The sequence below is a fragment of the Argiope bruennichi genome, chromosome 8 (genome assembly GCF_947563725.1).
Source record: "Argiope bruennichi chromosome 8, qqArgBrue1.1, whole genome shotgun sequence".
NCBI classification, from domain to species: domain Eukaryota; kingdom Metazoa; phylum Arthropoda; class Arachnida; order Araneae; family Araneidae; genus Argiope; species Argiope bruennichi.
In genome coordinates this window covers 16,651,129-16,892,155 of record NC_079158.1, presented here as the reverse complement: position 1 = coordinate 16,892,155, position 241,027 = coordinate 16,651,129, and the positions used below count along the sequence as shown (strand labels likewise).

At 29.3% G+C, this 241,027-nt stretch overlaps 1 protein-coding gene across 2 annotated transcripts; it reads right to left on the bottom strand.

The window, feature by feature from the left end:
* Nucleotides 1–19,042: 19,042 nt before the first annotated feature.
* LOC129981382 (cytoglobin-1-like) lies at nucleotides 19,043–220,744 on the bottom strand. Of its 2 annotated transcripts, none has more exons than XM_056092213.1 (5): nucleotides 220,624–220,744; nucleotides 93,969–94,037; nucleotides 40,672–40,976; nucleotides 25,425–25,656; nucleotides 19,043–20,426 (listed from the first exon to the last, which is right to left on the bottom strand). In XM_056092213.1, the coding sequence occupies exons 3-5, from the start codon at nucleotides 40,863–40,865 to the stop codon at nucleotides 20,274–20,276; spliced, it is 579 nt and encodes a 192-aa protein (XP_055948188.1). In that variant the 5' UTR covers nucleotides 40,866–40,976; nucleotides 93,969–94,037; nucleotides 220,624–220,744; the 3' UTR covers nucleotides 19,043–20,273. The 2 variants fall into 2 exon arrangements, with proteins under 2 accessions (XP_055948188.1, XP_055948189.1); XM_056092214.1 differs by lacking the exon at nucleotides 220,624–220,744 and adding an exon at nucleotides 146,354–146,728.
* Nucleotides 220,745–241,027: the final 20,283 nt, after the last annotated feature.

Below are 241,027 nucleotides of genomic sequence, written 5' to 3'. Positions count from 1 at the left end.
CTAAATATATTTTATTAGATTGTATTTATTATTTGTTGTATGAAGGAATGACGAAATTATTTACCAATTCAAATAAGGCCATACTAGCTTTAAAGTGAGTGAGATAAAATCTGTAATAATATTATAAAAACTGATAGATGTATTAAGTGAAGTAAAATCTTAATCCGTGAGCTCCAACTAAAAAGCTGAAACAAAAGATAAATAATGTTTCAACTGGGTGCAAAACAAAACTAGGCTAACTTGCAATTTTAAAGTATAGTGTTTAAGGATAAATTACTACATGTACTTATTAAAATTTTTGTTTATATTTTATGTAATAAAAGTAAAAATAAAACTATCAGAAGAAAGCAATTTAACATTGATAAGAGGGCATGAGTGATAAATGTGGTTAAACAGTGAATTAGATTTAATGTTCCAACAAAAAAAAAAGGAAATTATACAAAATGTGTATAAATTAGCTTTGAAAAAAATTGATGAAATATTAAAGATTGCAAAAGGATTTATGGCATTGCAATTGCTTAAAGACTCATTTTTTAAAAAAATGTAAGATAGTGTAAAAATATTAAAATACTCTCATTTCACTTCTTTAAGGCTCATAAAATGTAATCCTTTAATAGCACAATTAATCCTTTCAGTATTAAGGAAATGTATGCCAAATTTCGTTTGAATCTGTCTTGGCATTTAGAATTGTATGAGGTTGAAACAAAAACAAATATTCAATTGCATATTCTACAAGTCGCTTTGATTTACAGAAATCAATAGATGCTAAAAATTTCAAATATTTCCTGAGCAAAATATTTTTAAACTTTAAATTTTGATAGACATATAGCTCAGATTATTTCAAAGGCTTCACACATATTCTTTCTATTAAGCATTGCATTTCTTTAATTTTATGTGCTACATTTTTATGTAAATAATTATATCACAGAAAAGAGCAGCAATGTTTAAAAACAGGCAAATTATGAAATAATTTATCATATATAACTAAAACAAAAAATATATAAATATAGAACTAAATGCGATAAAATGTGAAAAACATTGTTAAAAGCATACCTTATATTGAAACCCACTCAACATAAAAAAGTGAGTTTATCTTTATATCTTCTCACAATTGTGTATGGGGGGGGGGGGATAGGTTGAAATATAAGTAGCAACAATGCCAGAATTTGAGCTTTACTTCAAAAAGAAATATATTGTAAAATATGCTTTAAATATTTCGTTTAGTTAAAAATAAAAAAATTATGTACCAAGAAATTTGGCATTATTGAAGATAAGTTTTTTTTTTTTCCCTTCCCAATTTTAAGAATAAAACTCTTTATTAATAATTACTTATTGTTATTTTATGTTATGGATGAATAGTTTAGTCTTATCTTTCTCTCTTATTTTATTTGTATTGCAAATCATCATCAGGATAGTAGATTTCAGCACTCAAGTTTGGAAAAAGTTAAATTTAAAAATAATTTTTAACGAAGTGAAAAAGAGGTATTTCTATTTTTTTTTTTTTTTTTTTTTTTAGTTCATTCTCGATATTAAGAAACAAATCAAGTCCATGACCATAGACTTGTGATACCGTCAATTAATTGCAAAAAATTTATAAACTATCTTAATCTACAAGCGAATTATTAAATTCGGAGAAAAGAGTGCTCTATCTGTACTAAAAATAAAGGTGTATGTGGGTGAGTTATGACGCTCTGCAGGTTAGACCTTTAACCTAGAGCTATCAAATTTGGAACATATATACTTTGGAGGACAAAAATGTGCATCTCAGAGCGGTTTTTAAAATTAATTTTAATTATTTTTTAATTAATTAATTTAATATTTTTACTTAATTAGCAGAATTAGCTTTAATTAATTAGCTGAATTTCGGCGTTTTACCGCGATATTATTCAAAAATATTATCGCACAAAAATAATTAAATTCTGCAAAGTTTCAATTTTTTTTAAAAATGTCTATTTAATAATACCAAATTACTAATTGTCGGAACTTTTGTTGAATTTTGACAGTTTTTTTTAAATTTATTTTGCCTGATTTCCAACAATTGATTATATTGTTGGTCCGGAATTCGGACCGTTTTCATTTTTCGTCAAACATTTAATCATATGATTTTCTTCCATTGTTGAAAGTTAAAGAAGAAGGATTCTGTTTAATATGTATATACTTTATAAGGCTAATAAAAAATGAAATTACAATATCACGAAATTTGGAAGATAGATGAATCAGATTTTTACGTCTTTAATCGTTGTGATATTATGGGACTGCCTGCATTAAAAAGGTTCATGTACACAAGAAATGGAACTAAAGTAACAATTAAACAACTTTATAATGTAAAACAATTTGGTGGAATCATCACATGAAGTTGTATTTAAATTATTTATCTGAAAAAAAAAATATAACCAATATTCCTGTCAAACCAGCTGGTCGTATGATGCGATGGTAGTTCACAATAAAGAACAAAGAATCTTGGCCCCTTACATATCACGTGGTCGCTTTTTTACCTTTGTATTAATTCAAAGTTCATGAAGAGAATATTATCTCCAAAGTTGGTCGATAGGGCATCAGATACAGTCATGATAAAAGCATCTGATAGCAAGCAATATGTGGGCATGAAATATATTCCCATTACACTAAGTGCCCAACAAAATGTATCTTTCCTTAATAAATTTTTTAAAAAAACGTAATTAAACGTAAATTTTTTTAGAAAATTATGGAAGACTTTAATCGGTATATAACTGTTATGGAAGTCCATAAAATCAACGGGTTCGGTGTAGTAGTTGTATGATGAAATAGTCTACAGATTTAATAAACAAATAAAGACATTTATTCAACACGAACATACAGATAGTAAAACATTGTCATGTGTACTTACAGCAGCACGTAAACAGCGAATCGGTAAGCAATCATTACACCACAAAGCGATCAGAGAGAACTCCGCAGGAAGAGAGATTTCACACGATATTCACTTCCCTCAAACGTCGGCTAATCTACACTGAGTACTCGCTGTAGTTGAACTTGACTATCGACTCACAGCTGATTTAATTATACGATTTACTACTCAGCACAGACTCAATGCTGCCTTATTACTCCATGCTGCCTCAGTACATGATTCAATACTCCACTCACTAATCGCTTGAGCTCAACTCAGTTGTCTCATCCTTTGAGATCCACTCAATTGACTGACTCCACTCGGACACTCGGCTTTTTATAGCTTTCTAAATAGGACAACGAAACTTCCAGAAGAATCCTCATAATTGTTATCCTATTGGTCCTATCTGTAAAGTTCCGGCTGGAATCCATTTTTTTTTTTTTTTTTTTTTTTTTTTTTTTTTTCTGCAAGCCCGGGAATAATTGACCTTTTTAACACCCACCATAGCAGTCCTTTAAAACTGTCCTTCTTACAACGGAACTACATGCACTGATCAGCAGCATTACAATTTCGTAATTTTACTAAACATCAATTCATTATATGTGATATGGTCTAAAAAATGTTGTTCCTGGCTCTTCAAAAGTTGGAATTTCTTCCATGTTTTGGATGGGATATACGTAAAGTGTCTTCTCCATTAGACGTCTTTATATAATTTGTTTGAGAATTGTTTCAAATGCAGCAGCGGTTTTCCAAGCCAACTCTAGCCATAAACCTTCTATGAAGTTATCTATTTTAATAGCATGTTTCTCTGCGACTGTTCTGGTTCTTTAGCCAGCACTCCAATTGTAATTCGAAATTGCTCCCATAACTTAGAAAAATTCACTTCAAGACATTTCACACATCTGGCGATATCTACTTTAGAGTGAGCAACTTCAAGTTTACCGATAGCTTTTTATTTTATTCTACCGCCTCAACAATTCTGAGAACTCATTTTAAGACTAATAATTTGATTTACTATTTTCTAGAAAGAAACTTTCTTAATCTTGACAGGGTGTTACTTTCACGTATTTTGACAATTTGCCAGTGTGTACGCCATGTTTATAATTCAATCATGTTATAGGCAACAATTTTAATTTTAGTTATGGCTGGTGTGAATAATTGTGAAAAATGTGTTTGTAATTTGTTTTAAATCTTTGTTTGCATGAGAAGAAAATATAATTGCATTATCGAAAAACTATTTATCCATTCATAAACTTTTTAAAAAAATTATTTTAAACTTATCGCCTTAGGCGATAACTGGCCCCTAGGAATATCTGTTATATTTGTTTCCAGATCATTTGTTTAAATGTAACTTCATGTCCATGATTCTGCCAACTTATTTGCTTGCATAAAAGCCATGTTATTTAAATTGCCTTACTCTGCATTGTGTACTTGAACCTTCTAATGGAGAACAGTTCCATAATATCATAGTGCTATTAAAAATGTGCATACCCGCTTCATTTATTTTCTAAATCCCACGATATTATAATCGTGGGAAACGTCAAAATTCAGCATAATTGTTAATTAATTAAGTTTCTGATTAAAATCTGAACAGTCAAACTTCATCTGAATAGATGAGGCCGCGGTGGCCTGGTGGTAAGGTCTCGGCTTGTGAGCCGTAGGGTTTCAGGTTCGAGACCTGATTCCACCGAAGAACCGTCGTGTAAAGGGGCTCTGTTGCACGTTAAATCCGTCAGGGCCAAACGTCCTCCCGCTAGTAGGGAGAGGGGGGAGGTGGTGCCAGCTCAGGTGCCGTCCTCGTCATCTGACCGCGGTTCAAAATTACGAGGTCCGTCCCAAAATAGCCCTACTGTTGCTTTACACAGGGACGTTAATATAACTTAACTAAACTAATCCATTTTCCAAGATATGTAATTATCGCATTTGGTAGTTGTGAGTTAAGTAGTCTGATATATAAAGTTCTAACACACACAGGCATCTTTGTTAATTGTATAGATGTGATTGTAGCTCCAATCACTACAATGACTAAACACATAAAAACTTAACAATCATGCTAATTCAATGAGTTGGGAATTTTACCACGTCAAAGATTATCCTTTAGTCAGGTGTGGATGATCTCACAGATCGCTTTATCATATTTCGATTTCTTTATGGAGATTTATATATATGAAAACATGATTCTTTTTTCATAGGCATTCGCAAATCGAGATTAACGAAATTTAAACAGTAATCATCCATCGCCAATAGCCGCTTTTTTAGAAAGCCGGTCCTAAGTTCCAAATTATTGTGCTTGTTTATTTGCTTCTCTTTTTATTTATTTGAATGCGTTTAACCTTTATATCATTATGACTTTCACATGGAAAAATGTACATGGCCAGTGAAGTTTATGTTGAAATTGTAATAAACTAACTAAAATCTCACTAAATCTACGCATTCAAATTTCAAATTCACAATAGCTTGTAAATAGTACAATCCTGACAATAAAAACGATTTGAAAAAAATTCGGAGAAATTTTAAAACATTTTAGAAATAAACCATACATTTTTTTTTTTTTTAAATGTAAAAATTTAAAAATAAAGTTGCTGCGTTTAAAAAAGAGACATCGATGTGAAAACTTGTGAAATGAAAAACGAATTTGTTGATATTTCTATTGAAGAACCGTAAATTATACAGAAATATAAGACATTTTATCATTTACTCTTTACTTTCTCGTATTAATATAAAAAAAGTATTGTAGTCATGAAAAAATTTGAACTCGAGATTTGTGACGAATCTCCATGTTTTATACCTTCCTGAGTTTGAAAAACATCTTTTTAGAATAAAGAATATTGTTAATACAACTAGTTCTGTGGTAATGGGGTGGTTGATTGTATACAAATGTCTGCTACAATGATAGCACAAAAATGCATTGAACTAGATGAATGAAATTTGGTATAAGCCCTTTGCGCCAAATTTGTAGATGTCTGCCAAATTGTAAGCAAAATCCGTCTGAATATGCGTTAAGCTGTCCGAATATGCATTAACACGATAACTAGAAAGCAAAGAGAGCTCTGTGGATAAAATTCGGCACACAGATCTGTCATGTAGACACCTGTCAAATTTTGAGCCAAATCGAACAAGATGTTCTTTCAGAAACATGTAAGTGTGATAATTCAAAAATGCAACGATTTAAATGAATCAAATTTGGTATGAGATTTTGTGACTTAAAAGTGTAGTTTTGTTTTAATCGGTTTAGAAAAACTCGGCTAATACTGAAATTCGATTGCCTGATACTATTAACCGCATGCTAGGAATGAATCGCTAAGTGTCTCACGATAGATTCAGTAAACATGCCAAATTCACGCCACAGCTTAATATTTCGTAACTGTTTTTACGCCAATCCATTCAAGACATTCTCTGGGATAAGATAAGAAAGAGTATGCTTTGGGAGACTACTTCCTCTAATGGTGTTTAATGAATCAAAAATAAAAATTTATTTTGAAAATTCACTATTAACTTCATTTAATTATTTAAAAAAAAATGTCTGAAATCTCAGAATCATTAATTTGTAATAATACAATTTCCTCGCTATTTTGTGAATGAAAACTATGAAGAATTTAATAATCAAAATTCTTTGTAGACTTGAAAGAATGTGAATTATAAATATACTCTTCATAAATACCTAAATAATTTTTGAGGCACTGCACGGCAAAATGAATTTTTGAAATATAAATTTACATGAATTAGCTATTTAATATTTAAATCAGCGGGAACGGTCTTTTAAAAACTTTCTCACATAGAGGTGAATTCGTATTTTATACGCATTTTTTCTCAGCCGTTTGAACCAAAATTAGACACAGAACTACAACTGCAGTCACAAAATCACATATCAAATCTGATATATTTAAGTCATTGCGTTTCTGAATGTGTCTCGTTTACATGCTTCTGAAAGTACAGATAGGCGTTTTACCTCTCATTGGCTCTGGCTCGACATTTGATACGTGCATACAATATAGATGTTATATCTAGCTCTTTTCAGTTTATAGTTATTGCGTTAACTTATATTCGAATAACCGAATAGACAGACTTTTTCTGAATAGATTTTGCTCAAAATTTGATAGAAATCAAGGAATTTGGTCTAAATGGCATATAGAGAATTTCATCCGTCTAGCCCAAATTCTTTTTAAGTTATCTTTGTCACAAACAAGCAGACATTTTCCAAAAATGTGTTTTTCAAACTCAGGGTGCTCTAAAATATGATTTTTTCTTCTTCTGGTGATTACAATAAATAGTAAACGAGAAAATAAAAATACTCGTACAATACTAATAGGAAAAATATTAATTAAAATAATTTTTTGATATGGTATATCGCAAAGTTCGTTAATATCTTTAAATTGTACAAATATTTTAAAGCTAGATAAAGTGTTTTTTGTTTTCGAAAGTGTCTTACTTTTTGAAGAAGAATTGAAAATAAATTTTAATACACAGACGAAATGTGGTAGTTCATTTTCCAAGAAAACCTAGAAGCATATTTATACGAGGTAGAGAGATATTAACCCTGAATAGAGAACATCAGACACATTAAGAAGCAACCTATCTCAACTTGAGAGCATTAATGTCACCTTCTGTCAGATTAAAAGGACTCTTAGAGAGCCTCTACTGTCCATTAAGTTCTTTACCTAGATTATAAAATAGCATAAAGTCTTGCAAATAGAAAGCATTTGGGCAAATTGCCACTATCGTGGAATGAAGTTGTAAACACAAGCTGTTCCAGTTTTCCCTTTTCTGCCCATTTACGGGAATTAGATTTTAGGCATAACATATCTACTCTGTCTCAAAATAGAATACTCTCATATGTATCGCGAGTGTTAAGTTTACTTTAAAGCGTCGTTTGAAAGATTATGCAATTTAGAATCGTTGAATGAAATTTAAAAGTAAATTTGGCATGTTTCAGAAAGTTGTTTGGAAATATTATAAGACAAAATTGGAACTAGAAATTTCCAACTTCGGCTAACAAAATTTACTCATTTACTGCCTAAATATGACATAGGATGCTTTCATTTGCCTGGGAAATTTCTTAATGAAGCGGCTCAAATTTTCAGATTAAGTCATTGAAAGTCGCGAATATTACTTCTTTTCTGCTAAAGATATTTTAAATTTCAATTTTAAACTTGTTAAAGATGTTGATAAAACAAATATTGTTCCTGAGAGTTTTTGTTGTGATAGTATTTAGATATCATTACTTTTTATTTATAACAAAGGATGAGAAAAATTAATTTTTTTTCTCTTGGCACCATGTTTTAGAATATTTTATTGTTCGGCTACCAGAGTTTTCGCTGAAATTATTGATTTTTTAGGCTGCTAAATAATTAATATGTAATGTTTTTTTCCCCTTGTTATTAGATATGACTGAAAAGTATATCAAATAACAAGAGCTCATTTGAGGCTGTTTACTGCAAATTAAAATCTGCGGGTGTTGTCTCACCCAAAGATTTCTTGCATACTCTCTAATAAAAGTGCTGTTCCAGAGAGAAAGCCCTGGATTGCCTTGGCGTACAATAGTTATGAAATATTAACCTTTGGCGGGAATTTAACATTTTTACTGAATTTATCATGTAATCCTTGGCGAGTTTCTTGGTGATTAATCCCTGGTATGCGGTTAATAGTTTACGAAAACCGAATTTGTGTTACTAATATTTTTTCCTAACCAATTAAAACGAAACTTTGACACAAAACTGCACTTTTAGTCAGAAAATTACTTAACAAATTTGAAATATTTAAGTAGCTGCTTCTTTGAGTTTATGACCGAAAAATAGCCAACCCCTTGTTGGATTTGGCTCAAAATATGATTGGTGTCTACATTGCAATGATAAATCGGTACATCGAATTTTATCCATCTTGTTCTCTTCATTATGTAGTTATTGTGTTAACTTATATTCGAACATCTGGACAGACAAACTTCCTCTGGATGGATTTTTCTCAAAATTTTATAGAAATCCACAAATTTCGTGTAAAAATCATGCCGATGTATTTTTCGAATTGAGGGAAGTCTAGAAAGCAGAGATGCTTAATTTCTCCAGTTCGGGTTTTTGACGATTACAGTATTTTCTCTATACTAGAAAATAAAAAAGTATTATATATACATACAATACACTCCCGAGTATCCGGTTCGCTACTCTCCGGCTAGTTTTCTTTATCGTGATTAATTGAGGAAGGTAAGGCATTGGAAGCGAGCGTCTTCTACGATCCTATTGCGTGTCGTGTGCAAAATACAAGTTGTGACAGGAAAAGAGCAGCGTTCTGCTCGTTGTTCATTCTTTCGTCAGTGTGCAACGGGTCTCTGTTCCGATTATAATTGCACTATATGTACAGGATTCATAAATTGTTCTTGGGGTATGCTTAATGTTTTTTTTAAGTATATCGTAGTGAAGTGTACAGAATTCATGTTAAATTGTGAACAGTCTATATCCTTTAACTTACATTTTCTGTAATAAATTCGTGCAGTGCTGTATATAAACATAAAAAATAATACCAGTACCGAACTTTCTATCTTAACGCAGTACGTTACCGGCAACTGCTTCTATGATTCACCGGACCGCGGCCGCGTTTCTCATTGTATGTGGTTTGAGATAAATGGAGGGCTTTGTATTCAATAAGAAAATACGTATTATAACAGTGAGTTTCGGTATAAAATGTCTTCTGGTAATGATGGGCAAAGAAATGAGTTCATAGAACTCATCATCATTTTTTTTTGTTGTTGTTGTTGTTGTTGTTATCCGGCTTCTTTTTTCGCCACACTAGGTCAAATATTCGGTAATATATTATATATATATTTCATCAGAACAATTTAAACCTAATAAAATAGACCCACATCATGCCTTTCTTGATCACGGTTGAAAAAAATAACTGACTTGGAAGTTATCGATGGAAATTTCTGCATCATTTTTATTCTTTTTATTCATTTTTGTTTTCATCTACTTGAATAACAAAATGTAGTTCTTATTCAAAATTCTTATTGCTGCACATTTTCTTCTGTTGTTTTCTGAAGTCCGAAAGAAATTATTCCTCTTCAAATAATGTCTCAATTTCTATGAGATCTATTTCTTAACTTATCTTTAAATATATCAAGTTGAGATGCAAAGAAATAGAAATTTAAATATGTAATTTTCTTATTCTCTCCCGCGAGAAGAATTAATGATTTTTATTTTCCCTTTAGCGTTTTAATCGCTATAAATAACTTTTCTCGTTTATTTTCGAAAGAGAAACACTCATTAACCCCATCCCAGAATTTTATTTTTCGATATTTCTTTCTTTTTTAACACGTTCATAGTAGCATAATGTTTTTTTCTTGTCATTTTGATGGAACGGTTTATATTTTCACTACATAAACCATAAGCAACTTTTCTCAATCTTTTTTTTGTGTATGTGTGTGTTGATTTGTTAAAATAGCGTGTAGGTTTTTTTTATTGCTTGTAAAGATGTATATCTTATTTATATATATTAACTGAAAATACAAAAAAAAAAAAAAAAAGTAATGAGACGGGTTCCCCCTCCTTAAACCTATAATTATGAGCAATATAATTCAACTTTTTATTTCTTGAAGCGTAAGGAATAATTTTTATAAAGTGTAGTATAAATTGTTTATACGAAAGAAACAAGGCTAATATTTTATTACTAGCTCCTTTGGCGACAAGTTTATTCACCGAAATTAATGATTCTTTCAGTTTTTAAATAATTTATGGAATGTAATTTTTAGAAAGAATTTCACCTTATTATTTGATACTTCGAAAAAAGGGAAAATGAAAATTCTACTAGAGTTAATATTGGCAAAAACACGCAACTGAATGTTTTGAATTTCTTCATAGCATTTCAAACCACTGTTATATACATTTTATCAAAATGATTTGAAAGTATTAAAATTAAGGAAGGAAATTCTAAAGAAATGAAATTGTTTTGATTAAAAATATATTTTTTTGAGCTTTAAAATAATACAAAAGACTATTTTTGTGAGATAATTCTTTTGGAAGATATTAACATCAATTTCATAGGCAAGCCATCTGGAAACGTTTAAGTCCTTTTTCCCACTCGATTACATTTTGTTTGAACACTATTTCTTGATTTCTTTTATATCATCTTTTATCTGACTAAATATACTTTTTGATAGCACAGCGAAATAATATCTTCAGAACATTTCTAAGAATATTTTGTAGCTCCATTAATTAGCTACCTGAAATATTGAATTCAATGCTGTAAAAACATTTAATTTAGTAGTCCGAAATTTGTATGATAAATTGTTTACATTTCACTGTTGCCATTTGGCAATAAGTAATAAGAACGATTTTTACACCACATACGTTTTTGCTTTATATCTACAGATTGGATAAATAGCACCACAAGTATATAAAAAGCTTTATTTTCAAAGTAAAGATGCAGGATTTATTTTTTTTAACTGTCGGTTTACCAAACGCATCAATGTTTTTAGCCGCAAGCAATATCTAAGACATATTGTAGTTGTCTTGGATATATCAGTATCCCAAGATTGCCACTTTTCGACGATTCTACTTCGCTAAGGGATAAGATACGAAAGGATGAATGTATTTCTACGAAGTAAGATACGAAAAGATGTGTGCAAATTCTTCAACTTTGATTTACATTCTATTATATATTTTTCGATCATTTTTTTCCCAGATATGTGTAAGTATATTACCGTACTATTTTATTGCATCTTGATTGATTATATGACCAATTCAAATAGCAAAAAAAGCTTTCAGGAGTATCTCTAAAAATATTTCATATTATATCATTAAATGTGTTTCCGAGATTATTCAATGTTGTTGATCTCAAAATTATATTAAAAAAATTCGATAAAAAAAAGTTTTGACAAAATAATAAAAAGATATTATTTTGCTAAAAAAAAGTTAATTTCAATTTTAAAAACAGAAACCTTCCATTTATCATCGTATTTTAATATTTATATCCCTCGCAGTAAATAAAAATTGCCCTAAAGCATTTTATTGTGAATTAGTACTTTTTCCGAATATATTACAAGTTGTTCGCAGTTTTTACGCCTCCCAAGTCCGTGGATAATCCGCGTTCACCTTATTGTTAAATGTGAACATCTCCTCCTTTCATTTTTCCTCTCACCCCTATTTTGAACACTTCCTGGTGCATGCTCATAAGAGATGAGGGTTTTCGAATTCGAGCACGAACAGTGCGCACTGCGATATAGTATAATTATTTCCAAGCGATAAATTGACAAATGTGGGAAGTTACAAAATTTCATTTGGTACTCTACGGTATGAAAATTGAGTAGTACTTCATTCAGAAGCATTCATTATGTGCCCTTATTGGCGAGCTGTGTATGGACTTTATTACGAGGCTGAGTCATAAGTCTGACCTATAACTGCAACGACGGAAAGTTAATGAGCCATCCATAGTTCAGCTAAATTTTCGTTACCATATTAGAATAGCTGTCTTTGGATCACAAAAATTATTGCCGGATAGATAAAAAAAATTAATAAGATAAAATTATCAAAAGCTTTGTCTATGAAACTATAACTCAGTAACTAGTCCCCCCCCCCCCATTTTTATGACTTAGCTGAGGAGCTTATTTGATCATAAGCAGATCTTTGAAAAAAAGAGAAAATAATTCATCGGTTAATTTTGAATTTTATCTCATACTTTCTCACAGTTTCCATGAAATGTTTACAGTATCCATTCATCCTTCGGGAGGCTCAGTTGAAGTGCCTATCAATTAGAAATCTAAATTTTTGAGTCAGCTGTTCAATTTCCGATACCAGTATGAAATGCCCTTTTTTTATTTTATTTTATTACTAGTCACTTCAGGCGACCAGCTGTCTCGCTGGGAGTATTGGTATATTGGTATTGATTTTAGCTAAATCGTTTGTTGTTTTTTTTAAATTTTTTTTTTAAGTTTCATACTCATGATTGTGCCAAATTGTCTAACATTAAAGCTGTCTTAGTTAAATTCTGTTTATCATTATAGGAAACTTTCTAATGGAGACTTTCCCATAACATCATAGTGCTATTAAAAATGAAAATATTCGGTTCATCTGTCTTAAAAATTTCGCGATATTGGATCTTCACTTTTTTATTTGTCTTGTAATCTATGCAAATCTTAAATAGAATCTTTCTTTTTTAGCTTTCATCAATGGAAGAAAAGCAAACGATTAAATGTTTCATCAAACAATGAAAATGATTTGAATTTCAGAGCAATAATGTAATGCATTATTGAGAATCTGACAAAAAATATTTTTAGAAATTGCTAAATTTTAGCAAATATTTGCAAGATTATTATTTGTTATTATTAATTTTTTTTTAATTTTGAAACGATGTAAAATTTAATTTTATGCAGCAGCATTTATGAAGTTATTGCGGAAAACTTCAAAATTCCGTTTAGTTTTTAATTATTTAAAATGCTAGTTAAAAATTGAAAAAAATAATAATAATAATTGCTCCGAAGAGCACATAATCACTTCCCAAGGTATGCATGAGCCATATTTTGAAGCCTAAAGTCAAACGGCCTGGTCTACACATTCACACACATATCTCTTTATTATTAATATAGGTATATTTATCTTTAATTTTAGTCGTGTAAAAAAATTAATTTCAGCCAGCGAAATTATTCTGTTATTTTATCTAATCAAATTAAAATTTTATTTAAAAAATAGACAGTATTTCACAAATCTCCTGAGATTGAATATTAGTTCACACTATGTATTCCTCCCATTCACTTTCATCTAATCTAAGCATACAGATATTTTAAACTCATGTGTTGAAATCGGTTGAGCCCTTGTGTCGAGGGTTAAACGCATTTATATTACATCTTCTTTAGTTTCATTAATCTGTATTTTCAACGAGTGATACTGTCTACTGTTTTGTTGCTGTCAACTGTTTTTACTATATATTGTGATACTGTCTACTATTTTACAATTCAAAATTTAAATTTCATAATGATTTAACATCGTGAAATTTAAATTTTGAATAAAATAATATTAGTTTAAGAAATTACTTAGATTTGAAGTTCATGCATCCATAGAACTCTTTCACTTTAATCACATTGTATTTTTTTTCAAACATAACAATTCATTTCGGATATGAATACCAGAGGGATAAATTAGATTATTTTTGTGTGTAGAACCGAGAATCCTGCAGTCCTCTGTTTCTGGCGAAGTTGTGTGTCATCATTGGGATCCCATTGATTGAAAATATTTCTTTCTTTATTTGTTTATTATATCTTATTTTTGTAAAATTATGGAAAGCTGTATTTAAATTCAAAACAATTATACTGCCAATTAAGTTTTTGTTTTATTTCATGCTATAAGAATGTTGTATGAAATTTAAAATACTCTTAATTCCGTGAATCAGCCCAGATTTCGAGTCCATGTACCATTCACAAATCCATTACTTTGTCTTTTCATTAATCTAAGTGGATCAGCCAGGATAAGAAAGCCGGATGTTGATAAGTTTCGTTGATATGTTAATATGATGGTGTTAGATAAAGAAACCTGTGGCGAATTGTTCAGTCAAACTCTTAGTGCCGTTTCCGAATCCGATCCCCGAACAAATATTTTTCTGATTTTTTTTTTAAGTAATGGGAAAATGTTTGATAATTATGACTAAAATTCAAAATTATATTGCTGATTAGCCTATGATTTTTTTCAGGTGAGTTTAAAATTATATGAAAATGCATTACAGAATTCACTAATATTTTCAGTCCTCGGATCTTCAAAATCCTATGCTATTCAATTAAAACGATCCTTCTTTCAATATACTTATATGGATGTTAGAGAACGGTTGCTAAAGGTTACATCTATCCTATAAACTCTGACGAATATGAAGATGTATCGTTTCGAAATTTTACAGATGAAAATTTACAGGTAGTATCTAACCTTTGAATATTATCATGCTGTTATTACATGCAAAATAAATGAAGGTTAATAAGGAATAGTGGTCGCATTCTCCCGCATTTATATTATTAGTGTCGACTTTAATGAAAATTTACAGATAATATCCAATCTATAAATAGCATCATGTTGATATTATGTGTAAAATAAATGAAGATAGTAGTCGCATTCCCCTGCATTTATAATTGGCTATAAATATTAGTATTCACTCTATTGAAAATTTACAAGTAGTATCCAATCTATAAATATTATCATGTTGATATTAAGTGTAAAATAAATGAAAGTTGATGAGGAATAGTAGTCGCATTCCCCTGCATTTATAATTGGCAATATATTAGTGTCTTAGTGTCCACTCTAATGAAAATTTTTGTTTATTATTTAATTTGGTTATGGCATGTCACAAATATTACTTCTGCAGTGCTCAAATTTCTGCACGTGTTGATTTCTGGAGCCAGTTGATTGTATTATTAGTACAGTTATAATTGCAGTTGCCAATACTGAATTTTGTTATATTTCATTTAGTAGATGATTTACTAGAGAATTCAGAATATTTTATTTTATCTTTTTTTTTTGTTGTCAAAATCAAATGTGAATGTATCTTTAACAAAACAAGAAAGATAAAGAAACTCATTTTAATCTGATTAAATATAATATATTTCGACATTTTCTATAATCCGCTATAGCATTTTGTTTATAGTTTTGTTTCATTGGTACAAATTCATTTTGGCGAACATTTACTTGATAGAACATTAGGCACATTTACAAATATAATACACAACAGTGATTATAATACTAAGACTAGGGTATGGTTGATAGGTATACGACGTCACTAATTTCAGCTACGACAAATAATCACATTATTTCATGTTTTCATACAATTTTAAAACGTAATTTTCTAAATTCATCACAATTTTAAATATATATGATAATAGTAAATGCCAGTTTGTTTCACAAGAAGAATTTTATTTCGTTTTTTTAAGCATGCTTTCATTCAAAAGGCATAAAAATAATCTTCTCTGGAACTTGTTTGATTGTCCGAAGACAGAATTTAATCTTAAATTTCAATGCCCAAAGTTTTCTCAAAATTACTATTGAATAAAGTGTTTTATGACAAATACATAATTTAATTACAATATTGTAAGTAAAAGAAAATCAATTAATTGATTCAGTATAAAAATATAGTATACTACATTTTTCTATGAAGAATATTTCACAAATAGAAAAAAATAAGATATTTCTTCATCAAGATCAATTGAATATTGATAAATATTTTTGCAAACAAATGAAATCAAATACAGAATGTTTCATATTTATAAATGTGTTTAGTTGTTACATTTTTTTTTATTTGTTCCAATTCAATACGTTCTCAAATTTTGATATATGAAGTATAAATTAAGGCTCGCTAAAAATATGTTTCCAGTAGAAATACTAAACGAAATTATTTGACTGGAGTTCTATATCAGTTTTTTCTAACCAAAAAGAAGAAGAAGAAAACTTGCTTACTATTAATCAAAGAATTCTTTTACCATTAATTTTGAATTCAAGCAAAGAGAATTCAAATAATTTTCACTTCCTTCACTTTAGGATACTCCATTTGATAATCACTCTTAATTTGAAATATATAATGCTTAATCATGTATTTTTGAAAGATTTCAATATTTCTTTCACTTCCGTTAATATTCTGTTCTTCGAATATTTAAAGACTCAATGTGACATTGCATATTCATACTCTTATTTTGTTTTGTTTTCGGATTAGTCACTTCATATTTCAAAATGTTTTCAACATTTTGATTGTATTTTTTTTTATTAAGTGGCATATTTATTAAATTTCTACATATTTTTTTGGTTTATGATGATCCTCGTTTCTGTTTCAACAAGTATGCATTCTAATTTTCATGCTAAAATGGGCAAGCAAGTACTTTTCAACCGATTTAAATAAGAAATACGGATAATGCTTTAAATATTAATATATATGAACTGCTTTTAAATTAATTAAAAATTTTAAAAAAAGTGAGTTTAAGATATTACAAAAGAAATATATTAATAAAAGGCGTATCAGTGCAATTCATATATGAAATGCGTCTCGCCAATTTAATTTTAGAATCCATAGCACTTTCTATAAAATGGAAAAAGATATAAAGTTGTAGTTGACAAAGTGCACAATCAATGTCATATCAAGTCCATTACATTTGTTACGTAATTGAGACATTCCCTGACTTATTGCTATTAATAATGTTTTCGATTTCATGTTTGAATATATCATTCAAAAGCTGTAACTTACAGAACAAATGGAATTTGAAATTTTCTGCAAAATTTGGAATCTCACCTCAACTTGAAAAAAAAAATTTGTTCCCCGTAATATTGTTGCAGAGACCTTGGTATAAGAATTCTAGTTTAAATGATTCAAGGACTTTTGAATTCGAATCTTCCATCTAAATTTGCTTTGCTATATAAACGACGACACTCCAGTCATTGCTGAAAATAGAAGGAACCGGCTCAGTTAGCCTACTACGATAATTGCCGATTTGCAAACCAGCAATTAGGGATTACGAGGTGAATACACAAGATGATTAGCATCAGGATTCGTAGCGAGGGACTCGCATCGCATCGTGGCGTTCGAACGCAGGGGTATATTCATGCTTAATAACACATTTGCAGTGTCATATGAATTATACTACATAAAACACAATAAATACAACAAAATCAGAAACTGCGCTGACACACTCCATACATACACAGAAGGCTTATACACCAATTTATGACTAGTTATGATAAAGTGTTTGCCTGCCAAATATGAGCTTATACATATATGTGGTTGTTCCAAGGTATTTTGAAACATACTCCCAGGTAATCAAATCTGAAAGTATTCTTTTAAACAGTTAAGTATTCTTTTTGTACAAATTTTGAAACAAACCGAATTTAGATATATGATGAGTTTTAAAAAATTATAAGTAATAGCATTAATTGGAATATGTTACATTAAATCTGTTAAAATGATATTTTCTCTTAAATTTTCATACAAAATAAATAAAAAATTATTATTTCAAATGTATAAATAACATTATTGATCAATACAATATTAATGATATTTTTTATAATAAATAAAACATTAATATTTCTATAAATAATAAATGTTTAAAAATCACTTATTATATTTCTAAATATTAGCCATAAGTTTTTTTTTTTTTTTTTGCATGAATTGAAATAAAAGGACATAAATTGTCGCATATGTGTAAATACTTTTTTAATTAATGAAAGTTTTAATCAAAGCAACATTTTTTCTTGCAAATAAATACTGGGTAGCCGATTATAAGGATGTCTCAATTTGAACCTCTATATAAGCAAATATAAATAATTTATTTGTTGATATAATCATATTTGATCATTTTAAATCATAATAATTATACGAGAATACTTATAAATGCAAATAAAAGTACTTGATCTTACAAAATCTCCATAGAGTGTCTTTATAAGGTAATTTAAAATAGATGTCATTCATTTTTCCCCAAAAAAATTCATTCTGAGAATTTCCTTATTTTGACAAGCACGAATCCCTATGAAGTATGATACATGACAGGTTAGAAAGGAATGCACATTGGGCACAGAATAACACTCATACAATGAATGATATAATGGAACAACTCGTTAAGTCTCGCCTAAATTTCATGAAATACTATATCCAGTTTTCAACTAATGACAATACAAGATTACAAGAAAATACATAACACCATTTAGTTTTACTAAATGTTGAGTTTCATGCATATTTGAAGGCAAATACTCATTACTAAATTTTTTTCATGATTCTATTAGAAATTTAATCTTCACCAACAGTGGCGCATTATCTATAGGGCAAAAGTTTTATTTATTTTTAACAGTTTCTTCTACAAAGGTTTCAAATGAAGACAATAGCCAAACATCTTCATGAATAAAATGTGCAAACAATTACTTTTTTTTTCTTCGTGAGAAAAACGAAATATTAAAAATTCGGCATAGTATAGAAAATAAGGCAGAATAATATTTCTTAGTGTTTCATAAATTACAATTAGCCCTGTGCTTACTGAGACATAATATGCCAGAGTTCATAAAAAAAAAAAAAAAAAAAAAAAAAAAAACATTTAGTAGAAGTAAATGATATACATAGCTCACAGGTAATTCAAAATTATGCAGGAATTTTTGGGCGATTAAAGAACATTACAGATCCTCAACATATTCAGGTTCCATTGGCAGAAGATCAAGTATCTTACGCCAGAGTTCATAAAAAAAAAAAAAAAAAAAAAAAAAAAAAAAAACATTTAGTAGAAGTAAATGATATACATAGCTCACAGGTAATTCAAAATTATGCAGGAATTTTTGGGCGATTAAAGAACATTACAGATCCTCAACATATTCAGGTTCCATTGGCAGAAGATCAAGTATCTTACGCTTGAAAAAAAAAATCCGATATCTGAATGTACGATATTCTTAGTTCATAGTTTAGCAATGCAAAGTATTTGGTATTGAACTCTCGCACCATTATACAGCAAAAATACTTGGGTATATGTGATTTGTACTATGTACATGATGAACATTATTCCTAACTTGATGATCTTTCAAGATGATAAAGGTCAGTCCTAGGCAACACCAATTGACTACAAACATTCGCTTAAAAACTTCGAATATGAACAAATTAATAACTATTAAAGACATTTTCATTTTATTTTCAAGGAGAAGGGGGACGACGATAGAGTATTTTCTGATCACAACGACAAATGACGATACTGAAAATCTGTATCAGTTCATCGTCACCATCATCTTGGTTACACATCTGTGGGTAATGATTGGACGACGCATCAATGCTCATAGTGTACAGAGAATATCTTAATAAATCGTCTTTTAAAAGATAAATGAAACAACAAATGTATCCATTCACATAATCGAACAATTTTTCCATATTTTTAGCCAAATAAGAGATGACTAAAATAATGCACTGAATCTAAAATTTTCATATTCATTAACACTGAATAATCACGATTCATTGCTAAGGCATTCTTTAAATGAAAATAAATTTTGCATCAACAAATTTCAGCAGATTCTAACGCTTTTCAATTTTAAGCAAGCTTTTCAAATTCGAATACATAAAAGCGTTGGAAAACAGCGCACACCGAAGGGGACACATTAAATCTTCTTGCTAAATCAACAAAATAAAGTTTCGAGGCAGGCTTTAGCCGTTCAAGATGAAATCGAAAGGGAGTTCTCAAGATGAAATCTGCATGCATGATGTAAAGGATGATACGAATATCAGTTTTTTTTTTTTTTTTCTCCCTCATTAAAAGTTTGACGGCCAGCGTTGCATCGGTAAGATCTCATCCTCCGGATTTCTTCTTGCATATGTGGATAGGCGCGCCGTTTATAGGATGAGATCCACCTTCTGTAGCTGTCCGTGTAGTGTCCGGACTAGGAAAAAGAAAGTGTCACTTTTTCTTGTCGCAGCGGACGGTTTTTTGTGTCTTTCATAGATTTTGCAGTTACGCGCTGTTCTGCTGCGTGTTTCCTTCGTATCCATCGACCACCGTCTGAATAATGAAATGTATCGTCGTCTTGTAGATACTTTCCATATTCTCAGTGTAACGGTCTTCCAAGGTTTCCTTTACAGCTGCAAGAAACGGGGCTTCCATTTTCTGAAAACATAAATAAAAGACTTGTTAAATTACCGGGATATTTTTAATTAGGTCAGATGTAAAATAAAACATTTTAAAGTAGATAACTACGTTAAAAAGTTGATTTTTTGCGAAATTATATATATATATATATATATATATATATATATATATATATATATATATATATATATATATATATATATATATATATATATATATTATTTAATATTCTTAATGTTTAAACAGGTTTCTTTTTAAACTATTACAATTTTGTTCCTAAGTCTATTTTTTTTTTTGAGAAGTTATACTCTTTTCATATTTATATTTACATATATTTTGACATCATTAGTTCACGTGCATAGTTTTACATTATTTTAACATTGTTAGTTTACATGCATAGTTTTACATATATTTTACATCTTTAAAATTCTCAAATTCTAACCTTTAATAAAATTTCCTTATGGAAAACCTCATAAATTAAAATCTAATGCATATTTTTTGCTGAAATTTGTTCAAATGATTTCTTAACATGTTCTGTAGTTCCTGAACTATAAAATAAGTAATCTGTTCATTTAGAAATATTTTACAATTTTTTTAGTGCTTTGCAATGTAAAAAAATTGAAAATTCCGTACTATTTATTAGTCAAACCCCAATCTTTAAAGAATGGATTTAAATACGGTTCCTTTTTTAGTTCAGGAACTAGATAATATGTTTCTTGCTACTAAAGGGTCCAAAGTTTTAAGCAAATTCTTCGATAAACTTCTAAATTAGAAGATTTTTGCTTTATACCTCTTTTTTAGCCATAAAAAGGGACTTTTTTTATTTTTAAAGAAACTGAAAAAATAGGGCTTTGCTACTTAATTGGTATATTTTGGTCTAAAAGGTTTTTTTTTAATCCTTTTAATGCAAATATGTATTAAAATATATATATATATATAGCTGTTTTCGAACGTTTTTGAAAAAGTCATCCCGAACGTAGTCACATAACTTAATTCTTTTTACAAAAAAAAAAAAAAATCACACAAATAAAAGCACTAGGTGGAAAGAAATTATTAATTCTATGACTATTTTTCAAAATCTACTCCACAGACGTTTTACAAATTTGTTTAATTTGCTCTTTAATATTAAATCATTTAAAGAAAATTGTTGAAGATAAAGCAACAATTTTTCAGTTAATTACGCAAATGGACAAGACAATAAGATGAGATTTACGTTGTGTAATTTATTGAAAGGATGTTTGTAATAAAAATGAATGGAATATCAAAGTCAGGTTTGAACGAGGATGAAAATGTAAAGTTTATATATATAAAGCTGCTAACAATAAAAAGTTATTAACAATAAACTTGATGAGATCCTACTGTTTTTAGTTTGAACGAAACGCAATTTAGTTACTTTCTGAGGCTTTTAAAACAAATCTGTCCTCAAGCTTGTGAAGCGTAATCTTGTCAACGCCTACACAGACGATTTTTAAGACACAGCATGCGACAAAGGAGGATCAGAGACTATTCAGGATCATTTTGCAGACAAAACAACTTCCAAACGTAAAGTCCCAGCGGGAAAGATTGTCTCTAACTTCACAAGTGAACTGATTGCTATCAAAGAAGCTTTGACCCTTTACCTTGCGCAGGCAACGCAGATTGCTTCAGATGGGATTGTGACCTTCTCAGATTGCAAATCCGCTTTAGAGACTATTCAGAATAAAAAGACAGGGCTTTCCCAGAATATTAATGATGAATGGCAATGAAGAAGTCTTGAACCTTGCAATGGATTCCAGCCCACGTGGGCATTGAGGGGAACGAGTAAGCCGACACTGTTGCCAAGGAGGCCAGAGCAGTAGATCCCACCCCTCTATCTACTACTGCTCTGGATGCTAATTCTATGGCAAGACAGAGGCTCTATACCAATCGAAAGAAATTCTCCCTGACAAATCTAAATTTTAAAAGAGACATCACAACCACTGTTGCAAGACTCAGATAAGAGCACCTGAGGGACATGAGGATCATGCCTGATGCTTCCAGAGTCTATGAAGAATGAAGGCACTGTCCAGACATGTAGCTGGATCCGGAGCATATTTTTAGCTGCCGTTCTATTATTTCAGCTCTCTTCTAAATAGCTATTGACTGCACCAGGGAAATTATGTATTCCGATAAAGCTGAAGATGTGGCCAGGGCTGTTCTGCATGCTTTCGGCGCAATCTAATTGTTACCCCCTCTCCCATTTTTTTCTTATTTTTTAATTGCATTTGTCACACTACAACAATATTAAACGATAAACGCACAATCTAACAACACACTGTATTTCGCTGCTCTCTAGTGTGAATTTAATATGAAAAGTGAAGAGGGTTTGTTTTTTTCAGAAGTGCAACAAAAGAGAATTTTTTCTTCTTCCTCATGCATTTTATACTTCTGAAGAGTTTTAAGAAGTGAGATAGAAGAGAATTCTTTTCTTCTTCCTTTTTCCATGTATATTGTCCAGACATGTAGCTTTCAATTATCAAATAATCTGTTAAAAATACCTTTCCTACCTAACCTTTTCTACCTAATATTAAAGAAGTATCCATTAACAGAGAGTTGTCAAATTTATTTCAAACATATTTTTAATTGGTAAAGTGGAGCCGAAGTTAACTTTTTCAAATTAGACAGTAAATCCTATCCTAAATTGAGTATTAAATGTATCGTTTAGGCTGCAATTATTTCGAAATCATATAAAATATTCTACGAAAATTCCTATCCGGATTTCTTATAGACTAACACAATTACAATTTATATTTATTTGTTCGGTCTTCCAATTCACTGACGCTAATGAAAGCTTAATATAAGATGGAACATTCTATACGTTCTTGCAGACTCAATTACTTTCTCTTTATTCTCAAGTCCTTATTTCTATCAGAAATATGTCCAACATCCGAGACGTAGTAGAAAGAAGATAAAATACCTCTGTTATCTTTCAGAATCAAAGAAGAATCATGGTATCATAACATTTTTTGACAACCATCTTTGATGCTAGCATTCAAAATTATCGCTTTTCATGCAAGCTATTATAAGTGCTAATTTGAAATAAGTTGTCAGATCCAAAATTATTTGTATATGATTTTTGAAGAAGATAAAATTTAAATCTAAAAATAACTGTTTTATTCGCCTATTAGGAAGTTTATAGATACTAACTGCCTTTGGCAACCAGCTTGTTTGGCCAGATTATTGATTTTTTCAGGAGGTAAATTGATCATTATGGAATACATTTAAAAAACGCTTTCAACACGCTATTTTGTATGCCTGAAAGGCACGAATTTTTTTTAATAAATCTATTACAAATTATTAGGGTGAAAATTAAATCATAAATATTCTATAGAATAAAAGCAGAAGTGATGTCCAAAGAAAGCATTTCTTAAATCTTAATTTTAAGACTGGTAAAAACATGCAACTGAGGCTCATCCTGATGGATGAGTTTGAATTGCATCATAATATTGTTTGAGATTGGAATCTAAGTAATTAAAAAAATAGAAAATAAAGAAAAAATATGCAGAAATGAAACTGGTATCATTTAAAGGAATTATTTTGAATTTTTTAGATAAAAATCCCTTTTCGTCAGACAATAGTTTTGGAAGATACGAATATTAGCTTTCATATGCAACTCAAAGCGATTATCCATCTGGCGACGGTTAAACTATATTTTCACATGCGATTAAACTTCGCCCGATGCTTGTTTCCGAAATCTTTTACATATTCTGAATGAGATTTTCAACCCACCTCCGAAAGTTACTACTAATATTTTGCAGATTCATTAATTAGTTAAGCAAACGATTGAATTCAGTTCCGCTGTAAAACCGTTCTGTAAAGCTGCCTGAAATGCCTGTATTGCTTTGTTTACATTTGTCTGTTGCTATTAGAAAATAAGAGCGATTTCTGTACAATATACGTTTGCATTTTATACACGGAACTGGAAACAAATCTTAATTTTTAATTTGATTTATAAATTAATATAACGCTATTGTATTGATTTTTACTTTATAGTATACTAAGTTTAGAGAAAGTATAGAAATCGTCAAAAATTTCGAACTCGAGATGTCGAATCTCCACATTTTAGGCCTCCCTCGAAAAACAAAATTTTTGGAAAATGTCTGTCAAGTACAAATATAATTCAAAAATGTTTTTAGATAGAAAGATGAAATTTGTTATTCGACCTTTACCCCAAATTTGCATATTTCTATCGAATTGTGAGAAAAATACGTTCATAGAAAGTTTGTCTGTTCAGTTGTTCGTATATAAGTTAACTCGATAACTAAAAAACGAAGAGACGTTTATAGATAAAATTCAGTACACAGATTTAAAATGTATAGTATAGATACCTATCAAAGTTTAAGCCAAATCCAACTAGGGGTTGACCGTCTATCTGTCTATACTTTCATAAATATGTAAACGCGATAGCTCAAAAATGCAGTGATTTAAATATAACGAATTTGGTATGGGAATTTTTGACATTAAATGCAATTTTGAGTCAAATTTTTTACTTTAATCGGTTGGGAAATACGTGTCTAGAACACAGATTCGATTTTCGGATACTATTAATCACATATCGGGGATCAATCACCAAAAAACCTCGCCAACAAACACACGACAGATTCTATAAAAATGCTAAATTCACACCTAGTTAATATTTCGTAACTATTGTACGCCACTGCCATGCAAAGCATTCTTTGGGATTATACCTTTATTAGAGAGTATGCGAGAAAGTTCTGAGGAGACCACTGCCACTGGTTTTAAAATAAAATCTTCCTATCTACGCTCTTTGTCTTTATCTTATTTTACGCTCTTATTTTGCCTTTTCGGCTTTGTATGTCATATATAGAGTAATGTTTAATTTTTTGTTAAGTTCTACATTCTTTCCAAACCTTTGAGGAGATGCATAGACACATGTCAGTATAGAGTAAAGATAATTTAAAAGTCAATCGTGTCAGTGGATTAGAACCTATTAACACATTACGGGATAAAAGTGGAGGCTGAAAGTGTCGCACTTACCCAAAAGTACTCTGATTTAAATCCGTTTATCTTGCGGTGCCTCTTTCCGACACTCCTCAGGTAGTCTATGCACTGGTCTACGTTCTCCAGGGAGTTAATGGCCTCGTCGAGAGAATTCATGACTGAGACTGCGTGCTCCTTCAGCTCCTCGCTCTCCTCCTGAGCTTCTCGGGTCTCCAGGTGTTTGAACTTCTCGAATAGAGCGAGAAGCTCTTTGTTCTCTTCGAACAATCTGGTGAGAAATGAATATAATTCAGAATATTTTTTATAGACACATTTATTTGTAATTTATAAGAAATAGAGAATTTTTTAAAATTTCATTCATTTTTCACTTTTTACTTTGATTTATAATTCATTGCCTTTCCCAGCCCAGACTTTCCCGAGATGTGCTACCTAATAAAGCAGAATGAAACCTTTCTCCATGTCTATTATAATTCTTGTTAGGAAGTCGGAAAAAAAATCTTATATAACACAGACAGTTTTGAAGGATTTCCTATTAATCTGCACTCGCAGTTCTCCCTTCATTCTAGAGAATGGTCAAGCTATCAAAAAATTTAACTTTGGAGCATGCGATGCTAGCAATGAGAGAACCATAAACAACTACTCTATAAACATCTATAAAAACCTGTCTGAAGACACATGGAAAAATCTAAATAAGCGGAAGCTGCTACAGCATAGGAGGGAACTAAGCTTGAGTTGTAAGGGCCATCACTGGCCACGGTACAAACCCTCTCCCCGAAGAAAAAACGTCCGTCATCAGTAGGTACCACAACATTTCTGGACTTGGCGAGAACTGGAAGCTTCTCGTCCTCATGCGCCCCCCCCCCAGTGGAAGTGATAATGAGAGATGCATTTCTGCTACAATCCATTTTTTTTTTCTTTTTCTTCGGTCATTTATGATTACTAAAAGCAAAGTCAAGGGAATGGTAACACTTTATGCCGTTCTATTTTTTGCATCTTCATTCATGCTCGCTCCCTACATGCTTCATTCCAACTTTTTCGGAGAAAGCTTTGCTAGAATACACTGCAAGATCTCCCCTCGACCCAATGTACCCAAAGTCTCTGCTTCTAATCTTCCCGGTTAATGCCCAGTCTGTTTCTGAAAAGACATTTAGTTAATGCCCGATCTAAATGATATTCTAAAAATGTGCGGAGAGAAAAATAGCACAGATAAGACCTTCTAGCTTAACCTTCTACATAGACATACCATGCTGATTACTTTTGTGCATTCATGATAGATTTTATCACTCCATTAATGTGCCATGCTAGTACTATTTCGCATCTTGGATTGCAACAAGTATCCATGCCTTTATTTGATAGCCGTGGCATTAGGAGAAAGACAAAGGTCGAAGATTGATTGATTGATTTTTAATGGCACAAGATGCATCAATACTGCGGCAAACGCAAAAGGTAGAGGAATTTAGCAATGAATTCGATACAGTACAAAGTGACCAGTAAGTAACATTCACAACATATTTTTGCTTTTAATGAAGGCATTCTTATTCATTGTGTTCTACTACCAAAGGAAGAGGGCCCAGATCTTGTTTTACACTATCTATATATCTTACATATATACATCTTAGGCATTACGGTGATCAAGTAACAAATGCTTCTGATGAATACACCGAAAGCAAAGTCAGTATTCTCATTTGCTTAGAGACTATTCCTAAGCAATCCTGCCAATAAATAAAGCTTTATTTTACAACTCGCTTCTAACCAGGAGAAAGCGTGCATGCAGAAACAGAAAACGTTGACTGCATTATACGCGTACCTCAATAAAGAAAAATACAAAGAATAACATTCGAATTGTAGTTGGCAATATATTAATCTTCCTAAATTACTTATGCTGTTACTCTAGACGACACTAACTCATGCCTTCATGCGAGAAGTAAGGGAAAGTAACGTCAGATGTTCTACAGCTCTGAAGATTAATAAATTTCCAATTTTGACTACAAAAAGGCAATTCTGATCCATTATCCAATAAGAAAGTGTGATCCATCTACAGGCTTTTTAGGAAAGAGAAAACTGCAGGCAGTAAAATTTTTTGGCAACTGTAAAAAGATGTAAAATCTCCTTGAAATCTACAATAGCAATAATTCTGCTTATGAAGACGCTGAACGAGCAGGAAAGGTTCATCGTCATATTGTATAAGAACAACAACAAGAGTGGTTTCTCCAAAACTTTCTCGTATATTCTCTAATAAAGATGAATTTATATTTTAAGCTCATGTTTTCTCAACCAGATGAAACCAAATTTGACACAGCACTATAGTTGCAGTTATAAAATCACATACCAATTTGATATATTTCAGTCATTGCGTTTCTGAGTTGTCGCGTTTATGTTTTTCTGAAAGTAGAGACAGACTGGCGTTCAACCCCTAATTAGATTTGACTCAAAATTTGATAGGTGTCTAAAGTATAGATGTTAAATCTGTGTACCGAATTCTAAATTATCGAGTTCTCTTCGTTTTATTTAGCTATCGTGTTAACTTATATTCAAACAGCCAAGTAGTCAGACTTCCTCTGAATAGAATTTGCTCAAAATTTGATTGAAATTCCCAAATTTGGTGTAAATATTGTATCCCAAATTTCAACTGTCTAGCTCAAAGCATTTTTGACTTATCTTTGTCACATATATACACGGACATTATAAAAAAAAAGGTGTTTTTCGAACTCCGAGAGGTATGAAACTTGGAGATTCATCAAAATCTCGAGCTCGAATGTTTTGACGATTTCTATACTTTCTCTATACTTCATATACTTGAAAGTAACGATATACAGCTTGAACAAATTTAAATAGCCCTATTTTTATATAATAGGTAGGGCCTTTGCTGTTGTCAATATCTCCAAATTACTTCCACCCGCAGAAGCTGCAAGTTACTCATAATATTTCTGTACCAAATTGACCAACAGCAGATATGGCAAGCACATAGTTCGAACTTATCGGTCTGGAAATGGAAATTAGTCAACGAATCGTTTTTGCCCCTATACAGTGCTAAAGGACAAATGCTAAGTAAAATAATGTCTCTAAATATTTGTGAATGCAATAGAGTTTGAGAAAAGTTATGCAAGTGTTTAGAAAATAATTTGCGTTTCACTAATATGCTGGACAACTGTTGAGACCAAAGCTGGGTTAATACCAAATCAAAAGATACTTTTTTAGAAAATACTCTTATTACATAGCAAAATCCCTCTTCCAAGGGCCGTATCGAAAAATAAAGACGAGAAGCCTCCAGTATGGTGATTCGTTCTCATCATCCTGATGGGAATAAGAATGGTGTGGAATGACTATCTTCCGTTGATGGGATGTCCCTTTTATGGGAAGGGTTATATTGTAGCCGGTGATGGTCCTTACGGCACAATCATAGCTCAAACCTATATGCTTTCATGGCGTTCGGTCATTCAGGTTCATTCTGATCATTTTTCTGTGTGCCTATCGATGGTCGAAGTAATCGCCTATGATTACATAGAAAAGCCAGAAAATTGTATTCATCTGCATTATCTATACAGAAACAATCTCAATGACAAGGGTTTAAAGAATGAGATGCAATAATTTAAACAATGTCAATGACAAGAATTAAATAAAACAATTTGTATTGTAATGCACCCTAAATTTTTTTTCTCAATTTCGATAGTTTTAAATTTTTAGGAAAAAGTTTCGAATTTGTAGTATATGTCAGGAAAAGTTATGATTTGTTTACGCATATACACACGTTGTGATAGGTATCCCTCACCCGAATGCATTTTTTTAGATTTCTTATTTTTATTTACTTTCTTCATTGCTTAAATTTCCCTCCGAAAATTGCACGAGAAAATTACCGAATACATTTTTCAATTTATAATGAGCCTTTTTTCAAGTCAAAGAATGTTCATAATTTTAACCACAATTATCCCGCCAATTTTATAGATAACTCCATGAAATTTTTTCCTGTGGTTTTATTATGGTATAGCGTACATTTTACTAATTGGACATTTTGCACACCCATTATTTTTTAAATTTACATCTCATAATTCCTTATTTAGCCGCTGTGACTCAGTATAATCATTTTACTATAAATATACATTACTTCCCTGACTATACGAGATGCCGTTTTAAATTTAAATGGCTTTACCGATCATTTTCGGTACAAGCTTGGTAACGTAATCTATCAAGAGAATTCATAGTTATAATAGAACATAAAAACAGGTCTATACTTAGAATTATTATTATTATCTTTTACATTACGTTGGTTATAAAATTAAATATCTATGTTGTTAATTTTAATAAAAACATGAACAGAGAAAAGTTAAATATTTCGTTGTATTTTCATTTAAAAGAAACTATGTCACAAGAAAATGATCCCATATTATACCATTCTATAGGAAAACTATCACAGGTGCAGATTTTAATACACTGTAATAATTTACAGAATCATACTTGTTTTATTAGCAATATACAATAAGCACTTTAATGTTTGATTAAGGTTTCGAGTCATTGGTTATGTCTCCTCTCTTCATTAGTGGGAATTTTTCAGTTCTCATTTCTTTGAGGTTAAAATAGTACTTGATCAAAATTTTATAATTTTTTTTCCTCCTATTTGTAACTGCAACCGACTAATTTATCAACTTTTACATCGCCCTATTCCGTTAATTTCAAGGTATCCTTTTACTTATTTATTATTAATTGCTTTTGACGACCAACTGGTTAGGCTGGAGATATTGGTGGTATTTAATTTCAGCTGAATCGTTTAGAAATAACTTCATGTCCATTGTCAGACACTAAAGCCGTGTTGTTTTAGCTGTCTTATATATGTTCTATTCATTGTGTATCTGAAACTTTCTAATGGAGATCACTCCTATGACATTATAACACTATTAAAAACATAAACTTGCAGTTCACCTAATTTTTTTATTTTATGGTACTGTAACTTCACTTTTATATTCGTCTGGAAAGCTATTAAGCACAGATTTTAAATAGAATCCTTCTTGTTTAACTTTCAACAATGAAATCTATTGATGGAAATCAAGCAACAAAATATTAAAAACTGCTAAAATTCAGGAAACATTGCTCGAATATTAAATTGATATCAATAAAATATTTTAAAACTATGTAAAATTTGATCTTATGGAATAATATTTTAGGAAGTTGTTATTGTGGGAAAAAGTCAGCATTCAGCTTAATTTTTAATTAATTGCTATTACAAAAAAAAAAAACAATCGCTTCTGTATATACAGTGTGTTGCCGAATTCGACCGCTAAATTCAGAGGGGTGATAGTAGGCATCAAGAGGATAAAGAATCACCATACAACATGGAATCCCAAACGACGTTTAGTAGGTGAAAATCGCAAAAATATAGAGAGTCAGGGGACTGTTGGAAACTGTATAAAAATTATTAAAAAAATAACAAATGTTGTTTCAACTATGAATTTTTTTTAAGTGAAAGTACATTCTTCTTATTTTTTTTTAAGTTGGTAACATGCAGATTTGATGATTTAGGGGGTCGTAAATGACTGAAAACGAAAAAGTACTTTAGAACCGATATTTGCAAAAATATTAAAACTTGTAGAAAAATAAAAGCTTGAAAATGTAAGGAATTTTATATTCTATCATTTGATATAAGCGTGTAGTGTGAGAACTGGGGAGTTTTAAAGATATTCGAGAAAAACTAAAATGAGAACCAGAAAGCATCGCAACATCAGTACCGATGTTCGCATAGAGCGTTGTCAAATTCGGAAGATAAATTCAGAGCAACTATAATAGGCATTGAGTAGATGAAAAATTACCAGAAAATATAGGGTCGCAGGTAACGTTTATTCAGTAAAAATTGCAAAAACAGACGTCGAAAAGACAGTGAGTCTAGCGAAGAGAATCGCCCTATGAATACGAGAATTAGGAACAAGGTAATCGAGAAGAAACCTTCTTGTATGTAAGTTTTTCATGCGTTCGAGAAAAATAAAAACTGTTACCAAGTATTCATTAATGAACATTGCAGAATTGGTGGTCGTTAAAACTTCATTCGCAAACAACAAGTCAGATTTCACGAATGCAATTAAAATTTAACCAAATGTTCTGGCATGCAATTGTCGGTGTTCCCTGTAATAAATCCGGAGGAACGTGCTGGAAAAAAGCAAGGTATTTTGTACCACTGAGGCATTCAGGCAGAAGATACGATAGATGACTCTGCCCAGATGTTAATATCAAACTTGTGTTACACGTTCGACGAGATAGTGATATGGGGTTTTTCGAATAACCAAATATTCGCATTGTGTATGTTGAAGACACCTCTCGTAAAGCAGACTTCATCTGAGAATAAAACTCTAGCAGAAAAGTGTGCATCTTCCTGTGTGGCATCAAGCATTCAGCGTGCAAATTCCACCCGATTTGAGCTTTTCATTGAAAAGCATTACCTGCGACCCTATGTTTTCTGGTAATTTTTCATCTACTTAATGCCTATTATCATTGCTCTGAATTTATCCTTCGAATTTGACAATGGTCTCTGCGAATATCGATGCTGATGTTGTAGCGATGTTTTTTGGTTCCCATTTTAGTTTTTGTTGAATATCTTTAAAACTCCCCAGTTCTCACACTACATGCTTATATCAAATGATAGAATATAAAATTCTTTACATTTTCAAGCTTTTATATTTCTACAAGTTTTAATATTTTTGCAAATATCGGTTCTAAAGTACTTTTTCGTTTTCAGTCATTTACGACCCCCTAAATCATCAAATCTGTATGTTAACGACATAAAAAAAATTAAAAATGTACTTTCACTTAAAAAAATTCATAGTTGAAACACCATTTGTTATTTTTTTAATAATTTTTTACAGTTTCCAACAGTCCTCCAACTCTCTATATTTTTACGATTTTCACTTACTAAACGTCGTTTGGGATTCCATGTTGTATGGTGATTCTTTATCCTCTTGATGCCTACTATCACCCCTCTGAATTTATCGGTCGAATTCGGCATCACCCTGTATATGCCAGATTTGGCATTTCTAGGCCGATCTGTAGAATGTCGATACACAAGCTCTCATACGCACGCAAACACATAATCTTCTTTATCATTAATAGAGACGCTCATTATCATATTTACCACTATATTCATATTTAATAGAAACGCTTACAGAGGAATTCTATTTTCCACTAAAACAGTTCCTCAATGGAGTGATAGAATAATAAATGTTAATTATTGGTGTAAGTATAGTGTGGTAAGACACTGGCAAAATGACAAGCCACTGCATGGTGTTAAAATTACATTACTCATAGGCATGTTTGTCGTTTTTTCATCCAAGACTGTAAAACGGTTCCCAAACCTAAACATTTGCTGAGCTTCCATACTGTCTAGTTACGTCATTATGTTACATTATCATCAACAACAAAAAAATTGAAATGGAATCCTCCGCAAATATTCCTTTTAGATACCTTTATAGACATTTTTCTTATTGTATGATATGTCAAATTTAGTTCAAAAATAACACACAACTCAGAAAAGCAAGCTAGCCGATGTAAGCAACTACATTAATAATTCGTAAAACACGAAGAAGCGAACATATCATAAGAGAAAACTGCTCTGTTCCCTTTGTTATGTCACAAAGGAATTTCTCCTCATTTAAATAACTCTCCAAGAAAGCCACATTGCTCAAATATGCATATCATTTAATTATGATCCAATAATTTAATTTAAAGTATTCGCCCGATTTAAAACGATTGCATTGATTCCAGGAGATTTCAGTTTATTACTTATTAGTCAAAAGCATAGCATTAATTATAGTATGCTACTTTAATCTTGTTGCAGAAACTCCATTTAGAGAAATGCAGTTTAACCTCCGCATTCTTTGCGGAATATTTGCTTTCAGGAAATGAGTAGTAAATTAAGAAAATAAATTGGGAACCTGTATCTTTCTCTATAAAGGTGATCTGCATAGGAATAAATTTATTTGAGTTACACTTCCCTTATTTCTTAGAAATTGGAGAAATCACAAGATTTTGTTTAAGTTTGATAAAGTGGAAAATATAAGTTAAGCGAAAAGGAACATACATTTACAGGTAGGGAAAAAAAAGTTATATTGGGTTGTTTGGAAAGAAATTGTGTTTGTATTTCCAACACATGACTTATAATTTTTTTTAACAGCCAACTTCACACTTAAGCTTCAATGGCTTTATTTGTTTTTATAGCTGATGTAGCAAGGCTTGTTTATGAAACGGTTTGTTTGATTCTGTGGAATAATATTTATTTGGTGCTCTGTCAAATATGGAAAATCTAAAGCAGCATTTTATTTATTTTTACTATTGGAAAGATAAAAATGCTGATTAAGGAAGACAAAAAAATTATTCGATGTGTATGCAGAAGATGTATTCATTGAAGGTCAAAGCCAAAACCGATTTGCGAAATTTTGCTCCGGCAGTTTTTATTTCGATGTATATTGTTCCAAAGGTTGTGGATAAAACAAATGAAAGGAAATTGATAAAAACTGACGAAAAATAACTCGTGAGATCGCTGAGAGATTAAATTTATCGAATTCGACCATTCGTAATCACGTGAAATGCTTTGGTTTATAATTGAAATTCGACATATGGATTCCACATCTTCTTACAGAAAAACATTTGGCCCATCACATTAAAATCTTTCTTTTTACCACACAGTAATCCTGAAGAAACCTTTAGAATTCTCTGTCAGTTGAATAGTGCGCACGGAAAGATTTCTTGAAAATAAAAGGTTAAAGTTTGCACTTAATACTCAAAAGTTCTCAACAATTGTAGAATACATCATGCAACTATGTGAACTATTATGTTTAGTGGGGAAAATAAGCACTTGGAATTTGATTCAAAGTTTAAATTATTCGTAGAAGGCTTCATTGAAGGTATCGAAGAAAAAAATTAATCTGGAATTGGGTCTGGGGAAATCAGATCTTCATTGTTTTGGAGAAATTGCACAAAGCTCCTGGTTTTGATCTTGGGCATTTATTTATTTTTACCACGTTCTCCACTAGAATGATTCGAGGTCATGAATGGGTTTATTGAGGTGAAAAGACATTGTGAGAAGGCAAATAGTGGTATTGTGAAATGGATTTCTCACTTCTTTGCAGCCACAATAATCAGAATCTTTGATGAGCGATCGCTAGAAGGGAATCGACCGCGACCAGTTTCAAAGATTATGTCTTGTTGATTTCATGATGCTGATTTAAAGGAGATTTTTGGGTATGATTTGGTGAACATTTCCTCCAACTAAGCCCTTGTTCCATTTCTCTTGCCATCGTTGAAAACTTGATTTATTTAGTGTATTTTTAATGAAACTTCTTGGATCTGGACAGAGTGCAAAGATGACCGATTTGGCTGAGAAATCTATGCCCATATGTGCTTTAATCTACCCTAATTATTAGAAAGATCGAAGCTGGGCGGATGACCTTTAAGTTGGACTCACTGTCATTCTGTATCTTAGCTTTATTGCCTTAGTCGTTGGTCCATTTACGTGCTTCTTTGATGGCTAGGTGACTAGGTGGCCAAAATTCTTTTCACTCAGTTTGCCCGTCAGTGGTTGAATTTGTTATTTTGCAAGATTCAAAAGGAAATCCAAGCGGTTTTTTTTTAACATGGATCTATCTGTGAAAATACAGGTCAAGTAGGTAGGAATTTTATTTTAAGGAGATTTTGTAAAGAAGCAGAAAGTCTAATGGATAGATTTCAGCACGGGAGCATTTGGTCTCAAAGTCCTCAGGTTGGTCATTTAAATTCTGGAAATCATTATTCTTGTTCCATTATTCTAAGTTCTGTTTAACATGCACATAAATCTTTCTAAAGCAGACAGTCCAATAGCATTTTTAAAAACATAAGTATCCCATTAATCGATTTTCTAAATTTCATGATATTTAACTTCAGTTTTTTTATTGATCTTGTAAACTATACAGATATAAAACCGAATCCTTGTTCCTTAACTTGTCCCATACATTATTTTATTAATATAATTCTATTCATGATCACAAAAGTTAATATATTCATGATTATTCAAGGACACCAGGCTTCATTTATTGCTTCGGAAAGTAATTATTATATAATAGGATAAATTGATTTTTCCGAATTTTAAATCTGGGACAATACGGTAAGTAGTTTTATAACTTTCGAAATTAATACAAGTGAAAATGATGCATCGACAAGAATGGTGATGTTTAACAGAAGACAACTGAGAGTTACAAATAAATATTCAATTGCTATTGTTTAATCTAAAAATTTAAAAGATTTATTGTTATTTCAGTTTTTTTTTTCTCATTGAATATATCAGTACTTTTCTTTTTCACAGTAATCGTGAATGAAAATTTACTTTACAAACCAAATGTTGAAATTTAAGCATCACATATAAATATAAAATAAATACATCATGTGGCTATTTGAATGCATCTGTGAAAATGTTGGGTTTATTGACTCAATTCCACTGTCCACTGTTGTATTAGAACATTTTAAAATATCGTCAGTTTTATCTTTTTCTTTATTGGGTTAAGAAAAAAATTAGAATTTTTTTGAATACTGATTTTCCCCCCATCAAAGCATTCTTTAATGTTAAAAAAATGCAAATATATATATATATATATATATATATATTTCATTACATGAGAAAAATATTGTGATTTTTTTCTTTTTATGTAATTTAATTTCTCTCTAATAAGCCACCAAATTACAATTGCTTGATGCAGTCATACAGCTGCTTATGATAGAATGAAATCAAATTGTATACAAACATTTATAAAAACGAAACATAACTATAAATGCCATAGTTCTTTCAAAAATCACGCTTTCATTATTATGAATGGAACTTCATATTATTGCGTTTCAATGTAATAAAACATTGAATCTTTGTAAGATTCTCAATCCAATAAACTAATTGAGATACTGGTAATAAAACGGAGCATTTTTTTCCTTTGGCCACAAACATTTGTGACAAATACGAGTCAAAACTACCTTTCACTAATTAGTTTCCAGAAACGAAACGTTGATTCCATTAATGTTCTCCCGGAATTAACGCTCATCTAATTTAGGAATTTCTGGAAATCGGCGCCCATTGTTAAAGTGAGTAATGCCCCGGCAGAAAAGTAATTACAGGCCTCGGTTTGTCGCCAAGTTTGTTTCGTGCTCATTCATCGTTATTGTAAAGTCGGCTTACACCACGCACTTGCTGAACTGAAATTACACAATAAATGGAAGGAAATAAATTGGTGATCTCCAGATTTAATTCATGTGATGTTATATTTTGATGCCAATTTTCTGGTCTATGTTATATTGAATCAATTACGAATCAAATGGTGTTTCCAACGATGAAATCTAGTACCAATTGTTTTACTTCATGTATTCTGTTGGATGACTATTTCTTTCCGAAATAACACAAATGTGTTGGGGATGGCGATCTGTGATGCAGATATTATTCAAGAGATGCAACAATTTGATGCTAACTTGCTGGTGTATGTTAAATTGAATGTATTACGAATCAAATCATTTTTAATAGCGGAAACTAGCAACTAATTGTTTTATTGCATATAGTTTATTGCAATGATCGTTTCTTTTCGAAATAACAAAGCATGTTGGGAATGGCAAGCCACGATGAGACTTCAAGCATAAAATGCTCAAACCGACAGTTTGGTTTCGAACTTCCACACCACACTAAAGTATGGATGCGTGGCCCATTTTCACAGACTTAAAAAGCATCCGACTTTATAAAATCATTCTAATTAGAGTATAATTGTCAACAACAATAAAAAATGAAAACTCCTTTAATTTGGTTATTTAATATTGGATTACTAAATTAGTACCGTTGAAAATAATTTGATAGAACTATCTGTGTAAATATGAGAGCACGGTCTATAAGTGCAAATAAAGATCACGTATTCGAGAGGAAAATGTGTACGTGTGTATGCGCTCTACAAGCTTAGACCATTTAATTTAGAGCTGCCACATGTGGCACATATATATTTTGGAGAGTGGAAATGTGCAACTCGGTGCTTTATTTCTTTCAATTCTAAAAAGAATTCCCATTAATTAAAAATTAAGCGAAATTTCTGTGTCTTACCGAGTTAACTTCCAAAAATATTGTAGGACAAAATAATTTTAACGGCCTCTTAAAATTCGAAAAATTATTTTTCAAAGAAAACAACTTTTTAACACATCAATTAAGTTTCTATTTTTAATCAATTTAAAAAGTATTTTAAGCGCCTTTTCCAACAAATGATTTCACATAAAATAAAAAATAAAGTTTAACCTGAATGAATGCATCACATATACATGGGAAAAATTAGCTTTTATCAACATGTCATCACTTAACAAAAGCTCAAATTAAAAGATTAAGTGAACTCTTACTGCAAACTAAACTCAGAAAAGTGCAATTTTCAGCACTTTTCCATATGAAATTAAACATGAAGCATTATATTTTCAAGAGCGATAAAAAACACAATTTGAAAACCTTTAAAATGAATCACAACGAACCAGCTGATCGCCAAAGGCGGCTATTCATGTAAGAAAAGAAACTTCTAAAAATATTCATCAAGAAGGAAAATATTTAGTATATAATTAAAACGAAAGTATTAAATCTTCATAACAATGAATGCTACTTAATATATAAAAGATGTTTTGAGTTTGTTATTTTATTAATGAGATTAATGGATACATTTCTTTATAATCAAGTGATACAGTTGCTGTTTTTATAGTTCTTATGTCCTAAATGATAATTAATTCAGACACTTTTTATTGTTCTTAGTAAAGAAGTCTGAAATCATTATTTAAAACCTCTCCCTCTTCCTTGTTTCCCCCATTAAAAATTTACAGCAATATATTTTAGGTTTTTATTGTCCAACTCTGGATATATTTGTCGTGGATATTGTTGTTGTTAGAAGGACATCAACAGTTGGTACGAAATAACTCGATGTGGATGTTTAATCGATAAGATTACTAAAAAGAAATGATTCGCTGTAAGCAGTGAAAGCATTGAAAGGTCAGATGTTGTGTCCTCTACAACACTTTTGTTTTCTTCATTAGCAGATGTTGAGCAGAGCAAAGTGCATGAGAGTATAAAATATTTCTGTAGCAAAATTTTATTCTTATCAATTAAAAGATTAAACAAAACCAAGAATCTATTTTAGAGTCTAAATATGACAGACACTAAAAATATTCTCTTTGTGTTTAACTAATTGTGGACTCGAGGGAAAAAAATAAGGTAGAAAATTTATTGAAGGTTTCCAAAATTTTATCTATGTATTTTAAAAACATCTAAATTCTCCTCATAAATAAATATTCTTCTTTTTTGCATTTCTTTTTAAAAATATTACTAAGAAAATTTATAAAACCTTCCCAGATTCACGGTTTTGATAATTTAATAATAGTTCATCATGTTTAACCCTTTAAAGGGCCATTTTTTTCTAGTCATATTATGTTAAAATATTTTTAGGCTTGAAATTAGAATAAGAAAAGGGATTCATTTAGCTTATTAGATAAATTTAATTTGATTAATTAATTAATTTGGTTAATTAATAATTAAGTATCAAATCAAGACACATCATTTTGTGTAAGATAAGGAACTGAAGCATCTAAGTTTCTGTCTTTCTAAAAAAATTGTCAGAACTTATGCCAATCTACATAAATTCATACAAATATTGATAAATTTGGTGGGAAGCATACTTCCCGCGGCCCTAGAAAGGGTTAAGGCGGGTGCATCAACAACATGAGAAAGAAAGATCTGAATAATAGGCATATAAAATCAATTTTTTTGAAGTAAATGACCTTGGACTTCAATTAAAGATAGGCTTGTTAGAGGAACGCATCCGAGTCCTTCATATTAATTTAAACTAATGTCTGTTTAAGATACGATTATTCACTTTATAAACTCGTGGACTATTTGTGGGAGTTGCAATTTCTGAAGTGCTACTTTTGTGGATCATTAGTTTAAATAAAGAGAAAAGGCTTAACGTGACAGCAGATTTTGTTTTGTCGTGGTTTAAATTGGAAGAAATTTGACAGTGGGAAATTGAATTTATTCATCTTAAAAACAAGTGGAAAACGTTAAGAAACCGCTACAGCTTTCTGAATTCGAAAAGATAATTCTTGAAAATTTATGGATGAATTATATTGAAATTGGATTATTATAAAATTTAATTATACACCAAGAACTTAAAAAAGTAAATTAAAACTAATTTTACTTGATCCTTTACGGCATGATGGGCCACGGCGGTCATTTTTCATCATAATCTACTCAAATTAATATCGAGTAAGTTAAACAAGAAAATAAGTAAAATGTTCAATTTGAATTTAATAGTAATTAATCAAAACAATTGATTGTTTAAATACATTTTTTATAAAATATCGTCATATTTTTAGTAAAATATGTATTCAATGGATGTTACTTTACTGGTCAGTGCATTCAAATTATGTTTCATCACAATTGTAGAGTAAACAAAATTGCTCTTACCATCTAACTGCAATTGTCCGTGGCAGCCTGATTATGATCAATGTCATGCAACAACACAGCAATGTTGTAAGCATGCTATCCAATTCAGAATTAAAATGTACTTTTTACGAATATTAATCAGTATTATGGTGTTTCTGTCTGTTCACAAAATACCAACAGTACTTTCGGCACAGATGCACTTTTTACTGCCAATTCATTTGTATGACCTCCAAAATGTAAGGGACATAACGAAGTTAGGTGGTATCAGGGCATAAGATGAGTTCTGATCCCTAATCCATTAATGATTTAGAACGTGTAAATGACAAATTTCTTTGTCTCCTCATTTTAGTCTAAGACACTTGAGGGTGTTAGCGTGTTGTCTCCAATACATTCAAAGCCTCTACATCCTCCTTTCCTCTTATTCGTATACAACTAGTTTTTTTGCAAGCGATAGCAATAATGAATATCTGTTGCAAACCTACATGAAAAATAAATTTGAAAGATGAAACTTCTGTATTTTTTCACACGCATCTTTCTTTCTTTCATTACCTATATTATTACAGAGCTGATTCTATAACCAATGAATTAGACACTCATATCTTTGTTTGCTTGCCATAGAAGGTTGTTCTAAAATACATCTACCCACGACAGTTTTGACACAGCCTAATTATCTGTAATTAGGCCTAATTATTTATTCACCTAAAAATTTATTTATCTAATCAAACCTACTGCTCACTGCATGAATTTGATATAGAACAAATGCTGATCAACATAAACTTCACATTTCATTATTCGCAATGCCACTTCGGGTGGGGATTTGGGGAAAAAAAAAGAATCATAACTTACTTGACAAACATGGCCACTCCTGTTGTGTCCATGGCTCTAGCAATAGCTTTCCATGACTTGGAGATGCTGAATTTCTGCCTGACTGTTAAAGGTATTCTAGGATCTTGAGGAGGCGGGGCTCCCGGAGCGTCCCCAGCATGGTTGAGGTCAGGGACGCTCCCGCTCTTCGAAGTCTTAGCAAAAGTGCAACCCATGATTTCTGTGATTTAAATCACCCCTAGGTATGGTAGAAGAGTTGATTTTGCTTTCGAAACATACTTTTGAGAAACCTAAATGAATGGGATAATTGTTGGTACCCTTGTAACCTAGGAAGGAAAAGGTAAACATTAGGACATCAGTTAAAAGAGAGGGAAATACTGTGGCATCAAAAACGTTTATGTTACGATAAATGTAATAAACTAGTGATTACGTGTACTTGTTGGTAATTATATACTGGCTATTATGTATAATTACAGGATTAATCGCATTTTCCATATGAGATGTTTCAGAAGACAATATTTAATAATCATTTTAAGTGATTAGCTGATTTTTAAGCGTTTCAGACATACGCATTTTGATATTTTAATTCCTCTTGAAATATTTAACGGTGCATTCTTCTTTTAAATTTTTGTATGAATTTTGTTATTTATAATTAAATATCATCAAAATGAAGAAATAAAATCACATTTGTTACATTCAGTGTTAGAAAATTTTTCTTCTTCATTTACAAAAATAAAAAATAAAGTAAAAAACATAAAGCATATCTAATAGTTAAATAAGTTTGCATTAATTTGCCGGATTATTGCTATATTATGAGAAAGTAATTATGATACTCCTGTTGATGGCTATTCAGACCAATCGCAGAATTCAGTTATGAAGGTATTTTTTTACGCTTTCGTTGTGGATAGATGTCAAACACAATGTATAATATTTTAAATATATTTACATATACTGTGGTGACAAAGTCATGGGATACCTCCTAATAAGGTGTCGAAACTACTACAGCAACTTGAAATGGCATAGATTTAACAAGTTGTTGTAAGTTCCCTGTAGAAATATTGAGCTTCTATAGACGTCCATAATTGCTAAAATGAAGCACGAAATGATCTCGCGATTATGTCCCATAAATGTTCGATGCGATACATGTCGGACGATATAGATGGGCAAATTATTCATTGGAACTGTCCAGAATGTTCTTCAAACCAATCGCGTTTAGCTGTGGTCCGGTGACATCGCGCATAGTCATCCATAAAAATCCCATCTTTGTTTGGGCACATGAAGTTTCTAAAAGGCTGGAAGTGATCTCTAAGTAGTTGAACACAACCAATTCCAGTGAATAATCGGTTCATTCCATGCAAAAACAGCTCACACCATTTTGGAGCCTCCAACATTTTGCACAGTGCCTTGTTGACAAGATTGTTAGATCCATAGTTTCGTGGTGTCTGCATTTCACTCGAACACTACCATCAGCTTTTACCAACTGATATCGTGACTCATTTGGCCATGCCACCAGTTTTTATTCTTATATTACCAATCGATATGGTCACAAGCTGAGGGGAGGCACTGAAAGCGATATCATGCTATTAGTAAAAGCAGTCCGAGTCTGTCTTCTGCTGCCATAGTCCATTAAAGCCAAATTTCACTTCACTGTCCTAACGGATATATGCGTCATACGTCCTCATTAATTCCTGCAGTTGTTCCACGCAGTGTTGCTTGTTTGTTAACACGGACAATTCTAAGCACACGTAGCTGGTTTCGGTCATTAAGTGCAGGCGGTAGGCCATTACGTTGTCCTTGATGGGAAGTTATACCTAAACATTAGGTATTCTCGGTACTTTAATTGACACTGTGGATCACGGAATATTGAGTTCCCTAATGATTTCCAAAATAGAATGTTCCATGCGTCAAACTAAAACTACCATTCTATGTTCATAGTCTGTTAATTCCCATCCTATAGCCATATCAAGATAGAAACCTTTTTTTATATGAATGATTTGAATACAAATGAAAGTCCATTTATACATTTTGTAAGCAACACTCTTGCTATCTGTATATGGGATTTTGCTATCTCATGATTTTTGTCACCTCAGTATACTTAACTAATGTGGATAAACATCTACTCGACACAGCCGTACTCTTAACGCGGTCTAATCTCCATATGATCTGCGAGCCAGGAAGAAAACCAAATGTGAATTAAAAGATAAAAGCAAGCATTGGATATGAGCATTCGTGTGTTTCGATTCTCATCCGAGCAGCTATGTAGTAGGTTTATCACGTTATATCGTTAATTAAAAAACATTGAAAAAAATAATGAAAGCGTTTTCATTTAGTCAAAAGCGGAATATCTTGTAGATTGATCAATTTAATTCATGCTATCAGTCATAGCAAATAATACGTTGAATTACAAAAGTGCTTTCCATATTAATCATTTCAATGCATAAAAAAATCAATAATCAGAGCAAACAAGCTAATCGCCAAAGGCGGCTAGTGTTAATTTATTTGTCATACAGCTTTTCAGTGTGATTTTAACAATTTACTAAAGATTCTTATGCATCACATAGAATAATATTTTTATTGCGGTAATAATCATCAAATAGTTTTTCATTGTTTAATCAAATAATGGAGCGCTTTACTTCCTATGCTAAAACTCAAGGAAAATATATCTTTTTTTTAATTTCATATTCTTTGGAGGTTTCTTAAAGAATCTCTAGCTCTAATGAAATGCTCTAGTTTTATTTAATTTAATATCAACAAATCCTACAAAGATATAAGGAAATAAATTTGGTATTCTGAATGACTATATTAGCGATTCTTTGCTTTTTTTCTTTATTAGCACACTTCATTTCAATTAAGATGTTGGTAAAAATGCTCATATAATATATAAAAATTGTGCCTCATCAATTTAATTTTGGAATGAATAATATCATTTTGATGAGGAATTAAAAAACGAAATTATAGCACCGGGTAAGATGATGCCCAGTTATATCTAAAGAAGTGCTGACAGTCACACTTTTCATGAATTGCGACATTTTACTTTATACCATGATGAAAGTTCATATAGACATATAGTATAATAAATGTAAGATCGCTACTGTAACAATTCTTAAATTTATATCTCATTTAGAAGCTTGAAAACACTTTACTGAAGGAATCATGAATGTGAACTTATCCAAAAATTTAACTGCAAATAAACATAACGAATATTCATCATAATAAGCTAGTCTTGAAAGGTGGTTTGTTATCAATAAGACATCAGGTTGCATATCACATTAATGGTTGAAAAATATATTCCTTTGTTAATTCTAATACACCAAACATTTCATTTTTAATCCAATGCGCATATTTGTCACAAAATAATCGAATTATGTGTGAATATCTTTATTAACCCTAATGGCTCCTTTCAGGCACCATTCAAGACGGTGTATCATTTTGACGATTTTTATTATTATTATTTTAAAATTTTGATTGTTAAAATTATCTACTTATTATATATACTTATTTTTCTGAGCAATAAATAAGTTCCTGTATTAGATGAATAATTATGCATCGAATTACTTTCCCGAAGGCAAAGGGTTAGAGCATGAACGCATTCCTCTACAATCAGAACAAGCAAAATGACTCGTTCTACGGTTTTAATTTGATGCCAGGTTTTTTTTCTCTCTCTTTTTCACTAATCTATACTTATAATAAAGCTCAATGTGTGTGTGTGTGTGTGTGTGTGTGTGTGTGTGTGTGTGTGTGTGTGTGTGTGTGTGTGTGTTGGCGCTCTACAGGCCAGGTCATTTGACATACAGCTATCAAATTTGGTACATGTATACAAAAAAATTATTCCATTTTCCCTACCTCCAAATGAGTAAGGCTTCAGTTTTCTTTTTCTCCCAATAGTAATGAGGCTAGGGTTAACATTTTTCGGCGGATTATTTTAAACGATTCTGTTTATTTTCTTAATGTTTTATGCCTTTAACATTAAACATTGTTAATAAATCCATGTTTCAGATTCATTCTGAAGTACTTTTGAATTAAAATAACACAGAATAAAGGAAATTAAAAATGTATAATCTGCATAACGTTACCCCAACTGGCGTAGAAAAAATCACGCATTTGCGTTAACGTAACTGGCGAAGAAAATTCACGCATGCGCATTGTTTTCTGATTGTTGACATGACAACCAACGGATGATTTAAATTATTTTTAGGTTAGTTGCATGCTTTTGTAAGTAAATTGTATTTATGTTAGTTATATATTTTTTGTATATGCTTATCGTTTTAAGTACATCGTTTTTTAAGTAGTTTTTTTAACCTGTTTTCGATGATTTAAATTATTTTTAGGTTAATTGCATGCTTTTGATTAAATTGTATTTATGTTAGTTATATATATTTTTTGTATATGCTTATAGTTTTAAGTACATCGTTTTTTAAGTAGTTTTTTTAAACCTGTTTTCGACCGATTATTTTAAACGATTCATTTTATTTTCTTAGTGTTTGACGCATTTAAAATGAAACATTGTTAATTAATCGATCTGTTCATGATGAATCTGAGAAATTTTTGTTGACAAATTCTTGAGATATTACATAAATTAAGAAAGATATTCTTTGGTGACCATAAAGTTTAAACGCTCAGTGACTCTATTATCAGTAATCATATTATTAAAAAAAATGCTTTGTTTCAGCAAAAAATATTATTATATTAATTGCAAATTAATCATTTACACTTTAATTTAAAGCATAAATTCTACCAGGGGTAACAGAAAAGGAGAGAGATACATACCACGCTATGACTGAAGGCCTTTATAATATTATGAGTGAATTATATGACTATCATAATTTGAAGTTTTAAAATATTTTGCTGAAGAATCTATTAATGTTGGAATTACGTAAAATATTTAATGGTAAGACCGGAGTATTCCGGTTCAACCTATTTAATTATTAAAATTTAAACGAACATTAAGATTGGCGAACCGGCTGGTCGCCAAAGGCGGCTAGTATGTTAATAAAAATCAGAAGATGTTTTAGTCCTTGATGCAATTATCATTATACAGGTCTATGCCAACAAGTTCTAAGATACTAAGACACATCTCTGTGATCCTTGAACATGGAACACAACGAATAGGGTTCGGTATTGTATTCGACCATCATCTTTACCTTTATTCCCTTCAACAAGGTTCCGCTGATTTTTTTTTTGGGGGGGGGCACCTAAAACAAGTTAATTCACACTTCTCTGATGATAAAACTTCTACCTAAGATTAAAAGTTAAAAATTTTAAAAAAAATCTAATTATTTTATCAATTTTTCTTCACAGCAAAATTACCTTTTTACAAAGATTTTATATTCAAACTGCTCAAGCAATAAAATTCTCCCTTCTTATGTTACCATTTAAACTTTACAATATTGTGATTTTTTTTTTGGATAAGATTCTTTGAATTGAATTATTATAGAATAACTTTTAGATCATCCACTGCATCCATATTTGGCGGATCCTTTTACAGACTTTTAATGATACCATCCTACTCCTTGAAGAATGTCTTACAATCACACAAAAGCTTCTGAGGGAAAAATCCCCACGAAACCTAAGAAAAGGAATTTTCCTCCTAATGCTGACGGAGAAAATCGTCTTGATAATAGAACTCCTTCCCAATCAGGGATTGGCCGATGGAAAGGGGATTATTTTCTCTTCCTACAGATTGGAGCGCATCGATTGATCGCCCGCTCAGAGAATCTTTTCAATCGGCATCGAATTACAAGAAGTCCTTTGAAATCACGGCTCAACTTGATGAGGTAGAATCCCATTGTTGGATTAACTATGTTGCTCCTTGATCTTGTCTTCATGCATTACGAGGCATTCTACAGAAACAAGAACGTGCTTTATCTTCAGTGGCGAGTTTTGACAATTTAAGGCTACAGGCCCAAATTATTCTGAGGCTCCCTTCTAGGCAAATTGTATTGATGATTAGAAAGTATGGTAAATGAAACTTATTTGAGTTTTTAAATTCATCTTTATGCTTTTTTTATTTGTGATATATATCAAATAAATGAAGATGTTGACTTTTATGTTTATTTTTTTATTCTAATTTTTTGATAGTATAAAAAGATAAAAGGACAATGATTTCTTATTGTATTTTCTAAATGGGTTGGACTTTACAGTGTCCAAGCATTCAAATTTGGAAAATGAAAAAATATTTTTGACATCATTTTTGTTTTTCTTTGTTTACTATTTGGCAGATTTTATAGAAATTCAGAATTTTATTGAATACGATAAGCAGTTATATCAATAAGTCAAAATAATTTTTTGATAAAATTAATTTATTTATTGCTTTATACACTTTATTTAATTTAGTTTATTTCTTACTTCTAAAGATGGAACTTAGAATCACTTCCTATGTGCTAGACTTGAATTTTTGTATACTTATATTTTCACAATGACAATATACTATTTTTATATTGTCAGAATTTATTTATCAATTAATCTCTGACACAATTAAACACTGCACTCGAAATAATAATTGCATTTAATTGTGAATTTGTGTAGGTATGATATGATATGAAATAGTTGTGTAATTCCTTAGTGATTTTTATTATTCTTAATAAGGAAATAATCCAATTTGTTATACATTATCAAAACTCTGTCCGCCGGCGTCCTGGCATAGGGGTAGCGCGTCCTCCCCGTGATCTGGGCTTCCCGGGTTCGAGTCCCGGTTTGGGCATGGTTGTTCTTCTGTTGTTCTATCTGTGAGATGTGTGAATGTGCCCTCCTGTAAAAAGGGGTTGTGCAAGCGAATGAGTGATGCGTGAGTAGCAAAGTCGTACTGTTGGCGCTGCTATAAAAAATAAGAGACGTCCCCCTCAGGCTTAAATCGCTGTCTTCGTAACAGCGGGCTTGTCAGTGGCAAGTGCCATAAGAAACAAACAAACAACAAACAAAACTCTGTCCAAACGCTAATAGAGACAGGCGTTTTATATCTAGAAAGTGGAAAATATAGGACATGATAAAGTATTCTGAACTTATCTGAATTATCTAGAATTTTAGCTCGAAAGTTTTAAGCCTAAATGAAAACTTTTAGCTCTGAACGAAAATTTTAGCTCGAGTCGAGTTTTAGTGTTGACCTCCGTACATGTAAGACGTGTTTAACTGAGCTCTCACTGATTTTTTTTGACATTCACTGATTAGAACAAGGGAAGTCTTTGGGGGTAACCACGTTAGATCTCCATATTTCTATCTGATCATTTGAAGAATTCGAAAGAGGCTCTTAGTAAGGGAACTTTCAACCGATGTACAACTTATTATTTGATCGCTGAAGAATCGAATGGTGATGAAAATTAGAGATAAAAGGTCTTAAAGCGTAGTCAAAAAAGAATTCATAGGTATCTACGAAATTTATTTTGAGAATTATGACTTTTATTCTCCCTTTAATCATTCCCTAGTTCTATCCCTTTGGGAAAAATTTCCGGAACTAACGAGGCTGTAAAGTAAAACACTGGTGTAGAAATGCTGATTAATGATGATATCTTTATTATCCCAAAAGATGAGACCAATGCCAAACCGGCAAACGAAATTTGATTTCAAGTTCATAGAAAAAGAAGGGGAAAAATTCTAAGGATGAAGAGCAAAATCTGAGCAGTAAAAGAAAAATAACGGGTATTACCCAAACCTTACTAACAATGAAATTGTTTCATAAAATATCCTTCCTGTTATAATGAAGAAACCGCCAAATTCATTTCAAATTCTAAAAAAACTTAATAAGTCCACAAAATTAATTATGATGCTAAATCGATTGGAGAATTTCTGCACCTCAGATAATGACTACAGAAAACTCATTAAATTCTATATAAAAAACGATTAGGATATTACGTAGTCCTTCCCAGTGTTAAGAAATTAGTTAACATCATAATAAAAGTCCTATCAATAAATAATACCATATCAAAAATTAAATATGAACTTTAAAAAGAAAAGGTTCAGAGTTGATGCCGTTAATCAGCTCAAGCAATTCCAAGACAGACAAAAAAATCAGTTATTAATTGCACAAATCCATCACTTAAAAACAAAAATATTGCACGCACCTATGACTTGGAAACAATTGGCTACATGTTATTCAAAAATGGAAAATATATTAAGAAAGTATATTAATTTGTTCCGCCTATGAAAATTCTTCCATCATAACATAAAATGCAAACTCCAACTTCGCTGTTCTGTGCTGAAAATCATGTCTAGAAACAACGAAAACAAAGTTAAAGAAAAACTTCCCCATCTAAAAGGGGCTAATTTGTAATGGAACACATACAATCTCGTTCTGAAGCTGCCCCAAATTTTCCAAAATTAACTCTGAAAAGAACTTAGAAAGAAAAAAAAAACATTCACCTCTTTTATCAAAAATAATGATAAAAATCCCGAAATTACAAATGTTAAAGATAAAACCCAAGAGATGGCGCCCCTCGCTCCAACATCTTTACTGTTAATCTCTCTTGCACTGAATGAGATAAACAGTAAAGAACTGGGCGATTTCTTCAATCTCATGAAGGAAAACAAGAAAATTCATACAAAAATATCTATCATCAAGTAAGTCCCTGAAAAAAATGCAACAAATTGAAGACATTTCCTGAAAACTTTTCATTCTCTTGAGGTAGAACTTATTACGAAAACTTGATTGTTATGCCGGACTCGACGTAGAATTTGATTCAACCTTCATTTTATATTTAACTTCACTCTTATAATTCTCTCCTCCCCCCCCCCTTCCACATTCATTTAGTAAAGACTTTCTCATGGGGGAAAAAACCAATATCCACCTTTTTCAATAAATTCTCTCTAGTAAGGTTCAAAATCTAAAAGTTCAAATGGATCTGTGCTATGCAAATTTGGAAGGAAATTTATGGAATGAAGATGCAGACCTTTTCGCCCGGGTTCTCTTTACTATTGTCACAACGGCTGAAAATGTATATAGTTTTCAAAATATGGTTTGATCGGGTTTCTTTATCTTGCATAAAGAAAAAACAAAGAAACAAAATATACAATACTTCGCTATTTTAAATTTTTATCTTTTATTCTAAGATTCTTTTTTTTTTTTTTTTACATAAAGTAAAAGAATGAAATTTCAAGGATTTCGTTCGAACTTTCCGTCCTTCAAATTCGGATGGAAATAACAATGTTCAAGCATTCGAATTTTATATTAAATAGGAAAAAAATTATTCTTAATAAATATAAAATTTTTGTTTTCTTTTTTAAAAGTTTTTTTAAAGGGAATTTATCCATTCCAGAGGAATAAATTCCCAATAGAGAGAATAATCTCCCCGAAGTATTTTAGTATAGTTTCCAATAAAGGTGTCACACTCTTTCTATCCATAGCAGCGTGTACTCTGTGCAAAGCCGTGAAAGCTACAAGGACCCGGATTTTTATTTTCAGATACACGCACTTGGGAGTTTTGTGTTTCGTAGTACAACCGAAACCAAATAACCATTGTGGATACCACTTTTTTCGACAAATAGAAATAAAAATTTAACTTGGAACTATAATTTTAATTTCAAGATCACATACCAAATTTCATTTATCTAAGTCGTTGTATTTTTTAAGTTATTGCATTTACATGCATGCAAAATTAGAGATAAACAAACAGTCAATTATTTGACGAATTTAATTCAAATTTCATTAAGTATCTACAGTTTAGATGCTAAATTTGTGTGCCAAATTATTTTATATAGCTATTTACATTTTGTAATTATCGTGTTCACTTGTATTCGGCCAGCATCCTGCCCTAGAGGTAGCGCGTCCTCCCTGTGATCTGGGTGCCGGGGTTCCAGACCTGGTTGTTCTTCATCCTGTGTTCTATCTGTGAAGTGTGTGAAAGACCGCCACCCCTCTGTAAAAAGGGGTTGTGCAAGCGAATATGTGAGCATTATCTTCATATGAACTAGAAAGACTTCTGTCTTCGGGTGCTCAGGGATCTTTACCCTCAGAAGCTACTGCACCCCCTTTCCGTTGTAACGCGGACACGACATGATCACTTGTATTCGGACTGTCAAAGAGACTGACTTCATGTCAATGGATTTCTCTCAAAATTTGATAAAAATTTATAACTTTGGATGTGAAGATTATATAACACATTTCATCTGTCTAGCTCAAGGCGTTTTTGAGCTATCGTGTTTACAGACATATAGTTCCCAAACTGCTCTTTATGGTGAAGTTTGAAATGTTGAGATTTGTTAAGATCTCAAGTTTCTTGATGGTTACAATAATTTCTCTTTGCACATTTCATTATAAAGGTAAGTAAAAATAGGCTTTAATTCATAAATCACTAAATTTTTTTATGAACTATAATAAATTTTCTTATAAACAGAGGATTATTAAAGTAAAATTTTGTTTCTCTCCGAAGTTCAAGCTGAAATAAACATTATCAACTTTCAATAGCCCGAAGACTGAATGGCATATTCTAGCACAATTTCTGATAATGAAAGTACAACTAAAGAAACAATTTTGAAAGGAAATAATAATATTTATGGCAAATAATGCACAAAATTAAATCAAATTTTAGATGGAGGTTCGTATATTACATTAAATTTATACTTTTATGTTGTAATAAAAGAAATAAAATGAGAGCAAAATTTTACGAACATAGAAACAAGTATCAAAATACCCCCCCCCCTTTTTTTTGCTTTTCATTGAAATGACTTGTTTATAATTTTTTGATAATACTATTTTCAATAAAAGAGCTTGAAAAATGACTCATATTAATCCGTAAATAATTTTTGACTACTTTAAAACAGAAAACGATCTTTCTCAAATTCTCTTCACTTGTCTCATAAATTCGGCATGACTTTTCGCTAAATTTTAATCTGAAGAAAACCAAACAAACAACAATCAAAGAATTTTTATTTAAGTATTTAATCCCCCATTGTAACTTACTGCATTTAGAATGTTTCCACTAATTCAGAAGAAGAAATTAGAGATATATTTTTTTATTAATTTATGTGATCTTACATTACTGAAAAAGGAAGCTACCACATGGGATGATAACACTTTGGGGAGGGGGGAACAAAACAGAATCCCTTCAATACTGGAGCTTTGATATTAGTCGAAAAGAAAAATTGCATTATATCACCAGAATTTGAGGACATATAAATCATTACTACTCAAAATTCATCTCTTTCATTGGATAAGCAAACGATTGAAAACTTTTTAGTATCTCAAATATCATGTCCATTCTTACCTATACAGAAACGGTTCGGCCTTTCTATGAAATAATATCACCTCCAGATGGCGCTATTCATTTAACATTTGGTTTATTCTTTTTAATTAATCAATTTCTCGCCAGAAAGAATCGCGAGAATATCGTTTGGTTTTTCATGCTTTGATTTTCTCACTCTCGTAATACGCAACTTATGTTTATTATTTAACTATCGCTTTTTGTATACTTTATAGCCATCTTTTTTTAAATTTTAACCATCCTCTTATTTAACTACTGCTTTTTGTATATTTTATAACCATCTTTTTAAAATTTTTAACCGCACTGTTATGAATTGTGCTTCTCAAAAGATCTATAAATATAATGCAAATGTTAGAATATAATTTTAAAAGAAAGCAATATTATATTCTTTGGAATTTACCACGCATGCAACAGCTTCTAGAATATTCCAGTTATAGCAAACTTGCGATTGAATTACTTACTATCATTTATTTGTATCATTTATTATAACTACTGCAAAATAAATGACAGAAACAATTATTAATGTCCAGATATAAACGATTAAGCTAATTAAAGAGATAATTTGTTTCTTTGAGAATAGTTTGATTAAAATATTATATTAACGATTTTCGTTGGTCAGATATATTTCCATTATATTAATAGTATTAATCTAGTTAGTTTCACTAACTTTAATGCATAACATCTTATCACAACGAAAGAAAATAATATTTAAAATTATAGTTGCACAATAAACTTGCAGCATTCTGACTATTTGGTTTTGCAAAGCTACGAAATTAATTGGCGTTATCAGTCTAATAGAACCTCTGTTAAAATTGTCTTTTGCAATTTCTCTAGGAATATCAATTCGCAATAATGAGTAAACAAGCATTAATGATATATTTAAAAGTCGTGAGCTTTTATACGAAACAAAAGTCGGCGAAATCGTACCAGTGGTCGAAGTCAATTATTGTGTGTTCCTTATTATTTTCTTTATAAAGATATATAGAGTTTTTGCTGCATTTGAAAACTGTAAACTATTAATGACATAAAGTGGTAAACATATGTTATCATTGTAACAATCTCGTAAATAAATGCCCTTTATCATTTTAACAGATAACGGTGTTGTTATTATAAAAGTTATCTGTGTACCAATAATATATAAAATTTACATCAATCAATCTTCATTTATAAAAGGAAATGTTTGCATATCAATTCCGCATGATATTTGTATTTAATATCAATAAATCTGACTTATATATAAACCCATAGCATTTGAACTCCAAACCCAGATCTTTAAATTTTACACAGAAAAATGTTTATTTAATATTTTGGAATTTTAGAATTGTTTTTGCACGTATGATATATGTGGTAGTTTAGAGAATTTAGTAGAAAAATCGGTTTGCCATCAGATAGAACAAACAATTATCATTTCAAAGAAATTTATTTTTAATGCTTAAAATAATTCACTCAATTTTGAGACATTTTTTAAATGCAGTTTTCTTGAATGGCTTTAAGAATTAAAATTGCTACATTCGACATTCTAAATGTTAATATCTCTCATTTATTGAGATTTATTTTTATTTTTGAGACTTTTTTTTTTAAAGCAGGTTGATTTTTTTTCTAATTCAAAACAAGGAAGATCGAAATACTTTATTAATTACTTTTTTAATTTCTTGATAAATCTAAAAAATTTCCAAATTTAAAAATTTTCGCAGCAAGGAAGATGGAGATTTTTCTTTTTTCGCTAGACTTTTATTCGCACAGATTGTTAGATATCTTTCCATCTCGCGGACAATGATAGAGATTGACTGCTTTATCAGTATGGTTGGTAAGAATTTTAACAACATTATTTGGACCAAATTTTTAACTTCATGTTCTCTGTCCCCTATTTTTTCAAAAATGGGCCAGAAATAAGAAAGTGATCATGTATTTCATAAAACAGAGGAAGCTGTCAATATTGCCCTGCAAGTGCATTTGAAGGCAGCTCAAGACTATGTACTGAACTCTATTTGCATTTAGACGTCGCATCCCATTTTCTTTCAAGTAGATACGAAACAAATTCCTGAATGACGGGATGTGGCAGCAGTATAAACTTACTTTATTTATCCAAAATATTTCCAAAAAAGCATATATGAAAATATTGTCAGAAATTGTCATTTTTAATTTGCGAACCATATAATTAACTTTTCATTAAAAGCGTGAAAATCCTTATTGTAAAAATTACAAATTAGCGTTTAAAATACATTTACAAAATATATTAAAATGTTAGATTTGTTTTTTTAAAAAAAACTTTTTCGTATAATTAGTGCAAAAAAAGTATAGTAATCGTAAGAAGAAAAAAAAAAAAAAAAGAAAAAAAAATTCGAATTCGAAATTTCGAACTAGACATTTTTGACATTATGTCTGGCCTTGGTATATGGTATTTACACCACATTTGCAGATTATTATCAAATGTTGAGTAAATTCTGTTCAGAGGAAGTCCGAATATAATTTAACACGATAATTACAAAATGAAGAGAGCTAGATATATAAAATTTGGTAAACAGATTTAATATCTATAGTGTAGATACTTACCAAATTTTGAGCCAAATCAAAATTGGCTGTTTTCTGGTCTGTACTTTCAGATAAATATATATGAATGCGATAGTTTAAAAACGCAAAGATTTGAATAGATCAAATTTGGTATGGTTTTTGTGACTGTAAGTGCACTTATTTGTCAAGTTTTTGTTTCAATCTCTTGAGATAAACGTGTCTAAAATTCAAATTCAATTTTTGAATTCTATTAACGCAGGGATTGATCGCCAAATAATTCACCAAGGATGAATCAAGAGATTCATTCTTGGTGAACAGACTAAATTCTCGCCAAAAGTTAATATTTCTTAACTATTGTACATCAATGCCAAGTAAGGCGTTCTCTGGCATGGGATGTTTATTAGAGGGTACGCGAAAATGGTTTGGGGGATCTTTCAAGCTATTTTTAATTCTCCAATCGGCTAGACTGATTGACTATATAGAAATGTTTATGTTCAACATGTTTAATTCATAAATAAACGAATTTAAAACTTACTTATGATTAAAATGGATCATAAATAAGCTTTTGAATGTTTATAACTTTTCGTACAATATGTTCTTGAATGTTCTAATTTTAAGTTATTATCAAAAAACATAACTCATCTACTTTGAAACCTTGCTTCTAATCAATATAACTATCTTACTCTGAAAATTTTATTTTTCCATCAATATGATGGTAGCTTGGATGGTTTTAAGTTAACATTTAGATGATCTATGATCCTTAATAGTAAAAGCAGCGAGAATAATAGCTTCTTCCTTTTAAATAACAAATCGGATATCTGCTTTCGGGGCAGCTCTTGAATAAATTAATCATTATATTTTTTAATCAGCAAAATAAAGTACAATTTATCTTTTAATTAAACTAACTAACAGAATAAACATCCACCACATAACAAAAACGCATTTATTTTTTTATTTACTTTATAAATCTCATCGCATCTAACAGCATTTCAACTTCTCCAAGAGTCGCTTGACTCTTTTATTGCGTTCCTCATTCTTAAAAGATCCACAGTTGCAGTTGCAGTCGTAAAAACAGCATTTGCAGCGGAGAAAGAAACTACCATTCTCACCGAGAAAGTATCCCCATTCTGCTGTCCAGGGATTCACAAACTGCGGAAGCGATCGAACGTTTATTTTGCAACCGATACTTAAAGAACAAAAACTAAAAGAGATATCCAAGTTCTGCATTGATCGAAGGGCTTATTTCTTCTCGCCCCTGTGCACCCTCTTCCCCAGAATCGATCCATCCAGGCAGGTAGACCCCCCTTTCGGATGAATGGAGGAATACCTTTTCCCATTCTTTTAACCGGATATTTGAAGCTAAAAGAAGCTTTCGATTTTTTTTTTAATATTCTTTTTTTTTTTTTGCTTTTGTTTTTGTTTGATCGTGATAGATTGTTGCGAGAGCAAAACCATACCTAAAGGCTTGGGCAGCCACAAAGACAATGCGGGTTTTATCCTCACAGAAGTGCTGCTAACTTTTTATTTTGGAGGGAAAAAGCTATTGTGTTACAATATCTTCAAACTTGCTTGTTCAAAAATGCGTGGGCAGAATCTGCATATTCCAACTTTCGAAGGTAGGGTAAAAAAGATTGAAAGCACGGATGATGCAGCGGCGAAAAAGTTTGAAAACTTTGAATGGAACTAGCATAATAGTTTAGCGGAAAGTTTACACTCAACTCTACTGGTTTATTTGGCGAGTATTTTGGTGAGCAAATCTGATTTTTCTATATTCTTCGGGAAGAACGAAATAAAATACAATTATTTAGCTTTACATTCCACAATCATTCATTCCTATTATGCGATTTAAATTTAATATTTATTTCTAATTTGATTTATATAATATGTGTATGCTTGAAAGAAGCTGAAGTGTTGAATTTGTACAAAAATAATTCTAGAAGCATTATCTCGCAGACGTTTTTTAACCAAAATTGTTACTCCGCCCCTCTTAAATGCATTCAGATTAATCTGGAACATCGCGATAGCATTAGGATAAACTATGGTTAGCTATGGTCTTAAGGCTCATCATGGGACACGAAACAACCCCTCCGGTCATTGGTACGGGATAGACACTCCCATATTATTTTTCTATTTACCAAGGAGGGGGAAGAAAACAATCACCATGCCAGAATCTTCTCAGCCTCAATTTAAAGGTAGCCCCTGGAGGGAGGAATTCGCAGTAACTTCTTAAGTCACGTTTACATAGGGACAATCACTGTCATGTAGCACAATCAAGAGATTAAGTCATGACATGTATATTGATACACTTTTGACAAAATATTTTGCATTTATTCATAAAGAAATTTATTCATAAAGAGAATATTTTGTTACTGAATATAGCATTACAAAAAAAAAAAAAAAAAAAAAATCCTCAGGCTAAGAAACATGTTTTTTAGCAAAAACAATTCTTTGATTTCTATTGCCTTTGAAAATGAAAGGGATCTTTGGCTGTCTTATCATAATAACTAGCTTTCTTGGGACCCTTTTAAATATTTCTGCAGAGAAAGTTTAGAGAAATAACACCATTGCCGTTCTCTTCATCTGGTCATTCTCAATATATATATATCAGAATAGTACGTTAATATATACATAATACACTAACATTAAATTAAACAAAAGACGAAATTCTTCAAGGAGATCATTATTTCTTTTATTTTGAATAAAAATAAAAAAAATTTGGAAAAATGAGCAGGAAACTAGAATAACTCATTGAAATTAATTTCTAAATTTTGTAGTCAGCACTATTACTATAGAAAAGTTTTATAAAGCATACAATCAATTATAAAATTCGAAATGTTTTATGCTTGTAAAGATAAAATTCAAAGTTGAATTTTGTATTTACATCACTGTGTGCCGAAATTTTCAAATTTAGTACATATTTGTATGCTCCCAATGATAATACTGAATTTCAATGTGTTGAGAACTTAAATACCAGTTAATCGATTAGTTTGATTTAAATTCTGATTCTACATTAAGAACACCATCTTGTAGCGATTTGCGAAAAAAAAATCTGACTTTAAAACTCCATTATACGTATTATAAAAATTATAAATTAATGACTAAAAACAAACAAAAATTAAAAATTTACTTTTAAGCACGCCAGAAAAAAATGCGTTTGTTTTTATTAAATTTAATAATATTAATTTCTTTTCGAATAGGAAAAATATGTATTAATTATAAAATTCAAATGAAATAAAATGAAACTAAAATAAATAGATAGCTCAAGTTTTAATCGGAATATTCGAAATTTCCTTCCTATTTCTATAGTAGGATAACTTTTATTTCACTCTTAAAATTTAGAAATTAAAGAAATCAAGACTTAATAAGTATAGTTTATTTGTTTAATTATATTATCGTCCGTTTTAAAGCAACACTAGGGCTTTTTTGGGACGGGCCTCATAATTTTGAACCATGGTCAGATGACGAGGACGACACCTGAGCTGGCACCCCCCCCCTCTCAACACCAGAGGGAGGGCGTTTGGTCCAGACGGATTTAACGTACAACAGACCCCCTTAAACGATGGTTCTTCGGTGGAAACGGGTCCCGAATCTGAAACCCTACGGTTCACGAGCCAAGACCGCGGTCCTAAATAAGTATAGAATTGAAAAATAAAACGCAAAAAAAAATGGGTGAATACTTAATTATTAAAAAACAAATGTAAGCAAATAACTAAAACTGTTCTTTAGTTCATATTGAATGGTCTATTACACGCAGAGATAAGAGAAACGCATTATCATGGCAATTGTTTAAAATCTTACACATTACAAGAGCTGCGCTGAAAATTCTTCCGATAGTCTGCGACCAAAACGTAATCTGAAGCAATAATCCTTAAAAATATGCAAAAATATGATACTCGTACGATGTCTCCAGACAGGTTTGAAAGTGGAAATTTCGAGGAAAATGGCGCAATCAGTACAAAACGTTTCGCAGAGTAATCCTTTCTCAAACTAAACGTTTCAAACTTTTTTTTCCGCATTTTATTCGTAAAAAAAATTCAAACTCCTTCTTTTCAAGCAAACCAGAAAGAGATATTTCTCTAGAAAGTTCTTTTGCGACATTTCTCCGTCTGAATTCTGTCCTTTTGTTGGTGTTTGTGAGCGAATAGATGCCCAGAAGGAGAGGAGGAACAGCAACAAGAAAAATGAGATCTCCTCGAATTTTGTCACAGAACTTGACAAATTCGAACAAGAATTCCTCGTAATAAGAAGAAGTGTAGTGAGCGTATGCGCTGTTTTCATCTTTATGATGGAGAAGTCTAGTGTGTTTATTCCCTATAGATGAATTGTTTATTTGTCTGTTCTTGTATATTTCTTGTCGGCTCGAAGAAGATGAAAACATCTTATCTTGGAAATTTTTTGAATGCTGCATGGGAATATAGAATTTTATATTTAGTAGCAATGTGTGAGCGATTTGTCATAGCAAATCCGACACTTGAAGATTATTTTTAAGTGTGATGAGCGAATGATATGCCAATAGAATAATAAGCAAAAATTATACTGCATTATTTATTGATTTCAGAAAAGATAAACTTTTGCAGTAGTATTACTGTTACAGTTTAACAAATAACTGATACCCCAAAACATTAGTGTTACAAATAACTGATACCCCAAAACATAAGTCTTACAAATAACTGATACTCAAATTTCGAAAATTCATTTTTAGTTATTTAATTTCTCGAAGTACTCAAAAATAAAATATTGTAGTCGACAAAAGATATGACCTCAGGATTTTGATGCATCCCTATATTTCAGGCATACCCAAGTCAGAAAAGTTCTTACAGCACCTTAATACCACGCCAAACTTCCGTTTCTACAGCATATGTGACCTATTTTCTGTTTGGTATAGATATAGGTGGAATTTCTTAAGACGGAAAAAACAGTGCTCAGTTACAAAGTTATATATAAGTGACAAAAATTGGATTACATATGAACATATGAAACTGACAGAAATGATAGAAACTAAGTTGAATAATGCCTGGAGTACAAAAAAACTAAATGAATGAACATAATAATGTACGATATGAGTGAAAAGATGAAACAGTTATATAAAAATGAGGTAACAGAAGAGGATAAAGGATGCACTATTAAAATGAAAGGTAAAATGTGAGAAATATTGTAACATTCCACAGAAAAGAGTGGGAATATTCTGTGATAAAATACGAATAACTGTTCATTATCAATTAAGAATTTAATTACTTTTTTGGATTTTTTATAGTGAATTTTTTATGACTCTTTTATACCAAAGATTTAATAAGGACGATGAATGTTTTCTAAGGTGCCAGATCACAAGAAGTAGAAAAATGGATGGAATTGACGATTTCTCCACAAGAACAAAAGTTATCATATGAAAAGTGAAAACGATGAATAAAAACAAGGAATCGACCGTGTCTTGTGTCAAATCGTTTTTTCACGAGCCCAGGAGAGTGGTGTTAACTGTTTTAATGACTTTATAAACAGAATAGCCAATGGTTGGCTTTAAATAATGGAAGAAAATCACCTGTTTAAGTATTTGAAGAAACAATGGAAATGGTTTAAATTTCAGAGGAATAATGTTATATATTTTCAGAAATCGGGCAAAACATATTTAAAAAAATAGTCAAAACGAATAAAAATTTTCATGATTATTAAACTGATATCAGTAGAAAAATAATTTCTTTTAATCTTGAAACGATGTAAAATTTATTTTCGCGTAGTAATATTTTTGAGTTTTTGCTTAAAACATCAAAATTCAGTCTAATATTTGATTAATTAAAATTCTAATTGCAATTCTAAAAAAAAAATCCCTCCTTGATACACGCGGAGGGTACATTTCCATCTTCGAAATAGTACATGTGACAATTTTGGTAACTGAGGTCAAATGGTCTGACCTGTAGTTATTATTAGTATAGATAATGTTATTTACAGCATTTTTAGTCATAATGATTTGAAATCACAAAAAAGATAATGTCTCTACGCTAATGTTTTGCAGTGAAAGAAATCACATCAATATAATTGATGTGCAAAAAAAATATTAAATTAATTTTAAAATTTATTATTTTTACTACCGTCTCAAAAAATTTTACTTCATTTTCAGAATTTACGATGAAATATTCTTTAGAAGTTTGGAGCAATTTTCATATTTATTTTATGATGACAAAGTATTTCAAAATAGGAAATACTTTATTTCTGCTTTCAAACACTTCTTGAAACTTTCCTTTGAAACCTGTACAGCATATTGTCTTTTGTTTCACCCCTTAATCGTTTTCTCTGTCTGTAGAAGATTACCTTTTGTGTCTCTTAAAAACTCTCTGAGCTAATGTTAGAAGAAAAGTCTTCAAGTGCTTAAAAGCTTTCACAGTTTTAATGTTTCTGAATATGATGAATGATAGTGCAAAAAATATCTTTCTCTTCGCTGAACATTTCGTACATTAATTTTTTTCTAGAAAATTATTTTCTGCATTTCAAGTTTGATACTTCAAAACAATTTTATAGACAAGAAAAAATAAGTAAAAGCACTGAAAAGCATTACATTATGTATTTTTACGCAGCGTTATAAGCAATGTTGATAAATTTAATGTACAATTTAATGTTTTAAAATGTACAATGGAAATATTTTGCACTAAAAGTTTTCGAAAAAGTTACAGTAAATATACATGAGATAAACAACAATGATATAAGTTCAATAACAAAGTAGCATAAAAGAAAAAAATACATATTTAATATAATCTATAAGAAAACATAGCAGAAATCTTAGACGCTGAACAAACGCAGATGTTTAAAAAAATAGGATGTACTGACAAATGGGAGAGTGGGTTACGACAAGATATAAAGTAAAACATTTTGCGAAGATAACTCGGGAAATGGTGAACACGGTGGAATCAGGAAAAATATTTTGACATAAAAATAGAGCAATTTCTAGAATGTAAATTTTACACGACATGCGACTACATGTCAGTTACAGCATATCCACTATGTAATACAATCTAATTTTTTTTCCATGTTTCATATCTTGTAGAGTCATGACATTTTCTGAATTACTTGACCAAGAATGTCTTGTATCAACTTTTACCAATTCTGTTTTACTGCACGGATGAAAGTTGGCTGATTTGATGAGCATTAGTTGAAAAGCACGATGTCATCTCAAGATATTTTATACATTTTCTATAGTATTCAGATTAGATGGAATAAGAACTATATGATAGAATAATATCTTCGTCACCTAGATAATAATACACTGCTAGCGAGGAGACAGAACATATCACCACAAAAGAAATTAAGTGCAAAAGAAATTAGCATAAAAAAGTTGAAGATGCCAAGAATGCCAAGTAGGATCCCTTCTTGGATCTTATATTATTTTTAACTAGTCGTCTTCGGCGGCCAGATGATTTGCCAGAAAGAGTAATTATATTTGATTTCATATAAATCATTTTCTATAACTCCATGTTCATGATTCTGCCAAATTATTTGGCATTAAAGTAGTGTTGTTTTGATTCCCTTAATTTAATACTGTTTAATGTGATCACGAACCATTTTAATCAAAACAGTCCTATAACATATAATGTAAATAAATATGCAGCTTTTAAATTTCATGATATTGTAACTTCATTTTTTTTATTCGTTTTATAAACGACATGCACATTAAACAAAATCCGTCTTTTTTAATTTGCAAGAAAGGAAGAAAATAACGCCATTAAGTATGTGGTATAACAATGAAAACGACTAGAATTTCAGGGCAACAATGTAATCTATTATCGAAAATTAGTCAAATTAAAAAAAAGCCACCCTAAAATTCAGAAAAAAATTCGCACTACTCTTAATATATGGTATAATTAAAAAAGCAAATTTTAAAAGCATGTACAATTTTTTTTTTTTTTTTTTTTGCGCGATAATATTTTTGGAAGTTACCGTGGGAAAGAAAAGCCACAATTCAGCTTAATTTTCAATTAATTAAAATTTAAAAAAAACACCTCAGGTGCGTATTTCCATCTTCCAAGATTTATACGTGACAAATTTGGTTAAGTATGGTCAAACGGTCTGACTTATAGAGTGCCAACATTCAAAAATATTACATTAAAAAACGTTAAATTACATTAAGAAAACAAAAAATTACACTAAAAACATTTTTTAAACGTTTTACATTAAAAACAGACATTTTTGAACTCGCATTGTTTCAGATATTTTAACGTTATTTTTGAAACAGAGTATTTTTCGTCGTAGAATTTTATATTCTTTAACTCATATAATGAAAACTTTTCTAAAAAGAATGTCTTTTGTAAGTAATTGGTGAAGAAATGAGAAAAGTCGGTTAACTGCAAGATTTGAGCGATTCTTTAATAAACAGAAAATTGGCCCAAACGTCGAATAATTTTTTCCCATGTAAGTGAAAAGATTAAAACAGTTTCTAGCTTTACACAGAGACAAAAACTTTTTTTTTTCTTGTGTTACGTCGAAACATAACCTTAATTCAAACAGAAAACTGAAAGCAAACAAAGAAAAGTAAATCTTAGAATGGAAACAACAAAAGAAATAGAAGTAAAATTTTTATAAATAGTTTTATTTTTTTTTATAATTATAAAATAAACTTTGTTTAACTCGTTTCAGAATGGCTTGGTAGCTACATACAGTTTTAACAGTATTTTGAATGCATAAGATTATATATTTATGAAAAATCAAAAAACAGCTTTTTAAATTATAATATAAATACCCACACATATTTTATATCAATATATTTCCGTTGCACATACTTGGAGTTTTTTCGTTAAAATTTATTAGGTTTTTTACTCACTCGCATACGAAGTATAGAGAAAGCATTTTAACCGGAAAAAAATTCGAACAATATTTTTACGAATCTCAGCAGTTTAGACCTCTTTAAGCTCGAAAAACATTTTTAAAACATGTCTGTCTGTCCGGCGGTCTGTGACAAAAATTAATGAAAAACACTTTGAGATAGGGAGAATATCTAAAACACAAAGTCGATTTTCGAATTGCTATTAATGGCATACCAGATATTTATCCCAAGGATCATACGATAGATTAAGTAAAAATGCAAAATTTACAACAACAAAAATATTTCGTACGTATTATAAGTCAGGGCCAACGTTCTCTGACGTCAGCAAGCTGTTCTCTGGGATTACACTTCTATTAGAGAGTATGCGAGAAAGCTTTGGAGAGACCACTCCGCTGGTTCTTTTTATCTTATAAGTCACCAATTAACTCCATACTTCTCTAATGTTTAAATTAATATCGTAGTTTTTCATCATTAAACATGAAGCAAGGCATTTGAAAAAATTACTGCAATTAGCAACTTTATAAGTTATTAATTCTTTTCTTTTCGAAAACAAAATGTTTGGATATAGAGTAATGTGTGTAGTAAATGGGACAGAAATTAACTAGGAGAGGTTTTTAATAAAAATGTTATTGTATACTTATTAATTTTGCATTTGCCTACGATATATTTGGGATGAGTGAAGTTAACGGCTTAAAAGTTGCATTCCGAAGTCCAAACTTCTGCACAAGGCTAAGCTGGGAACTGTTAATCCCCAAATATAATTGTAAAGTGCATTAAACACACAGGTACGGAGAATATCCAGAGGAATAGGATTTTGAACCTGTAATAAACCGACTTCGAAGTTCATACTATAACAAAAGTTTATTCACAGTATAAAGCAGAAATTATATGTATCTGTTTGGTTGACTGTTACAAGAATTTCTTTAATTCGGTTAACAGATTTTGTACATGTTATTCTGGAATCAGCTTCTAAGTTAGCCATGCTATTTTATATTACTATTGCAAAGGAGTTAAATATTATGCGGCAAAAAAGGACTTCTGTTTTTCCTTTTTTTTCCTCTGATATAGCACAGAAAAATGCAGCTAAAACCACGGGTATAAAAGTTAATATAAAAATAATAACTATCATAAAATGATAAAAAAATAATAAAAATAGCCCGAATATCTGTTCTAATAATAGTAATAAAGGAATTAAAAAATAAAATACTAAGAATTTTAGACATGCTAGGTGATTTAGAATGTACAAACAGAACAAGAGGGATTTAATTGCAGGCTGAAGGGTCAGACGACAGAAACGAAACCGAAAAACTGTTTTATTAATTTTTAAGTCTTATGAATATTTAAAAATATTTTTAAACTGAGCAACACCGATTATATCAGTAAATCTTTTGCCCGCACCGGTTGTTTTGAAACAGAAAAAATCTACTGAAATCTTATTTCAGTAATGTGATTCATTGTCAAACGATTAAAGAGCAAAAACCTTTATTTTTGCTAAATATTTCCCATCATTAGCAATGAGATTTCTCTCAATAATATGTTAACTCGGCAGCCGTGAGATAATTTTCGCATATCGGCAATCTCATTTTCAGCCTTTTCACTCCTTTACAAAACACAGCGATCGTTATAAGAACCCCTTTTATTGAAATCTGATGACTTGTAACAATCCCGCTACTTCACCTGAAAGCGGGTAAAATGGTTTTAAACAAAATACTTCCCAGCAAGCACTTCATAAAAATAAAATATACATAATTTTAAATCATCCATTTCCTGACTACAATGCGATATTTTCGCATCGAGAACCGCACGCTTCTTTCAGATCCTTCAATTTATGGCTCGGGGTGTTTTCCGAGCAAATATCTGATAGCAGGAAGGAAGCCATTGCCGCAGGTGAACGGGGTTTGGAAAATACATTTTAGGTACGAAGAGAAGAATGGGAGAGAAAAGGCTGGATTACGACGCATGCTCGAGAATCCAGGTCGTTGTTCGGATGCAGAGAAAGAGCTACTGTTTTGTCTCTAAAAGGTTTGTGAAAAGTGTCAGGAATTTAATTTTCCTGAAGTGTTTTTCTTTACTTAAAATACGTTTCATATATGGGTTCATGGATCGAAAATATGTCATATAATTAATCTTGTCAAGATACCTCATTTAAAATGTCACATTGACTGTATTCCTACAAAAATTAATGCATTAAGTGGGCACTAATTGCATCCAATCCTTCTAGAACATGACATTCTGATAATATGGTTTTGGTTACAACGTAATGCAAAAAGAATCCTATTAATACAATAGATATTATTGCTTCGGGATATTTCCAGTTTTCGATTAAGAGGCTGCAGACTTAATCTGTAATCTGTATTTGCACATTAATAATATACAAACAAAAAGTAAGAAATATAATTTTATCAGAGAAATAGTTATTACTAAATTAACTTGTTTATATTTATCCTTTAAAAATTTTAAATTAATTATAGAAAATCCGTCGAACATTTGTTTTTCTTACACAAAATATATGTCCTTATTTCAGTCCCTATTAGCACAAAATATTGTCCACGATGTTATTTGACATTCTGAATGCTGGCCAATATCGTAAAGATATCGTGATATTTGATAAATAGTTTTACCAGCAAAATACTGGTGAAAAATTTGAAGTATCGTCACCATGTGCAGACTCGTGATTTTAAGAATTCATGATTAAAACCTTATGCGCCCGACATTAGCCAAGACAATCCTGAATTTTTACTTTTTGTTTGGGATACAACTTCGCATTGCAATACTGACATTGAAGGTTTCTCGTTGATTTCTTGCTGACATAACGAAATTTCGGTCACCTATATTAATAATAAAGACGAATGTGTGTGCGAGTGTGTGTCTCTGTTGTACTATATAGACTGGAGCATTTGACCGACAACTACTATTTCGAGATTCAATAATATTATTACACATTTACACCTTAATTGTACATATGATTTTTACACTATTTCACCCTAAAAATTACCTTGTTTAATGATATCAATTTGATAATCGTGGAAATTTTCGCTGAATTTCAGTAATTTTTAATATTATATTATATATATATATATATTGCCTGATTTCCAACAATAGGCTGCATTGTTGCTTTGAAGTTCAGGTTGTTTTCATAGTTTCATCAACAATCAGATTTCTTCCTATTATTGAAAATTAAAGAAAAAGGATTATTTTATTTTAAATTTCTTTTTTATTTTAATTTATTTGTTTACGAGATGTATAAAAAAATTACCGCGAAATTTAGAAGACCGATGGGCGAATATTTACGTTTCCGACAGCACTGTGATGCTATGGATCTTCCTCCATTAGAAAGGTTCAAGTATTAAAACTACACGCCTTTACTGCCGAACAGAATGGCGAAATCATGGGCAGGAAGTGATATCTAAACGATTTATCTGAAAACAATATAACCAATATTCTTGGCTGCCTGTGGTGACTAGTTTTAAATAAAAGAGATATCAACAACTAAACCTATATTTTCTCAAAGCCTGACACCTTCAAAATGCGGGGTATCGCAGCCATTACTCCTCCGATCGCTCATTTCTGCTACAAAGCCCTTACCGAAATAATGAGACATTCATTTTCTTTCTAAATGGATCCCTATTTTTCCCGTCATAATCTACTACTTGCTGGATCAATACGCTCGAAGTTTTCGAAATCTAATAACGGCATCTTTTATACTTTTCCTAACCGGCAATCTCTCAATTTATCTTTCTGTCCAATGAGTCTGCTTTCCCGAATCTATATGCCTATTCTTATTTATTATTATTATTCTTTCTTTTCTTGCAGTGAATTTTCCGCTCTTCATCAGTTTCAGGATTTCTTAAGAAAACATTTTTTTCTGGCAGAATAGCAGTTTTCTTTGGTGCTATGATATATGAGTTCGGAAAGAAAAGGAGATCTGAAATTCTGATGGAATTTTTTAACATATAAAGTTGCAGTTACAAAAAAGTTGTTAGATAAATTGATTCTACATTGTAATATTCTGTATAAATTCACTTTATTTCGAGCGAAAATAATTTCTAGACTGATGTTGTTAAAACTTTTGATACGTTGAATTTTTCAAGTAATTTGAAGAGAAGTATATTTTGGAAGATTCTTTTATGCAAGGTAAATTTTAGAAAAGTTTTCATCGAATAAGATAAATAAATCTGAGAGGCTGTGTTCATCGGTTATAATCTTGAATGCCTTATTTGAGAATTCAATGGAACTAAAGAAATAAAAGCTGAATTTTAACAAGTAACGACTTACGATTGAAAAAATTAATAGGAATTATGTATTTATAATTTGTTGCAATCTAACATGTCATTTATTCTCAAGCTCAACTGAGAATTAATCAGAGATTTTTTTTAAACGAATTTTTAGAACGAATTTCTGAATTGAAATTTTCAATATTAGATATCAATGTAATTCAGATATCAGTTTATATGGATATTTATATCCTTCCAAAACTGAAGTAAGCAATAAGCAAGACATATTTGCAGTTTTTTCAGTAGATGTGTTATCAAATGTAGATTCATTTAGCTATTAGCTAGGAATACAATCATTCATATAACTATATATATATATATATATATATATATATATATATATATATATATATATATATATATATATATATATATATATATATATAATGGTATTTCAAACTCTTAATTTAAACCAAATTAATTTCCAAAGCTTTATCTTAATTTACCCCATAGTAATTTCATTCTCTTATTTCCTGATCCAATTCCACTTTCTGTTTAATTAATTGAACTGAAGCTTTGTAAAAATGATGCGCCATCATTTTTACAATCACTTCACGTTCCTAGTGAAAGTGATCCCTTCGTTGTCCTTGTCCAAGGTCAATACGACTATTGAATTGACACGTGGCCGGAAATCCCATGTTATATAAAACTAGTGAGCATTTGTTCTGCCCTTCCTTACTTCTGCTTTTGTTTCTCGCTGTTCTGGACGTGTTCTGTCCGTGGCTGCTTGTAAATAAATTGCCTTCCCGGGTTGGATTAAAAATAATTTTAAAATGCAAAATGTCTCTTCTACGTCTTTGAACCTGCCTTCTGCTTTAAGAATTATATGCTTACATATATAAACTCTTTCATGTAGTCAACTTCCTACAGGGAGGGACAAAATTTCTTAGACATATTTTTAGAACAAGCATGGAAAAAAAAATTTCTTACAAAGATGATGAGGTTGTCAACGCAATAAAGGGACTGCTATGAAATAGAGAAATAAGCAGATAACTCACTACAAAACAATGTCCATCGAGATACAAACGTGGGGACACTCTATGCATTCACGAATATATAGTAAATTCTCTCATGCGTCATGATAGCAGTAAACATCCTCTCACTGTGAGAGTCCAAACGTTGATTCCAAAATGTTTTGATGCAACCTGTTCTTTTATCGAAGACACCCATACTCGCAAGTCATGCACATTTACCATAAAATCTTTAAAAGGAGTGTTTTTTTTCCCATGAAATAAAAGCACTTTGAATCAGTCATATCAACAGTCTATTACTAGAATATTTCAGAGATCTCCTTTCCTCCCTACCCGGCAAGCATACTTTGTGATTATGACTTCATCTAATTACATATTTTTCGTTTTAGGATACCGAGGTTAGAACTTTTCATCTATTAAACTTTGCTAAGGGCTGATATGTAAAAAGAATAACAGTTTTTACTTTTAATTTTGTGAAAAATCTTTCACCTTATTGCTAACGTAAAAGGCCCTTCCTTTTATCGTTCACCTCACTCCCTTTTTGATGTACTGAACGCTTCTGGTGCATGTTAAAAAACATTCATTCTTGGATTTGGAAACCTCCAAATCCAAGAATGAACAGCAAAAAGAAGTCGTCTTTACATACTTAACAGGCTTTGAAAAGGCTTTCTGAAAGGCCCACCCTTCATTAGGCTTTTAATATGTCTCCATTTTCACTTGCTTTAGCGAATAAGGGCAAGGTTAATATAACCTTATAAATCTAGTATAAATCTTCCATAAATCTAGTATAAATTAATGGAAAATATGTAAATGATTAAAATATAGACGTCCGCAGTAGGAGTGAATTACTATAATTTAGAACAATAATCATAATATCATGGAAAAGGGCAGAACATGGAATAACATTATCATGCCCTTTACTTCATGAATTGCTTAATTTGAACCAAGTCATTCTAGTAGATTCTGTTATAATCAAGAGAGGAGGAAACATATGGATATGAATTAGAATGGATAGTAACCTATAAACAGTACATCCTAGTGATATTTAGCCAGATTAAGAAAAATCATTGAAACGTAACTTGTAAAAGCTGTTATAAAGTTTACTTTTTTTCTAATGCTGCATTTTTTTTATTGTCAGTAATAAAGCCTTATGCCACGTCAAAATCTGAAAGGCAATTCAATTAATCTGTCCCATAACCATAAAGATTAAGAAATAATGTAATGCTTACATAATATATTTTCGTCCCATTAATTTATTATTAAATCTTAGAATCTGAAAGCATTGATTATCTAGACGAGAGGATCATTTTATGGTTTTATATTTTCCAACAATTTTGGAACTGATCTCAGAGTTTAAAATTTAGAGAAATATACGAAAATAACTTAAATGAACCCAAATAAAAGAGATAAAGAACGAAAAAAAAAAGTATTTCGAAATACCTTCGAATCTAGTCTCAATGCCGCAGTTACTAATGATCGACTGTTTTAGCATGGAAATTGATAAATTTTCTAGATAACTGCTTTCTAATTAGAATTGATCTCAGCATTTCATTAACATATAAATTGATTCCACTTTTTTAGAAGTGATATTTCATAATTATTAACATTTATTACCTCATGAATTCTTGATTTTTTTTCGCTTAGTAAATCGAAACGGTCTTAAAATTTCACCAATCGTGCATGAATCTCGCGAAGATTAGCATGCAATAATTAATACGCCTGTTCATGCGAGTCCGTTTAGTATTAATTCTTTTACACGTATTTATCTTAAGTCTTATAAGACTTACGCTAAATATAAAAGAGCACATTTGGCTATTTTCTATCATAAAATTAAATTCCTTTCCTTCTGTGATTCGAGAAAATTTAGAAATGGCCACCATAATTTTTAATACATATATTTTCTTCTGTGAATTTACGTCACAAGCTATTACTGACAGAGAATTCTTTAAACTAAATTGTTTTTCGAATAATAATTATTCCACCCTTAAAATAAAACAAAAAAATATATATATATTTTTGAGTATAAAAAAAAAAATAGGACAAATGCATAAGATCACAAAAGAAGAGTAGAATAACACCTTTTTCTATATAAGCTACAATAACACAAAAGCATTTAAAAACAACCTTTAATAAAGGGAAAACTTGTTAAAGCTATAGCATGAAAGACTGACTATGAATCTTATAAAGCTTAGTCATTGTTAGACAAAAGAAAAGTAACATCTATAGAGAGTAGAGATAAAAAAAAAGTTTTCTTTGAATAGAGAAGATAACACAATAATACAAGTTGGCAAAAAGTCAGTAAAAACTTTAAAAAATCATAAAATTCTTTAAAATATCCAAAATAAAAATCGGTTTATAGGTTTAGCAATGACAGGTCACGGGATTTTTTTTAAGAAAAGAAACAAAAGTTCAAAAAACAGCCGACAGATGGCGCTGATACGAACGCTTAGTTGGAAATATGCGAATGAGACGCGCTCTTGATCCAGAAACAGTTCTCCGTTGCCTGCCATCTAAGTAAACAAGGAATCAGCGACTGTTACACTACGTAAATTCCGACCACAAAAGTGTGAAGTAGAAAAGAGCCTTTCAGTGGCAGTGAGCCAATGGCAGGCTTCATCAAGCTTGTTGTGATATTTGAGAAAACTGCATCGCTGGAGGATCGTGTAAGGTCTGGACAACCAAGTCTGAGACAGATATATGATCAGCGCGCGTTGCAGCTGGAATGGAAACATTAGCGTTGAAATCCGCTGCAGGGATTAGCAATGCATCGGAAGCTGGATGACGCTTGTGCTTACCACCATACTCAATACGTAACATTCTTCATGGAATTCTTAATCAGTATCCATAGAGTCTTTTACCGTAGGAAACTGTAAAGAGAGAGCATTTGCGAAATGGGCTCTCTCCAAAATGTCTTTAATATCTTGAAGACAGATGAAGCTTATTTTTCGCTCCTTGGTGACGATAGTTAACATTAATAGACGTTGTAAGTTTTCATGGTCTCAAGATCTGATATCAGCAGACCAGCAGACTACAGGAAAATTTAAAATCCCGTGTGTATCGATCCCGTCCATCCAATCCGCCGAGAGCTGTCATGTATACAGCCGAACAGGCTGCACTCTGCCGCTGCTGGATTTGTGACACGCATGCAATGTGTTATAACCTGTGGTGGTGGGCATATGGAGCCGTATTGCTATAATAAATGATTTGGTAACATTATTTTTGTTATTTACGAATCTTTTCTTTCACTTATGTACAAAACACCACCTATCGACTATTTTTTTTAATTAATTTTTTTTTCTTATCTTAAAAAAATCCCATGACTTATCGATGCTAAATCTGCAAACCGTTTTTTTTTATTTTTCTCAATTTTCCGGATTGTATTAATTTCTTGCTTAACATTTACTCTTGCATTTATTACATATGCATATTGAAAATATGAAAATAAAATAGAAATTTGAAATCACTGTTTTGGTCAACTCAAGGTCCAGTACTAAGATCCATTTCGAAGAAAATAAATATGTCTGTGACTGACAATTATAAGAATAGTTAAACATTTTCATGCAGTTATAAACCAATAAATGATTTGAGAATTACAAGTTCACTACTTAAAATTTGCTTATAAGTAAACAGTTAATAATAGTAATAGTTAAAGAAGTTATAGCAAAACTGATAAAGTATTGATAACAGATTGCTTATAATGCAATAATTTATTTTAGAATAATGCAGCATTTGGTATTTTCTGTAGAATTTTAGGAAATTATCCGTATTTCAAAATGCTACCTTGGAGTTGTTTCCTAATAGCAAAATCACAAACATTGATAAAAAAAAATAAGGAATTACAAATAAAATTACAGGTTTTGTTTTTAACCACCTTACAGTATTTCATTGATTTATTTAAAAGAAAAAAATTTTTTTTAGATACAACAAAACGACATAAAAACACCTTGCAGAAATTATGTATATGAAGGCGTTTTATTACATTTAACTCATGTTATTAGTTACAACTCTTTCATAATCATATAAAATGAGTTCGAGTCTATTTTAATAGAAAATTGCCTAGTATAGATTAATTGATTTAATATAAAAAATAATTAAAATTTATCTCAATAATTTTAAAACGAAAAAAAAATCACATAATTATCTCTTTCATATAGTTATCCTTGATTGTAAAACAATTTTCCAGAGTCATTTTCTAATAAAATAAAATTATATTATTTTTCGACACAAATTGATAAACCTTATGTAAAAGACATATTTCATAACCTTGATATTTAAGACGAATGAGAGCAGTTAGGAAAACAAAATTTTCTTAGAATAAATAAACGTAATCGATTCATTAAGACGAAAGCTCGGCAAATGTAGTAGTTTGGTATATTTTTTTATTAGAAATTCTCAACTAATGACTTGCTGTTCCCACGACAAGAAAGATGTTTTCTTCATTTCTCCATGATTTCCTTCTTTCATTGCGTTTTATTTTATGTTATTTCTTCTACTTTTTTTTCTTCATGCGAATATAAAAACAGTTTGCTCTCACTTAACGTTAATTTCAAAGAATTGAAAAACTTTTTTTTCCCTCCAATAAACAGCTTTTATTTCGTAGAATTTCATTTAATGAAACGAATGAAAACGTGTTTACTCAACTACGTTAGACCATCGTTTTTATTTCTCTAAGTTTTCTTGCTTTATGTTGTTCTTATGTAAGAAAACCGTCGTGTTTTTTTTTTTTTTTTTGTTTTTTTTTACGTAAATAGCGACGGATTAATTAGAAATAAAATGCTTGATTTTTCGAGGAAATGCTTTGGACTTTTCCTCTTTTTTTAGAGGATTGCAAAGAATTTAGTCTCTTAAATTTATTACTTTAGTTTTGTGACGCATAATGTTTAGAACCGTTATTTTTATTCATTTTAATTAAGTAAAATGCTATTAATAGTATAAAAAGTTCATAAAGTTATTAGATATTTTTTAATCGTTTCTGAGCGATTATTTAAATAAATAATAGATTACTGATAGCCAAAATGTATCATGAAGATGTAGCAAGAATTATATTACTATGAGATAATATACAGACAAGAATATTCAAGAAAAATAATTTACATTTTACCATAAACTAATTTAGCTCATTTCGGAGAGCAAGGACGTATAATAATTAGAAGCGTTATTTTTATTCGCAGTAATGAAGTAAAATGCTATTAATAGTACAAAGTTTTTAAAAAATGTGAGATATTTTGTAATTGTTTTTAAACGATTATTTATATAAATAATAGATTACTGATCGCTGAAATGTGTCATCAAGACACAGAAAAGAATTATATTATTATCAGATTATATACAGACAAAAATATTCAATAATTTAAATTTTACCATAGAATAATTTAGCTCATTTCGGAGAGCAAGGAAAATGTGTTGCAAAATATAAGGAATACTTCTCGGCAAGTCGGAAAGCAAAACTAGATTCTTTTTGTCCATGGATAAAAAGAAAAGAAAGTTTTAATTGGTTCTTCTGCCATTTACATCCCTAGGGTATTAGACTGAGCTAACTTATACTTTAAGCGAATTTTTAAGAAAATTTCAATGTGGTGATATTTGATTAGGTTAAATAGTTAAAAATACGGTTTGAAATTCACTTTGGAGCTTCTAACTTTAAAACGATTTTAACTACTGAGAAACTTTGGGGGAAGGGGGGAGAGAAACTGCTTTGAAATTCTTCCCTGCCCATCAGTCTAGTTCAAAACCGGAAAGAGCTAGATAAATGAAATTAAATACCGGCGCGCTGGCCTAAGGGGTAGCGTGTCTTCCCCATGATCTGGGCGTCCCGGGTTCGAGTCCAGGTTCGGTCATGGTTGTTCTTCACCCTGTGTTCTATCTATGAGGTGTGTGAAGGAGCCCCCCCCCCCCTGTAAAAAGGGGAGGTGTAAGCGAGCGTGTGAGTGCTATCTTTATATGAGATAGAAATCAAGACTTCTGCCCACGGGTGCTGAGGAGTCTTTACCCTCAGAAGCTGCTGCACCCCCTTTACGTGGTAACGCGGCCACGACATCATCATCATCAATGAAATGAAATAAAGCGGAGCGTCCTTAACGAGCACTATTCGTTCACGAATCTTACTGGTAATACGAATACGCCTGTTAAGATAAAAAAAAATTTAATTTACGAATAATTAATTTTTAAAATTTAAGAATTCATGTAATATAGGACAATGCGTTCTGGAAAATAAAATACTGAAACTAATTCATAATGTGTGCTTTTTTCTAACAAAATTGTCTATAGACTTTTTTTTTTTTTTGGCTACGCTTCAAAATTTGTCGAAAATGGGACACAACATTATCGTTAAATGAAGTCGTAGTGCGAATAGCTACCGCCTTATTAGGGTGACGCTTTTCTAAGTACGATGCAATAATTTCCCATGCTTTCAATATCTCCCGTATTTCACTGAAAGATAGTTGCTTTGTTAAGTAAATTATTTCTTCCTCTTCTGGCCTAATCTGTTCAGAATCTTTTTTCTGTAACAAAGAATAATTCTTCGGTAGTTCTGGTTATGTTATTTCACGAGCTTTTCGATGTTGTCGTTATCCACCACCAACCCAATATTTTGGTCAGAGATACAATCCTATCGATTAAAGCTTCAATGTCACTTGTTCAAATCCTTCAAGTTACGTTTGACAACGCTATCTGGTCAATATTTCTTAAATATAAAGATTATGTTTAAAAATTAGTTATTAAATGTGAAGATTCTCTTCAGATGAGCGCTCAACAAGACTAAAGTAGACCAATCCATCTTATGACATCATGGTGTCTTTTCGTCACTCGTTCTGCGAAACATCGCTCGATAAGCGAGTACTTCCTTACATTTTGTTTTGCTCATTATGTGAATTATTCATAAGTAGAAAGGTTCGTTAAGCGAGGCTTGACTGTACATGGCATTTACAGTCTTAATTTAATTATAGATCTGTTTTTGGATGAAATACGTCAAACAAAAACCGGAGCGTAAGAATCCAAAAATGGTAACTCAAAAACAAAACCAGCTAGATGCATGAAATTAGGCATACGGCTATCAGAAATATAAATCTAAAAAAATTCTTGTGATTAAATCTACCAATTGCTGGATGTCTATCGATTTATCCACTCCTATTATGTAAACACAGTAATTTTAAATTGTAATGAGATAAATGAATAAATTTTACTAAACGATTTTCACGTCAAATTAGTAAAACGTATTTCAAAATTTGGCTAAATTGTTGAAAACATTCGTATTTGACATTCTGGTTTATAAATTGAAGATTTATTTTTAAAATATAAAACGCCGAGGACAGCACATTTTTTTTTTTTTTTTTCAATTGGCTTTCATTTTAGAATGGCATGTTTGCGGGAAACATTTCTTTTCTGCTCTACTCCTTTTATCACAGCAAAATAGCGGCATTGTCTTGTAAAAGTCTATTATGTAAAAATATAAAAAAGACAATCAAAAACTGCATAGTGTTAATAACTGTCTACCTCTTAAGGTCTTTTTAAAAGAAAAGACAATTTCTACCAGGGAGCTTTAAGCTCTGATATTTGGTGCTAACTAGATGGCAATAGATAGTGTTTTATGTCCAAACTTTTTCACTATAACATTACATATATAATACATGAGTTTTCCAAACTTTAGATTACAGTACCAGTGACGTCAAAACCAGGTTTAACCCACTATACTTCTTCAGTAAAAATAACACAGACGGGCTACACGATTTGAAATCTCCTTAATGGAATTTTTATTCAAATTGATGCATTGTCTGCTTGTCTCATCCAGTGTCTGTATAGAACATTTAACCTTTTTTTATTTTTGCACATTTGGTAATGAGCGGACAATACAAGAATATAACACGCACAAACAAGTCAAAAACTTTATAACACAATTTTCACTCTCTTGTTGAAGACATTAGTTGGGTCACGCATCAAAGAAATAAGCGTGTCTCCATCCAATAAATGGCGACGTTCGAAAAATCCAAGTTCGTTCAAACAAAGGACATCTTGCGTGTGGGAGTAGTTTATTTTCTGAATGCTGACATAAAAGAAAAAAAATGAAGAAATAGAGAAACAACTCTTCGAATCACGTTTTGAACAAATATGTTGCTTGGAATGCAAACGGTGTATTAATTTTTTCTTGATTCTTACTGAACTCATTTTTTTTTATATTTGTAGTTTTTATAAACGGATTTATTTGGGATAGCTTTAAAAATGTGGTAATAATCGTACTATTTCTCGTAACATTCCAGTTATTTTGGATCCGAATAAGATTTTTAAATTTAAAGTTCCTTTTTTTCTCTTGTTTAAATAAAGTCACAAACAAAAGGAAAACTGTGTATTTTTACTTTTTCCTGTGCGAGATATAGTGATAATATTGTTAGAAACAAAAAAATTGATCCTTGAATTTGCCTGTAAATGCTCAAATTTCATAGTTTTTTTTTTTTTTTTCATTTAAACGCGATTAAAATTTTTATCTTTTTTTCTAATATGTCTAGTTTCCTGTCAATGTCCTTTGAGAGCCTTTAATACTGGGTTTGTTCTAATCAATCCGAATTTTTTAAAAAATGTAGCAAATTCATACGGAATTAAATTTCCAATTCAACTAATATTTTATTAATTTAGATTTGGTTGAAAATCATAGGATATTTTATTAACTGCTGTTTAAAACCAATTTATGCGAATAAGTCTAAACATTTTATAAAATCACACACCATATTACATGAAATAATTGATGAGCAATTCGCAAGCTCGAGGAACTAGCATTAATATCTAAAAGGAACATTTAAATTTTCATTTTCTAATTTTTTTATTTTATTTTTCGTATTGTAATTTTTTTTATTTAAAAGAAATTTTCTGAAAGTAAAATGAAATTTAGAAAACAAAAAAATGAATTACATATTGAACATTGCTTCTATTTTTTTCTTCTTTCGCTTGAAAAGTGTGACATAATTCAAAAAGGTAGATTTTGTTGATAATTTAAATTAATTATATCCATATATTGAAATACGTTTTTAATTGCAATGTTCATTAAAATATACATTGTTAAAACATACAGTGTTCATAAAACATACACATTTAATATTTGTTAATACATTATTAAAAGAGTACTTATGAATAAAGCGATTTATAAAAAGAAGTTTCAAAATTGCTGTGAAAATATTCATTTATTAAAATTTTCAATCCATTTTAATCAATTTGATGATTTAAAGACAGAAGTTTTTACCATATTTTACCAATTATATTAATAAAATTTACCATATCTTATCACTCCGGCTTGAAATTTGGCTTATTTTGAGTATAAGAATTCTGAAAATTTGTGCAATCTCAATGAACGTGACAATATAATATTTAGACATTCTTAGAACTAAGCTTAAATTAATTGTTTCATTTTATTAGTTTTTATTTAATACCTCTGACGCTATTTAAGAATGAATTTGAGGAAAATTGATTACGAGATTTCACAATTATTATAATAATAAATTGCGAAATATATTGAAAGATTTAACATTTTGAAGGTAAAAAGTTTATTATGTCCACTAATTTTTTTTCAGCTTTGGCCATAATGATTTGGGCCTAACCTTCCACAATCATACTTTCAAAAATGCAATACTCTTATTGTTACGAGCGCCTTTGGCTAAAAACTAGTTTTAGCTTTAAACATACTAGAGCTATAACTTACTTTCATAACTCTTAAAGTCAGAATTAATTGCGCGCGAAACCAATATACGTTTTTGTATATGGCAACTATACAAAGCAAGCAACGATATATAGTAGGTAAATAGAATTGTAAATAAGAGAGAATAAAATGGATTCAGATTAACAACGAGTGGATTATTTCACATTACAAACCAACATCTTTGAATCTTATCAGAGGAGAAACGACTGAATGAAATGAAATTCAGGTAGAGTCTCAACACTTATCAATACATCTATGTTATTCAATTTTCGCCTTCGTTTGCGAATAAATCTAGTTTAATAATAAAAAAAGAGTAAATAAAAAAAAATATTTTTTTAAAGCAAGCTTTTATTAGTATATTAATTCGTCAGCATTTTTTAAAATCAAAAGTACAGATGTCAATCGTGAATGGAAGAGGTACTAGGACAGGGGTGGGCATTAAGTGAATCGCTATTGAGCGGTGGACCAGCAAGACATTTTGGGGTGACCACCTTTACTAAGACTTAAGACGCGCATACTAAAAGAAATATATTTATATAACATTATATTATCTTTATCTCTTGAGGAAAACGAAGTTTTTCTTCTTCAAAATGATATAATTTTAAAAGCACGTATTTGTAAACTTAAGATTAACTTCTGTAATCTAATGGAGGAAGTAGAGTATCCTAGTTTTAAAACAAGTCGCACATCATTTAACATCGTTCTTTGGCTCAACTTACCAGTGTGAATCTGCATTTTCAACGATGAATATAATTAAGACAACATATCGTTTCCGTCTCATAGACGACCATTTAGAATCCAGTGCAAGATTAGCAGTTAATAATTATATACCGAGATATTTAAGATTGGCGGACAGTATCCAGACTAAGTCTTCTACAAGATTTAATTATAACTACGAGAACTAACTTTAGATGAAAATTATTTATTTTTAATGTATTTTGAATTGTTTGATATTAAAAGCATCATTTGATATTATATTTGTGGCTATTATTATTATGTAGGTATCTGTTATTAGGTTATAATAAATAATATAGACTTTTTTTAGCTCACCACATTTACACCACTGGGTGGAACCATAACACCTTGAAAAAATTAGAAGTAGCTCATACCCTGGAAAAGTCTACCCTCCCCTGCATTAGGAACAATAGAAAGAGATAAGCCTCAATAAGTATGAAGACAGACAGAGAGACAAAGAAAGAAATGTTGACACATCCATTAAAAATATATATATTACGAAATGAGATAAAAATTATAATTTAATAAGAGAGTTTGTATTATCTTCTTCGTTTATATATTCTTCTATGATCCTCAGAAATATGACGGAAAAAGTTGTTTTGATTTATCAGTAAACTTATAAAAATATCTTCTTTTGTATTCTAGGTGATATAAATGCATGAAAATATCATTAAATATAAAGCAAGTTCTACAAAGAATGCGGATCGATTTCTTTTCTTTTTCTTTTCGAAAGTCTACAAGAAAACACATTTTACATATAATGAATTCGTGAATTTAACTTTCGTATCGGCAAAGCCTATTTTTACATTTTTCAGGGAGAAGTTTTAATTAATTAATAATAAAAGCTTTAATTAATTGCTTGCTAAGCGATCACTCAATTAATCACAATGCAATCACTCAATTTTCAGGGTGAAAATTCACATTATTTAATAATAATAATTAAGCCAACTTTAATTTAATTAATTGCTTGTTAAGCTATCATCCAATTAAGAAAAATGAGGTTCCCATTAATTTATTCAATAAATATTTAAATTTAACGACCTGTAGTCGCCAGATTACTTAAACCGTGCTCCTCAATCTGTTACGTGGTTTTCTGACATAAATAGTGTTATTTTCACTACCACAGATATACCTTTCCCATTCAAATAAGTTGATGTCTTTTTGGCTTATCAAAGGTGCATGCGGGCATAATGGATTAATAACACGCAAGGAAGGTTTTAATTTTTCCAGCTGTGCAGTTTTACTCAGAAATAATTTAGATGAGTATGTTTTTTCAGGAAGAAAATTTACATTAATTAATAATAATGAATAAGCGAACTTTAAGTGAATTAATTACTTGCTAGCGATCACCCAATTAAGAAAAATGAGTTTCCCATGAATTAATTCAATGGATATTTCAATTTAATGACCTGTAGTTGCCAGATTATTTAAACCATGCTCCTCAACCTATTTTTCATAGATTTTCTGCCATAAATATTGTTATTTCCAGTATCACAGACATATCTTTCCCCTTCAAGTAAGTTTATGTCTTTATGGCTTATCAACGGTGCATGGAAGCATTAAGGGTTAGAAACACGCAAGAGAGATTTCAGATTTTCTTACTCTGTAGGTTTACTCAGAAATCTTTTGGTTGAATATGTTTATCTGCTCTAACGGAACACGGAAAGAAATTCAATTACAATGCAGTGAACATTTGGTTATTTTGTCGCTAGTATTGTACTATTTCAGGATGATTTTGTTACATTAGAAGTAACAGTAATTTATTATTTAATCGCTTATTTCTCTGTTTTTTTTCTTAAACAAACAAAGATCATAAATTGTCATTATGATATCATAATTAATTGTCTAAGAAGTTTAATATCAAAAAATGCTATCTTCAATTTAAATTCATGAAACTACGAAAGTAACGCAGTTACAAAAGTTAAATACAATGATTTTTAAACATATTTAAGTGAAAGTTATTCATTTGATCATGGTAATAAGCTATACAGAAATTAAACTTTATTTTGAAAGACATAGAATTAAAAAAGGTGAATCTCAATTTATTTGAAATTTCAAACTTTTTCTTATTTATAAGAGGTTTGGTTTTGTGAGATAAAATGAACAATGAACATTCTGTCCGTCAAGAAATTCTTTCGTAGCTGCAACCACTTTAGACGTTTACCAGCACTCCTGTATTCCCATTAAATTCAAAAGAATCAGAAATGTTATCTCCTCGGTATCGGTCACTATGCAATCCCTCGTATATGTTCTGCATGACCAGAATATATCCAAGTTTATTTTGCTCATATGTCAAACCAAGAAACGAAAATCTTTACTGTAATAGATGTGTGTGTTGGCGTTCTGCAGGTCAGATGGATTGATCTGCAGCTTTCTTTGGTACACATATATATTTTGCAAGGTAAAATTTTTAATCTCCGACCGATTTTTTAAAATTTTTTATTGGAATTTTAATTAATAAAAAAATAATAAGCAACATTGTAGCATTCAACGCGATCACTTCTGAAAATAGTACAGCATAAAAATGATTTTTACATCAACTTAAAGTTATAAAAATAATCTTTTCACAAAATGAAAATAATACCAATGTTTTAACCTATATATTAAGTTTCTATTTTTAGTGAGTTAAAAAAATAATTTAATCATATTTTCTAGCAATTAATTTAGCACAAAACGAAAATGAAACTTAGCCTGCACGAGCACGTTTCGAGTGCATGGGAAACATAAGCTTCTATCAACACGTGGCCATCACGTTGGCACAAATTCAAAATAAAAGACAGGTAACTCTTACTGAAAACGAAACCTAGGAAAGTGTAATGTTCAGTACGTGTTTATATGAAACGAAATAAATATGAAATGTGATATTTTCTTTAAAAAATGAATACGAGAACAAGTCTTTTGTGTCGTTTTAAAAAAGCTGTGTAATTAATTCAAGAATTCAGTTTTATTTAAGCATACATAGTCTCCACTATGTATGCTTAATCCATAATCCGCTATAATCAGGGCCAAACAGTTAATTTCGAAAACTTTATTAACTGAGATATATTCTAATAAAAAACGATCTAAATAAAATAAATAATTATATTTTATGTAATTTGAATAAATAAATGTTCCGATATATATATTTAAACAGATCTCTAGTTCTGTATGTCATCTATATCTACACTTATAATAAAGCTCAATGTGTGTGTGTTTTGGTGCTCTACAGGCCAGAATGTTTGACCTACAGCTACCAAATTTGGTACATGTATATCTTGGAGGTCGGTAATGCGCATCTGGGGTCTCTTTTTTTGAATTTTTAATTAGAATTTTAATTATTAATTAAAATCTACCTTTCCCGCCAAAAAATAAATCTTCGTTTCCCCAAAGTCAAATGAGTAGGGCTTCAGTTTTTTTCCCACTCTAATAAGGTTAGGCTTAACATTTTTCGACCGATTATTTCAAACGATTCTGTTTATTTTCTTAATGTTTGCTTCATTTAAAATTAAACATTGTTAATGAATCGATCTTTCATTTCATTCTGAAGTACTTTTGAATTAAAATAAAACAGAATAGAGGAAATTAAAAATTTCTAATCTGCATAGCGTTACCTCAATTGGCGTAGAAAAATTCAACCATTTGCTTTACCATATCTGACGTTGAAAATTCACGCATGGGCATTGTGTTCCGATTGTTGACAACTATTTTCAACGGATGCGGACTTGATTTAAATTATTTTTAGGTTAGCTGTATGCTTTTGTAATTAAATTGTATTTATGTTAATTACATATTTTTGTATATGCTTATATTTTTAAGTACAACATTTTATAAGTAGTTTTTTAACCTGTTTTTGACCAATTATTTTAAACGATTCTGTTTATTTTCTCAGTGTTTGATGCATTTAAAATTAAACATTGTTAATGAATCAATCTGCTCATGATAAATCTGAGAAAATTTTGTTGACAAATTCTTGAGATATAACATAAAGAAAGAAAGATATTCTTTAGTGCCCATAAGGTTTACATACTCAGTCACTCTGTTTTCAGTAATCATATTATAAAATATTTTTTTTTCAGTAAAAAAATATTATTATATTAATTGCAGATTAATCATTTCCACTTTAACTTAAAACACAAATTCTACGAGAGCTATCAGAAAATCAGAGAGATACATATTACGTTATGACTGAAGGCCTTTATAATATTATGAGTAAATTATATGTGTATCAAAATTTGAAGTTTTAAAATATTTTTATGAAGAAGTTATTAAAATAGGAATTACATAAAATATTTAATTATTAAAATTTTAACAAGCATTAAGAACGGCGAACCGGCTGGTCGCCAAAGGCGGCTACTATTTAATAAAATATTCTTGATACCCTAATAATGCTCCTATAGTTCCCTACTTTGTTGCAATTAAAACTGACTGAATTACAAAACTTTGAATTTCTGTGTTCTTTAAAAACATGCAATTTTAGACTTCTCCAACGATCATCTTAAAGAAAATACGACAAGCAGCGTTTGGGTTTCCCCAAGACTGATAAAATAATGAAATTGTTAATTATTCTAACGATATTCAAAGCTTTATAACTCTTTTAGGCTTGATCGCAAAAGATTGAAAGTTTAATTGTCAAGATAATTTTTTGAATATGATTTTTAAGGTCGAAAGAAAGAAAATTTAGATTTCATAATTGTTTTTAGAAATGCATTTACTGATTGAAATGAAATAAAATATTATTTCCCACATTCAAAGTTTTTTTGAAGGTAAAACTGAATGTAAGATGAATCAGAGACATTTTATTGAATAATTTTTTGAAATACTGCATAAATTATTTTTTAAAAATTCTATGGCACACATAAGGTTACAGTGCTGAAGAATTCGATTTTCTGCAGCCATATTTAAAAAAAAATATGTTTGGTTTCAGAAAAAAAGTGTTCGTATTCATTGAAGTTTTATTTCTTTCATTTCAAATTTAAATTTAAATCTTTCGGCATATGAGATAGTGCAACGAATAAAATATTGTAAGGATTCTATAATAATATGAGTTATGCGACTATTGAAATTATTTAGCAGGAGACGTTATTTAGATACGAAGGCCTATAAATATTGAATTAAAATTTTTAGAGAACGTTACTCTTAGCAAGTTTGCTCGTTGCCCAATGTGGCTAGTATGTAATATAGTTGGGAGAAGAACTGATATAAAAATCGCGCCATTAGAACCAGGGAAAATATAATTTGGTTTTTAACATCATTTCTTAGGGACATTATGAACAAAATATGGGGAAAAATCCTGAAACAAGTTTACTGTTTTGGTTCTAATGGCACACGGCAAATAAATGGGGGGGGGGGGACGAAACAAGTTAACTGTTTTGGTTCTAATTTCACACGGCAAATGAATGATTGGTGATAAATTAACAGTTCTGAAGTCAAATGGGATTTCGACATTTTGTATGTTAGCCGAAACTTATTATTCGACAAATGTTCAAATCGGTCATTGCAAAGGATTATTCATCAAACGTTTTAAAAGATGAAAAAATATCAAACGAAATTGACTAGTTTAAATTGCTCATTAGCATGTTAAAAATGAACTTGCTAGAAAATAATTAATTCACAAATGTCCACAAAAATGTGAGCAATTAGATGCATAAATTGTCTTTAAAGAGAAACAAATGGACTCACTTCAAATAGTCTCCTATTTCTGAATATAATTTTATTCATATATTTAAAATGGTCTTATAATAAATAAATTATTAATAATAAATACTTTTATTCTTAAATATTTAAACTATCAGAATTCTCAAATTAGCTTCATTTTATTTCTTTAAATATGTTTACCACTTTCAAAACTTAATTATCAAATGTTTAAACTAAATAAACTGGAAACAATGTTGAAGGTAAAAAAATATCGGAATAAAAATATATTCCGTGCCATATCATTGATCTGATTTTCAAAGCAGCCATTCTTTCTCTTTGTCAGCATCAACAAATTTGTCAGCATTCATCGATCTTCCTGCTTCGATTTTCTTTGGAGAAAACGCAACTGTGGAGCACTCAGCACTTGTGTTAGACAAAATACTGCTATTGTTTAAAGCACTCAAACATTTATTTTTGCCCAAGTAGGCAACTTCAGAAGTCAAGGAATAAAAGTGATTTACGAATTTCTAGAATCGGGAGATATCGCTGGAAATGAAACTTCAACCTCACCTCGGGAAGTGGAGCACAGCCAAGAAAGTTTTCAAATAAACTGGCACGCCCTCAAGAAAGTTAATATTTCATAATTTGTCCCCTAGAATGACGGCTGTTGGATGAGATGACGTCTTGGAGAGCATTTAAACAAATTAAAAAAAATGAGAGAGGGAGAGAAGTGGTTGACACATATAAGGATAAATTAAATAGCTGAGGTAATACAAATATGTGAGAGACCGTACGAAAAACAAATGATAATAAATTTCGTAAAATCGATTTTTCAGTCACCCTTTTAATTTTGTACTTAAACGTACAGCTATATTAATCTTTATTACTTTATATTCTTTGTCATTTAAATTAAAATTTATTGTTAAAATATTATGAAGTCTTAAAGTCATTTTTTTTCTCGAATTCAATACGAAAGAATAAAAATTTAACTTAATCGTAGTTCCGAAATTTAAAAAAAAAAATAGTGAATGGTTATCGAGAACACACATATGAACGTGATTTCAAGGGGCTACCAATGGTTATTGAGAACACACAGATGAACAGAATCTCAATGGGCTAACCCCTTCTGCAAATAAATGAAGAATCGATTAAAAATTCCACCTTTATAATTATGTAATAAGTCAAATTTAATAAATATGCCCAAAAATAATAATATTTCAAATTTTTTTTCATAAACTAGAAAATATCTGCTTTAAATGCATACCTATATTTTCTTAACAACCAAAAACTCTTAGTCTACTTTTTCTAGGTTTAAAGATATTTATAAGAGATTTTCTACTGCATTAAATTATAGAACAAAATACAGAGTGGGCAAAAATATAAAAATTGATAAAACCAGAAAAAATATCCAAAAAAAAAAAAAAACGGTTTGCAGGTTTAAGTCACTGATAGGTCACGGAATTTTTTTTAAGATAAGAAAAAAAATTAAAAAACAGCCGACAGATGGCGCTGGTACGAACGACTTGATTGGAAATGTGGATCCCTGGCGGATCGAGTAAGATCCGGACAACCAAGTCTAAGCAGATACGATCAACGCGCGTTGCAGCCGGAATGGAAACATTAGCGCCAGAATCCGCTGCAAGGATTAGCAGTGCAGAGGAGGCTGCCAGACGATTGGGTTTACCACCATCCTCGATACGTAACATTCTTCATGGAATTCTTCATCAGTATCCATACAAATTACAGTCTTGCCATGAACTTGTATCGACGGATACGTAAAGGGAGAAGCATTTGTGAGATGGACTCTCTTCAAAATTGGATAAGATCCTTCCTGAGTCTTTAACATCTTATGGACAGACGAAGTTCCTTTTTCGCTCCATGGCGACGTTAGTTAACATTAGCAGACGTTGTAAGTTTCTATACCTTACCTAAAATACGCCTGGAGCTGTCATGTATACAGCCGGAAATGCTGCACTCTGCCGCTGCTGGATTTATGACACGTCTGCAAGCTGTGATGGTGGACATATGGAGCAATATTGCTATAATAAATGATTTGGTAACATTATTTTTGTTATTTTGGTGTCTTTTCTTTCAGTTTTGTACGAAACGCCACCTATTGGCTGTTTTTGACATATTTTTTATGATCTTAAAAAAGTCCCGTGACTTATCGATGCTAAATCTGCAAACCGTTTTTTATTTTGCTTAATTTTCTGGGTTTTATAAGTTTTTAAAGTTTTTATGGACTTTTTGCCCACCTTGTATTTACAGTAAAAGGGAATGCATAGGCAATAATTATGATTCATTTATGGAATAACTTTCGATATATCAGTTCAGTTTGTGTATATATATATATATATATATATATATATATATATATCGAAATTTTTAAAATTATGGCCTCTGTTTCTATTTTTAAATTCATAACAATCTTAGGTCCTATATGATTATTTTATATTAAAAATTAAAAACATGATTCTGATTTTTCTATATACTCCATAAATTGGGAAAGAAACAATGGTGAGAAACCTATTATCTATTTACGTGATATGTGTGACAAAAAAAATCGCTTTTATTATTTATTGTCGAATGGCAAAGTCAAATGTATGTAACATATCCTTTATTTTCTATGAACTTTATAAAATTACTAGGCGTAATGATTCAGATATATCGGGATATTTTTCAAAGAATAAAAATAATTAGGATTTCAATGACCTGTCTTCAACTGTATAGCTAAAGTGTGCAACTGAACTGTTCCGCATTGAATAAAAACTGCCAAATAAAATAATGGAAGCTATGCCATTTCATGGCTTATAAATAGAATGATAGAGAGGTATCAATATAATGTATTCTTAACTATGAATCATGACACAGGATTATACAGGATAAAAATTGGGTAGCCGGATATTTTGATAGCATCTTTCTACCGATTTCTCAGCATTTGTAAATACAGAAAAATTCTAACGATTACGAAAGAAAATTCATATCTCAATACTAAAGAACTATCTCTAATTAATTTTATAATTTTTCATGAGTTTTCTTTGATTTAAAAAATATTTTCGTATTTTTAAAAAGAAAAAAAAAATCGCTGAAAAAGAAAACCTGGATAAAATCCCGTTTTTGAAGTCTATGGGGACTTAAATTTTTATGCTTCTTTAATCAGGCTGAAAGCTGTTAAAGGAACACGCCATTTTGTGATTCTTTATATCTATTTTTTTTTTTAATTCAAGAAATAAGAACCCTGTTTTTTGCCGTAATTATCTCAGAATTTCTATTGAAGGTTAAAAATGTTGAGAAGCGGTAGAGGTAAAATGTCGATGGATTTAAATATCATATAAAATAATAGTTGATCCTGCAAATGCTGTTCTGCATATAAATTATTTCTAGTGAATATTTTAGTTATTAATTAAAAAATAACGAATGTATTGTAAGTGTGTGGGGTTGGGATCTATGACAGAAAGAGGAATGGAGTGCTGTAGACGATGATCGCCGATAAAAACACCAACCATTCATTTTCTCAATACACTGTATTTCATTAACGTAACGAACATACACATTGTTTGATCTCTTATAAGTTAAACGTAAAGTGAAAAAAGTAACGTATTTTTTATCTTAAAGTATAAAAATGAAATAAAGAAAATCAATATTCATTTCGAAGAGCAATTGAGTGTACGATATTTTTTGTCAGTCCGTTTTTAGCCAACACAAATAAGCTCGATGGTTTGCCCACGCGAGAACATGCCACGTATAATTAATTGTCCGTGTGGAAAACATGGTGTGCCCAAATCTAAGCTGCAAACAAAAATCGTTTGGCCTTGTGACTTATTGATTGTCATTGCGAATGCCTATCTAATAGGAAATTGAACGCGTTTGAATTCGATTGGCACGTCTGTGAGAATCATTGGAATTCATGGCAGCAAAACATTTTCGGTTCGGAATTTCCCATTCAAAATGGTGGCTTCGATAACGTTTTTCATCAATTTTTTAATGACCAATCGCGTGTTATTGCACAGCCATACTGGATTCAAATTCCGAAATAAAATAACCGGAGATCACACTTTCAGTCGTAGAAGGTGTGGTGATATGCCTGGCAAATCCAGTGAGTTCAAAAACACTGTTGGCTAATTTACAGCTTCGTTAGCATCGCAAACTGTATCGATCGATTTGTATGATACCAAGTCGCCTGGCAACGACTGCTGTATCTTGAAGTTTAAATCGTCGACGTCCACATTTTTTGCTGCCAAAATAGCTCTTTTTGCCAGCCAAGCACGATTTATGTATTTTGTAAGTACATAGAGAAATATGCGGTCAATGAGAGCATTTTGCGAATCAACGACAGTGCAGAAATTAGTGGGCAATTTTATGCATCCAGTATTTTTATAGACAGCAACTTTTCCATCGCCTATATCTAACAATTGGTCCGAGAATGTGTCAGCAGATGGATCTTGTAGCATTTGGACGTGCATGTTTATTTTTAGCTGGACTTTTTCAACATTACCCCACAGTGGCGATGATTTCAGGCAAGTGTTGATCTCATCAGCGTACGTTGAACGTGGATAGGAACACCCTAATTACCTAGCGTTATGAAATATACTTTACGACCTATTCTCATACCTACCAAATACGCATAAAAAATTTCATAAAAATAGGTCGAGCCGTTTCGGAGGAGTATGAACACAAAGACCGTGACATGAGATTTTTAAATATTAGATTACATAAATCAATGATTTAGCTTATGCTCTGAAAAATATTGAGGAGGGGCGCTGCAGTTATCTGTACATGAGGCGTTCTTCAGTACAGAAGGACAAGATATCTTTTTGGAATCGCCTTTCAGTTCCCAGAAATTTAAAGAAAACGTTCGATTAAATAATACTTACCGTTGTGAACAATTATATCCGACGTTTATATGTTTTTAATGGAATGTACCTTTATGCTTATCCTTAAAAAGGGTTAAACTTTATTCTTTGGAAACGGAGCAAAAATTCGAAAGAAAAAAAAAAATCCTTAACTATGGAAGGCGATGCCAGTGAGACAAAAAAGAAACTTCCCTCGAGAGCCATTAAAAGATTAAAAATAAGTGCGCGCACTTTTCATTAGAAGCACTGCAGAAAAAATGACGAAAAATGGCTTAGGAAAAGCGGAATAAGTGCCAAGAATGACTGCATTTCGAAAATTTGTTTCCACCCATTGGATTGCGATGCACTCCTTTTATTTTTATTTCAATTTTTTTTCTCCCTGCGGAGTAAAATCCAAGAAGCATTAGCGAAATTCCAGGAAATCGGGAATTCAACATTAATTTCTGCAAAAAAAAAAAAAAAAAAAAAAAAAAAAGAAAAGAAAAGAAAAAAAGTACACTTCTATTTCGTAGGACATTAACTATTTCTTTATTTCTTCTATGCAAGTTCGTGAGCAAGATAGATGCACTTGAAGTATTAGAATGAAGAAATATATGAATGTGCTGGAATTGGTTATCAATATTTCTTTAAAAGAGAAAGTTCCCTCGGTTTTAATAGATTATATTTTTTTCCCATTATTATTCTACAAATAGTATTCAATAATTTAAATAGTCTTTTCCATTGCTACTTAAAGTATTTTACACTTCAATTACATTAGCGTTCTTTTTTGAGGCTGCTTTCGAGATATGGAATCGTAGTCTTATAACGATAACGACTCCCGATAGGCACTCCTTATCGAGATTTCCATTCTATATCAATGTGAAAACTTTTGATCATAGATTGATTTAAAAAGTAACATTTAGAAGTATAAGGCAAATCTTCTGTAGAATCGGTTCACGAACCAGCGAATCTCCAACCATGGAGTAACCGCCACGAGGTCCAACGGAAAGCGTGACAAATTATATATGCAAAGTGATCCATAATCCAGGATCCTCCAGTGACGAAATTGAATAACTGGCATCAGATCTAACGGAAATAGTAAGAAGTTTCATTTTTTAAATATATATGTGCAAAGTAAGCCATAATCCAGGATTCTCCAGCCACGAAGTTAAGTAAATGCCTCGAGGGCCAATGGTAATAGTGACAGATTTTTTTTTTAAATGTTTGTAAAGTGTATTATAAATCTGCGATCATCTGTGGGTGGGTGGGTGGGTAGATGTAATGATATCTCTTAATGCAATTTAAATCTTTATTACTTTTTATCTTAATTTAACCCATTTTAACTTCATTCTAAAATGTGCTCTTTTTTCCTGATCCAATTCCCACTTTTTTTAATTCTATCCTGCGTCTAAAAAAACTTCAGAATCTGTAGTTCCCACATCATAAACAAAGGAACATAAATCTTTAGCATTCACATTTACTTTTCAATGATACCCAAGATTCCCTTGCCTAAACCGACCTGTGGCAAATAAATACATATTAAAATCTTATAGTAAAATCATTAAAGAGAAAAATTTCGATCGCTTTGCTCTTGTATCGCGATGTAGACTGACGAATCTGTTATTGCTTTTTCTCTACTCATAATCGGTCTCCCGTAGGGATAAATCGCACGCTCGCACGCACACACTAATGAAATGGTGAAAGAAAATATGAACATTTATCTTTAGTTTGGTCTGTGAAGGGAAATTATGATAAATCAATATAAATCTATTCGCACACCGATAGATAGGTTTATTCGCACACCGATAAATCGGTCAATTTAAGCATTAATAAATTTATGAATCGTCAGACATTAAAATAGAAATTTGGTTTTCGTATCTTATACTTCGCTTTTTTTTATTTCATACACAGATAATAAAAAAAAAGACGAAAGTATTTTTAACCCCTCTCTTTGTCACAGGTAGTGGTGACAGGTAGGGATTGCAATACCGGACCAATATTTCAATACCGGTATTCGGTATTTTTTAAATCTTAATACCGGGATACCGGTTTTAATACCGGTATTAGAAATTTTGGAAAAAGAAAGACAACACAGGTGTTTCTTTTTATTTGCCAGTTTTGTTAGAGAGTGTAAATATCACAAAAAATAATTTGTAACTTATAAATTATAACAATATATAATCACAAAAAAGTAAAGAAACATCTTATTTATTTAAATCACAAAAAAAATGTAAATATCACTATTCAGTTTGTGGTACTATTACAAATTTTTGAAATGTGATCTAAAAAAACATAATGCATCAATTGTTCTGTCATTAAGCCTGAAAAGTAATTTTGAGTAAAAATTACCAGCTGTCGAAAACGCTCTTTCGGCATCTACGCTAGTTGGTGGTATACTGCTAGCAATGTGCGATATACTTTTTCCAAGTATTTACCTCTAAATCCCTCATCTTCAAATAAATCGATTTCTCGTCGGATGGTTTTGGATATAGCTGATTTCTGTATTGTATTTTGGTTCGTTGAAATTTTTTTATTTATCGCTAATTCTAATTTTTGTTCAAGAGACAATTCCTTTTCACTATCGACAGTAGTGACATCATAATCTTCGATAATTGAACCGAATTCTGAATGTGGATAGGTTTGTGGGAAAAAAAATTTAAGAAACTTTATTCTAACTTAATCAGATTTGAATTGGTTATTTTCTTTTCTTCTTTTCATTTTTAAAATCATTAGAAGTATGTAAATACCATAAGACATTTTCTATTTAGGTATGCCTTTCTTCTGTGCGATTTTTCAATGTAATATATAATTCTTCAGATACTAATGTGCGCTGTTCTTTCAGTGACTGCAACATTAAATTTATTGTTCCATTAGCTGTTAATAAATTAGAATCTCTCCGACATAATGCTTCAATAGTCAGTTTTATTGGAAGTAGAGCTGATATAGTTCTGGATAGATATCTGAAAAATTAATTTACAGGTTTAAGACGATTATTGCTTTTTGGATTGGATTTCTCAGTTTCAAAAATCATTCCATCATTAGGAGTAAACTGTTCCAACGTGTTTTAGAATCTAATATTAACATATATTCTGTTTTATTTTCAGTTAGTATATATTTTAGTACTATATCTTTTTTATAAGGGAACGTTTAAATATCTTAACAGTTTTTCGAACTTTATAAATGATAGGAAACAATTCTTGATAGGTTAATATTTCATCCTCATTAGCAATATCTTCTTCAACAATTACATTGTCATTATCTTCATTGTCAATATGACTCTCACTCTTACTCTTTTCAAAGTTGGAATCCGAAGTTTCTATATCCACAGTATTTGGATTCTTCTGTTCTTTATATTTTTGATATAATTCATCTATTACTCCTAATTGAATTCCATATGCATAGCACAACTGCTGATTTGCACCAATCAATTTTCCAACTTTTTTCATAATTGTTGCTCCATCACTCGTTATGGATACAATATTTTCTTTCAGGGATAATCCATGTTTCGTTACTTCAAATTTAAGCAATTAATTAAGCCATAAATTAGTTAATTAATTTCGCTCGTTAGGGAGACATAAAAACAAAGACATATACTATTTTGCTATGTTGGCGATCCCTGAACATATAGTGGAGACAATTTTAAAAATTTCTATTAAATACCGAAAAACCGGTATTTCAACTTGTGAATACCGGTATTACAAAATTGTACAAATGGCTCAAAATACCGGTATTCGGTATCCCGGTATACCGGTATTGCAATCCCTAGTGACAGGTACGGTTTTATTTATTGATAAAGTAATATAGCTAGAATAGTATTTAACTACATATTTAATCATCAAAATATTTTACCACGTTCTATTTATAAAGAGATTTAAATCTCAATTTGTTGTAATTACAATTCGCTCATTACTTATTCACTTATTCATTAATTAATAACTATTTTAATTTAGTTTAATCAATTTTAATTTAACATCATCCCTTACAATTTCATTTATTTCTTTTTCTTCCTTGCTCAAATATTCCGAATGACTAAATAAATAACTAAATCTCACTATTTTCCAAATACTTTGTCTTATTGGTAACACGGTTAATAAATTATTCAATAAAGGTAATTATATATATATTCAGTTATCACAGGTATTTGATTTATTACGTTCTAATCATTTAAAAAATTCCACATGTCATTTAATATTGGACTTGTGTTAATTCCTTAACTTATTTATAATTAAAATTATATTATAAATAAGTTATTTTTTTGCTTAAAGAAAAAAATTCTTTAATTAATACTCTTGAATATGCAAGCTGATGTCCATCATGTGTTTTTAGTATGGAAAAGAAGATTGTGAAATTTGAACTTGTGTATATGGAGAGATGATTTTGCTGATAAAAAAATGGATGTGAAAAGAAGAACGGGTGTTATTTTTAATAAAACATTAATTAATACATACGCAATTCATAATTAGTTAATGAATTTATATCTATTTATTGTTTTAAAAAATAAAATTTCTACAATTTTTACAAATTTATTATTATAAAAGATTCAAAAACCTTAATCCATTTGAGACGAACTGCAAACCGAGTGTGCAAAGAATTTTAGAATAAAAAAGATAGCACACGTTATGGCTTCTGAGGATGTTCTCTAAAAAATTGTACCTTCTCTAATGAATTATAAAGGTTCAAAAAAACATAAATGGTAAAGATTACATACCAATTCAAGTCGATGAATCAAATTAGAAACAGAAATCCAATCAAAACATGTTAATATTCCTCACACAACCTATAATTAAAAAAAAAGCTAGTTTAGAATTATTCACTTTCAAAGCAATAATGAATAAACAGTAAAAAATTCATATCATTTTAAGTAATTTTTAATGCATACTGAATAATTTCTGAATTATTCTATTAAAACTGTGCATCGTTTTGATCTGATATTATGCGAGGAAAAACGTAACGTTAATAAAGAATGTGGCAAAAGCTTTGGCAATATTTAGTTTGATTTAATCTGAGTCCGTTTTGAAACTGCGGATGATTATTTTTACACGAACGTAAATTAGAAGAGAAGTCAGCTGACAAAGACATTTCGTCTTTATACTTCTACTTCTATGCAGTACCAGCATAAGAAATATACACTCGGTATTGAATATTTAAATGCAATAATTCCCCATGCATGATACATATTCATTGAAAGTTGACAAGTTTCCCATCTCAAAACTGAATCTGTTTAAAAGTCCGTTTTGCAACTATACAATGATTATTTCTGCATGAACGTGAAGCTTTCTCTACACTTCTAATGCAGTATCAATATAAAGAAGATTCACTTGAGATTGAATATTTAATTGCAAGAATCCCACATGCATGTTACATATTCATTGGTAAGTTTCCGATCTCAAAACTGAGAATCTTTTCTCACCAATAAGACAAAGTAAATAAATAGTGGACCGTTAGGTTTATTATATCTGTCTTGCCTCCCCATGCAACAATGAACCTATCGTTCACACAAGTCGTGATCCTTCACAAGAAGGGAATAATAATGTGAACAAGTTAATTAGAGATCTAAAGAGAAGCTGCATAAAGACAATAAAATTCTAAAAATTTATATATATGAAAACTAAATTATTCTGATGCAAATCTCAGAAAATATATTTAATTAAAGAAATAGAGAAACGTAAGTAATTTCTGCTTTATTATACTCCAAAAAGCGAAACTTTTCAAGTCCTTGAAGTGAGTATTTTAGTTGATGACGTTTGTTGAATCATCAAAGTCTCCGTATCAAATAAGAGTAGGGCAGAAGCTAGAGAAATGAGTCATCACATGGCAAATTCCCAGACTGCTCGATACTAAGTAACTCTAAAGACAGTTTATTCCTTGGAGTCATGTTTTTTCTTTACTTTTGGCAAAGAAAATTCGTCAGCGGCTACATTTCCCCGAATTGCCTTCCTCCCACACCCTCTATCTCCGTTAAATAGAGGAGATATAAAAATATTAGCTTTTAAGACTTAAAGAAATATGTATAGATAGGTGATCGATATAAATAATAAATATGTATAGAAACAACGCAAGAAAGATAATAAATAAATAGATTCATCATTTCGTTTGCTTGTTACTTTTTATTTTTTGCTTGTTATTTGTTAAAGTAATGTAACATCAAATCAAATTCGAATTCGATATTTTGGCGAATCTGCACTTTTTAGATCGCTCTGAGTAAGAAAAACACAATTTTGGAAAATATCTGCTTATCTATCTGTCTGCTTGTTTGCGATAAAAAATAATTCAAACTATTTTGAGCCAGACGTATAAGATTTTGTGCACGGTTTTTACACTAAATGAAAGATTTCTTTCAAATTTCCAGCAAAATATATTCAGAAGAAGTCTGCCTGTCTGGATGTTTGAATATATCTACGAGACAAAGACAGTTACATGAACAAAATTCGGCGCACATATTTAACATCTACAGTGGAGGCACTGTTCAATTTTGAACCAAATCTAACAAGTCCATCTGTATTTTCAAATGCATTTAAACGCGATAACTGAAAAACTTAATGACTTAAATATATCTAATTTAGTAAGTGATTTGTGAATGCAGTTGTAGTTCTGGGTCTAATTTTGTTTCTAGTCAGCTGGGAAATTCGTGTCTAAAATATAAATTCACCTTTATTAGAGAATATGCGAGAAAGTTTTGGAGAGACCACAGCAGCGATTGTCAGATTATATTCGTTTTTTTTATATAAAATATTATTAATAAAGTTCACTTCTATGAGATCACATTCATTGAAAAACAACATACCATTAAAGTCTTACATGTAACAACTAACTACATTAACTACCCATTGTCTATCTTACGCTATATTATTATATCATTATTCTATTTTTCTACAATAGATCACACTATTAAACTAATGTAGTTCATTTGATGCAAATCTACCTACGCTTTTCTTACACATAAAATCTCTGCAGATGTCAACATTGAAGTTATTATAAGTGGTTTCGATAGAATAGAATCTTTGCAAGACATCTGTTTCTATCATCATACATGTTCCACACTGATAACTATATAAATTAGATGTTATGTTTTCACACACATATTTACTTAACTAGATTTGTTTCATGTGTGCAAGAATACATTTTCGTAATTGATGCTCTAACCATTTCCTGATGTCTTAGAATGTTAAAACTTTAAACACTCGTATGCTTTTGATGAAAATAAATCATTTAAAAGTTTTCAAAACCTAATTTTCAATTAAATGTTTAACCCAATTGCATTTCGATTCTAAAAATATGGTGCTATTTTGTAGTGAATTTGACAATAATTATTTCAACATTTATAATAATACTTACTAAATAAAAGTATCATTATTTAGCCAAAGAATTAATAAAGTATTACAATACACAAAAAAATTAATAAACAAATAAATAAAGTAATTGATTAATATAAAAATTTTATATATATATATATATTTCTGAAGAAGTGTGTCGATGTTTTTTAATTCATTTTAAATCTAACATATCAAAAAGCGCTAATCGAATTTATTTAATTTTATGATCAGTGAATAATTTCGTAGAGTAGAGCAATTGTTTTTACCACTACTGTCTTGCAAGCTTTAATTGGGATTTAGTTGTTCTCTAATATTCCCACCCACTGAGCCAGTAGAATGGATTTTCGGAGATAATTAAACCTCCCCTTTGTTTCGTCGGACAGTAACATCCCTAAGGGATGCACCAAATAATTACTCGAATGCCCATTGCGGCTAGGCTAACAGCGACATTATCTTTTACTTCGGCCACTCTCATATTAATTCTGTGATTAAAACCTGAAATTAAGGATTAATAGAGCATGAATAATTCACTTCATTATTAGGTAATTCAGGGAGATATGTTATGAATGTGGAATGTCCCGATTATATTACTAAAATCCTCACATTTTCTAGCAGTATTAGCTAAACTAATGAACATACAGGCTGTGGTGCTCTATTGGTCATATCATCAAGAAATACTTCTTAATATTGCATTAGTAAATTACTTTATTTATTTAAAAATAATAATGTGTAATGTCATTTATTGTAAAGTAACAGCTCTAAAATGCAATTAGTGGGTAGCTACACTTTCCCTAGAAATAACCCGGCCCACCAAAAGCTTCGCATGTTAAAACAAAGCATGGCTGAAGAATTTGAATTGGAGGAAGACGTCCATGCATTTAAAACCGAGCTGCGTTCTTAAGAGTACTATTCGAAAACTGGAAATTCGATGTAGGCAATAGTAAGCTGGGATAGCAGATTGAAGTGTTTCTCCTAATGATGTGAAATTCTCGAAAGTGTTTTGTAAAGCAACTTATACCCATAGCAGTTAAATCAGTCAGTCTTTTACCTCTAATAATACATATATGACCTATTAGCGTTCTGAACAGCAAAAAAACTATCAAACTTTTATCTAATAAGATGTCCCCTTCTCTACTAAAGAGATAGAAAAGAAGGGGGTCATCTGATAATCATAATCACTGAGATGAGTAACAGAGGCGAATGTGCAAACTATTGGTTATAAATTTAGCACCATGAGCCACACAAACATGATAAATTATAATTTAAAAAAAACGCGAGGAACCCACTACGCTGGAATCACTAATTCTACTTTTTGCCACTAAATTATTGAGATCGTATTATAGATCGACATATGATAGATTGGCCGTTTTATAGATTAAACGAATTCAATGGAATATATATTACGAAATTTTCATGTTTTATTATGGAGCAAGACAAATTTTTATTATGGTTTTCAGAAGTCTTAAGACTTTCTCGCCCATTAATTCAAGGATATTCAAAATTATATGTTATTTAAAATGTATTAAACTCATCTACAAGGCAAATTTTCGATGGAATTCGAATCAAATTTATGGTCATGTGACCTTATATCTGTTTCCATTACAAAAAATATGATTTTGTAATTTTTTTTTTATTTGCTTTTATAAAATGACTAAGATAAAATTTTTCTTTCCCGTAATAACAGCCTATTATGGATTTGGTAATGGTGTGATTTACTGATTGCGTTTTTTAGTTGTTGATTCATAGAAAAAAATGGGTTTATTATTTTTTCAGTTGCAGGAATCGTGGCTAAAAAAAGACTTTAAATGAAGAAAGTATCTCCAGCTTCTGATAAATGATGTAAAAAAATTACAATGCAGCGAGTAGAGCTATTTGAAAAAAAATTAATTCGGAATTCCAGAACAGAACTATTACAAAACTTATTAAATATTACTGCAACTGTGCTGTTTATTAATGCAGAATTTGAAATATTTGGCAAAGTTTAATGGCTTCCTTATCACCCAAAACAACTTAAAAGTTTTACACTGCCGTTAATTATTTTGATCATTTTTACAGCAAGATAATAATTTAAAAAAACAATACCCTTGTACTTCGACAAATTAAAAATAAATTACAAAACCATTGCAAAATATCGCAAGAATAATAAGATTAATCAGTACGATGTTAATTTGCTTCTTGCACTTTCCTTATGCGGAATAAAAAGTAAAAACTTTATTCAATTTTACATGTTAATGAAAATTGTTTCTTCTATTATATGAATTAATATATATTCTATATGAAACGTGGCAATCAATAAACCACGACTCTTATTAAAGATAAAAAAATCCTTAACTTATTATAAAAATATTCACATTTTTACAATTTGAAATTTTTACTATTTTTCAGCTATCGTACACAAAATATCGAGAAAAAATACAAGCAAATATTATAACTATAATTAAATTCATCTACGAAATTTTGATAAAAAATATAAATTTTAGAAAATGAAAACTTATTTTTAATTTATTATAAACTATATTATAATAAATTTATAATAATAATACTAATACTATTAATACTAATATTTATAATATTATACTATACTATTAATAATAAAAATATTAATGATTTTTATAATATTAATATTTTATAAAATCATTATAATTATTTTAAACTTATTAATCTTTCTATAAACATGACAAAAAAAAAAGTTAAAACACGATAGGAAAAAGAAGATTTGCATTTTGACCATCGCTTTAACACTAGAATGGAAAATTTTTGTCAAAAAAAATCCAAAATGCAAAATTTTTTAGCTTTGTCAATGGAGTTCTACAGATATCAAAAGAGGTTAGTGGAATATTAAGTTACTTGTTAGTTTTAAAATTTTATTTCATTACAAGTAGTATTTTATGAATTTTAATACTTTCTTGCATGCTAAATTAATGTTCAATTAAAAGATGCCTCGAACCTGAGAATAGTAGACTTAATTAATTGGTTTCTAAAGATATCTAAAGTATTATTTTGCATATATTTCTAAAAAAATGCTATCAAAGACATAAATATTTATTCTCTCAAGTAAATGTGACAAGGAATCAACGAACAATAAAAAAAAAAATACAGTTTTTCATTTCTTTCTGGTGCGTGACTATCAATATCGCGTTTGGTGATAAAGAAAATCCGATACGATTCTCTTTATCGATTATATTTTAATCGAAATGATATGCTTCCGACATATGGGCGAAAGCTAGTAGGTAAATGATGGCGGTGGATTTCTCTTCATCTGCTTCCTGAAACATTAAGCTATTGATTTTGCAATTTTTGCACGCTATATTCGGGAGAATAAATGAATAGCCAAATGTAAATGATTCAGAAAGCTATGAATAATTTTGTTGAAGTGCCAATAATACATGATTGTAAATTCAAGAATATCCTTGAAAAGAAATGGCGCTCGGTAAAAGCAAAAATTAAAAAATACTTTAAAAGCATTCAAGTTTTTGAAAACTATTTTTTATTCTTGGAAATTTATTTCGAAAAAACTAGTTTCGACTTTTTAATTTTTAATTTGTTATCATAATTATAGTAGAATCTTTTTTTCCCTTTTAATTCTCAACCTGCTGTGCTTGTATGGAACACAAATATTTTTAATTCATTTAAAACAAAGAATTTAATGAAATAATTAAAAAATAAGTAAGTATAAGACAAATAAGTAAAGTATTCTGTATGAAAGTATTAAAATAATATGTTAACAACGAAAACACATAATGTACAAAACTTTCAAGATCCTAGAAATCAGGAATTGAATGGAGTGAGAAAATCGTTACAAATTTGAAACAAGCCAAGTTAAATTTTCTCACAATTATACACATTGAATAAATAAATAATTTTGAAAAAGACTTGAAAATATTTTTTCTTAATGTTTGAGTACTATTCGTTTCAGTATCCTGAGATGACCACTTTTCGACGATTCTATCTCACTAAGCTGCGAGAAGCCTAGGGATGTGTTTATTTCCGGAATTTACTTTACTGATAAATGTAAACAAATCTACCTTACATATTTCCTCTCACCCCTATTTTGTCGAATTAAACCGATCCTAACGCATGCGCAAAAGCGGGGAGAATTCGTTGGCAAACAATATTGTTTAGATAATTATATAAACATTTCGAAAATTTTACTAATAGAACTTTATGCATTGCATTTATAATTAAGCATATACATATATAATTATTAACCATAGTTTAATATCAAGGACGCTATATTAATACGAAGACATCAGAAGCTGTAAATGTAAAAGCATTTCTCCTTTCTAAGATTTGCCATGCCTCAAAACATTTGTTGTAGGAGGATCCAAACTAAATTTGAAGCATATAAAGAGACTACTACCTTTACAATATGTCAACTAAAATAAACAATTTTGGTCATTACACCATCCATTCAATATGTTGACCACATTAATAATAATCCTATATAAGCGAGATCAACTTCTAATTTACAATTTCTCCTAACTAAGCTACACCAGAGGTATACAAAATTTTGAATTATTCCCTGTCATCCAAGTAATTCCGCCTCTTGCTGTAGTTGGCTCATTAGAATCACCGCTTGGGCAGTTAAGCCGCGCAGGATTTGGACCTTTGATGGATTTCCAATGTCCGGATTCGACCCTGTGATGCTTCGGTGCAGCAGCAGTCCCTTAATCCACTGACCATAGTCCACAACCTGAAGGCAGTTCAGACGCTTCAGCCCTTATTATCTACGTTACCGGGGGGTTGAGAGAAATTAGCCGAAGGAATCAGGAGAGTGGACTCGTGTGAATAATTCAGCAGCAAGATTTGGGCTATTTCTCCCACAGTCATCTATTTTTAATCAATCGAAAATATTCATTCAAGTTAAAGGTGGAAGATAAACTCAGCTATAATTGGTTTCCGAGATAGAAAGCATGTACTGGTTTTGGGTTCAAGTGTTAGGACGAAACGGGGATCAAAATTCATCCTAAGATCGGGATCAAAGTTAATCCTAAAAGCGAAACTAAACACCACATATGGTAGTTATCCTCTACATAACTGGTAATACATACATGGTAAGTGATACCACTATGGTTACCCCTCTATGTATATCCATTTTCAAAACATTTTACATGATTTCGCTTTTTCATGTTTGTAAGAGTGGAATTTTACAATCGATTTTTCACTTATTTCCTCCGATACCGAAGTTTCGAAATTTTGTCCAGTTATTCGCACACGATAACAATAGATTATTTTAATAAAACTAGGTATCTTAAATGTCTATTAATATATTAACTTCGTCAAGAATTAAATTTTAACAGTGCTACCATCTACAATTCAATTTAACAAACATTGATTTTTAGATTCTATAATAATTATAATCATAAAATGTATTAATGACTAAAAATTAAAAAAAAAATTTAACAGTATTTCGTTTAGCCATAATATATTGAAATAAAGATACATTGAAAAGTGCAACGAAGGAATTCTTTAAGAGACAAAATATATTATAAATATTATTAAAGCTTCAGATTTCTAAATTCGATCATAATTCTTAGGATATTACGGTTTGTTTTAATAGTGTGCGTGTGTGTTATACAAATGATTCAATTAAGAAATCAGGTTTAATATGAAAAATAAAGAGTTAAAATTATTTGAATGTTACTATTGTAATTCATCATTCAATTTGAGTGGTGGTCTTCATCGAACAATATTGTAGCTTGTACTTTTTTTAAAAACACAATTTCAGCCTGTAAACAAGGAATTTCCAAAGCGTAATTCACGAAATCTTTACACTGGGATATATCTTATATATGGCCACGAGAATTTGACTCATATGTAAGCAGGTTATCGCTTCCCTAGATCTAATAATGATGTGGAGCTGAACTGCCTTCACTCCAATGACGAACCGTGCTCCTGAAGTGTCGGCATATGTTTGGAAAACTGGACCGTACTGTAATAGGAAATATTTACGTTCACCACAGAGTGCTTTTTATTTAATGTCGCGGCCCCTCGATCGTTCAAATTATTTACAGACGTTACAGCTTGGTGAAGGTGACTCTAATAGTAAACTGATGGATATAATAATGATGTAGGTTGAACTACTTCCATTCCGATGGCGGATCGGAGGATCATGAACGGAAACTTATCCAAATTTACAAATAATAATATTTATAGTATACGGTATAAAAATCCATTACACTTCCATGCATTTCGATTCATTTCTATATGAAATATAATGTTCACAATATTAAGGGGTTATTTAAATGAATACGAAATAATATAAGAAAGAAACATTGGATTGAATACAATATATCATCTCTTACCTGATATTCTTATTTAATCAAATGAAAAAACTGGGACGCTTCTATTGCATTGCGTCATATTCATTTTGAAATATCTCTTTAATTTTCAAAATAGTATTATGAAATGGAATTTTGGTGCATTTCAATGTTATTTCAATATGAAAAAAGGAAATATCCAATATTTTAACTTAATCATCCATTTTGTCGATTTTAATTTTTATCGGTTTTTGTTGGTTGACATATTATATTTATTCACAGTATCTACAAAATTTAGTGTATGAGAAAATTTTATTATGTAGAAGTCTCTTTTGGGTAATAGATGTCGGTGCCTGATTAGGTACGCATCCCATAGTGCATTGCGATTTCTATTATAATGAGCAGAGATACAGTTCTGAGAAGTGCGCGCGTTAATGTCTTGTCTTGTCTTGTCTTTGTGTTTGTTTTGTGTGAAATGTGATCATTAAAGAAAGGTTACTGAAAACATACGTCCTCTTGCTTCCATTGCTCGGATCATAATGATCTGCATTCCACCACAATCAGGTAAAATGTATTAATATGATTTCGATGGATTGTCAAGTACATATATTAATCATATTTACTAGTAATTTAGTACCAAAATATTTGAATAAAATTATTGAATTAAAATGATCTGCATTAAGCGGAGCTATTATCCTTCAAAAATTTATAAATCATTGATAATTTTTTTTTTCATTTTAAAAACTTGATCGTCGTTTTGAAATTTGCAGGTTACTTACTTACTAAATACCTTCAATAGAGTCAGTTATTCTCTCAATATTTGGAAATATTGAGGTTTCATAAATAAATGCTTGAAAATAAATAATAGACAAAAATAAAATAAATTATCATCCATTTTACAATCTTCATTCATTGAAACAATTGCACTATTTGTCAATCTGTTATCACAGCACAATTAAGAATCACAAACACTGTTTATAACATCGATCATTTATTTGTCTTTTTAATACTTTTTTTACAGTTAATCAATCATTTACCAAATGGATGACACTCCACAATGCTCAACATCTCATTTTTTTCCTTTTACTCTTTGAAAATAAGAATTGTTAGGAAATACTTCTCACTTTTGTGTACTCAATTCTCTTTTAAGACACTCTGACATTCGATGATACATTACAAGGCAAAGTTATAATATACAAGGGAAAAATGAAATGAAAAAGTACGAAACTTCGTAACAATGTAACCTTTAACATATTTGCCTACGCTGCTATGGGAGAACGTAGCGAAACATCTTAGGGTAAGACATTGGAGTCTTCGGCGCAGATCAGAGCATGCGTGGGCACCCGCATGCGCAGGAGACAGCAGAGGCTCTTATAAAGAGCGCCGAAAAATTGACGTAGCAGTGCATGTGAAGACAGGATGGCGTTCACATTGCAAAATTCGACAATTGGGGAGACGCTTCAAAGACTACGCAGGTTCATCAAGAACAAAAGACCGAGGCAACTGACGAAGGGTGTGCTTCTGCTCCATGATAACGCGCGTCCACACATCTCCAGGGTCACACACGCAGTACTGTCCAAGTTTCAAGTGGGAGCACCTCGACCATCCGCCCTACAGCCCGGATATGTGGTCCTGCGATTTTCATGTGTTTGGTCTCATAAAAAAACATCTGAAAGGGAAGCGCTTCAACTCGGACGTCAAACTCGGAAACAAACAAACAAACAAAAAAAAAAAACCCAGTGAACAAATTAATCCACAGTCGACATTTTTTTGAATTCGAAAGAAAGTTCATTTTTTTAATCATTTAAAATGTCATTTACAATTAATTTAAAGAAGATTCCTCTCATTCTCAACAGAAAATTTATTAAAGAAATGATATAAACATTTTAAAATGGAAAGCTTAAATGCTCATTTTCTTTCATTTTTAAGCCAATTTCTTCATCATCCCATACCTTTTTGTTGTTCAGACATGCAACTTTAATTCAGATCTCGTTTGGGCAGCATTCTCTTCAAATAAAATTTCTTTTTCTCTGGTTATTAAATTACATTTAATGGGGTTTTTTTTGTTTTGTTTACAAAGCTTTTCCCATTAAAACCTCTTTTATTATAGAAAAATAAAGTAAGCAACAAGATTATAATATGCAAACCACTGATTTCCCCATAAAGAAGTTTTTAAAATCCTTCAACGAATCTCTGTCTATATAAGACGTTAACGTACGTGGTGCAGAAATCATTCTTATTACTTATTGTGGATTGGCAGGAATTAAAGTTGAGTCCTAATGGCCACACTTCAAACCCTCTGTGTTGGAGGTATGCCCCATCATTGGTAGAGGATAGCTGATTCCACACTATTTCTGTACCCACCAGGCGGCGAGAACCAAGCACCATTCTGGAAGCCTTCATCTTCATGTCTGACGTGCCCTTCGGGGAGATTAATTAGAAGTAGAATGATATATAGAGAGAATTAGGGAAATGCGTAGCATAGACGACGTAAAGCTTCTAATATAGTATGAGTTATTTGTCTCTTAAAATTTGTTTTAAAAGTATTTCTTTAAGGAAACCAATGTCTCATTCAAATTTTAAGCAATCAGTAATCCCATCGTACCAACTGGTCTCCAAAGGCGGCTAAGAACAAATATTCAAACACAAAACACATTTATTCACTTTTCTTCTCAGATGAGAAAGCAATGCTGCTGCTAATGGAAATTCGGAGTTTTATTGGCACGAAGGAACTTACGACAAGGCGTGATGAAGACTTTTCGATAGGCATGTTACTTAACCGAGTAATCACTCGTCAGCTAACTCTCGGACTGTTTGCTTGAGGACTGCCTAATGGACCTCGAATGTTGACGGTAAGCATTCCTTGAGCACTTGCACAGAACTAATGGTCTATATTGATTACTCTTACCGTAATGGTCGGAACTGCTTTTTCATTTCATGGAAGATCTGTAAATATTTGCCTAATTGTTTACGTTTCGTTTGATTCATATCATTCAATGTCCATTGATAAAATACTTAAACTTCTTTTCTTTTGTAGAAATAATTTATAAGAGTAAGCGGATTTTTTTTTGAAAATAAATATATTCTCTATGAAGTAATCAAGTCGTCTTTTGAAGAGCAATTCTTCATCACATCATACCTCGATTTGAAGATACATACTGAGACTCGTCATTTTCATCTATAATCAATTGACGAGGAATGCACTTGAACTGGCAGCACATACTTTTCACTGCCTTTCGACGAATACTAACAAACTTACAACACGAAATCATGATCCTCTGATTCTAAAGCCGATATTCTACAACGAAATTTTAAAGCTTTTATTACAAGGGCATAGTGCTCTCTGTTTTTCTACCATTTAGTTTTTTATATAGAATTTCTTCAGTTAATCCTTTATAAAATCTATTAAATTCAGTAAACTCACGTGAAAATCGCATAAATATTTTCTTGCTCATAATAGAAACGCTTTCTTTGTTTTTATTCACTTGTTATGTTTTTTACTGCCAAATAATGAATGATTACTTTTGCACTTTTACTATGACTTTAAATATAACGTTAACAGAAATAATTACTATTCAAAATCCAACAGTAATTATTTATTTTTTAAGAGAAATCCGATTTTGGACGGGAATATTTTATCAAGCTTCGAGGATCATTTTTTTACTTGTATAATTGCTTTGCCTTTTAATGTATTAGATATCAATTTACATTCGATTATATTACAATTCCAATTAATATTTGATTATATTATACTGAGAATCATTTAGTAAAATAATTATGCTTTTGGTATAAAAAAGGAAAGACATTTACTATTTGTTCTTAAGCGTTTTATTAAATAATACTTCATCCTACGAACCTACGGGGGGAGGACCCTCGTATTGAAAATGAGAAGCTTCCGGAATGGTGATTAATTCTCTCCAAGAAAAGTTGGGGGTTTGGCTCCTCAAATCGATGATAGGACATACTACCTTCGGGAAGGGTTGTACCGTGGCCGGTGATGGCCCTTAGTACTCAACTACAGTTCCCGTCCGTGTTATTATTCATGTTTTTCCGCATGCCTTCCGGTGGACCGGAGTAGCTAGTTTGTGATTAAATATTAATTCGGATATTCAGATTCTTAATCATTCGATATTATTGTGTCTCTGGATGTACATTTTGCAAGGTGGCCTCACCATCATGCTTATCAAATTTATTCAAACCTGTATTACTCCTTTTAGTTTTTATATTTGTTTAATAAAAATTTATTAGATTTGCGTTATAGAAAAACAGTGAATTTCTCCATTTTTTTGAAGCAATGCACAGAACATTTTAAAATCGACCTATCAATTTTGAGACATGGTCAGTCTAGACAATTTCTTAAATTTTCGAGCCACGATAAAGTAAAGATATTTAACTTTGAAACATCTAACATGCACCAGAATCACTAAAACAATGGTTCAATATTAATATTTAACTTTTTAAAAGCTCTTTAATAGAAAAAGATGAAATATTAACTGGAAGTTGCAACTTCATATTAAGAATTTAAAATCAGATCTTTAATTTTAGAAAAATTTATTTGTAGTGAAATTTTTTTTAGAAAAAACATCGAGAATTTTCAAGGATTTCTGAAAAATAGATAGCAAACTAGACTTAAACTCTGTAAAACATGTAAAAAGTGGTTATAGAAGCTCATGAAAACTTAAATATTCATCGTTCAAATAAGAATATAAACATTGCATGAAAGAGAAAATATTTATTAATATTTTATGCAAAACTTTCCGAATTGAGGCAAATGAAGTTTCTTCCAACTTTTTTCCGTCTTAACAATCAACATAATTATTCACTACTTTCTTGAAAATGTTTGGAAATGCAAAATGTTTTTGAAAACTTGTACTAAGAAAAAAAAAATTGTTTTATAACTCTCTCCCTCTCTCCTCTAAATGAGTTTCTTTTTCTAAAAATTCTAAACTGACAATAAACAATCTACTCCTTTAATAATTTTCTGTTTTTTTGTTTTTTTTAGTGTTTATATGAGTGGCTGTGTCTCGGCATCCAAATTGAGATACGTTTGTTTTTAAAATGATGTTCTATCGCTCTTTTATATTCAGGCCATTACTTCAGAAAGAAACTTAAGATAGTTTTGATATTTTATAAAGAAAGTCTATATATAAAGGATGATAATTATTCTGATTTTTTTCCCGAATCTCTTCTAAAATTCGAGATGTCAAGAAAATGTTTGTGCCTTTAACGGTTACTGATAATCAAACTTTTATGCTTAGCAGTCAAAAACACAGTCATCGTTGAAACTGTTTGGTACATTAGAATGAAATATATATCAAACTTAAAAAAAAAAAGAAAATTCACCTTAGAAGTATAAATGCTGCTTCTTGAATACGAGAATAATATTGCTTCATGAAAGTTGCTTAATGACAAACTTGATCTAACTTATTAAATCTGAATTCCTTTTTTTTTTTACTTTTTCTTAAACAAAGTGTAGATAAAGTATTGTAATACTGAAATAATTCAAACTCGAGAATTTAATGCTTTTTCACATTTCAGACCTCACTGAGTTCGGAAAATACATTTTTGAAATTATGCCTGTCTCTATCCATCTGTATGACAAAGATAACTCACAATCGCACTAACGAATAAAATCTGATATACGGTCTTGTCTTTACACCAAATTTGTAGATTTCTATCAAGTTTTGAGCGAAATTCGTTCAGGGGAAACTTATCTTTATGGTTGTTCAAATATAAGTTAACATAATAACTACAAAACGAAGAGAGCTAGATAGATAAAATTCAGTACACAGATGTAACATCTAGAGAGTAGATATTCCCAAATTTTGAGCCAAATCCAACAAGGAGTTGAGCGTTAAATCCAAGAAAGTCTGTATTTTAACAAGCATGTGACCGCAATAGTTGAAAAACGATTTCATTTTAATATATCAAATATGGTATGCAATTTTGTGACTACAAATTTAGTTCTATGTGTTTAGTTTCTAAATTTAGTTTCAATCGGTTGGAAAAAACGTGTCTAAAATATAAATTCGATTATCGCATACTATTAACCATATGCCAAAAATTAATCGCCAAAAAACTTGCCAAAGATTATACGATAGATTTAGTAACAATGCTAATTGCTGCCAAACTATTAACCGTGTGCCAAAAATTAATCGCTAGAAAACTTGCCAAAGATTACACGATAGAATTAGTAACAGTGATAATTGCTGCCAAACTATTAAACATCTGCCAAAAATTAATCGCCAGAAAACTTGCCAAAGATTACACGATAGTTTTAGTAACAATGATAATAGCTGCCAAACTAGTAGCCATCTGCCAAAAATTAATAGCCAGAAAACTTGCCAAAGATTACACGATAGATTGAGTAACAATGATAATTGCTGCCAAACTATTAACCATCTGCCAAAAATTAGTCGCCAGAAAACTTGCCAAAGATTACACGATAGATTCAGTAACAATGATAATTGCTGCCAAAAGTTAATTGGCAAGGAGTTCTTAGGAATAGCATCTTTATTAGAGAATATGTGAGAAAGTTTCGGGGAGACCACTTTCACTGGTTAAGGTTAACATTTTATGTAAATATGTTGGATGAATTTAAATAAATTATGCAAAAATGGCAATGTCATCTACTTTGTGCTATTTCAATTTTTATGTAAGGTATTAATTTCATAAATTTAAGCTCTTATTGCGCTTAATTTAATATGTTTAAACTCCAATTTTGGTGAATATTGGGTGAAATTAATAACAAGCCACTCAAAGAATACTTAGCAGTCATTCTTTTAATCACCTCACCGAAGAAGAATAAACCTTTTTTTGAAACTAAGCAATTGGAGAATACTGAAAATAAATCATTATGTCATATATCATTTCAAAGTTTTATATGTTTTTACACCGTTTCTTATTTCACTGCACAATGAATTTTTAACGTAATATTATTTGCTGAGGCATAAGACGTTAAAATATGTACTTATTATGTGGGGAAAAAAAAACAGTTTCAGGAAAATAAGCATGGAGATGGATTCTACGAAAATGAATTACGAGATGATTTCAAACACATAATCTTCCATTCGCCAAAAAAATTAATATAAGTTGCGATAAAATACGAATACTTTGAATACCCCGCGTGTATTTTTAAATAAATTTGACTCAACAATAATAAATATATGATTTTTATTTATTATCTTATTAATAACAGAAGTTAGAGTCCCAATTTTTATTTTGGGAGATTTATGCGATGCTTTCATGTGACGTAGATACATGAGTATTCATTTTCAAAACTAAACCAGGGTGATGAAAAAGTGTTAATAAATAATGAAAGAGTTATAATAGCATATAAGAATTATTTGTATTCAGGATTATGTAAAATAGTAGTCATTTGTTGATTACATAAAACAGCGAATTATTTTAGAATTACAGAACAGAAACAAACAGAAAAACAGAAATATTGCTCGAAATTGAGATGTCTATAAGGATACACAGCCCAGTCACTACCATTTTGCGACATTTGGATTCGGCAACTACCTTTGTCTCTTCATTAGTTTATAAGTTTAAAATTAAACTATAGTCTCATTGCAAGGCCAAAGAGTTTATGAAATCTACAATGAAGCAGATATTTGGTACAGGTTATTTTGGTCCACAGTTACTTATTTATCGGCTCTTCAAACAAAAACAAAATTGGCCTTTAATATATGAAAATAACAAATATAATGATAATTATATTTTTGTTATAGCTTTTTGTTAAACTTTTATATAAATTAAGTAATTTTTTGAATGAAATATTTCAAGAATTAAAAAAAATTAATATTTTGCCTATAAGGGCAAATAAGTTTGCATATAGAATCTGAAAATTTAGAGCAATCACGGAATAAATCTAAAAATGAACTTTCAGTAAATAAACTACCTCGTTTTTCAAGTGTATATTGCTCTAATCTACTTCGTTTAAACCACCCTTGAATGTACAAAAAACGAACTTATAAAAACTAAAAAATTCTAGAAATTTCTCTAAGATTTTAATTTTTTTTAGATTTTTAAAGTATCTACAGTACTTTTTATAGCAGAAAATATTCCTGATTAAGCCTTATTTAACTTCGTTCTGCTAAAATAAATTTCGCAAAATTAATTTTCAAAGCGGTATTCAAAATTAATATCATTTTGACAGTTAAATGAAATTTCCGAAAACCAGAATTGCTATCGATAATCTAATTACTAATAAGTTTCATTGCATAATGCGTTTCGTTTCAAAAAGTACTTTTTTTAATAAGCAGAAGGGTCAGCACAAACGACAAGATTTAATTAGAGAAATTTTACTCAACCGAAACTTACTTTTTTTTCTTCGCTTTAGAATTTAGTAATAATAAGAATGACTTGTAATGGTGGTCGGATGTACTTTGCCTCAGGTTTGAACCACTCATTTGATTTTGGTTTAATGGGGCGGCTTTTATTTTTAAACGCAAAGCAAGATATTTCGATTTAATTACAATCGATTAATTTATTTGATATCGATGAATGTCCCAGTTTTTTTTAATTACAAATGGTGCTTTTTCTTTAAGAAAGCGACTGTTTTCATTAAGGATACTGAATGAATTCCAACAAAATATTACCTTTGATTTCGAAAGTTTATTTGTCTGTACGTACTGTAAATTAATTTAATGAAAACAATGCTTAAAATTATTTTTATCATTTAAAAGTAGATTAATATTTTGTATCTCTTTTATATGTACTTTTGTTCATGAATTTACATTCATTCATACAAATATCAAGAAATCCAGAAATCATTTTTTAAAATTCACTACCAGATGGCACCTCCAGTAGGAAATCAAAATTTAATTAATCGATAAATTAGAAATTAAGTTCTGAATATATTAAATTAAGATATCGTTATGTACAGCACAAAATTGCACTGACATTCAGTATTTTCGCATATCAAAAAGCGAGGGGAGTGCTACCTATCAACATTTTTAAAAAACGTTTCTGGTAACCAAATTGTGGGTGATTTTTATTTTAACCAAGTATATACTGGGAATGGTATATTTTCTTTAAATCAAAGCCTATTCTTTGACAAAAGTTTGACTTGTCAGTGTGGCGACTTGTCAATTTTTCAATTTTGCAGAGACTTTTCAAAATGTAAAGAAAGCTCTATAAATCAGGTGATCAAAGCCTGTGCACTGTGGCGAGAGCACAGATTCAGATGGCCAAGAAATTGGATGTCTCTGAACGGCGAAGGACTCTTAAAAATTCCAGTCATTAAATCTTCTATTAAGGATATTTTGTCAAAGCTCTTACCTTTAGTTCTCTCCTAATGTAAAAAATTAATGCAAATTTAATGTACTTAATGCATTTTTAACGTTTCACAATTTTTTTCCTGTTCTTTTTTTCTGAACTAATATTCATTCTCTCTAGAGGGTGCTTTATAGTTTGCAAGTGTCCAATATCATCAAGTATCGTTTGTTCCGTCGTGCTAAGTGGAGTTGCTTTTCGGTGACCCCATGAAGTTGCATTGCCTCTGGCTATGTCGAGGTATTGCTTGCTTATCAAGAGGTGAGTGAAAATTCTATAGTAAAATTTCATTTTCATCATTATATTTTAACTACTCCATGTTAAATAAAGGCTTATAATTAATGTTTCAGATTTATCTCATATTTCAATTTTTAATAAATTGAAATTTGGATATGGAAACTTTTTAGTTTTGAACACACTTTTCAAAATGTAAAAAACTTAACTTGCTGGGAAAAAAATGCTAACGAAATATAAGTTAAGTGCATTAAAGTGTATAAAAGTTAAAGTGCATAATAAAATATCCCAAATTAATAATTTTAAACCAAAGTAAATTTTTGAAAGCCCAAAAATATTCATTGATTCTATATAGTCAATTTTGAAAGTATAATTCGGCACCTTCAATAGATCAGAAGTCAATGCAATTACTTGAAGCAATAATTTCTTAAATAAGTTGGGAGTTCATAAAAAAGTATAATATAATTGCACAACAAAGTTAAAGTGCATAATAAAATATCCCAAGAAGTCGCCCATCTTGTATTGCAAGGTATCTATTTCGTAAACAAATATGCATATATTCTTCACAAAATTAAATGGAGAAATTAAAAGAAAAACTGGAAAATGAAAAGCGGAAAATTTATTCAATCGAATAATAAAAATAACGTCTCCTTCTTATATCTCAAAGAATTATATTTTTAAATTTAAAATCATTAAATAGAATATAATAATGAATAATGCAATAATTGAAAATTCCCACATTTCATTTTAAAAAGCAAAAATAAGCACCATTAAAAATGTGATATATTTTTTTAAGAAAGCAATGAATTTAAATTTAAAATTTGAACTTCTATTATAGAGATGATGCACTTCCGAAACTAACCGAATCGGCAATTCATTTTACTTCCTTATTTTATTAAAATGTATAAATTTTTAAAAGTTATATGCGAGTTGAGTTTGAACCTTCAACAGAATAAAAGTATGCCCACCTTATGTAATCTGAAATGTATCACAATTCTTTATCTCATAAAACATTTGATCATGTTATACATGTTGCCGTTTCCATCTAAAAAGTTCCGCTTGTCTGTAACCGGTATCCAGTGTCTGGGAAACTCTCGCGCTATTTATCTTAAATTCCTTGTTTCTCCAAAAAGAAGAACAAGACATCTGAGAGATAGGAGTAAATCATTCGTATGGTTTCCATGGAAATAAAGATCGTATTTATTGATTCTGCTCTGAATCTTTCCAAAGCAGAGATTGGAAATTGTTTTACTTGAGTAAATACGCTTTTATTAAAAATAAAAGGGCAATTCATTTGTCTTTTCTAAACGATTTTATTTGTCCAAACACGATATGCTTTAGACAACTACAGAAAAAAACTGTACGTTTTTCTAGAATTGATAGACAAATTAAACCTTCTTTAAAAGTTAGCAAGTGCTGAATTCGTTTCCAACTCAGTGATACTGTTTATTACAAATCATTTACTTCATGGTCAAGCTATCTTATAAGAGAAAATGATAAACTCTTCGTTTCTACTTACATTTCAAAGTTATCTTAAAATCTGTCAAAAGTCATTTATGCTTCCAGAATTTATTGAAACAAAGAATTAGCATTTTATAATTTAAATTATTAAGCTAAAAGAAATATATTGGACAAATTGAAAGCAATTATGAAATCTACAATGATTTTATGGATTTTCAATCTACTAAGGTAAGCTGTACTTAAATATAATAACTTTCTGTTTGCCTCATAACATTGAAATTACAGTGGGCTATTAATAAGTTATTTTCGGTACGATTACTGATTTTATGAAAAAGCAGCATCAGAATTATTTTCTACTACAATCTTACGTATCAACTGTATCTCAAGTCATCTTTAGTATAATTTAGTTATATTTAACAGAGCAAAATGTACTAAATATTGTAAGCATATCTTTATGATATAGTATAGTATTGAAAATATTGAAAAATATAGTAAAATTCTTGTACAATATTTTTCTGCTAATGAAAAAGTTGGCGTCCCCTTTTGAAGTAACATGATGTTCTCATGTCAGAACGGACCTCAAAATTTTGAATCATAGTCAAATGACAAGGATGAAATTTGAAACGACCCCCCCCCCCCACTCTCAAATTTTGCAGCATATCAAGATGCGACCTTTCACTTTCCACACCAGAATTAACGAGTATCAAGCTCATATAGTATATGGCAAATTTTCAATGGTAGAGAAACAAGGTCTCGAACTTGGAACCCTTCGGTCTCCAATTCGTCAACAGACTACCATGTCTCATTTCACAATCTTTCGTTCCTAAGAAATCCATTAAAATATGATTAAATTCCAACTGAACCATTATACCCAATTTATTTCAAGCGCAAATGATTTCTTTTCGTTTAATAATTTAAGGCAAAATACATTTAACAATGCACAGTTTCAGTAACATTTGATTTGATTAGTTAAACACTAATACACAAAAATTTGGCAGCGCCTCAGAATCAGAAAGGGGGAAAAAATTGAATATAATACGAACATGAGTGATAACGGAGCCAAAAATGTCTAGTCACCCGACTAATGCATCCAGATTTTTAATTATCAGGAGTTCCATACCATCGTGGGGAAAATTTCAATTGAATCGAATGTGTATAGTAACTTATGTCTCAACCTGCAGCGATAGTTTAAGTAAGAATGGACGACAAAAAATTTATTACAGTTTCAAATATAAGATATTACTTAAATTAATCAGTATTTACTATATTTACTGAATAATAAAATTCCAAAAATTTATAATATAGCAGAGGTAAAATAAGTATAATTAAAAATTTGACTTCAATACAACAATAAGTTTTATCTGACTTAGAAAATTAACATTAATGGATTGATACTAGGCAGGAACGAATAATTAGTAATGGAAAATCAACTCCCGATATTAGAAATAAAGTCTAAATACGATTTTTAACCACCTGAGCAGTATTATCTAACACATCAGCTATCTTTCCATGTTTTATTCCTATATTCAAAGGATCAAGATTTTAACCACGAAGAAAAATTTGTCATCTAACAATATCATGCACATGAGCATTACCCATATGGTATGATCATTTTTTGAAAGCAGTTTTCCACAGATTAATTTAAAAACTCACAGTTTGAAGTTACGGACTTAATCCTCGCCATATTTTGGGATAGATGACTTTTTTTCAGATTCCGAGAACACTTAAAGCGGCATCCTCTACATATTATTGGGAGTATATTTGATTCCTAACATTGCACAAGGCCCCTATACACGAAGGATCTTCCATGGATTTAGGGTTTTAGCCTAAGCTTCTCCGATCTATGGTACGGCCCCCCTCTATCGAACTTCTTTTTTTAATGAAACATGCTAAGCCAGGGATCCAGCGACCCACGGGATCAGAGACAAAAGTGTACAATTGTCTCTAAAGCAAGGTTCACACGAGGTCAACTATTGCGCGCAATAGACGGTCACACCTATTTCAGGAATTTCCTGTGAATCCTGCTTAATTCCATAGATCACTGGTTCTACATTCGGGATTTGAATATTCCACTAATAAACTGAAACATTCCAATTATTCAACGTATATGTGCGAATAGCGATGAAATTCCATCCTGCAGTTACTTCCTTCATAGATAATTACAAGCTCTATTTGTATTTGATCCCAGTTTTCATAATAATCATTAGAATGTCCTAAAATTTGAATCAATATTCCTCAATGTGACCCTACAGCATAAGTAAATATACGTGTCTGATAAGCACTGGAATTCAATAATCTTTCGATGCGGGCCTTTCGGGAGAATCCATTGAAATGCAGGGAATAAGGGAGGCTGAAAATGAGGACGAAAAGTGTTAGATACTCGAACGGGCGAATGCACTTTCCATTTTGCACAACAATTGGCAATGATCTCACCCACTAATCAAATGCTCGTCGCTTCGAGTCAAATTTTAGAACGTGAAGGCTTCTATCTCCCTATTTGTATCCCAATAGTTATTCATAAATGCGCTTCAGTGTGTACTATAAATGTGCAAGGCTGAGACTGTTTGGTATATTGTATATTTAATGGCACGTAGCTGTGTGAGTTTACTGTATGAGTTTGAAAGTTATTGATACATTATTACATTTACTAAAGCGTGAATTTTAATGATTTATTTATAGAATATTGCGTCATTATCTCTGTGCCTAAAAGATTACTAAGATTGTTTATAATTTAAATGACTAAAAGGCGAATGAAAAAAAATCAACAATTAAATTGTGTAAAATTCATTTATGAAGTGCTAGAGAATTTTACCTGGGAACATAACATTTATTAATGGTCAAATAATTCATCTTGTACTGATACTTTTAAATGTGCACTCTTTTGTGAAATCTTTGAGCAAATGGTAACCATCAGAGCTATGGAAGTGAAATTGGAAGTGAAATTCATTAATCTTTCATAAACATATTTATGTGTAATAAAATAGTTTGACTTCAAACAAAGTATCTATTTTTTCGATGAATTCAAATAGGAATAATTCTTCTTATTAGAAATATTTCAATCCATTTTACCATTTCTAGGAGCATTATCTTAAGCATAAGATTGTTACATGCATGCTCTACCCAGGTAGCACAGTATATTTCTACTTGAGAACATAATGTTGTATAACATTGTGCGATATTATATATTTAATAATATTAAACACTATTATGAATAATGTCTCACAATATTGTACAATATTGCGAGTGGAATATGGAATCTAGTTTGATAGGGATTATATCTTGCCGGTGAAAATAATAGCTTTAAAAAGCCATAGCAAAAGATGAAAAATAGGAGAATGGATTACACAAATGGTATGATTAAAAAATGCAGCTCTTAAAAAGGAGGTTGCAGGTAAGAAAGATGTTTAAGACCACAGTTTAGAATCTCTAAAGACACTCTGCCTTCGGGGAACTGGAAACACTTGTACTACTTCGCTTAAAATGCTTTTCAGATATTCACATACAGGTTCATCGATCGATGCCATTGTGATGAGAATTTGCTGCTGTTTGACAAAAGGAAGCAATTTAATAAAAAGGGCATGTTTTATGGGTGACATGAAATTAATTCTAGAAAATGATGAAATTGGTTTTCATTCTCACGTTTTACCAATCATTTTAAAAATAAACAAAATATTTCACTGTCAGTTTAACTTAAAGAGTGAAATGAAATGATGAAATCGTAATTTCACTTGTTTCCAATTCCTTGATAAAGAATATTCATAATCTTCTAAAAAAGAATTTATTTTATAGACACTCACTTTTTCAAATAAATATTTCTGTATTCCTTATGTTCTTTTAAAATTGGGTCTTGTAATTAATCAGTTATTTGATACCTCCGGAAATATTTACTTAACTGTTATTACAAGAATACTTAATTCAAAATATGCCACGTTATATAACATGATATTGCTTTTAATTTTGTACAAAAAATATTTACACCATTTGAAAACTTTTTAAGAATTATTCTTTTTTTTTTTACATCACATATGAGATATTCTTTATTGAAATAGATTAAAAGATGTAAAGGAGAAAAAAGCATTCAACTTTTAATTTGACTAATGGATTGATTTTGAAGACCATTCATGAAATACTTCTTTAAGCTAGAATTCGAATCAGGCTTAATAATTGATGCGATAAGATACAATATGATTAAATCAAATTAAAATTAAATCAATATAATTAAATCAACAAAATAACGCAAAACTATTGATATAAATATACTATGACACAAAATATTTTTAATAAGTTGTGATTAGCAAAATGATTCTATTTCGATCATGTGGAAACGGAACGATTAATATAATTCTGATTACAATGCAATATGTTCTTAAAAATTAATGGTAAAGTTACAATGTTTTGCGAACCTGTACAATATAAAGCAAGTAAAAAGAATTGCAAAGCAGATTGTGCATCAAACACTAAAAGACAATTTAATTGAATTTTATAAATACAAGTAGCATAATAAAAGCATTTTTGCAGAAATAATGACACATTATTATGAATTAATTGCACTTCATTTTCAAAGCAAAGTATACATTACAAATTCATTTTTATTATCTTCACCCCCTTGAGTATTTTTAAGAGTTTTTTTTTTGGGGGGGGGGAGTAATTAATCTGCTTTACATAATTTAGAATGGCTACTTCAACTTTGAGAACAGTTTTCAAAATTCTTACTGCATTGCATGAAATTAAGAGATTTCTCTAATTATAGAAATTATAATCATCTAATAAGGGATCTAATTCTAACTATAGTTTGGTTTATCTTACTGTATTTTTCTCCATTAAAAAACGAATTAGAGAAGCCAAATACTATATGGGAATTCAAAAACCCTAATGCGAACTCAGAACAATGAATAAAATTTCTATGATTTGGCGCGGATTTCATCTGTTTATCTTACTGTATTTTTCTTCGTTTAAAACCGAATTTGAGAAGCCCAATATACTCTATGGGAATTCTAGAATCCTGATGTCAAATCAGAACAATGAATAAAATTTCTATGATTTCTCGCGAAATTCATAACCTCGAGGAGAGCAGATCGAGTTAAATGAAAGCAGGAAGAGGTTCATTAGTCAAAGTGGAAATTTGTAAATAAACAGTTTGCTTAATGAAGTGGGATGCGGCCGTTTCCGCTCAATGGTTGGTGCAGTTCGGACAGGATTCGAATTTTATCTTGGATGTCAGCAGGCTGAGCAAAATAAAGGGCCAAGCAGACTAAAATTATCAATTTCCGTTAACGAAGGTCGTAGCTTCCGGTTTTGTGGAAGCCTTTCGAACTAGCCGGAAGGCAGCGAACAACAAAATAAAAATTTCGGAAAAAATAAAAGGTTTTTTTTCTTCCTTTTTTTACCCTTACGGGCTTTTTAACTTATTTGCATAAAATTTTATTCGTAAGAGAAGCAATTCTGACTATATATTTTATGTGTTCTTTTAGAAAAAATAAATTCCCCAATTTCGATTCTTTAACTTTTGTTCTAAAAACAAGATTAAATTTGCATGAAATTTCGGTGTTCTTTCATCCTGAAAAAAAAAAAAAAAAACTTACATTTCACTTACAGTTTAACAGTTATTTCATAGTTAAATGCTCCTTTTATGGTGAAAGGAATAAAATTTATGCTGCAACGGTTTTAATAAAAAGTTATTTTTAACTCATGTTTGTTTAAAATTTGTAAAAAATGGAATTTTGTTCTCCTTTCTTTATGCACTGGAGTTTTGAAATCATTTACTTTCTGTGTTCTAAATGGCAATATACTATTTTAATACATTCCGAACTTAATTGTCAGTTAATTGATTTATTAAATTAAATTTTGATTCTGTAGAAATGCTGTCTTTTGGTAGCGGATTTGTCAAAAAATATTTTCAAGATTAAAAAATGGACAAATATTAATAAAAAATTATGTTCTTAAATACATTAATAAGAATGTATAAATAAGTTCATAAGATAAACCGTTGGAATAAATAATAGTTTTCAATAGAAAGTAATTAAATAAATTTCTAACTCTTATAAATTTTTTTTGATAGAAACTTCGAAACTTCATGGAAAAGCTTACAAGTACAAAAATTCTAAGATATATCATTAAAAAAAAGATATATCATTAAAAAAAAAGATATATCATTACATATATATAATACAGAATTGTAAAAACTAGATTTAGTAGACATTTTAAAACACAGACTTCATTTAGAGAGCAAAAGAGCACGGTTATAAATACTTTAAGCCTTGGATGTGAAAAGTAATAGAACAAATTACGATAATAATTTTTCAGAAAATAGCAAAATAAAAGAATTTCTGCATTAATTCAATTTTCAGCTGGAATGCAGAGAGTTTATACGTGATGAAAAAGATTAAAAAATACTAGAAATACGAATGGGTCTGCAATAAGATTTCAAGTACTCTCTAATCTTATTTCGCATTCATTAAATAATGAAAGAAAAAAATTCACATCCGTTCATATTATCCGATACTATTAAGAATTAAATTAAAAAATATTTGGAATCAAATGAGAAAAATTAACATCCCCATATTGAAAAGTATCGATAAAAGTTTTCTGTTAAATACTGTTAAAAATAAATATTAATCGTTGAAAGCTTTTTTTTTTACTGCTGAGCTAATTGCAAGCTAAAAACAGAATTCTTATAAAAGCGCAAAATTAAAATTAATTTTTTTTAAAAGGAAACTCATTCTCAAGAACAAAAACTTTTTTTGTTGTAGGAATAAAAATAGTCATTAAAATACTTCAATTAAAAAATTAAAAAAAAAAAGGATGAAAAAAAAATACTCTGAACTCCTTGCTTTTTTTTTAATTGAGAATGTAAAGATACAGATACTTTTTCTTCGAACTAGTAAAAATCCACAGCGACATTCTACCAACTTCATAAAAGTTTTTTTTTAATTTCATAATTTCCGATCTATAATTAATACTTCTGAAAAAATCTATTTCTAATTTTTTTTTTCATATACTGATCCAAAATATTCACTGCTTGTTCATTAATTAACTTTTTCAGGATATATGAAACCATTTCTCCTCTAATTTGGACTATGAATATTTGATGGAACTGCATCTGAATGCATAATTTTAACCAATTAATCAGCAGGCAATTAATTTAAAAATCCAGAATGAATGAATATTTTTAAGTATAAAGTATATCTCAGTATTATTATTTATTTATTTATTTGCTAAAAAATTCATATTACAGAATATTTATCCAAATATATCCATACTGCACTGAACAACAACTTTGTCCTTCATCCATATAATTCATCTCCACATGGGGGGGGGGGATTTAGTTATATTAACATCCCATTTTTTTAAAGCAACACACTAGTTCTATTTTGAGACGGACTTCGCAATTCTGAACCGCGGTCAGATGACGAGGACGACACCTGAGCTGGCAATCCCCTCTCTAATCTTCAACACCACACCATTGGGAGGACGTTTGGTCCCGGCGGATTTAACATGCACCAGACCCGCTTACAGGACAGTTCCTCAGTGGAATCGTGTCTCGAACCTGAAACCCTCCTGTTCCAAAGCCGAGACCTTATCAACAGGCGACCATGGTTTCGAAGCGAAACTCATAGACATAACTTTAAGAGATGGTAATGTATGCTTCAATAAATATTTCATGCTCAGAGATGTATGAGTGTAACTGACCCATACAGAGGCAGGGCCAGCATTGGGAGACGCAGGACCTATTTATAAAACAATATTAATTAATCGCTCTTTTTTCGCCTTTTCACATTTTAAAAATTCGAATCGAATTTTTTTTAAAAAAATACGAATTTGGAAAATATCTCGCAAATTGAAAATTTCTTCAATAAAATATATTTTTTTGAATTTCTTTATTTCTTTAAAAAATGAGACCATACTTTTTTATTGCTTTAATGTGATATCTCTGAACAGAATGCCTACATCAGACTGTGAGAAGAGACTGTATGTTATAAATTTCACCTAAATAAGGTTAGAACGTTTTTTATGCATATTTTTAAGAATTTCGAGCTAAGAAGAAGAAAAGAAAAATTCTTAAATTCTGAATACTTTTGAGAATTTATACTGGTGTTCAAGACACTCAACTTGCCAGCTCCTTTTAGATATACAACTGAAATGACTAGACAGCATCCTGACGCGACGTGCCTTAGGACAAGACCCAGACAAATTACTTCAATTGGAAGTAATCGATCTGTAAATCGATCGTGCTTGTTGGCATTAAAATGACAAATATACTATCAAATAATTACAATTTGTTTATTAAAAGAATCTTTAATGCAAAATATCATAATTACTTAAAACTATGCACATTAATTAAAGTTTGATGTATTGCTGTGATTGACGCACAATTACAAAATGTTAAGTATTTTGAACACACTACAACCTCAAATGAATGACATAGTTCATCGAAAAATATCGCAAGTCCCACGACAAGTTTGTTACTACTGATTGTGACGCAGTTTTAAACAATAACAATAAACTTTTCAGTGAAGAAATGGTTTCAAATGATGCCATAAAGAAACAATTTGCTTTCCTTTGTGACTATTTCATTTATTTGCCACTCAACAGATCATTTGAGTTCATTATAGAGTACTCTGGCAGCCCTTAAAGTTTTGTCCATGAATCCTGATTCCCACTCCATAGAATGGAATTGGGATTCGGATAATTGATATGGATGGAGTAATTGATAGAATTGGATAGTTGATACATTCAAGCAAGAGTTGAAAATTAAAGAGTGACCCCCAATTTCATAAATCTTAAAGGTGATATCTTATCTAGTGTACTTATGATTCCAAACATGCGTTTTGAGCCGTATATTACTCTTAAACTTATCAGATAATGACTAAGATCCTTGAAGATCCTTATGAGAAGCTTATAATCCTAGCGGAAGCATTTAGAGAAGATCAGTGCAATTCCTCGGATAGACGCTTAATCTGTTACCCACCTAACAGGCTATTAGCTCTCTAAAACGGCTGATATACAAGCAAATAGATTGAAGCTTGAATAATGTAACTCTCCTTTCCTTTTTTTCTCTTATAAGTCTAAAATAAATTCTGCTATATGTAAACTTTGATTTGTAATTCCTTGTATTTCTATGTTTCAAAATATTATTTTACTACTTACCATTAATTTTAACTGAACGGACCATAAAAAACCCCTGAGTTTAAGCCTTTCTAAAGACCATCCCCACAATAGTCAATATATGTAAAACTTCAGTTTTTTTTTACACCATTTTACATCTGTAAAAATATAATTTTATAAACGACTTCCAAAACAATTTGCTGTGCGACGCTTTTGTACACTTGTTTGTTCTCAAAGAAGATCCCTATTCTATTATTTTTAGAATTTAATTATCAGTTAACAGTTTAATTTTGTTAAAGTTTGATTCCGCGCGAGGAGAATCATTTGGATATGAATCTTGGGAAAACTGAAATCCATTTATTTATGAGCTATCAATTAAAAATTAAAAAGCAGAAAATGATGAAATAAGCGGAAATATGCTTTTACTCCTAAAACGCTAATAAATGTGTAATTTTAAAAACTAGGATTCAAATGAGACAAAATCGAAAGCTAAATTCATTTGTAAAAATAGCACGTGTGCATCGATTGAACTTACTTATACAATAAAGGACCATTTTCACCTGCGTCCTGGTCTAGGGGCAGCGTGTCTTCCCGCGATCTGGGCGTCCCGGGTGCGAGTCCTGGTTCAGGCATGGTTGTTCCCTACCCTGTGTGCTATCTGTGATGTGTGTGAAAGAGCCCCCCTGTAAAAAGGGGTTGTGCAAGCGAGTGTGCGAGTGTCATCTGGGTGCTCAGATGTCTTTATCCTCAGAAGCTACTGCACCCCACCTTGCCTGATCTCTTGTCTTGGTTTGAATTGGTGTTCAATTCAAGGGGGATAAGAAACAACAACAGAACCATGCCCTGAAAAGCATCTTGTGATGCAGCTATTTGGCAAAGTAATACTGTAAATAAATTCTAATTATGCATTTTCACTGAATTAATAATTACATAATATTGAGAGTTTATTGCGCAATGGATTGAAGTTAAAACGATTTATATGCTAAGGAATAAGCTTTGTGTTGCGGAATCGGTAACGGTAATCGGTTCCTAATTGCATAACTATGTCCGGTTGATGGTAATTTCATTTTAGAGATTACTTTGATTAATATATTTGAAAACCGATGCAGTTCATATGCTAAATGCAACGAATCGTTTTAGAAATAAATAACAAATGATGTTTAGAAAGCTTATAATAAATCGGATTTAGTATGATATCGTATTTAATTTTTTTATAAAAAATAAACCTCTGTTTTTTTTTTTGTGAAGTCGCGCTGGGTTGGTGGCAAAGATACCGGTTTCGCGACCGGAGGTTTACAAATTCGAGACCCGATTTCATCGAAAAACCACTATGTAAGCGAATCTGGTGCATATTAAATCCGTGGTGGCTAAATGCCCTTCAACCGAAATGGTGCGGAAATTTGGTGAGGGTTTACCAGTACATGCATCGCTCTCGTCATCTGCCTGCCGCTCATATTTAGGAAATCCGTCTCAAAATATTCCTACCGCCACTTAAAAAACGGGATGCTGCTTTAATTAAACTAAACCGACTCTGTTTATTATAACTAAATGCGCTCAAATAAATTAAAAACCGTTCTTCAATAGCTTTTCATTTATGTAGCAATTTTGCACCTAACAAAATTGGGAAAAATCAATCCTATATAGAAAATTAGTTACGAAATATACATACGAGTATTCTGCACAGTTAAGATGTATAAGAAGAAGTAAGAAGTATTTACATTTATGATAAATTTAGAATTTCAAGAATTTCTTCTATAAAATTTTTCTAGAAATTATTTTATAAGAATTTTGATACTCTTCCAACAGTTAATAATTTCTAGAAATTATCTACTGTTGAAAATTTTTATTTGAATGTACAGTCATAAAAATATGTTTTATTTTGAAAGCAGACGTGGACAATCAGAAAGGTAAACAATAATCACAGTAGCATCTTGGCGATGCGAAATAACTATTACGCATTAGTACTAATAACAGTACAGTTTCGAAACATAGATTTCGGTTAGGAAATGAATCCGGCGTGATTATACAAATTTCTAGTAAAATTTATGCAAGTTTGATTGCAGCAGTTAGCGAATGATACCCGTTCATTTGAAAAGCGTTTAATGATGGGTTTCGAAAAAGATGCATCATTCTGAGGGAATTGTACATTAAAACTGCTTTAAAGCGGATGACCTTCTCTTAGAAGAATAATACCACAATTATTTTTATTTTTTCCTCATGTCATCTCATCCGAATGCTTTTAAAATAAAACTACATTTTTCTATGAGACAGTAACACTAGAAAAATGGCCAAATATAAAACTTTTGTCAGAGAGAATGATCGGATGAAAAAGTAATATAATTCCTTAATTTATTAAAAGAACAAAAGGACTGTAGAAAACAAGTTCTCATGTGGACGAAAAACAATAGGCTGCGCCGTATATAAAACGGCTATGAATGAAAATGGGAGAAAACCCAGATCAAATACGGCACAATGAATGAAGGGGATGGGGGGGATATTTCTTATTTCTTTTCACCATTATCCAGTGGCAGACTAGACGACGTCAGAGGGCGAGAACGACGTCAGCAACTTCCACAAATCACGTCGGACTCACACACGCATGAGTATGACGTCACTGTGACCATAAATAACCCTAAGCCCTGAATGAGAGCATACGCCCCCCTCATTTTTGCATTTAGGAGGATTAGGGACAAGTACTTTAAGACTCAGGAGGTCTAAAAATAATACCTTCTTACTCAGAAGAAAGTCATGCAAATGAGGTGATCAATATTCCTTTCCCAGGGTATGATAATGCTTACTCTAATTTTATACCAGAGGTACCTTTAAAAGGAGTGAACGAAGAGATTTTGTCTAGCATGAGGCTTTCGTATGGGCCGATAAATTATCCAATAGCAATTTTTAAAATGGAATCCGTTATCTTATACATTTATCAATGAAGGATTTTCTTCGCTATATTTGCGAAAAGGTTTCTTGGTTCTTATAAAGGGAAAAAGAAGTAAACCATGATGCTTTTTTTTTTTTTGCCTTATCAGATTGTTTAAGAACACTAAAATACTCTTCTTAATTAACTATATCATCCAATAACTTAATACTTCTATTAAAGTTGGAAATTACACATTTTAACAGATGTAATTGAAGTCTTAAGATATAAAAACGGATCCAACGGATTCTGAGACAACCCAATTTCGATGACTCCATCTCATTAAGGGGTGAGATGAGTGTATTTCCGGTATTTCCTTTGACCTTGAATTTCCCCTAGTAGATACAAGTAAATGTAAACATCTCCTCCTTTCATCTTTCCTTTCACCCCTAGTTTGACGAATTAAACCCACCCTAACGCAAGCGCAAATGCGCGGAGGGTTTTACAATCCGTTGCTGAACTATAATTATGGTTATCAGTAAATTTGGAAACTTCAGAATGTTGTAAGTTTCTTGAAGCATCTATATTACAATGCGAAAAATCCTTTAATTTTTCATTACATTTTACTTCGTTCAATGACGGAATACGAGTTGAATATCTTTGGTATTTTTCTTTTTGACATACAGTCTGTCAAAAAAGTATTAGGACACACCACAAGTTCACAAATTTTATCATAATATTGCACTTAAATATACAAATGAAACCAAAACAAAGAAGTAAATACTATTTTAATATATACAAATCACAATAATTCAAACAAAACTCTCATATTAATACAATTATTGCTATAATTAAAAATAAAAGAAATCAAGTAAAAACACGTGCTCAAAAAAGTATTGGTACACTTCCCAATAAATTAAGAAAAACAATGTAAACTTAAAAGTTAATATCTTGTTGGGCCACCCTTGTTTTTCATGATCTCTTATAGTCTATTTGGCATGGATTGGACCCATTTTTTGCAAAATGATCCATCCATTGTGGCCCACTCTTCGACCAAATGTTTTCTTAAATCCTGCTTGTTAGAAATTTGATGTTCACATATTTAAGTTTTTGCTGCAAATAATTCCACACATGCTCAATAGGATTAAGGTCTGGACTTTGTGCAGGAGTCACATGGACATTGGTAGAGGACCCATATCTTGTAAATAGCATCATAATTTATAAATATGTTTCAGGTCATTATCTTGGTCTATCTTACAATGTCTTGAGATTCCCAACTCGCTCTCACTCTACTTTAAATTTCGCTTGAGAATGTCAAGATAGACATATTTATTCATTGTTCCATCAATACAGTTTAAGTACCCGGCAACAGTGCTTGCAATACAGCCCCAGACTATTTGATTGCCACCTCCATATTTGATAGTATGTCATAAACTTTTCACATGCATTGTTGTATTTGGTTTCCGCCAAATTTTTTGCTTGTTGTCCGATCCGAAAATGTTTTATTTTCTTTCACGAACAAAAATTACATTTTCCCCAAAATTATTTTGGTTGCTGTACATACTTTTAGCAAACGCCAGCTTAGCTTGTCGATTAGCTTTGCTGATGTAGGGCTTTCTTTGAGGTACCCTGCCATTATATTTATGTTTTATTAAAACATTTCTGACAGTTTCAGGATTTACAGATTTTCCGAACTTACTTTTACATCGCAGAGTCAATTTGACTGCATCAGTTTTTGGGTTGAAGTGAACTTGTTTCACAAAACTCCTCTCTTCACGTTCATTAAATGCGCTTGGAAGCCCTGATCTTTGCTTGTTTTCAACACTGTTTGTTTTCTCGAACCTTGAATAATGTTAAAAACAGTAGACTTACTCCATTTCAAGATATGTACTATACTACGAATTGATTTACCATTTTTCCAATGACTTATTATAAGATTTCGTACATCAACTGATATATCTTTATTTCTCCACTTTTTTCTAAAAGTAATCTTATTTGTTGAAACTTTTAAGTTTAAAATTATAGTCTAAAAAAAGTAATAGTTAATTCACTTTTATTTGTGTGCTATATATTTGTCGAGTTTCTTATTTCAAAAGTGTCCCAATACCTTTTTTTACTCCTATTTGCTTTTGAATTATATATGAAAAGCTATATCAAATAATAATTCAAAAATACCAATTAAATTTTCATTTCAAATTATAGACCAAATGTTAAAATATTTCTTGATTCACTTTGTTTTTTTTTTTAATGTGGTAAATAGTTTTATAAATAGCTTTGCAGTTATTCACGCCAAGTGTCCCAATACTTTTTTGAGTGACTGTATACTTGTATTCAAAATTTCAGTGAGATAATTAAAACGTTGTTAATAAAAAAAATTTTTTTTAAAGAAATTGTCTGATTGCAGACAGCGCAAAAATTTAGAATTATGTTTTAAAATCTAAAACAATTTTAGATGAATAAATGGTGTAACTGACTGACCGTATTGTTCCAATTATTTAAAATATTTCACTATGATTACTTCAGGTTTCAGAATATGAATTTGACACAGAAAGTTAAAAAAATTTCCTGGTAATATATCAATATGAGTTGTTATTTTCGTGTTAATTAGAATTATTGAAGCATTAATACACTTAATACATAGAATATAAATCCTCACTTCCAGACATTAATTCTAGATTTTTTTTTTATTTTTATTACCATAAATTAATTCCCGGTTCAATTCACACACAAAAAAGCATAAATCTATATTCTTTTTTATCAGATGGATTATTTAAATTTGAGATTTTTTTTTAATGTGAAAAACAGCTAAAGCGCTTAAATTCTTTGATATCACAAATGGTAACTTTATGTATCCATACTTAATGTAAAAAAATATAATTAGTGTAAAGAAATTTTCTGTGAAAATTTTCCAAAAAGTCATGTGGTAAATAAAATTATATTCTATGCAAATAATAATTTTATAAATTATCTTATATAAAATAATGAAAAATAAATTCTAACATTAAAAATATAAGTAATTGGACATTCTTACCAATTCTAATAGCATAAAATACTCATAAATTGCAACGATATCTTCCCTATATTGAACAGTATTCAGAATATTAAATGTCGTGGAGATATGTAATGTCTGGTATCCAGTGATATAGGTTTCGCGAATGACAAAAAATCATGCAGAAAAGTTAGTGTCCGTACAGATTTTCTTGTGGCCTGTCTTTAAAAATAAATTGGATTAGATAAACATCTTTTCTGTTTAATATATCTATGTGTGAAATCCAATGGAAAGTTCACCTCCATCATTACTGAAACTCGCGGGTCATATGAAAGAATAATCTGCCTTGTTTCGGTCTCTACCGATAGAGCACGTATTACATATTAATCCTTATTTCATTACAATTTTCGTTGCTCTTACTGAATACAGCAACAAATAAGAATTGCTGTCAACGAAAAGAACGTACAGAATACAGAGCAGTTTCAGTATCGCGTACATATTTTTAAATTTTAAATCAGTTTTATGCTTTATTATAAATAATAAGATGAATTATATCTGGGCGACCGGGGTTCGAATCCTGGTTCGGGCATGGTTGTTCTTCATCTGTTTTCTATCTGTGAGGTGTGTGAATTGCCCCCCAGTAAAAAGGGGGTGTGCAAGCGAATGTGTGAGTTTCATCTTCATATGAGCTAGAAGTCAGACTTCTGCCCTCGGGTGCTCAGGTGTCTTTACCCTCAGAAGCTACTGCACAACCTTTCCGTGGTTTATTAATGATTTATTTTCATTTACTGGACGATATTCCTCCTTAGTGATGAAATTTCATTTTCTGCCAATGTGTAACATTGAAATAGATAAGCAAGCATCACTAATGTGGTGATTCATCCACGGGTGGGGGGGGGGGGTTGAGAACCACTTAAAAACAAATTTTCTGCAAACCAAAAACTAGATCTATTTATAAAATTCCATCAATTTTAGATAATTAAATTTGTATCAAAATTCTTCTAATATTAATTGACACTAAATGAAATTAACTAAGATGTGTATGGAGATATTTAATTGAATTTGAATAAAGAAATTTTTTCAAGAAAGATATAATTACGGAGTAAATTATTCATTATACTACTCCAAGATTTTCTTCAATTTGCTATTCAGTAAGTATAAGAGGTTTAAAATGAGTTTCATTTTTAACACACTAGATGCTCTTTATGAAAAACCCAATGCATCATGGGATAATCTTTTAAAAAAAGAATATGGATTCAATACAAAAACAAATCTACTTATTCAATGCAATTAAAAGAGCAAATATTTTTAACGTTCATATTTTCGCCCTGATTCAAAATTTAAAAAAAAATCCAGAATGTCCAGAAAAGAAAGTTTGAAGAATCAAGAATGCTATGTTGTCAAATGTAGCATGTTATACACGTAAAACCAACATCTACCTTCATATTCATTATACATTGAATGTTATAGTTAAATGCCTTATTTTGCTTAATTATATAAAGAGGGAAATATAAAAATTTGCTTTTTAAAAATTGTTTTACTATTAACTTCCACAAACGTCAAAATATTTTCAAGCAACAGTCCACTTCATTTAATGAAACTTTGAAATTGAAAATATACGCCTAGGTGCAGTATTTTGGAAAATAAAAACTTGTTCCACTTTTTAAGGCATCTTGAATGGGCACCTATAGTAGAAAGAACGCCATTAAATAATGAGACCAACCTGGCGTTTTTTCCCTTTTGAGACAAAGCGATCACATTCAATGTTTTTTTTTTTCGTTTATTAACTAAACGAATACTTTAGTAAAATTTTGACTACATGAATTCTCCATTCTTATGAATTGAAATAACTGAATCTCGTGAAGTAAGGATTCCCCGAATATGAATTTGCCTCCTTTGAAGTGGGCGTAAAACATATTGTATAAAAATAATTTTATCTCATTTTAAACCATCACACCTACATTCTAAATTTTCTACCTAACAAAATATATTTGATCAAACATGCATATGGATTTACAATAAATTCAAAAGCTTTAAATAATTTACCGATCCCGAAATATTAATGGGAGATATCTTATATTAATCATTCCTCCAAACAAATTTTTAGAAACTCTCCAGGAGGGGAACCTGCAACTCATCTCATGTAACTCCAGCTGTTTTAATTATAATTAACGGTTAGCGTTAGTTATCGGAAATCCCTCACCATTAATCAGAGTTGTCTCTTTAATCTAGCCAATACCATATGCTCCAAACACGATTCTATCGTATTCTGTCAGCAAGCTCATGACACTCTTAAAGTTCCTCCTCTGAATTGATAGTGTCAGTTACAGGATACTTAAAGCATATCGCCGAATGTAGTTTCAGTAATTAGAGGACGAAGATTATTTTGAAAGATCTTAGGATTCTGTTATATAATTAAAATTCAATTTAATTAGATTGCGTAGAAGGCCTCAACGAGAGAGAAATGATGAAGATTATTTTCTTAGAGATATATAGCAAGTGTAATAGGAAAAGATAATTAAATCACATAAATTAAATGATTTTGTTACGTAAATTTTAATCAATATGAACCCTACAAAAGGAGAAGCGGAAAATTTCGTTTCTACATTAAATAAAAATAGAATTGGTTATGAATTATTTAATGAAATAGATTAGTTTTGAATTAAAAGTATTAGCAATTTAATTACCTGAAAATGCATTTAGCATAATTTTATAAATTCTGAAGTATTCTACTAATTGATGGCAAGGCAAAATGATGCATCTAGATTTAAACGATCTAATTAACAAATAAATTGATTTTCTAGTTAATTAAATTAATCTTTGTGGTGCTTGAACTTCATCTCTAAGGGAATGAAAGAGTATAATTAGAATTATTCACTTATTTTCAATCATAATAAAACATTTAGAATTATTTAACAGCAAAATCTTAAATACTACAATACTCAAATGAAAAATATCTTTGTAATTTCATTTTCAAAATAATTTTTGAAGTGTCTTTTCATTTTAATTCTGCAGTATTCTATTTGTTGAAGCTAATGTAAAATTATGCATCTAAATTTAAACAAATTAATTAACAATTAAATTGCCATTCTAATTACTAAAAATAATCGCAGTAAAGGAATGAGAATAATTAGAATTAAGTACTCATTTCGTTATGACTAAATGATACAATAACTAAATGATACAATACTCAAATTGAAAAAGATTTTTGTAATTTCACATTCAAAACCCTTTTCAATGTGTCTTCTCATTTTTAATGAGAAAAATTAAATAGAAATATTGAAGCTGTCATGTTTCCATGTCAGTGCAATTCTGTGAGTTATATCACCACTTATCTAATCCTTCACTACTCAAATGGCGTTCACAAATAAGACAGCTTTAATATGAGCACCATTATGCGAGGTGAATAATCAATATTCTTTAATCCTTTGGGCTTTAGTAACATGAACTTATTAGATTTTTCTGTAATGTTCATGTCCATACAGAATGCTTACATTCATCGGAACACAATGCGTACTTTCTAAGTTATTAGAAGAAGGAAAATATTTCGAATAGAAAAAATGCCATACATTCTGCAAATGACTGCTTTTTTTTATGTAATTAAAATCAATAAATGTAATGTTAAAAATATACGAAATCGAAAATTTCGATTTTGACCATGTACCATCGAGTACTATGATTCTATCAGATATACTTTCAGTAAAATATTGTTGCCATACTAACATTTTAAACAAAATTTTTGAATTAATTTTTTATGAAAGGAGGGGGGGGGAGGGAAGAAGTGGGAAACCAGTGGAAATGGTTTCTCTAAAATTTTCTCCCATACAAAATAAGAGCGTTATTCCAGTTAATGCTTTGCATGGCACTGGCGTACAATAATTACGAAATATTAACTTTTTCCTTGAATTTTAGCATTTTTACTGAATTTATTGTGGATCCTAGGGCGAAAGTTTTAACGATTAATACCTGGCATCATATATCAATCTCATTCGTCTATCTCAAAGCAATTTTAAGTTATCTTTATTTTTGGCACATACAAGCATAATACAAAAAAAAAAAAAAAAAAAAAAAAATATGTGTTTTTCGAGGGAAATCTGAAACGTGGAGATTCTCGAGTTCGAATTTTTGACGATTATTTTGCTTTTGTTTTCGAGAAAGGAAAAAGTTATATTTCTCAACGAATAAGATCGATGGAATTATAAAGTTTTCAATTTCATTCATTTAAGTCAATTAACGAATAGCAGTTGTTGTTGTTGTTTCTTATGGCACTTGCCATGGGCAAGCCCGCTGTTCGAAGACAGCCGATTTAAGCCTGAGAGGGAGCGCCTCTTGTTTTTATAGTAGCGCCATCTAGGGCAAAGAGAATGACTTGGCTACACACACGTCACAACCCTTTTTACGGGGCGGACTTTCTTCACGCATTTCATTCACTCAACCACAGATCGTAATTTAGACCTGAATTAGTGAACGATCACCCCTGATCCAGTACCCCCAGTGGTATTACTCTCGACATGCAGAACTTTGTGACCACGACAGATTTAACGCGCGTCAGCCACCAAGCACGTGCGGAATCTTCATCCGGCGGGGTTCGAACTCGCAACCTAAGGGACGCGAATCCGACGCTCTACCAACCAGGCTATCCCGGCCTACGAATAGCAGTTGATTGGTGTATCTTCCTTGAGGTAGCCCAAAATTGTCAAAAATTATGATACTCAAAATTCGATTAGTGTGCCCAAAATATTTTACTAAATACATCTAATAAGTCAGGAAAAACTATAAACGCTCAGAATGTATAATACCTTCAAAAGTACACTTAATGACTTAAGCAAATCTAAAATGTTATTCTTTACGTACTTTAAAAATGCTCTTTTTTTTTTTTTAAAGAAATGTTTTTATTTAATTATTTTTTTACATCTAAAGTTAACTTTTCTGGTACCTATTTCCTATACTCTGATCTGACACTTTGTCAAGAGAACACCTAAATTCCCTTGGTCTTAACCGAATTAACGCGAAATAGGGACTCAAGCCTCCCCCCAAGGAATTACAAAGGTTAAACAGCAATCTCTAATTACGAAGATTTTAAGCGCGCAACTGCCATTCCCCACTCGCTACATTACTGGACGACCACTGAGGCGCGAGATCCTATCGAACACCCACTCCTGGCGATGACAATCCATCAATTAGCTCTCCCTGTGACAGCCCCTGGAAAACGCCCTCTTCGGAGCGCTAGATAAGGACGTGGAAGCTAAAAATGTGCGCCCTATCTTCGCAGCAAGAGTCATTTGTTGGTGAGTGGTGTCTATTCGCTTGAAAGCCAATAAGACGAATATCATTCTGCGTCAAAAGGACGAGCAAGGGCGGAGCAATTCCAGGAGAAACGGAAGAAGGGTTCGAGATGAAGTAGAATGGAATTTACAAATTTTAAAAGATGAATAATAACCAGATATACACTGAAAACTGCAATGAAAGCTACAATTCAGGAATAGATTTATAACTTTTAATTATAAAAGGCAAAGTAATAGGTTATCATGCTTTTATTCAGTGAAATTCCTTTCCGTATAAATATTAAACGCCTTTTTTTTTTAATGATTTCAATAAATATTTGCTATCAAGTCTTCTAATGACCTTTTATAATTATAAACCCTCTGGGTATATTTGATGTATCAGAAAGTTCTGTATTTGTTTAAATTTATGTTTTTTTTGTTTTGTTTTTTTGTTGTTTTTTTTGCAATTTTGATTAGCTTATGTCATCTCAATATCATGTGACAGTATATATTCTGAATAATAAGAAATAAATGAATTCTTAAGTAATTGCTACTGCCTTCATATGTTCAAAAAATTAAATGCGCTTCAAATACAAAAGTCGTTTCAAATAAATGTGTAATCAAAGGGTTCAATAATTTTTAAAGTGTGTAAAAATTTTATTAATGATTTAAAAAGTCAACCCTAGAATGCAAGACTATTTTTTTTTTACAAAATATATGTCATCTGAATCACTGCATGCAATTCAGGAAAATTATTTAAAAAAAGTTGTAATTATTTTTTTCGTGGAAGTTTAAAAAAATTAAAATACGTCAAATAGCTACATTACGAAATAACAGATATTCCAGTGATACAAATCACATTAGAACAATTCTGCAATAAAATTGAAAGTCCCTTTTTGCCAATATATTTTATACAATGCAAAAAATATTTTCATAGTATTTTTAACGATAAAATTATTCACACAACAACTATCTTGTTATTTTTCCAAAAGTTCAGTTTAAATCTAATCCTTGTACCCCTATTGCAATATATCTTTTTCTTTTCTAGAAATGCTTATCAAAGAGTATTTTAAAAAAATTTCCAGATTCTCATTGTTGCCCTTTGGAGTAGTCATGTGAAGCTTATGAATGGAAATAAAAGTTTTAGATTTCTTTTCCTCAGTTATTTTTTCAGAAGAAAATGAGTTTTAATTTCTCAAAATTCTGAGGGTAAAACATAATCAACAAAAGAGAGTTTTATTGATCTTTATAGAATTATGCCTAAAAATAATTCATATAAATAATTTCCATATAGTATCACAGAAAAAATTTAAAAATATTTCATTATCTATATAAAGATATTTAAAAAAATTATAAATAATATAACTTATTCCAAATTTGTATTTATATAAAATATCGCATTTCTTTCGTTATAAGAATTTTTCAGTTTTCAATTAAATAAATTAACACAGAAAAATGATGTAAGAAGATATTTAAAAATGTAATCCAAAAACAGATGTCAATACAGAGAAAACAATGTCAAATTTTCTGGAATTAACTAAATTTATATGAAAATAACTCTTTCTCAAATCGCATGCAATAAAGAGGAAATTTGTTTTAAAAAGAAACTAAACAACACTCACATCATTATTGAAATAAATTTCTTTCCTTTTCACATATTTAATTAATCACATAGCGAATATATCCTTATTTCCTCAATAAATAATATTTTTGAAAATTTATCCTTAACAGATATTTCAATAATTATGTTTAAAACGTTTTTAAATTGAACCTACTAAACTTCTTCAATGAGTGACCCTTCAAAAGGCGAAAAATAAATTTTTCCATTCCCAAACTCGCATGGGAAAATAGGCCACGATTCAGAATCGAAAATTTAATAAGTAAACGAAGCCCATTAATTACTGTAAACAGAAAGAAAAAGAGAGAATTGGAATTACAAACAATAATTCAACAGATTTAATTTGAATATTTCAAGACGGAATAATTTTCTTAATCATTTCCAAAATTTATAGAGTAATTGAAAACAATATGCAACGAAATTTTCGAAATCTTAAGTACGACTGCAATTTATAGCTTAAGTAGTTTTGTTTCCATTTTCCATCTGTAATTATAAATCTTCATATAGGAGAATGAAATTCTTTGAGTTGTTTCAAGAGTTCAAATCATTCAGGCTGAAGAATAATTACATTTCTGCCCTTTAAATTGTTTTGAGTGTTTTGTTTTAAACTTTATTTCCATTTCTAAACTTTCACAAAAGACAGACAAAATGCGTTTTGAGCATGCATTCTTCCAAAGAATCTGAACGACCTCGAAAAAAAAGCCTGTCTGAACCGAAAGATTCCCTTTCTCGAGTAACTAAGTTGTTTCCATTGTTTCTGAGTGGCAAGCTTCCAAGTTTGCTCAGTCGGCGAGAAATGTTTAAATAAACAACACGCCAACGACAATAAATGAGCCCCCAAATAAGACGCGCACTCTTTTCTCGTCCTTCATTTTGATTTTCTTTGTAAAAATCGAGTTGCTGAAAAGACACGACACGACACTCGAAATTATTTAAATTTTCAATTCTTGTTCATTCTTCCTCCTTTCCGTTTCATGAACTATTTAAGATATGTCCGAAATTTGTAATTAAAATTCATAGTGTAAGGAAGAAAAAAATTACAGAATATGAATTAGCTTAATTTTTAATTCAAAATTTATTTATAGATAAAAAAAATTAGAAATTATGGTAACTCTTTGTTAAATATCTTAAAAATAATCTTTATTAAATTTTTACTTTCTGGTATACAAAGTATAGAGAAAGTATAGTAATCGTCAAAAAAATCTGAACTCGAAATTTTAACACATTTCCATGGTTCAGACTTCTCTGAGTCCAAAAAAACAACAACAACATATATTTGGCATTATGTTTGTATGTCATTCTGCCTTTGAACACGATAATTCAAAAACATTTTGTGGAAGACTTCTGAAATTTGGTATATGGACTAATGATCGAATTTGTAGATTTCTGTCAAATTTTGAACGAAATCCATTCACAAGAAGTTGTCTGCTTGAAAATTCGCATACAAGAGACCTCTATAATAACAAAACGAAAAAAAGAAAAGTAGATAAAATCGGTACGCATGTTTAAAATATAGATACTTATCAAATTTTGAAGCAGTTTCGTCACGGATTTGATCGTCTATCGGTTTGTAGTTTAGCATACATGTAAATCCAATAAGTAAACGCAATGACATGAATCAATGAAATTTGATATGCTATCTTGTAACTAAAACTGTCATTTTGAGTTAAATTTTGGTGTCAATTACTCCTCAAAAAAGTGTCTAAAATACATATTCTCACGATAGGTTTGTAAGAATGCTTACTACTGTTCACCAATACCAGGCCAGGCGTTTGCGGCTACGCGTAGGCTGTACAATTGAACACACATTAATATACGTAAGGTTTGGATTGGTTTATAATAGGAACTTTATTGGAGGGTATGAGAAAGTTTCTGAGAGACCCCTTTTGCTGGTTTAAACTGTTATGAGCAAAATGAAACTGTTTCTAAGATGAAACTCTTTTACAAAAATGTTTCAGAATTCATGGATAATGAATAAGACGAATTTCTTCGTCGTTAAATTATAAGAATCCCACCATTCAACCGAATCTTGAGTACAGTATTTATTAAGATATAACTTTTCTTTAAAAATATTTTCTTTCATTTTATTCAACTTTCAATCCATTAATTACCCTGCCACTAATACTTTCAATTTGATTTATCTGTTTAAGTATCTTTACCTTCTTAATTTTATTCTTACATTTATATACAAAGAAATTTTGAAATTGGCGTCATTCAAAAAGTTATCACTTTGCTCTTTTTTACTATTAGTGATAGATATGTTTCTATATACATTTGCATGATAAACTGAATTAAATGAAATTTAACGTATAATTTTTGGATGTAAAAAATTCATTACAATACAGAATTATTATGTTTAAAATTAATATATTCTCGGAATGGTTTAACTATTTTTTTAGAAGATTAGAATATTCAGGACTAATATTTTACTTGATTTAGTGTAGTTATAAACCACACACATTCCCAGGTGAATCACCTTCAATTACCTTTAGCAGCGAAAGGTTTAAAAACAGCGCAAATTAAACGCAAGTAATTTATATATATATATATATAAACTTTTTATAAGAGTTTTCGCGTATCATTATTTTCAATAAACTACACTTAATATGGTCCGAATTTGTAAAAGAGCATTTAATCCATTTAATCAAAATATTAAAAACCGATAAGTACTTATTTTTTTAAAAATCAAGTGAAAAGCGAATTCTATATTCTCAGATTTGTAAATTTCTTTTCATGTGTTTGAGATAAATGCAATAGCGCCATTGTGGAATAATATTAAGTAATAGTATTCATAAAAATACAAATTTAGGTGACTATGAAGGATAAATTTAAACTTCATTAGATGCCGACTTTACAACAGAAAATATATTAAAAAGAATTTTTAAAGTAATATGCTAGATGTAGAATAATTTACAGCTTTCTTTACACTAACCCACATAAAAAAATTTTGTTAAATAAAGACTTAAAAATAACAACTTAAAAAAAACCATGGCGATTTTTAAAAATTCCATTTATTTACTTTACCTCATAATTTTAAGGAAATATATATATATATATATTTTTGTATCTTTAAGAAAACTATTTTAAATTTAATTTTAAAATTCATTGGGAAATTTACTGATTACGGAGAAAAAAATACGTTTTATTATATAAAATTTTAAAATGATTTTTCAAATTTAATAAATATTTTATTAGAGTATCATATTTGTTTATTCATGCCACGTCAACAGAAGGCGATATTCATTAAAGTAAGTATGATTAGAGAAGTAATCATTTGTGACAACTCTATAACTGACAAGCCGCTTCTGTAGACCAGCTGGTTCGCTAAAAATATTGGTTGCATTTATTTTCAATTAAATTTCTTATGCATAACTTAATATTCATGATTCCTCCAAGAAAATATTTTTAAGCATCAAGTTATCACAGACATCCAAGTCGCGTTATTTTAATAGCTTTGCTTCCAATTTCAACATTGTGTATATGAACTATCTTAAAAGAGTCAACTTTCGTGGCAACATAATGCTATTAAAAATGAAATGGTAGTACACTCGTCTAACTTTCACAATACTGCAATTTTATTTTCTTATTCCTCGGATAAGTTATACAGATATTAAATATAATCATTCTTCCTTAGGTTTCAATATCTTTCCTAAAAAAACCCTTGCACGACTATAAATTACGGTAACTTTAAAAAGATAAATTAAAAAAATTGATATATTTTCGATATTTTTGCTCAAAAATGAAAAAAAAAAATTCATCATAATTTTTAATCAATGAATGTTGTAAATAAAATTTCAAATATGTATATATATACATTCTTTTCACCCTCCAAATTATACAAGTACTTAATTTGGTAGCTATAAATCAAATAATATGGTATATAGAGCACCAACACACGCACACACACACGCACACGCACACACACGCACGCACGCACGCACGCACGCACGCACGCACGCACACGCACATACACACACACTATTATCAGATTATTAGTAGAGATTTATTCATTATTCATTCACGTTATTTCGAGAATACAATCATTCATATTAATTAATGATTTATATATATCATCAGCCTTCCTCTATCGTTGCAATCCTATAAACCTCTATTCCAAGTGACATCTCGACTATTGTTGTCCCTAATTGGCTTCATCCAGACGTTGCGATGTCACCATGTCCAGTGTCTTGTAACAGGTGTTGATACAACACGGCTTTCGAATCGACTGCTCTCCTTGTATTGATCAGGGCCCTCTCTCATGCATCACCTCTTATTAAGACGTCATTCCCAGAGGAAGGAGTTCTGAAAGGAATGAATGGGGACTTAAATTATGGGGAGTATGGCCCCGCGGGCGGAGGAACGCGTCCCGCTCTTTGTTGGCTTTTAATTGAGGGTGACGTGCCTCGAGAGGAATGGCTGGTTTGGAATAGTATAAAAGGAAATAATCGAAAAATGAACTCAGATGCTAAAGCCTCATATTAAACAGGTAAGAAAATAAACTAGGTATGTTCAATTTTTAAATAAATGTTTGTTTTTTAATTTCTTAGGGAATTAAGAATTATAAAACATTCTTATTTTAACCCTTTTTTACTTTTTATTCTCAAACAAGTCTCTTTAGCCATCAGCTGGTTCGCTGGGTTTCATGTTCTCTAAAATTTTCAATACGAAATTTTATGTAATTTGTTTTCTTACTAAAATTTTCACCAAAATATTTTCAAATTTCAAGTATAAACACTCATATTATTATAAAACCCTTATGCCATTGTGTTCATCGTACTATGGATATCTCTAATTTTCTGTCAATTCCTGTAAAATTTGAACTTTAAATTGACGCGGAAGTGATTTTTCGTTGAAATCAGACTTTTTAAAAATATGAGCAAAGTAACACGATATTATTACTATTCTCATATTTATAATTCCTTATAAATATCATGGAATGAAATATATTTTTTCTCAATTTTATTACGACTTATAAAAATTCACAATTTAATAAAATCATTCATTAACTCATCATCAAGTTCAGAAAATAATAAATAAGAGTATTGTCTCGATAAACACATATGAGAACAAAATTACAAAATTCTATAGCACATCAACAAATGTTTAAAAATAACTACACAGTTCGTTTTTTATACAAACACGAAGTAATACAAGGGAAATAAAGTTGAAAAAAGAATTAAACTATCTATTAAATAGGCATTTTTTAATATAACAGAATTTTAAAAATTATAGAAAATTAAAATAAATAACCCAAATTAAACTTCATCTAAAACAGATAATTCAAATTTTCTCTAAAACTAGGCTAAGTCACTTTTATACTTCTCAATTTTCCACTCATAATCGAAATAAATATTTTAAAATTAAATTATAAATTTCATTTCATTTAAATATCTTATACATTTTCTAAAACTACTTTTTCACTTTTCAAATCAATGAAGGGAAAAAGACACTTTTGACCTCATCTAAAATTATATATTTTTCTCTTTCCCAATTGAAAACGTTCAGTAAATTTTTTTATAGTGTATCGGCTTCGAAAATATACATATGTACAAAATTTCAAAAATCTTTTAGAAAATAAATGAAAAATGCACCTGTACATAACATTTGGTATATTATAATACTGTACTTAGCAATGTGTAATTATCAACAAAAGTTTTAAAAATACCAAAAGACCAGAGTATTATCTTGAGAGAATGAAGTTTGAATGGGAAAAGATCTTGGCCAGTTCTTTTGTAGAAGTGCTACTGCAACATATGTACCGCCAGTAAAGAAATCACGAAACAACATGGTAATAGTAAATAATAAGAAATTATGAAACAATGATGAATGATAGGAAATTAGAATGCAATTTAATGATGAATTATATGAAATTAAAAATTATATGAACAAAGCAAGGAATCAAAGGGCAGTGCTATTAATGGTATGCATTCTATTCAATGAAACCAAATGCCATTTCAATGGTATGATATTGAAGACATCAACGGGTATCGTCCCTGTCGTCTGACAAGGTGTAGCTCTAGCTTAAATGGAAAAAAAGAACTATCCGAATTCAGAAGAAGAGTAATCGCTGTGACATCGAGCTATTCACGAATTAAAAGATTAATTATTTTTTTCAGTTTGAAATAAATCTATGTAAATTTGATCAGATAAATGCTTACATCATTGATGTAATAAATTGTTCAAGTTAATGAAATAACACAATCAATGAAATAAATCTTTGATTGATTGGATATCACATCGAATAATAAATTACTCCTTTCGTAAACAAGAAATTCATATCTAACACTAACTAAAAAAAAAATGATGATGATTTCTTCACTGCATTAAACTATTAAGTTCAAAATCGGGTCAAATAAAAATAAATGAAATTATTTTTCAGAATTCATTATTGCTTTTTTTTAAAAATATGTGTTTTAAGGATCATAAGAAAGTACAAAAAATAAAGATAGTCTTCCGTCCAAACTAAATGATGGTTGAAGTTCATAAATAAATTCAGCAGTTAATTTTAATATTATTCGTCTTCTAATCATTTTTAATTCCTATTCTCGATTATGTAATATTGTTGATGATTCTTTTTAGTATCTGGAAACAAGAAATAGACAATTGTAAAAAGATAAAGATTCATTTAGAATATGGCTAGAGATAAATTTTTATTGTTTTGTTTTCTGATAGGGGGAAACAATTAATTTAAATGAAATGCATTTTTTTTATTGTTGATGATATAAAAAATATTCATTTTTCAAATGTTTACTTTTTTTTACAACTAAGATGGCAAACATGAAACACACACGCACAAAATTATTGATGTAAATGCCTACTCGATATAATCTGCGTATTCTTATAACAAAATTCGGCGACTCACCCTAATCATAAAAAGATTTTCATGCAAAGGAAGACAGAAATCGATGCAGCTATAGGCAGCTTCTATTGAATGCAAGATACCCACGTAAAGCTCTAAGGGAATTCAGGGTAATTGGATACAATACAGATGCAGAAGAGAAACCTGGTCGAAGTGAAATATCCCCAGATCACTGCAGAAGAATAACGTCTTTAATTATAAAGGTAGTAGATGCATAATGCCTTGAAAGAAAGTAGGATGACGATATTTTCCCCAGATATGTGCTATTGAGAATGAGAGCAAGAAACTATTCGTTATAATGAGATGCACAATGCATAAATGTTTATTCATTCTGTTATTCAAAATAAAGAAATATTTGAAGTAAGGATTTCTACTAATTCAATTTTATATTAATTTACATATTCATTTATGTAGAGTAAGTGAGGGTAATTAGGAACAGTGAAGCTTCAGCTAGATAGAAAACATGTGCTTCACTTTAAGCCATTCTAAAGGAAGAAGTTAACACTTTCTCCCTTTTTTGAGTGAAATTTTCTAAAGTCTGTTTATTTTAGTTTCAGTAAAAAAAAAAAAAAAAAAAAAAAAAAAAAAATGAAATGAAACCAAAGCATTATAAGTACCATTATTAATTTACTACAATGGGTATTTACACGATAAGTTGCTAAGTTATACATTTCTTGCATAAATAAGATAACGGTTACCGATAAGGTTTAATATCCATTTTTAGATTTTTCTTCTGAGAAACAGGAGAAGATTTTCAATTATACCGGACAATTTTCATCTGGAATAATTAGGAATAGGCTTATAATATAATAAAATCCTATATTTCTTATGCATTTGAATAATATAGGAAGTGATATTAAGTATGGGTACACGGTAACATCCCGTACCACCATTAATGATTATTATTTTATGTTAGTCTTAAAGAATTTAGCATGTGATCTACATAAATAAGACTTTTTACGTGTGAAAGCTGATTATTAATAATCATTCGGCGTAAATCTAGCATAAAAGAACAAGAGGAAACTGATGTCAAGGTGAAACCAAAACGTGATATTTAAAGATTAATCCGAAGATGATGATATAAAAAGCAGAAGTTGTAGAAAGTGAAATTTTTAATCACCCAAGGTTGATTTTTCACTAAATATTTAATTATATTTTATTTATTTATTTATTTGAAATAATCTCACTACAGAGACATTAATATAAAACATTATTCACAAACCAAATTAAAACACATATAAAAAGGAACAGAAAAGAACAAAGAATTACAATGTTCTAAACCATATATAAATAAAAATACAAACAACTAGCAAGTGTCAAATAGTAAAACACACACAAACATAATAGCAATACAAAAGCATGAGTACACATAAATTTCACAATATGTAAAATAAAAAAAATGTGTAGTCAAGAATTGAAAAAAAAAATTAATTATAATTAAATAATACGTCAATAATACAGAAATAAGGTCAAGTATATAAAAATTGAGAACAAGTCGTTTTAAAAACGTTTGGAATCATATAATGAACGTCAAGTTCCCTAGAAATCCTATTAAAAATCTTATAAAATGTACAAAGAGAAACTTTTAATAAGTTAAATTTAGAAAGAAAAGTACTCTGGTTCCTTAAAAATCTTAAAAGCAAGGCGAAGTTTATAGAACTTAGAATATCAATGCAATCGATCGAACCATCCATAACCTTATAAAAGAAAGTAACACAATAAATATCTCATCTATAACACAATTTAAGCAAATTAAGAATATAACTTACACAAGAAGATGATATAACTTGGGAGTCATATCCATTTTTCTTGTAAAACAAGTTCCGCAAGAAACTGGTTTGAATACGCTAATAATTTGAGTTTTGTTACGGTAATTTGGATCCTAAATAATGCTATAGTATTTCAAAGAAGATCTAATATGAGCATAATCTAAAACCTTCAAGGCAATTTCACTCGAAAATTCTCTAGTATTGCCTTTGAGAATCCCAAGACTATGATAGGCTCTGAAAATCAAGAACTCAATATGTTCAGAAAAATAAAGTTTAGTGTTAAATAAGATACCCAAGTTTATAACTGAATATAAGAGTAATAATACAAGGTCATTAATTTTTTATAAACATGATTTAAAGGATGAGCCTTCCTTACATAACTAATAATACTGAAGTAATCAATATACAAGTGTAGTTTGTTATCTATATCCATTTAAAAAGAAAATCAACATCTCTCTATAAAAGAACAGTATCAGTATTAGAATGTTTTGGAAAAAATAACTTCAAGTCGTCAGCAAATAAAAGGTAATCAGAATACTTAAAAACACTAGTAATGTAATTAATAAATAAAATAAAAAGTGAAGGTCCAATATTATAAGCCTGCGGAACACCGGGGGTACCCGAGAACTCACATAAAATATTATTAATGAAATGAACATAGAGAGTCCTTTTCCATAAATAAGAATGAAGTCAATCCGTCAGGTTGACATGACAACCAAGATTGTGCAACTTAATTTAAAAGAATTCCAAAATCGATAGAGTCAAACACTTTCGAAAAGTCAGTGTAAATAACATCAAGTTGAGAACCAACATCAAATGTAGAAGTAATCTTATTTGACAAACAATATAAATTAGTGGCAATTGAACGTTTAGAAATAAAACCGTGTTGAGATGAAATTAGGCTTTTAACTTGCCGAAAAAGTCTTTTATGAATTACATTTTGAAAACTTCTAGACAAAAGACTTAAAACAGCAACAGGACGATAGTTTTTTACAATCATTTTAGCTCCTTTTTTAGAAACAAATTAATTTTGTGTGCTTCCAGATATAAAGAAAACGACTCATTCTCAATGATATCATTAAACATAAGTAAGTAATAAATAATAAAAGATGGAATGTTATTAACACCAATTGTTATCGATGATATTAATTCCCTGATAGCCAATACCACATTTTCTTAATTACACTGTCGATTTTAATAACATCAGTGATGTTACTTGTATATTTAGCAATGACATCAATATCCGTGCTAGGAACAGTAGCAAATGCATTTTCAATATCGCTATCATTTTCATAACGTACATTATCATAGTGTATAATACACGACGTATCGATTATTTTATCCTTGAAATAAGATCAGAATTTTTTTAGAATTAAAAAAGAATTATTTTCTCCTAAAGGTAGATATACGTCAATCTTTTTGAATATTATATTTGACGGATGATCGTAAGGATTTAAATTCTTCATATGAAGCGGGGTTTAACATCCTTTAAAGCAAATTTGTGAATCATTGCCTTCCTTTTCATTAGTCTCCTGCTTTCAAGTGAATACCAAAAAGGAAATTAAACAGTAACAGTTTATTTAAAAGGAACAGTTTTGCAAAAACTATCATCTAAATAATTATAAAAACTAAAAACCGCATCGTTTATGTCATTAAAATCAAGCAAAAAAATTTCAATCAATCTCACATAGTTAATATTTCTCAGTAAAAACAAATACCACATGATTAAAAATTCTGCACTTTTAGAATCAAATTTAAAAATATTCACATTTTCTTTACTGAGGTAGAAAGATACAGAAACAATAGAAACTGACTGAGAAGCAAGATAATTATCGTTGCATCAGACAGAAATATCACTTGAGCTCACATCAGACAAAATCAAACCAAGATATTTATTATTACATTTATGAATATTATTATATTGACCCAAACTGAAAGGACTCATAGAATTGGACAGTTCATAAACAATTGGATTGTTGCGTTCACAGAAATTATCATATATAAGTTAATTAAAATCACCAAAAATTAGTATTTTATTATTAAAACCAAATTTTTCAAAACAATAAAATTTTTTTAACATACCTGTTCGCATGAATGGAAAGTGGAAAGTAAACAGCACTAAAAGATTCTTTTTTCTTTGATTTAACTTAATTGAAATTCAAATAGCTTGAAGATATAAAGCATCAACATCCAATTTACTGAACGAAAAACAATTTTTGATAGTCACAAGAATATCACAACCCCGTTTGTAAAAATTAGCCGACGGACCATGATCTTTTCGAAAAACAAGATAACATTCATCGAATAGGTGCAAAGAATCAATGGCGTCACACAGCCATGTCTCTGTAATACAAATCACGTCATATTTCATAGAAGCTGCAGAACTAAAAAACTCTACAGTTTCGATGCGTGAATCACTAATACTTTGATAGTAATTGCGAATCTGTTTTTGTTGATAAATCTAAGTAAGGCGGAAGTTTGATATTGGTTCCAGAGTGATAAATCTGAGCTTCTTTTAATCAACCGAAAAATCCCCTAACCAAGCAGCTTTCAGGCTAAATCGATGCATCAGATAGGGGATGAAAACCACTCTCGGGAACTTCTACATGAAAAGAAGCATAAGATTGGAATGTAGTCTTTATTCTACGGACACAGAAGATGATCTAGTTTCAAAGGATTCAAGAATTGGATACTTCATTCAAAGTAGTATCAGGATTAAGTCTTGAAAGAAAAACAGCATTTCGTTTGGATAATTTAACCTCACTTTTCAATGTCGATATCTTGCTGGCAGCATTAACCACCAATTTGATATCAGGTTTAAATCATTTTACAGCATTTGATTTCTTAGAACCGTAGAAACATATGTTTTGACTCCAGGATTAAAATTTTGTTTCATAATCATGCAAATTAGATACTTGATACTCAAGTAATCTGGCGATATTTTCATTGGCTCTCTGTTTAGTAATATAGTCAACTTTAGTATTATGTCAAAACGGAAGGTTGAGAACTTACGTTTCAGGTCAATAAACAATGATCAGCACCAGTTTCTTGAGTGGAAGCCATTTTCGACATTGCATCCACATACAACATTAAAATATGAGCTTTTAAGTCATTAAAATCGTCCTTTTACTGACATCCCTTCTTTCCAGTCACATTGCTAAAAATGATGTATAATTTATCCAATTTATCAGAAAAAATCTCAACTTTCGTTTCATTGTTCAAATCACCGCAGTTCAAATTTGGACCGTCGCACATGTCAGTAAATGTATACTTTGACCGATTATGTTGAAGATACTAAAATGAATTACCATTATTCATTCGTCTGACACAATAAATACGAGACATGATAATGATAACAAAATATGAGATCCCAAGTATCTTATATTTTCTGAGATAATTGGGAAAAATAAAGATAATTACAAAAGTTGCTGTAACTAAGAGTGTCTAAATAATAAATTAATTTAGAAGAGATGCATTGTTTAATGAGTCTTAAAACATTATTATGCAATCATATAAAGTATATTACCTCTGCAAATTTAGCATCTAATTACCTTAACTCACTAACATGTTCATATTTTATACTATATTTCTTAGTGTTTTTCATTATACGAAAATTCTAAATAATTGCAATGAACTGTATGTAGTACGCATTTTTTAAAAGATATTATATACAATATTTCATTTATCCATTTTATTACTCCAAAGGATTTTGTGGTATTTCATGTATTTTATAATTCAAGATGAACTGCGACGAAACAAGGTGATCTATATTCTGTATTAGAAATTCAATATTTAACTGTTTTATACAGCATTGAATAATATTTTACTTTTTGTACAACAAGAAATGATAACTGAATCAGCAATTAATTTATAACTTTCATTTCATAACACATACCATTACCTCAAATTCGAATATGAATACTACATTAATCTTCGCTGATTACTATTATTCTTTTATTATTATTATTATTATTAATTTATTTCTCATTTATTTACAAACCAGGAAAGTCCATTTAATCTTTTTGTTTTATAGCATAAATAATTGGTCGAGAACAGAATATTATGGCATGAAAAAAGATCAGCAAATATACAGAAATGTACATTTTACTCATGGAAGAGAAAATTTATTTTAAATTGTTGCAAGAGTTGTAGCAGACTATTAGTAATTTTAAAGCGAATATTTAAACAGCGAATATTTAAACACTGAAACAAGAAGTAAATTATGAAATAAGATCTGAGGAACATGGAATATATAACAACAAGTAACAAAGATAAAAAAAGAATATTGTTAGTTAATTTTGAGAAATTTACATTACACAACTAAAGAAACGATGCTTCAGTAGAAATATAGTAAAATTGCGAGACAAAATACAAATGAAAACGATTTACAACACCAAATTTTAAGCGCAAAAAAACTGAAAAGAAAAATTCAATAATAATAATAATAATACTTACAAAATATGAAATTACAAAATGACAAACACCAAAATAAAAGTTTCAAAGCAAGAATAATGTACAAAACTATTTTTTAATTATTGTAATTTGCTTAAATCCTCAGATTGTACTACAGTGGGATCTTGTCCCGCTAAAAGTAATTGTGCTAGTACATTATCTACATGTAATTAATGTAGATAATTACATGTAATCCACATGTAATTATCTGCATTATCTACATGTAAATGCATTAGCATAATTTGCACTTATCATGCATTGCAGTGAAGCTCAATTCATTTCCCTTTTGAAAATCAAGCAATGGATTCCGAAATTAATATGTCATGGTGTGTTTGCAGTATATCATATAACCATGAATGCATTCTATTACGTACAAAACATAAAAAAAAATCTGATTACATTTAAGTGCACAATATTTTAATCAGGAAGAATGTGCTGATTAATATAGACTTAATAGACTTGCTGATTAATATATACTTATACACCATGTAATTTTTTTGAAAATATAATGATTTTTCTTTTAAACTAAAATATCATTAAATGGAGCAAGATTGAATTTTTTTCTTGTGTATTAGAATGTCGTAGTGTATTTTCAGTATATCATATAACCATGAATAAATTCTGTTACGTACAAAACATAAAAAAAATCTAATTACATTTAAGTGCACAATATTTTAATCAGGAAGAATGTGCTGATTAATATAGACTTAATAGACTTGCTGATTAATATATACTTATACACCATGTAATTTTTTTGAAAATATAATGATTTTTCTTTTAAACTAAAATATCATTAAATGGAGCAAGATTGAATTTTTTTCTTGTGTATTAGAATGTCGTAGTGTATTTTCAGTATATCATATAACCATGAATGAATTCTGTTACGTACAAAACATAAAAAAAATCTAATTACATTTAAGTGCACAATATTTTAATCAGGAAGAATGTGCTGATTAATATAGACTTAATAGACTTGCTGATTAATATATACTTATACACCATGTAATTTTTTTGAAAATATAATGATTTTTCTTTTAAACTAAAATATCATTAAATGGAGCAAGATTGAATTTTTTTCTTGTGTATTAGAATGTCGTAGTGTATTTTCAGTATATCATATAACCATGAATGAATTCTGTTACGTACAAAACATAAAAAAAATCTAATTACATTTAAGTGCACAATATTTTAATCAGGAAGAATGTGCTGATTAATATAGACTTAATAGACTTGCTGATTAATATATACTTATACACCATGTAATTTTTTTGAAAATATAATGATTTTTCTTTTAAACTAAAATATCATTAAATGGAGCAAGATTGAATTTTTTTCTTGTGTATTAGAATGTCGTAGTGTATTTTCAGTATATCATATAACCATGAATGAATTCTGTTACGTACAAAACATAAAAAAAATCGAATTACATTTAAGTGCACAATATTTTAATCAGGAAGAATGTGCTGATTAATATAGACTTAATAGACTTGCTGATTAATATATACTTATATACCATGTAATTTTTTTGAAAATATAATGATTTTTCTTTTAAACTAAAATATCATTAAATGGAGCAAGATTGAATTTTTTTCTTGTGTATTAGAATGTCGTAGTGTATTTTCAGTATATCATATAACCATGAATGAATTCTGTTACGTACAAAACATAAAAAAAATCTGATTACATTTAAGTGCACAATATTTTAATCAGGAAGAATGTGCTGATTAATATAGACTTAATAGACTTGCTGATTAATATACACTTATACACTTATACACCATGTAATTTTTTTGAAAATATAATGATTTTTCTTTTAAACTAAAATATCATTAAATGGAGCAAGATTGAATTTTTTTCTTGTGTATTAGAATGTCGTAGTGTATTTTCAGTATATCATATAACCATGAATGAATTCTGTTACGTACAAAACATAAAAAAAATCTAATTACATTTAAGTGCACAATATTTTAATCATAAAGAATGCACTGATTGATATAGACTTTCCAATATTATTTTGTTTGAACAGAATTCTTTTCCTTTTAAACTAAAATATCATTAAATGGAGCAAGATTGGAATTTGTCTTGTGTATAAATCTTCGAATATAACAAATATTTTCTATTTTCTAATCATAAAGAATAACAGGCAGAATTGGCTGATTAGGATTTTTATAGATAGAGTTCTCCTGGATTGCAGAATCCTCACGTAAATCCCCGAGGGAATGGAGTGCGTGTAATTCGGGTACGGTGCAGGTCGGAATGGAAAGAAACCATCCTACGGTGAAATATTCCGGGGTCACAGGGGAAGAAACCTAATTACGCCTCTAATTACACAGAAAGTGGATATGCATTGCCTTGGGGAAAAGCGGCAGATGATACGTTTCCAGAAAAGGCAGAAATACGTTTCGAGATATCGCGGGAAATGAAAGAAAAGAATTTTCTGCTGGGAAAAGAATCCAAAATGGGAATTTTTCTTGATAGCATTAGTATGATATAAAGTGATATTTTAAAGATATTTAGGTGAAACAAATGTTGTATTTTTTTACGCACTTTTATTTATTTTGACTTGCTTCAAATTTATAAAAGTTTATTTTTATTTTACTTATTTATTTATTGTAATCTATTTTTAATTTGCTTTCTTAAATTGTACACTATTAAAATTATGAACATTCTTAATGATATTGAGCTAGTTTAATGCTTTCAGAATTGAAATGGCAGTTAATCTTTTAATTTAATTAAATTTATATTCTGTACCTACGGCGCCATCTGGTGTTGGAATTAAGAAAAATTGATTTCATGATTCGAAAAAAGTCATAAAAAAACAAAAGATTTAAAAACATCCAAATAATTTAAATAAAAATTTTTAACTTCATAACAAAACTAAGAAGAATAAAGGAGAATTTTTTTAAGAATTGCTTTTACGAAATTTTTATAAGATTGAAATTTAATTGTATCTCAGGTAAAATCTGATAAGCATTTATGGTAAAATCCTACTTTGATTTCATTTTATCTAGTTGTGTACAGTTTTAAAGTTCTGACTAGGTTTGAAGAAGAATTCTTAAATTAATAATCATAGAAAAATATTTATATTGTCAAACAACTAAAATAACCTTTAATTGTCAAGATAAGGTTAAAAAATATATATGTAACGATGAATGTGATTAATTTCGTGATTGTTCCTGATGATTATGAATATTCATGATTATGAATAATCATCAGGAACAATTACTGATGATTATTCATAATCGCCACTAAACTCCCAGAAAAAAATAATCCCCAGTAATTATACATAATCATTAGTTTATTACATTACATTATTGGTGAATGTTAATAATCCCCAGTAATTACACATAATCATTAGTTTATTACATTACATTATTGGTGATTGTGAATGATCCCCAGTAATTGCACATAATCACTAGTATATTACATTGCATTATTGGTAATTAGGAACAATCCCCAGTAATTATACATAATCATTAGTTTATTACATTCCATTATTGGTGATTGTGAACAATCCCCAGTAATTACACATAATCATTAGTTTATTACATTTACCGTACATATGCATTACCATTAGATATTGAAAAAAAAACTGCGTAAACAATGATATTTTAGCAAAATGTTCTATGTTAAGAAAAACAGCATAAGTAAATGAAGCTATTAACAAGCATCTATTAAAAGTAAAAAGTAATATCAGTCAAAAATGGTATTTAATTTAATGGTATTTAATTCTATACTATTGGAATTCCTTAATTAGCACCACAGGTTTTGATATTTTCCAATCGTGATTACAAATCAATTTCTGAATAAAATCTGTTAAAAAAAGATAATATTTAAAAAATATTTCGCCACAACAGTATTCAGGATTTGTAAGTAGATTGAGATTAACATCTAATCATTGATTAACTGATGCTTCAGCAAAAATTTGAGAAATTTAACATTATTAATAAATATATATATTTACATTAAATTAAAAAAAAATTTATTGCTATTTAATGAAGAATGACAATTTATCGACTTTATTTATGCTCAAAATGCTAATTAACATGTTTTTCTTTGCAAACCTAAAGTCAATAAAATACAAAAGTATTTTATATGACGGTACATGATTATGCAAAAAGCATTTTATATGATTATATATAAGATTATGATAAAGCAGTATATATGATTCCAAATGTTTTTTACAGGAAATAAACAAAACCCACAAACATCAATGAAAATAAAAGAAGATAATCAATACCAATTGATTATCAAAATAAGGAATAGCCAAGTTTCAAAATAAATTTAAGATTCATTTTATTACTTTAAATAAAATGTCATAATAAATAATTAAAAAAAACAGAAAACCAATTTTAAGTGATTTATTTCAAAAAATTTCTTTTTAATAAAAGGCTATATTAAGAAACGCCTGCATTCTAAAACAATGGAAGACTTTCATATATTTTGTAAAGAATGCACGAGTTTATAAACTTAAATTAGAAGAGGAAAATTTACTTTTAAAATTTAATTTGTAAATAAAAATTGTATAAAAGTGTTTATTTCTTTTCAGAAAATTATTTATAATCATGAAAATAAAAGCAGTTCTTTTTGAAAGACTAACATTCTGTCATTATTATTTTTTTAAACTTTAGTAAGTATTTTCACAACAGAAATAGCTTTGTTATGAAGATGTTTGGACTGAAAATTCAAAATTGATTTCAGTCGATTATCTTTTCTCATTTCGAAGACTATGACATTCTACACATTGTCGGTAGTATGACGGAAACATCTAAAAAAAAAAACTAATTTCTGAATTCATGTCAAAATGTTATATATTTTGATTAAGTTAAATGAATGTTATACATTATAACTTTCGCCCATTAACTTATGCATGGAATATTTTTGGTATAAAATTTCACTTCTAGAGAGTAATATAATTTATGCGTCTTATTTTAAAAATTAAACAGATTACTGCACATTTATTATGCTTACCATCACTGCTATCATTTTATTTAACTTTTCTTCTTTTGATAAAAAAATATTGAAGTCTAGCAAGAAATATATTAGTCTAGACATTAATAATTAGACTAAATAAGAGAGTTACCTTGTTTCTCTAAACAAAAAAGTGGCATTTGCTAATGATGTTTTGCTAGGAAAAATAATTTCTTTGGTTTCAAACTTCTGGGAAACATTACTTTTAACCGAGAAGCGCTTATTAACTATCTCTAAATCCTTTTCAAATGATAGGCTGTTTATAAATCAAAGCTCTTTTAAAATAGGAGATGCGTATTCTCTCTATAACTTCATTAAATAGAAAGAATAGTAGAAAGAATCCTCAATAGTATTTTCACAAACAATAAAAAGTAGTGATGAGTAAATTTTTTCTTTGACATGTCAGATCATATTTCTTAACATGACAGATCATGTTTCATTTTACATGGAAACACTCATTAAAATATTTTTGAAAACTATACTGAATATTTTTGAATTCCAAAAAGGACTAATTAGAATTAGTAGTATTTTATTAGTAGTATTAGACAAAATTAGAAATAGTAAATTTGATCGTGATTTACTGTGTAAAATTATATCTTTTGTCCGTTCTTGAATCAGAAGAAATAAACCTGAAAAGAATAAATCATGGTAGATTATGACAGAGTTATTGAAAATCCGTGAAGAAAAGTTTCTGAAGAATGGAAATAACTGATAGTATCTGTAAAAATATCAGACTGTCACTTCTTTTTTTTCCAAACATGCAACTGTTGAAAGCTTATAGGCGATTTAAAACAAATAAATGATATAATATTCAATTTTCAAGATCACCGAATTCTTTTTTAAATCAGAAAATACTTGTTTATTATTATTTTAACAGAAAAAGATCTTTCTTTGGTTTGTCCAATCAATTTTTTTTTTCTCTGAGCAAAGATGTGAAAAACCAGGCCTCCACTAAATTTTTCAGAGCGGGAAAGTGAAAATAAACTTAAAAGATCACTTGAATTTAAAAGTTCTAATCATTGCTACCAAATCAATATCAATATTTTATAAATGTATTACTTATTATTAATGAATATCTCACGCGCATGAAATGATTTCTTACTAGGGATCTTTATAAGTGCACGAAGACAATTTTCAAGCGAAAATGGTTTTAATACGAGGGAGGGATGAAGAAATGAAAAGACAATGTTTCTATTTATCATACCAGGTATTTTATTCTAAAGTGTTTAGCAAATACATGTCATTCGAAATTGCAAATACTTATAAATAAACTGATTTTTATACCATGGAAAGTAATTGGATTTACATAATTCATTTACCATTATGATATTTTTTCAATATCATTATAATTTTTTAACATACTGCTAATCTTATCAATTCTATTATTGCACACTGTTGCCATAGAATTCAAATTCATACAGTTCAACCTATTCTGTTGATTTACTCCAATTTATTGAATTAGTTACTTTTGAAATAATAGTTATTTACATAGAATTTTAAAAAACACAATTTCAAGTGATATTCATTGACAGTATCAACGAGATTTAAAGAAAAGATTGGAAGAATGGTATTAAGTAATTATCTATAAGATAGAAGTAAAATGACAATACGTCTGAAGGTACTTCTTATTAATTTTATTAAATTAATTAGTTTTTCTTTTTTGTGTGGAATTTCTGATGTAATAGATGAATGCTTTTATTGAAAAATGATTAAAATGTTGATTAAATAATTTAATTTATTTAGTTATTGAAAATTTAATAAAACCCAAATTAATTAAATAGATTAAAATGAATAACAAAAGTTTAAGAAATATGAAGTGCAAGACCTTTTAGAACGGCAGTCCATATAACTGGAACCTTTTCTGTTCTTATATTTAAATGAAAAAACTAGAGTTAGGTAGCATAAATAATAGGCTATCAAATGTCAACATAGAATTTGCTAGATATACTAACTTGAATTATGAGATTGTTAAATATAATGTGTGAACTCCACTATTCGAACCGAATCGGTCGAACCAAAATTGTCTCCTTCAAACTGAACTATTTTGGAAATATCAAAGCATCTTCAACAAGACGCCTCTGTGCTTTCCAATAACAAAGCAACTATGCGCATAAATGTACAAAATTAATAAGATTTGATTCAATAATTAATTTTATGCAACAGAATGTTCGAATGGATCAATTAGAAGCATAATTTGTGCAAGTAAAAATGTAATAATTTAATTTTGGAAGAATTTGTAGAAGATTAAGTTTTCAGATTATTATATCACTAGTCACCTATGGTGACCACCTGATTCGTCAGAGTTAAGGGGCGCTAAAGTTTTTAATGAAATATTTTATATAATTTGATTTTAAAGCTTCATCAGCAAAAGTATTTTTAAGCTTCAAATTTTCATAGATATGTAATTCATACTAATTTAGAAGATTTATGGCGTTCTGTTCATTTTACTACTCATTTCCTTTTTTTTATGTCGGATCCACTAAAATTAAAAAAAAAAAAGAGTATTATGCTGTTTATAGTCTTAATGTTATCGTCATGATGAATAGTGTTAACTAAAGCAATTAATAATCAAAGCTTGTTACGATTTTCATTCCAGTATCCACTTGAAGATACTACAAGGCACCACTACTTGAAAGACTTTATACTCTTCATGCGTTTTTATTGCACTTTATTGCAGACGCCATGCTCATCATTATAACATCATATCGAAGAATGTTAAAACGCTGAGGTGAAAGCTTATAAGATAGTTAACAGCTACGCTACATGAGCAATTGCTTTTGTATTGTGGTCATGTCATTGGACTGCGAACCACAAGGTCCCACGTTCTATCTCAGTCCCTAACAATCCACTACATTGGTGACCTCGGATGATGAACCTTCAACCTTCGCACAGCTGTTGTGGCGCCATCTACCCACAGCAACCCAAAGTCGTCAGACTCACTTGACGCACAACAACATCAGCAACAGAAACCACTCACCCACACACGCTCGCCATAACGCTTGGCGCTACTCAAATGGGTACAGGCGCATTAGAATCGACAGCTAATACATCACCACTCAACAGCCATATCGTTCGACTCACTGGAGGGAGAGTCTGTGGTGAAATCTTATAAGTCAGTTAACAGCTACACTGCATGAGCAATTGGTTTTGTATTGTGGTCATGTTGCTGGACTGCGAACCACAAGGTCCCACGTTCTATTCTCGCTCATACCAATTCGCCACAACGCTAACATAGGTAACAACTAACATAATACTCCAGCATAAGATAATGTTAATTTCATAACGGAGATAAACATAAGACCACAATTAAAATTAACTTTTATGAAAAGCAGACTTTTATCTATTAAATATTCCGCAGAAAAACATTCAACAAGTAATTTATAGTTCTTTCTTGCAAATTGTTAATAAAAAGAGAAAAGTTTGTGAGATAATTTGTCTAACTGTTTTCGCCCTCTTCATGTGTAAATGATGCGGCTCCACGAGTTAATGATGTAGAATAATGGGTTTGCAGAATGAGCAGATTCAGAAATGAAATGAGGCGAAACCTAAAAGAATAACGTCCGCCTTTCAAATTGTGCAACTAAAAAGGTATATAATATTTATATAGAAAACATTGCAAAAAGGTTTTCTTATCAATTTATTATAGCTCGTATTTACGAAGAAATTGCAAAGAATGTTTGAGTGAAATTAATAAAGTTTTTTCCCTATAAAATTATCAAGAATAAAATGATTAATCCATTCCTATTTGATATTTTAAAGTTTTACAAATATTTCTTGGAAAAAGAAGGGCGTGTTTTTAAGAGCAATTAATAAGAAGTTTTATTTTTTGCATATTCTTGACCATAAAATGTATGTTCTTAAAGAAGGAAAATAGGTTTTATCTGACAAACTTAATTAATACAATAGTAAATTTTCTTAATAACGTGATGGTTTTAAAATGTGATATTACAAATTGACCGTACTGGTAAAATTATCCATGTAGATTTATGCATAATTAAACATGCTGCATGTATTTCTATTGCCAGAAACTAGTTTAAAATGCTAAAAGTCATTATAACAGAAAATGAAATACTTTAAATAAAACGATAGATTTTTAATTGAAGTAATTCAAAAGCTTGTTCTTCGAAATATTTTGGAATTTAATTTACAGTTAGTTTCAATGAGTGTTTTGTAATTATAAAATACTAAATTTGTAATTTAAAAATAATAAATACTTATAAAGAATTATACACGTTCGGAAGATATTACAAAAATGATATATATATGTGTTCAGAAAATATGCCTTTGTAGGAGCAAAAAAAAAAAAAAAAAAAAAAAAAAAAAAAAAAAAAAAATAATTTTAAAATTAAAAATAACAACGTTGAACTAAAATCTTAAGAGGAATAGAGGCTCTTGTTAAGATGAAAGTTAAATTACATTTCTCACATAATTTAATATTAATAAACATTAAAGAAATTAACAGTTTTCAAAAATATTTATTGCGGCATATTTTCTTTATCGTACTCGTTTCAAGCTTTTAAGTTTTAGCAATAATCTGGATAATTTTTATTGCATTTTATAATACTGTAATAAGGGTGTGTTTTTATCATTTTTATCGAATCTTTCACCTTTTAATCTTCGATCTGTTTCATAATCTACTATTAATAATATAAAGGAGCAGATTCGTTAAAATATAAAGTTAGAATATAAATACAATATACAGTTATCAAGATTTAAATAAATTGTATAGATAAAAGAATAATTAAATTTTGAAATTTAAAATATTATACTGTCATCATGAACAAATAATTGCAAAAAGAATCAGTATCTTTCACCTTTAATCTTCAATCTATTTCATAATCTCCTATTAACAATTCAATAGAATGGATTCAATACAATAAAACGTTAGACGTCAAGAGTCAAGATTTAAAGTATTAAAGCAAAAAGTATTAAAGCAATTATATTGTCATCGTGAACAAATAATTGCATAAAATTCCAGAATTCGCACATAAAAAAAAAGTAAAAAATTTCTTTTTTATTAAGAAAATAAAAGTTGATATATAATACAAGTTGAATTAAATATAAGCGCGTAAATAAGCAAACACATCAAAAATGGTAGCTGAAGCGAAAATGCTCTTGAAACTATGGGACATACTGATTATTTTATAAACTGTTACTATTAGGGTTTATACAAAAACCGACTTTTTGAAAAACCGGTTTTCGAATTCCATATTTCCAAAAAAACCGGTTTTAGCCGGTTTTTGAATTTTTGTCCAAAAAAATAGAATATGGAAAAATATTTTCTCTAAGTTATATAAAATAACAAAAAACGAAATCAATATCAAATTCAATGAAATTAAAGATTACATATACATATTATTTACACAAAATAACGGAAACTTAAACAAAAAAAAAATTAATAATATTTATATTGTTTTCACTAATTTTAATTTCTCCTAAGAAAATAGGATTTAAAAAAACATAAAATGTCGACTGACGGTGACTAAATTTTAAAGCTAAGTCTAATTTTGGACACAATATTGCTTGAAATTGAAAATACTTGTTCATTAACTACTGAGCTTGGTTTTATAGTTTTCATGGCATCAAATAACAAATTTAAAATTTTTGTTCTTTTATTTGTTGCCTCAAATAATGAAAATTCAGCTTTCAGTGTCTTTGGATTTGCAAGTTTTTCTTCAGGGTCTTCAAGAAACTTATGAATTGATTTTTCCATGGCTTCTTTTAAAAAAAGCATTACTCTGACGAATAGTTTCTAAGATTTGCTCTTCATCAGAATCGGCTTCCACATAACAATTTGGAATAAATTATATTTCCAGATAACTTAATAATTTCGGTTTTTGAAACTAAAGAAAGTACACTAGATTTCTCCGCTGAACTAGAAGTGTGCGAATACAGCAAAAGAGTCGCTAATTCTACTTTCTTGAATTCGTTCTTCTAAAGCATATAATAATTTGAAACTTATTTCAGTGTTCAATTTTTTAAGTTCATTTAACAGAAATTCAAATATACCTACACTTAATAATAAATTCGCATCTCATCGCTTTAAGCTTCCAGCTGCTAGACAAATCAGTTCCAACCTTTTTTTTTTTTTTTTTTTTGAAAAATTGGAATATCTAGGCGTTCCAGAAAACCGATTTTCTTACTTTATAAACCGGTTTTCGAATGTGACAAATTTACATAAAAAAACCGGTTTTTTAAAACCGGGTTTGAAAACCGTCAAACCCTAGTTACTATACTCAGTGTTTTATTGCATCTTCAAATTCAGCAACATTTGGTGGTTAAAAGAGTAAAATATCTAACGAATAAATTCTAGTTTGGTCAGTAGAAAATCAAAATTTCATTTTCACATATTCTGTTCAAATGGTGCTTTTCTATCTTCATTTGGTGCTCGTTGTTGATTTGGCATGGCATTCTAAAGTTGTAAATCATCCTGCATGCATTTTTATTTATTGTGACTAAAATCTGAAAAAACTATCTATAAAGTACCCAGAAAATCTCTGCCTTCAAAAATTTCGATTAAAATTGATTTACTTTGATTTAATTACTAACAGAAACAGACCAAAATTTTATTACCATTTTTCAGTATTTTTAAAAATTATTGAAAAGAAATATCTGGCTATGCATTTTTTATTCATTTCAATTATCATAAAGCATTTTTGCAATTGAATAGATTAAAACTGCGATTCATTTTTTGCATTGCAGTTTCAACAAATTGATCTACTCATAAAATACATAGCATGTTAAAATATTTTCCGTCTTAAATAAAAAATGTTTCAGAAGTTTATGCTTAAAATTATTCAACGTATATTGCCATTTTTTTTTCAATGCAAACCAATATGAAATGTTGCAGTTTCTTTCTAAGAAAAAGAGATAAAACCTTCACGAAACAAAGAACAATGAAGCTCCTTTTCTACTTAAAGAAAAGAAGAAGAAGAAAAAAAAAAACCCATCTTTTTAAATTTATTCCAAAAAGAACTCAGACATGAAATAACCATTTTTTTTCCTTTTTTGTCAATCAATTCTAACACATGTCAAGAATTCTCGCGGAATTTTTCTTTTTTAGTTCGCTTTTCCATTCTTTTTTTTCTTTCCTACTCTAGAGAAGCAGCCAGTTAATGAAGAAAAGTAATTCTCACAGCATTTACTCGGTTCAGTGAACACTTGCAAGAACGTTATTTAATTAGCAGCGATAGCGATTATTTTGCTCTGGGTTTCTAAAATGCAGTAATCTGTAACTAATGTTCTGGGGAATAATTTATTTTATTCAGTTTTTGAAAATCAATGTCACAAAGAACCATGTATGCAAGCGGATGATTGAAAAATGAAACGTTCTACATTAACAAAAAAAAAAGCATGTGTTTAACTATATATCTTCTACTAAAATTTCAATGTAATTTGAATAATATACATTCCAATATTGATCATAAAAGCTAATAAATAATTGTAAGAAATTACTTTTATGTACTAATAATAAAGTTGAATGTGTGCATGTATATGTATATTTTGGCGCTCTGTATGCCAGATCGTTTGATCTACAGCTACAATATTTGGTACATGTACACCTTGGAAGGTGAGTATGTGTACATCGGGGTAATTGTTTGGAAATTTCAATTGAACGTTTAATTAATTAAAATTTTAAATGAATTTTGGCGTTTTGCTACGATAATATTATTGCGCAGATTATTAAGATAAAATAAGATCTGAAATTCAGTCAAACTTTTAGACAAATTAGTTCGTTTATAAGTGCAAATTAATTTATTGATAGCAAATAAAAGAATCACAAGTTTTGAAGAGAATGATCTCTTATTTGTCTGATCTAAAACATATAAATTAAAGCAAACAGCTATTCTTTTCAAGAATTTAAAATAAGTTAAAAATGTCAAAATATATGAAAACTTAGTAATCTAAATTGCAGCTTTTAATCTTAGCATTCAATTAATAGATTTAAATTTCAAAATAAAGGAATGGATGCGTTTTCCAATGAAAATTTTTAACTGCACTAGAAGAAAACTTCTAGTATTGCATCAATAGTAATATAGTAGCAATTCCAGAATAAAATTAACTGTCATTAATCACCTAAATTAAATTCATGAGCTATGAACAGAATATACTATTTAAAGTTGAGATTTAAAAATAAAAAATATATAATTACTGAAGAATTTATCTTTATCATAACATGAATAAAACATTTATTTCGTCCGAAACTCATTGCAATTATCAACTTAGATAATACTAATGATTAGATTAGATCATTAATTAAGATCGTAATTTTGATATATTTGCCAAAGTAAATAGTCTAAATCATTTTGCTAAATATTTTCGTTGAATTATAAAAAACATTCAACAGGGAAAAATATATTTTTTAATTGATCATCATTTTCACAATAATTTTCTCTCAACCTTTTTTTCTTAATCTTTCCTCGATAATTAAAAAAAAATAAAGCTAATATTGTTTTTTAAGGACTTACAGTAACATTAAAATTAGCAAAAAAAAAAAAAAAATCTTAGAAGAATACTACACCAAATTTTTTAGAGAGCGGAAAAAATATACAATGTTAAACAATATTTAAATGTTCCTAATAATATTAATATTAAATAAACATAACTTAAAGTTAACTTGTATATGTATAAAAATCTTTGAAATTATGGATAACAAAGCCTATTATATTGTTCTAAAGCACACTGAATAGAAAAAGAATAAAATATTTAAATAAATTTTTAATTCTAATTAAAAGACTTTTCATACGTATATAATTTGATCTTTAATGTAATATTAAATTATTGTTACATTTTTTTTAAACGTATAAGCTGAATTTGGCATTTAAAACAAAATAAAAATAAAAATATTGTGCAATAGTATGAAAATAATTTTTATTTTGAAACATTTATTTTCTGTACATGGAAAACATATTATTTCAGTAATAATAAAAATACTAAAACGGATTGACAAAAGCCACCATTATTTCATGGGAAAAAAATGAATAAATTCTTTAATTCATTTTCCAGACTTCAAATTCAAATAATTCGAACTCTAAGTTCCTTACAACCTTATTGATTTGATAGCTTTTTTTAAAATACGTAGTTAGTTCAGTATAGAACAAATAATAGTTTTATTCTTTTACAGTAATTAAACATAACGAATGAAACTTACTTTTAAGCTTGAAATGTAGAACTAAAATTTCACTTTTCTAAACACCTAAGTGAAGAAGAATAAATGAAATGAAGCAAAGTGAAAGAAACTGACAAGCAATCGAATAACAAAAGACAAAACTAATCGTTGAAAAATAACCCACTAAAAAAGAAACATTGAAGGTTGTTCTGTTGAACGTTAAATACAAAGTAAATTTTTACCAGCTAAAAATCCTATTCACTTTTAGAACAAGAAAATATGCTCGCCATTTCTTTATCAGATTACTTCCATCATCTTAAGAAGCAAGGATTTAAGAATGATGTATGGCTGAAATACATTATGAAAATTCTCAATTGGATTTTCGAGGTACTTAGAACTTCTGTTTTTCTGTCTTTTCAATTCAGAAAAAAATCTCATTCGCATTGAATTTCGTTGGATAACATCTGAAAGGTAGTCATAGTTTTAAATAATACAGAATACTTTTGTTCTTTATAGCTTTTTGAAGAACAATAGCTTTCAGAATAGCTATTTATAGTTTGAAGAATAGTTATTCCTTTCCTCTATACAATTTGTCGGAAGATAAGATGATTGAGTGGCCTATTTTATTCAATAGATCACTCAATCATCACTCATCATTTATACTTTGTCTTGCAGTCTTATCAGAAAAGATATTAGAAAAGTTTTTAAAAAGTAATTGAGAAAACAATTATCATCCGGTTTATTAAAGAAAAAGACAAATGTGTTTCCAAATAGGAAATGAAATTCTAATCACTTAAAAGAAATTTGCAATAATGATCGTGAATAACAAATGAATTCTATGATAGTTATTTACTAATTGCCTCAAGCCACCACATGGTTTGTCGGGAATATTGGTAATATTGGCTTTCAGGTAAATTGTTTTTCATAACTATTTTAACTGTCCTTGTTAAGTTCTGTTTATCGTGAGCATGGATTTTTCTAATGGAGACTGTCCCATAACAACAAAGCGCTATTAAAGACATAAATATCCGTTTTTTCTTCTAAATTTCAAGATATTGTAACTTTACTTTTTTATTTCTCTTGTAAATTAAGAAACTATCAATCCATAAATAAACAATGTGCAAAAACATCTATACAATTTTTCTGAATCTATATAATAAAATATAAAATATCCATTGTATTTAGAGAGCGAGGGTGACCCTTGAGAAAGTCTTCGGGCCGGATTCAGTTAATCTTTCTTTTTGATTCTTTGGCTATTAACTTAATATTTATTTCTAATTTTGGTCTTGTAAATTAAGCGATAATCAAACAGAATCCTTCTTCTTTAGCTTTCAACAACAGAAGAAATTCACTCGATTAAATATTTGATGAAATAATGAATACTGTTTAAATTTCAAGGCAATAATGTATATTCTAGTGTTGGAATTCAAGCAGAAATTTTTTTAAAGAAAATTGCCAAAAGTCAAAAAAAAAAAAAAAAAAACTGTACCTTTATTAAATTGGCCTAATTTAAAGAAAAAATTGTTAAATTTTTTAATGGTGTGATTCTTTTTTTTTTTTTTTGCAATAATATATTAGGAAGTTATTGTGGGAAACATTAAAATTCAGCTTGAATTTCGATTAATTAAAATTCTAATAATTATTTCAAATTAATCGCTTCAAGGTGCACATTCCTACTATCTAATAAAGATAAATGATTGTTTCTGTGTGTTGGCGCCCTACAAGGTCACCCCATTTCACCTACAGCTACCAAATTTGATGCATATATAATTTGTAGGGAGAGAAAGATAATCTCAGAGAGGGTTAAAAAATTTTTAATTAGAATTTAAATTATTTAAAAATTAAGTTGAATTCTGATATTTTTACACAATAATTTCCGTAAATATCATTGCACAAAAATGAATTTTATACCGTGCTAGAATTAAAAAAAAAAATGTGTTTTTAATTATACAAATTTAATAGTCGCACAAATTTTCCCTGAATTTTCTTAATTTTTTGATTAAATTTCTAAAATTGTTGTTCTGAAATTCAAACCGATTTCATTATTTCTTCTAATATTTCATTGCGTGATTTTCACCCATTGTTAGGAACTAAAGAAAAAGATTTTGCTTATTATCAGTGTAATTTAACGATAGAATACAAAAGTGAATTTACAATATCGTGAGATTTAAAAGACAAATAAACCACTCGTAAACGTTTTTAATAACTCTATGATATCTTGTGACTAATTTCCATTATAAAGGTCCATGTACACAATGACATTGATTGTTGATGGGATCATGGACTAGTTCATTGTTAGTCTGACTATTTGATGGAATCATGGATTAGAAAATACATTTAAACGATTTAGCTGAAATTATTTATAATTTTGGTGAACCAGATGGTTGCCATGGCGATGAGTGAATAAACAAACAGAAAAAAAAAATTCACATAAAATACTAAACGTTGTTTCATTAATATATTTTAAGGTGTACGTACACACTTGAAGATTTTTTTTTTTTTAATTTTAACTCTAAAAGTCCATTTTTTTCACAGTAGGTCATTAATATATGCTTAAACTCATTTCAGTCAGAAAAAAACCATATGACACTAATTATTAATTAATTAAATAATATTTAATGAGCTAATTAGCCTATTTTTTTAAAATATGATTCTTATTTGAAATATGATTCATTTTGAAAATGAATCATATTTCATTTTTGAAATATGATTCTTAAATTCTAATTTGCACAGACACATAATTCTAGTTGGAAATTATGTCTAATATTAATCTTGATGTTGTCTGCTTCAATCAAGTTATAAAATATATATATATATTTCTTAAAACAATTTTTTCATCAACAATGAATAGAAAAAGCGAGATTTTTTCTGTCATTTTAACTTTTAAATAACTGTAAAAAATTTATTTCCATAAATGTAACTTTGATTGAGGCACGAAATATCCGCTATTTCATACAGATTATTTTGATACATAAATAACTGTATTTGGTTCATTTCTTGTGGAGTTATGATTGTTTGAATGAAGCAACATAGTGGAAATATACTATTCTTCATAAAACGAGTTTTAAAAACACCGTAACTAGAGTTTTTAATGAAAGCTCCTCAAGAAAAATAATTATAACTCGAGAAATATTTCGAATATTAACAACAATTTGGTATCGTTTGAAAGCTAAAGGATCAGACAACATTATTAAGCAATAAAAATATATTCGATATTTTGAACGATTTTCGAAGTTTCAAGTGTGTACATACACCTTAATATTCAGCAATTAAATCGTTTCTTTCATTACAAATAAATCATTAGACTAGATATAAAAAATAATCTAATAATAATTTAATATTTCCTCTAACACACAGATGCCAACGATTAAAACACTTTCGGACAAACAGAAGCACTTTTCATTCCCAAATGTCACCCCGACGTCTGTCTCCTCGCTCCTTGACCCCTATCCTGGGTACTCTGCAGCTGGTGACATCAAGACGTGCGTTCCGCCAACGACAGGCCATGTTACATACAAATTCTTTGCATTCCCTAATGAGACCACCTGTTCCAAGAAAAGGAAAGGAGTGAGAAGGCAGGGATCGATCGTCCGTGGGCCTGAAAATCGATTTCTTCGCGCCAATGAGAAGTTCTGCCACCCTCCCTCATTAAGACGCTTGCCATGATAGCCTGCGAAAATTTTAAAGCTCTGCGTTTCCAGTGGTGAAAGAGGGGTGCTTTGAATTCATTATCACGCTTTCTGCGCCGCTTGCACCTGAGGGTTCGAAGACATTATTGTGGCTGTGTCTGCTTCATGCAAAGTATCTCGTCCGATTGTTAGAAGGCGTGTAAAACTGCGAGATTTGATAAAGATAGCATCCTATCTAGTTCAGTGTACCAAGAAATAATGAAGTTCTTCTTGTGGCATGCAGTACAAAAATTAAATCATTACAAAATATCGTCTTTTATGGTCTAGTCGTCTTGTTATGGTTCTTAATTTATTGCTAGTTAACTACGTCAATCAGAAATTCTTATAAATGTCCTGTATGAAAAGACGGATATCACTTTGCATTACTAATATGTTTATCTTTGAATTTCAAATCATTACAATGTTCAAAGAATGCCTACTATGTGTAAATTCCGTCATGCAACATGTGTGTGATGCTAAAACTCTTATCAAGACAGACCGCTAGAAGTAGAGCTCGCAATCATTTCTTCGGTTGTGAAAAAAATGGGTTTTTAAACTTTAATTATAATTTTGACGTTTTTCCTCAATAATTACAGGGCCATATTATTAAACAATTTCCCTACAGTGCATTTTTTCTTTAATAAAAATTTTCAAAATTCTGTACATAACAACGGGAAATAAAACGGCGAGATCGAATGTTAATGTAAATTTTCCAGCAAACTAAGCAAAAATAAATATTAGATTAAATAAATTTCAAAATATTTCAAAGCCTGGCATGTTTTTTCTAACATGATAACATTTTTAGACTAAAATTTTTGTGTAAATTGCGTGATGTAAAAATTTTTACCCAAAAATTACTACGATTGATATATTCAAAGCAGGCAAATCAAGACAAATTGTGATCATACTATGATATTTCAGATTAGACAATCTAATCTCCTTCAGTTCTTTTTTATCCCTCAAGCCTCAAATGAATTGTTTTTTCGATTTGATTTTACATCCTGAGTCCGATAAAGATCGGATTCAACACTCGTGGAACCGTTAATCCTCTGGGAAATTAAATGTGAGGGAAAACGAAATATGAGATGCAATATCTAAATATCAGATATAATGAAAATTAAGTATGAAACATAAAAAAAAAAATCTAATAATATTGTTTTCTGCATATTCTTCTTCCTTTTAAAATGGTTTTTAAATTTTTACGTCAGTAATAATATTTGTAAATTCAATTTCTTTATTTAAAAAAAAAATCAGACAATGATATACATATTTTTGACAATCCCCGCAAGTGCTTTTAAGTAATGCTACTTAAATCGAAATATTCATTCTGATTTTTAAATGAATGCACTCATACTTGAATATGAAGCAAGTATATACTTTTTAATAAGTGGATTGTCGATTACATAAGTAGACATGCTTCTAAAGAATTTGCTTTAATCTAATTACAGATGTACTTGAATTCTATAATGGCTAAATTTTATTTCATTCTTCTGGAGGTTATTGAACGATTTGCATTAACTTTTCAAGAATTCAATCACATATGGATGTTCGGATGTTTCATGACAGTTCTTTATATTTTGATGAAATGAATTGGTATATAAAATAAAGCTGATTAAAATAAAAATTCACATACAAATTTCCTCAACTTTCTTTCTTTCTTTTTTTGTAAATTCAAGTGAAAGACTAACGTTGTTGAAAAGTGTTTATACATAAAATTGAACTTGCGCACTAAATACAGGAAAAGAAATGCATTAAAATGAACTTTGTATGTTTAATGTATCAAACGTTCGTAACATGTTAATCTTATTACTTTCAATATCTTAAAATATATTATTCAAAATAGAGTTTCCAATCTTGTAAATAGTCCGATTAGCTATATGGATCAAATAAAACAAAAATATTTATTAACATATCTTTACCGGGAAATATCTTTCATTCGTTGAATGCTTGACAGCTAACAGCAATAATTTTATCGACAGCCCAAGTAATTCCATCAGACAGAAACGCATTAATATCACGAAATAACGTGCGAAAGCCGTTACGTGAGAAGAATATTTTTTCTAATTATATGCAGTTAGAAAATAAATCTGGATTATGTATTCTTGGGAAATAATCAAGTATCGAAAAGACAAAATAAAACAAAAATATTTTCATACAAATTAAAGGCTTCATTCAAAGTAAACGCAAAAATACACCATTTTTAAGCCATTAAAATTAAAATTTTGCAAATGTATTACAGCAACTTTTTATTACAAAATCTAAAGAAGTACCTTTTATATAAACACACAAGAAATGTATTTCATTTTAATTTGATCTAGGATGGTATTGATATTTATAAAAGAAATTTCATGATACATGAAATAATTTTTTTACACTAACATAGATGCTAAGGCAATAACAAATATAAAATAAAAAAATACAAAATGAATCCGATAAATTGTTTTGTTAATTTCAAATATCGCCGAAAAGATATATATATATATATATATATATATATATATATATATATATATATATATATATATATATATATTTGTTAAAAGTATGATAAACTTTAATGGATTAATTCAGTATGCTTATTAGAAGGAAAATACAATGAATAGTAAGTGAATACAGGTAAATAGATAGTTTACAAAAAAAGCGTTTATTATTTCGTTGAAGAGAACATGCTTTTCCCTATGATAGTGGGAATATTGCTTGGCCATGTAAAGAGAACAAAATTCTTTCTCAGACATAAGAAGTTGAATGCATAAATTCGCTCAGAGAGGTGAAAAGCAGACACCACTTACATAAAACGTTAAGTCATGGCAGAAAGGAAGAAGCCCCAGGAATAATTCTCTTCTAGTATTTGAGTTAGTTTTCCGTTTGGCTCTGCGCAACTGTCAAGTTTTAATGTTTACGTCCAATTTAGTAAAGCGGAATAGGATTCGTCCTTTTGAATTTCTTCTATAATAAAGATAGGTGCACTTTAAATCCGTCTGGGCCAAATGTCCACCTGCTGGTGTGGTGTGAAATTTTGGAGAGAGGGATGCCATCTTAGGTGTCGTCCTCCTCATCTGACCGCGGTTCAAAATAACGAGGTCCATCCCAAACCAGCCCTAGGGTTGCTTTAAAAAGGAAACTAAACTAAACTAAACTAATACTAAAACTAAAAAACTGTAATAAAGATAAGAATATTAGTAAATAATATTATAGAAATTAAGTTAGTTAATTATTATTACTGTAAATTTTGTAAAATAATGCAAGTTCAGACGAAAGATTTTTGTTTCGAATTCTTAGTAATTCCACAGAAAAAAAAAAAAACTGAAGACCAAAAGGCATCACAATATACCTTCATTTGCACTAAAATAAAGAAGAATGATATAAACAGATATAACGAAAAGTAAATGAAATGGAATAACCAATGAAGTAGAAAATACACATAAGCACAAACAAAAAGAAAACAATAAATGCTTTGAAGGCTTTGGAAAAATAAACAAGAGCAAAATCAACGTTCCGAATGTAATTAAATATTTAATAACGAAGCAGCTCAATAAAAAATTAATTGTAAGATTTATTGAAGAAGACAGATAAGGAAATAATGTTTTTATCAGTAACAAGAACTTTTTCCAAAAATTATGCATACAAATTATATCGAATAAGCTGTCAAAATGGTTCAATGATTCAATGACAAAAAAAATAATGAACGAATGAATAATAATGAAAACATTTCTTTATGAGGGGAGAAACTACCATAATAAATTTCAGCGTTACTTTTCTATTTATTAAGTTCATACAAAGAAAAGTGTATTTCAACTTACAGACAATTTTCGATTTTCGTTTTTATTTAAAAAACAAAATTGGACTTGCTGGTTGTTTAGACTAGAAAAATCCTCGCAATTTTATTTCACCAAATTTTTACCTTAGTGAATGGAAAAAGCTGCTTAGATCCTCGGCGAGGAAAAGAAAAAGAGAAAGAAAAGTGGAAGAGAAAGAAAAAAAAAGTTTTTTCTTTTCCCATCCAAGTTGTTAAAATATCTAAAGCAATCTATTTTGGCTGTAAAGAATTCTTAAGTTCTCTATTCTTAAGTGTAGTTAATCACATCTAAAGTTGACGCACTTCAACTGAGACAAAAACAGTTCCGAATGTAAGCCGATTAGAAACATAATAAAAGTAAGACGTTTCTGAAAGGAAACGTACGTTTTAATATCTAATAGGCAGTAGACAAGACGAGTTTTTCTGTTTAACTTTAAAAAGCTGCGCCAATTTTCAAGAAAGTAAAGTGAAACTTAAATACCACAGATTTCAAGATATAAAGTTTAAACTTCAAATAATAACAATAAAAAAAACTCTTAAAGCACTCAACATTTAAGAAATACTTTATACTAAGAGAAGAGAGAGGGGAAAAAAAAGAAGGAAAATTAAACATTAGACAACTGATTTTTACATTCCTAAGTTCAACTAAAAAATAGTGGATTCTTTCCATCTTTTTTTTAAATAAAGATAAGAAGTTTTGATAAACTTGTAACAAGCATTTTTATACCCAAGATAAAAGATCATGAATTGGTTTTGATATGACAAATGACCAATTAAATGTTTGTGTCCATCATTGTAAAAGAAAAAAGGGAGTGACGACACAGACAGCTTAAGAAAAGAAACGATGAGATGATAAATAATATACGAAGTTATAAATGTTTTATTTCTGTTTTTTTTTTTTTAAATTAAACTGAAGGTCCTTAAATCAGTTGACAGTAGAATTAGATGTAAATTTTAATTATTCGTTTTCTCCCCTGCAACACTTAGATTTATGTTAGGAATTTGAAAAAATATTTAGAATTTTGCTTTTTTTGATAAAACAAATCTATAGATATCATGTCATGCGATTTCTAATCATGCATTTTTTTTTAATTTCCTAATTATGAGTTTTATAAATGATCTTTCTTTCACTTCGCTCTGAATATGGATTACTATTTTCTGTCATATGTGAAGACTCTAAGAAAAAAGTAAGCATTCTGAGGAAATTTTCTTATAAGCATTGACTCTATAAATGGCGTTAAGTTTCAGCAAACATTAGAAGTATTTATTGCATATATCAAACCCTCTATATTTCGGTCCTAGTTCGTACTTTCTCATCTAACCATAGCACAATGGGTGAAAATCAATCGTTCATTTCACCCTGAAAAGTTAAGGGAACAAAAGACTGCATTAAGAGAGCACACATTCGATTTTGGAGTGCAAAGGCATCTAATAAACCAATGGGTGTAGTCTCTCCGAAACTTTCTCGTATCCTCTCTAATAAATGCACTTATATAGTATTATTAACCCCATGCCATTGGCGAACAATAGTTATGAAAGAGACTAACAGCACGCAATTTTTGGAGCTTTCTTTGGTGATTATTCACTGAGATGCGGTTAATACACAAGTACCATAATATGTGTGTATTTGTGTATATAATGTGTATATGTCTGTGTATATGTATGTGTATATGTAGGTGTATATGTATGTGTATATGTATGTGTATATGTAGGTGTATATGTGTGTGTATATGTGTGTGTATATGTCTGTGTATATGTGTGTGTATATGTCTGTGTATATGTATGTGTATATGTATGTGTATATGTCTGTGTATATGTGTGTGTATATGTGTGTGTATATAATGTATATAATAATGTGTATTTTGAATATTTTGAAACCAAAAATTTAACGCAAGTGCAGAATGAAATTTGAAAACTCTTTGCAACTGTGACCAGATTTTGTAAGTAAATTATTCGTGGTTCAGTTTAATTAAATTATAATAACATTCCACATATAAGCTACACAAAAGTTATTTTGGGAAAATCAGCCCCCTTTTATACATGTAAGATGAGAAGACAACTTTTGTAGAAAAACTTTCCTTAAATTAGATTGGAATTATGGATAGACATATTCATAATGGTTCAATTTTTAAATACATTCAATGTACATTATGATATATGCATTGCAATTATTTTCGAAGTTTGAAAATACTATTCATTTATGAATATGCTTATTATATGCTTACTTAATATTTTTAATACAACTTTGAAACGAATTTCCACATCTAAGTTTATTGAATATTTAATAAAAAATAGCAAATACATGAAAGAAGACTTATTCTTCGTTCTATGCAACTCTTTTCACAAAAAAGAAGGGAAAAGGTATTAAACAGAAGACGCAAATAATTGAAACAACATCTTTTACTCAATAGGATAACTTAAATTGATGCTTTTATTTATTTATTTCCTACTTCAATATGGTATGTTATAGAAATATGTTTATTATATACATTGAAAAATCTGAAAGTTAAATTTCCCAACTTTAGGTACCTTCATTTATCATGTTACTAATACCACTTAATTTATAAATGAACAAAATTTTAAAAATCCGCGACCCCCTGCTCCTCATATTAGTTTCTATTTTAAAAGTTAGTGAAAATTTAATTTTTTTGTTCATTTAAATCAGAGAATAATAAAGAAAGGAAGAAATGACACTCAATAAATCTCTCCCCCCCTCAATAAGCTATCTTTCATCTTGAGCAAAATGGTTTAGATAAAGAAAATGGAAAAGATAAAATTTATTTAAACTTCTATTTTTATCCGAACCTTGAAAATTCACACCATCTTTTCTTGTTCCAAATTCTTCACAAAGAATTCAGGCAATGGAAACTGGAAAATTTTCGGAACAATATAAACTACAGCAGATTTCTCTTAACATCATGCATTGTAAGTTTGTATTTTGGGTCTAAACTGCGACTGAAAGTAAATATCAGGCATTCAGCCCACGAATCAGTCTGAATAAGAGCAGGTTAAGGCTGCTTTACTTCCTGATTGAATATTCAGGATGTTAAAGGGGACGCAAGGGTTTATCGGTCCGATGCCGGAAGTGAGGCGAGAGAAGGTGTGGGGAGGGGGGGGGCGAGAAAGAGCTTCGACCGGGCGAAAGGGAGACCCTGGGATATTGATTTCGCCCCAGAAACCCAGGTAGGGAAGGAGTTTCCTACCAAGAAGAGACTCACTCACGGGGACGTAAAAATGACACACTCCAGATGCTAGAGAAGAAAAGCAAAATTAGAATGTTTAAAGAAGTTTAGAGTAGAAATAAGCAAATTGAGGCACTTAAGTTTTGAGACAAATGCTTACGAAATAAGTGTTTTAATGGGATTACATGTAAATAAATTTAATAAAGTTAATATCACAAATATTTCATAATTCATTACTTTTTTTCAAACTGCTGCAACAGTTCACTATGATATTGAACACAAAATTCATGTATATTCTCACACATTTTATCTTTCTGCATATTATTATTCCAAATAATTTTTCAAAATTGAAAATCTTTGTAAACGGTTTCTTCTCAATATCATTTCTTATATGCTTGTAAATTCTGTACATAGATATTTTTTTTCTACTGGAAATATTTCCGTATTTAAATAAAATTCCCGTAACATGCCCACCAAACCATCCAGTGCCCAGAATGGTCACTGATACGGAGGTATGAGACGGCGTTCTGTTCTGTATTGTTAGGATATATAGAAATCTAACTATTATTTGAAAATAAAACAAATGTTACATTATTTTGTGGATTTTGAAAATTGAAAAGCCATAATAATAAACTTGAAATTGTCTGACATAAATATTTATATATTATGTAATTATTCAAATATTTATTAGCAACAGTTTTTTTTTCCTTTTCTTGTGATATCATTTTAATTTTCGAGATTAGAGTCAAAGCTAATCATGTAAACCAATTATTTCCTTTTATGTACGATTAGATTTCTTATTTTGTTGTTGTTACTTATGCACTTGTCAGAGACAAGTCCGATGACGAAGTCAGCGATTTAAGCCGAGTTTATGCAGTAGCTTCTGAGGGTAAAGGTCCCTGAGCAACCGAGAGCAGAAGTCTGACTTTTAGCTCATATGAAGATGACACTCATACATTCACTTACACAACCCCTTTTTTACAGGGAGGGGGAGGTGGGCTCCTTCACACACCTTACAAATAGAACACAGGAGGGAGAACAACCATGTCCCAACTGGGACTCGTACCCAGGACGCCCGGATCACGAGAAAGACGCGCTACCCTATGCCGGCAAATTGCTTATTTACATATGATATTATTTTGTATGATCGGAATGGATGTAGGCGGAGTTTTCATTAAGTAAGATAAAAATTTAATTTAATATATTATACTATGTTTTAAGGTATGTTAAAAGAGTTAACAAACCTGATTGTTTAATTCATGAATAGGAACTCATTGATGGCATTTGCAGAACAAAAATCATAAAAGCAAGAGTATCTATTTGCAGCTGGATGGAGTAAATATTTTTCTATACGAAACTTATCAAATAAAATAAAAGTTACTTTATATAAGAAAATTAAGAAAAGAAATTATTATAAAAAGATTGTAACATCAAACTGTGAGGGAAAAGGAAAAATTTAATTTGATAACATAGTGTGTGGGTGTGTCAATGTAACAAAGAAAGTAAACAAAGTTATATTTTAAATTTTTTTATCCTTTTTAAATCTTTAGAACGAACGAGAACTCAATCTCACGCCTCGAATAATATGGAGAATAACATCTTGCAAGAATATTCAGAACAAGCAAAAATTTAATCTCGCGCCATGAAAAATACAGAATAAAATCCTGTAGACGTGCTGCCTGCTACAAAATGATAAATGAATCTGATTTTCTTTACGATAAAAGTGTAACAAAAAAGTCGTAAAAATTTGTTAAAATTAGGAAACAATTGGTATCACAATTATACTGGTATTATTGAAAAGAAATGTTTGCTTGAAAGAAAGGAATTTCATGGCTGCTTGTTAAAAGTGTATACTATATCGACACAGAGCAATGGAACATTACAATAAGAATTTTTGTAAAGCAAATAATTTGCTGACTCGAATTATTTTTTAAAAATGAAGAGCAGTTGGTGCTAACGTTTAAAATATTGGAAAATGTGGATGTATTCCGTTCCTAATTAATAATGGAATTCCTAATTAATAATAATTTTTCTACAATATATATCGAACTTTGACTTCACATTGCATTATTCAATTCCTTTTGATACTTCATACACTTTTTTTCTCTATAACTTGCGCATTATCTCTAAGATATTCCATTATTACTTGCTGTTTCATATCTTTCCAGCCTTTATCAGATTGTGTTTGTACTGATTGAATCTCTTATTATTAATTTAAGAGGATACAAATATTTTATCCTAAGATTTACCCAATTTCTATATCTAATTTTGCAATAGCTGAATTTTTCATCGGCTGTGATATTTTATCTTAGAAGATTTTAGCACATTTGCATAAGGAATATAAGTTTCCACTTGTTAGTTGCAGAAATAATTACACTAAAAAGCACTTTATCCGTCAGTATTAGATAACCCATAATAGGAACAAACTGATAATCCTTAACCATCTTTCATGTATTCTACATTTTTTACTTATTTTTATACACTAAAAAGACAAAAATGAAATAACTAGTCTTTTATTCTTCCGAATTAATCATTTTGCAAGTTTATTAAAAAACTGCTCTTTTCCATTTCTCGTTTTGTGTATAAAATAAGATGCGTTTTTTCTTAAGCTTCGTTATACGACGAGAAGAATTCGATCATAAATTACACTTTTTTTGCTTAAGTGCATTAGATGAAAAATTTGAAATGAATAGAAATTTTTATCCCATACGCAAATACATGGACAAATATACCGATAGATTTCCTGTTACTGGACGTCGTCCAAAATTTCATAGAATCTACAATTATTTTTTCTTTATCAGATTTCATCATAGTTGGCTAGTTGTAATGCAGAATTATTGAATTTGCAAAAAAGACAAAGACACAGACAGAAAAACCAATTTTTTAATAGTACAATATAAGTGGGTTAAAAATATGAAATTTATATAGTTGTGAACTTTTTTCTAACTGATTTTATTTCCACAATAAAAAGTTTTACTCAGAAGATAAAAACTTTTATGCAGTTCCTTCAGCAAGGTAGCCACAAGAACACCAATTCCCAGTTAAAACTAGGGAAGGTTTAATTGCATTCAAAGCTTCTAGTTTTTCATTTGAAACAGCCAGAAAGAGATGGATTTTTTATAGGTGGTTCAGTCAACATCAGGTTAGGTTGAATTGCATTCCCAGTTTCTTCTTTTTCATTGAAAACAGTCAAAAAGAGATGGATTTTATACAGCTGTGAACTACTTTTTCTAATGTTAATGGTATTGGTATATTTCCACTCAGGACATAGAAGAATTGACTCAGTGTTATTTTAATGATATAATCTCTAGGAACCCTAATTCTCAGTCAACACTAGGTTAGGTTGAATTGCATTCACAGTTTCTTCTTTTTCATTTGAAACAGCCAGAAAGAGATGGATTTTATATAGCTGTCTCAATCAACACTAGGTTAGGTTGAATTGCATTCACAGTTTCTTCTAGTTTTTCATTTGAAACAGCCAGAAAGAGATGGATTTTTTATTAGTGGATCAGTCAACATCAGGTTAGGCTGAATTGCATTCTCAGTTTCATCTTCTTCATTGAAAACAGTCAAAAAGAGATGGATTTTATATAGCTGTGAACTACTTTTTCTAATGTTAATGGTATTGGTTTATTTCCACATCATCCAGGACATAGAAGCATTGATTCATTTTTATTTTAATGATGCAGTGTCTAGGAACCCTAATTCTCAGTCAACACTAGGTTAGGTTGAATTGCATTCAGATTTTCTTCTTTTTCATTTGAAACAGCCATAAAGAGATGGATTTTATATAGCTGTCTCAATCAACACTAGGTAGGTTGAATGGCATTCACAGTTTCTTCTTTTTCATTTGAAACAGCCAAAAAGAGATGGATTATATACTTGGATGGATTATATAGCTGCGAACTTCTTTTTCTAATGTTAATGGTATTGGCTTCATTTTAACATCGCTCACGAGGTAGAAACCTTGATGTGATTCTTTTAAAAAGGTGTCTCTAAGAATCCAAATCATCAGTCAATACTAGGGTATATTGAATTGCATTAGAAGTTTCTTGTTTTTCATTTGAAGCAGCCAGAAAGAGGTAGGTATTCTTTTTTTTTTTTCAAATTGTATGAGCAAATTTTTGTGCATATTGTGAGTGGTTATCTTCGGTAGCAGTTTTTAAATAATTGCTATTTTAAATCCCAGATATTTAATTAGAAAAAATATATTAATCCAGTTTCCATGTTGGAGATCCTTTTCTAATATTACTTGTATGCGGCTGTTGTACAATGATATGCATGTAAAGTAGAGTATTATTCATTCAAGGCCAGTAAAGAAGATATTGCATAAAAATAATCGATTGAAGATACAATATTTGTTTTTTATTTAGGATTAAAATAATCCCAAATGATCTCATAGCCATTTTGCCCATTGATGTAAATGGATTTCAAAATAGCTCCAATCCATCCGGAAATCAGCACTACCACTGCAATTTCGTAAAAATCTAAGCTCAGAAACATCAGCAGTTTTATGAACCAGAAAAAGAGGCTCCAGCGTCCAACCTCACGTCTGGCTCTGTCGAAATCCATTTCAGTATTGAAAAAGATATATTTATCTCCAACAAAATCACGAATAAATCGCAGTTTAATAATCAGAATTGAATTCAAACTCGCAGTTAATAAACACCAAGCGCACTTTTCAATAGCAAAGTAGAAAATGTGAGAAACAATCGCTCATAACAGAACAGATTATTTTTTACAAACAATGAAATGATATACATTATATGGTCTCAGAACAATACAATTTAAAACTGAATAATACTATTATACAATTTAATAATATAATTTACAATTAATGCAATAAAGTTGAAACTAAATAATAGCCGATCTTATCAACAATGGATTGTATAAATAATGCTGTTTGTGATGTCATATTTTGAGTTTTTATGGGAAAAATGGAATTACCGATATCAAAACCACATTATAAATATATGTTTCATATAAAATCATTATCAAATCATAGATTAGGTTTACAACAAAATAAATCTGATCACTGTCATGTCATCGTCACTGTCCACTCTTTAGTAAATATGAAATGCTTTTGCCTTGAAGCTACACAAATTTTAGCTAGCAATGTATTTTATTAATGATGGCTTGGAATTTTATATATTTCAAGAAAGAAATTTGATACAAAAAGATTCTACAGACTTCAGATTATGTTTGTATTTTGCCAAGTCACATATACTGATTTGGATTGAAATTTATTGCAGTACGACCCTACATATCACCAATGATGCCAAACCGCCAACGTTCAAAAGCAGGACGACTTCTAAAGCAGATATTACAGTGACGGCACTGAGGCAATACAAGCCAAACTATTACATTTGTTTGTTTAATATATCTTATTGACGACAAACTCAAAGGGCACAATAGTTTTCAATTTGTTTCCTTTCTATAATTTTTGATTTCCTTCAGTTTTTGTCAGAAAGTAAAAATAATCAGCTGGAGTAATCTCCCAGAAAATTTGCTCACATATTCCACAACAAATTTTTTATCCGTCGCTTCTTGCATAAAATTGTGGTTCTTGGGCAAGATAGCAAGTATCTTGCATGGCATTGGCGAAGAAAGTTAAGAAATATAGACTTTCTGTGTGAATCTAGCATTTTTACTGAATCTATTACAGAAATTATTAATTTACTAATCTATTTACTGAATCATTTTTGCCGACCGAGTGATACCAAAATTTGAAACGGAACTACAGTTGTAGTTGCAAGATAACATACCAAATTTCATTGATTTAAGACGTTGCGCTCATGAATTATTGCGCAAGTACAAGCCGACAAATGATTCAATTGTTTGAAAAATTTGAAAAAATCTATACTTTAAAGTTTTATCCTATGAACCAAATGCTATCTGTCTAGCTCTCTGAGTTTTGAAGTTGTCGAGATCACCAGCACTCGATCAACCAGACAGACAGACATCTTGTGATTGGATTTCGTCCAAAATTCCACATACCAAATTTCAGCTGTCAGGCTCAAAGTGTTTTTGAGATATCATGGGCACATAGAGGCAGTCATAATGACATAAATGTGTTTTTCGGATTCAAAGAGATCTAAAGCGAGGAAATTCGTTAAAACCTCAAACTTTTTTTGACGTTAACAATACTTAATCCATACTTCATATAAGCGAAAGTGAAAAGGCAAACTGGTATAAATTTTTGAAAAATTAAAATATGAAGGAACGCAATCGAAAGATAAACGTTAAATAGAAGCAACAAAGCAAATAACTTTTAAGAAATAATATATAGAGATAGATAGATAGATGGCGTCTTCCATTCAAGAAATCCGACGATACCAAAGAACATTTGATCAAAATATAATAGTGGAGTTATTAATAAATGTAATTCAAAAATTGGAAGGTATGGACAACAGAAAAAGAAAATAGGAAAGCGATAAAAATAATAGAAGCAAAGTAAATGTTGACAAAGAGTAGAGTTACATTTCACTTGTTTAACAAAATTTAAAACAAAAGGCTACAACAGGAAATATTGTATCTATACAAGAAAAAGACTGAGCAAATGTTATATTTTTTAGAATCTGGTTTTACTGTCACAACCTCAAATGTTACATTTTTAAAACTGGATTTTATTGTCTCAAGAGAAACGTTGTTTCCAATTAAACAGAAAAAAAATATTTTTTGACATATGAGAGGAAACTGTAATCGGTTGCATTTTATTCTGTTTTCAGTCTTATAAACATTCAATCTAAAACAGGAAATTTAAAATCTAATTTCTTATCAAATAAAATTCTAATGCAATTTATATCTAAATGCCAAAGTTGCTGTTATTTAATATCCCAGAAATGCTCTCACTATAATTAAAAATTCAAACGTAATTAGCTGATGATACACAATCTAAAATTTTAAAATCACGCTTGTCTGTTTTGGAATTAACAAGAATTTTCAACAAGTTCCATTATTCGGTTTCATACATTAATCATTCAGGGAAGCTTCTTTCTATGCTCCAATTCTTAAAAAAATAATTAAGAACCTTCAGTCATTTTCCGAAAAAGGTTTTTTTCTTAATTTGTCTTTTTAAACGTATATTCCAAATAAGATATCCTAACACCAGATGTGTTTTAATAAATTCTCGAAATAAATTTGAGAATCATTTTAAATATCAAAATAGCAATTGAAATGAATTGCCTATCTGTACCATAATTATTTCCTTATCATTACCGTTCAGAAGCAGTACTAAATCATTCTCCATGGAAGAATTTATTTTTCTCTAGGGAAAAGACTTTTGCCACTAGTTTTCCTATATCAAGTCCGGGCACAAGTTCATTCATTTAAAACGGCGACACTTGGAACATTTTCTGCACACTAAACATTTCGAAACTGCACACTAAATCTTTTGGGCGATTTGGGGGAAAAACTAAATAAATAAAAACAGTATTTAACATTAAAACGGAAAGAAAATAAATTTAAACCCTCCATTAGTTGCCATATCTAATAGAAATACATGAAGAGTATTGTAAATCTTTTAAATATCGCCAAATAAGGCAAAATATGACATTTTAATTAAAAGTTTAAAAACTCTAAATTGCATGTTGCGGATTTTTTTTTTTTTTTTTTTTTGCGGCTACTTAAGATAGCGTCTGTTTGGCGAGCATTTTTACATGGTTTCTGAGTTTATGCCAGAGAAGTGATGAAACCGTACATTAATACTGAACCAAAGCATGATTATGACTAATGGGTGATTAAATTCGGACGTTCTACAAGTTTTAAATAATTTTTTTAAGTTATATTTTTGTAAAACAATTTACTTTTTTGTATACATAGGTATCATAAATTGACTATCTGACCCACCCTAAAGAAGACAGGAAAATCTGAATGACGGATACCGCAACATCATTGAGGGGAGGGGGGGGGCTAAGGTTAGTTCAAAGAGCCACCGGCTATGGTATAACCCTTCCCATAGGAGGCACGTTCTGCCATCTGTAGGAAGTAGTTGGTCCCAAGCCATTGTATACCTATTTAGGTGGCAAGAACTAATCCTCATACAGGAAGCTTCTCTTTTTCATGGAGGTGCAACCCGGTGGTAGCGTATACACCGGTATTATAATCATCTGACCGTGATCAAAATAAGACAATGCCTATATTCGATGCGGCTTATGCATAGGCACGGCGGTACTAAATAGGTTACTACTGCTTTGATTCCAACGGGTAAAACATTTTTCTATCCATATAAGTTTCACGGTATGACAAGTCCTTTAGGTAGAAACAAACCAAAAAGGATGGATTTAATTTTTTCAGTAATCTTTAATAATACTCATGGTAAATGATTTACTTTAGATATATAACGAGGTTTTTCCTTCTTATGAATAAGAAAATCCTTTTAACTCAGCACTAAACGGTCTTTTTATTATAAAACCGTAGCGATGTGAATGTTTATAAATACATAAAGGATACAGGAAGAGGAATTGTAAAAAAATTCGATCTGAAATATTTCATTAATATTAATAAGTTAAAAATATATAAATGCAGGAAAAATATAAAGTTACTAGCCGTCTTCGTAGACTAGTTTATTCTTTCAGATAATTGACTCTTTAGGCTGTTAAATAATTAATATTAAATGCATTTTAAAAAATCATTTTACCTTGTTCTATGATACGACTGATAAACATGAATTCAATTGAATCAGTTAACTGCAAATTAAAAAGTGCACTTCTTACAAATAAAAGTGGAAGTGAAAGTCCTTCTACCGGTTAGTGATTGGTAAAAAATGCGCTTGAACATTCTGATGGATGAAAAACACAGTTCTCTGACCGAATTCGTCAAACATTTTCGTATATATCATGGACATGTTTTTCATCTTAATGAAAAAAGACACGAACAGGAAATTCCGCAAGAGGTCTAAAGAACTTTTCTAACATTAACATAAAAAAGAAATGAAGGCATATTCTTATTTTCCTCGCAAAATTCCCTTTTTAAAACGTTATTTTCAAATTTAAACTCCTGTAATGAGATGGTTAACTCCGATTCTTTCAAACCTTCCTTCTTTAAGTTCTGTAGGTAAAAAATTTAATAGCATCATCACAGAACAATTCTTTCAATGGCTACCTATTCTTTATCTAATTCTTTTTTACATATCCATTAACGACCTCTTTACTTCCTGTTAGCCATTATCTCTAGAACCTTCTATGTTCTAGCAAGCGCTCTCACATCTTGGGAAATGTTCTTACAACATCAGGAACTGAATGGTAATGCGTTCCACTAATATACCAGATTACGCTAGGCACAAACCAAACAAGAATTTCAAGAATCTTTCTTCTGGTACAGGGATTTTGTGTGCGTAGAATAGGAGGTAGAGAATGTGTTTGCATAGCTTTGTTCCGATAGCATATAACAAAATAAATGTTTTTGCCAATCATGTGAAAGTCTTCGTAGTTATCTTGGGGACAGAAATGTTCTTTATTGGAGGATATAAAGATTTATATAGTCCAGTTGCTTTCTGATGTTAATCTATAACCTCACCCAGTTACTTCTAACATAGATTCATTGAATTCTCTGCTTAAGATAACGATACTAACCTAGTGGTTTCTCAGGAAAAGGTTATCATGTAACAAAGTTTCGAAAAAAACAACACTGCATATAATGTCTAGCGATTGGACAACTGGCCATACATGGAAGACTTTTGCCTGAACTTCAACACACGTTTCACTAAAATATTTTGACACGATAGCTAATCAAAAATAATTATTCAGTTGAATCTTAGTATTATGCGATTTTATGATGATATCTTTCAGGCATGATTAATGCTTCTTTTCCGATAGTATTCTGGCGTTATTTAGATTTTTTTCTTATTTTAAAAGTTTGGAGATCGCTGTCTATACATTCGTTTTTAATGGAACTTTAATATATTTTTATTTTATATTTGGCGACATTGACTAAAACTGACTCTTGGACAAATTTACCAATAATTCTGCCAATAAATATATTCTCGATTGATAGATGGAAATTCAAATAATGTCTTAAAAATTTTCATTTTATGGCAAGAAATCCAAATAAAATCATTATATTTCTATATTTTTTAATTCGTTTGTTAATAGTTTTAAACTTTGCTTTAATGGCAATATTTATAAGTTAAGTTATAATTATCGATAAAATATACAAGAACGGAATTTTAATTCTCTGATTCTTGACATTTTTTTATTAAATTGAATCAGATTAGGAACATCAAAGATTTTAAAAGAATGAGGTAATATAAAAAATTCAGCATTTACAAAAAGGTAATTTCTAGCATTTTACGATACGACATAAAATATAAAACATTGAAAGTAAAACTATCTTGAAATCAAATTTTATTTTAAAAGAATATGAATCGAAAGCATTTTATCAAAAAAATTCCATATCCAGTGTTTTTTCACATCCGAATTCAATAAATCTTAGGAATATCAGAATACAATAACATACTAGATAAAATGTAAATGTTTCACCACGTGTAAATGTTTAAAAAAACACTGATAAATGTTTTTTTTCCAAATTTTTTACTATACACAATGATTTCCCAAAGTGAATAAAATTTATTCTAATAATAAATGATTTGATGAGTTTTGATAAAAAAGATCTCAAGACCTTCAGTTTTCTAATATTCTTTTTTTGGCTACTCAAATCAATCATGTAATTTAGAAACGTATGACAGATTCGATGGAAATAATAAAAATTATTTCAATCCATTAGTGAAATAGTTTCATTATCATGGAAAATTCTACTTTAAAATTAAGTACGAAATGTGAAATAATTATTGAGAGAAGTAATTTACTTGATCGAAATTCTCTGAAAGGCTGGCGATTGTAATTATCTACTGCTAAATCCCGACATTAAGTAAAGCAGATCCATTAATAGAAAATGTAAAATTTCACTAAGACTCGAGTGAGTCTCTCTGAATACCTGAAGAACTGAAACTGGCAAGGGATAAAATAGTTCGTTAGCATCTAAAATTAAAGCTTGCAATGAATTTTTATTTTTGAAATAAATTAATGTACATAATTCTAGCTAAATTACAAAAGGAAATACGAGAAAAAATATTTTATACTTAAAAAAATTCAATTAAAAGTGCATGGCTATAAATTAGTACTATACTTATACCAACGCGAATTTATATAAACAATTTATTTCTGACAAAAATTAATATGTTAGATTAAAAAAATGTCTTAAAATTTTACAATTAATTCTTTTATAAAAAAGTATTTCTTATAATATGTAACTAACTTCTTTTGCTACCAACTAAAAGCTAATTATATAATTTCAATTACTGATTCAACCAAAAATACAGGCTGTGTTTAATTTCAATTGAATTTTTGGTGTACAACTTGAAATTCCACTCAACAAAGTAATTTTATGCATCCAATAGCAACATTTGAGTAACCAGACATTAAATATTTTTTATTTTAATAGTTTTACACTTTTTTTGTTTATTGTTATTTATTGCTATAACTTTAGATTTACAGTTAAAACCTAAAATATACAAGCCAATCTATTTCAAATTTTACGTTCTCTTTGTAGTTATGTAATTCCACTTTCTGATTCGTCATGTAAACTGTGTGGATGATTAGCAGAATATTAATTTCTTAGATTTCATCCATTAGAAAAAATTGACATGAATTTGATGAAACAATGAACATATGCTTCATAGTATATTTTTATAGGCAAAAAACTGTCCAACCTCATTAACAGGACCGATTTCGCTAATTTTATTCTCCAATTAATTAATGTATAGCTAACAAATCAAAAGGCTCTATGCTTATTTGTAAGTCTAATGTTAAAACAGTATCTTCTTTTATTACTGATGATATTTAATCCATTAAAATTACTTAACATTAATAAAGAAAATTTCTTTGGAGTTTCGGCTCACAAGGGATCAATATTTGGACGAAAGTCAAATCCCGCTCAGAAAAAATCCCAGCTTGAAGGTAATTCTTGATACAATTTTCACACTGGATTCTTCATTTTTTTCTTCAATTTTTCTTTAGTTTTTCATTTTTATTCTATTTTTATACAATGTAAACTCAAAGCTCATTGATTATTTCTAGTTTGACATGAATAAATTAATATTATTGATATCATGTGCGTAAAGCTGGTCATCGATTGCACGAGAAAAATTCATTAAGATATAAAAACACAGTTTTACTTAAATAAAAAAAAAGATTCAAGAAAGGAATAATTTTTCAATATTCCTCAAATAAAAATTTTATCTCGAATTTTACATTCTATCACACATGTTATTACCGAATTTCTATTCTAAAACTGTCTGAAAGTTTTTATCGCCCACAAATTTAGTGTAAGAATGACATGACATGCAATTTCATATAAAATGTCCTAAAATGAATGATGGAAAGAGGAGTAAAGGATGAAGATGATACTGAAGAGGTTATCAATTTCAGATGGAAGGTTGCCAGAAATATTTGGCACGAATCGATAAAAAAAATACATTTTTAAATTTTGGACTGGCATTATTAAAAGAGTGGTATTCGCCCTAAAAAAAGATTTTGCTGCTTAATTTTTTATTCGCGAATAAGAATGGAACCAAAATGGCTAGAAAATATGTTACGAAAGTTAAAAGTAATTTTTTTAGGAGCATCAAATACAATTACGAAAAAAAAATTTTTTTAAAGAAAGAAAAAGACTTATTTGAAAGAAAATTTTGGCTCTCAATCAATAATGTCGTGCTCACTACTGAAAGTGCAAAAATTAATTAAGGCCTATATAAGTCTATTAAATAAAATCAGTAATTTTTACATGACAATGAAAATTAATGAGTAACCAAATAAGATGCATGATAATAATGGTCTAAATTCAATTAAAAACAATAATAATATTAACAATAATAAAATTCTCTTAAAGCCATGGCAATATTATGATTATATTTGAAACCCATTATGATTTTCGTAATAAATTTATAAAATATTCATTTTGTAAGGAATGTTTAGTTACTGATATTTAATGCGGTGAAATATTTCTCCTCAATAAATAACTTTTCTTCAGAAGGAAATTCTAATGTTCAGAATGGAAATTCTTAAAGCCATGGCAATATTATGATTATATTTGAAACGTATTATCATTTTCATAATAAATTTACAAAATTTTCATTTTGTAAGGAATGTTTAGTTACTGATATTTAATGCAGTGAAATATTTCTCCTCAATAAATAACTTTCCTTCAGAAGAAAATTCTAATGTTCAGAATGGAAATTCTTAAAGCCATGGCAATATTATGATTATATTTGAAACGTATTATCATTTTCATAATAAATTTACAAAATTTTCATTTTGTAAGGAATGTTTAGTTACTGATATTTAAGGCAGTGAAATATTTCTTCTCAATAAATAACTTTCCTTCAGATGGAAATTCTAATGTTCAGAATGGAAATTCTTAAAGCCATGGCAATATTATGATTATATTTGAAACGTATTATCATTTTCATAATAAATTTACAAAATTTTCATTTTGTAAGGAATGTTTAGTTACTGATATTTAAGGCAGTGAAATATTTCTTCTCAATAAATAACTTTCCTTCAGATGGAAATTCTAATGTTCAGAATGGAAATTCTTAAAGCCATGGCAATATTATGATTATATTTGAAACGTATTATCATTTTCATAATAAATTTACAAAATTTTCATTTTGTAAGGAATGTTTAGTTACTGATATTTAAGGCAGTGAAATATTTCTCCTCAATAAATAACTTTCCTTCAGAAGAAAATTCTAATGTTCAGAATGGAAATTCTTAAAGCCATGGCAATATTATGATTATATTTGAAACGTATTATCATTTTCATAATAAATTTACAAAATTTTCATTTTGTAAGGAATGTTTAGTTACTGATATTTAAGGCAGTGAAATATTTCTTCTCAATAAATAACTTTCCTTCAGAAGAAAATTCTAATGTTCAGAATGGAAATTCTTAAAGCCATGGCAATATTATGATTATATTTGAAACGTATTATCATTTTCATAATAAATTTACAAAATTTTCATTTTGTAAGGAATGTTTAGTTACTGATATTTATTGAGTGAAATATTTCTTCTCAATAAATAACTTTCCTTCAGAAGAAAATTCTAATGTTCAGAATGGAAATTCTTAAAGCCATGGCAATATTATGATTATATTTGAAACGTATTATCATTTTCATAATAAATTTACAAAATTTTCATTTTGTAAGGAATGTTTAGTTACTGATATTTAAGGCAGTGAAATATTTCTTCTCAATAAATAACTTTCCTTCAGAAGAAAATTCTAATGTCCAGAATGGAAATTCTTAAAGCCATGGCAATATTATGATTATATTTGAAACGTATTATCATTTTCATAATAAATTTACAAAATTTTCATTTTGTAAGGAATGTTTAGTTACTGATATTTAAGGCAGTGAAATATTTCTTCTCAATAAATAACTTTCCTTCAGAAAAAAGTTCTAATGTTCAGAATGGAAATTCTTAAAGCCATGGCAATATTATGATTATATTTGAAACGTATTATCATTTTCATAATAAATTTACAAAATTTTCATTTTGTAAGGAATGTTTAGTTACTGATATTTAAGGCAGTGAAATATTTCTTCTCAATAAATAACTTTTCTTCAGAAGAAAATTCTAATGTTCAGAATGGAAATTCTTAAAGCCATGGCAATATTATGATTATATTTGAAACGTATTATCATTTTCATAATAAATTTACAAAATTTTCATTTTGTAAGGAATGTTTAGTTACTGATATTTAAGGCAGTGAAATATTTCTTCTCAATAAATAACTTTCCTTCAGAAGAAAATTCTAATGTTCAGAATGGAAATTCTTAAAGCCATGGCAATATTATGATTATATTTGAAACGTATTATCATTTTCATAATAAATTTACAAAATTTTCATTTTGTAAGGAATGTTTAGTTACTGATATTTAAGGCAGTGAAATATTTCTTCTCAATAAATAACTTTCCTTCAGAAGAAAATTCTAATGTTCAGAATGGAAATTCTTAAAGCCATGGCAATATTATGATTATATTTGAAACGTATTATCATTTTCATAATAAATTTACAAAATTTTCATTTTGTAAGGAATGTTTAGTTACTGATATTTAAGGCAGTGAAATATTTCTTCTCAATAAATAACTTTCCTTCAGAAGAAAATTCTAATGTTCAGAATGGAAATTCTTAAAGCCATGGCAATATTATGATTATATTTGAAACGTATTATCATTTTCATAATAAATTTACAAAATTTTCATTTTGTAAGGAATGTTTAGTTACTGATATTTAAGGCAGTGAAATATTTCTTCTCAATAAATAACTTTCCTTCAGATGGAAATTCTAATGTTCAGAATGGAAATTCTTAAAGCCATGGCAATATTATGATTATATTTGAAACGTATTATCATTTTCATAATAAATTTACAAAATTTTCATTTTGTAAGGAATGTTTAGTTACTGATATTTAAGGCAGTGAAATATTTCTTCTCAATAAATAACTTTCCTTCAGATGGAAATTCTAATGTTCAGAATGGAAATTCTTAAAGCCATGGCAATATTATGATTATATTTGAAACGTATTATCATTTTCATAATAAATTTACAAAATTTTCATTTTGTAAGGAATGTTTAGTTACTGATATTTAAGGCAGTGAAATATTTCTTCTCAATAAATAACTTTCCTTCAGAAGAAAATTCTAATGTTCAGAATGGAAATTCTTAAAGCCATGGCAATATTATGATTATATTTGAAACGTATTATCATTTTCATAATAAATTTACAAAATTTTCATTTTGTAAGGAATGTTTAGTTACTGATATTTAAGGCAGTGAAATATTTCTTCTCAATAAATAACTTTCCTTCAGAAGAAAATTCTAATGTTCAGAATGGAAATTCTTAAAGCCATGGCAATATTATGATTATATTTGAAACGTATTATCATTTTCATAATAAATTTACAAAATTTTCATTTTGTAAGGAATGTTTAGTTACTGATATTTAAGGCAGTGAAATATTTCTCCTCAATAAATAACTTTCCTTCAGAAGAAAATTCTAATGTTCAGAATGGAAATTCTTAAAGCCATGGCAATATTATGATTATATTTGAAACGTATTATCATTTTCATAATAAATTTACAAAATTTTCATTTTGTAAGGAATGTTTAGTTACTGATATTTAAGGCAGTGAAATATTTCTTCTCAATAAATAACTTTCCTTCAGAAGAAAATTCTAATGTTCAGAATGGAAATTCTTAAAGCCATGGCAATATTATGATTATATTTGAAACGTATTATCATTTTCATAATAAATTTACAAAATTTTCATTTTGTAAGGAATGTTTAGTTACTGATATTTAAGGCAGTGAAATATTTCTCCTCAATAAATAACTTTCCTTCAGAAGAAAATTCTAATGTTCAGAATGGAAATTCTTAAAGCCATGGCAATATTATGATTATATTTGAAACGTATTATCATTTTCATAATAAATTTACAAAATTTTCATTTTGTAAGGAATGTTTAGTTACTGATATTTAAAGCAGTGAAATATTTCTTCTCAATAAATAACTTTCCTTCAGAAGAAAATTCTAATGTTCAGAATGGAAATTCTTAAAGCCATGGCAATATTATGATTATATTTGAAACGTATTATCATTTGCATAATAAATTTACAAAATTTTCATTTTGTAAGGAATGTTTAGTTACTGATATTTAAGGCAGTGAAATATTTCTTCTCAATAAATAACTTTCCTTCAGAAGAAAATTCTAATGTTCAGAATGGAAATTCTTAAAGCCATGGCAATATTATGATTATATTTGAAACGTATTATCATTTGCATAATAAATTTACAAAATTTTCATTTTGTAAGGAATGTTTAGTTACTGATATTTAAAGCAGTGAAATATTTCTTCTCAATAAATAACTTTCCTTCAGAAGAAAATTCTAATGTTCAGAATGGAAATTCTTAAAGCCATGGCAATATTATGATTATATTTGAAACGTATTATCATTTTCATAATAAATTTACAAAATTTTCATTTTGTAAGGAATGTTTAGTTACTGATATTTAAGGCAGTGAAATATTTCTTCTCAATAAATAACTTTCCTTCAGAAGAAAATTCTAATGTTCAGAATGGAAATTCTTAAAGCCATGGCAATATTATGATTATATTTGAAACGTATTATCATTTGCATAATAAATTTACAAAATTTTCATTTTGTAAGGAATGTTTAGTTACTGATATTTAAGGCAGTGAAATATTTCTTCTCAATAAATAACTTTCCTTCAGAAGAAAATTCTAATGTTCAGAATGGAAATTCTTAAAGCCATGGCAATATTATGATTATATTTGAAACGTATTATCATTTTCATAATAAATTTACAAAATTTTCATTTTGTAAGGAATGTTTAGTTACTGATATTTAAGGCAGTGAAATATTTCTTCTCAATAAATAACTTTCCTTCAGAAGAAAATTCTAATGTTCAGAATGGAAATTCTTAAAGCCATGGCAATATTATGATTATATTTGAAACGTATTATCATTTGCATAATAAATTTACAAAATTTTCATTTTGTAAGGAATGTTTAGTTACTGATATTTAAGGCAGTGAAATATTTCTTCTCAATAAATAACTTTCCTTCAGAAGAAAATTCTAATGTTCAGAATGGAAATTCTTAAAGCCATGGCAATATTATGATTATATTTGAAACGTATTATCATTTTCATAATAAATTTACAAAATTTTCATTTTGTAAGGAATGTTTAGTTACTGATATTTAAGGCAGTGAAATATTTCTTCTCAATAAATAACTTTCCTTCAGAAGAAAATTCTAATGTTCAGAATGGAAATTCTTAAAGCCATGGCAATATTATAATTATATTTGAAACGTATTATCATTTTCATAATAAATTTACAAAATTTTCATTTTGTAAGGAATGTTTAGTTACTGATATTTAAGGCAGTGAAATATTTCTCCTCAATAAATAACTTTCCTTCAGAAGAAAATTCTAATGTTCAGAATGGAAATTCTTAAAGCCATGGCAATATTATGATTATATTTGAAACGTATTATCATTTTCATAATAAATTTACAAAATTTTCATTTTGTAAGGAATGTTTAGTTACTGATATTTAAAGCAGTGAAATATTTCTTCTCAATAAATAACTTTCCTTCAGAAGAAAATTCTAATGTTCAGAATGGAAATTCTTAAAGCCATGGCAATATTATGATTATATTTGAAACGTATTATCATTTGCATAATAAATTTACAAAATTTTCATTTTGTAAGGAATGTTTAGTTACTGATATTTAAGGCAGTGAAATATTTCTTCTCAATAAATAACTTTCCTTCAGAAGAAAATTCTAATGTTCAGAATGGAAATTCTTAAAGCCATGGCAATATTATGATTATATTTGAAACGTATTATCATTTTCATAATAAATTTACAAAATTTTCATTTTGTAAGGAATGTTTAGTTACTGATATTTAAGGCAGTGAAATATTTCTTCTCAATAAATAACTTTCCTTCAGAAGAAAATTCTAATGTTCAGAATGGAAATTCTTAAAGCCATGGCAATATTATGATTATATTTGAAACGTATTATCATTTTCATAATAAATTTACAAAATTTTCATTTTGTAAGGAATGTTTAGTTACTGATATTTAAGGCAGTGAAATATTTCTTCTCAATAAATAACTTTCCTTCAGAAGAAAATTCTAATGTTCAGAATGGAAATTCTTAAAGCCATGGCAATATTATAATTATATTTGAAACGTATTATCATTTTCATAATAAATTTACAAAATTTTCATTTTGTAAGGAATGTTTAGTTACTGATATTTAAAGCAGTGAAATATTTCTTCTCAATAAATAACTTTCCTTCAGAAGAAAATTCTAATGTTCAGAATGGAAATTCTTAAAGCCATGGCAATATTATAATTATATTTGAAACGTATTATCATTTTCATAATAAATTTACAAAATTTTCATTTTGTAAGGAATGTTTAGTTACTGATATTTAAAGCAGTGAAATATTTCTTCTCAATAAATAACTTTCCTTCAGAAGAAAATTCTAATGTTCAGAATGGAAATTCTTAAAGCCTTGGCAATATTATGATTATATTTGAAACGTATTATCATTTGCATAATAAATTTACAAAATTTTCATTTTGTAAGGAATGTTTAGTTACTGATATTTAAGGCAGTGAAATATTTCTTCTCAATAAATAACTTTCCTTCAGAAGGAAATTCTAATGTTCAGAATGGAAATTCTTAAAGCCATGGCAATATTATGATTATATTTGAAACGTATTATCATTTGCATAATAAATTTACAAAATTTTCATTTTGTAAGGAATGTTTAGTTACTGATATTTAAGGCAGTGAAATATTTCTTCTCAATAAATAACTTTCCTTCAGAAGAAAATTCTAATGTTCAGAATGGAAATTCTTAAAGCCATGGCAATATTATGATTATATTTGAAACGTATTATCATTTTCATAATAAATTTACAAAATTTTCATTTTGTAAGGAATGTTTAGTTACTGATATTTAAGGCAGTGAAATATTTCTTCTCAATAAATAACTTTCCTTCAGAAGAAAATTCTAATGTTCAGAATGGAAATTCTTAAAGCCATGGCAATATTATAATTATATTTGAAACGTATTATCATTTTCATAATAAATTTACAAAATTTTCATTTTGTAAGGAATGTTTAGTTACTGATATTTAAAGCAGTGAAATATTTCTTCTCAATAAATAACTTTCCTTCAGAAGAAAATTCTAATGTTCAGAATGGAAATTCTTAAAGCCATGGCAATATTATAATTATATTTGAAACGTATTATCATTTTCATAATAAATTTACAAAATTTTCATTTTGTAAGGAATGTTTAGTTACTGATATTTAAAGCAGTGAAATATTTCTTCTCAATAAATAACTTTCCTTCAGAAGAAAATTCTAATGTTCAGAATGGAAATTCTTAAAGCCATGGCAATATTATGATTATATTTGAAACGTATTATCATTTGCATAATAAATTTACAAAATTTTCATTTTGTAAGGAATGTTTAGTTACTGATATTTAAGGCAGTGAAATATTTCTTCTCAATAAATAACTTTCCTTCAGAAGGAAATTCTAATGGGACATTTTTTAAATATATATTTATCAATATGTTTACTTTCTCATATATGGAGTTTAAAGAAAGTATTTTAATCCTCTAAAACTTCGAAATTGAGATTTTGACGAATTTCTAGGTTTTAGACCTTCGCGATATTCAGGAATTTATTTTTATAAAACGTTTGTTAGTTTCTATGTGACAAAGATAATGCAAAAATGCCTGACTGATAAAATTTAATCTTTAAACCAATGGATCTTTATTATAGGAATGGTTTAAATGGTCTTTACACTAAATTGATAGATTTCTATCAAATTTTGAGCAAACTTCATTCAGAGGAAGTCTGTCTGCCCGGTTGTTTGAAGATAATTTAACACGATAACTGCAAAACGAAGAGAACAAGATGGATAAAAATTAGTACAAAACTTTAAAACTTATAATGTAGATACTTATTAAATCTTGTACCAAATCCACCCTGTGGTTGGACGTCTGCCGCTCTGTACTTTCAGATGCTTGAAAACGCGATAACTCAAAAATGCAATGACTTAAATATATCACATTTGATTTGAGATTTTGTGCCTGCAATTGTAACTCTGAGTCAAATTTTGGTTTCAATTCGTTGGAAAAAGAGATGTCTAAAACAAAAATTCACCTACATTAGAGAAAATTCACCTGCATACATTATTTGTTGTGGCCGACTGCTATCTTTAGCATTTTCCATCCTTACATTGACCGATTTGTCAAACTGACATTCTCTTCGAGGTAATTAGCCACAAAGTGGTCAATTACTGTCCTTCCTCCTCATCTTTCTATTAAACAAGGAACAGGCTAACACTAAAAGAAAATCTCCGTGAAATTCTAAATATTTAAACAAATTCTCGTTTCACAACAACAGAAATCCGAACATTTCAAACTTTCAAATAGTTGGTAAAAAACTGACAATTTTTGACATCATGTCCTTCAGAGTTTTAAGATTACCTGGTACCATCAGTACTGTACTTAAGTCGTAATTTTCAAACTTCAGATTTTTTTTAATTCTGAGATTCCTATGAGAGTAGTGTTTACCATAAATAGTGGCAAACAGTACCGATTCCCCCACAAATGCTTCTTCAAAATCTTTGGAAATATGCAGGAAATCTCCCATGTCCTGATATAATTTTGATTACCAGTGGATGGTATCTTCTTATTTTTATTTCTGGATTAGGAATAAAGTCGTAAGTTACTCTTCCTTTTTTGGACATATACCATCTGTCAAACCATTGCAGCTTTATGTCTCCTTTTAATTCCCATTTTAAGACAACATTTGATTTCGGGACAATTATATCAACACTCCCTCTTTGTGCCGCCAACTTTGCATATTGATCCGCCTTTTCATAACCATAAATAGAATTATACTATTCGCAACTTTGTTTCCGATATCGTCCAGTCTCACATACTATCACGCATTATTTTTTTTTTGAATAATTTATATTCTTTGCCCTCAAAGTAATGTTAACGGTAGTTAGATCAAGTACAATCGGAATATCATTAAGCTTCCCATTTGTAAGAAATGACAATTGCAATTCCTTGACTGGTGAGGAGGTGACATGGTAGCTTGTTGCTAAACATTATAAAAGTGCATTACTTGTGAGAAAGAGATGAAGGTGAGATGCTAGAGCCCTTGTCTAACAGGTTTTAGCCAACAAATCATGAACTGATGCACACTTCTTTCGAATTTGTCAATAAAATTCTTTTCTTTTATTATTACTAATATATTTTGCTATTTGCTGTAGTTACTCTGGAAGTTTTTATATGGCCGAAGTTAGGATATGAAACATATTGCATTATGTTTAATTGTCACAATCATTTTACAGATAACCAATAGAAAATGAAAATGTTAAAAAATATGCAAATTATGGAAACATTTAGAATAAATAATGTTTTAAATTTTTCAAAAAAACTATGTTTCATACAATATTTTCATGCAGCCGTCTTTACATATTTTTGGCCTAAACGTATTAAATAACAGAAACATCATTTCTTTTTTCTTACGTTCAGGAGCAAATCATTCACATTTACTTATAACTTCGAGAGTAAAATACTCTTGACATTTCAAATTTACATTATGCAATAAAATATAGAGTTTGACTACTTTAACAGCTTATTTTTAAGAGCTCCAATTATAATATGATTAAAAAGTATCGCTGGGCTGGTTTTAAGAAAGCTAATAATGAAAAAAAAACAACTTCAAAACACAATTTGTTCTGCTAATTTTCTGCGAAACAGGTAGAGTAAAAGTTCTTCAAGAAAAGTTTTAGATCAAAGGTACATAGAAATACTTTTCATCTCTTCCTCTAGGACTCTATTGTCCTTCAACAGATGGAAAGGGGACATATATTCGCAATGAAAATATCCTGCATTCTTCCATCTCTCCTTCCATCAGACGAAACACTTCTTTCATCTCTCACTCCTTTTGTCGTTACAAATCCACGTCACTTTTGGGAACAAAGGTAAAGGTCAAAAGATAATATTGACCGCAAAAAAGTATTCCTGCTTTTTCCTAATGGGTGTTTTTTGGGATGTTGGAATTATAAGTCATTTACTGGGAATCAACTGGCTGGAGTTCTTTGAGTCGGAAGATGGATGGCGAGCAGTAGGAGAGATAAGCAGGACGAGGAACGGTAAAGGGAAATAATATATTTCGAGTGCTTATCACTAATCGTCTTTTCCGCCAAAGTTATTTCCGATGGTGATAATGGAACAGAGAAAGAATGTCTCATTCATCCATCATTCATTCATTCGGAGTTCGTGATCACTTTTTTTTTCACCAATTGGTTGTCGATAATTAGTGATAGCTCAACGTGACATTTCAGGGTACGGTAAGCAGCATATCATTCAACCCAGTTTTGAATATAATTATAATTTATTTATCAATAAGTAAGAGCAAGATATAAGCATAAACAAATCATATTATGAGCAAAGAAATTATATATTTAAAATGAAGTTTTTTTTATATTAATTTCTCAATGATAACACATAAAAAGACAAGGTGTTGCCTTTCATATTTGATGTTGCAATTATTTTTTCATTTCTATTTACTGCCAACTAAAACTTTACATTATGATCAAAGTGATTGCAAAACATTTTAAATAATCAAAGAGTGAAAAAGTATTCACTTCTCTTCAATTTACTCCTTCATTGCAGAGTTTGCTTTATAAATTATGTAAGTCCCCCCTGGGGGGCACCTCGTTATTGTAGATGGTAAGCTTCCGGCATGGTGGTTAGTTCTCGCCACTCTGGTGGATACACAAAAAGGAGTAGTCCTGGTTACTCTTATCGATGACGGGACGCATTTCCCAAGAGAAGGGTTGTATCGGGGCTGGTGATGGCCCTTAGGACTTAGTTCCCGCCAGTGCTGCTGCTGCGGCGATCCAGTCACTCAAGCTTTTCTGTGTGCCTTCCGGTGGGTCGGAGTTATTAGTTTGTGATTATGAATGTAAATTATGTAAATCAGGATAGATATAGAAATAAAATTTATTTTGAAACAAATAATGTATTAAAATTAATTTTAAATGAAATTGTTTAGTTACAATTTCCCTACAAAAACTTAATGCTAAATATGTAGTGTTAAATAGTCTTTCTAATCAATTATTTAAGTACTATGAATTAATTCAAAGGCGCGAAAATTCAATTGTACCAAATATAAATCAACCAGTAGTGTGATATAAATAAGTTTTTCATCCTAGCTTTAAATAAAAATATGAATAAATATTACGGTATAAAAACGTTTTTAAATTCTCACAAAAGGCATCAGAATGTAGTTAAAAGGTATAAATATTTTTCTTTTATTTTTATTTTAAAAAGCAAAAGGTTAATAATTGCAGTTACATAGCTAAAAGGAAAGGTAATTTTAAAGAATGTGAATTCAGATATTTGCAATCATATAAGTTTCAAGTAAATTGGTCTCTTACCTGTTATATAGAGATCAAAATTTATCTTTAAATGAATATGTCTTTTCATGAATGTATCTTTAAATTAAAACTATTTGAATAAAGAAATGTGAATGATTTCTTTGCAATAGAGTTTCTATAAAGTGCTATACATAAAACTTCCTTTGTTCTGGCTATTGCCTCATTCATCATATATTGGGACACCCTTAAGGGAAAAATTAAATCTAAATAAAAATCCATTAAAAGCACACCTTCCGATTACATTAAATCATGGCGGTTAATATAAAAATAATAAACACGCCACAAGAAGAAGATAATATTTTTAAAAATTTCAAGATATCCCCAGTTAAAAAAAATCTTAAAAACACCCTAAACAGATTCTCGTCAGGCCAGGAATTCAATCAACTCTTTTTATTTCGAATTTTTTTAGTGCCCTCTTTTCTTCCTCTCCCTGTTTTATACCAGAGTGGAAAAAAATCCGATGTCGCATTTATCATGGAGCCCTGGTAATTAGTTTTCCAAGCGAAAGCAGGACAAAAAAATTGAAGAAAGTTATTTTTTTTTTTTTAAATTTTTCATTTCCCGGCTTTTTGAATGGCCGTTGAATTAATACAACATATAAAAACTGTGGTTGGAGAGGTGTTGTATGAAAAGGTTGCATGGTTTCAAATTAAATCAACTCCCGTTGAATAAAGTTTAGTTTTAGATGCGCGAGGATCGATAGAAAAGTCGACTGGAAATTTTTGAAAAAAGAGACAGTTGGGCTCTATTTGATTCGAATGCGGGAAATTGAATAGATAAATCTAAAAGAAAGCACTTTATCTGATATTAAAAAGGATAAAGATTACAGTTTTTAAAGAAAGATTTAAAAAAAATCAATATATATAAAATAAAAAAAATTATATTTCATAAATTCGCTGTCTTCGTTCAAAATTTTTAAATCGATTATCACCGATACTGTCATTTTTATATGTTTTTTATTTAATTTCGCTTGTGTCATATATCTAATCATGGAACTTTGCATTTGATTTTCCATTCATTTCTTGATATGTTGAGAGTTCTGAAATTTTGTACACTAGGACTTATTTACAAAAAATTCGATATTTAATGTTTGTTCATTTATTGTTTGAAAATCTCATTTGGTCATTTAGTATATTTTGTAGGATTAACTTCCCATTTTGAAGCTATATGTCTTCTAATATATGAAACTACCTTGGGACGAATCATATACGTTTGAATCATAATCAGATGGTAGGGATAACATCTGAAGGAATATAAAGAATTTTTCACAAGAATGCTTGTAAAAAAATACAACTTTAGTAATGTTAGCATATTTACGAAATAATTTTATCGTATCTTAAAAATTCTTCCCTTTTCTTGTTTCTGTATTGCAGCTTTTTAAATATTCAAAAGCATAACTAACACATTATTCCCATACATTTGGGTAAAATGTTATTACATAATTATATCACATGCTTTTAATAATTTTAAAGAGGATGCTTTAATTATTTTTTCTTTGAATACATTAACTTAATTCTTTTTTTCTATATTTTTTATCTGATGATTTCAACATATGTGGTAGATCTAGATTAATTTTACGAATCTTTTTTTCTCTAAAAAATGTTATATTAATTATTAAAGAATATAGCAAAATGTTTCAAATTGATATTTGAAAAAAAATCTGCTTTCATTTGATTTTTATCATTTACTTATTTAAAAAAATCCTGGAATGTAACCTTCTCATAATGTTGTTGACCTTCATGTGTTAATTATTAAATAAGTAATATTTTTTCGAGTATTTCGTACTTTAGTAATGGAAAGTCGTTAAAGAATTGAAATGTGTCTTTTTTTCCTTTTTAATAACATTTTCTACGAATATTCTCTTTATACGTACTGGGATTCTACCGAAAATTTCCCATGATTTAATGAAATGCTTTTAAATTTCGATGTAATGCTGATAAATGCTGCATGTTTTTGTCGCATTTTAGCTCTGATTTTATTTTCAGTATTTTAAGAGATTTATTTCAATAAGAATAAGGAAACAGATATTGAATTTTTTAAACTCACCAAAGTTTCGTGAAAAGCTTCTCTGGAAGTATTAATCTAAAATTATTATCTGTATAGATGGAACATAAAGAAATTCTTTCCACATTCAGCTGAGAAACCGAGAGTTATTTTAGAACTATATTTTTTCATTACAATTCAAAAATTTTCGTTTACCAATAATTTAAAAAAACAAGTATTTTATGATAAAATTACTTATTTTCAAAAAAATTATCAATTTGAGATGCTTGTTCCTCAGTTATCTGGCAAGAAAATAATAGATTCTTTAATAAAGGATAATCTAGTAGGAAAGTCTTATAGGTGATTCGGCTCGCTGCGTAGGAAGTATATATTATTTTATATCGGAAATTTATTTTAAAATCTTTAATATTTATATCAATATAAATATTAAATAAATTTGAATTCAATTCACAAATTTGAATAAAGAGTTTTGTTAGTAAAAGCACGAGGTAACTGGTATTACAAAAAAAAAAATGCCAAGTTTATTCTGATTCAATTAATGTAGCTTCAAATACATAATTTTCTGCTTTAACTTCATTCATTAGAAACCAAAACTGTAGAGCGTTTCTTAAATTTTATTTTTTATAAAATATTATAAGAAAAATAATATATCGTGCAGGTTTCACCCTAAGAAGGTTTAATCACATTCATGTAATATTCATGCATTAAAGATAGGTTATTAAAACTGATAGCATAAAACTCAAATTAAATTCTTATCATTAAGTATGCATAAGAAATAAAAGCATTCTTTAATCATCACTGGCTATTTGTAAAGTGAATTAAGTAAAAAAATTTCTTCTTTACTTCGGTGCCTTGTGTTAGTTATACCCACAGTTTCGCGAAATTCTCTTAATGGTCGAGACGTCCTTAATTACTTTGACATTCCTTAATGACTTCTTTTTTCTGGTAATTTGAGATATGCGTTAGGATTGATTCTATCTTAGGACGCAGCACATCTGCTGGTGTTGAGTTTGATCACTTTTGGAATTTTTAAGAGGTTTAAAGAAGGCTGTCATGAAATAAATATTAGGGGAAATATTAATTGACATTTAAATTTATTGCAAAGATAATTGGTACTGTTTTTTTTCCTTAAACGGAAAAGGAAGTAAACAGCATGTCAAATGAAGAATTTGATAGATGAATAAATGAGAATGATTAATGATCGTTTATGAAATTCATTTTTTTTCTTTAATCCTTAATCACTGGATAAAATTATTGAATTCTCATTCTAATAATGGTTTTATATCACAAACGTGCACACTCAAAATACAAATAAATGAGCACCTAGGAAAAAAACCCTATTTGACCATTTGTTACAAATGGTATCTTTTTGAGAAAGTGTACTAGAATAATAAGTGGGAAACACTTTCGACATCTCTGCGTATGCTATCTAAGTAACAATAATTACTTAATAATAAATGATAAAGTTGTATTTTTCAAAAGAAAACCAACTCTTAGAATCAAATCAGATAGTCGAATGACTTCCTCATTCTTAAGTGAGATTCAATATTCCAAAACGTTTTAAATGAGGTCACATGATTTAGATATAATGAGCACAATAATTTATCTAATTAATAACATCATTTATTGCTCTCATTATGCTCAATACTTTTTGCAATGAATAGGTACTTAAATCTTCTTCGTTACTGCTCTTTACATTTCTTTGTTTCTAGTTTATTAGAAGATGCGATTACTTCTGATTAAATAATTCTATTTGCCTCATGGCGAATAGAATGTAACATTAATTTCAATCTTAATAAAAGAGATCCCAGACAGGAATCCTTAATTATCCTAATTTTAACAAAAGTTACTAGACTATTTAACAAAAGACCAATTAAAGAGGAATGTAAAATAGCAGTGATACGGAAAAGAATGATCAGAAATAAAAAGGCATAAAAATGTTAGTTCATAATTAATCATATGAGTACAAATACAAATTTATTTAAACCAGGTAAAAAATTAAAAAAAGTACTTAAAATCAAATCTTTTTTTTTAAGAAATTACGTACTTTTCTCATAAAATACTATTTTATCACAATCTTTTGCTTTGTTACTAAAATCATATTTTAATACCAAATACACAACAAAATGTAAAGGATTTTTATATGTTATTTATAATGACATAATTAGGTCTTACTAAAAAAATATTGTCTTAAAATTATTAAGAAGATAAATGCTAAAATTACAGATCAATAAATTTCTAAAGAGAATTTAAAAAAATATCAGACCTAAGAATATAAGTAATAATTAGTCACAAAAATATAACAAATTGTTTCATTTATAAATATGGTAACTGTCATCTGTCTGAGAGAATGAATTGAACTTGTGACAACACATTTTGCTCCTTCTTGTGTTACAAATTACTATGATGGTTGAAAAATCCATTCGATTATTATTTTCAGCATCAATTCACATTAATCAAATTTAATATTGAAATCTCTTTCGTCAAAAAATTCCTCTTTCATATTCTTTAAAAAAATTTTCATCAAATAATTTGTTAAAAACGAATTTCATATTATTTGTATTAAATTGTGTCAACCAGGTTGCATCCATAATTTCATTCATAGATTCAAAGATTTGATTTCTAGATCACATTTTTAATTCAGCTGAAAGAACAGCAAAACAATTTAATAAAAAGAGATTTTATGGGGATGAATATTACTGGCTATAACAATGAAAATACTGATTTCTTGATTTTTAAAATACCTTTAACAAACCGTTGAAATTGCGAACTTTATAGAGGCTCATAGAGGAAATAGATTTCTATCACATCTAGTTGAATGGTTAGTAGTAGGCTAAGGAAAAGAAATAGCTGTAAAAACTTTTTTCTTAGCCTTTGATTAATCCATGCTATTTATTTAAAATAAATATATTACATTCTGAAGTGAAATAAATATTTTTTTTTCCATTTACTGTCGGTATTTAATAGATGGATTTAAATCTTGCGTAAACATAATCTCAATTTCTATATATATATTTGTAATGGATAAGAATGTGCATTAAAATTAAAGTTGAAGTGTTGTCGTAATCTCACAGCGGACCCATTTCCATTTCTGAGCAGATAAAATAATAAAATTGGGTTTTATGGGGAACAGAGCGTTGCGGATTAGATCGTAAACTCAGTATGAAGTCCAACCGAAAAAGAGCCATAAAAAGATAAAACATCATATCAGCACGTAAGAAAAATTATGTACCCTTGCACAGATAAAATTCCCTAGTTAAAAGATGTAATATTTTATTTAAATTTTTTAAAATTTTTAAACGTTTTCTTTCATAATGTAGTATAAAAATAATGGAAATATAGCCAATTAAAATATTTCAAATAATATATCAAGAAAGAAAAGAATATACGTTTCCCCCTGAATAAATTGTATTGCTTCTTATTTGGATTTTAAATGTAATTTTTGGATAAGTATGTGACAATACAAACTCAATCTATTAAAAATCAAATTATTATTAAAAACATCTAAAAATAAAACAGGATTAGTGAGGATACAGTATACTTTCAGCCTAGCTAATATACATTAGGACTGTAGAATAAAAATTATGTCTTCAAATAACAAAGTTTATTTTAAATTAATTAGTTAGCATTCTTTGTCGAAGTACCATGATTACTATCTTGAAGTGGGACTCAGAATTTCGGATTTTACAAGATGATGTGCGTCACTGATAATCTAGAATACCTGAGAATTCAATACTGATACAAAATGCAAACACAAAACTTCTACTGATACAAAAAGCATATGCCAATTTCATTTAATTACTCAATTTAAATACTGCCTAATATGGTTCTGTCTTATCAGGAACGTAAAAAAATCTAAAGTATATTTAATAATAACTCTCTTCTTATGAAATCTAACTTCTAGTGCTAATATTAAAACTAAGATGTTTTATATTTTAAAATATTTGTGCAGATAGGATCTTGGTTTTTATGTAAATTAACTTTATGTAAATTTTTAGTACGAGGTAATCGCAAAACCTTTAAAGCTGGCATTATTATACAGTTTTAAGTTGCAAAATAATTCAAATTTTATTTTTGAAGATCAAAACAAATGAAATATTTTTTTAATTGGAATGTTACATTCATTTCTTACCAAATAACATAAACACATTTAACAAAATATCATAAAAAATGTCATTTAATAAGAATTCTTTGCAGAATTTTGGCAAATATGCAATATTTCAGAAAGACTAATTTAAAATTCAGAAAAATAAGTAATATAAGATCAATCTCATTTTAAGTAGTTGAAAATTTTATAATTTATTCTAATTGCAAATTAAATAATTAGAATTCAAGAAATCTCACCCAATTCTATGGATTTATGCCCTTTTCTAAAAAATGCTTTGGCAGAAAATGAAAATTATATTATTTTTATTTATTTTAACTGATTATGTTGTAAATTACATGGGATAAGATTTGCATTTTGAAATCCAATTTGAAATAATCTCAAAAAAATGGCAACCGCTGATCAGGTTATATTGCTATGGCAGTTATAAAGGAAGACTTGAATATAAAATAATAGAATTAATTACAATTTTTTTGAGATTAATTGTCTGCTTGACGAAGTATTACGAGTTGACAGGATTTCTGAAAACATTTCTTCACTTCTAGCCCTAGCTATTGTCTAGAGAAAGCTAAATGCAACATTTACTTTAAAAAATCTGGTTCAAGAATACGCAATATAGATTAGTTAACGTTCGTTTGATATTTTGTAGATCTCATCCTTTTTTTCAAAGGATTCATATTGTTTTCTAATACTCGGAAGAATAAAAACATACACAAACAAAGTAAATTGCGTAAACCACTGACTGCCTTGTGACTTATATCCAGGTGATAACAAAAGTTCTGATTCAGTGTAGAATATGATGCTAGTTAAACATGCATCTGTTTATAACACTTGGTTTTAACATACTGTTTAGCTTGTGAATCATCCGTGATTCACACCTACTATCTAATTAGATTTTCTCTTATTTACTACAATTAAGAAATAACAAAAAAGTATGCATGTTATTAGATAATGGTCCGAATCACAGGCATGAATCATGGTAGCGAACAAGTGAAAGAAAATATAAACAATAACTTCCGATAACTTCCTAATTCAATAAAAATAATGGCGGAGAAGTGAGAAAATAAATTAATTCTTTATAAAACTTATTTGTTTATAATAAATTAATCTTAGATTTTAAGTAAATGAAACCCATATTATTATTTTAGGATTTTTCTTAAATTTTAAATTAAAAACATGATTCAAATAACCATGTTTTAGAATTTTTACAAAAGGAAATTAGTCTAAATTAGTTCTCAAAATATTCTATGTCAAATTCAAAACGATTTTTAAGCAAATTACATCAGAATGCTTCAAACAACGAACAACTTTCTAATATCATAAATGAAAATTATCAACAAAAATTCGTAATAATGATGGTTTTTCAGACTAATAGAGTTAAATTGTGAAGTCTTTGACTTTTTGTATCAAGAAAATGAAGCATTTCATTTAGATATTAATATTAAAATAGTAGAGTTTTAAAGGCATATTTTGAAGCCTTCTTTTGATAAATTATTCCTTAAAATGCAATTTATGGTTATTAATAAATTAATATTTATTTTATAATAGTTCAAGATTTTGATGATATATGTATAAAATCAAATTGAAGAAATATATATACTTTTTTTAAGGGCAAGAAAAGGTAACTTTAAAATTTCATGTGGGACTATAGAGAGCTGTTTTCTGCTCATTTATGAAATCAACAGTTACATTTTCCTGTGCCATCAAAGCCTAATGGAATGCGAATTTAATTCAATTTATTGTTAATAAAATACTAAATTATTTGAGAGTCGCTTATTTTAACTTATTGAAATCATTTAGCTTTGATGAACATTCTTTATTTATGTGGAACTATAGAAAGCTATTTTTTTGCTCATTTATGAAGTCAACGATCACATTCACAATATAGTATTAAATTATTTAAGAATCGCTTATTTTACTATAATTAAAATCATTTGACTTTGATAAAAATTCTTTATTTGTTAGACATTCTATAAAAGGAGAAAGAAAAAAAAATAAACAAGGGTTAAAAAACTTTAGACAGTGCCCATATTTGACTTAATTCAACTTCATTATTTAAAACAAATCACTTTTTACTAAGTTACCAACAACAGATGGCTTCAGTTAAAACAAAAAAGAAACTTTACAAATGACCTCCATTATCAAGAAAACCGTAAACTAAAAAGAGAATTTACTTTTAGAAGAAAACGGAAAAGCAGAAGCATAAAAAAGATTATGCGGCCAAAGATCGATACAATCATTATCATGTTGATAATGATTACGATAAGAAGAAAGAAAGAGAGAGGGGGGAAAAAACCTAGTAACATCTCCCAATGGATCACGCCTTTTCTGAAACTGCGGGAGAACTTAAGTAATTATTACTCCGTGATTGAAGATGATGGCATAGATATAATTTCCTAATAATGCATAGTTTTCCCAGAAAACGAGTTTTTGCATATTTAAAAGAAATGACTGAAAGTATTTTTTAGCCATAAACATTCTTAAGACACCACATTAAAAATGCAATTCCAATTCGAAAGGACTTAAATAACGAGCCATTTTCATGCATTTAATGAGTCGAAACTCAAATAAATTGCTGACGTGAGTTTAAACAAAGAAAAAGTTTACAGTTATATAAATGAGGCTTGCATTATGATAAAAGGAGATGTAGACATTTTTGGACTTTTTATATCCTCTGCTTTTCAATTTTGAATTCTCCCGTCGGATGGTTAGGAAAATTCTTGCTAGTTAAAAAAAATACTCATTGAGTAATTGTTGATAAGGATAAGTTTGATTTTAATTTTATTATAATGACGAATGGGAAAAAGGTCATTCATTTTTACGCTTGGAGCGAAACTAATTTGCAGGATTCTCAATCAAGTGAAATAATTTGATTCATTTTTCCCCTTTGCTGCATTTGCCTAGTAGAAATAAATTATTTTCTTCATTAAATCACACAAATTTAATTTGAATGAAAAATTATTAGAGATTATTTTTATTTAAAATGAAGTGTATAAATATAAAGATGAAGACAGAAAAGCAACGATAACATTTTAATACATTCTTCACACGCTTATGTTTATTTGTGTGCATGTGTATATGTGTGCTGGCGTGTGTGTATACATGTGCGCACGCGCGCGCGCGTGTGTGTGCGTGCGTGTGTGTGTGTGTGTGTGTGTGTGTGTGTGCGTGCGTGTGTTTGTGTGTGTGTGTGTGTGTGTGTGTGTGTGTGTGTGTATGTGTGTGTGTGTGTGTGTGTAAAACCTTCTCTGATGAAACAGGCCTGGAGTTCAGTAACAATTTTTTATTTTTCAATTTTTTTAACAATTTTTTATTTTTATCCAAAGAATCCAATTTCTACCTATTGTCAAAATTTCTTTTCTGAAGCTATGACCAGAGAAGTGCAGCATACTGACTAAGAAGGCAGAAAACAGTGATCATGAGAACCGAACAGAGTGTTACAGCAAAGAGTTACAGTTACAGAGAGGACAGTTCGAGTGATGAAAAAATTAATTTTAGAATGTAAATACTGCATCGCTTATTTTTATGATTCAAACCCTCCTTCGTACTCAAACACTCATCGTCACCCAATTTTTTCACTATTATCTACAGGTATATTTCCTGTCTTAAACAATAATTTCAACCCACAGAATTTCACCAGAGTTGTATTTTTGTATTAAAAAATAGTTACAGATAAATAAATAAAAAATAGCAATGATATGTACTCTCAAATTGGTATAAATACATTAACATATAAAAAGTTTTTTGTTAATTTAAATATTAATAACAAAAGAACATGAAACTATACAATTCCACACTAATTAATGAATTTTTAAATTTTTATTTAGAATTTCTGTGCAACAATAAGCTTTACAAATTCCAAAATCACAAAAGTTAGATTTAGTTACTTGTTCTTTTAATTTTGTTAGTTGATGTGATTTGAATGAGCTAGAAAAAGGAAAACACATCTATCACATACTCTCAAATTTGTCTCTTTTTTTATATAATATATGCAAAGTTATGGAACATTTAAGTAGTAATTTAAAAATATTCGAAATAAAAAGTGTGCAAGTTCCAATTGACAACAATTTCTATTCTGCCAACTAAATTTATCATATTAAAAAAAAAAAAAAAAACTGCATCTCTTTGCATGACAAGAAATATACTGTACATCTGTTTATGTTTTATATAGAAATAATAGCAATATACCCTAAATACAAAAAAAAAAAGAAAGAAAGAAAATCAAGATGAAAATATTATTAGGAGTACGAATCTTTTAATAGCTCCGAAAGTGACCTAGTTAAGGACTTGATAAAATACTTAAGCCACAAATACTTGGTAAATAAGAAAAAAAAAAATCCTGCTGTCGATAATTTATTGAATTATTTAGAAATGGATGGAAATAAAATTGCAGTTGAATAAAGTTGGAAAATATTGAAGTAGTTGATTGATGAATATTCAAGCTAAAATATCTCCATATATTTTTTATTCTACGTAAAGAAGCTATTAAAGAGGAAAATGGACTTCTGAAAATATATAGCTTATATACTCTAATGGATATGAAATTTTTGTGTAATCCATTATTTATTTTTAAGAAATAAATATAAACTGTCTTTTTAAATCCCTATTTAAGTTGTCTTTTAATCTTTCAATTAATCTTATAACTTTATACGTTTGATAATCATAACAGAGCGCCTAGATCTTTTACTTAAAAAAACATCTCCAGATTTCTGGCTATATCGATTTTGTTTTAATACAATAATAATTTTAAAATATTATAATTGAAAATGTATTACATTTTAAATGTAACCGTAACTCATATTTGTTAAACTTCAAAGAAAACTATGACTGCTCTTATGATTTTGTAGCGAATGCCAATCAATTTTCATATGCAAATCAAATTGTTAACTGCAAATTGCGGCTCCGTTGAATGTGACATAATCAGGATGTGCCTTCATCCCATCCGGGTATTAAAGACTCGCAATGTATTTCTAACACACTTTCCTTTCTCTCTGAACCGGTACGAGTATACGCTCAGCTGAATTACAATTTGAAGGCCTTAATTTTGTTATATTTAAATAATGTAAATAAATTTGCTGTGTTTGTTAATCTGACCTTGTGACCGAAAAGAAACTTTCATCAACAAAACACCATAACACAGAACTAGACATTAATAAATTAATATAATATTCATTAAAGTGTAAAAATACGTTCATAAGTCTGGCAAACCGTTTCATTAATTTTATTTTTGTAAAGCTTATACTTTATTATAATAAAGGATAAAATTAGCTTTAAAAAGTATACTAAAATACTACAGAATAATATAACTTCCGAAAATTTTTGAAATTTCTATCATTAAAGTATCCTCTGGGAAATTTATTTAAAATCGTCCAAGAAAACATTACATATCGATTTTTTAGTGCATCTGTTTCCAAGATGACTCAATAAATCCCTCTTTAACTAAAATTTCTTTCAGTTTTTCATATTGGATCGATCGCAGAGTTATTCCTTTTATTAAAATATAATTTTTTGAAAGATTTATTAAAACAATCATTACATTTTCATACTTGCTCTCTACATCTTTTCAATTGAAAAGCGTTGCGACGGAAAGTGTATGAAAAACACCAGAGGCAAATTTTTCTAGAAAATTTGAATCTTATTTTCGATATGGAAACAATCCCTGATATGATATATGAAATCTATTCATTAAATAAAAACATTTAAATGCTCATAATATATTTATTTATCGCTAAATGAAATAGATTTGCTTATAAAATCAAGAATTTAGTCTATATTTCAAATAATTACAAGATTTTAGATCACCTAGAGAGATCACCTAGAGATTTAGATCACCATTGAGTTTAACAAATATATATTGAAGAAATCATTCCCAAGACAATTTAGGAAAAGAAAGTTTTTTGTGCATAAACAGTGATTGTGAGGTAGATTAAGGAACGTTTGGGATAGATTCTTAATTCTGATGCATGGTCAGATGCAAAAGACCCCACCTGATACATACACACAAGCACTAATCACAATTTCACACCATATTAATGTGAGGGCATGATCACATACATATCACATATTTGGTGGAATCGAGCCACGACCCAGTTTCGATTTTATGCCAAGAATATACTATTCGTTTCAGAATTTCCAGACTAGTACTTTTCAATTATTGTACTTCCGTTACAGGCTGGTAGGCTGAAAGATGAATAGTTAGCAGGCCTCTTAATTCGCTAAATATAAACATTTCCTCCTTTCATCTCATACTTTTTAAAATGAAATAAACGTCTCCTGACGTATGCGCAACAGCGTGGAGTGTTTCCGGATCTGAGAATGAAAAGTATCTCTATGCTACAGCGAAATGAATGAAAAGGTAACTTATATACAGCCCTCAGCTCTGATAGCTGGTCATTTTCTAATATTCGTATCTACTACCATTCACTCAACCATCCAATTAGCAGTTTGAATTAGAATTTTTCACACTTTAAGGTTTATTTATTTATTGCAGTATTAAACATATAGTAAGAAAATGAAAAAATTATGATAGTAGAATCATTGTCATTTCAACTGCTATTTCATAGTTAAATTATTGTAGTAAAATTTCTATATCGAAAGTGCAAAAGAATGAAAAATAACTCTTTGGGCTTAGAAATACGTTATAAGAAATGGTTACTACATCTTCAAATGAAACATTGATAAATGAGAATGTTTCGGTGATATTCAGTTCAGCTTACTACTTTATTTTTTAATTTATTTATTTATTGAAATCATATTCTGCACTTTTCACGATTTCCTTCGTTTCAAAATAAACAAGATTTATGAAAAATTGTAAAATTCCCTTTGATAAATAGCCATATATCTGAGCTAAATACTGCAGAAAGACAAGTTCAAACATATATTTAAATTTGTTTTAAGTTTCACTATGCAATGTCAATCAAGAAATAGGGTAAAGCAATACAATATGGGTAAAGTAAATGAAGTTATTTAGAATTCCCTTTATAGCTAATTTAATATGGGTAAATATATCACTAAAAATTAATACCATGAATTTGAATGAATTATAAGTAGTTAATAAAACATTTATGCAACATGAAAGGAAGATTTCGTTCCTTTTTATTTCTGTACATATAAAATTATGATAGGTAGGGGTTTTTTTAATATAAAAATCAGGCTTCAGCTGCTGCGTTGAAATGGAAAAATAGGTGACAATATATGCCTTTGCCATTGTTTCTGTTGAATAGCAAGTAGATGAAAACAAACAATGAAAACCGTACCTTTATGTAAAGGTAGCATTTACATGTCCAATGCAGTAAATCTTTCTTTCGAGCAAAAGAATGGAATATGAAGTCACGAAAAAAAATCTTTAAGGTGTGCAGTATTCATTTACTGCATTGAGTAAATTTAGAAGAAAAAAAATCATAGACTTCACTTACACGTACATAATGCACTTGAAATTTTACACAGAGCTTAAGTAAAATAGAAATTCTCACGAAGAAGCAAAGGATAATGTTCTTCTTTTTATTATTCGCCAGTTTTTAAGGATAATTTTGTTTCTTATTTTCTCGTTTTGGAATTGTTAGAGATCGAATAAATGTCAATAAAAACATCTTGTTTATTAATAAACAAAACAATACAACTTCTTGTTTCTTTCAGTGCTAGAATGTAGTTATTGTGAAAACACATACCCCCCCCCCGATAGATAGTGTTATCTGTCTATCTATTACAGTTTTGATAAAAGAAGTAACAACTGTAAGATTTTCAGATGAAAAGATTTTATGAAATTTAAGGTAGGTAACTACATTCTTTTTTTTTTTTTTTTTTTTTTGCAAAAATGTGATTTTTTTTAATTTAATGTTTGAACAGGTTTCTTTGTTTCTAAATCTATTTTTTGCTTCTAAATATTTTTAGAAAGTTATGCTGTTTTTTAAAAATTGCATTTACATACGTTTTAATGCAAAATTCTAAGCTTTTACAGAATTTTCTTAAAAAACTTCAAAAATTAAATTCAAACTAAATTAAAATCTATTGCATACCCTTTTATTTAAATGTGATAAAGTAGATTCTCAATGTGTTCTGCAGTTCATGAACTAAAGAATAAATAATCTTTTCATTTAGAAATATTTTACATTGGTTTTGGTGAAACACAATGTGAAAAAATGCAAATATCGTCTTATTTATCAGTAGAACCCTAATATTAAAAGACTGGATAGAAATACAGCTTATTTTTGAATTCTTAAACTAGGTAATATTTTTTTAATCGATCTTCAAAATTCTCCTTGGCGAGTTTTTTGGCGATTAAACCCGGTATGTGAATTATATCCGAAATTCGAATTTGTCTTTTAAATGTGTTTCTTCCAATCGATTGAGAGAAAAAATTTGACACAAAACTACAATTGTGGTCATAAAATCACATATCAAATTTGATATACTTAAGTCATTGCGTTTTGAAAACACAGACGGTTAAACGCTTGTTCAATTTGGCTCAAAATTTGACAGGTGTCGGTACTAAAATTATTAAATCTATGTACCGATTTTTGTAGATCTAGCTCTCTTTGGTTTATAGTTATCGTGTAAACTTATATTCGAACAGCCGGACCAACAGACTTACAATGAATGGAATTTGCTCAAAATTTGATAAAAATCTTCAAATTTAGTGTAGAGACTTTATACAAATTTTATCCGTCTAACTCAAGCATTTTTGTGTTATATTTGTGATAAAACAAACACACAGACGGACAAACTGGTCGACAGACGTAATGCTAAAAATGTGTTTTCCCATCTCAGGGAGGTCTAAAATCGGAATGTCACCAAAATCTAGAGTTTATATTTTTTGACGATTGCAATATACTTTCTCTAAACTTCATAGAAGAGAAAGTAACGAATCCTGACAAAATATGACTTCCGATGTTGAAAAATATCTTAATATTTGAAACAGATTAAATTTCAAATAAAGTAATGTATATAATTTGTTCTGAAACGCTACATTTATGTCTACACAATCTAACAGAAGAGTATCTTGTATTAACCTGTATTACGTTGAAGAAATTTTTCTAAATTCTAACTTAAATAATTTTTCACTTTTGAAGTGCGGCGTACGTTTGGGGACTGTCATGTTCAAGATGAAAAAAACAAAAGGCAGCAGAGAGCTATGTATTATGAAGTGTCCAATTAATCTACAACTTCAATTTACAGATGAATGGGATGATTGAATTTTTAAGCAAGGGACTGAAAGTGTTACTTACTTACACATCTCTTTTTACTTTTACATCAGATTTAATAGTTTACAAGCAGGAAGTAAATACTAGTATACAAGTAAATACAAAGGAAAAACTCGCATTATAATTTCGAATAATGATTTTTGATTATCTTCCCAATACTGTTTCAGTACTTGAGATCTAACTGAATTTATTTTTATGATTGCAGTTTGATTAATTAAAAATAATTTTGCAATAGTATATATTTCTGATTTAAAAAACTAACTGCAATAATTAGAACATTGCTTTCATTGTCAAATAATTTTAAGCGTAGAAGCTAAAATTAATAATCAAGATAATATGGATAATATTCATTATACTTCTTATATAAGACTAATAATTCTAATACGAATTATCAAAGAAATAGCTTTCAGATCGTTGATTATTGTTACAAAAATGAAATTTTAAAATAAATGAATGCACATCTATTTAAAACTATATATTTAAATATGTGTACATACAAATATATTTACACATATAGTTTAATACACATTAATAGTAAATAGTAATTAACGTGTATTAATTATTATTTATGTAATAGCGCTGTAGAAACTATGTGTGTAATATGTGCTGAAAATTCAACTTATATGTATAAATTTTATATCATTTAATTGTATGTTAATAGATGTATTTATTTAATTTAAACTTTTATAAAATGAAGGATTGTAAGAATTTTGATATGCTTTGGTATCAGTTTTATGATTTCATTTCTTTTCGATTTTTTAATTACTGTCTAAATGCAATGTGCAATAAAAATGCATATTAAAGCATGCCTCATTTCAAGCATGGAACTGCAACATTTAATCCAGTTTAAGCAACATTTCTAGAAAGGGAATGGGTTTGAAAATTCTTAATCATTTCTGAAATAAATTTATTTAACAGAATGCCTTTTAGAAAAATGAATAATTACATGACCGAAAAATTTATATTTAACTACAGAGTCAAGGCAAGAAAAGCATAATAATGGTAATTCGTTTTGACTCAAGGCCATAGCTAAAATGGAAATATTGATCGTTTTTTATTTTTGGCGTTTTCAAGAATAGCACATTTGATTAAAAACAAACCACAGGAGAACAAGAATTCTTTCACGCACAGAAAGTTTCGTTTAAAACAGATTTAAGATATAAAAATTACAAACTTTTGTGAATGGATTATTATTGCGAATAGTGCTAAGGGTTATTTGAAAGAGTTAGATACAAACGAAAGAAATTTTCTACACCCATATGTATCATATGCATTACATGATTTTTTTTGTTTTGATTAAAATATACCCAATTTCTTAATGCTAATCAAAATTTTAAAACATATCCAATCAGTCAATTTTAATTTTAAATGAAATTTATTTAGTTCTTATTTTTATAAGAAAGCATCACATATCTCTTAAAAGCTTGAAACAGAACATGAATTATCAATCAAACGTTTGAATTCTGTACATTACAGTACTTTTTAAAAATAAGGTTCAAAACTAAAAAGTAAAACGAAAGCCTGAGGTTTTTCCATCAGAACAAAAATAAATTTTACACCTTTACAAAATTTTAAAACAGCAATACATTTTCTTTCATTCTAATGTATTTTCAACAACAGCAATTTAAAAGTTATGCAGACCTTTCCTGAATTTTGGCATTTTTTAAAGATTTTTTTTTTTTACTTAATTTTTAACAATAGAGTTAGAACTTTAGAACAATATTTCTTTTGAAATTAACCTTAAACTGGCTACTCCGATCCGCCGGAAGGCACACGGAAAAATATGAATGACCGGACTACCGCAATAGCAATACTGGCGGGAACTGTTGTTGAGTCCTAAGGACCATCACCGGCCACGGTACAACCCTTCCCTTGGGAAGTACGTCCCGTCATCGATCATCGATGGGTGGAGCCAGGCCCCTACCTTTTTGTGTACCCACCAGAATGGCGCAAACCAACTATCATGCCGGTAGCTTCTCATCCTCACTTACAACCCCCCCCCCCCCCGGAGATTTTCACTGAAATTAAAACCATTTTCATTGTTTCATATTGAATTGCGTCATTTTCTTCCATTGATGAAAGTTAAAGGGATTCTGTTAGTTATTTGTACAGTTTACAAGACAAATAAAAAAAGTAAAGCTACAATATCGCTACAATCAATTCAACCGGACATTTACATTTTTAATATAACTATAACATCCCTATTAGAAAAATTCATGCACTCGATAAATAGAACATATATACGCAGGTTCTTTAAAATAAAATGGTTTTATTCTCAGGCAAACTAGCGGAATTATGACATGAATTTATATCTAAATCATTGATATGAAATCAAATATAACCGATTTTCCTAGTAAGTCTGACCGACTAGTCTTTAATAATTTAATTGCTGTAAATCTCAAAAAATTTAGTTGACGGGGAAGAAAAAAAAACGAAAAAAAAAAAAACACTTTCACCTTTACCATCAAGTATTTTTCAAATCAGTTCTAAAAATTCTAGAACATAAACAAAATTTATTTTGCCCTCCTGTGTTATATCACTTATGAAACAAAGATACAAAAGCTCATGCTTGTACCAGATCAGTTAAAAATATCGAAGTGCTGAACAGGCATTTCCCATTTTTATTAGTTAGTTATAATGCAAATAAATCCGGCTGTATTTTTTAAAAACATGTATAGATTAAAATATTCTACAGATTACAATGACTCGGTTATATGTAAAAAATGTGGTTTTTCCACTTTAAAACCTTCTTCTCAATGTTGAAAGACATCCTATCACAATAACTGGCCTTTTGAAATCCTCATTATTCTCATTTAAAAAGTTAATGAGGATAATTTATGGTAAGATTGATTTTTTTAGCTTGAAAAAATATTCTTAGAGTAAAATAGCCCTTAAATAAGAAAAATATTTTTTTCTTTTGATATCATTATAGTTTTTTCTTCAGAGTAGATCTGAATTATTAACAAAAAGGTACTACAAAGGTACTAGTATTACAGATTGCTGAAAAATTCCATATTCTTATATGCATTACTTTATAGCTTACTAATTCGTTAAACACAAAATTATGAAATATTAATTAATCGATGTCAACAGAAAATTATGAACAAATAAAGGCTTTCAATAAGTATGTTATTTTCAAAAAAAAAATATTATTTCTTTAATAAGATTTCTAGTCGTGATTGATTATAGATATTTAATAGATTGTATGTCCTGCTATTGATACGCATAATGGAAGATGAATGCCATGTTAATACATTATTCATAAATATTCATTATCATCTTCCATATAAAATGTTGAAGCCTACATAAATAGCCACAGTAAAAAAAAAGCAACAAGTAGATTTCTTTTTTTTTATTTTTGAGGTATTGACATTATACAATTTACGTTATCATTAAAACGTTTTATTTTAATGTAGTGCCTAGTATGGGAAAACAAAAATACTAAACTTTTCGATTTAGTTGTTTTAGAGTAAAGTAACTCGGATTGAGGTTTAAGACGAGTATAACTTATCTAAACAATATTCCTTGCTGTTGTCCTTTTAAAGTGAGGCTCAAGTCCTTTTAAACATTAATGCAAATATTTTATGTCCTTTATCACTATAAAATTAGTTTAACAGCACATTTATGACACTACTTTCCGCTCTACTGTCAATTCTACACGTGTTTGAACTCTCATGAAAGAAGTCGATAAACAAAGCCGGCTTTGCCCAGCTGTGGCCAAGATTGGAAATTATGTTTATTCAGCAGAAATCGATTGCAAAGTACTGATACGGGCAATAAGTAAAGGCAGTCGGAAATAACCCATACAAATAGAGAGTTGAAAAATATTGAAAAATTATTTTCACATCCTTCCATCATGAATTGCGTTTGGAAAACAATATGCAAGAATTAAGTATTGATGGTATCAAATGTAATTTCAAAAAATCCTTTTCTTTAAAATCTCAAAATAAAAAAATAAAAAAAAAAAAAACATCTCCTTACATTTTAAATCTGTTATCTGAAAAATCATGGTATAGTGCTTTAGGTTTAATACATTTATATCATATTCGTCTGGCATGGTAATATCAGACGTTGCATTTTATTTAACCATAACCAAAAAACATAAACCAGTTTTCCATCATACAATTTCCAGAAAAAATCCCAGGCAAAAATTCTATTTAGGAATTAATGCCAAAAGAAGGGATTTTTAAAAACCACAACGATAGTAATGAAAATAAAATGCGATTGTAAGATTTTATAAAACGATAAAATTGATTTGACTGCTGTAAGGAGAAACCAATTTTAGAATTTATTAAAATGAAAGAAAAAATAAAATTCTTAAAACTAAATTTTTTAAAGTGATTTAAAATGAATTTGTACGATAATATGCACCAAAGTCTTTAAAATAAGGTATTACAATTGTGATTAACTCTTTTAATTTAAAAAAATAAAATTCAGAAAAGAAGCATTCTCTTAAAGAGCCCTTACTACCTAAGAATTAACTACGAGCTAAATTTAATAGATCTAGAATTTACAGAACATGGCATGCTGTATGTAAGGTTGATATGTATTAGGATTAAAAAGTCTAATGATACGAAAAATTCACAATTATTTGAAATCCACAATTAATTGTAAGCATCCTAACACACCAACAATGCAACCATTGCAAGTGGTATAAAACAAATCATTTTTACAATAAACTGTATCAAAGTATTTTTAAAAATTTTTCTTCAGTCTAATACGAATGTGATCCAAACATAAAAGCAAACGTGGATATAAATAAACGCTCGTAATTACAGCACCGTTTTAGAAGCAAAACTTTTATATTGCTTTTATTAATTATTACATTAAACGTCTTACATTAAAACGTCGGATTAAGTCAATTAGAAACACGGTTGTGCGAAGGAGTGAAAACAATGTAATTAACTGAATTTGTAAAGAATTTTTAAAAGAATCAATATCCAATTTAGAGGATTATTAATCCAAATTAAATTAATTCTATTAACAAATGATTTTTCGACGGAAACTCGGCGTTTTCTTTGCTCATAATAAACGTTTATATATGTATTTATAATTGGAGTCACTTCTGCCAATGTTTCCTTTCGATTAATTATGTAATTTGATTGCAATTATGCTAAAAACATATCTGTTCTGATAGAAAAATTTATCTGCTCACATATAATTAAACATTTCTTTATAGATAAGAGAAGAATAGCATCTGAATTTGAGCATCTACATTCATTTTCAATATAATATCTCCGTTTTTGTAGTTACTAATTTCATAAATCTATTTCTTATAAATTACATTTTCAGAGAGCATATTTTTTTGAAATTAAAATTACATAATCTTACCTCTTTCCCTAATCCATTATCAGAATTTTCATATTTATCATTGAAAAAATGTCTTCTATTTAATTCAGCAATACATTTAAAAAATTTCTATTAAAAATTGTAGGATTTTTTACTAAACTAAAAACTTAAATGAAGAATTCTTAATAAAGATTGATTATCGACCGTTTACTTTTATGTACTTCATAACAAGAATTTGAAAATTTCGACTTTTTCTAACAAGCGTCAAATTTGTGTTTTCAATACGGAGTAGTTGCAAAATCGCAAAATTAATTATATATTTTTTTATCTATTTACTATCGCAAATATTTTTGTATATTTTTTAGAAGTAATCTTGAAATAAAAATGAAATATTCATCAATTTACTTTTCCACGTAAGAACCTCACAGAAAAAAAACCTTTTTATTCGACTTATAGATTTACTATAATATTAAAGAAATGCATACCAAAAGGTATATCAAATATTTGAATAATTATTTCCTTATGTTTAAAATGAATCCTTTTCAAAACTTGAGCGAAATTTTCGACTTGCGCAAATTAAACAATCATTTTTCCAGAGTGTGAAAAATCGATCAGTCATGGAATTTTATAATGCAACGTAATTTAGGTCACAACTTTGTAGTTATCCTATTTTCAAACGAAGAATTCTGAGAAAAGTGAGTCTTCACATCATTTAAGAGAGGGTTAGGAAGATTTGATCCTGCCACTTATTTCATTCCGAAGGCAATTAGAAATATTCTTTCAAGCAGAAATTGTTCAAAAAATATCCATTTTGGTTAATTTGATTAGTTTCTCTGTCGCAACTGTCACAGGGACTGGCATTTTCATTTCCAACTGTCAGATAATGAAGACAGCACAAGAATAAGCATATAAGTGTTCAAACTATGCAAGAGCAAAAGATTTAACCCCGCTGGATTTTATGTGCACTATGTTTAGGAGCTGGAAATATCTATACAACTCGTATTTTAAATCCTTACTTTTTCTTCCAAAATTTAGGACGACGGCATTGTTTGTTACAATGAAAATGTCACACATAATATTAAATAGATTTTATTCTTATGTAATAAAATTATTTAAAATTTATAATCTAAACTATTTTTATTAGAAAAACCAGGTTCCAGTATCCCTAATATCTTAATAACACGAAATATTATATAGTTATTTTAAAATAAAATTACAGAGAAAAAATATATCCGATTTCTTTCACAATATCCTAATAATAAATTATATGGTTTTCGACGATAAATGTTGGAAAAGGCTGTGTTAATTAAAGATATAAATAATTTCAATAATTTTTGGAAAATAAAATTTTTTCTTAGTTAATAAAGCAGAAAAGTTTGGTATCAATCACATTTACAAATAAAACAGCAATAATAGTAATTTATAGCTCTCATTATGCATCACGAACAGTTCTAAACCCAAAATTCAGGAATGTTTTTATTTTGATAGCTGGTAAAAAATTTTAATGTTATTAATCAATTTTGAGAAATTATAAACTTATTTTACAAATTATAAACTTATTTTACTCTTACTGAACAATTATATTTAATAATGGTTTAAGAGCAAATATGTCAGTGATTTATATTATTTATTTCATGAACACATTAACATAAAAATTTTATTTAAAAATAATTTTTAAAAACTTATAAGTCATATTTTACACATTAATTGTCGAATGTTCTATAAAATGTTCTTGAGGAATGTATTTTTAGTCAAAATTTGTACTTTTTAACACTGATTTTGTGTGCGATTAAATCTTAGATTTTAATAGAAAAGCTGATTATTTCAGCTATCTTTTAACATAATTTTTGTGGAATCTTTGTAAATTTTCTGCATTAACCATCTATTTACCTCATCATCTTCATTATAATAACAAGAACATTCTCTTATTTCAGTTAATCCATATAGTATTAAAGTAAATTTGCGATAGAAATCGATACTGTAAAATAATATTTTTGTATTAACATGACATATTTTATCTATCAAAACAGTTATTAAAATTCCAATTTTGTTTTCAAATCTTCATCAAAGAGCACTCATTGCATTATTTCAATTCACGTTGAAATCACTAAATCATGACACATTCGAAAAAAAAATCCATAATGATGATTCACCCAAAATGTAATGCATAAATCTGTCATTTTTTAAAAATCTTTCAGCACTTTCCTTAAATTAATTCATTTTCACAATCAAAATCCACTTTAACTTTCTATACAATTCGACATCTGGTCTGAAAGGAATGATTTCAGTCATCTTATATTTTAATAAATGAATAATGCAAAAAAAGATATCTGAAGTAATCCCAACACAAGTGCCCCAAACTTTAAAAAAAACGACTTTAAATCATAAACATACATTGGAGAAATTCCCGAACAAGTAGATATTCGATCATCCATTTTAAGATCGAACATGCTCAAGACTGGCGTTAGGCAATATAAACAATGTCCGCTTACCCCTTTGGCGTCGGTGACGGGCACCCAGTGATACCTATAATCCAAACGAAGGGTGTTTAGACGATCAACGCGAGAAACATGCTTGGTGGGAGGAGACGAAACAAGTAGAGCAATCGCCGACCGTAACTGTTTCACGGAGAGCGAGGATTTTTTGGCTGGGATCCCTGGCTCTTCATCCAGGGTTACTCGCCGCCAAATTAAACGCCAATGTTTCTCGCCAAGGTGTGAGATGCAATGGAAGCTATTATGCAGGGACTCTTTGATGAAATACATTTATTAAGTGAGGAGAGTGATATTCAGTGATCTTTTATTTTCTGAGACAATAAAAATATTCGAAAAGTTTTTTTTCTTCACTGACTTCGGAACTCTAGAATAATTAGTACTATTTTTTTTGAAGTAAAGTATATGTTTACTGAATGAAATTGCTACTCAAAACGCATGAGCTAAATATTTTTTTATAGAATCAAGTATGTGATCACTTCTAATTCTATAATCATGGCAAAGCAAATGAATCGTTAAAAAACAGTTTCCATCTTTTTCATCGTTTTATCACAGCGTTATTAATTATAAAAAGTATTAAGTCTTATATTATTATTTGAAAAAATTGAGGTAAGGCTAAATAAAAGAACTTGAAAGACAAAAATCTTTATATGTATCAAGAAATTGGTCAAGAAATTCAAAGTACTTATATAAGTATATCTAAAACTAAATATTCGAAAAATCAAAGTGCTTATATATTTAAACTGAATAAGACATGAAATATGATGCATAATTTCAAATTAATTTCAGAAAGGCTTTTGGGTTGACTTATAATTAAAAAAAAACATTTACAGTTTTAGAATGTAGCATTATGCTCACAATTTAATGATTTTTTCAAATGTTTATTTCTGCAACATATTTTTTTCATGTGCATAAAAGACTTGGGATTAAAAATATTTTTTAATGAAAGAAATGATTCTTAAAAAAACATCGAATAGTTATGTTTGTCATATCTTCCCACAGTTTAGTGCAGTCAAAATGGTCATGAAATCAATTTCTTAGTTTCATGACATTATGTTTGAAGATATTCAAATGATTATTATTACCAAAGCAAAGAAAAACGTTTAATAAAAAGAAAAAAAAAATAATTTACAAATCCAATTCCATCCAACATAGCTTCATTTTTTGTTTACCCTATTCTGCAAAATTCTGAGATTTTTTAGATAATTTAAAAATCGTAGTTTCCATTAATAACATCGTTTAACCGCAGATTATAAAATACAAGACCTCTGCAATTCCACACTATTATTGCTGCATACATTGGATGAAAATACTCAAATTAAAAATATAATAATGACATATAATAGCTTGGATTTTTTCATCAATGGTAAAAGTTTATTAACTTGATATAAATGCAAGTATTTTTGAAAAAAAAAATGTTGGATTTTTTTTTTTAAGTTTTTATTATTTATGAGTTTGAAAATATGATTGTTTCGTCTAGTGTGTTGAGAGAGAAGCAGTTTCTCATAAATCATGTTTTACTGTCAGCATATTCTGGTACAATTATGTGCATTATTTAATCCATCATTAATGAACAGTTTTTAAAAATAAGCTTGATATCTAGCTAAAAAATAGTTTAAAATTATTTTTATTAGTGATTCATTTAACAATATAATAGACATGAAATTTATAATTTCTTTTTTAAAACATAATCGAGGATTATTTCATCTAACCATGTTTAATTTATCATCTTTTATTTATAATCTTCTACGACGGTTTCTATAATTTTATAATTTACATTATTTTATTCATTTATATTTATTAGTGAGAAAAAGGTGACAATTGAAGTTCTTATGAAATCACGAGATTACATTAAAAATTATAATTTTATAACTTTTAAAATTATAATTTCAGATTCGAATCAAAATTCAGTGCTTCAGTTTAATCTAAATGTTTAAATTAGGTTTAATCTGAAAGGAAAATCAATTAATCTAAAAAGTTAGGTTTAATTAGGACAATTAATCTAAAAAGTTAGGTTTAATTTGGACAATTAATCTGAAAGTTTAGGTTAGGTTTCTGTTCGAATTTAATTTGAAACTGAATTTCAGATTAAATAAATTTAATTCTCAAAAATAGAAATCATGTTGCCACCAATAATATGGCTTTAGATAGGTAAGCAATTTGATTGAAAAATCTTAACATAATTGAACAAATCCATCTAATAAATTTGTAAATCACTAATCTAATAAATTTTTCATCTAATAAATCATCAAATAAATTTGTAAAGTAAAACGAGTAACCGAATTCTGACCACCGAAAATAAAGTCATCTGTTTAAAATATAACTGAAGCAATTAATATAAAAATTGTACTTTTTTTCACTTTTATTTATCTTTTTTCAACTCATGTGATTAAGAAATTCTTTCAAACGTGATTTGTTTAATTTTCTCTCCTTTTTTTCCCATTATCTTCTCTTAGTTTTAGTATACTTTATAAGCTTACACTTTTGATAAAAGTATGAGTTCAGTTCCAGGATATACTCCTATTCTAAAGAGAAACTCAGCATTTTTCAAAAATTGATATGTGACTTTCAGCAGCAAATAACTATTTTAGCGAAAGGGACAAAAACACAGAAAGAAAATCAAATACAAAATATATTGATATAATATACAATATAGAAACATAATATCCTTCTTAAAATACAAAATTGCATGTGGCTGCCCTACATCTGCTATAAGAAATTGTGAAAAATAAACATGATATACCTTTCAAAAGGAAATAATTTCAAATATAAATTATTTGTACTTACTAAAATAGTCATTTTACTGTAAATTCTTCTTGAAAATTCAGCAGTGAATAAATATTGAACACAAATTCAAGACATTAGTCAATTTTACAGACATCGTTATAAATGACGATGCCTACACATTACGGTCACAACATTTTACACATAAAAAGCCAAAAAAAAAAAATTTATGTTCTTCATTATGGTGATATAAAATACAATAAAAATATGGTACACCAACAGATAAAAAGACGATGTATGCAATTCCGAACAATAAGTGCTATTTGTTGAAAGTCTACAAAGGATCGTTTTCACGAGTTCGCTATAGTGCAGGATGGAAGTTTTCCTGAAATTCTTTGCAGCGAAAATACAAATATGGACCATTTTCCCTTTAAACTCCCTGATCAAGAGAACCCACCACTCTATTCAGATCGGATTTCTATGTCGGATGCAGTTACCAAAAAATTCTGAATCGATTTGACTAATAAACGATGCCACACTTCCTCTTCATTTTCAGTGTTTGATTGAAAAACTCGGTGAATTATATATAAGATGTTGTCAATTACGTTCGGAAACTTCATTCCGTTAGACAACAAAGAAAAGAGATGCAAGGTCATTTGAAAAACACAATTTATGTATCCATAGCAATTTGAAGTGTAAAATTACTTTGCTAAAGAACCATAAATAACACATTAACCATAAGAGATGCAATTGAACTTATACATAATCAGTATTCCCAGCAAACCATTAATCGCCAATGGAAGCCAGTTGTAAATAAAAATGTATCAGATTTAACAACGAATTCCTTAGTTTCGAAAACAATCTGATTTACCATTATTTAGCTCCAAACTATTATCATATTGCTGTGCCTTGCTATTTATAAAAAAGGGCTTCCTCTTTTTTACCTAATGATTATAATAACTGTATGAAATTATATATTTAATAACATTATATTAATGTTTGTATGAAACAAATATAAATAATTGAACATAATATAAGGGGAAAATTTCATCTATTTGGATTTATATAAATAAATATTCTCATGTTTATGTATTTCTTGTGAATAGGTTTAGAGAAAATGAAATTAGTATAAAGTTTAAGAATTAAAAAAACACAATTGTTTACTCAATTATAACAAGTAAAACAAAATAAATATTTTCTTTAAAAAATGTTTCGTTAATTTATATTTATGTATCGAATGTGGCATTTTAAAGGACAAATTATGTAGTTTTGAATAAATGATTTATAGAATACATAGATACAAGGGCAGATAGAAAAAAAAACTACTAAATAAGTAAAAAAAAATAATAAAATGCTATCACCTCATTTTAACACAAATAACGCAGCATTCAAAATATCGTTTTAAGGTACAAAGCATAATTTAGAGAAGATATATCGCAATTTTCATTCTAATTTTTTTCTCATAATTTGTCACTCGTGTGGTTTAAATTGGCTTAACCTATGTACATATCAATGGGTAAAAGACTTTCAATTGGAGTCAATAAACACTTGGAACTTAAGCTTTTATCTTTGTATTGTAAGCTCTTATAATTGTTATGTTTGAGTTTTTAATTTGCTTCCACTGAGGTAATTTTTACCATTACAATGATATTTTATTAAAAGTTAATTTAAATTCTCTTTCTCTTTCACACTCACACACGAACACACACACACACACACACAAACATGTAATTACATTAATGTTTCAAACCACATTGACATCCATATTTTTAAAAACTTGTTTTTAGTAATCCATCAATCTGTCCCAAAGCCATTTTCTTGGGAAAAAAAATCTCCCCCACCTTTTTTTTTTTTTTTTTTTTAAAGGAAGAATATAATATGAATCTCTTTTTTTAAAAAAAGGTGAATATAATATGAATCTTCTTTTTTTAAAAGGAAAAATATATTATGAATAATTTTGGAAATTTTGAAACCGAATCCAAAAATCCTATGTACTTTATTATTCTTTATATTTCCGAAAATAAATGAAATAGAAACAAAAATTATAAACATTACAAAATAAAATAGCAAATATAGCATTTAATAAAAACTATAATTTAGCTAAAAATATATAAATATAACAGCAAGTTAATAATTCAATTAGTTTACTTCGTAACGATACATAATATTTAGTTTATCTCGCTTCGATATATCATGATTTATTAATGAGAAATAATAATTCATTATGAATAAAGAAAATTATTATATAAAGATTATTAAATGAGAAATAACAATAACCAAAGGAATAAAAATAATGAAATAATTATTAAATATAATAAAGAAATTAAAATAAAATACGAAATTCATTAAAAAATTACATTTCAGGAATTTCCATTTAATATTAATGCTTAAATGTTACTACTTCTATAATAATTTAAAATTCATTTTATCAAAAATCAGCCTGTAATGGAATTTTAATTTCTACCATTAAATTTAATAGCGTTTACTCAACTTTTAGATTTCCTGGAATCCATTAAAGAAATAAAATATTTCTATCATTTTTAAAGAAAAGGAACGAAAGGGATATGTTGGTTTTAAATTTCATTTTCGCAAAAAATAAGAATTTCTACGTTTTAATGTAATTTTATTTCAAGCTTTTTTCTTGATTTGAAAATCTTATTACTTAAATAAAATAATTCTGATCAGCATAACTTTTAATGAAATGGAAAATGTAGCATTACACTTTTCAGATTTATATTTTAAATGGCATTTTCTCCTTTGTTTTTTCTCAAAATAAGCATTGCATTGGGAAATAGGCTATTTGTTGTTTTCTCAAAGTAAGAAACTGCTTACAATTATTTAAAATATTAAATATTTGAAAATAAATCAAATTGCTTCATTCTCAGACAAGAAAACATTGAAATTCAATATCATATTGATTTCGTGTTTATATTCTTTCTCTACAGAAGAAAGAAAAAATGTTGCAAAGCGTAATAGCATTAATGTTAACAAGCATCTCATATTACATTCCAACCACCCGGAAAAGGTTGCCCTGGTTATTTCTTAGTACAAGTTGTGTGTGTGTGCAGGCGTGTGTGCTGGTGGGAGTGTATGCGCGTGTGCAGACGTGTGTGCTGGCGTGTGTGTGTGTGCAGGCATGTGCGTGCGTTCGTGTATATGTCTGTGTGCTTAAACTGGTGGCGCAGAACAATTAAATTTGGAACGGATGAACTTCGTATAATGTAAATGCGATTTCAGATGGAATTTTTAAAATTTTATTAGAAATTTAACTATTAAAAATTATTCAGAATATTAGTGTTTTTCAATTGAAACTACAAAAACATTATTGCACAAAACTAATTTTTTAACCATTTTGAAATTTTTCTTTTAAATGGTATTTTGATTCTTATTTTTCAAGAACAATTGTCTTTCGATCATTCAATTGAGCAAATTTGTTCCTTCATTAGAGATTTTTTCAATTTTTTCAATTTTTTTTTACATTTTAACAATAAACTTAATTGTTACAATGAATTTCAAACCGCTTTACATTGGTCTGTCAAATCTTTAAGCGTTTGATACCCTTTCATTGCTGAAAACGAAGGAAGAAATACCTCTCTTATTACCTGCGTAGTTTATATGAGGAACCGGAAAGAGAATTTCCATTACTGAAATTGTATTTTGAAATAAAATATCCAGTCATTAAAAATTTTAACAATATTATGATGTAGTGGGACTAGACTCTATTAAGAATGTTTATGCACGCAATAAATAACACGGTTTTGAATTCTGTCATGATACAATATACTTAAATCCATACTTAAAAATATACTGTTTCAGGAGATAACGAGCATCAAGATATGTGTAAGAGATCCTATATAAGAACATGTATAAGAGATTTAATTAAAATGAAACATATCTAATATCTCCGGCGAACCAGTTTAAGATCATTAAGGGCGGATCATTAATAAAAATTTTTGAAGTCGAGAATTATAAAGATTTTATAAGTTTCTGTAGGTTGTAAAGTTAAGTCGTTTCTCTTAAAAATCATAAAGGAAAGCTTAATTAAACTGTATTTTTGAAACTATATTCCTTAAATAAAGATTCTTTCACGAAGTATAAGGGTTCTTTGTTAATGTTAGGAACCAGATAACATTGATGGATTTAGCTAACAGCAAGCTTTTAAATATCGCTTACGTTCTAAGAGAAGTGAAATAATAGTTATTCTTATCACTTTTAATGTGCATTTTTGAGGTTAAACATCTGCCTGAAGCTTCCTGTAATTAGTAAACGATTAATATGCTCTTGAATAAACTCACTATTTTGGAAATAAATCTCTCACTCGTTGAACTAGCTCGTGGCGATTATGATTTTAAGTATGTTGAATAATTTCCAAGTTATTTTTTACATATTTCATCTTTTGCTTATATGGAAAATAAAATTATTAGATGAAAGAAATGAATTATTATAATAAATAATGCATTGGTTTATTATAACACTTGTAGCTACAGGCGACAGCTAATTCATCGAAAATATGGGTTATATTTAATTTATGATAACTCATATATATATATATATATATATATATATATATATATATATATATAATTTCATATCCATGATTCTGCCAAATTGTTTGACATAAAAACCGTGTTATTTTAATTGTCTTATTTAAGTTCTGTTTATTGTGTGCATGAACTTTTCTAATGGAGACAATCCCATAAAATCATGGAGCCATTAATGCAGATAAGGTCTCACAGGTCTTCTAAATTTCGCGTTACTTTTTCACTTTTTTATTTGTCTTGTAAACTAAACAGATATTTAACAGAATCCTCCTGATTTAGCTTTCAGCAGTGAAAGAAAATTCCGCGGTAAAATATGTGATGAAACGGTGAAAACAGTTCAAATTTTGAGGCAAAAATGTAATCTATTGTGTGGAAATTAGGTAAAAAAAATTTTTTTTGAAATATTGCCAAACATTTAGCGGAAGTACGCTCGTTTATTAAATTGATACGATCAAAGAACAATTTTCTAAATTTTGAAACTGTGTAAAATTTATTTTTGTGCAATAGTGTTTTCAGAAATTATCACGGAAAAAAAGTCGCTTCAACGTGCACATTTTTACCCTCCAAAGTTATACAAATTTGGTAGCTGTAGTTCAAACGATTTGGCCTGTGGAGCGCCAACACATTCATTTTCATTATTAGTAGAGATAGAAATCCTGAAACAAACAAACAAAAAAAGAACTCAAGTGATGATAACATCATAGAAAATTCATATGCTGTTTGGAATGTACAGATTACAAAGCAAACTAAAAAGATCTGAAGTGATGATAACATTATAGAAAATTCATATGATGAAATATCTTATACAGATTTCTTCTTTAGCTTTCATTCTAGACTGCTAGATTATTACTAACAAAAAACAAACAAACAAACAAACACAAGACAAAAAAAAATACATGCTTGGCTATTGGTGCCTTTCATCATCTTAATTTTCAGAATTCGTTCAAAGAATTCCAAAATGAGGGGAGTTTTACATTCCCATTTACCTATATAGGGTTACTTGTATTACTTTTTTTTTTTGCAATTTATAACTAAAATGATAAAAAACAGACTTAAACATTGCGAAATTTTAATTATTTTTGTTTTGTTAGTGATTGCTTTTGAAAAATGAACTAATTTTTTCAAATGTGATCGATAACACATTCAAGGTCCAGACTACTATGATAATGTAGAAAAAAATAAAGAAATAGATAAAAAAAATAATCACTACATGTAATATGCATCTGTATAGTGTCTTTCAGTTTACTTTATAAAATACCAGCTAATTCAGGCCATTTTTTTATCTCCGGAATTTGAAAAGTTAGAGCCATATACATAATTTCAAACATCGTTCTAGTTGTATTTTTAGATCTTTCTGTAATGTATGCACATGATTTGTTGACACAATTAAAAAATAGCGTGCGTTTTATGTACTTCGGTAGAGCTTAAATTCTAAAATCTGTCAAAATCTTGAAGTAGACTTTTTTGAATTATGCTAATTGTATGTGAAATTGAAAATTATAATTTAAACAGAGAAAAGAAGAAGAAGAAGAAGAAGAAAAAAATGGTATTAGATAAAAGCTTACCTGAAACTGTAATAGAGATCGCCAAATTGGCGATAAGAAAGAAAAGTGGCGAACTTCATGATACATTGATTGAGCAGGTTGCAACGCGTGCAGCGAAAACCGGGAGCTATTTCTATTAGAACGGGATTTGCGGTTGCGGCTATGGATTTTGAGTACACACTTTACTTTCGCGCGCTGCTAAAAATACGGTAGGGAAGGATTTGTCATTGTCAGGTGGTTGAAGATACTTTTAAAAACTAACGGCGAAAATGAAAGAGGTTTATTTAGGTGAGTGCAGTGTCAGCTGGTGTTTGCTTTTCCGAACTGGTATCATTTCAAAATTTTATCCAGTAAAACGATCAGCTAAGCGAGTTAGCGGGATAAAATAAATCGAATGCAATTTTCAGTTGAGCTTTCGGAGTTTCTTCTAGATAGGTTTAGAAAAGATTTAAAAATTAAAAGCTGATACTGTAACATGTCAGGCGTTGCATCAATCGAATCAATTCACGTAACATTATGGTTATATGACAGATGTCATCGATCTACCCTCTGACTTTCGTTATGCTGTGACATCAGACCTTTTTCATCTTGCAGTACACGAAGAAAATTAATTGGCTGCGTAAAAAATTAATTGGTTAATTAAAAAATCAATTGATCGCGATACATTTGACATGTATCGCATAAATATGAACTAACTCCATAATTAATGCTAAAAGAATAAATTTATCAGTTCCATAAGTCAAAAGAATAAATTTATCAGTTCCTTAAGTCCATTGATGTCATTTAAGTATTCTTTTAATTTGAGAAATGACAGTTAATAAGTTGCTTTAAACCAGATTTTTTTTTAAATAAAAAAAGTGCTTTTTGATAAATATTAGTTGTGTATGGCAAGGTCATTTTGATTCCCGCTATCGTATAATGTTAAATATATTCTTTCATATTTGAAAGAATTTTACCTCAATTTGTAAAATAATTTCCTATGCTATTTGCAAAAGAATTTTATAATGACAGCAAGTCATTATAAAATTTACATACAACTACAATTTTCATACAACTTAAAAAGTTCGAATTATTGTAGCTGTAGTTATATTTGTATCTTTAGGTCTTTCTCTACTTTCGCCTAATTCCTTTAAGATTTTTTCCAATTTGAATATTTTTTTCATTTACTAACCAATTTTTTTTATCTGAATCACACTAATTTCAAATTAAATAAATCGTTATTATTATCACCCAATTATTGTTATCCAAATGAAAATCTTTCTTTATTATTCAGGAATATTAATTTTGATCAAATATTTTGGCAGTTACTGTTCTAAAAATTAGTACTTTAAATTTTAAATGATTTGATTAGAAAAGAATGCCAAGGATGTGGTATTCTTTTCTAATCAAAAACTATAAACGAATGGGAAAGTGAGATTAACAAGAGCATTTGTCTTCCAGGCTTTGACGGATTTATAAGTTTACAAAATAAGAGTTTTTTTTCTTTCTGATTTACAATTCTATATGGAATGCCGGATTAATTAATCTTTACCAGAAAAGCTACAAGTACGAAAGTACTTTAATAAAGCATGCATATATTTCTTTCAACTGAAAAAATTATAATTTAAAAAAATTATAATTATAAAATTTAACAGTAAGTATATACATAATTTTGAAGTCATTTCATGAGCATATCCTTTAAAAGTCTGCATGCATCTGGATTAGTTTCGGTAAGGCTTGTTCCCTTTGGTTCAAAATTAAAATGGCTTTGATTATATTTGATTTAAGAATTTATTTTATTACAAAAATGTAGTAATGTTAATTCTTTAATTGGGCATCAGTAATTAATGATTACGGAAACATTTCATGTAGAATTCCAAATGAGATAAAAGCACTAAACTGCTTCAATACCTTGGGACCTCTCAGCCATTTAATGAGCAACACTGAACAACCTAATGAGAATTTAATGAGTAAGTAATGGAGAAATTACGGCAAATCTGATTTAGTTCTTGAAAACGATACATTTCATCTAATCACTAATACATGATTTTTACGCATTACTATTATTATAGATTCTGATAAGATATCGCGACAAATATTATGCTAAATACTTATTGTTTAAAAAACGTTTCAGGATCGTTATTCGAGGCATCATTTTCATGTCGAAAACTAAGTAATCGTGAAACAAATGATACTTACTCAGACACGTGACCTTCTGATTGAATTGCCAATGTTCGAAATTGCAGAGTTCATCGTATTTTGCTTCTATCGTAATTTCAAAAGAGAGTCTCACAAAATATAATATTTTTGGCATATGGTTTTAAAATATTGTATTATCATACTCTCCTATAGAATTTTTTTTTTAAATTTTTTTTATCTATGTTTTTACTTTACAATGATCTATATAAAAGTTTACAATTCAGTGTGTGATGCTAAAATTGTTAATTAAAGTTATTTTTATTGTATCTTTCAAATGTAACTAGAAAACTGACTCATGTTTAGAGAAAAAAATAGATGCATAATGACTGATGGTAATCAAACAGTTTTTTTTCTTTTCATTCATAAAGTCAGCGTGAAATATGAAGCAGTTTATGTCTTTTTAATGATTCCACTTTTTTCAAAATATTGAATGAATAAAATGGCTTAATGTTACGATACTAAATTATTGGTATTAAAATTCTATAATTGCAATACTTCTGAATAAAAGTTAAAAATACTGAAAATTTTAGATTTATCGCATTTACTATTTTGCGAAATGTGGAATCTTTAAAATTACGTAAATTGCTACACATATTTCACGCTGCTTTTATGAATGGAAAATTTAAAAAATTTTAACCGTCGTTTTTTCAACTTCTGCACTTTCATACCTCGACTAAGCAGGGTACATCAGCCTAACATATTGTTACGAAATTTCCGGGGTTCGTTTGGATAGTGGAAGTTATATGATGTGAAGGACGCTCAATCACCAGGCGGCAGTAGAAAATAAAACAACGACGTTTATTTACACGAAGACACACAGGACAGCTCAAAGACGACAACTATATACAGCATAGAAGACGATTATCTTCAGCCGAGACGTGCAGCATACTACAGCATACACAGCAGCATACAACAGCATACACAGCAGCATACAACAGACTTTACTGCAGACAGTAGAACACAGCTTAGTTCAGCACTAGCTTCACTCCGTCTCTGCTCCGCTTATCTCTGGAAAGCCAGTTTTTTTACCGTCGGTTCTGACTACTCTCTCCGATCTGGTTCACGACGACCCAATTCACGACGACTCCCCGGCATCTGCAGCCCCTTTTATAGGTCTCAGGAGGCGGAGCTAGAAGCCTCTCTACCAATAAGACATAACTCGATTCCTACTGGACGGATCGGGAAAATTCTCGATGTTTCGGGTATAATCTATTTTGGCGCCAAAGTCGCCAAATTCGTTTCCAAGTCGCCAAATGATCGCCAAGTTTGTAGCCAAGCTCTGGGACTTCCTATGGAACCAGCTATGCTGGGAAGCAGCATCACAGATTCGTAACAATATAAAATGTCCAAATAAACTGATAATCTCAAGTTCAGTTGTAAAATCAGATATAACCATATATATCAGAAACCATAACCATATACCAGAAAAATAAAATAGATATATGTGTAAACGAAGCTGTAATGTTTGCAATATTCAGATCAACAACATTAAGTTACAATGTATAGAAATGAAAGAGAAAATATAACAAAGCATTTATTATTCTGTTTCTACTAAAAATAAAGAAGAATATGTTTGTGTATGCTGGCTCTGTATAATCCAGACAGTTCCATTTATAAAGCTTTACTACAATCACTTTGACAGAATATATATTTCTTCTACTAATAAAGGAGAAAGTGTATGCTTGTGAGTGTTGGCACTCTCAGAGTCAGAGGCAGGTCATTTGATTTAAGAGGATGGGAATACATATCTTGAAGCGAGTTTTAAAAAATTTTAATAGCTTAAAAGTTAAACTTCAAAAACTTTAAAACCAAGCTTTTTAAAAATTTAGATTTCAAGTATTACATTTTTTGTGATAATTTCAGAAACTATTCCTGCAGAAAAATGATTCTTACACCATCTTAAACTAAAAAAATTATCTCTTTAAATATACTTACTCGATATACTTATAGTAAAGGTTTTGCAGAGAAAATTTAAATATTTCTTTAGTGTATTTTTATGTATATTTTAGAATAACATTTTCATTGCTGAGAGTGAAACCCAAATCGTTTTCACTGTTTTATCAAATATTTAATTGCATGATTTTCCCCTATTTTTGAAAGCTAAAGAAGAAAAATTTTGTTTAATGTCTATAAGATTTACACCTCTATTATTAACAGAGTAAGCAGGTTTTTGTATAAGGCATACTTTTAACAATTCTTTAATTTTGGTGTGTTTAAATGAAGGTTTAACCTCAGAATCAAGCGACAGTGAAAAGATTTTAAAGTTCGTTCATATTTAAGCGCTGCTGATCTTTCCTATATTATAATTGGACGTATAAAGATATAGAGAGGAAATCAGTGAAATACATAGCACAATGTGCAGAGAAGCGTAAATCTTCTAAACTATTATGGTATTAGTTTGAAAGTTCTATCGAGATTTGAAGTTTCAAAATATTTTATATGAAAAGTTTAATTGAAAATTTTATAAACCTCTTATTCTGGTGAACCAACTAATTTCCAGAGATGATTAGTTTTGAATGAAAATAACAATAATTTTTACTAATACCTCCAAAATAATTGTGGAAATTATTTTGTTTTCACAGAGAGAGTTTTTGTTATCCTTTTGAAGAATTCCGTCAACTGCTCTTGATTAATTCCATTTTATGTTAGATATCGAATGAATATTATTTTCTTTACAGCGGTTTTGAATAATTTTAGTATGAAATTCTGAAAAGATGATTTTTTTTCATATTTTGCTTTATTAATGTCACAAAGCTAAGATTGCTATGCTACTTTATAATAGATATTTTTAATTTATGGAATTTGCTTATTTAATTTTCATCGGAAATGGTGCATGGAGATAAAAACAATCGGTGAAGATTTTCAAATTATTTGTATTCCAATATATATATATATAAATATAGTACCATAATGATAAAACATGTGATATACAAACCAATATTCAGCGAAATTTGGAAAATATTGAAAGAAGGATTAAAATGAAACATAACAGCAAAAACAAAAATAAATATGGAATACTGATGTAAAAATAATGATGTTCAAATATTAACAAAGTATGCATAAATAGAATAAAAAAAGATTTATCAATCCATCACACTATTCGGTATTTTTAAATTAAGAGTCTGCTAAGAATATTCCTTGATCAGTTTTGAAATTTAAGATACAACTAGAGATTTTTGAATGAAGCTTTAAAATCTAATTTCAGGACTTCTCTATCATATTATGTAATCCAGAACTCCAAAAGAAGATGTTTAATATATCTAAAGAAATGTGTAGCATAAATGCTGTAGCAAAATACATCATAGCAGAAGCCCACCTCTAGAGAAGATGTTAATGTAAAAAAATGCTAAAAATGGATATTTTATCGTAATATTATTTTTATAAAAATCGTCGGGCAAAAAGAGGTGAATCTATTAAATAGAAATCTGAGTAGCATTGAAAGATGATGCCATTGTTCTAAGTAGAATTAAAATACTTAGTATATTCTCTATTACTTTCATTCGATCAAATGAGTAATTCAAGTGCATATGGCAGCAACTAATAAAGTTGAACGAAGCAATCAAGAAAACACATCTTGAATTGGCAAATTGTATAATGATCATGTTTATCCATACACTGTTACAGCGAATACAAAATGTATCATCTTAAAAAAATTAGTTTTACGGGAGAAGTGCGGGGATATACAGCATAGAAATAAGCACTTAATTAGATAATGTATAAAAACTTCAAGGATGGTGATGCCATGAGATCACTCATGGTGTGGTTGTTAATTGATATTAAAAGCAATGGGTACCAAATTTACAAAACTGCAAAAAAGAAAAGAATAAAGTATCGAATTAATAGAGAAAAATGGAAATAGCTGAAATAGAACATCTTCTTTAATTGTTTTTCCAAACATTTTTTTGACAAAAACAATATTTTTGCTACAATTTAGTATGATAAAATATATTTTAAACTACAGATAGATGAAACAGGAAATAATTTCTTATTTCATTAGAACTTTTAGGAATTATTGAACTCATTATTATTTTCTGATAAAACACTGAAAACAATTCAATAGCAATTCATTCTATTGTCCAATTAATATTTATTGAAAACAGCCTAATTATTATTTTTACAACAATCTTAGCAAGAGCTATTCTTACAAGGGAACTATCTACATTTTTCGATAAATTTCAATATGTAGCAGGACTTGTAAGATCATTAGCCTTATAAGACATTAAATTAATTCCAAAGTCAGAAACAGATCCATTATTCCTAAATTATTTAGAAAGTTTACAGATTTTGTAGAATCAAATTAAAATTTCATATAACAAAAAGCTCTAGGCAGAAAACAATCGGCTACAAAACAATCCAAAATGTTTTGAAACCAATATGCATTAACTAGGAGCTTATGAAAAAAAAAGTTTGGAAAGAACTTTTTGTTCAAACGATGAAATAATTTTGCATTAATGGAATTGCAATGTAAGATTATTTTACATCATCATTACTGAATTTTTTCTTTTAATTAAAAAAATAACCCAAAAAATTCTTTATATTCTTAAATAAATATCCTTTTTTAAAAATAAAACGATCGGTTCTTATCGAATTTCTCTGGCAGATACAATATTTGCTTCAATCCTAAAAATAAAATGAAAAAAAAAAAGCGTTTTATTCTCTTAGCCACCTGCCAAACTTTTCAGATCATCGAATCGAATTGTTTTCCATCCAACCGTTTGTTTATACTTCCCCCAATTCTTGTGCTGGTTGTTACAGGGATTACTACGAAAGGTTGCTACATGCCGTGATCTAGTGCTGCTTTGGAAAGGGAGGAGATAGCGTCATTTCATGTTCGCGTTTCTACTTCCCCTTGATTTATTGTTTCCGTTATATTTTGAGATGTTTCGGTGGAAGACCCATTACGGTGATGCATGACAAACATCTATGTTTTCTTACAAAGCATTATTTGATGCAGAATGCCTGTTATTACTTTTTATTCAACCTGACTAGTTTTATATTTGTATACATGAGATTTTATTGCACCTTTTTCATTCCACTTCTAAAATGCTAAGATTTTCATGTTTTGTGTACTTGTATATTCGCAATAACAATGCTTTATTTAAATATTTTGAAAAAAATTTATCGCTTAATTGAATATTTTTTTATCATTATCAAATATTATTTTCATAAAATCGGTGCCATTCGTTTTAAGGATTGAGATATAGCTTAATTTATTTACATTAGCAAACTGTTTTAAAGCAATAAAATTATTATTTAGGTATGGACGTCCTAAATTTGAAATGCATTCAGCGCACTTGGTTGTCATCTCTTCAGATCCCCGCACCACTCCACCTGTATGTCTCGACGTTACAATTACCATTTGCCGTCCCATATACTTGGAACGCGGAACCTCCTTCTCAGTAGCCGATATTTTACTCTCAGTGAGGGATATTCCTCAGAAACAACATTGAATTTACAACTAACCTAATTCAACTTATTGATGTATTTTCGAGATAAATCAACATTTCTTTAAAATTGTAGGGTTTTTTTTTTTTTGATAAACTTAGAAGTTATTAATTTAGCCCATGCAAGCATTTGAGTTAGTAGTATGAAAGCACTTAAGTTAGTTACTAACAATAGCTTTTTTGCCTGTAGTCCGGTGTGTCCTAAAAGAATCATAATTGTAGGAGAAAATTCAATGACAGGAAATCTAAAAAAAGACTGACCAAAAAATATTTAATTTGATACTATTAAAATAATTTGAAATAACTTGTTTGAATCCTTGCCTGAGTTTGACCCTTGAGAAAGTCTTCAGGCCGGATTCTTAATTTCTTCCTTTTTGATTCTTTTTTGCTAATATTAACTTGGTATTTTTACTTATTTGGTTAAAATAATTTGAAACTTATTATTTATTGATTATTATTTTTTTATTTATGTTCTTATTATATTATTATTATTTTCTTATTATTTATCGTATTATTCTCTTATCATTATTTTACTATTCTAAAAATTGTTTTCTTAATTAAATTATTTTATAATTATTATTTATTTAAATTACTTTCTTAACCTTTAAGCTATTTCCTATTTAACATAATTGAACAAAGCATTTTAAAGATATAGTTTCTACCTTGCTTATTGTAAATGAATTCTGAAAAGAATTTAAAGAAAAGTTTAATTTTGCATTCGTATTATTGAAATAAAGTAAACTTGATATTATCGGTCTCCTAGCAGTTCATGAGGAACATAATCATATCATTTTTAGAAGTAATAATAATATTCTTCAAAATTAAACTCTATAAAAGTATAAAAGGGAACGAAAAATCAATAAAAAGGGATTATCATTTTGAAATACATTAGAAATAGCTATAGTGTATATAATAAAACTTTAAAACGTAGTCGATACAAACTTTTATTTTCATTTCATTATTTCATATTCTGTGGATCCAATGACGATGAACAATAACAGTTATGTATGTGATTTTTTCAAATTTTTACATATGCGCTCATTTATTTTTATTTCGGAATGCAGTCTAAGAAAATGACGTAAGTTCAATATATATTCAAGCATATGGATCTTTTATATTATGATATTGGTTTTATTTCCACATCACTCAGGATTATAGTTAGGAATTCTAATCCTCAATCAATAGTATTGCAGCTTGAATTGTGTTCAAAGGTTTTTTTTTTTTTTTTTTTTTTCATAAAAAAATATAATTTTTTTTTATTTCATCAAAGAATATTATGAAAAGATCATTTTACTTATTATGGCTCCTTATTATTATTATTATTTGTTTCTCTTTTAAATAACATTGATTTATAGTTGCAGAAATTTTAATTTTTTTTAACATATTATGCAAATTTGAACATATTCTCAAATATTTTATGCAGCTGTTATAAAAATCATATGATTTTTTTCATTCAAAACAACCGATAAACATCTATTGAGTCTAAAAGTCTATTTAGAATGATTATAGTCCCAAAGTATTTCATAGCTATTTTGTCCATTGATATAAATAGTCTTTAGTAAAGCTCCCATCCATCCAAAAATCAGCACTTTGGCTACAATCTCATAAAAATCGAGACTCAGGTACATATATAGTCTTATAAGCAAAAAAAAGACGTTCCAGCGTCTAACTTGATATCTAGCTTTATCGATATCCATCTTATTACGCAAAATGAGATATTTATCTCCTATATAACCAAGGAGAAATCGGAGTTAAGTAAGCAAAATTACGATCTTCGCAACTACAGTAAAAAAAAAACTCACTTTCCAATTACAAAGCGCAAAATGTGAGAACGATCATTAAAGATAAAACAGATGGTTTTTACAAATAATGAAATATTACATTGTATAGAGATGGAACAAAACAGTTTAATAGCAAATAAAGCCTTTTCAACAATGCTTGTTTAAATTATAATTTGTGATGTCACATTTAGTTAAGATGTTAGGGAAACTCAACTAAATTATTAGAATAATGTGAAGAAGCACGAGAAATACGTAACTATAGATATGAAAACCACATTATAAATATAAGCGTAATGTGAAATGAATAACAAATTACAAACTATGCAAAAATTAAAACATTCAAAATTTTATGATGCCATCGGATGAAATGCAATTTAGCATAAAATAAGTCCTAATTGTACACATATAACAATCTGGCTAACAATGAACCATTTGCTTGAATATTATTATTATAATGAATTATTAATTTGCTGAGTTTTTATAAACATTAAAAATACTTGGAAAGAAGCTGCCAGAAAATTACGCTAGCTATGACCTTTATCTAAGAAGGGTTGGAATTTTATGTATTTAACACAATATTTACATATTAACAAAAAGAATATTTACGTATTTAACAAAAAGAAATATGACTTAAAATATTCTACAGACTACAAATTATGTTTACGCTTCACAGTGCTAAACACATACCTGATTTTGTCCTTTTGAGGGGCCCTTCATATCATCAATGATGATAAATCACCGATATCCAAAAATATCTTCTAAGGCAGGCAGTATAGTGAAATACTCATCGAAGGATAGCCAACGGAACTCTCTAGAAGATCGTTTGGGATGCCAAATTAATGACAAAGTCAAAGGGGAGCACATCCAGTCCTTCACTTTCCTATAATATATATATATATATAAGGCAGTGGGCATTGTAGTTTTCTGTTGCTTACATGATCCTTTTTTTTCTATTTATATTTAATTGAAAATATTTTGCTAATTAAATAGTGATTTGATTCACATCTAAATATTATTTCTTAATTAGTTAATACTAAGTTATTGAAACCCTTATTCATGTTATAAACTATGAAGAAATTTATTAAAAAATTCTAACAAGTATTATTTTAAACTTTAAATATTAAAGGACATATGATTTAAGCACAAAATTAATTGTATTAATAAATATTCTTTTAATATTTTAAATAGAATTTAAGATTGTAAGATAGAATATCAAACCATGTTCAGTGTATTGAGAGTAAATAATGTAATTTTTTAGGTTTATCTGGTTTTTTTTCTATGATATTTAATTATATTTTTTCGATTAAATTGCATTTCCCAGTAATATGGAAATAACATGAATTTTCATTGATTTTAAAAATAACACTGACTGATAATTTGAACCGTTTATTTATTTCAAGAGAAACTTTGATGCACTTAGTTTGAAAATAATAGTGAAACTCTTTGACTAATTCAATTTTAAACGGATTCACTAACAATTATTACGATAACTACAAAAATAACAAAATGTTGGACACTACAATCAGGATATTAGTAGTGGATACGACAATTCTTCACTCACTTTTCCCATGAATTTGCATATATGAAACTCGTGTCATTGAATGATTCATGACCAAAGAATAAAGGAAACTACTAGCATTAACACACTCCAATATTTTCGATATTGTCTCTCCATTCCAAAGACTTGATAGCAGAATCATAGTTGTCAGGGAGAAAATGAAGCTCTTCTTTACTTTATTGGCGGATAATTTTTGCATAGTGTTTACAATATATGTGTGGGGTTCCTGCTGTACCATAAACAAAAATTAGACTCAGAATTTGAAGATCGTTGTTAAAAGTGGCGTGAACATTTTCCCCTCAAAAGTGAGTGCACCACAGTCGTGACAAAAATCTTTACATTTATTTGTACATTCACGAAATATTGTGTCCTAAATATGCTCATTTACAGATATGTAAATTTTAAAATCAGGAGTACAGATATGTAAAATGTATCTTTGAATGTTGCATGATTCAAGAATAATGGAACCTGATAACATTATTAAAACTCCGATGCTCATGATATCTCCATTTCAAAGCCTTAATTTCTTAACAGACCTATTAGTTGTAAAGAGAAAATTGAATGAGAGAATCTAAAAATTGTCTTTTGAAAGACTGAATTACATGTAGCTCATTTTTAACCCACCGGAGAAAAA

What these genes read in the sequence shown, in the direction of transcription:
- LOC129981382 (XM_056092213.1), bottom strand. Translation starts at nt 40,865, where the DNA reads ATGGGTTGCACTTTTGCTAAGACTTCGAAGAGCGGGAGCGTCCCTGAC. An exon ending in GGAGTGGCCATGTTTGTCAA is followed by an intron (nt 25,657 to 40,671) that starts GTAAGTTATGAT and finishes ATTTCTCACCAG; the next exon opens with ATTGTTCGAAGAGAACAAAG. An exon ending in TTAAATCAGAGTACTTTTGG is followed by an intron (nt 20,427 to 25,424) that starts GTAAGTGCGACA and finishes TTATGTTTTCAG; the next exon opens with AAAATGGAAGCCCCGTTTCT.